Below are 259,786 nucleotides of genomic sequence, written 5' to 3' on the forward strand. Positions count from 1 at the left end.
GCTAAAGAGAAGCGGTTGGAAGACTAAGGTATTGTGTGGATGTTTTTCTTTTTGGTAACAAATCCTATATGCTGGAGTTTTTTAAAGCACTGCTTATTACAATTTTACAGGATTTAAGATGTTAAGTCATATACTATGGACCATAAAATCCATATTGATGTAATTCTGTGAATCTGTTTAGTGTAATTGATAAATCTTTACTTTTAAACCCCATATGCAATACTTCATGTGCCCCCTGGAGCAGATATTGTCTGGAAACATGAGCTAATGACTCACAGTTAGGCAGCCATTGGTCAGATTGTAATGTTAGGCGACACTTGTCAGATTGGCCATCCAGTCCACAGTGTGAGAGTCCTTCAAGAGAAAGTAAACAGTGCACAGGTGTATTTTCATGGATCAGTGCTTTATCTATCTAAATGTTTGATGTTCATTCATTGCTTATGTAACTTAGGTAACCATCTGAATATGTCCCCCCGAGTGTATAGACACAAATGGAGCACAAATATATCTCACCAGATAAATTGTGATAGCGCCAATGCCTCAGTTGACTCCTACATGTTATAATTCATATCAGATGGGGTTTTGAAGAGAGGGCATACCTCATTAATATGACGTTAACCATATTCTTTAAATGTGGTGTGTGGTGTTTGCCCAAGAGCATCTCCTCTTTTATATGCCCTTCATTAAAATCCAATAAAGAACCACCTGCTAAAGGGTTTTGTATAGGCTGTGACTAACATTAAGAGCTTTATCTGAAGGAGTTGGGTGCAAAGTTTGCAAACCCAACTTGGCCCTTGAACTTAGCGGTTTTAGGTCAGACCAGAGGAACAGTGGGTGGTAGGCCAAGCTCATCAAGGGCGGAATTCCAGGTCAGAACCTTGTCAGGAACCAGGCCACACTGGGTTCAAGTGGACTTTCTCAGGCCACCACTGTAGCATAATGGGATGTGGATGGTCATGTTATACGGCTGTCTCAAACTCCAACAACCATGTCTCTTAGGCCTACTCTCCCCCTCCACCCTATTCCTCTGAAAGCCCAAAACCAGGTGAAAGTGGACGTGTTTCCTGTCTCTTGCTATTCTGTAAACTAAACAAAGTGATCTTTCTACTTGTTTCAGCCCATAATCTAACTAATGTGAAAGCAAAGTCAGAGGATGAGAAAAAATGCCCTGCGAAAGGTAAATGCAACACTGGTTGTTTTGCAAATAAAGCAAATGTAAACGTAACACAAAACAATTCAGCTGATCACCATGCATTGTTTTGTATAGAGTGGAGTGATTTTGGATAAGTGGTGATCCCCCATTTTAATACTAGAAGACCATTGACTATGAATATCTGAAAGTAAAACTAAACACTGAGGACACCACAAGAAAGAAGGTAAGAATTATTTCTCTTGTCACCAGTCTTTACAACCTCTAAGTGCATCCATGTTGCATTTGGCTGGTGAGAAAACTATGTTTACAAAACATGTCTCAAAGCTTTCCACCTTCCACCTTGCCCAGGCTGAACTGCTGTTCTATCCACATTACACAGCCTGGGAGGCAGGTCTTCCTGGAAGTGTTTGCAGTCCATTAATATGAGGGGGGAATTGCATATGCCATGTCAATATAAGACAAGAGCCCTGTTTTCTGATAGATTTCAGTGCAGGTGACTGTTCTGTTAGTTTTGTCATCAAAATGAAGGATGCCAACAGATTGCTGCATTTCTCTTACTGTAAAGCAACTGGTAAGTGGAGGCAGACAATCTAAATTATTTTATGACGTACTATCAAGCTTTCATGGAGAAAACCAAGGTTAATATTTAACACGGTACAGGGTTTCCATTGGCAAAACATTTGGCAAATGGGCCTTGAGGGTTGTGCTTCAATGTGCTGGATTAGGATTATTTATCATGCTTTATTGCTACTGCAAAAATAGATGATCTCTTTAATAGCTGTATGAGGTGTTAAGAATGGAATTCTGACAGATCATTTTACTGACTTGTGCTAGAAATTCTACAAATTGTGCCTATCAACTCTTTTGGAAAGCTCACCCCTACAGTATATATTTCTTCATTATTGATAGGACCTACCAGGTGTCCTATTGATTTGACCAATGTTAAAAAATATATGTTTTGACAGAACAACTACCCCTTTGTTTTTGATTTTTTTTCATTTACAAAAGGTAGCAATCATCGCCCAAAGAAATGACATGGATTGTTGGTAAAGCAAATATACCAGTCATAATTGTTTTGACAGCCCCTCTTCTCTTTTCACTCTAAATACTAACCGGCAGCGGCAGAATCAAAAAGCTGACACTTCCTGTGTTACTCAAGCACTTTTGCCACTTCTAACACACTATATTGAATGTGCTGCCCTGACCCTGTATGGTTGCTAGGATACATAATGCTGACATCATTTTAACCTAATTTAACTTTTGGAGTAAGATTCACCTCATTGCATTCCAAATTTGTATCAATTGATCAATACATCATTAAATTGTATTAGGCATACATTGTTAGTTAATTTGTCACATAATACTTAACATTTACTGCAGGCCTACTCCTCCCTCCAATCATAGTTTTCTTTGGAAATGCAAAACAATTGTCCATCTAAAGGATCCGTTCATTATTAGTATCCAACAATAACCTAGGTCATTTTGGGCGATGTAGTTGCAACGGTCAAAATAAGAGTGAACATCGTAGAAAGCACTCAACACATCAGTTGAAAGGAATCTGAACATAGATACTGAGCTTCATCATAATCAAAACAACACTAATTGGCAGGTGAGAGGACGATCACCATTAGAAATTCAACAAAAACATATTGGTTGGAGATCAAAAGTGTGGCTCGTTGATAGACCCCACTCTCGTCACTTCAATATACACAAAACAGCCAGGGATGAGTAGAGGTTAATGGTGTGTGGAGCAGATGGTGTGACAGAATCACCCCCAGAATCACCCCCTCCTTAGAAGGTGTCTAAACAGCTTCTAAAGAGCAGCTTTAGTTAAAGACTACTAATAAACACGTCCTTAATATCATTTCAATCATCAGTCAAAAGGATTATCCGTATTTAGTGTAACAATTCAGATCCCTCTCTTCTCAAATGTCTTTGTTGCCTGGCCTTTTGTACCCGGCCTGTGACTGACAAACTCAATGTTAATTTCTACGATAATGTTTATTCATAAAAATGGAAAATGGGGCGAAAAAGTTTTTCATATTATTTTGGTGACTTTAATCAATGAAGCAGAAAATGTGATTCCATAGCTGTAGGGCACTGAGGGAGAGACTTCCAATGGGAGGCCAAAGAGTAGCCCCTGAAAGCCCAGCTAGGTGTAAGCTTAGCTACCCATCTCAAAGGATCCCTGAATGTCACAATCACATAGAACACCAACTGCACGTTGGCTTGCATCAAGGATGAATTATGCATCTGTACTTGTAAGAATATAAATGTATGTTCAGCTATAGGGTGACATTTTTACCATGGTGGGGAGATGTGGGCGTGTTACGCCACTGCTTATAACTATAAACAAACTATCTAAGATGTGCCAAATAAATGATCTTCAGCTCAGGGCTCCAGCTATGCATTTGCTAACTTGCTAACTAAGTGGCTAGATTGTAAGATCAAGCGTCTTGGTTACAGCAGAGACAATCAACCTCTCCTGAATCAAGATTCCTGCCACCTAAATTTATTTTGTGCATCCCCCTGCCCTCAAAAATACTAATTCAAGGGTTTTTTTTCTCTTTATTTTTCCTATTTTCTATATTGTAGAACAATAGTGAAGACAATAAAACTATGAGATAACACATATGGAATCATGTAGTAACCAACAAACAAGTGTTAAACAAATCAAAATATATTTGAGAATTGAGATTCTTCAAAGTAGCCTGCCTTTGCCTTGATGACTTGGGGGGGGGGGGGGGGTTTGCTTAGATAGTTTCCATGTTTTCAACAATCTTTAGTCTCCAAATGTTTATTGAAAAAATACATACATTTGCACAATGAGCACCTGTTGTCTCTCAAAGACATTGTTACAGTTGTTGGTTAGTTAGCTAGTGAATTTTAGTCAAGATAAAAGTAGTTGAAACAAGACACCTACGATTCCCCACATAGCAGCTTCTTGTCATTGTTGCTAGCTGTATAACATCCCGGAGTCGCCTCTTCACTGTTGACGTTGAGACTGGTGTTTTGCGGGTACTATTTAATGAAGCTGCCAGTTGAGGGCTTGTGAGGCATCTGTTTCTCAAACTTGACACTCTAATGTACTTGTCCTCTTGCTCAGTTGTGCACCGGGCCTTCCACTCCTCTTTCTATTCTGGTTAGGGCCAGTTTGCGCTGTTCTGTGAAAAGAGTAGTACACAGCATTGTATGAGATCTTCAGTTTCTTGGCAATTTCTGGCATGGAATAGCCTTCATTTCTCAGAACAAGAATAGACTGACGAGTTTCAGAAGAAAGGTCTTTGTTTCTGGACATTTTGAGCCTGTAATCGAACCCACAAATGCTGACGCTCCAGATACTCAACTAGTCTAAAGAATGGCAGTTTTATTGCTTCTTTAATCATGACAACAGTTTTCAGCTGTGTTAGCATAATTGCAAAAGAGTTATCTAATGATCAATTAGCCTTTTAAAACGATAAACTTGGATTAGCTAACACAACGTGCCATTGGAACACAGGAGTGATGATTGCTGATAATGGGCCTCTGTACGCCTACGTAGATATTCCATAAGAAATCATACGTTTCCAGCTACAATAGTCATTTACAACATTAACAATGTCTACACGGTATTTCTGATCAATTTTATGTTATTTTAATGGACAACAAAATGTGCTTTTCTTTCAAAAACAAGGACATTTATAAGCGACCCCAAACTTTTGAACGGTAGTGTATAGATATGGGATGCTGCACCAACTAGGCTGGGTGAGGTCAGTCATGAAAGCAGGGTGAAGTTAGGTGCATCATTCAGGCAGGTGCAGTCTGGCATCTTGCTAACCCTGTAGGTTCTGTCTTCCTCTACCCAAATTATTATTATGGTGGATCTTTGTGTCCACCCACAGTGTCTTTAGAGGGCTCTTCAGTAAATGCAACAGAAGAAACATACAGTTCCAGTCAAAGGTTTGGACACACCTACTCATTCCAGGGTTTTTCTTTATTTTTTTACTATTTTCTACATTGTAGAATAATAGTGAAGGCATCATAACTATGAAATAACACATATGGAATCGTGTAGTAAGGTGATGACAGCTTTCTCTGTAACAGCCTCGTTTATTCATTTCACAGATGAAGTCGCTGGAACAAGAGCTGGCAAAAGATATAGAAAGCATCGAAGACTTCCGCCAAAGTGAAGTAATTGATATGATGTGGTAGCATTTTGTTACACCCGCAATAACATCAGCTAAACATGTGTATGCGACCAATAAAATGGGATTTGATTTCAATTTGATTTTCAAACGTTTTGTGTGTTGTGGAGGCCACCATTATATTTCCAATACTCTACAGGTAGAAACGTGCCACGGTCAAGTGCTGCTATCTGTGTTTGGATTTGAGAGATCCAGAAGTCTGGATCTCTCCAGTGAAGACCAGTAAGTCCATCAGTGCAGACATTAGGCTCATAAAGGAAAGAGAGGGGATAATGTGCTGGGATAGTGTATTGACTCTGTCCTATTGATATTAACCATGGGAGTTGGGTTAGAATACAACCTGTTCTACATAAGTCAACAGTGAAGTGCTGAATATCGTAACTTTAAAGTCCTGCCGCCTCATAGCATATCACCATATTGCTTCTGTCCTCACATTACCCAGCTGGATTTATTGAAGCACAAAATATATACTTTGTTATAATTGCCCCAGCATCTTTTTTATTATATGCATTTTATAATTGTTTTAACACCTAGCCTTGATAACCCCCCACATATCACCTCACCTCCACCACTATATTGACTCTATACAGTTTACTCTATCAACAATAAAGCTGCAGCACTTCAGCTACATATCGCTCTCACTCTTGCTTATTCATCCCTTGGTCCGGGGGGAGGATGGGGGGTTGGGGGTGTTTCTGTCAACACACTGACCACATAGAGCCCGACAGCTCCTGTGCTGAGGGAGAGAGACAGACGGGGACGGGGGACGGGGGGACGGGGGTAGAAAGAGGGGAGAGACAGAGAGAGACAGAGAGAGAGCGGAATGCAGTGTGCAGCTGACACAACACGCTGATGGCTGGAGTGGATGGGCTAGCCTGATTAATGGGCCTCCACAATGAGGGGAGTTGAAAGTCCACTTCATAAAGAATGACTTAACAATACAGGGAGCATAGTGCCTGACCATTATGGATCTGTGGAGTTTTTGAATGGACAATGTGTACCGTCTCATCCTACTTAGGGCCATGGTCTTATTTAGCACGTGCCCCTTGTACAGAAAGTCTCTAACCCAACCAGTTGACACGTTTGCTTTGGATCCTGTTATTTGTCAGTGCAATGGGCTCAGTTGTCTATTGTTTCGGCATCTATGTGAGGCAACAAAGGTCTTCCTACATACGAGACGATTTTGCTGGAAGGTTTTCTCAGTACCTAAATTGTTATGAAAGAGAAAAAAAACGATGATCAAACTGGAAAATTGTATGGATTTATAGGGTAACATATTCTTGTTATGGCCTGGTGCTTTATCCAAGCTGATGAGACTGGCTGTAGGCTACATCCTATTGATGTGGATAAACACCTACGCATGTTCTCCCTTTCTAAAGACAATGAGCCGTCCTTTCTTTTATTCCCAAACTGAGAAGAAACAAAACCCCACCCTGACATCCTTGTCTTAACTAGACTAACAACACAGGTACTGTATAATATTCCCACCACTCACCATGGCAAGTCTTAGTCTGTCCCTATTCATTCATTTCCACATAGGAACCAACTAGCTCTCCGTCTCAAGCCTTTACAATGAAGACCTGCGTTACTCCCTCAGATTATGGGAACATACAATATGTAACCTTTCCTGCTGTTTAATGGGCATTTCAATTAATGATAGGGTATCCATTGATTTTTGAATAATATAACTAAGAATAAATCTAGGATTTCATGAGCATACATTTCCCCAGCCCCACCTCTCTTCTTACCAAACAAACAAAGTGTCAGGGTTAGGCTATTGATATTACAGATGCATTTAAGACATTTTCATACAACAGACACCCAGATCTGTCTTGAGAGTCAGAATTTGTCCTTTGAGATTTCTTACTTTATGGAGGTCCTCTAAAAGAAAAGAGGATGTCCAGCAGTGACCTGAGTTGACCTGACCTTCACACGCCCCGGACCATATGCACTAAATCAGCTAACACAGCCATTCACAATGCTGGCTTAGGTTCTGATTATAATGGTCACTAGTTTGTTTAAAAGCGACCATTGTTAGACCTGAGTTAGTGGGATGGCACAAAACATAAGACCCCCTATTTAAATTGAGTTTGAAAATTGATATAACACCACTGATGTTCACTGATGACCACTGGCTAACAATGTGAGTTCCCAGAACTGTTTCAGTAGCCATGTTTTTATTTCTGAAATGTGCTGTGGAGAAAGAAGTTGAGGAGAAATTGAGTGCAGAGAAGTAGAAACAAAACAGAGAAGTTATGCTTCCTCAGGAGGCCATTTTAAAAAGGTCAAGCAGCAGTAAAATAGCCTGTGGTAAGATTTGTTCTCCTCAATATACATGGACATGCATGACATGATTTAAACTAAGAAAACAGTAGAAGGAAACCGCTGAATAGATTCATCACTGGTTTCTTTCTATACGTCCAGGTTGTTGAAGGGGGGAAGAAGTTGATCCAACAACTCGGTGAGCTGAAAAAGATGACCATACAGAAAAACCATACAGAACCATACCTAGATGACCATACAGAAAAACCATACAGAACCATACCTAGATGACCATACAGAAAAACCATACAGAACCATACCTAGATGACCATACAGAAAAACCATACAGAACCATACCTAGATGACCATACAGAAAAACCATACAGAACCATACCTAGATGACCATACAGAAAAACCATACAGAACCATACCTAGATGACCATACAGAACCATACCTAGATGACCATACAGAACCATACCTAGATGACCATACAGAAAAAAGAAATAGAGAAGTATGTATCTACTGCATATAATCCCATTTATGTTGGGTTGTAAAGAAGAGAGACAAGAATACTGTACCAAGTTATCTAGCTGAATAAACAAAGTTTGAGCCTATTCCTGGAAACATTGAACCACTATAGTTTACATCAATTATAATTTCTAAGTGGAAGTTGGAAAAGTTATATTTGTGTGTTTCAATGAATGGTTAGTGAGGAAGGCCCTGCTCTCTCGCTTCCCCAGTTGTTTAGTTAATTTTCATTCCAATCTCCTTTGCATTAGCGTAGCCTCTCCTGTAGCCTGTCAACTATGTGTATGTTTATCCCTGTTCTCCCCTCTCTGCACAGGCCACACAAACGCTTCACACCGCATGGCCGCTGCCACTCTAACCTGGTGGTCCCAGCGCGCACGACCCACGTGGAGTTCCAGGTCTCCGGCAGCCTCTTGAACTGCCGGTCTGCGGCCAACAAGGCAGAGTTCATCTCAGCCCATGCTACCCTCCAGTCCCTCAACTTCTTGGCGCTGACGGAAACATGGATTACCACAGAAAACACTGCTACTCCTACTGCTCTCTCCTCGTCTGACCACGTGTTCTCGCATACCCCGAGAGCATCTGGTCAGCGGGGTGGTGGCACTGGAATCCTCATATCTCCCAAGTGGACATTCTCTCTTTCTCCCCTGACCCATCTGTCTATCTCCTCCTTTGAATTCCATGCTGTCACAGTCACTAGCCCATTCAAGCTTAACATCCTTATCATTTATCGCCCTCCAGGTTCCCTTGGAGAGTTCATCAATGAGCTTGACGCCTTGATAAGTTCCTTTCCTGAGGATGGCTCACCCCTCACAATTCTGGGTGACTTTAACCTCCCTACGTCTACCTTTGACTCATTTCTCTCTGCCTCCTTCTTTCCACTCCTCTCCTCTTTTGACCTCACCCTCTCACCGTCCCCCCCTACTCACAAGGCAGGCAATACGCTTGACCTCATCTTTACTAGATGCTGTTCTTCTACTAATCTCACTGCAACTCCCCTCCAAGTCTCCGACCACTACCTTGTATCCTTTTCCCTCTCGCTCTCCTCCAACACTACTCACTCTGCCCCTACTCAGATGGTATTGCACCGTCACAACCTTCGCTCTCTCTCTCCTGCTACTCTCTCCTCTTCCATCCTATCATCTCTTCCCTCTGCTCCATCCTTCTCCAACCAATCTCCTGATTCTGCCTCCTCAACCCTGCTCTCTTCCCTTTCTGCATCCTTTGACTCTCTATGTCCCCTATCCTCCCGGCCGGCTTGGTCCTCCCCTCCTGCTCCGTGGCTTGACAACTCATTGTGAGCTCACAGAACAGGGCTCCGGGCAGCCGAGCGGAAATGGAGGAAAACTAGCCTCCCTGCGGACCTGGCATCTTTTCACTCCCTCCTCTCCACATCCTCTTCCTCTGTTTCTGCTGCTAAAACCACTTTCTACCACTCTAAATTCCAAGCATCTGCCTCTAACCCTAGGAAGCTCTTTGCCACCTTCTCCAACCTCTTGAATCCTCCTCCCCCTCCCTCCCTCTCTGCGGATGACTTTGACAACCATTTTGAAAAGAAGGTTGACGACATCCGATCCTCGTTTGTTAATTAAGTCAAATGACACCGCTGGTCTACCTCACATTGCCCTACCCTATGCTTTGACCTCTTTCTCCCCTCTCTCTCCAGATGAAATCTTGCGACGCTGTGGGCGGGGCTCCCTGCCTGTGCCATTAAACTCCTACAACTCATCCAGAACGCCGCAGCCCGTCTGGTGTTCAACCTTCCCAAGTTCTCTCACGTCACCCCGCTCCTCCGCACACTCCACTGGCTTCCAGTTGAAGCTTGCATCTGCTACAAGACCATGGTGCTTGCCTACGGAGCTGTGAGGGGAACAGCACCTCCGTACCTTTAGGCTCTGATCAGTCCCTACACCCAAAGAAGGGCACTGCGTTCATCCACCTCTGGCCTGCTCGCCTCCCTACCCCCGTGGAAGCACAGTTCCCGCTCAGCCCAGTCAAAACTGTTCGCTGCTCTGGCACCCCAATGGTGGAACAAGCTCCCTCATGACGCCAGGACAGCAGAGTCAATCACCACCTTCCGGAGACACCTGAAACCCCACCTCTTTAAGGAAAACCTGGGATAGGATTAAGTAATCCTTCTAACCCCCCCCCATTCCCTCCCCCCCAAAAAAGATATAGATGTACTATTGTAAAGTGGTTGTTCCACTGGATATCATAAGGTGAATGCACCAATTTGTAAGTTGCTCTGGATAAGAGCGTCTGCTAAATGACGTAAATGTAAATGATACAACGTCGGATAAATTGCCACAGTAGATTTTCCGTTGTAAACAAGGAAATACTTTATTTCAGTTGTATGCAATGATTGCCAAATAATGGGGGAATCAGCTAACTTCACATTTTTCCATGGTGCAGAGAGAAAAATAGCAGTTTTATAATGCTATTCTACACATTTTGTCATGAGGTTTAGAGAACATTTTGCAGTTTTAAAGCTAATTTCATGCAATTCTATACTTTTTGCCATGGTGGAAAATAATAAATATGTTGTTTTATAGCTCATCTCATGCTATTCTAAACATTTTGCCATGAGGCTGAGAGAAAATGTTGCAGTTTTAAAGCTAATTTCCTGCAATTCTTCACATTTTGCTATCATATGCTATCTGAGCTGGGGACCCGGTGCATTCGGTAATCTGGCCCTGGCAAGCAGGACTAAGGTAACACCAGCATCAGATTTTAGAGAGCGGTAATGAGGTGACCAATAATGGTACTAACATCAACTGGTGATAATCTGGTGATCATCGATGGTCCCAATAGGCCCGCAACATCTGGCTCAACATGGGATTTAGTTCACTCACAGTTATTTCACGCCAATGGAATATGGGAGAAGAAATGTGAGATTCTGAAGGCGAGGTATATATGAATGCCAGTTGACATTTTGTTTAATTATATTGAAATGTTATTTTTGACCACATTTTTCTCTAAAAGATCCATTTAAAGTTTGTGGCGGTTAATTTCTGCATTACCAAATGAGGAGAAACAAACTTCACACACACCAGTCAGAGTTATACTTAAACTACATTTTTAATATTCCACTGTCGCAAAGCTAACTAAAAAGCAGCATTCGCAAATGGAGGATGGCTTTCACTTCAGCAGTAATAAATTTATGAACTTCTTTGAGGAAAAGATCATGATCATTAGAAAGCAAATTACGGACTCCTCTTTAAATCTGGGTATTCCTCCAGGGCTTCATTGTCCAGAGTCTGCACAACTCTGCCAGGACCTAGGATCAAGGGAGATACTAAAGTGTTTTAGTACTATATCTCTTGACATAATGATGAAAATAATCATGGCCTCCAAACCCTCAAGCTGCATACTGGACCCTATTCCAACTAAACTACTGAAAGAGCTGCTTCCTGTGCTTGGCCCTCCTATGTTGAACATAATAAACGGCTCTCTATCCACCGGATGTGTACCAAGCTCACTAAAAGTGGCAGTAATAAAGCCTCTCTTGAAAAAGCCGAATCTTGACCCAGAAATTATAAAAAACTATCGGCCTATATCGAATCTTCCATTCCTCTCAAAAATTTTAGAAAAAGTTGTTGCGCAGCAACTCACTGCCTTCCTGAAGACAAACAATGTATACGAAACGCTTCAGTCTGGTTTTAGACCCCATCATAGCACTGAGACTGCACTTGTGAAGGTGGTAAATGACCTTTTAATGACGTCAGACCGAGGCTCTGCATCTGTCCTCATGCTCCTAGATCTTAGTGCCGCTTTTGATACCATCGATCACCACATTCTTTTGGAGAGATTGGAAACCCAAATTGGTCTACATGGACAAGTTCTGGCCTGGTTTAGATCTTATCTGTCGGAAAGATATCAGTTTGTCTCTGTGAATGGTTCGTCCTCTGACAAATCAATTGTAAATTTCGGTGTTCCTCAAGGTTCCGTTCTAGGACCACTATTGTTTTCACTATATATTTTACCTCTTGGGGATGTCATTCGAAAACATAATGTTAAATTTCACTGCTATGCGGACGACACACAGCTGTACATTTCAATGAAACATGGTGAAGCCCCAAAATTGCCCTCGCTAGAAGCCTGTGTTTCAGACATAAGGAAGTGGATGGCTGCAAATTTTCTACTTTTAAACTCGGACAAAACAGAGATGCTTGTCCTAGGTCCCAAGAAACAAAGAGATCTTCTGTTGAATCTGACAATTAATCTGGATGGTTGTACAGTCGTCTCAAATAAAACTGTGAAGGACCTCGGCGTTACTCTGGACCCTGATCTCTCTTTTGAAGAACATATCAAGACTGCTTCAAGGACAGCTTTTTTCCATCTACGTAACATTGCAAAAATCAGAAACTTTCTGTCCAAAAATGACGCAGAAAAATTAATCCATGCTTTTGTTACTTCTAGGCTCGACTACTGCAATGCTCTACTTTCCGGCTACCCGGATAAAGCACTAAACAAACTTCAGTTAGTGCTAAATACGGCTGCTAGAATCCTGACTAGAACCAAAAAATTTGATCATATTACTCCAGTGCTAGCCTCCCTACACTGGCTTCCTGTTAAGGCAAGGGCTGATTTCAAGGTTTTACTGCTAACCTACAAAGCATTACATGGGCTTGCTCCTACCTATCTTTCCGATTTGGTCCTGCCGTACATACCTACACGTACGCTACGGTCACAAGACGCAGGCCTTCTAATTGTCCCTAGAATTTCTAAGCAAACGGCTGGAGGTAGGGCTTTCTCCTATAGAGCTCCATTTTTATGGAATGGTCTGCCTACCCATGTGAGAGACGCAGACTCAGTCTCAACCTTTAAGTCTTTACTGAAGACTTATCTCTTCAGTAGGTCCTATGATTAAGTATAGTATGGCCCAGGAGTGTGAAGGTGAACGGAAAGGCTGGAGCAACGAACCACCCTTGCTGTCTCTGCCTTGTCGGTTCCCCTCTTCCCACTGGGATTCTCTGCCTCTAACCCTTTTACAGGGGCTGAGTCACTGACTTACTGGTGTTCTTCCATGCCGTCCATGGGAGGGGTGCGTCACTTGAGTAGGTTGAGCCACTGACGTGGTCTTCCTGTCTGGGTTGGCGCCCCCCCCTTGGGTTGTGCCGTGGCGGACATCTTTGTGGGCTATACTCGGCCTTGTCTTCGGACGGTAAGTTGGTGGTTGTAGATATCCCTCTAGTGGTGTGGGGGCTGTGCTTTGGCAAAGTGGGTGGGGTTATATCCTGCCTGTTTGGCCCTGTCCGGGGGTATCATCGGATGGGGCCACAGTGTCTTCTGATCCCTCCTGTCTCAGCCTCCAGTATTTATGCTGCAGTAGTTTATGTGTCGGGGGGCTAGGGTCAGTCTGTTACATCTGAAGTATTCTCGTCTTATCCGGTGTCCTGTGTGAATGTAAATATGCTCTCTCTAATTCTCTCTTTCTCTCTTTCTTTCTTTCTCTCGGAGGACCTGAGCCCTAGGACCATGCCTCAGGACTACCTGGCATGATGACTCCTTGCTGTCCCCAGTCCACCTGGCCATGCTGCTGCTCCAGTTTCAACTGTTCTGCCTGCGGCTACGGAACCCTGACCTGTTCACCGGACGTGCTTGTTGCACCCTCGACAATTACTATGATTATTATTATTTGACCATGCTGGTCATTTACGAACATTTTAACATCTTGACCATGTTCTGTTATAATATCCACCCGGCACAGCCAGAAGAGGACTAGCCACCCCTCATAGCCTGGTTCCTCTCTAGGTTTCTTCCTAGGTTTTTGGCCTTTCTCAGGAGTTTTTCCTAGGGAGTTTTTCCCAGCCACCGTGCTTCTTTCACATGCATTGCTTGCTGTTTGGGGTTTTAGGCTGGGTTTCTGTACAGCACTTTGAGATTTCAGCTGATGTACGAAGGGCTATATAAATAAATTTGATTTGATTTGATTAATAATAAGAGCTTTGCAATAGCATTGACTTTCAATGATGCGCCATTTCTAATGAACCATTGAAAGTGACAAACAAAAGTACAAAGATCTTTTATAGCCAAGATACACCCCTCTCAACCTATATGACGAACAACAGATACTAGAATGGTCACAAGGTTAAGATTTGTATGAAAGGTATCTATAATACATAGCAGACAGCAACTGCTGTGTCAACAGTTTTCATTGTAAAGACCAGTGTCTGGTCCTCCTACTCCAAACTGGAACCGTCTCACCCTGGTATGGTATAGCACAAACATATTACCTCATGTTATCTGGAATGCTCTTTAGGTTTTATCACCCAAATACATCGTAAATCTCCTCTGTCAGTGTTCTCATAGAGGCCCATCCTCAGTAGAACACACACACACACACAATAGTTAACAGAACACTCTATTCTGTCGAATAAAACAACCATTATAATACAATACAAGCATTATAACATAATCTTGCAATTTCCACGACAAGTTTCCATGCCATCAACATGCCTCAGTCAGCTACACGGTGAGAAACAAAGCATTTATCATGAGATTTCGGGGCATTGTTAGCATGTAAAGATGTATATTAATACATTTGTATATAGGTAAGGACAGTACGGGGATCTGAAAGGAGCATGTAGTAGAGATACATTTCACTGTGTATAACATTCAAACCTTTGGTATGATTTTGTAACAATTCCTCGGCTCAGTCACATGAGGAAACCAACACACACACACACACACACACACACACACACACACACACACACACACACACACACACACGCACACACACACACGCACTCCTTATTAAATGAGGCTTTTCCTTGTTTTTCAAATGGATACATAAGAGCACACACATCAGAGTTTAACAGGTGTAGCCCCATTTAGCCCCTCATATACTCCTCAATTGGATGTTGTTTATGAAAATTCTAAGGTTTTTAGGTTGTTTCCCCCTCTTTTCCACATATGGCTGTTCTCTGTGAGCTCGGTATGCCACAAGTCAATCATTAGGAAGACAATTAAGATGAAAGCGGGCTGGTGTTAAGATGCTATGCATGTGAGTTTCACAATGATATACACTGATCAAGCATCAATGCAACCAATTGCAAACAGTTGGCTGCTCCAATTATAAAGACAGAGAGAGCTTGTCATATAAATGTATTTTTTCTTTCCTGTAGATGGACAGTCCCGGTTCTTACCAAAGTCCTGTGTACAATAGATTCAAAATGCTGAGCAGATAGGCCTTAGGGACACCTCTTGTTTGTACCAAAAGAAAAAGACAAACATTGAAACTCAATTATTCTATGTTGGATTCTTCAACTAAAGTCGTCTCTGTGTCAGCCCAATAGGTTGTTGTTTTCAGAAGATGTACAGGATAAGACTATGGACATCAGTGTGTTGAGTGGCAGAGAAACAAATTGTTCAGGTAAACAATTTAACCGACCATTAGGACCAAATCCTAACCAGAGACACACATGCATATCTCAAAGCTTATCCTCCATTGTCATTGATGCAGGATTTACATGAAAGTTGAAGTACGTGCTTTTAATCTTTGGATTCTGCCCCAACATGTCGAATAAGAAATTACCTATATATCTTTAGAAAAAAATCCAGGAGTTGATTATTTCAATATCCCTGAAGGTGTCTTTTCTTTTGGTGAGACACGGTTACTACCTATATGAAAAGACCTGTATCTACCGTCCTAACACATACAGTGTAACTTTCCTGATTTACATTTTTTTCCCATATAGTTCATATACTGTACATGCATGTCCATTTGCCTTTGAAATTAGATTACAGATGTCTAGGGTTAGCATCCCCTTGCTAACATGTGGTATCAGGAGTGAAGTAAACAGGAATCAACCTGACTAAGCTCTCTTTAATCTCTCTATTTGTGCGCTATTGACTTTCTGATAATTGGGATCCCTGCTAATGAGCTTAGCAGACCTGACTGGGCCAGATAAGTAGGCTTAATTAATTCTGTCAATATGAAAGCTCTCTCTCAGACAGAACAATCTGACGCACAGAAGCCAAAAAATGTATCCGCTAGATTATCTCGGTCATCCTGCTGAAATTTGTAAACAATCCAATAACCTAAGACAATTTAACAGTGTCATTAGGAATGGCTACTTCCCTTTTTCCCTTTAAAAATGTTTGATGTCACAGATATGATATTATTCAAATTTTTACAACAGCCCACTCACTGTATGTAAGTTTTGGTTAAAGGTATCAATTCAAATTTGATGGCAAATATGGATATACATTTTATAATTCATGTATGATTACATGTAGAACTGTTAGTTGTAGTAGAGTTAATTCATGTTTTGGTGATTTTTACATCATGTACTTTCTTTGTATGCTCTGTGAGGTTTTATAACTTGCTCAAGCCCTGTCCAAGTGTCCATTGATACAGATCTAGCTTTGTGTGAGAGATCCAAAGGGCCCTTGATGCAATAGCATAGAGTCAACAAGGCTGACAAGCAGCGTGGTGAAGGGTGACCAAGTTGAAAAGCCACTGGTTGTCACGTCCTGACCATAGAAAGCTCTTATTTTCTATGGTAGAGTAGGTCAGGGCGTGACTGCGGGGGTTATTCTAGTTTTATTTTTCTATGTTGTTTGGTTCTAGTTTCTGTTTTTCTATGTTGGGTTTTTTGGATGATCCCCAATTAGAGGCAGCTGGTCATCATTGTCTCTAATTGGGGATCATATTTAAGTAGTTGTTTTTCCCACCTTAGTTTGTGGGAGATTATTTTGAGTTAGTGCATGTTGCACCTCTGTCGTCACGGTTTGTTGTTTTTGTTTATTGTATGTCTTGCATAGTTTCACATTATAATAAAATATGTGGAACGATATTCACGCTGAGCCTTGGTCCGTTCCTACACACAATCGTGACAGAATCTCCCACCACAAGAGGACCAAGCAGCGTGGTAAAGAGGAATGGACCTGGGAGGAAATCTTGGACAGGAAAGGACCCTGGAGGCAGGAAGGGGAGTATCGCCATCCGAAGGAGGAGATAGAGGCAGCGAGAGCAGAACGGCAACGCTACAAGTAATTAGCACGGCAACAACGGAAGCCCGAGAGGCAGCTCCAAAAAAAAATTTTGGGGGGGGGCACACGGAGTGGTCGGCGGAGCCGAGGGGTGAACCAGAGCCAGTCAGGGAGTTGAGTGAGGAACTCGATGAAAGATTCCGGAGAGAGGTGTTGGAGTTGAGAGTGCTGCAGAGCGGGAGTGTTTACCCTGAGGAGCGTGTGACCAGTCAGGCACCGTGTGATGCGCACTGTATCTCCAGTGCGCATTCATAGCCCGGTGTGTACTGTGCCTGCGCCCCGCATTTGCTGGGCTAAAGTGAGCATTCAGCCAGGACGAGTTGTGCCGGCTCAGCGCTCCTGGTCTCCAGTACGCCTCCCCGGTCCAGGATATCCTGCGGCAGCTCTACGCACTGTGTCGCCAGTGCGCATTCACAGCCCAGTTCGTCCTGTGCCAGCGCCTCGCATTTGCCGGGCTAAAGTGAGCGTTCAGCCAGGATGGGTTGTGCCAGCTCTACGCTCCAGACCTCCAGTGCGCCTCCACGGTCCAGTATATCCTGCACTGGTTCTACGCACCAGGTCTCCAGTGCGCCTCCACAGCCCAGTATGTCCTATGCCTCTTCCTCGCACTCTCCCTGGAGTGCGTGTCCTCAGTCAGGTACGTCCTGTGCCTTCTCCTCGCACTCGCCCTAAAGTGCGTGTTACCAGTCTTGCGCCCCCCAGTGCGCCTTCCCGTTCCAGAGCTTCCGGCGACAGTTCCCAGTCCAGAGCTTCCTGAGACGGCCCGCAGTCCGGGACCTCCTGAGACGGCCCGCAGTCCGGGACCTCCTGAGACGGCCCGCAGTCCGGGACCTCCTGAGACGGCCCGCCGCCCGGAACCTCCTGAGACGGCCCGCAGCCCGGAACCTCCTGAGACGGCCCGCAGCCCGGAACCTCCTGAGACGGCCCGCAGCCCGGAACCTCCTGAGACAGTCCGCAGTCCGGAGTCTCCAGCGACGATCTGCAGTCAAGAGTCTCCAGCGACGGTCCGCAGTGTAGAGTCTCCAGCGACGGTCCGCAGTCCGGAGCTTCCAGCAAAAATTAGAGTACCAGTGAGGATGTCCTACAATGGACAATGTTTTACAGCTGTTGATAAGTCATTGATAATAATCTGCCAATTTTTTTCATGTTATTACATGAAGATATAATGGGGGATCATAGCTATATTCAATATAATTCACGAGTTGATTAAAAACCTGTTTAACCCTTTATCATGGTTGATGTCTTTGATGATTTGTCCAAAATCTGTCCTTGCATTTATGGCAGTGTAAGTTGTCGTTATATCATATATTAAGCATTAATCAGTTAAGTTAGACAACTTGAACCCTGTAAGAATCCTGAATCTAGCTGTCTGACAGTTTATTGTATAGAGATCTCAGAAATGCATAGAGATCTCAGAAATGTATAGAGATCTCAGAAACGTCCTGAGACGTTTCTAACATTTCTGTCTCCTTATGTTATGGGGTGAAAACAGTTTTCATGAGCACACAAATCGAATGCTTCTAACCCGAAAGTCACATTACCTTGATACTTAAAACCTAAATCGATACTGTCATTAATGTTTCTCTTCAATAATTATGCATAATACTTGTTGGATGAACATTTGGTGTCCAGCTGATTAGTTACACTGCGATATTTTCACACAGGAGTTTTCTGATGACAGTCAAGTGAAGAACTGATTCACAGCAGGGTCTCCTTAAATTTAACAGAGAAAGTATCAAGGTCATGTGTTCATGTTTTTGTGCCTCAGTGTGCAATTGTGAACAGGATAGACTATTGCGCAACACCCAATGCAAGGGGATTGAAGTAACCTACCTACTTGAACTTTAGTTTTGAGCTCAGAAATTCAAGGACTGGAATAGATCTACCTTGAAACTCAGACTTTTCCTCAATTTGGTGCTTGAAAAGTCCTTGTAATTATTGTAGCCAATTTCTAAGCTCTCCTGCTCCCGTAAAAGTAATTTTTGATCCCTTTTGTGAGAGATGTGGCCTCTTTTGTATGTTTCCCGCCACTTCAATTGAAGGGTGTTGTGCTACTCTGTTGCGGATAAAACCATGTGGTATTAACCAGGTATTATGAGGACCACAACATCTAATGTTGACTCTAACTTGGCTTTCCATACAATTCCTTCCATAAAAAAAGATCCCCCATGGTTTTTGGTCACTTTCTCAATATAAAAACAGTGATGGTGAGATTCAAATGGTCAGATTAATGCTACCACTATTCATGGCTTTATTATGTGTGCCTGTGTCGGCCACTTAGGCTACTGAAAAATCGTCATGCATGCATCCAATCTGTTTAGAGAGGCAATGTCCACATTATTCTCACATGTTTTGCAATGTAATGATACTATGAATATCAATGCATTGGCAAGGTGTCACGCCCTGACCATAGAGAGCCATTGTTTCTCTATGGTGAAGTAGGTCAGGGCGTGACTGGGGGGTATTCTAGTTTATTATTTCTATGTTGTGTTCTAGTTTCTTTTGTATATTGCTTAAGTTTCACATTATAATAAAGATGTGGAACGCTACTCACGCTGCGCCTTGGTCCAATCATTACGACGAACGTGACAGAAGATCCCACCACAACAGGACCAAGCAGCGTGCCCAGGAGGAGAGTGTATCCTGGACTTGGGAGGAGATCCTGGATGGGAAGGGATCCTGGACTTGGGAGGAAATCCTGGCAGGACAGGATTGCCTTCCTTGGCAGGAGCAGCAGACGCAAGGAGAGAAGGGAGGACAGCGACGACGCCGGGGTTCGCGGCCACAAAGACAGCCCAAAAGACAGCCTGAATTTGTTTTTTAGGGGGGGGGGGGGGGGGGGGCACACAGGGTGGTCGGCGGAGCCAGGGAGTGAGCCAGTGACAACCTGGGAGGAGATAGAGAGGTGGTCGGTCGACCCAAAGAGAGTACCAGAACCCGCCTGGGAGTCAATGGAACAGTGCGAGGAGGGACACCGGAGAATGGAGTTGGCTAAGATTATGCGGCAACGCAGGTGTTTGGAGGAGCGTACAATTGATGCCGGTTCTACGCACCAGGTCTCCAGTGCGCCTCCACATCCCAGTACGTCTTGTGCCAGCTCCACGCACCAGGCCTCCAGTGCACCTTCACAGTCCAGAGCTTCCGGCGACAGTTTCCAGTCCAGAGCTTCCGGCAACGGTCCACAGTCCAGAGGTTCCGGCGACGGTCCACAGTCCAGAGGTTCCGGCGACGGTCCACAGTCCGGAACCTCCTGAGACGGTCCACGGTCCGGAACCTCCTGAGACGGTCCACGGTCCGGAACCTTCAGCAGGGGTTAACGGTCCAGAGCTTCCAGGCAAGGCGTCTAGTCCTGTTCCAGGGCTGGAGCCTCCTTCTGTGCCGATGTCCAGGCACGGTGTCCAGTCCAGCTCCAAGGCCGGAGCCTTCCCCTGCGCCGTTCTTTTGTATATTGCTTAAGTTTCACATTATAATAAAGATGTGGAACGCTACTCACGCTGCGCCTTGGTCCAATCATTACGACGAACGTGACACAAGGCCTAAAAAAGGCAGTATTCTTAAAGTGGTATTGACCTACTCTGACACTTTTTGCATGCTTTTGACTTGCCTATGTCTGTATGAACCCTGCTTAAATGATGTATAGTCCTAGTCCTATGTTGTATACAGTTGGTGGAGTTATGGGTCAATTTCCATATATTGACTTTTATAAATACACATGTGAAACTGCATGAAAATGCTTTTTATTTTTGTTTCAAACCATTTAGAAATGTTGATCCCAATGTCACACATTGGCCCCATTATTTATAAAAAAGAGCCTTAATTGTTTATAATTAGTTACAGATACATTTTAGATAACTGTCGTTTTTCTTAATATATGCACATACTATTTATGCATATTGCTTTAAACCTGCTAAGCAGGTTAAGCAAAGAGACCCATTGTTTGCTTTTAATCTATATAACATTCCAAGAAAAGTTTAATCTAAACACATACAAGTTAATGCTATCTAAAGGGTATAAATGTTATATTTTTATGGCAAGCTGTTTAGAATGCAGTGATTTTATGCAAAAAAATATCCTCAAAATATGTTGTTAGAAGAACATACAAGGTAATACATTTTGTCTGTCTTTGTCAGTGAATACGTCTGGCCCCCATATGCTTCAGTACAAAGCTATGTGAATAAGGCATTTACAAACCCAGGCCTACCCCATTAAACACTATAACAATCTTTGTTCATGGTAAGTTATCAGCCTCAATTAATCAACTTCAACAATGGAAATTGTGATGTGTTCAAGCACCCTGAAAGCTCTAGGTCAGTAGAAGGGCACATCAGAGCCCCGTTCTCAATTCAGCATCCTTTTCATTTTAATGCATTTTTCAAGTCTTAAACATTGTTTACCTATATAAATGTTTCATATTTGAACAACGACTAGAAAAAGAAGGAATAAAATAAACAAAAAAGAGAAAAAGATCAGAGAGCCTAAAATGTTATTTATTCATGATTTCTAATTGATTAAAAGCCTCCTAGTCACTCCCAAAGGACCATGTCCTCTGTGCTACAATGTGAATGGTATTGTTATGGCCATTCCTCTGCTGTTCAAAGGAGGTAACCACTGGTTTGATTCAGTTACACGGTTTAGTAAAGTTCCCCTCCCACTGCTTTGGGGTCTATGGAGCGTCCATGACCTGTTTAGAATTGGCCAGGGAGATGTCGTGTCACCCCTCCCATGGGCATTACCCACATACATTTTTATTGGTATGGTGAAACCACTGCTTTCAAATCACAATTTATTGGACCAGACAAGAAAAATACACACTGTAAAGGTGGGAATCAATCCACAAGGATGGAGCAATAGTCCAGACTGCAGTGTGTTCTTAAAAGTGGCAATGGTCTTTGAATTAAGAAACTATACCAAACAAATGTATGTATAAGTTTGTAAAATGCATTTGCTGCACAGTTTTGTTGCAAGATATTATACGTGTCGTCATGTAGGTTTATAACAACTATATCATAATGACAGTTTTAAAGGTCTAGTGTAGACAAAAATGTGATTTCTCCTGATTTTATATATTCACACTATAAGGTTGGAATAATACTGTGAAATTGTGAAAATGATAATGCCATTTTACTGTAAGAGCTGTTTGAAAAGGCCGCCTGAAATTACAGCCTGTTTTGGTGGGATGGAGTTTTGACCTGCCTGGCGACATCATCAGGTGATATAAGTTAATAGACCAATAACATAGAGTTTCAAACCTTTCTGCCAATACCAGCTGGTTTTCAGGTTACATATCCCTCCCAGTAGACTCATCCAAGTATTCCTCTCACTAAGACCACTCCCAGACAATTCTAGCAAAATTCTTGCTTGAGAAATTTCCCTTTGCTAAGAAACAATGTTTCGTTTTGACCATTAAAAAATAATAGTAAGGTACTTCATTGTTACCCAGTTGCAATGGGCCTTCAACTGTTTAACTTACAGCCCCTGATGCCAATATATTAATGCCACATTGATTTCATTCCATAATCCCAGATGAAATCAGCTCCCTCTCCCTCTGTCCCGTCAGGCAAACATCATCCCTCACATCTGCAATCCGCCCTCCCTCAAAACGAGATACCTATACCAACGTTTATGCTTTCTAGACAATTAAACAAATTAGAAAGTTTCATACCAGATGCATTTCAGTAGCCTCTTTTACCTTATTATTGAAATACACATGCAATTGAGTTGCTATAAACGGGGTAGTTTTAGTTCCTCCTCTTTCCTGCACGTCTTTCAATTTAGAAAAACTAAGAATTAATAGACAATCATATTTGTCCCAACTAAAAAAATTACAAATCCAACAACAGCATTGATATTTGTTCTTAGGAATTTAAAGAAAGTATTGGCATTCATTAACTCTCATTAATGTATTCACTGAGTGCTTCTCTATTGGTGGAATGAATAGTGAAAACCGACCTAACTGTATGCAGTCGTTCGTGTCACGTCCTGGCCAGTATATAAGGTTAATTGTTTGTTGTTTGGTCAGGGCGTGACAGAGGGTATTTGTTTTATGTGGTTCAGGGTGGTGTGTTTGTTCAAAGGGGGGTTTGATTTAGTATTTCCAGGGTTTTGGTTTATAGTCTATGTTTATGTATTTCTATGTCTAATCTGGTGAGTGTGTTTCTATGTTGGTTAATTGGTGTTGGGACTCTCAGTTGAAGGCAGGTGTTGTCTATCTGCCTTTGATTGAGAGTCCCATATATAAGGGTGTGTTTGTGATTTGTGGGTGATTGTTCTGTGTTCAGCCCTAGGCTTTGCCAGACTGTTTGTTGTTCGTTCGTTTTCGTGTTTTGTTGTTTTGTAGTGTTCTTTTGATAATTAAATAAAAGTCAAAATGAGCATACACGTACCTGCCGCATTTTGGTCCTCATTCACCGACGACAACCGTGACAGTTCGCCACAGAGTCGAGTGTGTCTTGTGGATATTCTTTAGCTTTCCGCATGCCTCGTACAGCACAAAACCTGTGGAATGCAAGGCTTTGGAGAGGCTCTCAATAGCTCTGAGGCCATACTCACAATGAGTGTTTTGGGGCTCTGATTCACATAGGCCTTTACATATTCCCTCAGTGAAATAGAAGGGTCAAAAAACATGCCTCAGAAAAGGGCCATCTGCTCTCCAATTCTCTATATAATCTGTTATACTTTGTATAATATATTGAGCATACCAAGTCAATTTTGCTTTCCCTCCTGTGTAGACGTATATTTAAGGTGGGAAAATTCCTAGCATACTTCAGCTGTTTGTCTTCCCTAATGTTTGGGTATGTATGGGTGGATGGTATCTTAGCTGTATGCTGCAACATTATAAGAAAATCCAGCCAGCCACGTCTCAATTTCCTCTCCCTTTTCCATGGCTGCATGCAGAAAAGCCCACACAGTCCTCTGCTGCAGGCCCCTTTCATGTCCAACCTCATGACGTTGAACGACAAGCTTATAATCAATTAGCAATTTCTCCTTCAATTAAACGTCATTTATTACTGATGATGGTTGGAATATGATGGTCTCTTTCACTGTGCCACAGTCCTCTTTATAGAGATTTTGTGATTATGCATGAACTCTTTATTTTCAACAGTAGGTCATTTGGTGACTTTAATAAGACATTTTTACATTCTCGTCCGGCATTCAGTAAAACACTATGGGCTGTAAGCTAACCATGTTGTCATAGAAACTGCTGGCATATATATTATGTCTCTTAACAGTCTCAGGAGGGTTTCTTACTCGGGATGCTGCTTCCTCTTTCAGAGTTTCTGCATTGGTTGTGAAACAACAAAGTGGGGAAATTTTTGTTGGACTCAAAGTAATTGCTTTCATTAAATGCTGGATAAATAGCAATTGCTGGTATGGTGGAGTCCAGCAGAGTTTCAGCACACAGGGTTAATCAGAGTCAGTGCTGGCTGGAAACCTTCCCAGTACCATGGCTCTCAGCCAATCACCCAAGCTTATAGTCACTTAGTACAGAACTTCTCAGTTCAAGATGAATAGACCCACTGTCTGCAAGATACACAATCCCTACAAATTAGAATAATATATGCATTTGTCATTATTGATTTATTTGAATGTTCTTCTGCTGCACCAATCTATTAGCATAATTTAGTGAATATCTTTAGAAAGTAACTTCTGTAGATATATACAGATTGTCCATAAAACATTGTCAGAATGAAAACCCCAACATCTTGTCTTTTTTAATTTAACAATTTTGTTTTCATATAAGTCTGAATTTATCCTTCTAAACTGAAACATTTTGTGTCACTTGACTCTCAGCTGCATTTGTCTTGCAAACGCATCCCTGCTGCGCAATGCTTAGAATAGGAAAATAGATAATTTGGACAGACAGCAGTGAAGTTCAAGCTAGCGAATAAGTGAAGGGCCTGTTTCATAGATTTACTTTTGTGAATATTAAAATGGAACCTGGTGAAAAATGATGCATGCTTTTACACTTCTGAAACCTGGCAACTGAGAGGAGAAAAAAATCTTTGTAGAACTCCATCTTGAAGAACAAAAGAGCTGGACACATTTAGCTGGATTGCAACGAGTTTTGTGTCCCAGGCACATGAAGTCTATCACGGAAACATATTGTATCGAAATAGTTTTGAGGAGAATACTGGGGATGAAAGAGAAAGGGTCTCTTTGATCAGTGCCCTGGGGTCCCTGGCTCCCCGAGTGCAGTCAGACTGGCTGCAAGGCGTTATTCACATTCAGCTAGACACACTTACATCGCCTATGAATGAAATTAGCATATTTGTAATTTATCACATTTTTGTTTAACTTTTTTGTTTCGTTATGCAAGCTAAAAAGTTGACTAAATGAAAGTAGATCAATCATCAGCAGAGAGCCTTGCAATTAACAGTTTCCCAAAAGGCAGAGAACACGTTTATCAAAATCTCTGCGTTTGATGAGATGTGGAACAAATTTGTTCCTAGCATAACTTTTAAAACAAACTTTCAAACTATTTGTTGTGGAAATGTCCTAATAGGCCTTTTATTTTAGAATGAGAAACCTTAAGTTTGTAGACTAATCAGTGACTGTCAGGAATAAAGCAGGTCTACCAAAAATGTTTAATCGCTTAATTACATTTAAGGTAGATGTAATGGCATGACAATTATTGTAATGAATCTTTATAGGACATATGGCTATAGTAAGATGTATGTATATATATATATATATATATATATATATAATGTTTAAATTAAAATCAAACGCGTTGTCTTGTGATTTTATGAAATCAGAACTTCCAACCCAAACTTTTACTGCATCCTTGACATGAAAGAGCGTCAATGAAAGGACAGTAATATTTCATATGGGGCACGCAAAAGCTGTGTACAATGCCTCATATTAAGCACGATATCCACTCCTCTTTCAGTCAAACAAAGGTCATAGCAAGACGTCTTTATGGCTAATTCAGTCAAAAGCCCATGTCCCATTCCCCCGTGGAAAGGTCAGTGTTGTTGTGTTTGGTCCACCAAGGGGGCTTTTCAAGCCAGCTGTCTGTCATTGCCCAGCTATTGGGTGAGCGCACACTCTCATGCTTGTTATATTGCTATATAGTGTTACTGATTAAAACATTCTGCAATATAGAACTTAATTATTTACAATACTTGTGTAGCATATACAACAAAATCACCAACATAATTAAAATGGAGGTACAATTTGAGTTCTTATTTGTACTAAATAAAACAATTCAAACGATGTTATTGGCCTGTAATAGAGGATACCACTCAGATATTCTATACCATTATCAAAAACTAAATATACAAAAGTATGTGGACAACCCTTCAAATTAGTGGTTTCGGCTGTTTCAGCCACACCTGTTGCTGACAGGCAAGGTTGGAAAAAGTATCCAATGTTCATACTTGAGTAAAAGTAAAGATACCATAAAATAAAATGGTTAAAGTGAAGGTCAACCAGTAAAATACTACTTGAGTAAAAGTCTAAAAGTATTTGGTTTTAAATGTACTTAAGTATCAAAAGTAAAAGTATAAATAATTTAACATTTCTAATATTAAGCAAACCAGACAACACAATTTTCTTGTTTTTTAAATTTACGGATAGACAGTTCAACACTCAGACATAATTTACAAATGAAGCATTTGTGTTTAGTGAGTCTGCCAGGTCAGAGGCAGTAGGGATGACCAGTGATGTTCTCTTGATAACTGTGTGAATTAGACAATTTCTATCCTGCTAAGCTTTCAAAATGTAACAAGTACTTTTGGGTATCAGGGAAAATGTAAGGAGTAAAAAGTATATTATTTTCTTTAGGAATATAGTGGAGTACAAGTTGTCAAAAATATAAATAATTAAGTACAGATACCCCAAAAAACTACTTAAGGGTCTCCCGAGTGGCGCAGTGGACTAAGGCACTGCCTCGCAGTGCTAGCTGTGCCACTAGAAATCCTGGTTCAAGTCCAGGCTCTGTCGCAGCCGGCTGCGACCGGGAGACCCATTGGGCGCCACACAATTGGCCTAGTGTCGTCTGGGTTAGGGTTTGGCTGGCAGGGATGTCCTTGTCCCATCGTGCTCTAAATAAAAGTTAAATAAATAAAAAGATCACCAAGTGCAATGCCACTGGACTCTTGAGGAGTAGAAATGCAATCTCTGGAGTGATGAATCACTCTTGACCATATGGCAGTTCAAAAGGACAAATCTGGGTTTGGCGGATGCCAGGAGAATGCTACCTGCCCGAATGCATAGTGCCACCTGTAAAGTTTGGTGGAGGAGAAACAATGGTCTGGGGTTGTTTTTCATGGTTGGGCTTGGCCCCTTAGTTCCAGTGAAGGGAAATCTTAACTCTAAAGGATACAATGATATTCTAGATGATTCTGTGCTTCCAGCTTTGTAGCAACAGTTTGGGGAAGGCTTCATCATGACAATGCCCCCGTGCACAAAGTGAGGTCTATACAGAAATGGTTTGTCGAGATCGGTGTTGAAGAACATGACTGACCTGCACAGAGCCCTGACCTCAACCCCATTGAACAGCTTTGAGATTAATTGGAACGCCGACTGCGAGCCAGGCCTAATCGCCCATCAGTGCCCGACTTCACTAATGCTCTTGTTGTTGAATGGAAGCAAGTCCCTGCAGCAATGTTCTAACATCTAGTGGAACACCTTCCCAGAAGAGTAGAGGCTGTTATAGCAGCAAAGAGGGGGACCAATTTTGTTGCATTTAAATTGATTACATTTAGATTGTTTTGTCACTGGCCTACACACACACACACACACACACACACACACACAATACCCCATAATGTAAAAGTGGAATGATAATTTTTCTACATTTTTACAAATTAATTACAAATTTAAAGCTGAAATGTATTGAGTCACTAAGAATTCAACCCCTTTGTTATGGCAAAGCTACATAAGTTCAGGAGAAAAAAAATTGCTACATTTTGTTTTTCAACCATTCCACAAATTTCTTGTTAACAAACTATAGTTTTTGGCAAGTCGGTTAGGACATCTACTTTGTGCATGACACAAATAATTTTTCCAACAATTGTTTACAGACAGATTATTTCACTTAAAGTTCACTGTATCACAATTCCAGTGGATCAGAAGTTTACATACACTAAGTTGACTGTGCCTTTAAACAGCTTGGAAAATTCCAGAAAATGATGTCATGGCTTTAGAAGCTTCTGATAGGCTAATTGACATAATTTGAGTCAATTGGAGCTGTACCTGTGGATGTATTTCAAGGCCTAGCTTCAAACTCAGTGCCTCTTTGCTTGACATCATGGGAAAATCAAAAGAAATCAGCCAAGACCTCAGAAAAAAAATGGTAGACCTCCACAAGTCTGGTTCATCCTTGGGAGAAATTTCCAAACACCTGAAGGTACCATGTTCATCTATACAAACAACAGTACGCAAGTATAAACACAATGGGACCACGCAGCCAGCATACCGCTCAGGAAGGAAACGCGTTCTGTCTTCTAGAGATGAACATACTTTGGTGCAAAAAGTGCAAATCAATCCCAGAACATCAGCAAAGGACCTTGTGAAGATGCTGGAGGAAACAGGTACAAAAGTATCTACGAGTCCTATATTGACATAACCTAAAAGGCCGCTCAGCAAGGAAGAAGCCACTGCTCCAAAACTGCCATAAAAAAGCCAGACTACGGTTTGCAACTGCACATGGGGACAATGATCATACATTTTGGAGAAATGTCCTCTGGTCTGATGAAACAAAAATAGAACTGTTTGGCCATAATGACCATTGTTATGTTTGGAGGAAAAAGAGGAAGGCTTGCAAGCCGAAGAAGACCATCCCAACCGTGAAGCACAGGGGTGGCAGCATCATGTTGTGGGGGTGCTTTGCTGCAGGAGGGACTGGTGCACTTCACAAAATAGATGGCATCTTGAGGAATTTAAAATTATGTGGATATATTGAAGCAACATCTCAAGACATCAGTCAGGAAGTTAAAGCTTGGTCGCAAATGGGTCTTCCAAATGGACAATGAGCATACTTCCAAAGTTGTGGCAAAATGGCTGAAGGACAACAAAGTCAAGGTACTGGAGTGGCCATCACAAAGCACTGACCTCAATTTTCCTGACGAAAATGTGTGGGCAGAACTGAAACAGCGTGGGCGAGGAAGGAGGCCTACAAACCTGACACAGTTACACCAGCTCTGTCAGGAGGAACGGGCCAAAATTCACTCAACTTATTGTGGGAAGCTTGTGGAAGGCTACCTGAAACGTTTGACCCAAGTTAAACAATTTAAAAGGCAATGCTACCAAATACTAATTGAGTGTATGCAAACTTCTGACCCACTGGGAATGTGATGAAAGAAATAAAAGCTGAAATAAATCACTCTACTATTATTCTGACATTTCACATTCTTAAAATAAAGTGGTGATCCTAACTGATCTAAGACAGGGAATTTTTACTAGGATTAAATGTCAGGAATTGTGAAAAACTGAGTTTAATTGTAGTTGGCTATGGTGTATGTAAACTTCCGACTTTAACTGTATGTTGCACTCTGTGTGCAGTAATAGTGTTTAACATGTTTTTTGAATGCCTACCTCATCTCTGTACCCCACACATACAATTATCTTTAAGGTCCCTCAGTTGAGCAGTGCATTTTAAATACAGATTCAACCACAAAGACCAGGAAGGTTTTCCAATGCCTCGCAAAGAAGGGCTCCTTTTGGTAGATGGGTAAAAAAAAGATGAATATCCCTTTGAGCATGGTAAAGAAAATGAGAATTAAAAACAGGTTCAGCCCCTGGTCTGATAGTGATCTTGCAGTTACTCCACCTCAAGAATTCCATTTGGCGAAAGGCTCGGCACACGAATACTCAGGCTGACTGGCTCTAGTTCAGGCAAATTAGAAATAAGTGCACTCAGGCTATCCGGAAGGCCAAAGTTAGTTACTTTAATGTTGATGATGTGGTTGTTACTGACAAGGATCACATGGCTGAGCTCTTTAAACACCACTTCATTAAGTCAGGATTCCCATTTGACTCAGCCATGCCTCCTTGCCTGTCCAAAATTCTCTCATCTTCCACCCCTTCTAATGCGACTAGTCCCGATGCGGGGGAAAAGAGGGAGGACCTCTTTTCCCCCGCCCCCGTTACAAAGTGTCACCCTGCAGGTGGTCACTGTGTCCAAGGTGCTAAAGGAGCTCCTTAAACTTTAACCTCAAAAAACATCTGGGTCAGATGGTTAAGACCCGTTCTTCTTTAAGGTTGCTGCCCATGTCATCGCCAAGCCTGTGACCTTTCTCTCCTCTCTGGGAGGTTCCCATTATCATGTTTTAGCGAAGACCCAGATGCAGACAGTGTCGAACAAGGGCAGGCAAAACGACAGGTCAAGGGCAGGCAGAGGTCAGTAATTGAGGGCAGTGTGACAAGGTACAGAACGGCAGGCAGGCCCAGGGTCAAAGCAGGCAGAATGGTCAAAACCGGGAAAACTAGAAAACAGGAACTATAGAAAAAGACAGGAGCAAGGGGAAAAACTGATAGGCTTGATGGACAAAGTGAACTGGTAACAGATAAACAGAGAACACAGGTATAAATACACTGGGGATAATGTGGAAGATGGGTGACACCTGGAGGAGGTGGAGACAAGCACAAAGACAGGTGAAACAGATCAGGGTGTGACAGTACACCACGCAATGGGCGCCACCTGGCGTCCTACCTAGGTGCATACCTGGTTGACCGGGGTGCCAGCGTTAGAAATCAGCAATGAGGCCTGGGTCCAGGATGTCCCTAGCAGGGACCCAGCACCTCTCCTCCGGGCCATAACCCTCCCGGTCAACCAGGTACTGGAATCCTCTGCCCCGAGGTTGAACCTTCAGGAGACGCCTCACCGTGTACGCTGGTTGGCCGTTGATGAGACGGGGGAGAGGGGTGGGCCTGGAAACAGGAGACAAAGGGCTGTGAGCCATGGGTTTGATTTTAGACACATGAAAAGTGGGATGTATACGGAAGGTACGGGGCAACAGAAGATGAACAGCAGAGGGGCTAATGACTTTGGAGATGGGGAAAGGACAGATAAACCGGGGGGAAAGTTTGCGAGACGATACCGGGAAGCCGGGGTCTGGGGGTGGTTCGCTTGTCATCAACACCTGGAGGTGGTCTTGAGAAGGGCCGACCGGGCTCTCTTCCAGGTACGATGACAGCGGCGAACAAACATCTGGGCCGAAGGTATGCCGACCTCTTGCTCAGGAAAGAGTGGGGGCTGATGGGAACACTCAAAAGGCAAGAGACCAGCAAGGAAGGGTGTTGCGGCCATATTCGACCGACACTAGTTGCTGGCTTCAGGTGGTGGGGTTGGCGGAGACCAGGCAGCGAAGAGTCATTTCCTAGTCTTGGTTGGCTCACTCCGACTGAGTGTTGGACTGGGGTGGAACCCAGAGGCTGGCCGACAACCCAGTGAGGGTGCAGAACACCTTCCAGAACTGGGACGAGAACTGAGGACCCCGGTCGGAGACCATGTCTACTGGGAGTCCATGGACCCGGAAGACGTGCTGCATCATGAGCTGGGCCGTCTCTTTGGCAGAGGGTAACTTGGGGAGAGGAAGGAAGTAAGCAGCTTTGGAAAACCGATCCACTACTGTCAGGATGGGGTTGCTGCCATCAGATGGGGAGAGAGCCCTGGACTTTGTCACGGGTATGTGAGACCAGGGACAGTGAGGGACAGGCAGAGGTTGTCTGTTCTGCGCACAGACCGTGCATGTGACGACAAATGCAGAGACGTCAGGAATAAGGGTAGGCCACCAAAAGCGTTGTTGCTCAAAGGCCAGGGTCCGACGGGAGCCCAGGTGGCAGGCAAGCCTGGAGGAGTGGGCCCCCTCCAGGACCGAGGAGCGGACCGCGTCAGGAAGAAACAGCCAGTTATCTTGGCCACCCTCGGTGTTCGGCTGGGAACACTGCGACTCACAAAGCAGCTTCCCTATCCCCCAGCTGAGTGCTGTCGCCAGGCATGAGGTGGGAAGGATGGTCTCGGGTTCCGGTGTTGTAGCTATGGGGCTATAGCGGCGTGACAGTGCATCCGGCTTGACATTCTTGGATCCCGGTCGGTATGAGAGGGAGAAGTTGAACCGGGTGAAAAGCAGGGCCCACCTAGCTTGCCTGGAATTGAGATGCTTGGCGGTGCGGAAATATTCCAGGTTCATGTGGTCGGTCCACACAATGAACAGATGTTCCTTCCCCTCCAGCCAGTACCGCCACTCCTCCAACGCCATCTTCACCATGAGATACTCACAATTCCCCAGATCGTAGTTCCTCTCCGTGGCATTGAGGCGATGGGAGAAGAAGGCGCATGGATGTAACTTGAGGTCCAGGGCAGAACGCTGGGACAGGACAGCCCCCACTCCGACATCCGAAGCATCGGCCTCCACCACGAACTGGCGGGACGGAATGAACCAAGATGGGAGCTGTAGTGAAACGTTGTTTGAGATTCCGTAACGCCCAGTCAGCAGCAGGCGACCACGTGAACGGAACCTTGGGAGAGGTGAGTGAAGACGGGGGGAAGCCAGGGTGCTGTAACCCTGGATAAAGCAGCGATAAAAGTTGCCAAATACCAGGAAACGTTGCAGCTGCACCCTGGATGTAGGCTGGGGCCATTCCACCACCGCTTTCACCTTCCCGGGATCCATCTGTACACTTCCTGCAGCGATGATGTAACCCAGGAAGGGGATGGTGGAGCGATGGAATTCACACTTTTCCGCTTTCACAAAAATCTGCTTCTCCAGGAGGTGTTGGATAACCTGTCAGACGTGGAGCACATGTTCTTGGGTGGAGTGGGAGAATACGAGGATTTCGTCGAGGTAGACAAAGATGAACCGGTTCAACATGTCACAGAGAACAACATTAACCAGAGCCTGGAACACAGCAGGGGTGTTGGCAAGGCCAAATGGCATGACCAGATACTTGTAGTGACCACTGTCCGTGTTGAAGGCAGTCTTCCACTTGTCCCCTTCCGTATCCGCACCAGGTGGTAGGCATTCCATAGAGCCAGCATGGAGAACATGGTGGGCCCATGAAGCGGCTCGAAGGCCGAGGAGATGAGTGGTAGCGGTTCTTCACCGTGATGTCATTGAGACCCCGGTAGTCGATGCATGGGTGCAGGTTTTTGTCCTTCAAAGAACCCTGCACTGGCGGAGGAGGCAGAAGGACGGATGAACCCTGCAGCTAGGGATTCCTCAATGTTGGTCTCCATAGCCTTGGTCTCCGGACCCAAGAGAGTACAGTCGTCCCTGGGGCGGAGTAGTGTCTGGGAGAAGGTCAATCCCGCAGTCATAGGGTCAGTGTGGCAGAAGCAAAGTGGCCTGGGTCTAACTGAACACCTCTCGAAGGTCCTGGTACTCCGTGGGAATGCCTGAGGGGTCCGGGGCACCTTCCGAGCCCCCAGGAAGATGTCCCAGGGCAGGCTGCGCTGACTTCAGGCAGCGAGTATGGCGGAACAGGCTCCAACCCATGATGGCACCAGCAGACCAGTCAATAAGGGGATTGTGTCGCTGCAGCCAAGAGAGTCCCAATACCACGGGAACCTGAGGAAACTTAATGAGCAGGAATTGGATTGTCTCGCTGTGGTTCCCTGACACCCATAGGTTGATGGGGGTGGCATTGTGGGTGACCTGGCCCATAGAGCGCCTGTCCAGTGCTCTAACGTCCATGGGAATGGAGAGGGGCTGAGTGGGGATGCCTAGCTCAGATGCCATGGTAGCGTCCATTAAGCTCTCATTTGCCCCAGAGATGATGAGTACCCGAAGGGGTGCGAGTAAGGGGAGAGGAAAAGTTATTTGTATGACCCACCAAAGTGCTCGCACCTACCGGTGACTCTGGTCTTTTAGTGGACAGGTGGAGACAAAATGACCAGTAGTCCTGCAATACAGGCAACTCTTAGTGTGAATCCTGTATAGTCGTTTGGCTGGGGACAGCCTAGCTCTGCCTAGTTGCATTGGCTCGGGAAGAGGGGAATTGGTAGCCTTCGGAGACTCTCAGGGGGAACTCGGGTAGCCTCTGGTTCTCTCGGCAACTGAGCTGTCGGGGACTTCCGGGATGCCTCAGAGGCGAGGTGGAATCCTTGGGTGAGCGAAATCAAATCTCTTCTCCTTCCTGTAGTCGCCCATCGATCCAAATGCTGGTTCCCGGGCTGCAAGCTCGTCCTTTACTTCCTCCGATACTCTGCAGGAACATGTCGAACAGTGCTTCCGGGTTCTAGGCACTCTCAGCTGCCAACGTGCGGAAATCCACCCATAGTCTGTCACACAGCGGGAGTCTTGTCAAAGCTGGAGTAACTTCCGGGTAGCCTCTCTCCCGGACAATGGAGCATCAAACTTTCTTTACCTCCACCACAAACTCCTCCAGACTGAAGCATATGCCGACTGCTGTTCCCATACTGCCCTGCCGTAGCCCAGGCGAGAGCCCTCCAGGACATCAGCGTGATGAGGTACGCTATCTTAGAGCAGTCCGAGGGGAAGGAGGAGGGCTGCAGCTCGATAATGAGGGAAAACTAAGCGAGAAACGCCCAACTGGTGTCCGACTCACCATGAAAGCGTTTTGTCGGGAGGTAAACATGTTTCCCTGTGGAAACTGGGGTGGCGACGCTGCTAACAGTCGGGTTACCGAGGGGCTGGGTGGTTACCGTCGTGGTAGGCTGCCTAACAGGCAACCCACAACGTGTTCCACGCTCGGTCATGGCGTTCGAACCATTCCATAAGACCATGAAGAAACTCCTCGTGCCTTCCGATGATGGCTCCTTGGGAGGAGTTAGCGTAGGCGGAGCTGGTCCGAGTCTACTGGGTCAGTCATGGCCAGTTCGTGCTATCATGTTTTAGGGAAGACCCAGATGCAGACAGTGTCAAAGTAACAAAAGTTTATTACTAGAACAGGGTCAGGCAAAACAACAGGTCAAGGGCAGGCAGAGGTCAGCAATCCAGGGCGGTGTGACAAGGTACAGAACGGCAGGCAGGCTCAGGGTCAAGGCAAGCAGAATGATCAAAACCAGGAAAACTAGAAAACAGGAACTATAGAAAGACAGGAGCAAGGGTAAAACGCTGGTAGGCTTGATGGACAAAGCGAACTGGCAACAGACAAACAGAGAACACAGGTATAAATACACTGGGGATAATGGGGAAGATGGGCGACACCTGGAGGAGGGTGGAGACAAGCACAAAGACAGGTGAAACAGATCAGGGTGTGACACCCATTGCTTGGAAGGCAGCCAATGGTGCATATTTTACTTAAAGGGGGAGATCAAGCTGATCCGAATTGTTGTAGGCCTATTTCTATTTTGCCCTGTTTATCAAAAGTGTTGGAAAAACTTGTCAATAATCAACTGCCTGGCTTTCTTGATGTCTATAGTATCCTCTCTGGTATGCAATCTGGTTTCTGCTCAGGTTATGGATGTCTTACTGCAACCTTAAAGGTCCTCAATGATGTCACGACTGGCCTTGATTCTAAGCAATGTTGTGCTGCTATTTTTATTGGCTTGGACAAAGATTTTGATAAGGTAGACCATTCCATTCTTGTTGGCCGGCTAAGGGGTATAGGTGTCTCCAAGGGGTCTTTGGCCTGGTTTGCTAACTACCTCTCTCAAAGAGTGCAGTGTATAATGTCAGAACATCTGCCGTCTCAGCCATTGCCCATCACCAAGGGAGTACCCCAAGGCTCAAGCCTAACAAATGTTAGAATTTTTCTTCAACTTTGACATTAGAGTATTTTTGTGTAGATCGTTGACAAAAAATTACATACAGTGTATAGAGTGCATTCAGATAGTATTCATAGCCCTTGACTTTTTCACATTTTCTTACATTACAGCCTTATTTCAAAATTGATAAATTGTTTTTTCCCCCTCATTAATCTACATACAATACCCCATAAAAAAACGTTACTTTGCTCCGTTCATTTTTCCCTCGATCATAACTAGTCTCCTAGTCCCTGCCGCTGAAAAACATACCCACAGCATGATTCTGCCACCACCATGCTTCACCGTAGGGATGGTGCCATTTTTCCTCCAGACATGACGCTTGGCATTCAGGCCAAAGAGTTCAATCTTGGTTTCATCAGACCAGAGAATCTTGTTTCTCAGAGTCCTTTAGGTGCCTTTTGGCAAACTCCAAGCAGGCTGTCGTGTTTTTTTCTGAGGAGTGGCTTCCATCTGGCCACTCAACCATAAAGGCCTGATTGGTGGAGTGCTGCATAGATTGTCTTTCTGGAAGGTTCTCCCATCTCCACAGAGGAACGCTCAGAGTGACCATACGGTTCTTGGTCACCTCCCTGACCAAGGCCCTTGTCCCCAGATTACTCAGTTTGGCCAGGCTGCCAGCTCTAAGGAAGAGTCTTGGTGGTTCCAAACTTCTTCCATTTAACAATGATGGAGGCCGCTGTGTTCTTGGGGACCTTCAATGCTGCAAACATTTTTTTGGTACCCTTCCCCAGATCTGTGCCTCGACACAATCCTGTCTCGGAGCTCAATGGACAATTCCTTCGACCTAATGGCTTGGTTTATGCTCTGACATGCACTGTCAAATGTGGGACCTTATATAAACAGGTGTGTGCCTTTCCAAATCATGTCAAATTAATATAATTGACCACAGGTGGACTCCAATCAAGTCGTAGAAACATCTCACTGATGATCAATGGAAACAGGATGCACCTGAGCTCAATTTCAAGTCTCATAGCGAAGGGTCTGAATACGTATGTAAATAAGGTATTTCTGTTTTAAATATATATATACATTTGCAAAAATGTCTAAAAACGTGTTTTCGCTTTGTCATTATGGGGTATTGTGTGTAGATTGATGAGGAAAATAATAATTGTATCAATTTTAGAATAAGGCTGTTAATAAGTAACAACATGTGGAAAAAGTCGAGGGGTCTGAATTCTTTCCAAATATATTATATATAGTCTTTGCCGCACTTGCTTGCTTATCCATTCAAGTAAAGACGTCCTTTCACTTTCACTCTGATCTCACGCTGCATCAAACATCACCCTCACTCATTTCACCCACCCAATGAGTCACTCACTCCTTCAACATTCAGCGTCTTTTCTCAGTACAATCTCACATCCAATGTTTATTTCTTGAACGTGTCTTGGTTTAAATGTGGTATTAATTGGTTATACAATGCTAAAATACGGTCGGCCAACAGGCTGCGGGTGGTTTTAGATGGCTCTGATTGGTGCGCTCATCTGAACGTGCCAGAATATTTTACCTAAATATCTGCATATGATTTTCATAATTTAAGATATGTGCGCGTAAACTTCAGTGCATTTTAAGATTCAACTATGGAACTATCCGTTATGCGTAAATGTATTGGTATTGGATTTATATTTTTATTTAACCAACGTAAATCCATAATGGCACGAACTGAACGACCAACACGACATAATTTAAGGCCTTATTTGGTTATAGACAGGGATAATGTGGTAACATTGACACTACTACTGCTGCATAGGAAATGTATGTTAGATAAGCCTGTTTAAGTGAAATATTTAGGCGAACATGGACCAAGTACACGACCTGTGATGTGGGTACTTTAGTCTAGATTCAGAATTGGCGTAAAAGAACAGAGAAGCTCTCCATGCGCACCCTTACCTATCCATACACAGCCGAGGATATAGCTCAATGCGCAAAACGGACGCAGATGTTGGAGTATGTTTGTCCTTCTCCTTGGGTCCACAATTACAATATTTTTCATCAATAACTGGTGTTAATTTTTCAATAAGGGTTACAAATGTGTTGACATTGTGAAATTACTATTGTTTTATGCTCCAATTAAGAATATTGTCCTTTTTGAAAAACAACTTGCACCATATTGTACGCGCGCGCCTTGGGAACACTTGTTGCCATGATCGGTAAGGCTATTGAGGAGTTAATATCCCGTAAAACACAAGTTACCATATCGAGGGCTTCCCCAGTTCAAAAGACTGGTGCCTTAGCACCATATGCTTAATGGATTCAGCCGTGGAGGCTTTAATAAAGGTAAAATGCGGTCTTTTAAAAGTTGGAAAGGGTCTTTTATTTAATTTAGATGGAGTACTTGCGCACAAACCAAAGCGCGCCTGGGCATTGACTCGCCCTTTCTTTCAGGAAGCAAAGCGACCACCATGTAGCGTGTTTCATTACAGCATAAGCTTTTCTTCACCCTGCTTTGTCCTGAATGAAAGTAATGCTGTGAATTAAAGAAATGCCAATATTTTCTATCAGCTTGAACATCCAAGAGAAGGGCCCTCGAGCTTGGCAAAAATCAGGCACATCATTCATCATGTCATCCCGCACCTGTGGTCTTGCATTGAAAGTACACAAACCTATTCCTATTAACCTTAATTATTCAAAAACGCCACAATGGTTGAAATAGAGCAGGATGAAGTCTGTTTATTGGTCGTAAATGTTTTTCTGAAGATCTCCCCAACCTCTTTGTTAGTTCGGCGCAGAGTCCATCTCTTTCTTTCAGACAGAATAGCCCTGGAGTTTTCCATTTTCAATCGTAACATCTGCTTAATCTTACGGATCAAAATATGGAGACAAAACATATGTAATGGAGGATTTGTGAAATCCTTGTAATGAGTTATTAACAGGAGAAAACAATGGGGCAGGATGGAAAGAGCCTTATGGTAACAAGAGTCGCCAAATGAAACGCCTGACATTTTCCTTGTTGGTAAATGGAACCCGTTTGAACGCCAGGTGATGGTAAGAAAATCAATGTCCTTATGAGCCAGCCCAGCTCTAAGTTCTTTTTTCTAATTGGAAAATTAGCAGACATAAATTTAATTGGCTTATCAAGGCCCAGCAAAAGCCGCAGTAATTGCCTGCAGATAGACGGGGGGACACAACAAGATTGAGTGTTTGCTGGCTCGTATTAAGGCTTTCAATCCAAGTGTATCATTGAACATGTTTTATTATAACAAAACGTCATGCTTTACAGTTCCCATATTGTATAGACAATGGTTAATGGAACATTAAAGACGAGAACCATGCCAACACGTCTTGGAGACATTGTAAGGGCCTCTCTCTTTGCTTGTTTTAAGCAGCTGCTGTCCAGGACCCAGAAGCACAAAAAGAACAAGTTTGAAATACCAGGTGCATCCTAAAGAACCTCGACGGGGATGGATATGTTACAGCCTAGGACATATGAGTAGCAATAAAGATAGGCCTATCATTTGGATTGTAAGGCGCCTCCACGCCATGTAAAAGGAGAGGCGCCTGGGCAGTGCGTTCTCTGGCAACCTCGCCCTCCCCTCCATGGGTCTCTCTGTACCCGTATCCCCGGGCCAAGTCCTAACACCTGTTGGCTAGCCAAGTGCTAACGTCCATACTAACACAATAATCTATTTTGAATTATCACATATAATTATTGAATAATATGTGCACATGTTTTTCAATAATAATTTTGCGCCATTTGAGCATTTTGGTGCTTGGTGAGAAGGATTTAAAAGGCTATTCACTAGGTTCACACTGCCCATGGGCAGACTGAACTGGTGTTTGTTCAACCTCGCAGCTGGTACCCCGATGCCACCGTGGAGATACGTTAATGAAATCGCGGGAGTTCGGGGGATTTACAGACTCTGAGCCCATATTTTTATGCGCGATAATCCAAAGTATCAGCAGTTACTTACAGCTTATGAGAATCTTGTTAGGCGTCCTTCCCAGTGCTTACCATACGCTTATCTACGGATTATTATAGTATTAATGGATGATGCATTTAGCCATGTTACTTTCATCTGATTAATAGAGATATGACTGAAATGTGTTGGATATCATAAAGTAGAACTAGCATACCTTCATGAAATAGCCTAATGTTTTTAGAAGTTGGTTTTCCAATACAGACTAATTATTTGTTATTCTCACTGTTCTCATCATTAGCCTATCACAGCTTTTTGTTGTTGTATTTTTCTGCATATCTTTGATCTGTCTTCTACAATTTATGCGCGGCAGTTATCCATTCGTTGGCTCTGGGTTGCATGCAAACTGATGCGCAGAGGGCTGCGCTTGTCATGAACAGCCTGGCGCGTCTTTGCTTATGTGCAACAACTTTCAAATGGTAACAATAGGCTTGATATGTTAAAACCCACGAACACGTTAGGAAAGGTGTCACTGTAATTGACAGTGCACAACGACATAGCACATCCATAAACCTCGTGTTTTTGTTTTTTCCAAGTTGGCACAGGCATACCTTGGAGCCACTTGGGTCTATATACGACTACCGCGCTAACATACGGCTGTTTTCTATGCCTTGTGACACATTTACTGACTATAAACTTGCCTTGCATGCCAAAGCAGTCAGCAACATGTAGTCAAAGGCTACCCGAATGCTATAGAGCATTGCAAGCCATTTCAGTATCACTAACTTATTCTTAACGTAATTGGAGCTTGGCATGGTTTTCCAATGTTTAGCCGGGTAAGAAAAGGAATAAAACCTGTCAGCCTGTAAATGGTGCTCTTTTAAGCCTTGCCAAGACCAAGCACAACAGTGACAAGATAGAGATTCAAGTGTTTGACTGCTTAAGCCTTTCCCTTCCGTTTGATTGGTATTGCACTAAAGGATGTTTTGAGGGGTTTTGTACTGTGCTTGCACACAAAAACGCAATATCTCAATAGCATTAGGTGTGACCAAACAATTATGCTATACTGTTGTTTTGTTGTTCTCTGCCACTTCACATTAAATAGAAACGTTGCCCCCGACAAAATAGATGAAGCCCAGCTACATCCTAGGCATTTTATTTCGTTTAAGGCTGACTTCCTGGCATTTGACTTTCTAATGAATGTAATTAGATGACATGGTCTCTTGTGTCGTGTCTAGGACGCTGTTAATGTGGCGGTAATACAACAAGAGATGGGATTACAGGTCTACTGAGATTTCCAAAAAGCAGATGCACGGAAAACTTGTAAAAAATATTAACATCCAGTTTCAAATTAGAAAAAAAACACAATCTCATTAATATTTAGCTACAAATTCGAGTAGAGTAATAATAATAACAATAATAACCATAATAATACCATATATTATTATTATTATTAATAATAATAATATAGCAAGAAGTAAATAATCGAATTGCAAAGATTAATACAGAAAATGAATCTACATTTCCTTTACCCCCATCCGAAATGCATGTGTTATCCGAAATGCCCTTAGCCAGTTGGTTTTATGAATGTGTGTTTGCAAGTTTGGGCACAGGCATATATCCGGGCTACCACTACATAGATATGGGAGAGCTGACGTAAAAATGGCAAGGGAACAGGTTGAAAGGATGCCGCTACCACGCGAAGAGTTTTGCCTTGAAGCACCTGCAGAACATTGAAGCGAACAGCTTCTACTGCAAGCCATCGGTTTAGTCATGCCCCTTTAAACAATATAATACACCAACATGATAACAGCTATGGTTTATAGCTGCAGGCCCTTCATTTTAAACCATTGAATTGTATCTGCATGTTAGTTTAATGTACATCTGATTTGCATACCTAATGTAGTTTTATATGACGTTTGCGGGTGTATAAGCTACAGGTCTAAGATCCATACAGGCCGCAGCTTCATAAAACGTAGGCCTATGAAGGAGTTATCAGACTCCATCAGATACCCAGTAGAATGAACATAGTTGCTCATAGAGTATACGCTCATGCATGGGTCGAGGCTGAGGCCCAATGTGCATTGCAATTCAACTTATAACGCTCGATATCACTTCAGTTCATTGATTTATGCTCTGTTATGCATGCGTATAACTTTCCTTTTATGGATATTTATCTTCACAACTTGGATTTTAAATGATACTTCTTAAATGTATGTAAGCATATTAGCCTATGAAGAAAAGTGGTATAGACCAGACAACACAAAGTATTCATAATTTAAGAGCATTTATCAGATTGCATATAAATATAAATTATTTTACAATTCAGGCCTATAAAAATATTTTGGTTTTAGTATATTCATCAATGTTCAATTAAAACATATTATCATGGAAACAATTAAACACATGCTGCTTGCTATACATGATGATTGCCATGCTGCCTGAATTAAGAATAGAGATCATTGACATATAAATATAATATTTACACTTAAATAATCAACGTTACATAAGAATCAACGTTAAGAGAACATTATATATTAACATGGATTTACCATGTGTGTATAACAATACATACTTTTAGACAAACATAACATAATAGTTATTGGACTGAGATTAAGCTTGAAGGAGGCTCGTTTTCAATGTTGGACAGGGAGGATTTCATGTGCAGTTTCCGTGGGTCCTCAGGTGTCCAGACTTTAGCGGTTCTGATTATGTTCTGGTCTTTCAGCTCTTTCTCGTCTTTCCAGGACAGAGAGTGTCCGGCGAGGGGAGGCAGCCCATAGTCAGGGTCACTTGGAGATGGAGATCCTGAGAAGGGGACAAATGATTAGTTACGGACCAAGTCTTTAACAAATTAGTAACAATACAGTTCAAAGTTAACTCATTATCACAGGCATTATCTAACCATATGAAATGTAGGCTACTTACTTGTTCCTCTGTGGCAAATTATAACTTTTTGGGGTTGAGTCAGTGCGTCACTGTTGGAGTTTCGGATGCGCATGTCGGACTGCACGAGCTCAGCGAGGAAGTTGATGTAGCCAATGGCCAGGCGCAGGGTATCGACTTTGGAGAGCCTCTTTTCGTAGGGTAGAGTGGGGATGTGAGACCGGAGTCCCTCGAAAGCATCGTTAATTGACTGCATCCTCCGCCGTTCACGGATGTTGGCAGCCTGCCGTAATTGTTGCATCTCCATATCGGATCTCATCCGCCTCCGCCTTTTCTGCATCGGGCTATCTCCTCCCATCTGAGGCGACAGCTCTGAGGTGCTGTCAGTGCATTCATACGAGCAGGTAGACGATGAGGAAGAGAAGGACAAGTTACCAATGTCACAATAGTCCCCATCGTGCGCTATCCTGCTGTCCTTGTAGTAATCTTGGAAATGGCTGGTGAGAAAGTTGACATCGTCATCCAGAAACTCGTCGGTGTCCAAGTGGTCCCTGGAGGACTGGTCAGTAAAGAAATCATCGTCATCAAAATAAGGGGAGGAGAAGGAGTCCAGTCCAGTAAATGGATCCAAGACAGTGTCCATTTTTAGCTGTTGTTTTCGTGTTGCCCAGTAACAGCAAGTTTGCTCTTTGCGCTGTCTCTGGATGCTCAAGCGTTAGTTCAGCTGAAGGCTGGCACGCGAGGACTCTTATAACTACATCCATAGTCGTGTGCCATTAACCAAAAAAGCCAGCCAATCAGCGTTGAGTATACACTACGCTCCGCAGCGGAGGGTGCACCTAAAGATAATAATCTCCCCCCCCCCCCCCCCCACATGGAAAAGTGAACATAGGGGAAACAAAGCATTGGAGGACCAATGACCTACTAAGTCTAAAACCTGCAGCCACCCTAACATTGTACCTTTTATTCAATACAGTTATTTTTAAGAGCAACTCGCACACTGCTCTTGCACGGATCACTTTTTAATATTGTATTTACTTATTAAAGCTTAATTAACCTCATTCTTGGCCTTCCTCAGAACTTTTGGGAACATTTGTATTTCAGCAAGAGCAGTGTGCAGGTTTCTCTTTTCTTTGAAGTAATCGCATTATTCCCATTGCTTTATTGAATTCGGATTCAATACAACTATTACATTATTTGCTTGCAGCATAAGTGCCCACATCTAGTTGCACGTTTCCACAATAAATATCAGAGTCCTTTCCGAGGCTCCACTGAGGCTCCACGTCTTAATTCTCGTATTGATCTTTTGTCAATGCAATCTACATTTGGTTTCCTCTTATTCAAAATCTCGATTTCGAGAACAGAAAAAGTCTGCATTGAATAGGCTTATCTTGCATCTACTGCACCCTTGCATCCATTGGGACTAACCAATGTGTAAAGTGAACAAAAAAAGATGTAGTAATTAGGGTCGGCCATATAACAATGATAACATCGCTGACACCTCATGAAGGCAGGCATCTTAAAGCAGGTACCTGTCCCATTCAATAGCCGACCACTCGTGCCCGCAGCAAGCTGTTCGAGTCCTTTGGTCTGAGCACTTCATTATTGGAGGAGTCCAATTTCTATTAGAACCCATAGAACGCAGAGTAAACATTTGTATGAGAATAATGTCATTGAAATGAGACGTCATTTCAGTGATAGACAGGCGAACATAATGATGTGTTCATCAGTCATAGGTTTTACGATGTTGCTCTGCCTACACGTTGGCTCTGCACAGTGGACACTCGCCTGTTCACGCCGCAACAATCAAAAGAGAATAAGAGAGCACTTTACCGACAAAGCAGGGGCGTTTCTTGCCTCTCAATAGCGACATACCCTCTGTCACCGTAAACGAGTAATTTATGACAAGAAGTGCTCTTATCTTTAAAAAAATTGTGAAAAGGGCACAATGCAAAACAGCCACAAAACATTGAGAGCCCCTTGCAAGTGTGACTACAAAATCTGTAGCTCAAAAATAATATTAGGCTACAGATCATCTGTGGGATGATCATCTGTCTAGTGCAGAGTTGAAATGTATCCGATATTGCAGGCAATGCTCCAAATAAGTTATTCATTTTGTTTGATCTCAATCAAAGATAAGGATGCACTTATAGTGCAACACTTATAGTATAACAGGTAGGCTACCTGAAGGCTTAGTGAAATATTGGCGGGGTAGCCTATTAATATCAAAAGCAGACACAAAATATCAGGCTAGCAAAATGTTAAAAACTAAACTTGCATCATTTTAATAATCTCATTGACATTTTTGTTTCAGTTTTCACATTAAAGGTTGAATTCACCTGCCTTTATCTAAAAGTAGTCTTTCTGGTTGTCTTGAAACCATGTGTGCTGGAGTATTAAAAAAAAAAAAAAAAAAAAAAAAAAAAAAAAAAAAACTTGATTTAACTAGGCAAGTCAGTTAAGAACAAATTATTATTTACAATGATGGCCTGCCGGGGAACAGTGGGTTAACTGCCTTGTTCAGGGGCAGAACGACAGATTTTTACCATGTCAGCTCGGGGATTCAATCTTGCAACCACTATTATTATAGTCATAATTGTACCCCAATGACAATTATATAAATTGTCTGATTAGGAAATATCTGACGATTTGTATCATGTGTTGGGCTAATATGTTGGATAGATGTCTGAAGAGGTTACAGGAGACGTCAATGTAAAAAGTGTCCCACTTTTTCTGAATTCACTCCAATAACAGTACTATAAGAAAACACGTACAGGATATAGTATTGCAAGAACCAGAGCCTTGCCTACCCTCTATAATGTCACATCAATGTGATTTTGATCATGTAGTTTCTCTGCAAGGACTTAGTAACAATAGGTTTGATTTTCTCTTGTCAGACCAAGATATAAATGCCTCGGGATTAAGCTGTCCCAGTTTCTATGATGTCCCACTGTCGTTCATCACCCTAGTTTAGATTTTTAAGGGAGGTTTATTTGTGTGCCAAAATTATGTTTTTGATGTTTGCCTTTTCAATTTAGCCATTGTTCGTTTTTTTCTAGAGTGCAGAATTGTGTAAAATAAGGATAAAGCTAGAAGTTAAGACAATATTGCTGAGTTACATTGGCTTATATCAATTAACATTTCATATAGTCGTATTCAAAACGAGTTCTGAATGTGCGTAAAATGTGCCCAACATTCTATGAATGCAATACCAAATAGTCCATAAAATTGTAAGAAAACTCGACTTAAATCCTTCAGGTGTTCAGCACCATAATAAAAGTCCTTTAGCCTAAGTGGTTCCATGAACAGAAATAAATTCACCAGTAAAGAGACCGACACACTGACGACAGCAAGTGTGGTTTTATTATGGGGAAACTGGTGTCAGAGTAAAGGTAAGGTGCCCTCACAGTGCGCGTCAGAGGGCGTTTACGCCGGTACCTGAAATGTTGACTGGTCGGAGTCTACGAAACTCCCATTCACTCCCATTCAGATTGAAATGGAGGGGGTCACTTTGTTAGTGGAAGGAGAAAACACGTCTTTAAATGTAGGCTCGCCGCAAGCTACAACATGAGGCATTGGAGGCACAGGCCGTGGGAATAACGCCACTTGCGCTGTGAGCCAGTCAATGCAACACGTCCCACAATAATGAGTGCCGCTGCTGCTTTGCACCTTGCATGCGCATTTTGGTTTTCTTATAATAGGCCTACGTTTATGTTAGAAGAGCTAATATAATATAATATATTTCCAACTATCCTAGAACTTTTAAAGGTATTTTGAAATTGGAACGTATGCTATCAATCTGATAATAAACCCATTTGCTTGATTCATACTGGTTTAAATGATATGTTCATGTTTACATGCAATAGATCCACAGGTCTGCATGATTGTTTATTGCACCAGACTGGTGCCTGAGTGCTGACTGGTCGTTAATTTACAAATTGCTCTCAGACAGGACCGTGACTGTCAACGTCACACGATCAATTCACCAGTGTGACGTACTGTATCTCAGTGCCAGCGGACGCTGCAAAGCGAGCGCCGGCATGGGAACAGCAACACTTGGGTCGCTTCAACAGACGGTATAATGGTGAACATTATAAATTAGATGTATTACGAAGGTCATGGTGTATTACAATTCATGGTGATGCATGATTCCAGGACTCAATAGCCTACGCCTATAGTTTAATTGTAGATTTTTTTTCAAAGTAGCTTTACGCTCACTAAATCAAGTGATAAATTAACATAGAGCCTACTTGGTGTCTGTTGTGCTTAAAACACATGGATATGGAAAATCTCTTTCTTAGAAAGTGAAAAGCCCAGTGCAAAAAGTGGACGTAATCATCACAGAAATCCATCTTGAGTGTCCAAAATATTAGATAGATGCAAGACAAAAATGCAAACTAAATGGTTTAAACAGATACAAAACGATGTAATAAATGTTACACCTTGCTATGCAAGTTTACACGTGCTTTGGAGCGCACATGTAAACAGAGTATCAAGTGACAAGGTATTTTTTGGGTTAAGAAAATGTGCTATAAACATTTATGCCGAATATGAACAATCTCAGGTGAACACTAGCCTATGGGCCTAATCATTAATAATAGCACCTGTAACTAATGCATTCATAGATCGTGCAATTTACCATAACGCGTCCACACAGAACGAATGATGACAGAAATCAACATTTTAAGACTCACAGGTTACCCAAAGTAACCAGCATATCCTGTGGTGCTGGAGTCAGCCCCCGCACCATAGTCGCACGTCCAGCCTTGTGCCATTAAATTGCTTTTATTCTGCTCGCACGCTTTTCTTTTTATCTCACATTTTTTAGTGACCTGGTACCTGAAAAGCTTGCTGGTAAAGTGCCATTGACTACCACAACCATGCGTTTTCATGGCCTGATTGAGGAGGTCAGAGTGTCAGCGCGAGGTGGATGAGCAAGCTGCCGAAACACTGGTGATTCCCTGGGAATCCCACCACATGCGCCGTGGCAACTGAAATAGCGCGCGGGGCGCTCGCTCTCCAGATTGCAAGACAAATTAGAACGGTGCTCATGGGGTCTGGAGAGACTTGAGTCATTGATGGCAATGAATGCACACGAAGTTCTTAAACTAATGTATTGTTTGAGATATTGTCTTCTAATTTTCCACTGACACACTATTTAGGCGTTCGATGCTCACCAAGTGCAGCATCCATAACTTGTTAACTAAATGTTTGAAGGCTTATAGGCACACAACGCAGAGCAGAGTCTTGTGTTTATGATGTAGTGTACATTATGATTACTTTGTTCATTTCCAACAAGTCTGATGATTAGCCTATGATTCAAACAATTATTAAACATTTAATCAGCGCATTTCAACAGGTAGAAAAATGAATGACCCCACTAATCAAGCTCCCAATGTCTCCCTTCCCTCCAACCATATACCCCTCTTCAATCGACAACATATTAACATTACAATTGCTTAAGTAAATCATATAGTCAAGTGGCATTAAATGAAAAGTGAATAACTAGCCCGACAAATGGCTAACCATTCTGTACATGATACATCCATATTGGGTTTCCGGTTGGCAATCTGGTGACCCGTGTTAACCTGTAGGTGGCCATTTACCGTTTCTCTCCCAAAGCGTCAGAGCTCATAGCGTCAGACAGACATCCAGGCAAAATAAACACATAGGCCTACAATTTAAGTTGATTAGTTGGAATCAAGTGTGACATGGAAGGAAATATGCGCTGCTGCATGGGACAAAAATACCCTGCAGTTCTATGTCTCATCTTGTCTCACCTGCATATGTCAAAGAGACAGCTTTAATTGCATTCTTTATAATTTAAGACCTTCCTTTTCAAACTGACTATTGATATTGAATATGATTATGTTTTTCCATAGATAGGTGGCGAGTTAAGCACATTTTGTGTGGGAAATGCGCTCTACAAATAAATACATTTTGCATTGGCTATATTATTTGATAGAATCTTGAGCAAATTGTTTTAATAGTATTATCACCTATCATTTTTACTTATCTGCATGTAAATTGACACAATCTAGGCTAAAGCAATAACCCGAAGAAAAGTTGAAGGTAGAGTAAAGAGTTTACATTAGCCAATTGGCCTAATAACTGGGAATTTGACACAATATAAGAAGCCAGGTTGAGAATCTAGCCGGGACACTGGGATTAACTCAATTGGGATTAGTGTTGGGTTAGAGTTTTTAGCAGAGGATCTGTACAGAGTTCTCAATACTGCCTGGGGCGTTTGGGTGTAGAGCGATAAGTGCCCCCTACTGGCCATCCAATACCATGCACTTCCAGCAGCATCTGGTCTCCCATCTAGGGATGGACCAGGCCCAACACTCTTGAGTTTCAGATTGCCCTGGGGCAGGTTTAAATCCAGATCAAAATAATGTTAGATTATTTTCCGATATCCTCGGTTCATCCTCCTCCTTGTTCAAATGGAAAGGGGAAAGTTAATTAATATTTCAACCAAATGTCATGGGATTATTAGCATGATCTTGATTATAAACTACCATGTGGTATCATCAGATGTAATCAAAAAGCAAGGAGGGACCAACATAATTTAAGATGGCACAGGGTTATTTTAACCGCCCCAAAATAAAGGTGAAAAGTTGATCCCATCTGCTCTACCCTATCTTGACCGGTAAATTATATGTTCTTATGCATATCTGAATATGAATGATTGACAAACAATGGAATTTAACTTTTACACAAACATAGTTTTGATGCATAGTTCCTTTAAATGGAGTAATTCATATCGAAATATAATATGGCATCAATGGGGTGCTCCTAATAAAGTTGCAGATAGAAATCTAATGTGTAGAGCTGACCATTTTTATCCTACACTTAACGAAAAGTAGGTCCTACCTCGAACCATCAATTGTTCCCATTTGAGAAACTTCTGAACATTTTTTTTTGGGGGGGAAACCCTTTCACTAATAAAACGTTATATGTGGAACCCTTTCACCACTAAAATGTTGTATAAACTTTTTCCACCACCAAAGGGTTCTACCTGGAAACAAAAAGGGTTCTCCTATGGGGAAAACGAAGAACCCTTTTCTGTTAAATACACTCTTAGAAGTAAAGTAGGTCTTTGTCTGTTCTATGCAATACATTTTTTTATCTGAACATTCTGTAATGTTTTCTAGGAAAAGCCCCAGTTGTTTCTGGCCATTGAGGACGCCTGGTGGTCAACAAGGATATTATCATAATGTGCAGGTATTAAACACGGGTTAACCATGTCTGGAGCATGCATACTGTAGCTTCTCCTCCTTTGTACATCTACATGTTGGGCATCTTTTAATTATACAACATGTTTAATTTATTTCTGTCCCAATATTGCAGATATAATGTTGTTTTTTTTGGTCAAAGAGTGGATCATAAATGGTGAGGCATCACATTGAAGAACAAATGCTCAAAACACAGAAAACAACTTTGGAGTAGGCCTACTTTAAATGAAATTATGGGCACAAAGACACATTCAACTCCATCTTTCATAGAATCAGATGGAGCATTCATCATAAAACCATTATTAACCACTATTATTAACCACTATTTGAATGATTCAAATAAACTTAGGCAGGAAATGCCAACAATGAACAGTGAGCCATCATGCTCATGCAACAAAACAAAAAGAAAAGAAAAGCATTTGAATTTTGTAAAGTTAGTGTGGGGGAGATGGAAAAATGATTATTATCGATCAATAATGACAAACCTCCTGGCATTGACAACTTAGGTGGACAGCTATTGAGGATGGAAGCTGACTCTATGGCCACTCCTATCTGTCATATCTTTAATCTGAGCCTAGAGGAAAGTCTTGGTCCTCAGACCTGGAAGGAAGCCAAAGTCATTCTGCTACCCAAGAGTGGTAAAGCGTCCTTTACTGGTTCTAAGAGCAGATCTATCAGCTCTTAGCAAACTGTTGAAAAAAATGTTTGACCAAATAGAATGATATTTCTTTATAAAAAAAAATTAACAACTTACTTTCAGCATGCTTATAGATAAGGGAGTTGTTTTTGGACCAGTAAACAATTTCACCGATCTCTCTCTGTAACGGCCGTCGTCTGAAGAAGTGGACCAAGGTGCAGCGGAGTTAGTGTTCATTATTAGAATTTAATGTAAACAACATGAACACTATACAAAACAAGAAAAGAGTAAACCGACAGCAAACAGTCCTGTCTGGTACAAAAACACTGACAGAAACAATTACCCACAAACCCAAAGGAAAAACATGCTCCTTATGTGTGACTCCCAATCAGCAGCAACGAGCTTCAGCTGTGCCTGATTGGGAGCCACACACGGCCCAAAACAAAGAAATACAAAAACATAGAAAAAGGAACATAGAACGCCCACCCAATGTAACACCCTGGCCTAACCAAAATAAAGAACAAAAACCCCTCTATGGCCAGGGCGTTACACTCTCAAATCACTGATGATTGGTTAAAAGAAATTGATAAGAAGATTGTGGGAGCTGTACTTTTAGATTTCAGTGCCGCCTTTGATGTTATTGGCCACAACCTTTTGTTGAGAAACCCTGTGTTATGGCTTTTCAAACTCTTCCATATCGTGGATGCAGAGCTATCTAATTGAACTCAAAGGGTTTTCTTTAATGGAAGCTTCTCTAATGTCAGACATGTAAAGTGTGGTGTACTGCAGGGCAGTTCTCTAGGCCCTCTACTCTTTTCTATGTTTACCAATGACCTGCCACTGGCATGAAACAAATCATGTGTGTCCGTGTATGCTGATGATTCAACCATATATGCATCAACAACCACAGATAATGAAGTCACTGAAACCCTTAACAAAGAGTTGCAGTCTGTTTAGGAATGGGTGGCCAGTAATAAACTGGTCCTGAACATCTGTAAAACTAAGAGCATTGTATTTGGTTCAAATCATTCCCTAAATTCTAGACCTCCACTGAATCTGGTAATGAATGGTGTGGCTGTTGAACAAGTTGAGAAGACTAAATTACTTGATGGTAACTTTGATTGTAAACTGTCATGGTCAAAACATACACATTCAATGGTTATAAAGATGGGGAGAGGTCAAAAAAGCAGAGCATCTCTTTATTACAGGCAGACACCACACTCCACAAAGCAAGTGCTGCAAAGACCTTGCTGCAAAGACCTAGTTAAGCAGCAGCTGGTCCAGAACAGAGTGGCACGTCTTGCTCTTCACTGTAATCAGAGGGCTGATATAAATACTATGCAAGCCAGTCTCTCTTGGCTAAGAGTTGAGGAGAGACGGACTGTGTCACTTCTTGATTTTATAAGAAACATTAATGTGTTGGAAATTCCAAATTGTTTGCATAGTCAACTTACACACAGCACTGACAAACACATATACCCCACTCAACATGCCACCAGGGGTCTTTTCACAGTCCCAAGGTCCAGAACAAATTCAAGGAAACATACAGTATTATACAGAGCCATGAGTGCATGGAACTCCCTTACATCTCATATAGTGCAAGTGAACAGAAAACCTGTTTTCAAAAAACAAATAAATCAACACCTCATGGCACAATGCCTCTCCCTCATGTGACCTACTTGTTGTGTATATGTACTGACATGTACAGTGCATTCGGAAAGTATTCAGACCCCTTGAATTTTTCCACATTGTGTTACGTTACACAGCCTTATTCTAAAACAAATGAAATACATATTTTTCTCAATCTACACACAAAATCCCATAATGACAAAACAAAAACAGTTTTTAATTTATTTTTGTAAACATATTAAAAATAAAAAAAACATACAGTTGAAGTCGGAAGTTTATATACACTTAGGTCAGAGTCATTAAAACTCATTTTTCAACCACTCCACAAATTTCTTGTTAACAATCTATAGTTTTGGCAAGTCGGTTAGGACATCTACTTTGTGCATGACACAAGTCATTTTTCCAACAATTGTTTACAGACAGATTATTTCACTTATAATTCACTGTATCACAATTCTAGTCGGTCAGAAGTTTACATACACTAAGTTGACTGTGCGTTTAAACAGCTTGGAAAATTCCAGAAAATTATGTCATGGCTTTAGAAGCTTCTGATATGCTAATTGAAATAATTTGAGTCAATTGCAGGTGTACCTGTGGATGTATTTCAAGGCCTACCTTCAAACTCAGTGCCTCTTTGCTTGACATCATGGTAAAATCAAAAGAAATCAGCCAAGACCACAGAAGAAAGACCTCCACAAGTCTGGTTCATCCTTGGGAGCAATTTCCAAATGCCTAAAGTTTCCACGTTCATCTGTACAAACAGTAGTACGCAAGTATAAACACCATGGGACCATGCAGCCGTCATACCGCTCAGGAAGGAGACGCATTCTGTCTCCTAGAGATGGACGCACTTTGGTGCGAAAAGTGCAAATTAATCCCAGAACAACAGCAAAGGACCTTGTGAAGATGCTGGAGAAAACAGGTACAAAAGTATCTATATCCACAGTAAAACGAGTCCTGAAAGGCCGCTCAGCAAGGAAGAAGACACTGCTCAAAAACCACCATAAAAAAGCCAGACTACGGTTTGCAACTTCACATGGGGACAATATCATACTTTTTGTGGGTATATTGAAGCAACATCTCAAGACATCAGTCAGGAAGTTAAAGCTTCGGACACAAATGGGTCTTCCAAATGGACAATGACCCCAAGCATATTTCCAAAGTTGTGGCAAAATGGCTTAAGGGCAACAAAGTCAAGGTATTGGAGTGGCTATCACAAAGCCCTGACCCCAATCATATAGAAAATATGTGGGCAGAACTGAAAAGGCGTGTGGGAGCAAGGAGGCCTACAAACCTGACTCAGTTACACCAGCTCTGTCATGAGAAATTGGCCAAAATTCACCCAACTTATTGTGGGAAGCTTGTGGAAGGCTACCTGAAACGTTTGACCCAAGTTAAACAATTTAAAGGCAATGCTACCAAATACGAATTGAGTGTATGTAAACTTCTGACCCACTGGGAATGTGATGAAAGAAATAAAAGCTGAAATAAATCATTCTCTCTACTATTATTTTGACATTTCACATTCTTAAAATAAAGTGGTGATCCTAACTGACCTAAGACAGGGAATTTTTACTAGGATTAAATGTCAGGAACTGTGAAAAAGTGAGTTCACATCAAATCAAATGTATTTATATAGCCCTTCTTACATCAGCTGATATCTCAAAGTGTTGTACAGAAATCCAGCCTAAAACCCCAAACAGCAAGCAATGCAGGTGTAGAAGCACGGTGGCTAGGAAAAACTCCCTAGAAAGGCCAAAACCTAGGAAGAAACCTAGAGAGGAACCAGGCTATGAGTGGTGGCCAGTCCTCTTCTGGCTGTGCCGGGTGGAGATTATAACAGAACATGGCCAAGATGTTCAAATGTTCATAAATGACCAGCATGGTCAAACAATAATATTCACAGTTGTCGAGGGTGTAACAAGTCAGCACCTCAAGAGTAAATGTCAGTTTGCTTTTCATAGCCAATTATTGAGAGTATCTCTACCACTCCTGCTGTCTCTAGAGAGTTGAAAACAGCAGGTCTGGGACAGGTACCACGTCCGGTGAACAGGTCAGGGTTCCATAGCCGCAGGCAGAACAGTTGAAACTGGAGCAGCAGCATGGCCAGGTGGACTGGGGACAGTAAGGAGTCATCATGTCAGGTAGTCCTGAGGCATGGTCCTAGATCTCAGGTCCTCCAAGAGAGAGAAAGAGAGAATTAGAGAGAGCATACTTAAATTCACACAGGACACCGGATAAGACAGGAGAAATACTCCAGATATAACAGACTGACCCTAGCCCCCCGACACATAAACTACTGCAGCATAAATACTGGAGGCTGAGACAGGAGGGTCAGGAGACACTGTGGCCCCATCCGACGATACCCCCGGACAGGGCCAAACAGGAAGGATATAACCCCACCCACTTTGCCAAAGCACAGCCCCCACACCACTAGAGGGATACCTTCAACCACCAACTTACCATCCTGAGACAAGGCCGAGTATAGCCCACAAAGATCTCCGCCACGGCACAACCCAAGGGGGGGCGCCAACCCAGACAGGAAGACCACGTCAGTGACTCAACCCACTCAAGTGACGCACCCCTCCTAGGGACGGCATGGAAGAACACCAATAAGCCAGTGACTCAGCCCCTGTAATAGGGTTAGAGGCAGAGAATCCCAGTGGAGAGAGGGGAACCGGCCAGGCAGAGACAGCAAGGGCGGTTCGTTGCTCCAGAGCCTTCCCGTTCACCTTCACACTCCTGGGCCAGACTACACTCAATCATAGGACCCACTGAAGAGATGAGTCTTCAGTAAACACTTAAAGGTTGAGACTGAGTCTGCATCTCTAACATGGGTAGGCAGACTATTCCATAAAAATGGAGCTCTATAGGAGAAAGCCCTGCCTCCAGCTGTTTGCTTAGAAATTCTAAGGACAATTAGGAGGCCTGCGTCTTGTGACTGTAGCGTACGTGTAGGTATGTATGGCAGGACCAAATCGGAAAGATAGGTAGGAGCAAGCCCATGTAATGCTTTGTAGGTTAGCAGTAAAACCTTGAAATCAACCCTTGCCTTAACAGGAAGCCAGTGTAGGGTGGCTAACACTGGAGTAATATGATCAATTTTTTGGGTTCTAGTCAGGATTCTAGCAGCTGTATTTAGCACTAACTGAAGTTTATTCAGTGCTTTATCCAGGTAGCTGGAAAGTAGAGCATTGCAGTAGTCCAACCTAGAAGTAACAAAAGCATGGAGTAATTTTTCTGCATCATTTGTGGACAGAAAGTTTCAGATTTTTGCAATGTTACGTAGATGGAAAAAAGCTGCCCTTGAAACAGTCTTGATATGTTCTTCAAAAGAGAGATCAGGGTCCAGAGTAACGCCGAGGTCCTTCACAGTTTTACTTGAGACGACTGTACAACCAAGATGAATTGTCAGATTTAACAGAAGATCTCTTTGTTTCTTGGGACCTAGGACAAGCATCTCTGTTTTGTCCGAGTTTAAAAGTAGAACGTTTGCAGCCATCCACTTCCTTATGTCTGAAACACAGGCTTCTAGCGAGGGCAATTTTGGGGCTTCACCATGTTTCATTGAAATGTACAGCTGTGTGTCATCCACATAGCAGTGAAATTTAACATTATGTTTTCGAATGACATCCCCAAGAGGTTAAATATATAGTGAAAACAATAGTAGTCCTAAAACGGAACCTTGAGGAACACCGACATTTACAGTTGATTTGTCAGAGGACAAACCATTCACAGAGACAAACTGATATCTTTCCGACAGATAAGATCTATGTATTTGGCTGAGGTGTATGCAAACTTCCATCTTCAACTGTATGTATTCAGACCCTTTGCTATGAGACTAAATATTGAATTCAATTGATTGGACATGATTTGGAAAGGCACACACCTGTCTATATAAAGTCCCACAGTTGACAATGCATGTCAGAGCAAAAACCAAGCCATGGGGTCGAATAAATTGTCCATAGCGCTCCAAGACAGGTTTGTGTCAAGCCACAGATCTGGGGAAGGGTACCAAAACATTTCTGCAGCATTGAAGGTCCCCAAGAACACAGTGGCCTCCATCATTCTTAAACCTGTTGGGGCTAGGGGGCAGTATTTGCACGGCCGGATAAAAAACGTACCCGATATAAACTGGTTACTACTCTTGCCTAGAAACGAGAATATGCATATAATTAGTAGATCTGGATAGAAAACCCTCTAAAGTTTCTAAAACTGTTTGAATGGTGTCTGTGAGTATAACAGAAATCATATGGCAGGCCAAAACCTGAGAAGATTCCATACAGGAAGTGCCCTGTCTGACAATTTGTTGTCCTTCTGTTGCATCTCTATCAAAAATACAGCATCTGTGCTGTAACGTGACACTTTCTAAGGCTCCCATTGGCTCTCAGAAGCCGCCAGAAAGTGGAATGGGGTGTCTGCTGTCTCTGGGCAAAGTACAACAGCTCTGTTTGTGAGTGGTCAGCCTGGGGACAGTGAGACTGAGATGCGCGTTCACGAGAATTCTAAATTTTTTTCTTTCAGCCTTTGAATGAATACAACATTGCCCGGTTGGAATATTATCGCTATTTCATGAGAAAAATAGCATAAAAATTGATTTTAAACAGCTTTTGACATGCTTCTAAGTACGATAATGGAATACTTAGCATTTTTTTTGTCACGAAATGCGCTCGCGCGTCACCATTCGGATAGTGACCTGAATGCACGAACAAAACGGAGCTATTTGAATATAACTATGGATTATTTGGAAGCAAAACAACATTTGTTGTTGAAGTAGAAGTCCTGGGAGTGCATTCTGACGAAGAACAGCAAAGGTAATCCAATTTTTCTAATAGTAATTCTGAGTTTAGTGAGTCCCAAACTTGGTGGGTGTCAAAATAGCTAGCCGTGATGGCCGAGGTATGTACTCAGAATTTTGCAAAATGTGTTTTCGCCGAAAAGCTTTTTTAAAATCTGACACCGCGATTGCATAAAGGAGTTCTGTATCTATAATTCTTAAAATAATTGTTATGTATTTTGTGAACGTTTATCATGAGTAATTTAGTAAATTCACAGGAAGTTTTCGGTGGGTATGCTAGTTCTGAACATCACCAGCTAATGTAAAAAGCTGTTTTTTGATATAAATATGAACTTGATTGAACAAAACATGCATGTATTGTATAACATAATGTCCTAGGAGTGTCATCTGATGAAGATCATCAAAGGTTAGTGCTGTGGTTATGGTTTTTGTGACATATATGCTTGCTTTGAAAATGGCTGTGTGATTATTTTTGGCAGGGTACTCTCCTGACATAATCTAATGTTTTGCTTTCGCTGTAAAGCCTTTTTGAAATCGGACAATGTGGTTAGATTAACTTGAGTCTTGTCTTTAAAATGGTGTAAAATAGTCATATGTTTGAGAAATTGAAGTTATAGCATTTTTTAGGTATTTGTATTTCGCGCCACGCGATTCCACTGGCTGCCTAGCCCAGGGAAGTTAACACAGAAAAATAACATCAGGCTGACTGAAAAATGGAATCAGTCAGTGCAAATTAATACATGGTCAAGACCGGGAACAGAGTTCATAATTATTTTATTCTGTGTTCATATGTATGCACATATAATCTCTATACAATACACCATAAGATCAGAGTTGCATGACAGACCACTAAAACAGAATCCAAACAGTAAAAAAACTAAATCATCAATAAATAAATAGTTAAATAAATAAACTAATACAAGTATAAATTAGGTATAGATTTTGTATTTCTAATATTGTCTGCATGCTTACAGGAACATCCTCATGTATAATTTCTGTACAAACACACACATGGCTATTTTCAAGTACAAGTGTTGTTTTGAGTATGTACAGTATGTTCATGAGGCTACTTGACCGTATTGAAGAAAGGCCAACATATCAAACAAGGAAATTAGGAAGCACTTTAAGAGACCCACACTCAAACATACACACTCACCTCTAAACACCGATGGACGGACACACACACACACACACACACACACACACACACACACACACACACACACACACACACACACACACCATCACTAGGAGACCCTGATTTGATAGACTGAATTTCCATCTCTTCCTGAGAAATAACAGAGCTAAGCCTGTTCAACCACAGTCACATGGCCTTCCAGGAGTCCATTTGAGATTGAACTAACATACCGAGAAACAGTTTACTAACAAAATTAAGCCACTGAACTTGCTACTGGAAAGACATTGTTAAGAAATTAAACAACTTGCATTCCAGAGATGTTTTTTATTGTCCCTCTCTATGTTTTTAGGGTATTTCATATTGGGTTGCTTATCACCACAAAGATCCTCACTTGTCATACAAATCTACTTTAGACACCTGTCCGACTTTACAGAAGGGAAATCACCAGGATGAGTTAATTAAGAACATGTATCAAAGAAAATTGTCTCTAGTTGTCCATGTACCATTAATGATTAAAATGTTAAAAACAGATAGTGATTCTCTAGAATAAGCAACTATGTCTTTAGAATAGACAGCATCAGCATACAAAACCAACAGAATTGGCTACAGAAAAGAAGGCATCCTTTTTATCTAAAATCTATGATCTTTACAGATGGGACTTCAAAACCAAAGTGTTCAGTTGTTTTGCACATTTACTTGATCTGATTTCAAATGAATATTGCTTAAGCATAATATACCCTGTTCGTTTGCCAATTATGTTACAATCAAAGAAAAAAATATTGAGAAGGTTGAATCGGACATCAAGCAAGGGATTCTATTTGGCCCATGCTTAGGTAAAAGTAAAAATAGCTAAAGAAACCAAATACTCAAACATACTTATTTGCTTTCTTTTAGGATATCAACAGTTGTCTACATTAATTAAGAATGCTATACATTTCACAAGATCATGGTTTATGTTACACAGGTGTGGGTAAAAGTGATACACTTTTTAAAAAGAAGGATCACGAAGGAGTCATCTTCAAGCGAGGATCTATGTTACATAGATGGAAACAAGACCAGGATCAAATTTGTGAGAGAGACAAGAATATGTAAAAAAAACAACTATAACTGTTGGCATTTCTCTTCCCACTACAGAGAAAAGAGTTAGTGTGGTTATATTACAACATCTGTGTGGGTCTGTGTGCTCACAGGAACCATACCGTTAAAAGCTTATGTGTGCGTTTACCTGTGTGTGTGATCTAGCGGTGTGTGAGATGTAAGTGAATCTGTCTGTGTGGGTAGTGGTGAAGGTGTGCCTGCCGCGGAGCTCATAGCCTGGTCTGGGCCTCAGGGATATAGATCTCGATGCTGTCTGCACTCTCGGTGGCTGAGTTCTGCCGCACCGACGCGGCTCGCTTGGCGGCCATCAAGCGCTTGCGCGCATCCAGCCGCTGCTTCTCTGAGCTCTCCAGGGACCTATCACGGGCCAGGGGAGGGTGACCTTTTGGGGGTTTCTTTGGCACAGGAGGGGGGATCCGTCTCTCCTGAACAGGGATGACAAATAGTCAGTTAGCCCTTGGGGGGGGGGGGGGGGGGGGGACAGGAGCGTAGACAGCATTAGTACACCTATAGCAGCACATGGCTAGCGCTAGACAACCACACACGACGCAGTGGCGGGGGGGCGACTGACTGCATGAGGTACGGTGGCCCAGCAAGGTCAGGCCCCGTGGTGCGTGCCAGATGGAATGACTTCTCAAAACCAGCTCACTGTCGACAAGAACAACAGAACAAAAACATGGAGAAGCGGTCAGGAAATCAATAGTATAAAATGGAACAGCCTTGATACTGTACAGTAACAACATCTCTACAGTCGCTAATACAACAAATGACAGGAAAATGGCAACATTCAACTTTTGGGTGTGAGGTGTTTCACTGTGTTAAATGATGGTGTATAAAACTGAATGAATATGATGGTGTATAAAACTATTGATGGCGTATAAGTTGTAATGAGTGATTCACGCCATGTGAAGCACTTAAAGGTATGCGGTACAGCTCATAAACCCTCACCATCTAGACCAGTGGTCACCAACCGGTCGATCTCCAAGGTATTCCTAGTCGAGCACCAAACATTTCTGTAAAAACCCCAACGATAAAGCCTTGCTTTCCTATTTTTATTTCTTTTTTTCGTGCTGTTGGCGATAGGTGCACTTGATTCAGCAGCCCTAGTGTTTGAATCAAGGCAAAGTGTTCCCATTTTTGAACCTTTTCATGTGTCGGAAGGGAGAACTCCACCTACCCAGCAGGCCCAGAGAGCAAATCAAGTGCACCTATAGGCCTACCACTGGCCAATCAGATAGCTCAGATCACTGTGTCTTTAGTTATTTGATTTATTTTACCTTTATTTAACCAGGTAGGCAAGTTGAGAACAAGTTCTCATTTACAATTGTGTCTGCACAGTTTCATTGAGCCATAGACTGTAAAAAGAAGACTCGAACGCACAGCAAAATCGATACTGTAAGATTTCAAATGGTTTAAAAACATGACTAGAGAGAGACTCAACGAATACCGCAAAGAGCTGCTGTTTTTATGAGCAAGCTCATGTTTAAGTTATTATTCAGCAATGTCAACACTTAAAATGCACGTTCTCCCTTCTTCCACTTACGCTACAAACAGCACTGCCGCTGCATTAAAGGAGTAGCCTCTAGCAAAGTGTTCCCATAAGCTTGCATTGTTATTATTAGCGGCTTGTGTCTTTTTTAATATCCAGGAATATTTCACTTTCTCAGGTCAGAGGAGTAACATGAATTCGTCCATGAGGCAGAAATAATGCAGTGCCCCTTGAGTTTCGCCATCAACTGAAAGACTGCGTCCCCTTTTGTCAGTGGAGGGACAGCAGAGGGACAGTGATTCGGGTGAGAGGCAGCCTCACTGCTGCTCTCTTCCTCCTCTCAGACTGACCATCAGATGCAGGCCATCAGTCAGCTGTGCCTCACAAGTAATACAACAAAGTATCTATTACCAGTATGATCATATACCTCAATTTTCTAAATATCATTTAACAATAGTCTGAGAAGAACAACATTGGCAGGGCAATTCAAGCATTAAAATTATGCAATGATAATTTGTGTATAGCCTACTGCACAAATCTCATTGCTACATACTGTTTTTAAATGGTTAATGTTGCATAGGCTTACGTTTAAGTCGTGTTTAAAAAGAATCTGAGTGGTAGATCTCAACTTGTATTTTGACTCATGAAGTGATCTGGACTCAGAAAAGGTTGGTGAGCACTGATCTAGACAAAAGTCAGTTGTTGCCAAACCAAAGAAAATCATTGATACAGTATGTTAACAAATAATAATTGTGAAGTTACAACAGCGATACTAGATCATGCAATGAGTTAAAGCTACTGATTTGTTTCTGCGTGATCAGTATATCTTGGCTGGTCGGAATGATGAGCTGAGCCTCCATTGACTTAGACAGCATAGACAGATACTAGCTGGTCCTGGACGCCTGTTTTACCTTTCTCTCTGGGGGGTCCAGGGGCTTCCAGTTGTTGGCCCTCAGCTGGTGCAGCTCGTCAAACTTCAGGCTGATGTTCTCGATGGACAGCTGGAGCATGTCCCAGAAACCAGCCAGGTCCTGAGAGATGGGCCGCGGGCGGGCGTTGGGGTTCTGATCCCAGATCAGTAAAAAAGGGAAGAACGAAACAGAGTTTTATCTCAGATTTTATGTGAAGAACAGGGGGAGTCAAAGGAAACTGAAGAACTAGAAGAGTCGCACACCAGGTTCTCCTCACAAAGTTCACGGAACTGCTGGAACTTCTGTGACATCAGGAGCTGAGCACTTCCTACGGCAAGCCTCATTTTCCCCAAGACTGTGGAGAGGAAGATAATGTAAACACAGATCAGATCACACAGGGAGAAATCAGAGGACTGTCTCATTGTGATGGCGGGAATGAGGCCACCTAATTGTACCTATCACAAGTACAATTACGCACAACTACGCAGCACTAGCCTCCACTGCACTCACACAATTGTGATAGGTAGTGGTGTAAGTGCCTTTGAACAGGCCAGACTCACTGTCATCCGGCAGGTCGTTCTCCTGTTCGTCCTGCTTCATCTGTCTGCACCAGCCCTTCATGCGGTCCGTCTCAGCCTGCAGCAGCTTGAGGAACCAGCGTCCATCCCTCTGGCACACGGACTTCTGGACTACCTCCAGGGGATCTTCCGTCACGCTGTCAATCCAGGGGTCAGGCGGGGGCAGAATGGACGGGTCGAAGCACACGTCATCGTAGTCGTCTGAGGTACAGGCGTGGTAGTGGTTGCCCGAGCCCTGGATGCTGACGGTGGAGGCAGAGGCTGGCGAGGTGGCGGCTTCGCGGGAGTACTTGCGGGACACAGAGCCTGAGAAGGGCAGGTCTGTTTCTGGGGAGTCCAGTGGGCTGTCTAACATGTCAGGCATGTCCAGGTCTGCCTGTACTGCTGCCGTTACACTGTTGGAGCGGATGAACTGCCGGTATCTGCCAACAGGGGGAGATATACATCAGTGCTCAGTCTGAGGTGACCTGACTAGGAAAAACTTGAACCTAATTTAAGGCAGAGTTGCAGAGTTTTTTCTGGCCAGGTCACATTCTGGTCAGAAAAACGTCAGGCCCTGCATTTGATCTGAAACTACCAGTACTACAACATTCTATTCTCCATCCATTCTGATGGATGGAAGGTGCATTTTACCACATTTTGAGCCAATCCATGGTACCATGAATGAACATCCCACACAGAGTTAGTGAGGGAGGTGTACAGAGACACCGAGTGAGGGAAGGGAAGGGGCCCTAGGCTGCAGTCATCACGGAGCAAGCCTACTACTCTAAAACACCCACCAGCCATGACTATTCCTTTAGAGGGAGCGCCCTTCACTACAGACACACAGCAGAGCTGTACAAGAACTGTCTCACCATGTCGATGACTATTCATGCTATATTTATCCTATACAACACATAGGATGGAGCAGAACACACGTAGCACAAGGAAGAAATACACAATAAGGTTTATAACATGAATAATTTCACTCTGATTCATATTCAAACTCTCACAGTCTTTAGTATGACTAAGCTGCCGTAGTGGGCAGTCAGTGCTCCTCATTAACAGACAGAAGTTGGAGAAACCAGCTGCACTCAGCTACTTTAAAGCCTACCCAGACTATTTCTCCAACTACTATCTCCGATATCAAAAATTAGAGAATAATCTTGTGAGTGAGAGTAGGCGTTTGGTTTGCCTCATCAGACTGCAGTGGCAGGTGAGCTGGAGATGACTCAGCTGAAGTCACTGAAGAGGTGTCACTGAAGAGGTGTCACCGGCGACGCCAACAGACAAACACAACTCACTCACCATTTCCCTTTCAGAGAAACGAGGCAGGAAATGCCATAGTTCCAAATGTCTGTTTTGCAAGCACAGCTGTTCCACCGCATTAAAAACCCTAGGCACAAGCTGCTTCTCCCAGCAACCCCTGACTCACTTAGTAACGGCCTTCATTTGTAAATGGATGCCTTTCTCTGGACATTCACACAAAAAGGTCATGAAGGCAAGAAACAGTGAAGGACTGACATTCTGAACTGACTGATAGAGAGAAAGCAAGAGAGAGAGACTCACCCCCTCTCATCCTCCACCTGGACCCCAATTGATTGGAACTTGGACTGGTCCTCCATCTCCAGAGCTTCCTCTTCTGGCCCGTCCACCTGGACATAAAATTATCCAAAAAACGAATTCAACTATAAACTAGACATCTATTTCTCAGTCACTACAATATACAGAACACCAAGGTGAAGTAAATGTAAACATCTGCCACTAGAGGACAGTATAGAGCAAGAGTAGAACCTGTCAACTCAGAACGGGGAATGAGGATCCAGTCTCTCAAAACCTGGCTCGTGTGTCAACTAATTCATTTCTTATTATTCCCCATATCAGATCAAACAAAATGTCAAACGAGAAGTGGTTGTGAGGTAGTGTCTACCACAGACCTGGATGCCGATGGACAGCTGGCACTTGGCCCGTCTAGCCTGCTCCTTCCTGCTGTCCTCAGTGATATGGGCCAGGGCCGAGGTGGTGGTGGTGATGGTGATGCTGCTGTTCGCGACATGCTGGCTAGCAGGGCCGTGGACCTGGGCGTTGGCCGCCTCAATGGCTGCCGTTAGGGCCTTCATGCTGTCGATGCTCTCTGTGGAGTTAGACAGGCCTGACTGGATGGTCATGTCTCCCTGCGGGTGACTGTCCCTGCCCCCCTGGCCATGGCCATCTATGTAGGCATCCTGGGCCGACTCGGTGCTGCTCTGGGCTGTAATGGAGATGAAGGGTTTGGAGGTGCGGGGCGGCACCGGGGGAGGGGTCTTCTTATAGGTTGTGATGCATGATGACACTGTGGGGAACCATGGGAGAGGTAAAGTACTTGCGAGTGGGATATTTAACACACACATTATGTCATAGCTTTCTAACATATCAAAGTAGGAATGTATATTCCACTCTCCCACTGTGGACAGGTATGGATGTTCTCATACACACAGTCAAATCTATAGGTGATCAGGCGAGGGCCACAAGTCTCATTGATGAAAAGGGAACATGTTAAAATCTAGAGGTAATGGTGATAGTAGTGGTAGAGGTATGTGAGTCAATTAATAGAAAGACATGAATAAAACACAAGGGTTTTTTATTCCTACTCTTTCCACCACTTTCTCTACCACACTCACCCTCTTTTTAAAGTTTGTGATAGCTTGTTTTTGTGATGGCTTACACAATCTAGTCAAGAGTTAACTGCTCATTACAAAATGTGCAATTACAGCAAAATAATGAGGGTTAGTCATGCAAAGGTAGAAGGAAACACCAAAGCACAGCAAATGAACAGTCATGGAGTTTCTCATAGAGTGCGGAACTGTGAGATGGTAAATCATGCAACACAAATTAGCAGACAGACAATGCATCTGTTCAGACTATACAATGCATTCGGAAAGTATTCAGACACCTAGATTTTTCCCACATTTTGTTATGTTACAGCCTTATTCTAAAATGGATTGAATCTACACACAATACCCCATAATGACAAGTCAAAAAGAGGTTTGTAGAAATTTTAGCAAATATATATATATATATATATTTTTAAACTGAAATATCACATTTAGATAAATATTCAGACCCTTTACTCAGTACTTTGTTGAAGCACCTTTGGCAGCGATTACAGCCTCGAGTCTTCTTGGGTATGACACTACAAGCTTAGGACACCTGTATTTGGGGAGTTTCTTCCATTCTTCTCTGCAGATCCGCTTAAGCTCTGTCAGGTTGGATGGGGAGCGTCGCTGCGCAGCTATTTTCAGGTCTCTCCAGAGATGTTCGGTCGACTTCAAGTCCGGGCTCTGGCTGGGCCACTCAAGGACATTCAGAGACTTGTCCCAAAGCCACTCCTGCATTGTCTTGGCTGTGTGCTTAGGGTCGTTGTCCTGTTGGAAGCTGAACCTTCACCCCAGTCTGAGGTCCTGAGCGCCCTGGAGTAGGTTTTCATCAAGGATCTCTCTGTACTTTGCTTCGTTCATCTTTCCCTCGATCCTGACTAGTATCCCAGTCCCTGCCACTGAAAAACATACCCACAGCATGATGCTGCCACCACCATGCTTCAGTGTAGGGATGGTGCCAGGCTTCCTCCAGATGTGACACTTGGCATTCAGGCCAAAGCGTTCAATCTTGGTTTCATCAGACCAGAGCATCTTGCTTCTCATGGTCTGACAGTCCTTTGGGTGCTTTTTGACAAACTCCAAGCAGGCTGTCATGTGCCTTTTACTGAGGAATGGCTTCAGTCTGGCCACTCTACCATTAAGGCCTGATTGGTGGAGTGCTGCAGAGATGGTTGTCCTTCTAGAAAGTTCTCCCATCTCCACAGAGGAACTCTGTCATCGGGTTCTTGGTCACCACCCTCACCAAGGCCCTTCTCCCCCGATTGTTTAGACTGGCCAAGCGGCCAGCTCTAGGAAGAGTCTTGGTGGTTCCACATTTCTTCCATTTAAGAATGATGGAGGCCACTGTGTTCTTGGGGACCTTCAATGCTGCAGAAATGTTTTGGCACCCTTCCCCAGATCTGTGCCTCGACGCAATAATGTCTAGGATCTCTACGGACAATTCCTTAGAGCAAAAACCAAGCCATGAGGTCAGACATGCACTGTCAACTGTGGGACCATTATATATGTGTGTGTGTGCCTTTCCAAATCATGTCCAATCAATTGAATTTACCACAGGAAGTTGTAGAAACATCTCAAGGATGATCAATGGAAACAGGATGCACCTCAGCTCAATTTCGAGTCTCATAGCAAAGGGTCTGCATACTTATGTAAATGAGGTATTTCTGTTTTAATATTTATTGAATTTGCAAAAATGTCTAAAAACCTGTTTTCGCTTTGTCATTATGGGGTATTGTGTATATTGCTGAGGATTTTTATTTTTCTTTCATCCATTTTAGAATAAGGCTGTAACGTAACAAAATGTGGAAAAAGTCAAGGGGTCTGAATACTTTCCCGAAGGCACTGTACATCAGAGACAAACTTCATACTTCTATCCACAGTAACATCAATACAGGTCCAACTGTACATCAATACAGGTCCAATTGTACAAGAAAAATGCTTTTCAAATGAGTTCTTAAATGAATGTTTCACTTGTGAGTAATATTGGGATCGTCTCCAATACATATTAGATATATTATTCCATGGCAAGCTAACAAAATGAGGTGTCTGTGGAGGAATGATCCATGTAGGGTGGCAGGATACTTATGTTACGTCGATCGAGAGAGACTTTGCTCTGTCTTGGCCCAGCCCCAGGTTCTGTCTGCTTTGACAAGTACTTCAAAACGCAAACTCTGACAGGACTGAATAAATAGCACCATGCCCTCAGACCACACAGAAGCAAAGAACAGTCTCTCTCTCTCTCTCTCTCTTTATCTCTCATACACAGACACACACCAACTCATGATCTCTTTTGACATCGCCACTTCGAAAACTTTGACGATAGAAATCAACTGTCTGGCTTTGTTTTTGATGAGTGATGGCTGGCAGGGAGAGGGAGAAGGAGCACACAGACACCACCAGCTCTGACTGAAACTGTGGAGCTTATTAGTGTAGCAGTGACCCCGCTGCACTCCGCCCCCTCTGCCCCTGGACCCCCCTGGGCCTGCTGCCTGTACTGTATCTACGTCTGGGATGGGAACTAACACTGTTTCAGAGTCCCGGGTGAGGCCCTGGTTGTTATCTGAAAAGGAAAAGCGTGATTGGAGGTCTAGAGTCAGTTAATGGGACTTTGATGTGAAGGGTAGACAAGCACAGAGGCATTTTCTCCACTTGGCCGGGGGGAGATGTTATTGCAACAGCTTGACTGTTGGTGTGTGTGTGTGTGTGTGTGTGTGTGTGTGTGTGTGTGTGTGTGTGTGTGTGTGTGTGTGTGTGTGTGTACATATTGTGAACCATTAGATAACAATTATATGTATATTACACACACCTGAAAAATCTATAGCTAATTACAAAACCATAATTTGTCAAACAAAGCCTATTGTGCTGTAGAGACAATACTCATTGAGGCAGAATACACATATTATGCTGTTAATCAACAGCCTCCTAGTAGCAGGTCTTCATGGGTTGTGTATGACATATAATCCCCTCCATATGTACTTGGACAGTGAAGCTCATATATTCTTCATTTGGCTCTATACAACACCCTTTTGGATTTGAGCTCAAATGTTTCATATGAGGCGGCAGTACATAATGTAATCTTTTATTTGAGGGTATTTTCATACATATCTGTTTTACCATTTAGAAATGAACGCTCTTTATGTATCTAGCCCCCCATTTGAGGAAAACTTAAGTATTTAGACAAATTCACTTATAGCGTCAATGCTACATCAAGTTTGCGACTTGATGGATGCATTTGCAGTGTGTTTGGGTTGTGTTTCAGATTATATTTTTGCCTAACAGCAAGTGAATTGTTAATAAATGTATTGTGTCATTTTGGAGAAACTTTAATTGTGAGTAACAATAGAAGATGTTTTTGAACACACATTCATGTGTATACTACCATGATTATGGATTTGATTATGGATAATCATGGTAGTATCCACATTAATGTAGAAGTGTTCAGAAACATCTTAGGAGTGAGAAAGTTACAAGTTTGGACACACCTACTCATTCAAGGGTTTTTCTACATTTACATTTTAGTCATTTAGCAGATGCTCTTATCCAGAGCAACTTACAGTAGTGAATGCATACATTTCATACATTTTTTTTTCTGTGCTGGCCCCCCGTGGGAATCGAACCCACAACCCTGGCGTTGCAAACACCATGCTCTACCAACTGAGCTACAGGGAAGGCTATACAAAAGACACAAAGATCATTGACCCACCCACCCCACAAAAAACAAACCTCCAGTTAATGGTAATGGTGAGAGGCTTTGTTTTGTTGTAGCCTCTAACCTTCTCACTCAACATTATTAATTAATTTATTCCTGATTTGTCTTAATCGTGGCATTATCTGGATTCATTCAGAAGTGTTCAGAAACATCTTATCTACTCACTGAAAGAAAATTACACCAGCCATCACTCAGTTCCTATTGGGCAAAACATGACGCAAAAGTTTTTAGGACTATCCAATCTAATCATCACATTAGGAATGATTTGGGTTCTGTTTTGGTCTGGTCTGGTCAGCCCTGGTCTGTCTTACACGGAACCCAAATCGGCTGCGCGTGTACGCCATCATGCATAAATGTATTTTGTCTCCCCACACCAAACGCGACCACGACACGCAGGTTAAAATATCAAAACAAATTCTGAAACAATTATATTAATTTGGGGACAGGTCGAAAAGCATTAAACTTTGCACTTGCTAGCTAATTTGTCCTATTTAGCTAGCTTGCTGTTGCTAGCTAATTTGTCCTGGGATTTTAACATTGAGTTGTTATTTTACCTGAAATGCACAAAGGTCCTCTACTCCACCAATTAATCCACACATAAAACGGTCAACCGAATCGTTTCTAGTCATCTCTCCTCCTTCCAGGCTTTTTCTTCTCTTGACTTTATATTGCGATTGCCAACTTTCATAAATTACGTGCATTACCGCCACCGACCTATTTCATCTTTCACTCACCCACGTGGGTATAACCAATGAGGAGATGGCACGTGGGTACCTGCTTAGGAGAGGCAGGACTTGCAGCGTGATCTGCACCAGAAATAGAACTGACTTCTATTTTAGCCCTTGGCAACGCAGACGCTCGTTGGCGCGCACGAGCAGTGTGGGTGAAATAATTGAATAATATAGATTTCAACATTTATTTTGCAACGCTCATGCACGCGACGCAAGCGGTGTAGTCAGCCTGTTAGAGGACAGGCTGAATGACACTGACACTACCAAGAAGACCAATCAATCCCGGCCAGATAATTAGTCTCCATTTCACGGACAGGCAGCACAGATCTGTGTGTTCCCTCTCTAAAGGCTCACACATCACACCGAATGTGGATCTAGCGTTCGTCTGCCAATTTTCTTAGCGCATTGTGTGTTAGGGACCACCAAAAATTTTACATGTAAAATTGGTGCGCAGTCGGTTCACAAATTACATTCAGCGATGCTAAGTACTTTCAGCCAGCAAACACCATTGGTGTGTCTGAGCCTTAAGTGTGTGTGTTCCCTCCCTTATACACAAGAACAGACCGAAATACAGAGATGGATGTGTGATATAGCACACGAGCTAAGTGGAATTCTTATTTTTTTGTATTCAGCCATGCAGGTAGTGTAGGCGGAAGTATGTAAATACTTGTGAGTCATATTGTATGACTATGTTTATATGTTGCACATCTGGCTTCAGGGAAGAGAACACTCATTAGCTAAGTACAGTGTTATGTGCCATGATCTAATCAGGATCTTCCTACAGGGGAAACAACAACAACCACAGCAACAACAAACATGGCTGCTTACAAAAAAAGTGTTACTTGAGTTATTGATACCATCCTTACCTTCACTATTCTGTCACCAGCACAGTGTGGAAATGAAATGATGATATTATTAAATTAAGATATGGGTAAGAACCCAAGAGAACGGATGGAGAACTCAAGTGTGTATGACTCAGTGTCTTTTTACTGAGAGAGAGATAATCAATCATAATTGAGTCAGTAAGAGCTAAATATGAAGATGTAGGTGTAGGTCACATATGCTATAAACAACGCTGAAGATTACTGAGGACCAGGGCATCCATTGTAACACGAAGTACCATGACAACCATTTTACCATGACAACCATTTCCTTTTAATTGCCCACAATGTCGTCAGATTCTTCTCTGTGCGAGCCCTTGTGAAATGTGAAAAGGGATATGTGCTTTGTTGTGCTACAGTGCTGTGCCTCTATGTATTGTATCTTTTTAAAGATCTCCACGGTACTGTACATGTTCTGGTTCATGATGTGAAGCAGAAAAACATTAGAAGACTTCAAAACACAGCCCCAATCCTCAACCACCACTGCAAGAATCTATAAAAGGATCCTCTTAAGCTCCATAAAGCCACTGTGATAACTGATAAACATGTACTGCGGTGCATAGTAAAGATTATCCCATATAACATGCTTACAAACCCTGTCATTCAGGAATCTAATGCCATTCCATAACTATTTTCAAATAATAATAAAAAACACAAATAAAAAAAATTCTGCGTGTATATCAACTTCTTCCCATATGCATCTAATCTCGTCTGTTCCAGTCCGCAGTAGGAAGTAGCTGTCAACAGATTCACAGTTTCAGCAGAATATTCACGTATTCCTTGACAGGGTCAGAGTGGAGGCAGAACCCCTCTTGTGTGTTTTGGCACATGCAGCGTCAGCAGAAGGAAAGACGGGCTCATTCATGCCCTGCTAGGCCGGAGGTTAACAGTGGTTGACAGACAGGCAGGAGCCAGGGCAGGGCCAGAGGGTGATGAATGAGGCCTTCTAGCCGTAGAACACAGATGGGTTATCCACCAGCGGTGTTACTCAGACTGCCTTGGGAATGATCTCAGTCCATGGTGGATTTCTTTCTGGGAATGAGGCACGGAGACAGGCCCCACATGACTCAGATCTCCAGCTATAACCAGTGTTGTTTACACGGTACGACAGCGTCTGAGGAAATAATAGTCTAGGGTAAGATGACGGCTATTTGTATTCTACTGCCGCCTTGCTTGGCTTGCTGGAGATGAAGGTCACTATTTTTTTAATAGTTTGAAAGTGTAAATGCATTGCCTCTTGAAGAATGTATTATTAGCTGGCAGTGTAGAAACACTGTAAATGTCGCTGAAACACCTGACTACACTAGAACAACTAGTGTTTTGTGAGTGCTCTCTTTCCCAAAACACTGATCCCTACACTGAGTACCATCACTACCTACACTCTATTCTCTAAGTCCAGGGGACATCCTCTTGTAACAGCTCTGACTGCACAACTCCTGAGCTGTAATAGTATCCCCTCCTCATCTCGCTCTTTCTCTCCTCATCGCTCTCTCCTCTGCTGTATGTATGAGCCAGCAGGAGTCCTAGGGCTCAGCTTGCACCAGTATTACACAGATGTCATGTACAATCACCCATATCTACTCTCAGCAGCAGCACCCACACCCACTCACCACTACACACCAAGGGCCTCTTGGCATCCCATCATCTTAACTGTTTAGGGAAACACGTCAATCACACACATCTGTCTCACAGATTACTAAGGATGGGAGGATGGATGGAAAACACTTTCACAAGTATCATGGGATTAAGAAGCTCTATATCTGATCTGCCGCGTACCGTATGTAAAAATATAGCCTCGCTTTCCAGGCTTCCTCAAGTGATTAACGAGACTTGGAAGGATGGCATCACGAGTCTAGTAAAATATGACAAAAATAATCAAGAATCACATGGTAGTTCATCAGATAAAATTGATTCTGTTTATCTGACCTACAAGGCTTCCTTGTAAATTGCATTCACCTAAAATAACCTAGACACCTGAGTTACAACTTTGAACTATGCCCATCTCCTGCTTTCCATTCCCTTAGGCAGATGGTATGTCTCAGGGAGCCAGACTCAGAGCCATGTACGAGGGGTAGAGGTGCCCTCTGAATGTCAGCACCAACACTCCTCCCCATTAACTCTCCCATAAGTCTCTCTCTCCTCTCTCTCTCGTACAGCAGTGCATAAATCTCTCACAGCACCATGGCGATGAGCCATCACTGGGATCGCCCCCTCCCTCCACTGCACACCAAGCGTCAATGTCAGGGCCTCACTCTGATGAGCTTGGCTCTCTTATTTCTGCCAAAAAACCTTGTGGACTTTTTAATAAATATATTTTTTACCTTTATTTAACTAGGCAAGTCAGTTTAGAACAAATTCTTATTTTCAATGACGGCCTAGGAACACTGCCATGTTCAGGGGCAGAACGACAGATTTGTACCTTGTCAGCTCAGGGATTCTAACTTGCAACCTTTCGGTTACTAGTCCAATGCTCTAACCACTAGGCTCTAACCACTAGGCTCTAACCACTAGGCTCTAACCACTAGGCTCTAACCACTAGGCTCTAACCACTAGGCTCTAACCACTAGGCTCTAACCACTAGGCTCTAACCACTAGGCTACCTGCCACCCCGGTGTTACTTTCTTTTTCACAAAACCTTGAAGACCAAAAACCCCTTTCTCTCAAAACGTTGTGGACCAAAACCCTTTTCCTCTCAAAACCTTGTGGACCAAACCCCTTTTCCTCTCAAAACCTTGTGGACCAAACCCCGTTTCCTCTCAAAACCTTGTGGACCAAACCCCGTTTCCTCTCAAAACCGTGTTGACCAAAACCCTTTTCATGACAAAACCTTGTGGACAATTTCTGTTGAACTGTGTTATTAGGAGAAGAGTCCACAAGGTTTTGTGAACAAAAGGTTTAGGTTTTGTCAGGGCTGTACGCTCCGGTTCGATTCCCTATTCTGTCTCTACTCCTCACAAAACAGCTTATGACGTTGTTGCTGCCGTTTTCAATTCACACACAAGCTTATCAAAGGATGTCGCCGCCCTATGTTCATATTAATATAATTATATGTTTTAGGCAGAATTATCTACAAAACATTAAACGGCTTGTCTGCCTTTTTGAAATGGGTGGGGAAATTATAAATGGTGGGAAAGGAGGATATCAGAGATGCAGATAAGTCAAAGCACAGAAAGGGGAAGTGATTTGCATGGGCTTTAGATGTCTTAGCCTGGCTCTTAACTGAGGGTGACCTCTTTCAGGGCCATGCTCCCCTAATGCCTAATTAATCTGCTGCCTCATTAGAAATCTTCTTCAACTGCTTTTATTTGATGTGGACAAGGACATCATAGGTCAGATTATCAAGAATTGATGAAAATGTATGATACATAGACAATAACATACCTGTACAGTATGGAGTACAAAGAAAACATACTGCTTCTGTGCCCACATACAATGAAAAATAGTACCACTCTCAAGCCCATTATCTTACATGCAAACTAGATTTTGGCATCATGTTCAAACTTATGAGAGCATCCTCTGATCCCCCCCACAGCTCAAATGTCTAGAGATGTTGTGGAGTGCTGACGGCAGAGTCGGGACAGGACGCAAATGCCAGCTTGATGTTTTCACTCAGACCCAACGGCCATCGTGAAAGATGAAATAGTCCAGAAACTTCCCTCCACACATTTTCTCATCTAGGGTTGCAAAGCTACCGTTAATTTACCAATGTTAGTGGAATCTTCAGTAATTAACAGATAATCTATGGTAACTTTGGTAATTTATACTTGAATAACTTAAAATAAATGTATTCATATATAGTATTCATTTTTTACATCTGTGTCCATATTGTCCATCAGTTTCTAGTGGATAGACCATATGGTCCAAGAGAAATTTGTCCAATTAATGAAAAAAGAATCTAATCAACAATGGCATTCTTTTTTATTAACTCTGCAACTCTTTTTTCTCTCAACTGCCACCAGTTTGGCACGTAAACATTTACAACAAAGACATATTGACATCGTCAAATAAATAATGTGTATAAAATAAATAAACTATTTCACACGTTTTTCTTTTTCTCCACACGCTCAAGCAGCTCTCCTGCGGGTCCAGCCCATATGTCTGCCTTGACTACCCCCGGGTGCAGAACAGCAGGATGGAAAGTAGCGAGCGCACATCTTCATGCAGATATGCAGCACCAGCAAAGAGTTGGAGGTAGAGTTAAATAAAGCCCTTATTATTTATCTGATTCAGATGACTGTACCTAGCTTCTTTTTCATCAACTATGCATATCTGAAGTCTTTGTTGTTGCAGTACTGAAGCATTATACGTTTTAAGAGCTAAACGAGAAGATAAGCAAATGGCTCCTTTATTTTCACAAGACAACTCAACATCAGAGAGATCTGTCCTTAGCAGTTCTGTTATTATTTCATTCTACCTCTGCATGGTAACGGTACTTTTCAAGATTATCTATAAACTCAAAAATTATTTTCAAACTACATGTTGTTTTAATTTAAAATATGGCAAAAAGGTCCTGATGATCATTTCCTGGGACTATAGAGATGTCTCTTAACGTTTCATCCTGGGATGTCAAACAGAGCCTTGCTGTCAGTGGATTGCCACTAGGAGAACAAGAATTCCCAGAGGAACAGTCAAACTAGGTTGCAGGAAGTTCACCCCAAATCAGCACTGACATCTGGGACTCATCTGATGGGGCAGTCTAAGTTTGATAAAGTCCTTTGAAGCATTTCAGTGAAATTATGAAAACATAATTACATTTTAGAGGGTCCTTATCATATACACACACTTTATCTCCGAAAATATTGTATTAATTACAGAAAATTTGATGTTTTTGTCTTGTAAGTACTACACAATGCCTGGAAGAAAAACAATAAAAAAAAGGGGATTTTCTTCAGATCCATTAACCACATTTGAGAAATTAGTGCCATTTCCAAGCCTATTACACACATCAGCTCAGATTTAAAATGTTCTGTATATAACAATGATTTAATATACCAGGGAGAGACGATTATGTTCCTCATGCTGGACTGGACCAGGCAAGCAGCCATGTTTTGACCATAGCACCAATAAAAGTCAGATCTCCTCTCAAAGAGATACAGCGGTGATAAGCCTCAGGCTCAGCTCTACTTCTGCTGCTTAGAGCATCCTCAGGCTTAGTGCTGCTATGATTGTGTGTTGTATGTTTTGGGAGTCAGGTGAACATACTGTGATGCTGTGGAGAGAGTCTTTTTTGACATTGACCTTTGCTGGTATGTGCTGCCCTGACAGTGTTGGTACAGTAGATCAATGTGCGTTGTGAAAGTGATAAACACAGACCTGTGGTGCTCTTGAGCATCTCCATAGTGGTGGTGGTGTGAATTATAGGCAATCCAGCGGAGACATTGACCTTTATTGGTCTATGCCACGCTGACAGTAGCGTTTGTTTTTGCTCTTGAGGGTCTAATCGTGGTGGTGGTTAGAGAAGACACTTCCATTTGCTACAGTGGTATGATAGAGCAGTGCGTGTTTTGACTCGCCAGACAAACAGAGCAACAGATCAAATCAAATTGTATTGGTCACAAACACATATTTAGCAGATGTTATTGAGGGTCTAGCTCCAACAGTGCAGTAGTATCTAACAGTAGTATCTAACAAATCCCAACAATACACACAAATCTAAAGTAAAAGAATGTAATTATGAAATATATAAATATTAGGACGAGCAATGTCGGAGTGGCATTGACTAAAATACAGTATATACATACTGCTTTACTCATTTCATATGTAAACGTTATTAAAGTGACTAGTGTTCCATTATTTAAGTGGCCAGTGATTCCATGTCTATGTATATAGGGCAGCAGCCTCTAAGGTGCAGGGTTGAGTAACCGGGTGGTAGCCGGCTAGTGATGGCTATTTAACAGTCTGATGGCCTTGAGATAGAAACTGTTTTTCAGTCTCTCGGTCCAAGCTTTGATGCACCTGTACTGACCTCACCTTCTGGATGAGAGCGGGGTGAACAGGCCGTGGCTCGGGTGGTTGATGTCCTTGATGATCTTTTTGGCCTTCCTGTGACATCGGGTGCCCCCGGTGATGCATTGGGCAGACCGCACCACCCTCTGGAGAGCCCTGCAATTGCGTGCAGTGCAATTGCCATACCAGGCAGGTGATACAGCATCTGTAAAAGTTTGTGAGGGTCTTAGGGGCCAAGCCAAATTTCTTCAGCCTCCTGAGGTTGAAGAGATGCTGTTGCGCCTTCTTCACCACACTGTCTGTGTGGGTGGACCATTTCAGATCATCGGTGATGTGTACGCCGAGGAACTTGAAGCTTTTCACCTTCTCTACTGTGGTCACGTCAATGTGGATAGGAGAGTGCTCTCTCTGCTGTTTCCTGAAGTCCACGATCATTTTGTTGAAGTTGAGGGAGAGGTTATTTTCCTGGCACCACTCCGTCAGGGCCCTCACCTCCTCCCTGGAGGCTGTCTCGTCATTGTTGGTAATCAGGCCTCCAACTGTTGTGTCATCTGCAAACTTGATGATTATGTTGGAGGAATGTTTGGCCATACATTCATGGGTGAACAGGGATTACAGGAGGGGGCTGAGCACGCACCCTTGTGGGGCCGCTGTGTTGAGGATCAGCGAAGTGGAGGTGTTTCCTACCTTCACCACCTGGGGGCGGCCCGTCAGGAAGTCCAGGACCCAGTTGCACAGGGCAAGGTTCAGACCCAGGGCCCCGAGCTTAATGATGAGCTTGGAGGGTACTATACTGTTGAAGGCTGAGCTATAGTCAATGAACAGCATTCTTACATAGGTATTCCTCTTGTCCAGATGGGATAGGGCAGTGTGCAGTGCGATGGCATCGTAGGTGGATCTATTGGGGCGGTGTGCAAATTGAAGTGGGTCTAGGGTGTCAGGTAAGGTAGAGGTGATATGATCCTTATCTAGCCTCTCAAAGCACTTCATGATGACAGAAGTGAGTGCTATGGGGCAATACTCATTTAGTTCAGTTACCTTTGCTTTCTTGGGTACAGGAACAATGGTGGAAATATTGAAGTGGGGACAGCAGACTGGGATAGGGAGAGATTGAATATGTCCGTAAACACTCCAGCCAGCTGGTCTGTGCATGCTCTGAGGACGTGGCTAGAGATGCCGTCCTGGACGGCAGCCTTGCGAGGGTTAACATGTTTAAATGTCTTACTCACATTTGCCAAGGAGAACGAGAGCCCACAGTCATTGAGAGCGAGCCACATCAGTGGCACTGTGTTATCCTCAAAGCGGGAGAAGAACGTGTTTAGCTTGTGCGGGAGCAAGACGTCGGTGTCCGCGATGTGGCTGGTTATCCTTTGTAATCCGTGATTATCTATATACCCTGCCACATACGTCTCGTGTCTGAGCTGTTGAATTGCAACTCCACTTTATCTCTGTACTCACATTTTGTCTGTTTGATTGCCTTATAGAGGGAATAACTACACTGTTTGTATTCAACCATATTCCCAGTCACCTTGTCATGGTTAAATGCGGTGGTTTATGCTTTCAGTTTTGCACGAATGCTGCCATCTATCCACGGTTTCTGATTTGGGTAGGTTTTAATAGTCACAGTGGGAACAACATCCGCTATACACTTCCTGATGAACTCAGTCAACGTGTTCGTGTTTACGTCGATGTTGTTCAACCTGGAACATATCCCAGTCCGCGTGATCAAAACAATCTTGAAGCACGGATTCCGATTGGTCAGACTAGCATTGAATAGACCTTAGCAAGTTTACTTCCTGTTTGAGTTTCTGCCTATAGGAAAGGATGAACAAAATGGAGTCATAATTTGATTTGCCGAAGGGAGGGCAGGGGAGGGCCTTGTTGGCATCCCGGAAGTTGTAGTAGCAGTGGTCGAGTGTTTTAGCAGCGCGAGTACTAGTCAATGTCTTGATAGAACTTTGGTAGCGTTTTCCTCAAATTTGCTTTGTTAAAATCCCCAGTTACAATAAATGCGGCCTCAGGATATGTGGTTTCCAGTTTGCACAAAGTCCAGTGTAGTTCTTTGAGGGCCGCCGTGGTATAACCGAAGAGAATTATCTTGGGAGTTAATACGGTCGTTATTTGATTGTGAGGTACTCTAGGTCGGATGAACAAAAGGACTTGAGTTTCTGTACGTTATCACAATCACACCATGAGTAGTTAATCATGAAACATACAACACGCCTTTTTTCTTCCCGGGGAGTTCTTTATTCCTGTCTGTGCAATGTGCTGAGAACCCAGCTGGCTGTATGGACGGGATCAGTATATCCGGAGAGCCATGATTCCGTGAAACTGAGTACCGTAATTTCCGGACTATTGAGCGCACCTGAATATAAGCCGCACCCACTGAATTTAAAAAAAAAGATTATTTTGAACATAAATAAGCCGCACATGTCTATAAGCCGCAGGTGCCTACCGGTACATTGAAACAAATTAACTTTACACAGGCTTTAACGAAACACGGCTTGTAACAAAAATAAATAGGCTTTAACGAAACATGGCTTGTAACAAAAAATAAAAAATTAGCAGTAAGCTTTAGTTGTCTTTTTGCACTGAGTCAATTCCTTACTCTGCTGTTTCCAACGTCTTATCATCGACTCATTAAGACCAAGCTCCCATGCAGCAGCTCTATTTCCTTTTCCAACAGCCAGATCAATCGCCTTCAACTTGAAAGCTGCATCATATGCATTTCTCCGTGTCTTTGCCATGATGAGGGTGACAAAATGACTACCGTAATCAGAATGATGGGAAGTTTGAGAGCGCTCAATTTAATCTAAACAGTAAACAAAAAAGTTTTTGACCTTAAGTTTCATGCCGCCAAAAAACTGAGCACGTCACAGAATGGGTTTTAAAAAAAATAAAAAATTGAAAGCAGGAAAAATCCATATATTAGCCGCGTCATTGTTTAAGCCGCGAGGTCCAAAGCGTGGGAAAAAAGCGGCTTATAGTCCAGAATTTACGGTATGTTACAGTCCCTGATGTCGCTCTAGAAGGAGATCCTCACAGACTGAACATTAGCGAGTAATATACTTGGCAACGATGGATGGTGTGCACGCCTCCTGAGTCGGACTAGAAGTCCACTCCGAATACCTCTTCTCTGCCGGTGGCATTTTGGAGCAGCCTCTGGGATAAGTTCAACTGCCCTGGGGGGTACGAACAAAGGATCCAATTCGGGAAAGGCGCATTCCTGGTCGTAATCCTGGTTACCGCCGCTCTGATATCCAAAAGTTCTGTCATAACAAAAAACCTTCTGGGCTAATAATGTAAGAAATAACACACAAAAACACTAAATACTGCAAAGTTGCTTATGAGCTACAAGCAGAGCTTCCATGTCTGTCAGCGCCATCTTGCCAGACTGACCTGTGACTAATCCGTGTGTATTGTAAGAGTGATTAACCGACTGACCTGTGCTGCTCTGGATGGTCCTGACAGTGGTGGTGGTCCTGGGGGGTGAGGCAGGCAGCAGGGACGTCCCCTCATCCTCGGAGCAGCCCTGGTCCATGGCCCTCACATAGCTGTGGCTACGCATGCGGAAGCAGCTCGGCATGGGCATGTCCAACGCATCCATGGCCTGCGACTCCATCTCGCTGAACATCTGCTCACACACCTGCTCTATCTGCCCGTTCACCTCCACCTCACTCACCTGCAAGGGGACGGGGATTGGGGGATGATGGGGGAGAGAGGGGGTACAGCACAACCAGATATCAAAATATCAGTATACTAATCCTAAACTGGGAAACGCGCCATAGAATAGCCACTTACCTAAAGTTTAATAGCCGTTAACATTCAACGCTGAGGGGCAGAGTAAACATATCTGGAATCATTAGGAGAAGTAAAGGGAGAAAACCACAACAGAAGAAGAGGAACCACAAAATAGCAGTAACAAGAGGAGGAAGAGTCGGAGGGAATGGGAGAGTGAGGGTCAATGTTAATTGGAGAACAAGCAAGTGCAGTGCCAAGAGATTGTTTGGGATGAGGAGGTGGCTTCATTCAGGGTCTAAAACAGAGTTGGGCATTCCCTTCTCAATTTGTCTTTCCTCAAATCCTGGCATACTCTCTCCTCGACTGCATTTCAAAAAACATTGGAGGAAAAGGTCAGAGGGGAGTAACCTTGGATCTTCAAGAAAAGACAAATTGAGAAAAAGCCCTAGTCTATGAGGGTGAGGGGGTCTTGCAGTGGATCAGAGCAGAAACAGAGAGGATCATGGGAGATGCAGGGGATGGGCCTGACAGTACGTAAGACATGTACCAGTGCATCTAAGATGGTTCAATAACATACTGTAGGTTTAGGTGGGATAAGGAGGGTTTGGATACAGTCTAAAGCATACCACTCCTACACAAAAAGATGAGAGCTTGAGGCGCTTTTGGCAAGACTAATGCTGAGATGTTTTGTAATTCCATCTGATTTTCACTGATAACTGAGGGAGGGTATTAAAGAAGAAACAGTTGGTGAATACTGATCCTTTATCCAAATATTTATTGCATTTTAGTTTGGGAGATGATTGTTCAGTGAGTTATATTTGTAATTCCAGACATGAAAAGCAAAGAACATAAGGTGACTGATTTTGGGTGACTTGTTTACTCAGAAATGTAATGTCCTTGGAATAGTTGAACATCAATAAGAATATGGTACAATACTTTGATTATCATCTTTGAATCAATCTTAAAATGATTATTTAGCTGAGAGTTAACATGTAGTAATGTGCATGACATACAGTACATTATGGAAGTCATATGATAATGGTTCATTTTTTATTATAATTTATTCTGTTATGCTATCTTTGAAATACTATGAAACAATTCACAACCGGCTTTAGAAGGCAGTGGGCTAGGATTGTTATACTGGTTGTAAGGCAGACAACCGGTGCATTTATCCTATATCAAAACTAGTCAGAATTTTAAATGATAAATGGAACAGTAGTTTAATTTTTCTTCTCCTCTTTAGGTTGACTCTTGATGGTTGAGGGCTGAACATTGACATTGGTTTGAAATAAAATTCATCTCGTCGCTGGAGAGATGAATTTGAGTTAATGGCTGATTGGACTGGACTTTGACTGGACGTGACTTTCCTCCCTTGCACAGACGTAGCACCAGAGGTGGTGACGTAATGCCGGGAGCACCAACCTGGCTGATGGTGCTCATTGCCCTCATGTAACTCTCGTTTCGCGAGCGGTATTGGGGTGAGGAGAGCAGCGCTTTGGGGTCCAGGAGCCCTTTGGGGTCCAGGGTGTCCAGGCTCCTATTGATGGAAACTTCACTCACCGCCCGCAGATAGCTGTGGCTCCGGATCTGCAGCTTCGGAGAGTGTTCGTTGGAGATCCTGCCAATGAAGACAAGTCAACAGAGTTCAAACAGGTGTTAATAATATTGGCCTCCTGTCGTTAGCCTGATCCCAGATCTGTTTGTACCATCTTCCCAACTCTTTGTCACTCATTGTGAGTTTGTGTGACATTAAGATGGCAAGATTGCACAATCAGGCTACTCTGATGTCATGGGCTCTCATAAATGTGGACGTCATTGATGCATGTTAGTTATAGTCTGATTCACTGTGATCAGCAGTCAAAGGTATGGTGCAGTAGTTATGTCTGATGGACAGATCAAAGGGAGACGTTTCTGGAGCACTGGCAAGTTGTACCAGTGTCATAATTATAGTTTCATGAATCACAGCAACAGACTGGAACATTGTATGAAACAAACATTTTTTTAACACTAAGAATGTTTCTTTAACACGATGGGCTATATTTTAAAAAACCTAACACAATGGTAAAGCTAAGTGCAGGCAGTAGGCTATAGATTCAGCGGTGTGTCAGACATATTTTTGCTATTTTCACTATTACAATTAACGGCGCACTTGCTGGTATTGGTGCGAAAAGGCTGGGTTTTGATGAATAACCAAGTTGTGTGTGTGTGTTGAGGCTTGGCCCCTCACCGGCCAATCACAACATGCTCCATGGCGAAATACTGTATGTGGTAGCTTTAAGTTGTGTATTGACGTAATTTTATCTATTGCCCTGGAATCAACTCCAATTATAATGTTAGTCCATTAGTTTGTTAAATGGCTTACAGAATTAAAATAACAATATGTAGACCTATCTTTGCTAAATACGTTAACTTGAATCCATTTGCAGTCCACATTGTTCTAAGTAATTTCATGGCTTCAACAGCATTTACACTGATATATGGGCTAGGCATACTGTAAATTGGATTATGTCAGACCAAAAACATGCCAAACATTGTCAATAAGCAAGATTAAATTAATTATTGATAAGGCCCAAAAAGAGAACAAACAATTCTAAAAAGTCTAAAAACAAAACAACAACTTGTTGAAATTGGCTATGTCACACTTACAGGCACCATCATTTATCCCTGTGGGCATAAAATATTTAAACAGCACAGACTATGAAGGGTTTTACACACATCCAAACTTCTCAGTAGCTGGACCAGATCCAATATAAAGAGAAAGGGAGAACGTCCACTCACCTTTATACTGCTCCCAAATAGGCCTATTTTATGAACATAATCGGAAACATCTTACAGATCTGATCGCATTCACACATCTCCAGAAGTTCCATAAAACCAGGAAGGTGAATCATTCTAAGTTTGGTTGTAATACAATGTAACGAAAAACAAGCTGTTTAAAAATACAACAATAAATAAATGTAATGGTATCATAAAATGGCCAGGATAAAAAAAGACAGGCATTGCTGTTGAACCAGCCTTCATTATAGTAGGCCTAAGGGAGTGCTTGGGTTTTGAACAGATGGAACGTAAAACAAGCAATTTTTACAGGTTACAGATAACTTCTAAATACAAGGTTCATCAGTATTCACCGAGGTACTCATCTCTCGTTTCATGTTGGGCATGGACACGTAGCCTACATCATGGAGGGGGTTTTACGCACGTCCAAAACGGGACCTGCATGGATAAAATAATGTGGGCCTGCCTACAATGCATAGATAAAGAGTGAATGTCAGCTCACTGTTTTACTCCTCTCAAACTTCAGATTTTAATAAAGCTTTGGTGATTAAGATTTATTTCCAAGCGGTCTCAGGAGCCAAACCCTTTATCGACAGTCGACAACTTTGAGATTGCATTGGGCAGACAAAAAAAAGCCTTCATTGAGAGGATGGGAGGCTATGCACCAAAAGCACTTTAGGCTACTCTTGTGTCATGTGCATATGGGCAGTGTGCGTCACGGCTGAATAGGCTGCGTTTCCGCTGTCAAAATTCATGCCATAACCAGCTTTTGGTTGGTCTTAAATATCCCTATCAGCGCTGCCTGAAATTAACACTTAGAATCATGTTTTTAAGGACACGCCTAAAATATTTCCACCCTGCCCATCTGAGCGAAAGCGAGCTAATATAAGACAGCTTAATTGCCGAACCTGGCGTTAGGGCTGGAAAATGTCAGAGCGCCAGTTTTTACAGACGAAATTGCAAATTAACGTCCGTTTGACACTAGCGCCGCCTCAACACCAGTGTCTCATTTTCACCATCAAACAAAATCAAACCAGGTGAAATTAGATCGTAACAATGTGTCTGATCCCCTCGCATCAAGACGGGCATGCTCAGTGCACGTCACGTTCACATCAGATTTGCTTAAACCTCAATCTGAGAAGTTAAATACGTCCAACGAATCTCTTGATTGATTGACTTGATGTTTGTCCACTCTGCTCCTTGCATGCATTATAATATGCATGGTTTAAAAATAGACCCTGGTTACAGCTGCAAAGCACTACCTCCATTATACACTCTCCCATAAAGCAGGTCGAGCCAGCCAGCGACTACAGTGCTGAGGAGAAACAGCTAAATTCACTTAAGGCCACCCACGCAACACTCTAAGCAGCAGCAGTGAGGGAAGCCAAGCAGACAAGACAGCTAGGACAGTGCTGGGTTTGGTTGGCACTTGAGAAAGTCTGTCTAAACTCTGTCTGCTCTGCTGCTGCAGCATGGTTCGTTCGGTTCAGAAACTTCTACTGAAACTCCACTGTGGTCCAAAAGCCTTCTGGGAGCTGGACTCCGAATCCAGCAGAACAAAAGAAATTGAAAAAGTTAGGACCTAAAGTGCTTGAAGGGCCAAGCTGTGGCTTCCTCAGTGTTTGGTTCTTAAGGGGTTTGGTTATGCATGACGTCACTTCTGTAAAATAAGCCAAAATGTTTCTGCTTCAATCAGAGTTGGGCTTGTGTCGTCCTTTGACATATGTGCTGCGTGCTCTCCTTCCTTTACATTAGCCACCTCTATGACATTCACTGTACTATCAATGGCATGAAATAGCACTGTGTCATAAATGGTATTGAAATCAATGTTCACAGTAGTACAGTAATTGTACACCATGTAGTAGATCTCACAATATACTTGATGTATTATAGCAAATTAAATACATAAAACACTCTGGTCATTAGCCATAAGTCTCTTGATCATTCCAAAGCAAATGATATGAGACAGCAATGGGATTCATGACGAAGCATATTTGTGTCTCTGTGGTATTATATCCCTATGACTTCTTGATTACCATTTGGTAACATGAATCATATGACTGTGGTGCATTATCTAACAAGCACTTAAGGAAAACAGGTAAACGTCAAGAATACACACGCACAAACACATAGAAATGTGGGACACGTACAAAACATTGACTGTTATCAAACATTACCATAACATTATCAATAAATAAATCCAAACCGGCCAATACAATAACTGCATCAAAATGGAAATAACATAAATGAATGACACATACCCTCTGCCTGTAATCCAAGTCAGACAAAACAGCAATGAGGTTCCATTCTGTGAGTGCAGCACTTTTAAAGAGAAGTCCCCAGGCTAATTAATGTAATTACTCACCATACCTTCTCCAGCAGTGTGGGTACTTAATTAGAGATAGAGACATGCATGGTGTGTTTCTGAGGAGAATTTAATTCATATCACTGCTGTTAGTGAAAAGTCCAGGGAGCCTAGTTACTACTGTAGGCCTATGTCATAGAGGGACAAAGAAAACAATGCCAAACTATTAAACTATCTTTCTTTGTGTAATAAGTCAACCTTGTTCTTGTTGATTGGGAAGGTGATTTATCAGTGTAGATTATCACATCATTACTCCACACAGTGAGTGTGTCAGGGATTTCTCGGAGTGGTGGTTGGAGTCAGGCGCATAGAGCAGAGGGTAAGTATCACGTCTTTTATTTCTCCGGCACAAAACGGTCACGCCAAAACAGAATGGCGCGTAATAAAGTAGACCAACCCAAAACACAGGGCAAAACAGTCCGGAGAGAAAATAAGGCGCCAGCCAGCACATCCAAATAACAAACAGTGAAATAATCCCGCACAAACCTGGGCGGGCTTAACAGGCTTAAATAAACACAAATCAAGAAACAAAACAGGGAACAGGTGCAACCAATAAGACCGAACAAACAGAAAAGGAAAAAATGATCAGCAGTGGCTAGTAGACCGGCGATGACGACTGCCGAGCGCCGCCCGAACAGGCAGGGAGCCACCTTCGGTGGGATTCGTGACAGAGTGGAGCAATAGTATTCTGCACCATGCGTTTACACAGGCAACCCAATTATGATCTTTCTTCCACTAACTGGTATTTTGACCAGTCACATCAGATCTTTAAACATCAAATCTGTTTCAGAGCTGACCTGATTGGTCAAAAGACCAATTAGTGAAAAATATATCAGAATTGGGCTGCCTGTGTAAACACAGCCCGAGGGCCTGCCAAACTGTTTCTAGCACCTAGTGGAGTTCAGAACTGGAACAAAATAACTAGGAGAGGCATAGTACACTATCAAAGGCCAAGAAGCATGCAGACCTTCAGACAAAAAGCCAATACAAGCAGAGTTCAGAACATGGATCACAGTCAGCCATGTTTTTCACTTATGTTGTCCTTCAACCAATGCCTTTAGTGAAACGTTTGTCAAAGATCCCTTTCACATTTGCATTGAGATGTTTGTGTTGCTCAGAGATTGACAGATTTGTTCATTGTGCACATTGCAATGAACCTATAAGAATAGAATTAAGATCATTAACTGAAATGTTCATTTACACAGGTGTTTTTCACTTTAGCCACTTCATGTAAAACTAGGAGAACCTTACATTCATTTCCCCTGGTGTTTGAAACGTTAACACTCTTTACTCATTGAGTGGAAAGGGATGCAGAGGGGATGTATAAGCACCAGGCTGGATTGTCTTTTGACTTGGATGCCGCTTAAATAAATTCACAAATGCGAGCTGTAAGCCCCAGATATGTCAGAGTGATACTGAAGGCTATGAGCAGCCTCTCTATATAATGGTATCAAATTATCCACCACTTGAAGGGAGTCCAAAGTACCATTAAAGCTGGAGGTTGGAGGACCTCATCCTGACACTGTTTTCTGATTTCTTCATGCTATGCTTCTACACCACTGCAGTAAACATTTCATTAGGTACATCCCATGCCCCAAAGAATGTGACATAAGAACTATGATAGTTAGTTACATTCATTTAAAGTTAGTTATTTTAAAATTAGTTAAAGAGAGGAGTCTTACTTTAAGGTGGTCATTTCAGTCAGTGATGGCTGGGTGGCTTTGAGATAGCTGGCCCGTCGACCTTGGGCCTGGATCTTTGGACACAGCTTAGGACTTTCCTCTGAGTCTCCGCTGTCTTCATCCTCTGCCATAGCCTTCACGTAGCTGCCGCTGCGCATGCGCCGACATGGGATATCGTCTGCCTTCCCCTCCAGAGGTGAGAAGCCACTCCACTCATCCTGGGGCACCTGTGGGGATAGGGAAGGTGACAACAGGGCTTCAGGCACCTCCATGGATGACTGCATGGCGCCATGTACCATCCACCTGGTCCAGTCCGGCAAACGAGGCGCCACAACAATATCCAACACAGTCAGATGCACCTCTATTTATCTCTCTGCCTCGTACTGAGCGTTGAAGGTAATAGGTAATTAAGAGACTGGTGTGAGTTCGCATGATTACACTTAAAACCCCTTCCTGACAACCTGGGCATCTGTTAACTTGGAGTCTCCCTAGGGGCACAGCCTTATCAACAGGATGCTCTCAGAGAACTAGGGTGTCAGGGTGGTATGACATTTGAATTAATCTGACCCTGACTACTATTGTGGGTTAAGGAAAATAATTGATTGAAGGAGAAACAATGAGCTAGCCATATATATGGGCTAAACTAAATATTATAACTAGGGTACAAACACAACCTGAACTGAAACTATTATTAGTTGCTTAATAGATGAAGTACTAATATGAATACAACTAAATCGATTCCTCCATACTAAGAGAAACTATGGCGTCCTTGGCTCAAAAAGGTTAATTCAGACACTTTGAAAACATTTGTTACCAGAGAGTATCAATTTATCTTCCAATGATATACCTAATTTGGGTAGTTAGCATAGAGCATACAAAAATACTTTGGAGACTAAGTTGATGCTGGAGAAGAGAGAATCCCACTCCTCTGAAGTCTTATTAATGACATGAATCACTACAGAGGGAGAGGAGCCTTGGTAACTGAGGAGAAAGTCAGAGCAGAGCAGGCTAGGATGCTAGGGCTTTTGACGTCAGAGCAGAAATGAGCAGGTTGTATATAAAAGGAGGCTGTGAAGGCAGAGCGACTCTATAACCGCCAAGCGGCTGTATGCCAACACACTACAACACAGTACACACCGTGCTTGTGCTGCCTGTGTCCCCTGCTCGCCACAGAAATAGGCCTATCTTCACAAGTTCACACAGACCCACATGTACCTTAGCTACCATATCGGATGTTTTCAGTGCTTTGTTGTTGTGATAACTCCACTATAACAGCCCTGTTTACTTTTATCTACTGTACCGAACTGTTCACTGCACATGGTGTGGGGCTGAATAGTTGAAGATCTGAATGTTGTGTTGCTTGGCTACAGCGATAGCAAATCATTTCTGAGTTCTAAGAATATGTCAGTAATTGAGTACTGTATGTTTGTGTATTTGTCACTGGGTTAAACCTGTTGAACTGCTTCTGTGGGCATATATGTACAGAATACAGTATCCATAATACTTTAGTATACATAACTCAACAAATCTACTCATAACATCGATGACAAAATAACTACACTAATTTAGAAGTTTTGATTTCAGAAAAGCTGCATAACATTTTGGGCATCAATTCTCTCATGGCACTGAACTTACGGACATAACTGGTCTCCATTTGTACTAATAATGCAGCCACTGCTATCCTATCCCAGCCTTCGACTCAAACCTGCCAATAATGTTGGTAGGTGTTTCTATGGTAACAGGGTAACTATATTACAGCAGGAAAAGATAGCAGGATATGAGGGAGTAAATGGGAAACATCTATGCAGACCAATACTCCAAGTCGGTATTCACGTAATAAGAAGGAATTCCACTCGACCACGCCCACAAATTGGGAAAACAAACATTCTTTCCTATTGATCCCCATTGTAAAAGAGTCCAATTTGTCGCCGATCTTTTGCTATACAGAGATAACAAAACATGCCCGAAAGCTGCTGTGTTGTTCAACGTACATGCAAACAAGTAAAAAAATCCCAACCTACGGTTCGCAATGCTCCCATGTAGGGAAATAGAGCCTGCGAGAAGAGCCCTTAGGGTTCAGGCTATTGGGAGAGTGGGAAATGTGGGGACCATGTGTTCAAGTAGGCTACACGTACTGTAGCTATGTGTGTGGAAAACATTTCATCACAGGTAAGACATTTAACTTGTTTAGTATAGTCTGTTTGTAACGCCCTTCACTACTTGTAGCTGTATAGTCTGTGTTATTGGTCTTGGCTAGCTTAATGTTCGGGTTGGTAGCTAACTAGCACTCACTCACTCACGTGACTGCTAGCACCATCATGAAAAGGGGCATGAGGGAAGCCCTACAATATTCAGTTGTTAGAAAACTCGGGAGCAGGCAATGTTGAAAAGTCATCTTTAGTCATGTTCTACTTTTCTTAAATGTAGTTTGTAATTCACTAAAACAAGCAGACAAGAAAATTGTGTTCGAAAAAGGTGAGGTATTTGCTGTGAGCCAATGGGGTAACCTAGGTTACCACAGGTTATTTTCTGTAATTCTGACTACTGACTGTCCAAACAGCAAGTTACAAGTGACCAAATCGTATTTGTGTGTGTTCAGACAGCGGTCATCTGCTGACAAGGCTTTGCTAGTTGTCATAGTAACAACGGGTGTGTGTGCAGTGGTGTAGGTTGATTGATGGTGGTGCTCCTGCTTCCTATCCCTCAGAAGTGATGTAGCAAGCTAAGGTGACAACAGTGCCTGCCATGGACGTTTCCCAGTTGCTTTGAATGTTCAAAATCATAGTGTAATAAACACTTTTAAAGCCTCAAAGGATTAAATGATCCAACTTTCAAAATGAGTCCTAGCTAGGTAGCTTTCTAGCACATTCAATAATTTGTTTGTGAAACATTAACAAGCTAGTTAGCTACCACATGTTCAAAGCCAAATAACAGTCTAAAAACCACTTGAGGGCAAATAAATCAGATTTGACCGTTCAGACTTCAAGTCACATGGCCAGGAATCAGTTTTGTATCTGACTTCAAACCACCTAAAAAAGGTGGTTTGAAATGTGGCTTGAAATATCCGATTCCATGTGCTTTTTGGCTGTTCAGACTGCAGGAAAAAGAACATATTTGAATCGGATATTTTTATTACCCCCTTTAACTCCCCAATTTCATGATATCCAATTGCGATCTTGTTTCATCGATGCAACTCCCCAACGGGCTTGGGAGAGGCGAAGGTCGAGTCAAACCACGCTCCTTAACACCTGCCTGCTTAACCCGGAAGCCAGCCGCACCAATGTGTCGGAGGAAACACCGTTCAACTGACGACTTAAGACAGCCTGCAGGCACACGGCCTGCCATAAGGAGTCGCTAGAGCCATGATGAGCCAAGTAAAGTCCCCCCCGGCCAAACCCTCCCCTAACCCGGACGATGCTGGGCCAAATGTGCGCCGCCCTATGGGACTCCCGGTCACTGCCAGTTGTGATACAGCCTGTGATCAAACCCGGGTCTGTAGTGACACCTCAAGCACTGCACTGCCTTAGACCGCTGCGCCACTCGGGAGGCCCCAAATAAATAGGATTTGAGTCACTTCAAACTGCCAATGTGAACGCGGCTTTAGAGACTTACCCAGAAAGACTCTCATCTGTAATCGCTGCCAAAGGTGGTTCTACAAAGTATTGACTCAGGGGTGTGAATACTTCTCCAAATGAGATAAATCATTTTCAATAAATTGACAAAAATATCTAAAACATGTTTTCACTTTGTCATTATGGGGTATTGCGTGCAGATGGGTGAGAAAAAAATATATTTAATACATTTTGAATTCAGGCTGTAACACAACAAAATGTGGAATAAGTCAAGGGGTGTGAATACTTTCTGAAGGCACTACTACCAGTCACTTTTTATGTATAAACCCACCTCATCCAATATAGTACGCCTGCACCATGAATAAGGTACTGGCACTGACATCTATATACTATTTGGCATTTGTATGTTTCTTTAAATCTCATCGGAGAAGCTTGTGTTTTTAATTTTATTTACGTTTTTATCCTATTTTCTATATTATTAGTGATGCACCAATATGACATTTTTGGCCGATACCGATATCCGATATTTTCTTTGCCAAGAAACCTGGCCTTTTAAGCATTCTAGTACAGTTAAATAGTTAACACACACGGACGCAGCGGTCTAAGGCACTGCATCTCAGTGCAAGAGGTGTCACTGGTTTGAATCCAGGCTGTATCACATCCGGCCGTGATTGGGAGTCCCATAGAGCAGTGCACAATTGGCCCAGCATCGTTCTGGCCGTCATCGTAAATTAGAATTTGTTGAAGAACTGACTTGCCTAGTTAAATAAAGGTTACACACACACCACACTGACCAAAAAGTTATTTTGTTGGCATTTACGTATGTCCCCATTACCAGAAAAACATAATCAAAACCTATTTCTTTCACTTACTTGCTGTGCTGTTTCGTTGTTCAGTCGTTTCATTCTCAACCAGGATTTCTATGGAACGCCGTTTGGGTCTTTGCATGTCAAAAAAGATTTGACACGTCAAATAACGTTACTTGACACGTCAAATAGTGTTACTTGACACGTCAAATAGTGTTATAAGCTTGTTGACCAATCAGGACCTGAATATGACTGCACGTCACATAATAATTTAATGCATTCATTGATTGACGTAGTTATTACACATTGATTACACTATCACTCGTATTTCATATGTCACAACGATTTATCGATACGTATGCTATGATGCTGGTAGCAAGCATTTTGCTACACTCGCATTAACATCTGCTAACCATGTGTATGTGACCAATAAAATTTGATTTGATAAAGTTGTATCGCACACCTACAGTGTTGGTCATAAAAAAAGCTGGCTAGCTCATGGATGCAAACAATTTTCTACCTCAAACATAGCAAAATTACATAATCTAGGTGTCATCTAAAATAACCCTTATTTATAAGACAGTTCTTATTTGATTAATGGTGATCGGACCCATCTATGTGAAGCTAGACAAAATAAGGATTAGCCACAATAGTGGACTTTGAGGTTAGCCTTCAAAATAAAAGTATGGCCGGCCCGGTCGAGCCTCAGTAGCCAGATGAAGATAGCTGGCTGCTTATAATGCTAGCTTTGGGCAACAGGGTTAAGTAGCTGGCTAGCTATCTATTTTCATGAATGAAAGTTCAATTTTAATAGGCTAACAACAAGTGGCAACCTAGCTAATACTTACTCGCAAGGATTCCTAAATCATTGCTAAGAAAAATGAAAATGACTGCAGTTTCTACTGGTCATTGTTTTCTTGCTGGTTGTTTTTGGTGCTAGCTAGGTACCAAGCTAAAGCTAGCTACCCCAGAAGTTGCGGTTGAACATATGATCCTTTAAGCACATCATTCATGGCCGGTGTTTGCAGACTTTTTTGTACAGCTTTGACAGTGCTACTGTATATTTTTTGACACGCAAGAGCCAAACGGCATTCCATAGTATGTATGTCGTGAAGCTAATAGCAGTGACACTATTACTGTGTAACTCCGGTAGGGCAACATCTGAAAAAAAGCGCACTTGGTAGTGTGTACCGGTGCTCGACCACTCAGCGAAAGCCAACATCATCCACGACAGAGAACGGTTGATTGTCAAGGGCAATGAATTCAATTATCTTGGCTTTAATGGATTTTCTTACCCTTTCAAATGACTGCTTGACTTGTTGACTGCTCGATCCACACAGCAGACATTGTGGGCAAGGTTAGGACTGCTGTGTTGCACGTGTAGCGCAAAATTTTATGTGGCGTCATTACTTCATATAGGTATGCACGGTAGCTTTGACATCGGTTTTTAACATCGGCGTTAAACTATCGGGCCGATAACAATGTTGGCACTTTTAGCTAATATCGTACGATTCTGATATGTTCACCGATATATCGTGCATATTTAATTATTATTGTTAATATTATCATCATCATCACTGCATTGTTGGGAAAGAGCTCTCAAGATAAGAATTTCAATGTAATGTTTTACACCTGTTGTATCCTGTGCATGTGGCAAATAAACTTTGAAACTAGAAACTGTTGACCAATGGTCTGCTTTCAGACACTTTTGTACTTGGTATGGGGACAAGAAAACGATGCCTGATTATACCTTTAATTTTTGCAATAGCAATTTAGCCTCTAGCATTATTATTGTATGTGAGTGATCTAATACAGTCGAAGTCGGAAGTTTACATACAGTAAATTGGAGTCATTAAAACTAGTTTTTCAACCAATCCACAAATGTCTTGTTAACAAACTATAGTTTTGGCAAGTCGGTTAGGACATCTACTTTGTGCATGACACAAGTAATTTTTCCAACAATTGTTTACAGACAGATTATTTCACTTATAATTCACTGCATCACAATTCCAGTGGGTCAGAAGTTTATATACACTAAGTTGACTGTGACTTTAAAAACAGCTTGGAAGATTCCAGAAAATGTTGTATTTCAAGGCCTACCTTCAAACTCAGTGCCTCTTTGCTTGACATCATAGGGAAATCAAAAGAAATCAGCCAAGACCTAAAAAAAAAGTCCACATCCTTGGAAGTAATTTCCAAATGCCTGAAGGTATCACATTCATCTGTACAAACAATAGTACGCAAGTATAAACACCATGGGACCACGCAGCCACCATACCGCTCAGGAAGGAGACGCGTTCTGTCTCCTAGAGATGAACGTACTTTGGTGCGAAAAGTGCAAATCAATCCCAGAACAACAGCAAAGGAACTTGTGAAGATGCTGGAGGAAACACGTACAAAAGTATCTATATCCACAGTAAAACGAGTCTTATATCGACATAACATGAAAGGCTACTCAGCAAGGAAGAAGACACTGCTCCAAAACGCCAGAAAAAAGCCAGACTACAGTTTGCAACTGTACATGGGGACAAAGATCGTACTTTTTGGAGAAATGTCCTCTGGTCTGATGAAACAAAAATAGAACTGTTTGGCCATAATGACCATTGTTATGTTTGGAGGAAAAAGGGGGAGGCTTGCAAGCCGAAGAACACCATCCCAACCGTGAAGCACAGGGGTGGCAGCATCATGTTGTGGGGGTGCTTTGCGGTAGGAGGGACTGGTGCACTTCACAAAATAGATGGCATAATAAGGATGGAAAATTATGTGGATATATTGAATCAACATCTGAAGACATCAGTCAGGAAGTTAAAGCTTGGTTGCAAATGGGTCTTCCAAATGGACAATGACCCCAAGCATACTTCCAAAGTTGTGGCAAAATGGCTTAAGGACAACAAAGTCAAGGTATTGGAGTGGCCATCACAAAGCCCTGACCTCAATCCTACAGTTAATTTGTGGGCAGAACTGAAAAAGCGTGTGTGAGTAAGGAGGCCTACAAACCTGACTCAGTTACACCAGCTCTGTCAGGAGGAATGGGCCAAAATTCACCCAACTTATTGTGGGAAGCTTGTGGAAGGCTACCCGAAACGTTTGACCCAAGTTAAACAATTTAAAGGCAATGCTACCAAATACGAATTGAGTGCATGTAAACTTCTGACCCACTGGGAATGTGATGAAAGAAATAAAAGCTGAAATAAATCACTCTCTCTACTATTATTCAGACATTTCTAATTCTTAAAAGAAAGTGGTGATCCTAACTGACCTAAGAGAGGGAATGGTTACTAGGATTAAATGTCAGGAATTGTGTAAAACTGAGTTTAAATGTATTTGGCTAAGGTGTATGTAAACTTCCAACTTGAACTGTACATTCCATCCTTGCCGTGTTCAAATGTTTAAAGGATTATAGTGCAGTCTCAGGATACAAATTAAACTCTGACAAAAGTGAGGTAATGCCAAATAATATGGATCATGCTACTATTAGAAATCCCGTATGACTTCTGAAATAGTCACAGGATGGTTTTAAGTACCTCTTTATCATGTAAGGAAATAATGTTATACTTTTGTGAAAGATAATCATAGGACTCTACTACAGATAACTAAGATAGATATCAATAGATGAATGCACTGCTTCTTTCATAGATAGGCAGGGTCAATACAATACAAATGTATATCCTCCCCAAATTATTATACCTATTTCAGTCCATAGCACTGAAGCTACCTGCAAATTTCTTACAAAATGTAAATAAAGTAATATCTTATTTTCAATGGCAGAAAAAAACAGCCTGTGTAAGCATTCAAACTCTTCAAGCTCCTTATCCCAAAGGAAAGCTTACACTTCCTAATTTTGAACTCTATTATCTAGCCACTCATTTGCGTCCTATACGGCCCCCGGTGGCCATCAATAGAACAGCAATACATTACATCTGTAACTTTGAAAGGGATCCCCTTTGTGGCACACCAAAATAATAGCATTTACAAAGAATCCCATCATCAAAAATACTTTTAACTCATAGCAGAGAGCTCATAAACTGTTGGATTCAATAACATACTTTAAAGATCTACTCCGTTAATGAACAATCCACTTATTCCAAAGGCAATTGCTAATAGAACATTACATTTATGGAACTCTAAAGGAATTTCTATTGTTGGGGACTTACATAAGGAAAATACATTAATATAATTTAAACAACTCAAAGACGAGCATGAGCTTCCTCAAACTAGGTTTTTTAAATACCTTTAGATAAGGCACTGGGTAAAAGAAATGACAAAATACAATTTCCCTAATACTCCAGAGGAATCACTGCTCGAAAATCGTATCCATAGTACTAGGTCAACTCGAGGTCTGATCTCAAGGATGTATAACATACTCAATAATAATCTACCTACATATAATAACCTAACATACAAATGGGACAGAGACATAGGTTGTAATTATGACTCAGTTGACTGGGATGACTTGCTTGAAACCTCTCAGAGCTTCTTGATGGCAACCAAACATAGACAGATGCAATTCAATGTGTTGCACAGGACATATTTTACTGCATATAGACTGAATTTACTTGATAAGATAACTGACAAATATCCTAGATGTGAGATAAATACTGGAGATTACTGCATATGTTATGGAGATGTCCCTACCTATAGAATTTGTTGGAAAATATCAGTAAAATTACATCAGAGATATTAGAGACAGAAAAACGAATTACCCCAAGATGTGGGTGTTAGGGAACATAACCTTGGTAAATACAGTATCAGCTAACACAAACAAATATGTATTTCTTCTTGCTGCTACAGCAGGTAAAAAGTGCATCTTAACAAAATGGATATCAGAACATGCTCCATAAACAATGGTTGAAGGAGGTGATGTCATATTGTACCCCAGATGAAAATATCAGGCTCTATCAGGAAAAGCTACTCTCAATTCAGGGAAATCTGGGGTCCTTTAATAGATTTTCTTCCTAACATTCAAAACTTTTCTGATTGAGTGGAAGTTATCTGCTGATTGATGTCTCCACCTATTTTTCTTTTGATTACTACAAAATGCCTTGCCTACTTGTTTATGCTATACTTTATAATGTACATTTTCTTCTTTTGTTTTATTTGAGTTATTTTCATTTGTTTAATTTCAATTACTTAGCCCTGTGGTTTGTCGGTTTTGTTTGTAAAGTAAAAAAGAAAACGTCCAATGGGGATTGTTATGTAAAAATGGAAGAGCCATATTGATTTTGTTTTGACTGATTTAGAATATAGAACAAGTGAGAGGGAGAAAGAGATGAGAAACTAGCATACTGCACAGAACAACATTTACATCTAATTTAGCTACATGAACATCATAATAATTTATAATCCCTCTTTTGATATTTCTGTAAAAACTGAGTGGAAGTGGAGTGCTTAGATCTATTTAGAGATGTGCTATTTGTGCATCTGTTGGGCCAACTGTGTTTTGAATGTGGAATTTCAGATTTGATGGGTTTAGCAACAATCTTAGTGAACAGCATCAGGAGAATAGTACACAAACATTCTTGCATTCGCGCGCACGCACACACGCACGCACACGCAAGGAAAGAATTAAGGAACCCCAAAACTGGGAAATCTATGAAATTAAGAGGTTTATAAACAGGAAATAATGCCAGTCACTGATGGGTTTAAAAGAAAAAAGCCTACTGAAGAAAGTAAGGCCACTACTGGGCTTGCACTTACTTCTCTCTTCAAATCAAATGAAAGTGGAGGGGGGGTAGGTCCTCTCCAGTGGGGTAAATAGCTGGACGAGGGGGAAGTTTAGGGGTACATTTTAAGAATTGCATACCTGCAAGAACTGGCATGAGCGCTCCTGCTGACAAGCCTCAGATTTCACTAGTGCTTTATGATCTAAGTTAACTGAGGCCTTCTGGTAGACTTCGCGAGCCCTGCTCACCGTTAGACTGGACGACCACAAGCTCTTCTTCATGAGCTGGGCGTCCATGCTTATGGGGATATGGGAGGGGACACAGGTGTGTTTTACTACATCGTTATTACTGCGCGACGTTTTCAGGGCGTGTTCTCTGATGGTGTTGTAGGCCTCCATGAAGTACTGTGACTGGGACTTGTCCGGGTGGCGGCCCATGGTCATGACTCCAGTGGGGCTGTGGAACAGGCTGTGGCTGTGGCAGACGTCTCGGTCATCCAGGAGGTCGTCTGAGCTCCAGTAGCCCGAGGTGGAGCTCCTTTGCTTTGGCTCTGCCGACTTGCAGCGCTCCCTACTCTTGCTGCGTTTGCGGTGCTTCTGCGTGGGGGGCGTCTCACTCTCGGGGCTATTCCTGCTGCCATTGATGCTGCCCTGCTTGGAGTGTGTGTGTGGCCCCTCCAGGGAGTGGGACTTGGCAAAGAGTTTCTGGACGGAGTGGACCAGGTGGCGGATGCGTCCGGGGCTGTCGCTGCGTTGCTCCAGAGCCGTCCTCTTGTACTGCAGCGTGTGGTACCCATCCCGCGTGAACGATGGCTGCCTCTCAAACTGGTCCAGCAGGTTGACTGGCAGGCGGACGTTGACGCCCTTGTTGGGGACCATGTTACCCACACCAACACCCACACCATAGGGTACCACAGGACACTCATCCTTCCCCATCCGATCCTTCAGCTCGTGGTGTGAGCTGCTGTAGTGTCGTCTGGGGAAGGTCCCATAGGGCACCACACTACTGTCTGAGGGGAAGGCAGCGTGGTTCCTCTGCTGGATGTGGCTCTGCACCTGGCCGTAGTAGGGGTGGTCAGAGGGGTGGGACATGGGCATGTCCATTTGGTTGATCAAGTAGGGCTTGCGATCAGGGTGGTGGCCATGGCCTAGGGCATCGTAGGAACCAGGGTCACAGGTGACCACATGGTGGTGACTGCGGCTGCTTGATAGACCCTTCATGGTGTCTGTTCAGTCCACAGCCTGGGAACCCCTGCAGATGATGTTCCTGATAGGAGCTGTGAAGACAGGATGGGAGAAACAACAACAAACTGTTAGAACAACTGGAAATCCAGACGGTAGACATTGTATGTTCCTTTTGTTTTTATGCGCTTAGTGCTCTCAAAACAATGCACTCAGTAATAATTATTTCTCAAATCTACTCTAATAATTGTGAAGGTTAGGATTGCATAGGGAGAGCTGAGATCCTAAATCAGTTTTTTCAACACACAAATAATGTTTTGTCAGTGAAGCATTAGTTTCTGAGAGGTTATTTAAACACTCACAAAACCAGAGGAGTATTGGGTTCCTAGCATAGAGAATGACAGACAAAGAGGACATGTCAAGGAGTAAAAAGCTGTCACAGTTCAGCTTCGATTTCATAATTCTGCGACACTAGCTAGTTTTCCTGGGCCCATGGCTTAGACTGGCCAACTGGTACTTTGATGTGCTTGTCATTAGTGAATCTTCATGAATATCAAATGGTGGAACAGCGGGAGCGGCATCCTATCCCCTGGTGATGTCTCATGGTAGATCATTACTCTACTCGAACCATATGGAGAAAGACCATTTTTATTTTAGGGGTGGATCGAAATTTACAGAATTGGTACCTGGAGGAAAATGGGGAGGGCTTTCCAATTGCAGTCAAGGGGAGGCTTTAGTATTTTTTGATCTTGTCCAGGGGAGGGTCATGTAATTTGTAATTGATAAAATGTATATATTTCTGTGTTTTAGAATCAGTTGCTTATTAGGCTATATATCAATGTGTGCCTGATGCCGCCCTTGATCTCTGATTCTCCACTGGGCGCACAATATCAAGTGTGCCTATAGGCTATGTAATTTGGTTTCAATCCAATTATCCATAGCCTATAGGCTATAAGCTACGAAATGCATGCTCGGAGAAGCACAGAGCAAAGTTACATTTCTAAGATAGCTGCTGGGATGGTGTAAATAAAACTAGGCTGCATTACACACCGCAATGAATATTACAACCCTGAGCCCTGGCCTGCTCTGCCCTTGCGGATAAAACCCTTTTTTGTGTGCTGCCTAACCAGTGCTGTGCTGTGTAGGCCTACAATGACAGTTCAGTAGGAGAGTCAAAGGCTTCTTCCCACCAACATTTTTTTTATTAGGTCTATCTTGCGGGCAGACTAGCCTATAGCCTATGTTATTTTCAGTTTGAGAAAGAGAGTGTGAAGATGAGGAGGAGGACCTGTTACGGCTGTTTGAAGGAGAGGACCAAAATGCAGTGTGTTCGTAGATCCACATATTTATTAAAAGTGAAACTGAATGCAATACACTTAAATACTTGAATATACAAAAATAACAAACCGTGACGCAGAGAGGACAACACCCTACTCAAAGATAATAACCCACAAACAATAAGAAAAAACCATACTTAAATATGATCTCTAATCAGAGGCAATGAGGATCAGCTGCCTCCAATTAGAGATCAACCCCAAACAATCCCAACATAGAAATAGACAAACTAGAACTTAAACATAGAAATAGAAAACATAGAACAACCCAAAACACCCCCTGTCACGCCCTGCCCTACTCTACTATAGAAAATTACATCTTACTAGGGTCAGGACGTGACAGGACCGGAGATAAACGTTTATAATATAGCTTGCTACTACTAATTTATTTTTTAATAAAAACAACATGTTTCTTGCCCATGATGTATTTATTAGAGTTATTGACCTCACAATAAGCCAGATTTGAGTAACTGACAATTTGGTGCTGAACGTTGAAGCAGCAACCTTGGCAGAATCAATCAGAAATGGACTGCTCATGATGCTCAAAGTAGGCAAATTCCAGTAGACATAATTGATTTAAACAGTTTTAATTTAAATTAGACTTTACTAACAACAAGAGGGCTTTGTTTTGGAGCCTATTTCTTCTTATTTAAAAAATAAGAGGTAGGCCTACCTGTTTGACAGACGAAATTAGGCTATTGCCTGCAATATCCATAGATTTGTCTGCCAATTCCTCCACCCACAATGCACTCTTTAAATAACAACTCTTCACTGACACGGAAGTAGGCTAAGTTAAAACCAGGACTCGAATTGAGGGGGTATGAGGGGGTATTTTATTCAAAATGGCAAAAAGTGATCTATAAGAGCGCTTTGGTCCACGATGCTTTATGCTACAAACAAGTTGTAAATACCTGGGAAAGACGTGACTCCGATGCATATGGTGAAATCATTGTTTTGTTTCTTTGACATTCAGAGGCTGAGCTACAACCTTCTAAAGCCGAGGAGAAAAATGGACTTTGCTTGGGAAGGAGACTAATTCTTTCACTATCAATTGATTAAGCTATTCACTTTCTGTACAATGGAATATGTTTTAACCCAGATAGTTTAGGGAAACACTTGTGACCTTCTCTTGTCGGGTTACGCCACAGAAGAAGAATAGCCAGCAGTTAATAGCCAGAATAGCCAGCCTACTCTGTCTGTTTTTCACTTTTATTTAACGACCTGGCCAAGATAAAGCAAAGTAGTGTGACACAAACAACACAGAGTTACACATAAACAAACGTACAGTCAATAACACAATAGAAAAGAAATATAGAAAAATCAATGTACAGTGTGTGCAAATGTAGAAGAGTAGGGAGGTAGGCAATAAATAGGCCATAGAGGCGAAATAATTACAATTTAGCATTAATACTGGAGTGATAGATGTGCAAATTATGAAGTGCAAGTAGAGATGCTGGGGTGGAAAAGAACAAGAGGGTAAATAATAATATGGGGATGAGGTAGTTGGGTGGGCTATTTACAGACTGGCTGTGTACAGGTACAGTGATCGGTAAGCTGCTCTGACAGCTGATACTTAAAGTTAGAGAGGGAGATATAAGACTCCAGCTTCAGAGATTTTTGCAATTCATTCCAGTCATTGGCAACAGAGAACTGGAAGGAAAGGCGGCCAAAGTAAGTGTTGGCTTTGGGGATGACCAGTGCAATATACCTGCTGGAGCGCGTGCTACGGGGTAGGTGTTGCTATGGTGACCAGTGAGCTGAGATAAGGCGGAGCATTACCTAGCAAAGACTTATAGATGACCTGGAGCCAATGGGTTTGGCGACGGATATGTAGTGAGGGCCTGTCAACGAGAGCGCAGGTCGCAGTGGTGGGTAGTATATGGGGCTTTGGTGACAAAACAGATGGCACTTTGATAGATTACATCCAGTTTGCTGAGTAGAGTGTCTGGGGTGGAAAGGTTGGCAAAACTTTTAAAGTACCATGCTCAGATTCTTAATGACGTCTCAGATTGACTTATTTGCAAACAGAGACAGTTTTGTTGTAAACAAGACACACACTGATTTGGCATTAGAGAAATATGATAAGATGAACACATAGGCATATCTCTGTCCATTGTTATAATGTAATTTCAGTAATTTGTGTGGTATAAAAAATATTCTGCTTATATGTAAAATTACATAGAATTGTATGAAATGTTTATAAAAGGCTATTGTTTCTCGGACCTGCAAATACGATGACAGATTCATGCAATGCACTTACTATAAATGAGATCTTTCCACCCCCTACTCTTGTCCACGGTTGTCAGTGAACCCACAACCTTCTGGCCCACAGCCCTCTGCGCTATAGAAATCCTGTGTTGCCATGTGATGCTTACAGGACAATAACAGTTTTTAATATGGCATATCTAAGCCTCTGGTCTGTCCATGAAGTGAGGGTAAATGGTAGGCATGTTCACTGCTCTCCACTTTGTTTTAATTATTATTTTGGGCATAGGGGGAGTGTCACTTTTAGTTTTAAGCCTCCTAGAGTGTTTTGGTAAAATATATTTTGCTGAGGGGAGGGACATCCATTTTCATTTCAGAGAGGTCCGACTTTCCACAGGTAAACCTTTTTATAAATAATGTTCACTCCCTTAATACTTTTCATTCACAGACCCTTTGAGTGAATTTTTGAAAAAACATGTATCATTGCATTATGCAATCTCCTGACATAAGGTAGGATGGAAATTAAGATAGTTTTTTTTATTTTGAGTGTTTCTGATCGCAAGCTGGGAATAAATGTAATTGTAATATGAACCACAACCCAGTCTAATCACAGTCAAAAGAGAAAAGCCTCTTCCTCTCCACCAACCAACACTGACAACAACAACATCTTCACTGAGTCTTCTTCTGGTTGCGCTGTACAACAGAACAGATCATGCTAGGCGCATCATAGTAATTGCAGCAGGCGGAGAGCCTCTCATTCAGCTGTGTTGACTGTGTGAAGTTCGTCAGGACAGGAAGCAGAACCCGCCGGGTCGCGCAGCAGGAAAGAAGGGGGCTCAACGGGTGGCAGAGAGAAAGCAGCCAGCCCTGTTATTATTGGACTATTATTGGCCCCTGTGATCCTCTAATGGCACTGGGGGTTGAACCCCAGGATCCTGGCATCACTCACTGTGGAGGGAAGGATGTAGTCTAGAAGGCTGTCTCTGCTAGTTGACTGGCTTTAGCTGCCTGCTTTTCAACAAAGTGTAAATGCTAACACCTTTAGAGCATTTAGATTTTTATTTAACTAGGCAAGTCAGTTAAGAACAAAATTCTTATTTACAATGACAGCCTACACCGGCCAAACCCAGACGATGCTGGGCCAATTGTGCGCCTCCCTATGGGACTCCCAATCACGGCCGGATGTGATACAGCCTGGATTCAAACCAGGGACTGTAGTGATGCCTCTTGCACTGAGATGCAGTGCCTTAGACCGCTGCGCTACTCGGGAGCCTCGAGTGTGCAGCAATGGTAACTTTGGAAGCACACAATGACAGCCTACACAGTAATGATTTATACGTTTATGATATAGCCATCATGTCTAGCAATAACATAAATTACACTTGTGGAGAGGAACTGGCAAGATTGGGAGGCGATCTTCTTGAAAATCATGCTTGATTGTTATATTTGCCTACTGAACATGACAATCTGAAAAATTATTGAAAAAAAACAACCTTTTTTTATTTACAGTAAGTATATCTGCTCTGCTGTTGTCTAGGGATATTTTTTTTTTTTAATCTGAGGTGTTACAGTGGCTGTTTCCCAAACGGCACCCTATTCCCTATATAGTGCAATACTTTTGACCAGAGCCCTATGGGCCATTTGGGACGGAGACAGTGTGTGAGGGGAGTCTGGAAGTTGGTCTCCTCTACACCTTCAGAGAGAGGACATCTGAAGTACAGTATGCAGCCTCTCTCACCCCACAGAGGACCATCTTTCTGTGCTGCTGGCTTCCCTGACCTACTTGGCCTTCATTAGGCAGCAGGCTGCTTAACATAACATGACAGCTCCACTAGTACAGTACAGGCCAACTATAACAAGGTGCACTAGCTATCCTTCACTGCTGAATCCTAAAGCATGGGGAACTTTGAAGAATAACTTGCAGTTGGTTGCTCAGTTTGTTGCCAAACAAACAATGTAACCAACTATTTTCCAGATACATTAGCCAAGTGGTGCATTTGCTTGTATAAAGCATATCGCTACACTCACATTAACATCTGCTAACCATGTGTGCGTGACAAAATAAAATGTGATTTGATTTAATACTGCTTCATCACAGTTTTGATTGAGGCAATTTTACAGTAAAGGAGGTTTAATCAGATCTGTATTAAATCAAGTTTCCAAGTGAAAAAGAAATAACTCATTATTTTCAACTTAACCTTATACTGGATACTTCACATTGTATGTTCAGATGGTCTTAATACTAAGGGTCTGTTCAATGTCGTGGAACGAGCAGTTTGAATGTCCCAATCACCAATCACAGTCATTACCAGTAGGAGAAGGCTAACTACAGTTACAGTACATGTATATGTTTCATTACAACAGTGTTGCATGAAAACTATCCATCTGTCTGTTTCATAACTATTAATGAGAGTGGTTACGGTTAGTGAGTAATTGGTCTCTGAGGGAAAAGGGTCATTACACAGAGGCAAGGAGAGCAGATGGAACAAAAGGAAGAGAGATGGAGAGAGAGACAGCAAGCGAGAGAGAGACCGAGAGAGAGGGAGAGAGACAGCAAGCGAGAGAGAGAGAAAGAGAAGAGAGAGGGGGGGATTTAAAAGAAAAAGCGGAAGAGAGCATAGAAAGATAAGGTAGTTAGCTATCCCATTTCCAAACATACCATCAAGCATTTGAAACTCCACTGGGAAGCAATTTTCCTAACAAACAGAAGAGAATAGAGAATTGTAATTCAAGGCAGGGATCTGACAGACACATAGAGAGAAGTGCTTGCTTGACAGTATTAGAGTGCTGTCGACAGACAGACCAAGTTGTCAACATTTCAAATGGGACTCAGTTCTCGCCTTTGATCAGTTGTCCTCTACTGCTTTTCTCATGTTTCTTTGGAGCCAGCAACATACGCACATTTGACTACCTGAACAACTGAGAAAAATAACCATACAGTGACAGCATTATCAAAAGCATTCACGGAATCCTGACATTACACTACTGCTTCAGATACTGTCTTTGCATTCCATTGCCCGCGTTCATATTCTGAACATACCAAATATTTCAACACTAGGTGTGCGTCCCAAATGGAACCCTATACCCTAGTGCACTGCAGTGCACTGTATATGGAATAGGGTACCATGCCCTCATCTAAATTAGTGCACAATATAGGGAATAGGGTGCCATTTGGGACAGAGATTAGGTTTTGAAGTCTTTCTAATTACAGATAAATTATCAACTTCTGTTACAATCAAGAGTAACCAATCAATCAATGACCTAGTCTCTTACTATTTCCTGTGGATTGCCGCTCTGTAAAGGGAATCCAACAACAACAACCAACTCTTCCAGGGTTATGATATAAATGAATCATGATATTTCAGGTCTCCTCCACAATAGTAGTGACAGGCAACTGAAGGTTCAATATCTTGCTATTATCCCTTCTGAAGTGCAGAGATCCATCATGTGATGTCTCCTGACAATCCTCAGCCAACCCATTAGAGTTCCACCAAGCTCTACCTGTCTGTAATGAGAGGGCCACTTCCCCATCCATCTTCCTGTCACAACAGACACTGCCTGGGCCTGGGTGACACACAGAGGTGAAAACGTGACATCTATATGGCCTTCAAAAGTCTCCAATTCACAGTGCTGTCATGTAGTGAGTGAGTTTCCATCTGGACTTAGCTTTGACTATCATTCACAGTTTTGGTTAGGTACAGTAAGTGAATGTAAAGACCAGGCATTTGACCGGTCTTACTCATGCAGTTTGACATTTTAGAGAAATGTGGAAAAATAAGAACACCCCACTGTAATATCAACATCATTGAATAGAATTTTACACCACCGCAGCAGCATATTGTTGCTCTAAGGCTTTTCTGAAATGATGCATGATTTGGTTCATTTGATTTAAAAGGACCCAAGCTGCCTATATCAGGCAGACAGGAAGAATAGAGACACAAATAGAATACCCATGGCCATTAGATTTGTGCATTGTAGTGCTTTGGGGACGACAAAAACAACTCACTTGAAATGTTCAAACTAGCATGTACAGGATATTAATTCTCAGAAAGTCACTAAGGAAACGTATCTAAATGTTGGACAAACTGCATTCCCTAATGGAAACGTGGAGACAGAAAAGCACATCAGATTGACGGCTAAAACCTCTCGACGATCGTTTTCAAAGCGCATGTGCCAAGCGTTTTGATGTCTGTTTATTTTAGAAAGCCGGCAAACAAAAGCCTTTGAGTCACAGAAATGCATTCCAACACTACTGAGAGACAACATAGACTCTACATATCTCACTATATGGCCGTCTCTTTATGGTTTGCGTGTTGCTTGGTAGGACATAATTATTATAATAATGTGCAATCATTGGATGCTCTCCTGTATAGGAACACTCATTGGTTTAACCCTTAGATGCATAACCTAACACATTTCCATAACAGGTACCTCACATTAGATTATTTTATATAAAATATAAAAGGGACAAACTGACCAAGATGTTACAGTACAAATCTTCATCAATAAATGAGATCAATTTGACACATTTTAATGTAATTTGTCACTGTGCACCTCCGTGGCCCATGTTATGCATCTACAGAAGGTGTAAAGAATAAGCAATTCATGGCCAAGGCAACGATTACAATATGTCAATATCAAACAGGAGTCCAGCAAAGTTATTAAATGAAGCAGGAGACTTGCATCATTTAAAGTAACTGTCCAGTAAACATTATTTTATCTCATATCCAAATAATGTTGTTGACTCATCCTATACTCATGTGGCCAAAGCATGAATTACAGAAAAAAAACACTTAAAAAAGTCTCAAACAGACCATTTAAAAAAATGCTTTCCATTTCCTCAAAGAGGATGATGTCAATCAGCGATCTACTCGCATTAATGTTTTTAATGACTGGTATATTTCACTCATATTGTAATTAATTATAGGTCATATTTCATAGAAATCTGTAAACACTGGACAGTTACTTTAAACAATGGATATATTTTTTTCTCTCTCTGTAACACCAACAATGTAGGTGTTAGATGTTTAATGTGATTATTTGTATTTATTATGGATCTCCCAGCTACTCTTCCTGGGGTCCAGCAAAATGAAGGCAGTTATATACAATAATAATAAAAAAACATTACACAACAGATTTGTGTGCCTGTGTGTGTGTGTGTGTGTCTTCACAGTCCCTGCTTTTCCATAAGGTGTATTTTTATCTGTTTTTAAAAAATCTGATTTTACTGCTTGCATGAGTTACTTGATCTGGAATAGAGTTCCATGTAGTCATGGCTCTATGTAGTACTGTGTGCCTCCCATAGTCTGTTCTGGACTTGGGGACTGTGAAGAGACCTCTGGTGGCATGTCTTGTGGGGTATGCATGGGTGTCTAAACTGTGTGCTAGTCGTTTAAAAACAGACAGCTCGGTGCATTTAACATTTAAATGTTTTCCCTTAAACCACTCGAGTGTTGCTTTAGCAGTACGCTTAGGGTCATTGTCCTGCTGAAAGGTGAACCTCCGTCCCAGTCTAAAATCTCTGCAAGATTTCCCTCAAGAATGTCCCTGTATTTAGCGCCATCCATCATTCCTTCAATTCTGACCAGTTTCTCAGTCCCTGCCGATGAAAAACATCACCACAGCATGATGCTGCCACCATGCTTCACTGTGGGGATGGTGTTCTCGGGGTGATGGGAGATGTTGCGTTTGCGCCAGACAGCGTTTTCCTTGATGACCAAAAAGCTACAATTTTGTCTCATCTGACCAGAATATAGAATTTCATATGTTTGGGGAGTCTCCCACATACTTTGGGGAGTCTCCCATATGTTTGCTTATTTTTTTTCTTTAAGCAATGGCTATTTTTTGGCCACTCTTCCGTAAAGCCCAGCTCTGTGGAGTGTACGGTTTAGTGGTCCTATGGACAGATACTCCAATCTACGCTGTGGAGCTTTGCAGCTCCTGCAGGGTTATCTTTGGTCTCTTTGTTGCCTCTCTGATTATTGCCCTCCTTGCCTGGTCCGTGAGTTTTGGTGGGCGGCCCTCTCTTGGCAGGTTTGTTGTGTTGCCATTTTCTTTCCATGTTTTAATGATGGATTTAACGGTGCTCCGTGGAATGTTCAAAGTTTCAGATATTTTTTTATAACCCAACCCTGATCTGTACTTCTCCACAACTTTGTTCCTGACCTGTTTGGAGAGCTCCTTGGTCTTCATGGTGCCGCTTGCTTGGTGGTGCCCCTTGCTTAGTGGTGTTGCAGACTCTGGGGCCTTTCATAACAGGTATATATATATATATATATATATATATATACACACACACACACATACATACATACACACACACACACACACACACTGAGATCATGAGACAGATCATGTGACACTTAGATTGCCCACAAGTGGACTTTATTTAACTAATTAAGTGACTTTTGAAGGTAATTTGTTGCACCAGATTTTATTTAGGGTCTTCATAGCAAAGGTGGTGAATATATGTGCATGCACCAATTTTCCATTTAGAATTTTTTAGAATTTTTTGAAATAAGTTATTTTTGAATTTCACTTCACCAATTTGGATTATTTTGTGTATGTCCATTACATGAAATCCAAATAAAAATCAATTTAAATGACAGGTTATAATGCAACAAAATAGGAAAAACACCAAGGGGGATAAATAAAGCACTGTACATACACACATAGGCTTTACACAGAGCCAGTGCCAGGTCATGAGTAAAGATTGACAAAAGTAAGGGGCCTAGAAAGCTGCCCTGGGGAATGTCTGACTCTACCTGGATTATGTTGGAAAGGTTTCCACTAATTAAAAACCTTTGTGTTCTGTTAGACGGGTAGCTCTCGATCCACAATATAGCAGGGGATGTAAAGCCAAAACGCATACTTTTTCCAGCAGCAGATTATGATCAATGTGAAAAGCTGCACTGAAGTCTAACAAAACAGCTCCCAATCGTTTTATGATTAATTTCTCTCAGCCAATCATCAGTCAATCAATCAAATGTATTTATAAAGCCCTTCTTACATCAACTGATGTCACAAAGGGCTGTACAGAAACCCAGCCTAAAACCCCAAACAGCAAGCAATGCAGGTGTAGAAGCACGGTGGCTAGGAAAAACTCCCTTGTCATTTGTGTAAGTGCCGTACATGTTGAATGCCCGTCCCCATAAGCATGCTGAACATCTGTTGTTAATTTGTTTACTGTGAAATAGCATTGTATCTGGTCAAACACACAATTATAACACAGCTATTATGTGGTTTACTGGTCATTTACTGATAATCAATTTTCTAGCTGAAAGAATAAGAACCAGAATGTTACAAGGACCTGAATGTTGATGGTTGTCTCATCTGATTGGATACTTCTTCAGTAAGGGTAATATTCTGAAAAGATATTAACAGTTTCAAATTCCCAGTTCTGAATGAGTTAATATGTTGTGCACATAAAAACCAGAAGCCTCTTTAGCCCCTAACAACTGTAGCTAAATGCATCCTTGACAAATGGATTTCACCATGTGGTGCAAGCTCAGGATGGGAGGGGAATGACGTTAATGGATCTAAACAAGGCTGTGAAAGGCTCTATCAAACGTACTAAAATAATATAACACACTACTGTACAATTTACTGTTGATACAGGTCTATTTCAAGTGGATGTTGTTTACAGTAAAGGACACATTACTGCAACATGTTTTCAAATTTCCATGGCCTTTAGTTTGGGGTGTTAATATGGGTTGTCAAAGTGAGGCATGCGTGTGTGTATGTGTGTATATATATATATATATATATATATAGATAGTGTGAGGGAAAAAAGTATTTGATCCCCTGAAATGATCAGTCTATCATTTTAATGGTAGGTTTATTTGAACAGTGAGACAGAATAACAACAAAAAAATCCAGAAAAACGCATGTCAGAAATGTTATAAAATGATTTGCATTTTAATGAGGGAAATAAGTATTTGACCCCTCTGCAAAAAATGACTTAGTACTTGGTGGCAAAACCATTCTTGGCAATCACAGAGGTCAGACGTTTCTTGTAGTTGGCCACCAGGTTAGAACACATCTCAGGAGAGATTTTGTCCCACTCCTCTTTGCAGATCTTCTCCAAGTCATTAAGGTTTCGAGGCTGAAGTTTGGCAACTCGAGCCTTCAGCTCTCTCCACAGATTTTCTATGGGATTAAGGTCTGGAGACTGGCTAGGCCACTCCAGGACCTTAATGTGCTTCTTCTTGAGCCACTCCTTTGTTGCCTTGGCCGTGTGTTTTGGGTCATTGTCATGCTGGAATACGCATCCACGACCCATTTTCAATGCCCTGGCTGAGGGAAGGAGGTTCTCACCCAAGATTTGACGGTACATGGCCCCGTCCATCGTCCCTTTGATGCGGTGAAGTTGTCCTGTCCTCTTAGCAGAAAAACACCCCCAAAGAATAATGTTTCCACCTCCATGTTTGACGGTGGGGATGGTGTTCTTGGGGTCATAGGCAGCATTCCTCCTCCTCCAAACACGGTGAGTTGAGTTGATGCCAAAGAGCTCCATTTTGGTCTCATCTGACCACAACACTTTCACCCAGTTGTCCTCTGAATCATTCAGATGTTCATTGGCAAACTTCAGATGGGCATGTATATGTGCTTTCTTGAGCAGGGGGACCTTGCGGGCGCTGCAGGATTTCAGTCCTTCACGGCGTAGTGTGTTACCAATTGTTTTCTTGGTGACTATGGTCCCAGCTGCCTTGAGATCATTGACAAGAACCTCCCGTGTAGTTCTGGGCTGATTCCTCACCGTTCTCATGATCATTGCAACTCCACGAGGTGAGATCTTGCATGGAGCCCTCATTAAAATGCAAATCAATTTATAACATTTTTTACATATGTTTTTCTGGATTATTTTGTTGTTATTCTGTCTCTCACTGTTCAAATAAACCTACCATTAAAATTATAGACTGATAATTTCTTTGTCAGTGGGCAAACGTACAAAATCAGCAGGGGATCAAATACTATTTTCCCTCACTGTATATATATATATATCAATATCTATATTTCTGAAGCAGTATGCGTGTTTGCTTACACACACACACACACACACACACACACACACACACACACACACACACACACACACACACACACATATATATATATATATATATATATGTGTGTGTGTGTGTGTGTGTGTGTGTGTGCGCGCAAACACGCATACTGCTTCAGAAATATCGCTGAAGGAAAGGATGGACAGGACATGTCACCTTGGAAACAAAATTAAACCTTGTTGCAAAATTCCTGCAAACATATCTGATACATTCAATAACAGCTTACACAATGACAAAATCTAATATATAGCCACCAACAGTGGCATTGACTCTTTGGGTGATGTCAATAAAGACACTGGTTGATTTCAATAAAGGCATGGAGGAAGACAGTCCTGGCATACTCAGCCACTGAGAACAGATCGTGCTCTACTACAGGCTCAATATGCAAGATGGATACTACATACTTAGATAGTAGATACTTGAATGTAAAACCAACAGAGTTTAAAATCACAAACTTAGTGGGAATCTGAGGCTTCTGCGTATGGGAGCAGTGTGTTTTTTTCTTTATTGACTATTGTCTTTGAAGTTTACATGTTAATTACAACACGTTTTACTGAACTATGTTTCCTAGAGGAAAGCTGCTGGGTGAGTGGATGGAGAAGTAAAGCCATGGGGGGAAGAGGAGTTTTCTGGAATACCAAATAGGGCATTCTAAAATGCCCAAATCTCACAGCACTGTGAACACAGTTGTATAAATGAAATATTTATGAAATATGACGTGATGCTACTTCTTATTATTTGTCCATACTTTTTTTTAAATTACTGTGACTATCATTGGGATCATATCCACCACCAATACCATGAAGTTTGAATTTGGAGTAAAGAAACAGTGATAGAGCATTCAAGGCTAATTCATAAGAAGCTAACAGTTTTCACTGCGTTGTGTTCCCATGACTGGCTTGTCTGTGAGAATCACGATCAAGCAGGCGGGCTGGCTGTGCAAAAGCCACCCCTGAAGCAGCAAGACAGGCCAGCCACATCTCTAAACTAATCTTAGCATGTATAGTACAGTAGATCTACTATAGAAAACTATCCAATCCACAGGAGTAAGACAGAGGAACAAGAAAATGAGCTATGGGGCTCTCAGTGGCCTACATTCTCCATTCAGTGTTGGGCTGTTTCTTATAAGACATTGAATAACATTGTGCAACAATGTAACGGTGGTTTGAGGCTGACTCTCCAAGACATTAAATAACATGGTTCAAAGCTGCCCTGGCTGACTCTCCAAGACATGAAATAACATGGTTCAAAGTTGCCCTGGCTGACCCTCCAAGACATTAAATAACATGGTTCAAAGCTGCCCTGGCTGACTCTCCAAGACATTAAATAACATGGTTCAAAGTTGCCCTGGCTGACTCTCCAAGACATTAAATAACATGGTTCAAAGCTGCCCTGGCTGACCCTCCAAGGAGTGCAATCGAAGAAAACTCAAATCTGGGGAGGGATAGGATATTCCCCTCAACTCCGTGATTGAAAACCCTATATCATTTTGCTTCCTAAAGTAAGGGACTATTGTCTGACCAAGCCAAATCCTCAGATTTATCACAACATGTCAGTTAATAAACGGTTTACATACTAACTGATCAGTAGGCCTATGCCAAATACTCATGGATGGCCACATACAGTGAGGGAAAAAAGTATTTGATCCCCTGCTGATTTTGTACGTTTGCCCACTGACAAAGTAATGATCAGTCTATAATTTTAATAGTAGGTTTATTTGAACAGTGAGAGACAGAATAACAACAACAAAAATCCAGAAAAACGCATGTCAAAAATCGTATAAATTGATTAGCATTTTAATGAGGGAAATAAGTATTTGACCCCTTCTCAATCAGAAAGTTTTCTGGCTCCCAGGTGTCTTTTATACAGGTAACGAGCTGAGATTAGGAGCACACTCTTAAAGGGGTGCTCCTAATCTCAGCTTGTTACCTGTATAAAAAAAGACACCTGCCCACAGAAGCAATCAATCAGATTCCAAACTCTCCACCATGGCCAAGACCAAAGAGCTCTCCACAGATGTCAGGGACAAGATTGTAGACCTACACAAGGCTGGAATGGGCTACAAGACCATCGCCAAGCAGCTTGGTGAGAAGGTGACAACAGTTGGTGCAATTATTCGCAAATGGAAGAAACACAAAAGAACTGTCAATCTCCCTCGGCCTGGGGCTCCATGCAAGATCTCACCTCGTGGAGTTGCAATGATCATGAGAACGGTGAGGAATCAGCCCAGAACTACACGGGAGGATCTTGTCAATGATCTCAAGGCAGCTGGGACCATAGTCACCAAGAAAACAATTGGTAACACAATACGCCGTGAAGGACTGAAATCCTGCAGCACCCGCAAGGTCCCCCTGCTCAAGAAAGCACATATACATGCCCCTCTGAAGTTTTCCAATGAACATCTGAATGATTCAGAGGAAAACTGGGTTAAAGTGTTGTGGTCAGATGAGACCAAAATGGAGCTCTTTGGCATCAACTCAACTCGCCGTGTTTGGAGGAGGAGGAATGCTGCCTATGACCCCAAGAACATCATCCCCACCGTCAAACATGGAGGTGGAAACCTTATGCTTTGGGGGTGTTTTTCTGCTAAGAGGACAGGACAACTTCACCGCATCAAAGGGACGATGGACGGGGCCATGTACCGTCAAATCTTTGGTAAGAACCTCCTTCCCTCAGCCAGGGCATTGAAAATGGGTCGTGGATGGGTATTCCAGCATGACAATGACCCAAAACACACAGCCAAGGCAACAAAGGAGTGGCTCAAGAAGAAGCACATTAAGGTCCTGGAGTGGCCTAGCCAGTCTCTAGACCTTAATCCCATAGAAAATCTGTGGAGGGAGCAGAAGGTTCGAGTTGCCAAACGTCAGCCTCGAAACCTTAATGACTTGGAGAAGATCTGCAAAGAGGAGTGGGACAAAATCCCTCCTGAGATGTGTGCAAATCTGGTGGCCAACTACAAGAATGTCTGACCTCTGTGATTGCCAAGAATGGTTTTGCCACCAAGTACTAAGTCATGTTTTGCAGAGGGGTCAAATTCTTATTTCCCTCAATAAAATGCTAATCATTTGATAACATTTTTGACATGTGTTTTTCTGGATTTTTTTGTTGTTATTCTGTCTCTCGCTGTTCAAATAAACATACCATTAAAATTATAGATTGATCATTTCTTTGTCAGTGGGCAAACGTACAAAATCAGCAGGGGATCAAATACTTTTTCCCCCTCACTGTAGGTGCCAGAGCCAGACACACTATTTATATTCAAAACAGTATTTGATATTCTTTCTAATAGTATCTTTAACTATTAGACAGATTTTACATTACTTTGCCAAGGGAAACCCTCAAGCTAACACCTTTGCAACTCACAGTAAGGTGATCTATCTAGGAACTGTAGTGTAGTGCCATGGTTGTTATAGTTAGTTGTTATCCTGAACCTAGGTATAGTATAGTGCACTCACTGCTATCCAATCAGCAGATCCATGTTACTGTAAGGACATACCAGAGGAGACAATGCTATTTGTGACACGCCAGCCCAACGTGGGTGGATGACGCTAGTTCCTACTTCACAGTAGGGCCTTTAAAAAATATGTTTTTGTGTGCAGATATGCCTTCTTTAACATGTGAATTGTCATTTGCATTAAAGACAAAAATTGATGGGATCCTTTAAATATGAATACAATTTTAAATTAGGAGCCTAGTTTAGACAAGGAGAAAGCACTGTGCTATATAGGGAAAAAGACAGGATCCTTCCTGGCTAGCCATGATTGGATGAGATAATGGCAGGGTTGACCATGCTGATGGTTGGCCATGTGTTTACATGTGAAATCTTAAAGAGATGGGTGGGCCTATGGCTTAAGAGGGTGTGAACAATGTTGAATGGGCGTAAACAAAGAGCTCTCAAGCACTCATCAAAATATTTCTTGTCTCCTAAGTGGGATAACAAGTTTATACATTTTTAAAGCAGCATAACTGTCCCACGTGTCCTCCAATCACAGTGTATGACATTTCATTTTGGAGCTCTGAATCTGAACTTTTGTTATCTGTAAAAACAAGCATTTGGGATTTTTCTACACAAACACTAGTTGGGATGGGCCCTCACATTTGTGTTCAGGAGGCAGAGTACTGATGATCACCCAGCTGACAGTGGAAGGAGACACTCTGATGGCAGCTCCATAAATCAAAGCAGACAACAGCATGAGGACACTGCTCAAGTGCTCTCTGGATTTGTATCACGTGTCTTCTGCACACTGACCTCCTTCATTCATCTGCCTCTATGATGAAATCCAGGGCGTACAGGTCCCACGTGTACACACCCCACTGTCTTACACCCTCCTCTATCCCATTACAGTATATGACCTGTTCACTGCAAGTCTGAACAGGTCAGCTTGAGTTCATAGGCTGATGGCGAAAGACTGTATTGTTATCTGTTGCAGGCCATCAATCAATATTTACAGCTTTGTCCAGCCTAGCATCCATATTAGTGTGAAAGGAAATGGTTTGGTACTGTATGGAGGTTGCGTATTTCTATAAAAAGGGTGTTTGCAATGTATGCATATACATTTCCTGTCTGCTGTCATAGGTCAACGATGACGTCATCCTGTTAAGAGTACAGACACCCATAATACATACAGTCACATTAAAATTAGAAAGTCAGAGAAAAATAAATGTCAGAGAAAACCTGCTGGAGGCTGTGTTCTCCAGTGCGCCAGGGATATACGTCAGAGCAGAATCTCTGTCTTTCTGAGGAAAGAAATGCATTTCCCGCCCACTCACTCTTATGATTCAGCCCAGCCTGCACAGAGCGTGGGCTCAGACTCCTTTCTCTTTCACACAGAAAATAGCAAGCTCCAACACACTTTTCTCTGCCATTCTGTTCAAAATGCAAAGATGAGCATCTGGACCAAATATGTTTTATGTAAAGATTGAACACACAAATACATGTCTGCGTATATGGACATTGTATGGACCCACCAGTGAACTGGCTGTAAACCATATTTTAATGGTATTCTATAAGTAATCCTTCTGTCACATGTAGAATAGTTAATTGTCGGCGGAGCAACAATGTGAATGCAAACAGCAGTTTTAATTCCCATTTCTGGCAATGGAACAGAATGCTGGCTGGCTGAGCCTATAGCGAGAGTCACTGATGTCACCCCAATAGGATGCTCCTATAGGATTTTGATCTATAGATTAAAACATATTGTCGCTACCATTTGCAATTAAAATAAATCACCATGCATTACCACACTGCAGATGAAGGATATGGATTGGAAAGCAAATTAAAATACAGCATCAAGACATTCATAATATATAGGTGACAACTCCATCAACTGCATACATAATCCACTTATGATAATCAGTATTACTTTCAAGAGAGGAAAATCAAATTCCATCATATTTCAAACAACAAGCTTTGATTCCTAACAACCAACACACCCTTTGAAACATAGAGCTATTTAGGTTGTAAAATAGTTCTGGCTAAATTCCAAGAGAGAGAGAGAAAGATCCACCATTTGTGTTCCACATGAAAACACGTCCTAGAGGCATGCACTGTCATTAATGTGCTTCCGTACTTTCCCTCCTCACCAAACAAAGAGCAAGCAAATATCAAAGGCCTGTAGTGCTAACATATTCACTTGGAAAATATGCTAGCTATCTGCCTTGATTTACATTTCCTGAAAGAGCACAAACACTAGAAGCAGAGAAACAAAAAACAGCATTTAAATTCAATAACAAATTGAAGACATACAAGATTTCCTTGGTCCATAATTTGTTCTCAATAAAGACATTTCTTCAAGACTGTGAAATCATATTGAGAAGAATCTATTTTACTCTAAGAGCTGAGTCATAACTGCACTTGGTAAAAACTAACACAAAAACCATTAGTCGTGACAATCCACAGAACATTCTAAAAAAGTAACTTTATGACGAATGTACCACAGCTAATTGAACAGTGCACCCAACCATGTTTTAATTTTGAAATGGTCAACACATCATTAACATATCCTCTGGCTATATAGCCAAGATAGCAGACAACAACCAAAATAATATACACAGTCTATACATGTCACTGTCCTTTTTGGAAATGCCTATATTTTACAAGGGGGGGGGGGGGTTAGAAGCCTTTCTGGTTTTTAGTCTTCATAGTCTGAATTAATCTGGCCTGATTTAACTACTGCAAACTAAGGAACTCTCTCTCTCTCACACACACACACACACACACACACACACACACACACACACACACAAATACTCCTCTCCTCAACCCTAAAAGTCTGAGTCAGATCTTAATTACATACACTACCTACGGGAAACATTTATTCATCAAATGGCCCGTTTGTTCCCTGTAGATCTACAACAACCCACTCCTCCAGCCTTATCCTCCTGTTCAGTGCACTGCAGGGGGCTCTAAACATCCCTATCTCCCCACTGCAGAGAAACCTGGCTTCCATGAATCCATGTTAGGAATGAACCATGGTGTCTCTGTAACACAGCACTACCGACTATGTCACATGTTTCTTTTGCTCTGCATCTATCTACTCGCTCAGGCTTTGGATTAATCCATTTCCAAAATACTGTGCAGCTCTGTAGAATGGACTCTGTTTAGCAGCAGTCTGTTGACATGCAATGTAATCTCTCTGATATTGAACACATCCTTTTGCCCTTTAATTTTTCATATATTTGTATTATGGATTGCAAAATAAACCCAAAATAAACACACTCTACATTATCACAGCAGTTCACAACTGCTGTCCTCTCCATGAAGAAAACCAATGCAGCTTTTCAAGAGACTGATATTTGGAACAGATTCATGCATGGATAATACACTACATGACCAAAAGTACAGTGCCTTGCAAAAGTATTCATCCAACTTGCCATTTTTTCTATTTTGTTGCATTACAACCTGTAATTGAAATAGATTTTTGGGGGTGATTTCATGTAATGGACATACACAAAACAGTCCAAATTGGTGAAGTGAAATTAAAAAAAATTGCTCGTTTCAAAAAATTATACAAAATTAAAAACGGAAAAGTGGTGTGTGCATATGTATTCACCCCCTTTGCTATGAAGTCCCTAAATAAGATTACCTTCAGAAGTCACATAATTAGTTAGATTGGACACAACTGGACTTTATTTAAGTGTCACATGAACTCAGGACACACATACATACATATACATATACATATATATATATATATATATATATATATATATATATATATATATATATATTACACACACACACACACACACACACACACGTTGTGAAAGGCCCCAGAGTCTGCCACACCACTAAGCAAGGGGCACCACTAAGCAAGCGGCACCATGAAGACCAAGGAGCTCTCCAACCCGGTCAGGGACAAAGTTGTGGAGAAGTACAGATCAGGGTTGGGCTATAAAAAAGATCCGAAACTTTGAACATCCCACGGAGCACCATTAAATCCATTATTAAAAAATTGAAAGAATATGGTACCACAACAAACCTGCCAAGAGAGGGCCGCCCACCAAAACTCACGGACCAGGCAAGAAGAGCATTAATCAGAGAGGCAACAAAGAGACCAAAGATAACCCTAAAGGAGCTGCAAAGCTCCACACCGGAGATTGGAGTATCTTATCTGTCCATAGGACCACTAAGCCGTGCACTCCACAGAGCTGGGCTTTATGGAGGATTTGCCAGAAAAAAGCCATTGCTTAAAGAAAAAAATAAGCAAACAAGTTTGGTGTTCACCAAAAGGCATGTGGGAGACTCCCCAAACATATGGAAGAAGGTACTCTGGTCAGATGAGACAAAAAGTTAGTGTTTTCCTTGATGGCCAAAAAGCTATGTCTGGCGCAAACCCAACACCTCTCATCACCCCGAGAATATCATCCCCAAGGTGAAGCATGATGGTGGCAGCATCATGCTGTGGGGATGTTTTTCATCGGCAGGGACTGGGAATCTGGTCAGAATTGAAGGAATGATGGATGGCGCTAAATACAGGCAAATTCTTGAGGGAAACCTGTTTCAGTCTTCCAGAGATTTGAGACTGGGACCGAGGTTCACCTTCCAGCAGGACAATGACCCTAAGCATACTGCTAAAGCAACACTCGAGTGGTTTAAGGGGAAACATTGAAATGTCTTGGAATGGCCTAGTCAAAGCCCAGACCTCAATCCAATTGAGAATCTGTGCTATGACTTAAAGATTATTGTATACCAGCAGAACCCATCCAACTTGAAGGAGCTGGAGAAGTTTTGCCTTGAAGAATGGGCAAAAATCCCAGTGGCTAGATGTGCCAAGCTTACAGAGACATACCCCAAGAGACTTGCAGCTGTAATTGCGGCAAAATGTTTCTCTACAAAGTGTTGGCTTTGGTGGGGTGAATAGTTATGCATGTTCAAGTTTTCAGTTTTTTTGTCTTATTTCTTGTTTGTTTCACAATAAAAAATATTTTGCATCTTCAAAGTGGTAGGCATGTTATGTAAATCCAATGATACAACCCCCTCCCCCTATTCCCCCTTGGCATGGGTCCTCATATCCTCAAAAGGTTTTACAGCTGCACCATCGAGAGCATCCTGATGGGTTGCATCACTGCCTGGTATGGCAACTGCTCGTCTTCCAACCGCAAGGCACTACAGAGGGTAGTACATCACCAGGGCCAAGCTTCCTGCCATCCAGGACCTCTATACCAGGTGGAGTCAGAGGAAGGCCCTACAAATGGTCAAAGACTCCAGTCACCCTAGTCATACACTGTTATCTCTGCTACCGCACGGCAAGCAGGACCGGAGTGCCAAGTCTAGGTCCAAGAGGCTTCTAAACAGCTTCTACTCCCAAGCCATAAGACACCTGAACATCTAATCAAATGGCTACCCAGACTATTTGCATTGCCACCCCCCCCCAATTCTACACTGATGGTACTCTCTGTTATTATCTATGCATAGTCACTTTAATAACTCTACCTACATGTACATATCACCTCAATTACCTCGACACCGGTGCCCCCGAACATTGAATCTGTACCGGCACCCCCTGTATTGTTATTTACTGCTGCTCTTTAATTATTTGTTATTATTATCTCTTACTTTTTTAAAGGTATTTCCTTTAAACTGCATTGTTGGTTAAGGGCTTGTAAGTAAGCATTTCACTGTAAGGTCTACACCTGTTGTATTCGGTGCATGTGGCAAATATATTTGATTTGATTTGAACATTGCTGCAGGGACTTGCTTCCATTCAGCCACAAGAGCATTAGTGAAGTCGGGCACTGATGTTGGGAGATTAGGCCTGGCTTGCATTTGGCATTCCAATTCATCCCAAAGGTGTTCGATGGGGTTGAGGTCAGGGGTCTCTGCAAGCCAGTCAAGTTCTTCCACACCGATCTCAACAAATTATTTCTGTATGGACCTTGCTTTGTGCACTGGGGCATTGTCATGCTGAAACAGGAAAGTGCCTTTCCCCAAACTGTTGCCACAATGTCATTGAATACTGTAGCATTAAGATTTCCCTTCACTGGAACTAAGGCGCCTTGCCCGAACCATGAAAAACAGCCCCAGACCATTATTCTTCCTCCACCAAACTTTACATTTGGCACTATGCATTGGGGCAGGTAACATTCTCCTGGTATCCGCCAAACCCAGATTCGTCCATTGGCCAAATGAGGAAGTGTGATTCATCACTCCAGAGAACGCATTTCCACTGCTCCAGAGTCCAAAGGCGATAAGCTTTACACCACTCCAGCCGACACTTAGTGATCTTAGGCTTGTGTGTGGCTGCTCAGCCATGGAAACCCCTTTCATGAAGCTCCCGACAACAGTTCTTGTGTTGACGTTGCTTCCACAGGCAGTTTCGAACTACTGAGTGTTGCAACCGAGGACAGTCAATTTTTACGCGCTACAACACTCGGCGCTCCCGTTCTGAGCCGTTGTTGCTCATACTTCACAATAACAATAACACTTCACAATAACAGCACTTACAGTTGACCGGGGTAGCTCTAGCAGGGCAGATATTTGATGAACTGACTTGTTGTAAAGATGGCATCCAATGACGGTGCCATCTTGAAAATCACTGAGCTCTTCTGTAAGGCCATTCTACTGCCAATGTTTGTCTATGGAGATTGCATGGCGGTGTGCTCCATTCTATACACCTGTTAGCAATGGGTGTGGCTAAAATAGCCGAATCCACCAATTTGAATGTCCACATACTTTTGTATACATAGTGTATATCTCATTCATGAATATATCTGAAATGCACAAATACCTATATTTAGTTAATCCTTTCCATTGAAGAATCAGCTACCACCTACTGTGACAGCTGGATCCATTCCGACTGCATCATCATCCTCCCATACACGGAGGCTGCGCATCCCAAATGGCACCTTATCCCAAATTGCACCATAGGGCTCTGGTGAAAGGTAGTGCACTTTATAGGGAATATGGTGTCATTTGAGATGCAGAAAAGCCTTTCAGCTGGATGGATGATCCCACAGAGCTGATTGTTCCACACTTCACCACTTATTAACTGCAGTGCCAGACAGCTCTGAGCAACCTCATTGGCTTTCACACCAGAGCTTTGGCTTTCACACCACAGCTGTGAGATGAGGTACAGTACCCTCCCTGGGTAGCTGATTCCCATCTTTGGCTGTTTACCAAATGGCACACTATTCCTCACAAAAGTAGTGCACTACGTAAAGAATAGGTTGCCATTTGGTAAATACCCAAGGATGGGAATCCGCTTGGGTGCCACTTGGGACGCAAGCTTTGTCTTCCTGCTTATCTCCAGTGAGTGACAGTGGAATTAGAGCATGCGCATCCAGTCCCAGTCACAGGTGGATAGGCATTCATCTGTGTTGATCAAAGGAGAAGGTCCAAACATGTACAGAAGACACACATCACATTGCATGACTCTCTTAATAGTTGCTACCCACATGAAAAAAAATACTACACTATGGTATAAATAGTAAAAACAATACAGTGAATACTAGTATTCACTGTAGTGTTTTTGCAAACTTTACTGTCGTACTTACTGTAGTTTACTGTCATATTTACAGTTAACTATAGTACAATTACTCTAGTAAAATAAAACTGTAATATATACACTGTAGTAAATAATGTAATAAAAAAATCTTCACATTTTGCTGCCTTGAAAATTCAAATCTAAAAAGGGAATACATTAAAAATTTTCCCTGCAGATCTACACAACCTACTCTACATTTTCAAAGTGAAAGAAAAATGTCCAGATTATTGCATATGTCTTCACACCTCAGCATTAATGGAAACCCCTTTGGCAGCCATTAAAGCTGTGAATAATTTAGAATAAGACTAACTTTGCGAAACTCTTAGGTCAACATTTATCCATTGTTTTTGTCAAGCTCAGTACATTTATTCAAGATCAGTAAATTTGTTTGGTAATCATTGATGGACAGAAATAATCAAACCTTTTATAAGGAAATTTAAGTCAGGACTGAGACTGGACCACTAAACACCTCTTGGAAAGCCATTCTGATGTGCCTTTGGCATTACAAATTGTGTAACAGTCCCGCTGAAAAATAAAAAATTCTATCCCAGGGTTAGGGTTTCAAAAGACTGAGGCGGGTTTTCCTCTAAGTGTTTACCTGCGGTTTGCTGCTTTCAATTTTATTTTGATCATAACAAATTCCCCAGTCCCTACAGGTGACAAAAATACACATAACATGACGCAGCCACCACAACACTTGAAAATACAGAGGGTTTAACTCTGTATTGTGTTGTATTGGATTGGATTTGAGCCAAGCCTGTAGTTTTAAATTTAGGCCAAAAAGTTCATTTATTTGCGGTGTTGTCTTGCAGTATTACTTAACGGCCTTGTTGCAAAAGTAATGGATGATTTGGAGTGGATATTTATAACACAGGCTTCCTTCTTTTCACTTTGTCATATAGACCAGTAATGTAGAGTGAATGCAATGTTGTTGTCGTATGCATTTTCAAGTATTGTGTTAGTAAGCTAGTTGCAAGGCCTCCAAACTTGAGATGCGCCTACCCGAGTAAGAACAAAACAAACATGTTTTTCCACATCTCTAATTTCTCCAATGAAATGGATGGTTGTTTAAAAATATTTAACTGCAAAAGTGGTTCAATGAATAGATATTGTGACACACATAAGCTCCAAAAGTGCAGAATAATGCCTGGGGGGGGGGCAGAAATATACAACAGGCAGAAATATTAAATTTGAATATTTATGATGAATGTAAGCTTACTTTTTGGTAGCTGATTAATAGACAACTCTCATTCGGATTAGGGTTAGTGGTACTCAGTGATGTGTTGAATTTGCCCCAAACATAACGCTTTGTATTCAGGACATAAAGTTAATACCTTTGCCACATTTTTTTGCAGTTTTACATTAGTGCTTTGTTGCAAACATGATGCATATTATGGAATATTTGTATTCTGTAAAGACTTCCTTTTTTTCACTTTGGTTAGTATTGTTGAGTAACTACAATATTTTTTGTCTATCCTCAGTTCTCTCATTTTACAGCCATTAAACTCTGGAACTGTTTTAAAGTCACCATTGACCTCATGGTGAAATCCCTGAGCGGTTTCCTTCCTATCGGAGTTAGGAAGGTCGCCTGTATCTTTGTAGTGACTGTGTGTATTGATACACATTCCAAAGCGTAATTAATACTCAAAGGGATATTCAATGTATTATTTTCTTATTTTTACCCATCTACCAATAGGTGGCCTTCTTTGCGCGGCATTGGAAAACCTCCCTGGTCTTTGTGGTTGAATCTGTGTTTAAAATTCACTGCTCGACTGAGGGACCTTACAGATAACTGTATGTGTGGGATACAGAGATGAGGTAGTCATTCAAAAATCATGTTAAACACTATTACTGCACACAGAGTGAGTCCATGCAACTTATTATGCGACTTGTTAGGGATATTTTTACTCCTGAACTTCTTTAGGCTTGCCATAACAAAGGGGTTGAACAGTTATTGACGCAAGACATTTCAGCTTTTAATTTTTAAATTAATTTGTAAACATTTCTAAAAACATAATTCCACTGACATTATCGGGTATTTGTATTTATTATGTATCCATGCTGCGGTTTTGTCACACAACAATGCCATAGATGTCTCAAGTTGAGAGAGTGTGCAATTGGCAAGATGACTGCAGGAATGTCCCCCAGAGCTGTTGCCAGAGAATTTTATGTTAATTTCTCTACCATAAACCACCTCCAACATAATTTTAGAGAATTTGGCATTATGTCCAACCGGCGTCGTGTGGGCAAGCGGTTTGCTGATGTAAACGTTGTGAACAGAGTGCCTCATGGTGGCAGTGGGGTTATGGTATGGGCAAGCATAAGCTATGGACAATGAACACAATTGCATTTTATTGATAGCAATTTGAATGCACAAAGATACCGTGACGAGGTCCATTGTGAGGCCCATTATTTTTAAGGTATCTGTGACCAATAGATGCATATCTGGATTCCCAGTCATGTGAAATCCCTAGATAAGGGCCTAAAAAATGTATTTAAATTGATTGATTTCATTATATGAACTGTAACTCAGTAAAATCTTTGAAATTGTTGCATGTTGCATTCATATTTTGGTTTAGTATATGTTGCCCTAAGAGTTGTACAAAGTTAGTAGAATCTTATTAATTCAAAATGACTCACAGCTGTAATGGCTGCCAAATATGCTTCTACTAAGTATTAACTCTTGGGTGGGAAGACATATGCAATCAAGACATCTTCCCTTTTAACTTTTAATTCAATTGGACAATGTTCTATAATTTTTCTTTCACTTTGAAAATGTTGATTAGGTTGTATACATCAAATGTAATTCATTTTTTGTGAAAGACTGTGCAAGGGGTGTGTAGAGGGATGTAAATGCTAAACTGCTTACTGACTATGCACTAAAGTTACTACATGATTGTTGAGGGTTTACTAACACGTGAATTCTATTAGCTATGTTGACAATGACATTACTTTAGCTAATATGGTGACAAAGATGTAAGCTGTGTGTAGCGGTTATGATATGTTTTGGCTTGGAAAGGTTTTTTCGCATGGTCAGATACTGCTGATGTGTTGTGCATTGAAGTCTACAAACGAAGGGAAAATGTGAGGAGAAAAACGCATAGATGCAAGAAGGAATACAACATGGCTGCTATGAAAGTGAACTGGGGTGTATTAATTCCCCCTGATTTTGTTGAAAAACATTTCTTAAACAGAAGCAAATGTAACGAAACGGTGATAAACATTCCGGAGATTGTCCAATAGAAACTCTAGTTTGCAACTGTTGGACTAATGATTACACCCTAGATCAGCTAGATGCAGGCAAGAGTGTGCAAGGCGGTATTGAATGTGTCACTGTCTGTCCATGTGTCACCTCAATTTTTTCTCTTGACCTGTGCATCTACGTTGTAAACATAAATTCATAGGCTAGGTTGTAGCAACCTCATGATGGCTATAGGGAAAATGTGAGTATCATGTAGTAGCCTAAACCTATCGATATTACTGGGTGATTGGAATATGAATGACAGTCATCCAATATTGTGTAATAGAAATAAGGCCATGCGCATGAACAAATTAATTGTCCTCCCTCATTTTAAATAGAACCGACCACCACTGGTCTTCAACTATATAATATGTAAGGAATAATCAAAGAAGGGCTATGCGTTCTTTGGAAAATAATGAACGACGTGGAAGGTGTGCTCCACGATGCGCTAGTGGAGTGGAACTAACCTTACTTGGATTATTTTCCAGAGAACGCATAGAGCCTCGAGTTGATTATCCCTATGATACCATGGCTATAATTTCACAAATTTACCGCTAGAAGAAATGTGTTCACCATCCACTGAAGTAGCTAGCAAGCTTACTAGATAGAACAGTAGTTGCCTTGGTAACAAAAAAAACTCTTGCTAGTTTAGCTAACCAAACCATCAGTCCTAGCTTGCAACTATGAACATTTAATTTAACAATATTTACCATTTGACTTTTGCTTTCAAAAGCAGCTCAAACATTGAACATGTAAGAATTAACTATAGAATTTCCATGAGGGGCGAGGATATTGGAAATTTAATCAAGCCTTCTGGATGATAACTTGTTTATAACTAGGACAGATAACTGACTTTTTCCCGCAATAACATAGGTACAGAAGATCCCCTTATTGTATGGGACACTTAAATGTGCCTTTAGAGGCCATGCAATTCAGTACTCATCTAAGGAAATGGAAGGATTAACAGTCCACATAGATAGCAATAAAAACAGTACCATAGAGGCTCAGAATAAGTCAGAGGAAAAAATAAAAAATAAAATTGAGGAACTTTTTCAAGAAAGATCAAGTGCAATATATCATAAAAAATAAAGCGAACTATGCACCAAATTATTTTTTAATCTTCAACATAGAAATGCTACCAAAAATAATTTACTGAAACTTGTTACAAATGTCGGAGTCACCCATGATTCACCAAACAATATTTTGAAAGAGGAATTAAAAGTACTTTAAGCATATGTTTTTGTTTCAGTCTCCTCCATCTCCACTAACTGAAGCTAATTGTATAGATTTTTTTCTATTAATAATGTCAAATTAACAGCTGTACAGCAAGGCTCATGTGAAGGCCAAATTACAGAGGAGGAACTTCTTCACGCAATTAAAGACCGGGAAAACTCCAGGGCTGGATGGTATACAAGTGGAGGTATACCAAACCTTTTTTTGATATACTCAGAGGACCATTATAAGCATGTTTTAACCACTCATCTATAAATGGTAGAATGTCAGACACTCAACAAGAAGGTCTGATTTCATTACTACTGAAACAGGATTCAAATTGGAAATATAAAGATCCAGTCTATTTAAAAAATTGGAGGCCTCTCACAAAAATTCTAGCAAAATGCTTAGTGCATAGAATTAAAAAAGTATTGTTGGATATTATTAATCCTAATCAGACAGGTTTTTATACATCAACGATACATTGGAGATAATATAAGACAAGTACTGGAAACAATAGAATACTAAGAAATATCGGGGAAAGCATAGCTGATTTTGAAAAGGCTTTTGATAAAGTACGACTGGAGTTTATATATAAATGCCTAGAATATTTCAATTTTGGAGAATCTCTTATAAAATGGGTTGAATATATGTATGGTAACCCGAGATGTAAAATAGTAAATAATGGCTACATCTCAGAAAGTTTAAAACTGTCAAGAGGAGTAAAACAAGGTTGTCCACTATCGGCATTGCTACTTATTATTGCCATGAAATGTTAACTGTTAAAATTAGATTCAATAATAATATTAATGGATTAGAAAGCCATGGCTTAAAAACATTGGTGTCATTGTACGCTGATGATTTATTTGTTCTTTTATAACCACAATTAGAATCCCTCCACAGCCTCAAAGGATCTAGATACTTTTGCTAACCACTCTGGACGAAAACCAAGTGTACGTATTGGATCACACATCTTTTTTAACTATTACATTAGCGTATAGTTTACCAATATAATGGTCAGATGAGGATGTGGATATACTCGGTATACAAATCCCGAAAGAAAGAAATGATCTCACTCCAAATTTGTTTTATAGAGTTAGCAAAAATAGATAAGATCTTGCTACCATGGAAAGGAAGATACCGGTCTATTTGTGGAAAAATCACCCTGATGAACTCTTTAGTCATATCACAGTTTACTGATTTGCTTATGGTTTTGCCTACACCTAGTGACCTGCTTTTTAAATTATATGAACAAAAAATATTAAATTTTATTTGGATTGGCAAGCCAGACAAATTAAAAAGGGCCTATTTATATGACGAATATGAATTCGGAGGACAGAAATTATTAAATATTAAAAGCATTAGACCTCTCACTAAAGGCATCAGTCATACAAAAGTTATACACTGCTCAAAAAAATAAAGGGAACACTTAAACAACACAATGTAACTCCAAGTCAATCACACTTCTGTGAAATCAAACTGTCCACTTAGGAAGCAACACTGATTGACAATACATTTCACATGCTGTTGTGCAAATGGAATAGACAACAGGTGGAAATTATAGGCAATTAGCAAGACCCCCCCAATAAAGGAGTGGTTCTGCAGGTGGTGACCACAGACCACTTCTCAGTTCCTATGCTTCCTGGCTGATGTTTTGGTCACTTTTGAATGCTGGCGGTGCTTTCACTCTAGTGGTAGCATGAGACGGAGTCTACAACCCACACAAGTGGCTCAGGTAGTGCAGCTCATCCAGGATGGCACATCAATGCGAGCTGTGGCAAGAAGGTTTGCTGTGTATGTCAGCGTAGTGTCCAGAGCATGGAGACGCTACCAGGAGACAGGCCAGTACATCAGGAAACGTGGAGGAGGCCGTAGGAGGGCAACAACCCAGCAGCAGGACCGCTACCTCCGCCTTTGTGCAAGGAGGAGCAGGAAGAGCACTGCCAGAGCCCTGCAAAATGACCTCCAGCAGGCCACAAATGTGCATGTGTCTGCTCAAATGGTCAGAAACAGACTCCATGAGGGTGGTAATGAGGGCCCGACGTCCACAGGTGGGGGTTGTGCTTACAGCCCAATACCGTGCAGGACGTTTGGCATTTGCCAGAGAACACCAAGATTGGCAAATTCGGCACTGGCGCCCTGTGCTCTTCACAGATGAAAGCAGGTTCACACTGAGCACATGTGACAGAGTCTGGAGACGCAGTGGAGAACGTTCTGCTGCCTGCAACATCGTCCAGCATGACCAGTTTGGCGGTGGGTCAGTCATGGTGTGGGGTGGCATTTCTTTGGGGGGGCCACACAGCCCTCCATGTGCTCGCCAGAGGTAGCCTGACTGCCATTAGGTACCAAGATGAGATCCTTAGACCCCTTGTGAGACCATATACTGGTGCGGTTGGGCCTGGGTTCCTCCTAATGCAAGACAATGCTAGACCTCATGTGGCTGGAGTGTGTCAGCAGTTCCTGCAAGAGGAAGGCATTGATGCAATGGACTGGCCCACCCGTTCCCCAGACCTGAATCCAATTGAGCACATCTGGGACATCATGTCTCGCTCCATCCACCAACGCCACGTTGCACCACAGACTGTCCAGGAGTTGGCGGATGCTTTAGTCCAGGTCTGGGAGGAGATCCCTCAGGATACCATCCACCACCTCATCAGGAGCATGCCCAGGCATTGTAGGGAGGTCATACAGGCACGTGGAGGCCACACACACTACTGAGCCTCATTTTGACTTGTTTTAAGGACATTACATCAAAGTTGGATCAGTCTGTAGTGTGGTTTTACACTTTAATTTTGAGTGTGACTCCAAATCCAGACCTCCATGGGTTGATAAATTGGATTTCCATTGATTATTTGTGTGATTTTGTTGTCAGCACATTCAACTATGTAAAGAAAAAAGTATTTAATAAGATTATTTCATTCATTCAGATCTAGGATGTGTTATTTTAGTTTTCCCTTTATTTTTTTGAGCAGTGTACTTAAATCCGAAATGGTTCTCTAGTAAATTAGTAAGAATGTCTCACCCCATGTTCAAGAATGGCCTTTTTCCCTTAATTCAGATTACAACTGCTCACTTTCGGTTATATGAAAATGAAATCTCCAAAATATCGTTAGTTTTTAAACAAGCCTTAGAAAGTTGGCTGCAATTTCAGTTTAATCCACCTGAAAAAGACAGAACAAATAATACAACAAATAGTGGTTAAACTCAAATATACTAACTGATAAAAAAATGTATTTTTTGATAAATAAAAAAAAGAAGTAATTTTTGTAAATTATATCATAAATAGGACTGGTGGAGTTATGTCACACATACAGCTAACGCAGACATATGGAAATGTCTGCTCTACTCAAAATTACATCCAACTAATTGCAGCATTACCACAAAAATGGACGAGGCAAGTAGAAGTGGGAAAAGGTAAGGAACTTGTATGTCGGCCCTGTATTAAAGAACATAAATGGTTAAAGAAAAGTGTGATAAATAAAACATATACCAACTCCATTTAAGGACCAAAAAACTGACAGCTGTGACATATAAATTGCAAAATAGTTGGGAAGAGATTTTCGATGTACTGATTCCATGGCACATGGTTTATGAACTGATACGCAAAACGACACCGGATTCAAAACTTAGAATTGAAATGATTATACAAAATTCTTGCAACCGATAGAATGTTATATATATGGGAGATACAATCTTCCCAGCTCTGCAGATTTTGCTGCGAAGAGGCAGAGTCATTTGATCATTTATTTTTGTACTGTCCATATGTAGCTCGTTTTTGGTCACAGGTCCAGGAATGGCTGAATAATTGCAACATTTACCTAGAACTAATCCTGAAGACAGCAATACTGGGTGATTTGAAAAGTCACCATCAATGAATCAATAATATAATTATTTTTGCAAAAATGTTTATCTTTAATTTACAATCTGTAGAAGCTATGAGAATAGAAAGGTTCAAAATGGATGGTGTTAAGAGATAGATGGGAGGGGTTGAAGGGAGCTGAATGGTGGGACTAATAACAACATAACCAATGTAAAACATACAGGGTCTGTAAAATGTATATAGGTTCAGAAATATTATGAAATAGCACAGTTACAAATAGAAATCAAACTGGATGGAAGGAAATAGAGGAAGGACTAAAAACAAACAAAATATAACTCTTGTAAAATGTGTATAATATGTATAAACTGAAGGTAGAAGCCTAAGTGTTATTGTTTATTAGTTTACTAAACATAACAAGATTATGTTGGGGGGGGGGGGGGGTCAAAATCAAAAGTATGGGAAACAGTGGGGTCAAAAGTAGGGTCAAAATCAGTTGGGGTCAACAGTGGGGTCAAAATCAAAAGTATGGGAAAGAGTGTTTAAACACCTTTACAATGAAGATCTGAGAAGTTATTTGGATTTTTACGAATTATCTTTGAAAGACAGGGTCCATATGGATGGATGGATGGATGGATGTATCTATGTACAGTTGAAGTCGGAAGTTAACATACACTTAGGTTGAAGTCATTAAAATTCATTTTTTCAACCACAACACATTTCTTTAAAAAATCAAAGTTTATGAAAATCAGTTAGGACATCTACTTTGTGCATGACAAGTCATTTTTCCAACAATTGTTTACAGACAGATTATTTCACTTATAATTCCCTGTATCACAATTCCAGTGGGTCAGAAGTTTACATACACTAAGCTGACTGTGCCTTTAAACAGCTTGGAAAATTCCAGAAAATGACGTCATGGCTTTAGAAGCTTCTGATAGGTTAATTGACATCATTTGAGTCAATTGTTGATGGACCTGTGGATGTATTTCAAGGCCTACCTTCAAACTCAGTGCCTCTTTGCTTGACATCATGGGAAAATCAAAAGAAATCAGCCAAGACCTCAGAAAACAAAATTGTAGACCTCCAAGTCTGGTTCATCCTTGAGAGCAATTCCCAAATGCCTGAAGGTACCACGTTCATCTGTACAAACAATAGTACGCAAGTATAAACACCATGGGACCACGCAGCCGTCATACCACTCAGGAAGGAGACGCGTTCTGTCTCCTAGAGATGAACGTACTTTGGTGCGAAAGCGCAAATCAATCCCAGAACAGCAAAGGAAATTGTGAAGATGCTGGAGGAAACAGGTACAAAATATCTACAGCCACAGTAAAACGAGTCCTATATCGACATAACATGAAAGGCCGCTCAGCAAGGAAGAAGCCACTGCTCCAAAACCGCCATAAAAAAGCTCAACTACGGTTTGCAACTGCACATGGGGACAAAGATCGTACTTTTTAGAGAAATGTCCTCTGGTCTGATGAAACAAAAATAGAACTGTTTGGCCATAATGACCATCGTTATGTTTGGAGGAAAAAGAGGGAGGCTTGCAACCTGAAGAACACCATTCCAACCGTGAAGCACAGGGGTGGCAGCATCATGTTGTGGGGGTGCTTTGCTGCAGGAGGGACCGGTGCACTTCACAAAATAGATGGCATCATGAGGCAGGATGATTATGTGGATATATTGAAGCAACATCAAGACATCAGTCAGGAAGTTAAAGCTTGGTCGCAAATGGGTCTTCCAAATGGACAATGACCCCAAGCATACTTCCAAAGTTGTGGCAAAATGGCTTCAGGACAACAAAGTCAAGGTATTGGAGTGGCCATCACAAAGCCCTGACCTCAATCCTATAGAAAATTTGTGGGCAGATCTGAAAAAGCATGTGCGAGCAAGGAGGCCTACAAACCTGGCTCAGTTACACCAGCTCTGTCAGGAGGAATGGGCCAAATTTCACCCAACTTATTGTGGGAAGCTTGTGGAAGGCAACCCAAAACGTTTGACCTGAGTTAAACAATTTAAAGGCAATGCTACCAAATACTAATTGAGTGTTTGTAAACTTCTAACCCACTGGGAATGTGATGAAAGAAATAAAAGCTGAAAGAAATTATTCTCTCTATTATTATTCTGACATTTCACATTCTTACAATAAAGTGTTGATCCTAACTGACCTAAGACAGGGAATTTTTACTAGGATGAAATGTCAGGAATTGTGAAAAACTGCGTTTAAATGTATTTGGCTAAGGTGTATGTAAACTTCCGACTTCAACTGTATATATGTGTGTGTGTGTGTGTGTGTGTGCGTGCGTGCGCGCGCGCGCACACACACACACACACACACACACACACACACACACACACACACACACACACACACATTTACCCAAAAAGTGGTAAATATATGCGGGATTGGAACTGATGCAGACAATTACATCAATTGAAGCAACAATCTATCTGCAATATTAAAACTGATCCACCCCTTAAAAAAATAAAAATGAACTATAGTGCGTTATAGGGAGGTAATACACACTCTAGAATGCCCTTCAATCCAATCCGAAACGAATATTCAACAATGCCATGGTAAAATTACCATTACAAACTGGGTGGTTCGAGCCCTGAATGCTGATTGGCCGACAGCCGTGGTATACCATGCGTATGACAAAACACTTATTTTTACTGCTCAAATTCTGTTGGTAACCAGGTTATAATAGCAGTAAGGCACCTTGGGGGTTTGTGATATATGGCCAGTACACCACAGCTAAGGGCTGTGTCCAGGCACTCCGCGTTGTGTCGTGCTAAGAACAGCCCTTAGCCGTGGTGTATTGGCCATATACCACACCCCCCTGGGCCTTATTGCTTAAGTATGAAAGAGTGAGCTGATGTCAAGTGAGCAGCAGCAGTTGTAAAGCAGGCAGACACCTACAGTAATGTACTGTCACCAACATGTCAAACATATGTCTTGGGACTGCTTTCCTAGCTTCCATACAGTGAAGCTACAGTACTTGAGTACAGTTTTGGAATATTTTATAGGCAGGGTTTCATTTTATGCTTCCACTCATCATGCTTCTACACCAAATTCTACTATAAATACATTACTACCAGCTCAAAACCCTTACATTTCTAACGTGTATAATCCAATAATTGTTGTTCATGCTTCCTTCTCATCTACTATCTACTATACCATCAGATCTCTACCCCTCCCAGAAATAACACCACTAAAAGACAAAAAATAAATAAATACACAATTTCTCTTAAGATTTAATGAGCAGTGTTTTCGCCAGGGGCGAATGGAGTACAGATTCCAAGTGAGTGCCTTTTGCACTACGTCTCACCTTCTGGTGCACTTAGGAAAAAAAAAACATCACAGCTGAAAATGCTGGAAGCAAGATTTTTGTTTTTTACTTTCATTTTTTTAACCACAGACCCAAAAGCGGTTGATGGAATCGCTTAGGCAGAATTCTGGCACAAATGTGTACTGTTAACTTGGCACAGCCAATCAAATTACAAGGGTCAGCTGTGAAAACACATGGGGTATAGTCAATGCAGGGCAACATAAAAATTAAGGTTGTGTGCGCAGCTGTTAAAAGAGGCAGTGAATATTATGAGACAGTGTGAAAGCCCTCTGATGTTCACTTATGGGTCCGCTCCACTGTAGTCTTCAAACTGAATTGAGAATGCTGCCCTGCTGTGGTTCTGATCAGACGGCTTACTCCCTTTCTCTCTTCCTGGCTCCTCTCTACCCCACTCCTCTCCTCACCAGCTCAGTGTGTCATAGCTAAAAGCTTGTTTCTTTACTCCACATTACTCCATCCCGGGACATCATGAACATCTCCATTTCATGAACAGCTACTATTTGTTGTTTAGCTGCAGGCTTTCCCTTCAAAACATAACATCATACTTGGTATTCTCATGGCACTGGTTGTGGTGATATAAAGAACTAAGAAGACTATCATCCATACACGTTCAGTGTGAGGTTAACTGGCCTCTCTCCCTGCTACCAGACCCTGTCTGTGTCCCAAATGGCACCCAATTCTCTATTTACTGCACTGCTTTTGACCAGGCTGTCCCAGGCTGCTGCAGAGCCTCTGTGTGTCACTTTGCTCCTGTTGTCTGCCTGTTGTCTCTCACTCCCCCGTGTTACACTGGGCCAAACTGACAGCTCTGACTGCCAGGTCAGTCATCTGCCTGTCCCTTTGGCCTCATCTTTCTGTGACCAGCATTTTGAGGTGCTACTTTATACCTCCAGCTACCACTGGAAAGTGTGTTCTGATTTCTGCCTCAGGCCTTTATAGGTCCCTGTCATGATCCTTTATCACCCCTTTTCCCCTCTAAATATAAGAATTGCGGTACGTATCTGTGATTGAGTTGGTGTGTGGCTGAGGGGTTGTTTGGCTGAATGGATTCATGTGAAGATAAAATGTGTTTAGTCTGGTCTGACCTCGCCAGTGGCCACAGTCAATATAATGTACACATGTATACATTTCAATTAACCCAAAACAAACTCTTGAGTAACAGTTAATAATCCTACTCACCCTCTTCAATTCCCCATCGTAGATTGTTGTCTGGAAGGCATCGGAATCCCTGTGTGTTAGCCTTCACACCGATATAGTCCACTGGAAAAGACAAAAGCAAACAAACAGAAAGGGTCATTTCATTAGGATGCATTAGAGATGTCTCATGAAACAATACACTGTCTATTTTTACATTTAAAAAAGTTAATTCAATTGAATTTTCAGTTCAGATGACACAGGGTTCACACCGAGACAGTTGTGCAATCAGAAATCCTGAAGTGATAGTTAGACGCACTGACACTTGAATTCCTTCACGCTAATTCGGCCAGCTACAGTACAGTGGTGCAGACAGAGATACCACAGCTAAATTATGAAATAGCTTCTTCAGCCGTACTCCACAGCCCTTTGTTCTGAAGAAGGAGCCATGAGTACAATTTGAGATAAGCCCCAGCTTTGCCCAAGGTCTAAAAAGAACATTTCCCTGATTACATATCGCCAGTCCCCCTAGCCCTAGGATGTAACACAGCATAAGCTGTTCCGGCAACATTGTTATTCACACAGACAAGCATCATTGGCTTTGATCATTAGATGTTATCTTTGATGAGACTCCATAACATAAACTTGTAAACTGCCAACAAAAAGAGGATATAATGACTTTGAACGCAGTGTTGATTTCCCAGATGAGCTGAATTTATGGTGTGTGCTGTGATTCTTTCTATTCCCAATCTCCCACAATGCCCCCAAACGTTCGTAACAATCAAAATCACTACACACACACACACACAGACGCATACACGCAAACACACACCCCTCTCTCTCGCTCTCTCTCTCATCATTATAATAGGTTAGTAATAAGTTCAGGTAGTCGATTGCAGCACATGGAGGTTGCCTGGTTATGCGGTGCAAAACAGTGCACACAAAAACTGTTTAAGCTGTTTATTTCAGTACACTGCAACCATACCCTAACACTTCCAACCCACCCTCTCCTGTTCTCCTGAGCATATCTATTTCCCAACACTTCATTCATTCAATTCATACCTAATGTAAAATGATGTTTGACAAGTTGGGAAGTAGACTCCCTATCTCCCTCTTTTCACTAACATGTAGAGAGTTATCTGGCTGTTAGAATTCATATTGAGCTTAGGCCAATTCAATTGTCAGCCATTTGCAGCCCTTATTGTAGCAAGGTACGGTAATCATTAACATAAAGGATGGAACACGACTGGAACCACAAAAAAAATCCTCTGTCTAGGCCTACCTGGACTCACCTGCACTGTCTAGACTGCCTCATTAATTACTGTTGTTATCACGTTATGTTACAAACAAGTGTGTCAATAGCAAGGTACCCTCAGATTAAGAATCAACATGCTTGGCTCTAGATTACACCTATATATACACATACTTTACATTGTTTGTGAGATCAGACATAATATCATTATAATCCCAGTGTTCATTTTTAGTTGTTGCTTTCATTTCAGCGCATCTAATTTGTTAACGTTTCAACTGTAGCAAATTACTTATTTCAATTCCACAAAAAATGAACACCCATCAAAAGAAATGTAGCTTTCTTCTCTTTCTTGTGATGTAAGTGTTGAGATGTGTTAAATCACTGACGAAGCATTAGCATTCTTATAGACTCAACGGAAAGACAATGTATTCCATTGAGCTCATTTCAACCATTACCGGGGTGTGTTCGACAGGTAATTACAAACATTTCGTAACATTAACTGGGGAAAAAACGACAGGCACAAGCCAGCATATGAAAGAGTCACAGGAGTAAAATGAAAATCAATCAATCCTGCGAGATTTAAGTGACAAGTGGATGTTGCCCCACTCAAACAGGAAATAGACGGCTGAAAAAGACAGATGCTCAGGTGGACGTGGCATGCGCATTGCTCCTTATTATTATGCCTCTTCCCCAGCCTCAGCGCTCTATGACTGATGGGGATCATTTATGAGCCTCTATCTATTACTTCATGTGATGAGGCAGCTTCCTCTCTCTCTCTCTCTCTCTCTCTCCCTCCCTCCCCCAGCTGCAGCGTCAAACCCAGTCGCCGGGACGCTGGAATAAGCTAGGGAATATTAAACCAGTGGCACAATGAGAAGATACAGCAGAGGAGCAGCGAGGAGCAGAGTAGAGCAGAACAGCCAGGGCCCTTGATGTATGGCACTGCCTAAGGGGCTAGGGGAACAAATGACTGCGGGTGGATAATGCAATATGTTCAGATTTGAAGGGACACGGATTGAATTTCTGTGGGAGATGGAAGGTCTGCTACTCTGGCATAGGAATTAATGGAGGACGTTGATATAAGGTGAAGAGATTGGAGTTTTGTTTTAAAGCAAACTTCCGCTATACTTTGCAGGTGATATAGTAATAGAAGCTCTTGTTGTGTGCCCATGTCAGAACAGGGAAAGGGAAGTGACGCGGAAGGAGATTCCTCCACTTGTTCTCTGCCCTCCTGGTTTAAGTTGTTGCAATATAACCATCTCGTAACATTTATCCTCTTCCATATGCTTTTGCTGTGTGTTATGTGACAATCTGAGTGAATGTGACATCACATAAAGGCCTCGGTTGGTCGGTTGGTGGGAAGTGTATGAAATTAAACCTCCCTTGGCCACGGCGGTTTATAGAACGGCTTAGCAACGGCCTCAGGAAAGCATAAGGTGGGTACTATTCAAAGTTAATTAAAATGTAATTTTAGATTATTAGCTGGCAAGGAGAAAGGAGGCAGAGAGAGAGAGCAATGCGGCAGGCAAAGCAGTTTAAAAGCAGAAAGGGGCTGTATATGGAAGCATATAGCAGCTGCCAGGGATCATTGTGCTGAAAGGAGGTTTGTTCCACCTTAAAAAGCACAAGAGGATTTCAACACCCACCATCTCAGATTGTTCTGAAATAATTTCTGTAGTTATTAACAGATACGATTAGTATTCCTGAAACATTATTTAGTTGTAATATAATTTGATCTCTGAAAATTTCAGCTAATTGTTTGCACCCAAACTGACCATTTTAATTTCTAGGATTCAGATGTTTCAGGAATGCCAATAGTATCTATTTCGAACGACAGAAACAATTTCAGAACAACCTGAGATAGTGGGTGTCATGGCTTGCTGAAATGAAATGGAACTATTCAGGATTCAGATGTTGATAATGGGCCCTCTATCTCCCTCCCTCTTCTCAGGGTTGATTTTAAAGGCAGTACTTCATCATCTGCACAAGTGATTTGTGGCACTGTTGTTTCACAAACTAATTTGTTTGTCAAAATTAATTTGTCACTCTTGACTGGCAATCATCTTTTGGAACGGAACGCTAAAAATCAAAGTTGTTGACCTGAAATTGGCTTATTAAATTCAACCACTGACAAACACACACTAGGAATGAGTTTGCACGTCAAAAGCACATCTGTCGGCCTACAATTTACTAGGACCGGTTCAATACCAGTATCGCAATATTTTTTCCATGGCAAAAATTTTAACACGCAGCAGACCAAACTCTGGTCCTTTAAAAACCTGCTGTATGTAAAATATAGTGTGCTATTACTCTTATATCTCTTGAACCAGTAGCCTATAGCCAATTGGCTGTCCCAGAAGTAGCAATATACACAGAGTGTAAAAAACATGAGGAACACCTTCCTAATATTGAGTTGCACCCCATGTTGCCATAAGAACAGCCTCAATTCGTCGGAGCAGGGAGTACTAGGTGTTGAAAGCATTCCACAGGGATGCTGGCCCATGTTGATGCCAATGCTTCCCACAGTTGTGTCAAGTTGGCTGGATGTCCTTTGGGTGGTGGAGCATTCTTGATACACACGGGAAACTGATGAGTGTGAAAAACCCAGCAGCGTTGCAGTTCTTGACACACTCAAACCGGTGCCCCTGGCACCTACTACCATACCCCATTCAAAGGCACTTAAATATTTTGTCTTGTCCAGTCACCCTCTGAATGGCACACATACACATTGCATGTCTCAATTGTCCCAAGGCATAAAAATCCTTGTCTCCTCCCCTGTATCTACACTGATTCAAGTGCATTTAACAGGTGACATCAATAAGGGGTCAGTTTGTCATGGAAAGAGCAGCTGTTCCTAATGTTTTGTACACCCAGTGTGTGTGTGTGTGTGTGTGTGTGTGTGTGTGTGTGTATATACACACACACACACACACACACACACACACAGGAAAGAAGCACTTTGCTCTTGATTGCTGGATATAAAATAGGAAATTTGAATTGCGAGAGCTTTGGTGTAATGTGATCACATTCGCTGGTGGTAAAAACTAAATTAACAGGAATCCTCTGTTCTCCCCGCACCCATTGTTTATCTTTACAACGAAATGTATTTTGTCAGAATGCTCAAATGTTTGAATTTTCCAATCAAATGTATGAATTGTGTTAGGAAAATGTTCTATCAGTCTAATTTGCATAAACATTGTGATTGGACGACAGCTGTGAGGGTTATCAATCAGGATCAAATCCTCTGATCTCCTCGAGCTAATTAATGATAGAATGTTCATATTTGAAGATGGCCAAAAGGCCAGTTTCTTTGGCAAATGACAGGAGTGGCAAGTAGTGGAATGTATTAGCTGAACAGAGACAGCAACCAGGCTAGATGTGAAGTGCTAGGGCAAAAACCAAAATGTGCACCCCTTTGTGTCCCCAGAACCAGGATGGAGAAACACTGCTCTAGGCTAAATGATGAAGACCCATTCAGTTCAATAACGACAGAGAGGATATGATGTAGCTGTAGGCTAATTCTCTGACTTTATGTAAACACACTATATATGAGAGAGAGGAAGAGAGAACATGAATGGTGACCGGGGCGTGAAATTAGCTATTCTCCTAAATAATATTAAACTTCTATATTGCTTTTTAAAATAGAAATCTCAAAGTGCTTCATAAGAAAAAAAAGAAAAATACTAACATGCAATATATCATTGCCATTCGTACAAAATGTTACGAATTGCAATTCGTACAAAATGTTACAAATTGACAAAAACATATATGTTACAAATTGGTGAGGGTAGGTAGTAACACATCTGCCATGCTGATCCTCAACACTGGAGCTCCCCAGGAGTGTGTGCCCAGTCCCCTCCTGTACTCCCTGTTCACCCACAACTGCATGGCCAGGCTCGACTCCAACACCATCATTAAGTTTGCAGACAACACGACAGTGGTAGGCCTGATCACCGGCAACGACAAGACAGCTTATAGGGAGAAGGTCAGAGACCTGGCCGAGTGGTGCCAGAATAACAACCTATCCCTCAACGTACCAAGACTAAGGAGATGATTGTGGACTACAGGAAAAGGAGGACCGAGCACGCCCCCATTCTCATCGACGGGGCTATAGTGGAGCAGGTTGAGAGCTTCAAGTTCCTTGGTGTCCACATCAACAACAAACTAGAATGGTCCAAACACACCAAGACAGTCTTGAAGAGGGCACGACAAAGCCTATTCCCCCTCAGGAAACTAAAATGATTTGGCATGGGTCCTCAGATCCTCAAAAGGTTCTACAGCTGCAACATCGAGAGCATCCTGACTGGTTGCATCACTGCCTGGTACGGCAATTGCTCGGCCTCTGATCACAAGGCACTACAGAGGTTAATGCGTACGGCCCAGTACATCACTGGGGCTAAGCTGCCTGCCATCCAGGACCTCCACACCAGGCAGTGTCAGAGGAAGGCCATAAAAATTGTCAAAGACCCTAGCCACCCCAGTCATAGACTGTTCTCTCTACTACCGCATAGCAAGCGGTACCAGAGTGCCAAGTCTAGGACAAAAAGGCTTCTCAACAGTTTTTACCCCCAAGCCATAAGACTCCTGAACAGGTAATCAAATGGCTACCCGGACTATTTGCATTGTGTGCCCCCCTTTTACGCTGCTGCTACTCTCTGTTTATCATATATGCATAGTCACTTTAACTATACATTCATGTACATACTACCTCAATTGGGCGGACCAACCAGTGCTCCCGCACATTGGCTAACAGGGCTATTTGCATTGTGTCCCACCCACCACCCACCAATCCATCTTTTACGTTACTGCTACTCTCTATTCATCATATATGCATAGTCACTTTAACCATATCTACATGTACATACTACCTCAAATCAGCCCGACTAACTGGTTCCTGTATATAGCCTCGCTAATTTTATAGCCTCGCTACTGTATATAGCCTGTCTTTTTAATGTTGTTTTATTTCTTTACCTACCTATTGTTCACCTAATACGTTTTTTGCACTATTGGTTAGAGCCTGTAAGTAAGCATTTCACTGTAAGGTCTACACTTGTTGTATTCGGCTCACATGACAAATAAACTTTGATTTGATAGCTAGGTGGCTAATGCTAACGTTAGCTAGGTGGCTAATGTTAGCTAAGCTAGGGGTTAGGGTTAAGGTTAGGATTTAGGATAAAGGGTTAAGGTTGGGGGAAGGGTTAGTTTACATGCTAAGTAGTTGCAAAGTAGCTAAAAACTAGTACGTCGTTTCAAAGTTGCAAATAACCTAAAATGCTAAAGTTGTCCATGATGAGATTCGAACACCTAATCTACCCATCTGTTATACGCCCACCGATCCACCCGGACCAACTACCCTACTTTTGTTTTTACCTAAGTAACCTTCTGTCTTATGTTATAATTGGTATGGTTACTAATTTCAGTGTTTCGGATTTACATTTACAATGTTACGTCTAGTCTATGAGACTAGGCTGCTTAATTATCATTCTTCTTCTCCCCCCATTAGTTCCTAATAGTTGAAACACATTAATCTCCTTAATTAGGACTAGCAGGGTCACAAGAGATTTGAATCTCATAGTTGTGCCATTATTCCCCAATAGCATTATAAGAGAAGGTAGCCTAAATTAAAACCTGAATGACTTCTCACCACTATCCCCTAGCTCTCCAGACATACTGGACATAGAGTCACCCCCTTGTTATATACACTGATTAATCACAGGATCCATTAGCCTGCTGCCACATGTAGGTCACTCCATTACCTCACAGACCCTTCTGTCTGTGGATGAGCCAACAGATTCTCTCCTCGAGACACAAAAAGACTGAATGATGAGTCACAGGCTCACAGGGGCAGAATAGCTCTGTGTGGGCCACAGGGATGATCTTTGGCCTTTGTAGAATAATTATCTTTCATAGTGATACAAGGAATAATAAGAAACGTAGAATATCGACTCTCATAGAAGGACCATGAAGGTCTGTGGGTGGGCCACGATTTGGACTGAACTGATCTTCAACTGTACAGCTAGTCTTCAACTATGTGAAATTTGACATTACTCCCACACTGGCAATACTGTATTATTAAAGTTAAATGCCACATGTATCATCAGTTATCATTTAGGCAGGGACTCACTTTGCAGCCCAAAATGAACTCAGCATTGGAGTAGCTGACGTCACAGAATGATTAAATACACAACATTTATATTTTTCATCAGGGGATTTTAAAAAGCTTTGCAGATATTAATCTTTTTTATTCCTTTGTAACACCACGTTAAACCCAGAATAGCGCAGTATATAGTGTGCATAAATAAATGAGAAATGATTCACAAGGTCATCTTTTTGGCTAAGTCAAATTGTCTTGACCTGTAGACATAATGTCAGTGTGTAAAACGCAGCAGTGACCTGACAATACTGCACAGCCAGACGGTAGAGTGGCCCTCCCTCTAGACTAGTCTAGGGTTAGGCCTACTGCATAACCAATCAGGTGTTAGGTCAAACCACAGTTGATGGCATAACTCAAGACCATGTTACCCAGATGAGATAATGTAGTGGGAGCTAACACAAGTCTTCCTACAGTACACTCTGTCTGCTTTGAATGACCAGGGTCACGGCACCAATCTAACCGATTATTATACATCAATCCTGAGTAATTGACATAATTCAAGGTCTTTCGAAATGTAAATATTGGCGTTTTTAAGAGCAAAATACCAATAAACATTTTCTACAAGTATAGGTCTATAGCTAGGTTTCCATCCAATTGGCCACAGATTTTCATGCAAATATTCTACAATGTTTATATTTTCCCACCAGAGATGTGTTTCCATCAAACTAACTTATTGCAGATAAAAAGGCTGTGCGTGATGACGTACAGTAGTGCACATCAAAATAACTTTTGTGGTTAAATTCCGATGTACTGTTTCCATCGCATTTTCAACTCTACTGATGGTATTGTCATAAAATCTGTTGCGTTATACAGCATATGTGTCTACTCTAGTCTTGGCAAGTGCGATCTAGCCAATAGCTCACATATAGAGTAGGCTACCTACATGAGATGATTATGGATAAAATAGATTTTTATTTGTCACCGCAGCCAAGCATCGATCATCATGTCACTAGAATAAGACGCTAGATATTTATTGGAAAGGAGCATCAAGCTCATCAGCGTACACTTTCGCCACGCTTTGAAGTTCATCATAATTTAATGGCGCAGGCGGGGCTCCCTGCCTGCGCCATTAAACCCCTACAACTCATCCAGAATGCCGCAGCCCGTCTGGTGTTCAACCTTCCCAAGTTCTCTCACGTCACCCCGCTCCTCCGCACACTCCACTGGCTTCCAGTTGAAGCTCGCATCTGCTACAAGACCATTGTGCTTGCCTACGGAGCTGTGAGGGGAACGGCACCTCCGTACCTTCAGGCTCTGATCAGTCCCTACACCCGAAGGGCACTGCGTTCATCCACCTCTGGCCTGCTGGCCCCCCTACCTCTGCGGAAGCACAGTTCCCGCTCAGCCCAGTCAAAACTGTTCGCTGCTCTGGCACCCCAATGGTGGAACAAGCTCCCTCACGACGCCAGGACAGCGGAGTCAATCACCACCTTCCGGAGACACCTGAAACCCCACCTCTTTAAGGAATACCTGGGATAGGATTAAGTAATCCTTCTAACCCTCCCCCCAAAAAATATATAGATGTACTATTGTAAAGTGGTTGTTCCTCTGGATATCATAGGTGAATGCACCAATTTGTAAGTCGCTCTGGATAAGAGCGTCTGCTAAATGACGTAAATGTAAATGTAAATAATGTATTTATTCTGTAGCCTAATAAAATGCATGCATTTCCACCGCCATTTCTACCATAATTAATTTTACACACACAAAAAGATCCCAACATGTCGAACGATCAAATTCTCTGTTGCGATATATAAATTGTACCGGCATTTCCTGCTTCCATAAGCCAGGTCATCATGACTTTCAGCCGCATGAAATGGTTGGATGGAAACCTGGTTGATGTGATGAATAAAAGCGCAAGACACAGTTGCGCTTTTAACCCCAGATGGGTACTCTAACCTGTAGGAGTAAGATGGCGACAAAAGAAATGGCAGCCGTTTTACGTGCGCCTAACCCCGTACATAATGTTTCTGCCACTGTATTTTATGGCAAAAAATAGCTTCTGGATATCAGGACAGCGATCCTTCACCTCGGATTAGACAAATATTTTTTCTTCAACAAGCAGGACGCACAGGATGTACTTCAGACACCCGATGAGGCCGAAATCCTCGTCATTGGCAAGAGAAAGAGACACAGGTATAGAGGACACAGGGTGGGGTGCCACGTAAAGATCCGCTGACGGTGAGTGAAAAATCTGCCCTTACCATCAATATTACTTGTCAACGTACAATCATTGGACAATAAATTAGATGAGGTACGATCACGAATATCCTACCAACGGAACATCAAAAACTAATATCTTACATTTTCACCGAATTGTGGCTGAATGACGACATGGAAAACATTCAGCTAGCGGGATATATGCTGCACCGGCTAGACAGAACAGCACACTCCTGAAAGACGAAGGGGGGGGGGGGGGGGTCTGTGTACATTTGTAAACAACAGCTGGTGCACGAAATCTAAGGAAGTCTCTAGATTTTGCTCGCCAGAAGTAGAGTATCTCATGATAAGCTGTAGATCACACTATTTGCAAAGAGAGTTATCAATTTTATTCGTTGCTGTTTATTTACCACCACATACGGACGCTGTATAAGGAAATAAGCAAAAAATAAGCAAACAGGAAACCGCTCACCTAGAGGCGGCGCTCCTAGTGGCCGGGGACTTTAATGCAGGGAAACAAATCAGTTTTACCTAATTTCTATCAGCATGTTAAATGTGCAACCAGAGAGAAAAAAATTCTAGATCACCTTTACTCCACAAACAGAGACGCATACAAAGCTCTTCCTCGCCCTCCATTTGGAAAATCTGACCAAAATTCTATCGTCCTGATTCCTGCTTACAAGCAAAAATTAAAGCAGGAAGCACCAGCAACTCGGTCTATAAAAAAGTGGTCAGATGAAGCAGATGCTAAACTACAGGACTGTTTTGCTAGCACAGACTGAAATATGTCCCTGGATTCTTCCGATGGCATTGAGGAGTACACCACATCAGTCATTGGCTTTATCAATAAGTGCATTGAGAACAGCGTCCCCACAGTGACTGTACGTACATACCCCAACCAGAAGCCATGGATTTTAGGCAACATTCGCACTGAGCTAAAGGGTAGAGCTGCCGCTTTCACGGTGTGGGACTCTCCTGCTATGCCCTCAGACAAACCATCAAACAGGCAAAGGGCCAATACAGGACTAAGATTGAATCTTACTACAGCAGCTCCAACGCTTGTCGGATGTGGCAGGGCCTACAAACTATTACAGACTACAAAAGGAAGCACTCCTTATATTCTATGCTTCTGATCTATCATTTATTTAGTATCTCAATGTTAAACGTTTAGCCGATTCCAACAGTAGGTAGCAACACATCTGCCACGCTGATCCTCAACACTGGAGCCCCTCAGGGTTGCTGCTAAGTCCCCTCCTGTACTCCCTGTTCACCCACGACTGCATGGCCAGGCACGACTCCAACACCATCATTAGGCCTGATCACCGACAATGATGAGACAGCCTATAGGGAGGAGGTCAGAGACCTGGCTGGGTGGTGCCAGAATAACAACCTATCCCTCAATGTAATCAAACAAGGGAGATGATTGGGGACTACAGGAACGGACAGAGCACGCCCCCATTCTCATCGACGGGGCTGTAGTGGAGTAGGTTGCGAGCTTCAAGTTCCTTGGTGTCCACATCACCAACAAACTAGAATGGTTCAAACACACCAAAACAGTCGTGAAGAGAGCACAACAAAACCTATTACCCCTCAGGAGACTGAAAGGATTTAGCATGGGTCCTCAGATTTAGCATGGGTCCTCAAAAGTTTCTACAGCTGCAACGTCGAGAGCATCCTGACTGGCTGCATCACTGCCTGGTATGGCAACTGCTCAGCCACCTGAATATAGCCTCACTACTGTTATTTTCACTGTCTTTTTACTTCTTATTTCTTTAGTGATCTATTGTTTACCTAATACCTATTTTTACTTAAAAATTGCACTGTTGGTTAGGGCTTGTAAGTAAGCATTTCACCTGTTGTATTCGGCACACGTGACAAATAAACTTTGATTTGATTAGGTAATAATACCGTATGACTTCTGTTGCTAAAACACTGTTTTTCGGTCTCTGACTATGACTTTGAGCATAAAATCAGTAATTGCCACAGACTCTTTGATATTATACAGTTGAAGTCGGAAGTTTACATACACCTTAGCCAAATACATTTAAACTCAGTTTTCACAATTCCTGTCATTTAATCCTAGTAGAAATTCCCTGTCTTAGGTCAGTTAGGATCACCACTTTATTTTAAGAATGTTTAATGTCAGAATAATAGTAGAGAGAGTGATTTCAGTGTTTATTTCTTTCATCACATTCCCAGTGGGTCAGAAGTCGAAATGCACTCAATTAGTATTTGGTAGCATTTAAATTGTTTAACTTGAGTCAAACGTTTTGGGTAGCCTTCCATAAACTTCCCACAATAAGTTGGGTGAATTTTGGCCAATTCCTCCTGACATAGCTGGTGTAACTGAGTCAGGTTTGAAGGCCTCCTTGCTCGCACACACTTTCAGTTCTGCCCACAAATTTTCCATAGGTGTGAGGTCAGGGCTTTGTGATGGCCTTCAATACCTTGACTTTGTTGTCCTTAAGCCATTTTGCCACAACTTTGGAAGTATGCTTGGGGGCATTGTCCATTTGGAAGATCCATTTGCGACCAAGCTTTAACCTCCTGACTGATGTCTTAAGATGTTGCTTCAATATATCCACATCATTTTCCACCCTCATGATGCCATCTAGTTTGTGAAGTACACCAGTCCCTCCTGCAGCAAAGCACCCCCACAACATGATGCTGCGACCCCCGTGCTTCACGGTTGGGATGGTGTTCTTCGGCATGCAAGCCTCCCCCTTTTTCCTCCAAACATAACGATGGTCATTATGGCCAAACAGTTCTATTTTTGTTTCATCAGACCAGAGGACATTTCTCCAAAAAGTATGATCTTTGTCCCCATGTGCAGTTCCAAACTGTGGTCTGGTTTTTTAATGGCGGCTTTGGAGCAGTGGCTTCTTCCTTGCTGAGCGGCCTTTCAGCTTATGTCGATATATTACTCGTTTTAATGTGGATATAGATACTTTTGTACCGGTTTCCTCCAGCATCTTCACAAGGTCCTTTGCTGTTGTTCTGGGATTGATTTGCACTTTCGTACTAAAGTACGTTCATCTCTAGCAGACAGAACACATCTCCTTCCTGAGGCATATGACGGCTGCGTGGTCCCATGGTGTTTATACTTGCATACTATTGTTTGTACAGATGGACGTGGTACCTTCAAGCGTTTGGAAATTGCTCCCAAGGATGAACCAGACTTGTGGAGGTCTACAATTTTTTTTCTGAGGTCTTGGCTGATTTATTTTGATTAGCCCATGATGTCAAGCAAAGAGGCACTGAGTTTGAAGGTAGGCCTTGAAATACATCCACAGGTACACATCCAATTGACTCAAATGATGTCAATTAGCCTATCAGAAGCTTCTAAAACCATGACATCATTTTCTGGAATTTTCCAAGCTGTTTAAAGGCACAGTCAACTTAGTGCATGTAAACTTCTGACCCACTGGAATTGTGATACAGTGAATTATAAGTTAAATAATATGTCTGTAAACAATTGTTGGAACAATTTGTTGCGTCGTGCACAAAGTAGATGTCCTAACCGACTTGCCAAAACTATAGTTTGCTAACAAGAAATTTGTGGAGTGGTTGAAAAACAAGTTTTAATGACTCCAACCTAAATTTATGTAAACTTCCGACTTCAACTGTATGTGTCTGTCTCTAGGTGAGGTAATATCATATGGTTTGGAAAGCTGAAAACTCTCCACTGTATGAAAACTGAAAGCTCCCCAAAATAATTTGCAACAAATGCCGTCTGGAGCAAAGAGTTAATGAAATAAATATGTAAAAGCCTAACTGATTGTTTCAAACTCCTTGATCTGCTCCTAGAATCCCATCTTTAATCCTAGATTAAGATGAATAGTGATTTAAACATGCACAATGTATTGGAATCTGTCCCATGTCCTTGTCCTGAAAAAACTGCTCATTTTACACTGTTTTTCTCAATCAGTTTATTATATCAAATGACATGTATTATCGATTGATGCAGATTTGTCTCTTATCACTTGGCCTAAGGAATTTACTTGGCCCTTGTAGCAATCTGTTTATGTACTGCTCTCATTAATTTAAATGTGTGTTAATTCACACATTTAACTGTATCACATGTCAGTCCTTCAAATGTAATTACATTAAAGAAGCAATGTTTGATCACTTGTTGAGGCAAAGTAAATTTAGTCAATTACTGAGTAGAGTCAGATTTCACCCAATAGAAATGAATTGTTACCAGAAATGTGAAACCCCGATCACATGGATCTAATACTTACTGTTATACATGTCTCTTCCCAAGATCAACCTGTTAATATTCCAATTTCCTACAAACTCTCCAAAGTTCTGTACTGTAAGCTATACTGTACTGCAAGCTGTATGTTGACAATTCAACTTTGCTCCCTCTCTGCGCTAAACTGAGAAGATTATGAGCTCTAGGGATCTATCTCGCTCTCCCGTTTCACCAGTAGCTGGGCTGAGAGAACAGTTACTGTCTGCAGTACAGTCTGAGGCCCTCTCACCGTCTCATCTCAGGTTGTACACTGCAGGTTGAGTTCCTCTTCATATTCACTAGGAGGGTGACTGATCTGAGTAATGGTTGTCTTAGGTTGCGTCCCCAATGGCACCCTATTCCTATTGGCCCTGGTAAAATGTGCACTATATATAGGGTGCCATTTGGGATGCATAACATATGAGACATATTCACAGCCTGCCTGTGCTGTAATAAAGAAACACTTTGTTGCCTTGTTGGGGACTAATCCCCTTTTCTAGGATGCAAAGGATTCTCAGTGTCAGCTGGAATGATTCAAGTCAATGCTGCTGTTGGCATTGCTGCTCTCTCAGTCAGTCAGAAGCCCAACTAATATGCTGCTGGCAATCCAACCCCCCCTCCCTTCTCCTCTTTCCTCCCCACTCCCCTCCTCTCAGTTCTTTCTTCCCACTCAGACATCCATTGTGACAGGGCCTAGCTCCGCATATAGCTGAGGATCCTCTGTTCCTCCACCTCTAGTTGCAGTGGCCCAGATACTGTTAGTGGATTAATCCTCTGACATCACTGCATTGTGCGTTCCCATGCATTTTTCACTGCCTTTTGTGCGGGCTGTAACCACTCTTGATCTGTGTGTTTAAGCCTGTGGCCTTGCCCAAAGTGGTCTGACTGCAGTCACTGCACTTTTTCCTTCAGGAGGCTTGAGTGGCTCCATCCTCCCAGCAGGGGGACACACTGCACACGCACACAGAGCGAAGCACATGCATGCATGCAAATACACACACACACACACACACACACACACACACACTTTTCTAACGATACACACAGGACTTTACTCTCCACCAATACACAATTTTGTCTCAATAGAACCCACTACCAATTAGAAGATAAGAAGCTGCGTTGGCAAGTTGATTAATTAAGCAGGCTTTTGCGATCATCCCTGCAAGATACTGTATACATCCCTGTTTCATTGTTCATCATTTTGACGTCTGCACTTTACATGGCATACTTCCCTACATTCCTCTTCCAGAAGGTTGAAGTAAACACAAGGGCGAGTGTATGGGGAAATTTTCATCCAACCTAAAAGTGGATCCTTCACAGTCTAGTTATATTATCGGTCACTGTAGGGCTACCACAACCACACCACCACCCTCATCCTCATCCTCATCCTACAGAAACCAGGCCAGTATCACAAATCTCAACACTTAGCTCGTGAGCTGGGACACTAACCTACTGAACCGTACATCCATCCATAATTCACACAGCATGGTACTACATGAACATTCTCTGAATAGCTTCTACAGTCGAGGGGAGCGCTGAGCAAAGACAGAATAACAGCTAACAGCTACAGAAAGTATGAGAACCAATTTCATGACTGAGAGCTGAATAAAGTCAATTTCTGATCATCAACAGCCCTTCACCACGATAAATAATGTAACAGTGAGTTACTTTGAAACGCTGCACTTGGGCAAGTTTGGTGGTGAGGTCTGCTTGGTGCAATCCATGGTTCTGAACTAGCACCACTGACCTGATACTGTGTGAGTAATACAGCCTTATCTCGGAGTCTGACAGCATTCAGTCTACAACCCTAGCAGCAGTAGGGATATGAGAGGAAGGAATATGGGTGATATCTGTCTTGTGTGTTTACCGCTGTTAAATCTTACTTAGAATCTACTATGGCAGTCACAATGGCTCATCATAATGGCTAAATGTGACTCACCACCTGGATTTTCGGTCTTATGTAGCAAAATTTGAAATTGTGATTTTTACATTATATAAAAGTAGAGACTTAGAGCTACAAAATGGTATATCATACACTGCATTTGAGGAACAATGGAAAAGTAATTCTGCTTTGAAAGTTGATCAACTTGTAAACTCCCTTTTGAGAAAATCGCCTTTGAATGTTTTGCTATCTAGTGAAGAGCTCTTCTTTGTCTACACCCATTCAGCATCGTTCACACCCTCACCCTAAGCTTTAGCCCCACCCATCTCGTTTCACTCTCAAAGTGCACACGACACTCTGGCAGATGATTTGTTTACCTCTGGATAACATGAAAACAGCCTAAATTGCTGGCAACAATTTCATTACGCTTTTTTGCAGACGTTTACTAACACCGGCCATATTCAACGGGTGTTGTACACACGTCACATTAGCTAACGAGCCAGCGTCTCCCTGTCAGGAATGCCATGCCACGGTTGCCCTTATTTTGAAGATGTAATCAGGAGACAGATATTTCCTCCATCTCTTTAGCGATCATACTCCAATTCCACTGATTTTAAAACTTGATCCTCCAGAAAGTGGAGAGCCACACTTATGCAGCTCCACTACACAACATAAAAAAAGAGCTGTGTTCGACAGTATTACCAACACAGACTGCCGAGCTTCTATGGCAAACCAATCCGAACTCCTCTCTCGGCATGTCCAGCCCACTCCTTATCTCAGCCAATCATGGCTAGTGGGAAGGTTGCTAACTTTTTTGTGGCTTAACCAACTAGACTAGTAATTTAACAATTTTATTCGTATTTACAGATGGCATATGATTTTGTTATTAAGGCACATGAACATTCACATGTTCAAGAAGGCATTTCTGGCAAAAAACGCATTTTGATGAAAACATTTTTTTTACGTTCAAATGGCTCTCCTGTGAAGTCGTGACTTGCGACATACGCCTAGTTTCCTGAATCGGGTCACAAATGTAATTGTTTCTTTAGAAAGGTGAAAGCCATGTTTTGATATCTTCACAGTACTGTGAGTTAAATAGAAAAATGCATTAATTATCACGATAGCCCACTAATGAGTCATTTCATGATTCATCTTGGTTTCATGAATACACATAAATCATAGTTATATGGCATGTAGTAGTATTCCATTGTGGCATTCCAAGATTGGATGATATCCGTCATTCTGAAACCATGAAATACACAAACCTATGTCTGTTCTTACTAAAACACTATTCCCACCAGCATTTTCAATATCTTCAATTCCACTTTTTTGTCGACCATTGACATTTAAGGATAACATATGACTAGTAAATTATGGGAACCAACATATCTACTTGAGATTTAAGTGAAACATTGCAGTCAGAATTTGAAGTAAGACAACTCCCCTCCATTTACTGGTTTCTATAAAATAACATTTTCATCTTTGTCATTAACTGACATTACAGTAAGCTCTCTTTTGTACTGCACTTTTATAGCTTCAGACAGGGATTGATAAAACGTTTGGCCCGGGTAAAAATCTATACAGCTTTTGATATTCATAACATTATCAAATCAATTATAATATCAAGAACTGCAGAACCAAGTCAATTACTGTATTTGTATTTCATTTGGAAAAAATATTTAATCTCTATTCACTCTCCCAGAGGACTTGTTGAGATGAGGATTCAAGTAATTAGAAAAATGAACCCGTTAATCCATTATGAAACAGCTCTCATAGTACGCAGATTAAAGAATGTCAAAGAAGTAGATTAATAAAATGATAATTTAATAGAGACACATCAAATGTTATTCATCACATGCTTCGTAAACAACAGGTGTAGACTAACAGTGAAATGCCAACAATGCAGAGAGAAAGAAAATAGAAAAGTAATAACATGTAATAATAAAAGTAATAATAAATACACAGAGTAACGATAACTTGGCTATATACACGGGGTACCGTTACAGAGTCGATTTACAGGGGTACGGGGTAACTGTGTACATAGTTTATATAATATATATTGAGAGATTAGTCAAGAATAGCCATTGATCATTTTAAAGTGTACTATAATAATGTACTGTAATCTTTTTATAATCTCAAACAGCTATCATAGTGCACTCATAGTAAACATAAAATAATTGGATGAATCTATTCAACTGCAGTTCATTTTGTTTTATAGAAACAATTTGTTTAAAAAATAATGTGAGAAATGCATTTTTGCCTAAGATTTATATTGTGACAATTTCCAAGTCTACATTACAGTACATTTGAATCAATATTGTATCATGGTGTGGGAGAAAATGGCTGACGTTTTACAGGCGTTGCTTGCTTATTTTTTAAAAGTTATTCTGTACATAATGTTGCTGCTACAGTCTCGTATGACCGAAAATAACTTCTGGACATCAGAACAGCGATTACTCACCATGAACTGGAATAAGCTTTTTTTCGTGAAGGACATACTGCTTTCCCGGGAACAGGCCCAAATCCCTGTCATTTACGTGAAGAGAAGACGGAGGTCAGGCTGCCTTCTGAGAATTCGTAAACGATCGAATAAACCACCACTGCCATCCGTTCTACTAGCTAACATGCAAACATTGGAAAATAAAATCGACGACCTACGAGGAAGACTAAACTACCAACGGGACATTAAAAACTGTCATATCTTATGCTTCACTGAGTTGTGGCTGAACGACGACATTATCAACATACAGCTGTCTGGTTATACGCTGTATCAGCAGGATAGAACAGCGGCGTCTGATAAGACAAGGGGGAGTCGAACTATGTATATTTGTAAACAACAGCTGGTGCCCGATATCTAAGGAAGACTCGAGGTTTTGCTCACCTCAGGTAGAGTATTTCATGATAAACTGTAGACCACACGATGTACCTAATCTGTAATTTTGTAGCTGTCTACATACCACCACATATCGATGCTGTCACTATGACCGCACTCAATGAGCTGTATTCTGCCCTAAGCGAACAGGAAAACGCTCATCAAGAAGCAAAGTTGGACGATTGAATTGTCAACATACAGCTTGCAGTACAGTATAGCTTACTGTACAGAACTTTGGAGAGTTTGTAGGAAATTGGAATATTAACAGGTTGATCTTGGGAAGAGACATATAACAGTAAGTATTAGATCCATGTGATCGGGGTTTCACATTTCTGATAAATTAATTTCTATTGGGTGAAATCTGACTCTACTCAGTAATTGACTAAATTTACTTTGCCTCAACAAGTGATCAAACATTGCTTCTTTAATGTAATTACATTTGAAGGACTGACATGTGATACAGTTTAATGTGTGAATTAACACACATTTAAATTAATGAGAGCAGTACATAAACAGATTGCTACAAGGGCCGGGGACTTTAATGCAGGGAAATTTAAATCCGTTTTACCAAATTTCGATCAACATGTTAAAATGTGCAAACAGAGGGGGAAAAAAACACTAGACCATCTTTACTCCACACACAGAGAAGTGTACAAAGCTCTCCCTCGCCTTCCATTTAGAAAATCTGACCATAATTCTATCCTCCTGATTTCTGCTTACAAGCAAAAAGTAAAGCAGGAAGCACCAGCAACTCGGTCAATAAAAAAGTGGTCAGATGAAGCAGATGCTAAGCTACAGGACTGGTTTGCTAGCACAGACTGGAATATGTTCTGGGATTCTTCCGATGGCATTGCGGAGTACACCACATCAGTCATTGGCTTCATCAATAAGTGCATTGATGATGTCGTCCCCACAGTGACTCTACGTACATACTCCAACCAGAAGCCATGGATTACAAGAAACATCCGCACTGAGCTAAAGGCTAGAGCTGCCTCATTCAAGGAGTGGGACTCTAACCCGGTAGCTTATGAGAAATCCCGCTATGCACTCTGATGAACCATCAAACAGGCAAAGGATCAATACAGGACTAAGATCGAATCGTACTACACTGGCTCAGACGCTCGACGGATGTGGAAGGGCTTGCAAGTCATTACAGACTACAAAAGTGAAGCACAGCCGAGAGCTGCCCAGTGACATGAGCCTACCAGACGAGCTAAACTACTTTAATACTCGCTTTGACGCAAATAACACTGAAACATGCATGAGAGCACCAGCTTTTCCAGACAACTGTGTGATCACGTTCTCCGCAGCCAATGTGAGTAAGACCTTTAAAACAGGTCAACATTCACAAGGCCGCAGGGCCAGACGGATTATCAGGAGGTGTTCTGCGAGCATGCTTTGACCAACTGGCAATTGTTTTAACTGACATTTTCAACCTCTCCCTGTCCGAGTCTGTAATACCAACATGTTTTAAGCAGACCACCATAGTCCCTGTGCCCAAGGACACTACGGTAACCTGCCTATGACTACAGACCCGTAGCACTCAAGTCTGTAGCCATGAAGTGCTTAGAAAGGCCGGTCATGGCTCACATCAACACCATTATCCCAGAAACCCTAGACCCATTCCAATTTGCATACCGCCCTAACAGATCCACAGATGAAGCAATCTCTATTGCACTCCATACTATCCTTTCACACCTGGACAAAAGGAACACCTGTGAGAATGCTATTCATTGACTACAGCTCAGTATTCAACACCATAGTGCCCTCAAAGCTTATCAATAAGATAAGGACCCTGGGACTAAACTCATCCCTCCGCAACTGGATCCTGGCCTTCCTGACGGGCCGACCCCAGGTGGTAAGGGTAGGTAACAACACATCCGCCACGTTGATCCTCAACACGGGGGCCCCTCAGGGGTTCATGCTCAGTCCCCTCCTGTACACTCATGACTACACGGTCAGGCACGACTCCAACACCATCACTAAGTTTGCCGATGACACAACAGTGTTTGGCCTGATCACCGACAACGACGAGACAGCCTATAGGGAAGAGGTCAGAGACCTAGCCATGTGGTGGTGTGGACAACAGGAAAAGGAGGACCGAGCATGCCCCCATTCTCATCGACGAGGCTATAGTGGAGCAGGTTGAGAGCTTCAAGTTCCTTGGTGTCCACATCACCAACAAACTAACATGGTCCAAGCACATCAAGACAGTCGTGAAGAGGGCATAACAAAACCTATTCCCCCTCAGGAGACTGAAAAGATTTGGCATGGGTCCTCAGGTCCTCAAAGTTCTACAGCTGCACCAGAGAGCATTCTGACTGGTTGCATCACTGCCTTCTATTGCAACTGCTCATCCTCTGACGAGCAAGGTACTACAGAGGGTAGTGCGTATGGCCCAGTACATCACCGGGGCCAAGCTTCCTGCCATCCAGGACCTCTATACAAGGCGGTGTCAGAGGAAGGCCCTAAAAATTGTCAAAGACTCCAGCCACCCTAGTCAGACTGTTTTCTCAGCTACCGCACGGCAAGCGGTACCGAAGCGCCAAGTCTAGGTCCAAGAGGCTTCTAAACAGCTTCTACCCCCCAAGCCATAAGACTCCTGAACATCTAATCAAATGGCTACCCAGACTATTTGCATTGCCCCCCCACCCCCTCTTTTACGCCGCTGCTACTCTCTGTTATTATCTATGCATAGTCACTTTAATAACTCTACCTACATGTACATATTACCTCAATTACCTCGACTAACCGGTTCCCCCGCACATTGACTCTGTACCGGTACCCCCTGTATATAATCTCGCTATTGTTATTTTACTGCTGCTCTTTAATTACTTGTTCCTTTTACTTCTTATTCTTATTCATATTTTTTAAACTGCATTGTTGGTTAGGGGCTTGTAAGTAAGCCTTTCACTGTATGGTCTACACCTCTTGTATTCAGCGCATGTGACTAATAACATTTCATTTGATTTGAATAATGCATATGCTGAAACATCAACGTTTCAGAACTAGTGGCTGTTCCTGAAACCAGAAAAATCTTTCATATTCCTCTCCACAGATTTTTTGGGATGTTTACACATAAAAAAAAATGATACACTGAAATTGTGAAATATACTGCTACAGTGAATGATGGGGAAATTATATAAAGTTAAGTTTCAACCAGTCAATCTGCCACCATCTGTTATCAAACAACTTGACTATCTTCCAATCCACTCAGTGACTCACAGTGTACACTCACATAGGTTACTGTTGTGTCATCGCAGAGATCTTTAACCAGCCATTCCCAGGGTACAGTAGTTAGTCACTTGGGTTCCTCAGCATGTCCTGTTGAGTCTGTGTCAGAGCACACAGTTCCCCAAATCCTGATTAACATGTTACAGTCACAACTGCCGAGGCTGAGAGAATGACAAGATGATAATCTCTCCACCTCTTTCCTACAGCGCTCTTGTTTTGTATGGTTGGGGACCTGGGGTTTACAGATACAAACCTATGTTGTCGGTGTAACTCATGATCACGATAGCCCACTGAGCTACAGTAGAGCTTAGGCATGCGCTCTGGGAGCTAGCATGGGTCTTCAGGTCTCAGGTAGAGTTACTCATTCTGTACACCTAACCACCTCAGCCACACTTGCATGCTTTCTCTTTTGAAGAAAATTTGTGCTTGGTCAAAACATGTTTGGGTAGAGAAAAATACTGTGTGTAAAATGATGCATGAATATTTCACAAAAGGAAGTATATATCATTTAACTAAAGGATTTAAAAATAGCTGTTTAGCTATGGTCCATTAGAGTAATCTTCTTCACATGCTCCAAAACAGCAAGATATTGAAATGTAATTAACCTTCACAGAGACACCAAGGAGTCAGAAGAGTCAACATCTCGTGAGGTGACACAAATCTAGAACCAAAAACTCAAACCGGGTAAGGATTCCTCCTCTAAGAATAGCTATGTTCTAAAAAAATAACAAGACACCTGATTGAGAAAGGCGACTTGGTAGGGTGCCAAGGAACATTGTGAAGTCAAGGAACTGGACTGGCGAGGGTCCAGCTAGAAATGAAAAGTGAAGCACGCTCCAGTGGTCAGTCGGTTCTTGCCTGTCAGATCAACTACAGATGTAGGACCTTCACTTGATCACCCTGTTGCAGCAGAACTTAAAACTTTAAAACTTGTAGGGTATGAGGTTTAAAAAGGCTTCTGAAGTTGTAATTTCCACATTGACATTTTTGACATGATTTTGCATTACGAAACATGCATCAACCCTTACAAAAATGTCCATTAATTATACTCCACATATTAATTAACATTTCCTGTCGCTGCAGGATTATTTTACTTCTGTAGCAAACGGGCTCAAATTAAGATGCGACATCTGTAGTGTGGAGTGTAGGGACCAGGGGAGAGATTGAGGCCATGCCTTTGGCGCATTCAATTACAAAGTAAAGATGAACACAAAAGGCATGCAGTGCAATGGGGAAAGTAGTTTTACTAAGGCACATTAATAAAGTATGATTCAGACTTTTGGGAGTGAATAAATTATGACTACAATTTTTTTTTTAATGAAAGCAGTTTGGGGTCATTTCAACTCAAATTAAGTAAAAAATCTATAATTTGCTAAATATTGAAATTACTGGAAATTATCATCAGGATTGAAGCTGTGGTGTGTAACAACATATTTAGCATACCTTCACATAATAATATATGATACTCAGGGGAGTGCCTTGAATATTTTTTTTACCCAGTGAAATATGAATCATCCATTTATTTGAGAGCCAGGCAGAAGTGAGACTTAATACATAGAAATAGTCAACAACATTCTCCATGCACAAGCAGACATGTTTCACGATAGTACATCCATTTTGTGCAATGTGAAACATGACAAGATGTTCAATTTCCATTGTGTGGTTACTTAAGTCTGATTTGGATATATTTGGCTATTTTCGCATTATATGTAGAAGTTGTCCCTTTTCAGGTTTAGAAAAAGTGACTGCTAAATGCTAACTCCCGTTCGTATAAGATGGTTAGCATATCTAGCAAACATAAGATACAGTGCCTTTGTCACAACATCCACAGAAGGTGGCGCCTCTCCTCGGTCGAGCGGCGGTCGTCGTCGCCGGCCTACTAGCTGCCACCGATCTGTGTTTCAGTGTCTGTTAGTTATGTCTGTTTTGTGATTGCACCTGTTTTGTGTTTGTCATTAGTGGGGGGTATTTAGTCTGTCTGTGTTTAGCTAGGATTCGTGCGGGATTGTTCTTTGTTACGTGTGGTGTTACGTTTATTGTATAGGCATTAGGGTTGCCGGGCTGCGCCCCGTCTGCCTTTTGAGCGGAGCTTCGTTTAGTAATTTTTTGACTGTTATGCTCTCAGCCATATATGGATTTTGCCATTGGATTATTAAATTACGTTTGTTCCAACGGACCTCAGTCTCCTGCGCTTGACTCACTCCTTAAACGGTTCATCCCGCTCGTGACAGCCTTGCAAAAGTATTCAACCCCTTGGCGTTTTTTCCTATTTTGTTGCATTACAACTTGTAATTTAAATTGATTTTTTTTATTTGGATTTCATGTAATGGACATACACAAAATAGTCCAAATTGGTGAAGTGAAATGAAAAAACAACTTGCTTCAGAAAATTCAAAAAAGAAGAAGAAAAAAAAGTGGTGCGTGCATATGTATTCACCCCTTTGCTATGAAGCCCCTAAATAAGATCTGGTGCAACCAATTATCTTCAGAAGTTACATAATTAGTTAAATAAAGTCCACCTGTGTGCAATCTAAGTGTCACATGATCTGTCACATGATTTCAGTAAATATACACCTGTTCTGAAAGGCCCCAGAGTCCGCAACTCCACTAAGCAAGGGGCACCACCAAGCAAGCAACACCATGAAGACCAAGGAGCTCTCCAAACAGGTAAGGGATAAAAAACGAATCTGCCCGAGGGGGTTATTCAACTGGCCCCTTCGTCGCGACGTCCCCTGAATGCCCATCTGCTAGCCTGCTAGCCGCGGCCCGCTAGTTGTCTAGAGCATATCGGCTGTTCGCTGAATAGGTCCATCGGACAACTTCTTGGGCCACTATACCTTTCTGCCAATTGGACTGGTCCCCTTTACCACATGGAACTGGTCCCCTTTACCAATCCATCACGACTGGTCTACCGACATAAACGCACGAGGAGGCTCCGCACGAGGAGGCTATAAACAGAATTCCTGTTGCGACGTCCCTCTGAGGCCCTTCTATTAGCTTGCTATCCCCGGCCCGCTAGCAGTCTGAATCGCCGTGTCTCCAACCAGCCTCACTACTCACTGGACCCTATGATCACTTGGTTACGTATGCCTCTCCTTAATGTCAATATGCCTTGTCCATTGCTGTTCTGGTTAGTGATTGTCTTATTTCACTGTAGAGCCTCTAGCCCTGCTCAATATACCTTAGCCAACCCTTTAGTTCCACCTCCCACACATGCAATGACATCACCTGGTTTAAATGATGTTTCTAGAGACTATATCTCTCTCATCATCCCTCAATGCCTACCTCCACTGTATTCACACCCTACCATACCTTTGTCTGTACATTATGCCATGAATCTATTCTATCGTGCCCAGAAACCGGCTCCCTTTACTCTCTGTTCCGGACGTACTAGACGACCAGTTCTTATAGCCTTTAGCCGTATCCTTATCCTACTCCTCCTCTGTGCCTCTGGTGATGTAGAGGTTAATCCAGGCCCTGCAGGGCCTAGCTCCACTCCTATTCCCCAGGTGCTCTCATTTGTTGACTTCTGTAATAGACCCTCATAGATATCATCCTAATCAACTTGCCCCCCTCTGCTGTTTTCAACCAAGATCTCAGCGATCATTGCCTGCATCCGTAATGGGACTGCGGTCAAACGACCACCCCTCACTGTCAAATGCTCCTTAAAACACTTCAGCGAGCAGGCCTTTCTAATCGACCTGGCCCGAGTATCCTGGAAGGATATTGACCTCATCCTGTCAGTAGAGGATGCCTGGTTATTCTTCAAAAGTGCCTTCCTCACCATCTTAAATAAGCATGCCCCATTCAAAAAACATTGAACCAGGAACAGATATAGCCCTTGGTTCTCTCCAGACCTGACTGCCCTTGACCAGCACAAAAACATCCTGTGGCGTTCTGCATTAGCATCGAATAGCCCCCATGATATGCAACTTTTCAGGGAAGTTAGGAACCAATACACACAGGCAGTTAGGAAAGCTAAGGTTAGCTTTTTCAAACAGAAATTTGCATCGTGTAGCACAAACTCAAAACAGTTCTGGGAAACTGTAAAGTCCATGGAGAATAAGAGCACCTCCTCCCAGCTGCCCACTGCACTGAGGCTAGGAAACACTCACCACCGATAAATCCACTAGAATTTAGAATTTCAATAAGCATTTTTCTACGGCTGGCCATGCTTTCCACCTGGCTACCCCTACCCCGATCAACAGCCCTGCACCCCCCACAGCAACTCACCCAAGCCTGCCCCATTTCTCCTTTCACCCAAATATAGACAGCTGATGTTCTGAATGAGCTGCAAAATTTGGACCCCTACAAATCAGCTGGGCTAGACAATCTGGACCCTCTCTTTCAAAAATTTTTGCAACCCCTATTACTAGCCTGTTCAACCTCTCTTTCGTATCATCTGAGATTCCCAAAGATTGGAAAGCAGCCACGGTCATCCCTCTCTTCAAAGGGGGAGACATTCTAGACCCAAACTGCTACAGACCTATATCTATCCTGCCCTGCCTTTCTTAGGTCTTCGAAAGCCAAGTTAACAAACAGATTACCGACCATTTCGAATCCCACCATACCTTCTCTGATATGCAATCTGGTTTCAGAGCTGGTCATGGGTGCACCTCAGCCACGCTCAAGGTCCTAAATGATATCATAACCGCCATCGATAAGAGACAATACTGTGCAGCCGTATTCATCGACCTGGCCAAGGCTTTCGACTCTGTCAATCACCACATTCTTATCGGCAGACTCAACAGCCTTGGTTTCTCAAATGATTGCCTCGCCTGATTCACCAACTACTTCTCTGATTGAGTTCAGTGTGTCAAATCGGAGGGCCTGTTGTCCGGACCTCTGGCAGACTCTATGGGGGTGCCACAGGGTTCAATTCTCGGGCCGACACTCTTCTCTGTAGACATCCATGATGTCGCTCTTGCTGCTGGAGATTCTCTGATCCAGCTCTACGCAGACAACACCATTCTGTATACTTCTGGCCCTTCTTTGGACACTGTGTTAACTAACCTCCAGACAAGCTTCAATGCCAAACAACTCTCCTTCCGTGGCCTCCAACTGCTCTTAAATGCAAGTAAAACTAATTGCATGCTCTTCAACTGATCGCTGCCCGCACGTCCAGCATTACTGCTCTGGACGGTTCTGACTTAGAATATGTGGACAACTACAAATACCTAGGGTGTCTGGTTAGACTGTAAACTCTCCTTAGACTCACATTAAGCATCTCCAATCCAAAATGAAATCTAGACTCGGCTTCCTATTTCGCAACAAAGCATCCTTCACTCATGCTGCCAAACATACTCTTGTAAAACTGACCATCCTACCGATCCTCGACTTCGGCGATGTCATTTACAAAATAGCCTCCAACACTCTACTCAACAAATTGGATGCAATCTATTACAGTGCCATCCGTTTTGTCACCAAAGCCCCATATACTACCCACCACTGCGACCTGTACGCTCTCGTTGGCTGGCCTTCGCTTCATACTCGTCGCCAAACCCACTGACTCCAGGTCATCTACAAGTCTTTGCTAGGTAAAGCCCCGCCTTATCTCAGCTCACTGGTCACCATAGAAGCACGCACCCGTAGCACGCGCTCCAGCAGGTATATCTCACTGGTCACCCCCAAAGCCAATTCCTCATTTGGCCGCCTTTCCTTCCAGTTTGCTGCTGCCAATGACTGGAACGAACTGCAAAATTCACTGAAACTGGAGACACATATCTCCCTCACTAGCTTTAAGCACCAGCTGTCAGAGCAGCTCCCAGATCACTGCACCTGTACATAGCCCATCTGTAAATAGCCCATCCAACTACCTCATCCCCATAATGTACTTATTTATCTATCTTGCTCATTTGCACCCCAATATCTCTACTTGCACATTCATCTTCTGCACATCTACCATTCCAGTGTTTAATTGCTATATTGTAATTACTTTGCCACCATGGCCTATTTATTGCCTTACCTCCCTTATTTGCACACACTATATATAGACTTTTTATCCTGTATTATTGACTGTTTGTTTGTTCCATGTGTAACTCTGTGTTGTTGTATGTGTCGAACTGCTTTGCATTATCTTGGCCAGGTCGCAGTTGTAAATGAGAACTTGTTCTCAACTAGCCTACCTGGTGAAATAAAAAAAGTAAAACATTTTTTTAAGTTGTGGAGAAGTACAGATCAGGGTTGGGCTATAAAAAAAATATCCAAACTTTGAACATCTGTCACATCCTGACCATTGAGTGCTCTTATTTTCTATGGTAGAGTAGGTCAGGGCATGACTGGGGGGTTTATTCTAGTTTAATTTTTCTATGTTGGGTTTTTTGGATGATCCCCAATTAGAGGCAGCTGGTCATCGTTGTCTCTAATTGGGGATCATATTTAAGTAGTTGTTTTTCCCACCTTTGTTTTGTGGGAGATTATTTTGAGTTAGTGCATGTAGCACCTCTTCGTCACGGTTTGTTGTTTTGTTCATGGTTTATTGTATGTCTTGCATAGTTTCACATTAAAATAAATTATGTGGAACGATACCCACGCTGCGCTTTGGTCTGTTCCTACACACAGACGTGACAACATCCCACGGAGCACCATTAAATCCATTATTAAAAAAATGAAAGAATATGGCACCACAACAAACCTACCAAGAGAGAGACGCCCACCAAAGCTCTCAGACCAGGCAAGGAGGGCGTTAATCAGAGAGGCAACAAAAAGAGCAAAGATAACCCTAAAGGAGCTGCAAAGCTCCCCAGCGGAGACTGGAGTATTTGTCCATAGGACCACTTTAAGCTGTACACTCCACAGAGCTAGGCTTTACGAAAGAGTGGCCATTGCTTAAAGAACAAAATAAGCAAACACATTTGGTGTTCACCAAAAGGCATGTGGGAAACTGTATTCTGGTCAGATGAGAGTAAAATTGAGCTTTTTGGCTATCAAGGAAAACGCTAAGTCTGGCGCCCCGAGAACACCATCCCCACAGTGAAGCATGGTGGTGGCAGCATCATGCTGTGGGGATGTTTTTTATCGGCAGGGACTGGGAAACTGGTCAGAATTGAAGGAATGATGGATGTCGCTAAATACAGGCAAATTCTGACCCTAAGCACACTGATAAATCAACACTAGAGTGGTTTAAGGGGGAACATTTAAATGTCCTGGAATGGCCTAGTCAAAGCCCAGACCTCAATCCAATTGAGAATCTGTGGTATGACTTCAAGATTTCTGTACACCAGCGGAACCAATCCAACTTGAAGGAGCTGGAGCAGTTTTGCCTTGAAGAATGGGCAACAATCCCAGTGGCTAGATGTGCGTACAGAGACACCCCAAGAGACTTGCAGCTGTAATTGCTGCAAAGCAAAGGGTGGCTCTACAAAGTATTGAATTTGGGGGGGGGGGTGAATAGTTATGCATGCACAAGTTTTGTCTTATTTCTTGTATGTTTCACAAAAAATATGTTGCATCTTCAAAGTGGTAGGCATGTTGTCTAATTGAAATGATACAAACCCCCCAAAAATCCATTTTAATTCCAGGTTGTAAGGCAACAAAATAGGAAAAATGCCAAGGGGAGTGAATATTTTTGCCAGCCACTGTATTGATATTGTATATGAAAATAACAATCATTTCATACCTTGATTACATTGAGACACGATTAGGGTTGCAAAACCAGGTAATTTGTTGAAAATTACTAGAGTTTTGCATCCCTAGACACGACCCCAAAAATGTTTTTGTGGGAATACTTTGGAACTGAAACAAACTTGTTGCCGACCCCTGAAATAGTGTGTGATTATATACACTATCAGTGGGAAGTTTACATACACCTTAGCCAAAAACTGAATTTAAACGTTTTTCACAATTCCTAACATTTAATCCTGTCTTAGGTCAGTTAGGATCACCACTTTATTTTAAGAATGTAAAAATAATAGTGGAGAGAATGGTTTATTTCAGCTTTTATTTCTTTCATCACATTCCCAGTGGGTCAGAAGTTTAAATACACTCAATTAGTATTTGGTAGCATTGCCTTTAAATGGTTTAACTTGGGTCAAACGTTTTGGGTTGCCTTCCACAAGCTTCCCACAATAAGTTGGGTGAAATTTGGCCCATTCCTCCTGACAGAGCTGGTGTAACTGAGCCGGGTTTGTAGGCCTCCTTGCTCGCACACGCTTTTTCAGTTCTGCCAACAAATTTTCTATAGGATTGAGGTCAGGGCTTTGTGATGGCCACTCCAATACCTTGACTTTGTTGTCCTTAAGCCATTTTGCCACAACTTTGGAAGTATGCTTGGGGTCATTGTCCATTTGGAAGACCCATTTGCAACCAAGCTTTAACTTCCTGACTGATGTCTTGAGATGTTGCTTCAATATATACACATAATTTTCCTCCCTCATGATGCCAACTATTTTGTGAAGTGCACCAGTCCCTCCTGCAGCAAAGCACCCAAACAACATGATGCTGCCACCCCCGTGCTTCACGGTTGGGATGGTGTTCTTTAGCTTGCAAGCCTCCCCCTTTTTCCTCCAAACATAAAGATGGTCATTATAGCCAAACAGTTCTATTTTTGTTTCATCAGACCAGAGGACATTTCTCCAAAAAGTACGATCTTTGTCCCCATGTGCAGTTGCAAACCGTAGTCTGGCTTTTTTATGGCGGTTTTGGAGCAGTGGCTTCTTCCTTGCTGAGCGGCCTTTCAGGTTATATCGATATAGGACTCGTTTAACTGTGGATATAGATACTTTTGTACCCGTTTCCTCCAGCATCTTCACAACGTCCTTTCTGTTGTTCTGGGATTGATTTGTACTTTTCGCACCAAAGTATGTTCATCTCTAGGAGACAGAACACGTCTCTTTCCTGAGTGGTATGATGGTGTTTATACTTGCATACTATTGTTTGTACAGATGAACGTGGTACCTTCAGGCGTTTGCAGATTGCTCCCAAGGATGAACCAGACTTGTGGAGGTCTAAAAAAAAAAATCTGAGGTCTTGGCTGATTTCTTTTGATTTTCCCATGATGTCAAGTAAAGATGCACTGAGTTTGAAGGTAGGCCTTGAAATACATCCACAGGTACACCTCCAATTGACTCAAATTATGTCAATTAGCGTATCAGACATTTCTAAAGCCATAACATCATTTTCTGGAATTTTCCAAGCTGTTTAAAGGCACAGTCAACTTAAGTGTTTTTTAAACTTCTGACGCACTGGAATTGTGATACAGTGAAATAATCTGTCTGTAAACAATTGGTGGAAAAATTACTTGTGTCTAGCACAAAGTAGATGTCCTAACCGACTTGACAAAACTATAGTTTGTTAACCTCTTGGCGTTACCCTAGGATAGGGGGCGCCACAGCGCATTTTGAAAAATATTCGTGCCCATTTTAAACGGCCTACTACTCAAACTCAGAAGCTAGGATATGCATATAATTAATACTTGTGGATAGAAAACACCCTAAAGTTTCTAAAACTGTTTGAATGGTGTCTGTGAGTATAACAGAACTCATATGGCAGTCAAAATCCCGAGACCAATCGAAACAGGAAGTGGAATTCTGAATTGTGGACTCAACTTCACATCTATGCCTATTAATCACACCGTGAGCTATGGTTCATTGAGCACTTCCTATTGCTTCCACTAGATGTCCCCAGTCTTTACAAAGTGGTTTGAGCCTTCTACTGTGGAAACTGACAGAATGACACGCTGTTGAAATTGGTCACAGGAGGAGGGCCATCACCATTATGACGCCGGCGGCCCTGTCTACCCCCTCCTTTCGAAACACAATACAATCGTCCCCCTCAAATCTTATTGGCTCTCTTGTTGAAACAGGCCCTGAAGATTTATGTTATACAACGTTTGACATGTTTGAATGAACCTAAAATGGGGGAAAAAAATGTTTTTCTTCGAAATGGCTGTCCCGCGGCCGACGAAGGTTTTGGATCAGCCTTCAGACGCGCTAACAACGGCAAGCTAATGGAACATAAAGGATGGACGTTTTCGAACGAAAATACATTTGTTGTGGACCTGGGAATCCTGGAAGTGCTTTCTAATGAAGACAACCAAAGGTAAGGGATTATTGACAATAGTATACAAGATTAGATGTGATATGCGATTGTTCCAAGATGGCGCAGAGCTGTATTTACTAGGTAATTTTCTGAGTATCGCATCCCCTTTTATCGCAAAGTGTGATTACCCAGTAAAGTTATTTTCAAATCTGGTATTACAGGTGCTTTCAAGAGATATTAATCTATAAATCTTAGAATGACAATATTACATTTTAAAAATGTTTTCGAATAGTAATTGAGTAAATTGTAGCACTGTTTCCAGGGATGCATTTGAGGGAAAATAGTTAGTCAACGCCGATGTAAAATGCTGTTTTTATATATAAATATGAACTTTATCGAACAAAAGAATGCATGCATTGTGTAACATGATGTCCTAGGTGTGTCATCTGATGAAGTTTGTAAAAGGTTAGTGCTGCATTTAGCTGTTTTTTGGTTATTTGTGATGCATGTGGTTGGTCGGAAAATGGCTGTGGCTACTTTTACGATGTACTCCTCTAATATAATCTAATGTTTTGCTTTTGCTGTAAAGCCTTTTTGAAATCGGACAACGTGGTTCGATTCAGGAGGTATCTATAAAACAATATAATTTGAAAAAAAAAGGGAAAAAAAAGTATTACATTTTGTTATGCTAATGGCGATATGATTTTTCGCTGGATGTCCGTCCCGCACAGGGGTTAACAAGAAAGGTGGAGTGGTTGAAAAACGAGTTAATGACTCCAACCTAAGTGTATGTAAACTTCCGATTTCAACCGTATGCATTCTCCTAACTTACGACCACTTTGGGTCCTGACCCATAGTTTAAGAAAGACCTGCTATATGGGGTGGAAATCCCCACACAAAGCTTGCTATACCACATACCATTATATTTTCCCTGAATCCCTGGACCTTCTGCAATCAACGCAATGGTCAAAACCTGCAACACAAATGGTTTCAACAGGCAGCAACTGTGCAATGTGTAGAAACTAATTTGCATTTCCAGATAGACCCTTGAATGCATAAACCAACCAATCTCACACTCAACATTCAAAATGGCTGAAGAATATGCAGGTCTGTTGAAAGACATTCTGAATACATTTACACATTTTCTTAATCCTGAAGCAAATACTGTACATCTCAACAGTTTGATGAAAATTACTTTTAGGTTTTTTGGACACTGCCATTCCGTACATTTGAAAACATCATGTCTTTTTTTGTTATACCAACCAGACCATCATGCCCAGCATTGATTAAAACGTAATCCTAAAAGAAAGTGTCATAGGTTCAGCAGCATAGAGTGAATGCCTCAGCAGGTGAATAAGCCAGCATATCAATTATTTTAGTAGCCCAACACAGGCAGGAAGAAATCATGTAAAATGAATTATATTGAAAAACACTTTGCACATACACATTTCATACTAAACTCAGCAAAAAAAGAAACGTCCTCTCACTGTCAACTGCGTTTATTTTCAGCAAACTTAGCATGTGTAAATATTTGTGAGCACATAAGATTCAACATCTGACACAAACTGAACAAGTTCCACAGACATGTGACTAACAGAAATTGAATAATGTGTCCCTGAAAAAAGGGGGGCAAAATCAAAAGTTAGTCAGTATCTGGTGAGGCCACCAGATTGAACAAGCATGGGAAACAGTGTTTACCCTTCACAATGAAGATGAAGTTATTTGGATTTTTACGAATTATCTTTGAAAGACAGGGTCCTGAATAAGGCCCGTTTCTTTTTTTTGCTGAGTTTATGACTTACATTATGTGTGCCATTTTGTTAAATATTATGGCAAAGATTTCCCATTTATAGAGATGCCCTGCACCTAAAGGCCAAATCTGGGATGGGTAAACACACAATTTTGTGGGCAGTCAATAATATACAATTTTCACACCCTTTTAGTGCAGACCTGAAACATACTGTGCTTGCTTGCAGACCTGAAACAAACTGTGCTTGCTTGCCTATCTTTTCACATTTTCCTTTCCAGCAGGGTTCCAGCAACTATGGTGGATGGATAACGAGGACAGCACAGTACAGCTTGCTCTGGCTTGGCTTGTATTAGTAGTGTGAAAAGGTTCAAACTGTCCTGAGAGATTGTGGCCTACACCTGACCTAATGTAGTGTTATGTTCCCTAGTGGTTCAACAGTTCAGAGGATAAGCCATTGGAAGGACTCTCTGGGGACTAGTGGAGCAGGAGGAGGTTTGAGAGGAATAGGTAATTGCTGGGTTGACAGATAATCCAAAGCTAACTATTATGAGGATATAAACCACTATTGACTCTACAAGTCAGTGATTGTAACAATAATACAAAACTGAGCGTGTACAGCAGTATGTGTTTCTCCTTTAGATCCATACAGAAAGTGGTCTGCAAGACCACAGATAGTGTCAGTCAGTTACAAAGGTCTACCAGTCTTCTACAGGGTACCCAGCTTCCTATCAGCTTCACATCTATTTCAAATTGAACCTCAGCCTTACTAACAGTTTTAATCAGAGGAATGTCTTGATAAATTACAACATGAAAAACACTACACTGATCTAACTCCTGCTTTCGACTAGACAGTCTGAAAAACAGTTTCTGCTCCAGCCCTATATAATAGAATCCCATCTATTCTATCGTGGTAGAGACAGAGCTAGCTGCAGTTCTAAGAGCAAATCCTTGGCTGGCGTCTATTTCTGGCTGTATGGAGCCGATGCTGTTCAGAGATGAACTGACATTGTGCCAGTTCACTTGACACAGTGGACTAGCTGGGCCCTAATAAATCTGATTATGCACCCTCCTCCACAGCTGGACCTGCCTCTCTCCTCCTCAGGACCCACTTGCCCTCTATCCCACTGCAGATAGCTATGGGAAGTAGGGGTGCAGTGTTTAAAGTACTTCAGTAAAAATACTTTAAAGTACTACTTTAAAGATACCTTAAAGTAGTACTTTAACCTGTTGGGGATAGGGGGCAGTATTTGCACAGCCGTACCCGATTTAATCTGGTTACTACTCCTGCCCAGTAACTAGAATATGCATATAATTGTTTGATTTGGATAGAAAACACCCTAAAGTTTCTAAAACTGTTTGAATGGTGTCTGAGTATAACAGAACTCATATGGCAGTCAAAACCCTGAGACAAATCCTGACAGGAAACTGAAATCTGATGTGTGGATATCACTTCAAACATTTGCCATTGAAACACACAGGGGCTTATGAATCATTTAGCACTTCCTAAGGCTTCCACTAGATGTCCCCAGTCTTTACAAAGTGGTTTGAGTCTCCTACTATCAAAACTGACTGAAAGAGAGGCTGTGGAAAGTGGTCACAGGTGGAGGGCCATTTACCATTATGATGCGGCCGCCCATGGCTACCTTCCCCTTTCGAAACGTTTTGAATTGGGACATTTGGGACATAAATGATTAACTTTTTCGAACAAAACTACATTTGTTATGGACCTGGGATACCTGGAAGTGCTTTCTGATAAAGATAATCAAAGGTAAGGTTTTATTTACAATAGTATTTTTGATGGTTGATCGTTCCAAGATGGCTCCAACATGTATAGCCTAGCCTATTTTGCTGGGTATACCACGTCGTTTATTGCAAAGTGTGATTTCCCAGTAAAGTTATTTTTAAATCTGGCAAAGCAGTGGCATTCAAGACATGTTCATCTATAAGTCTTTGAATGACAATATTAATCTGGTTACTACTCCTGCCCAATAACTAGAATATGCATATAATTGTTTTATTTGAATATAAAACACCCTAAAGTTTCTAAAACTGTTTGAATGGTGTCTGAGTATAACAGAACTCATTTGGCAGGCCAAAACCTGAGAAGATTCCAAACAGGAAGCGCTCTCTGACTATTTATTGGCCTTCTTGATCATCTCTATCCAAAACAGGGGATCTCTGGCATAACGTGACATTTTCTAATGCTCCCGTAGGCTCTCAGAAGGCGCCAGAACGTTGAATGATTACTTTGCAGGCCATGGCTGAAAAAGAGTAGCGCATTTGGATAGTGGTCGATCTGAGAAAAATGAGACTGGGGCGCTCGTGCACGAGCCTCCACCATGTTTACATTTTCAGTCTTTTGAACAAAAACAGGGTTTCCCGGTCGGAATATTATCGCTTTTTTACGAGAAAAATAGCAAAAAAATTGAAGTACGGTAATGGAATATTTTGAATTTTTTTGTCACGAAATGCGCCGGGGGCGCGTCACCCTTCTTTACCCTTCGGATAGTGTCTTGAACGCACGAACAAAACGCCGCTATTTGGATATAACTATGGATTATTTGGAACCAAACCAACATTTGTTATTGAAGTAGAAGTCCTGGGAGTGCATTCTGACAAAGAACAGCAAAGGTAATCACATTTTTCTTATAGTAAATCTGAGTTTGGTGAGGGCCAAACTTGGTGGGTGTCAAAATAGCTAGCCTGTGATGGTCGGGCTATCTACTCAGAATATTGCAAAATGTGCTTTCACCGAAAAGCTATTTTAAAATCGGACATAGCGATTGCATAAAGGAGTTCTGTATCTATAATTCTTAAAATAATTATGTTTTTTGTGAACGTTTATCGTGAGTAATTTAGTAAATTCACCGGAAGTGTTCGGTGGGAATGCTAGTCACATGCTAATGTAAAAAGCTGGTTCTTGATATAAATATGAACTTGATTGAACAAAACATGGATGTATTGTATAACATAATGTCCTAGGAGTGTCATCTGATGAAGATCATCAAAGGTTAGTGCTGCATTTAGCTGTGGTTTTGGTTTTTGTGACATATGCTAGCTTGAAAAATGGGTGTCTGATTATTTCTGGCTGGGTACTCTGCTGACAATCTAATGTTTTGCTTTCGTTGTAAAGCCTTTTTGAAATCGGACAGTGTGGTTAGATTAACGAGAGTCTTGTCTTTAAAATGGTGTAAAATAGTCATATGTTTGAGAAATTGAAGTAATAGCATTTCTAAGGTATTTGAATATCGCGCCACTGGATTCCACTGGCTGTTGAGTAGGTGGGATGCAAGAGGTTAACAAGTCACACCTGTTAATTGAAATGCATTGCTGGTGACTACCTCTCCCCCTTCAAAGAATAACGCAAACTGGCTCTAGGCAAAATAGAAAGAGTGGGAGGCCCCGGTGCACAACTGAGCAAGAGGACATGTACATTAGTGTCTAGTTTGAGAAACAGACGCCTCACAAGTCCTCAACTGGCAGCTTCATTAAATAGTACCCACAAAACATCAGTCTCAACGTCAACAGTGAAGAGGCGACATCGGGATGCTTGCCTTTTAGGCAGAGTTACAAAGAAAAAGCCATATCTCAGACTGGCCAATAAAAAGAAAAGATTAAGATGGGCAAAAATAACAGACACTGGACAGAGGAACATACTTTCTATTAAACTATGTAATGACGCTGCCAGTTGAGGACTTGAGGCATCTGTTTCTCAAACTAGACACTCTAATGTACTTGTCCTCTTGCTCAGTTGTGCACCGGGGCCTCCCACTCCTCTTTCTATTCTGGTTAGAGCCAGTTTGCGCTATTCTGTGAAGGGAGTAGTACACAGCGTTGAACGAGATGTTCAGTTTCTTGGCAATTTCTCTTAATTTCTCAGAACAACAATAGACTGACGAGTTTCAGAAGAAAGGTATTTGTTTCTGGCCATTTTGAGCCTGTAATCGAACCCACAAATGCTGATGTTCCAGATACTCCACTAGTCTAAAGAAGGCCAGTTGTATTGCTTCTTTAATCAGACAACAGTTTTCAGCTGTGCTAACATAATTGCAAAAGGGTTTTCTAATGATCAATTGGCCTTTTAAAATGATCAACTTGGATTAGCTAACACAACGTGCCATTGGAACACAGGAGTGATGGTTGCTGATAATGGGCCTCTGTACGCCTATGTCGATATTCCATAATAAAACAAAATCTGCCGTTTCCAGTTACAATAGTCATTTACAACATTATCAACGTCTACACTGTATTTCGGATACATTTTATGTTATATTAGTGGACAAAAGAAATGTGCTTTTCTTTCAAAAACAAGGACATTTCTAAGTGAACCCAAACTTTTGAATGGTAGTGTATGTAATCCTGATATAGTTCTGACACACAGTAAAAGGGGGACTGTGATGCGGAGGGTGCTTGACAATCAGTTTCACTTTGTGATACTGCAGCCTTTGATGTGAAGACACTCTGGCACGGCTACTTTATCTACAAACAGTATATTATTTGGCCTAACTCAATTGAAATGCAATATCTATCCTCCTTCGTAGTGTGTGGCACAATGAAGTTGACAACCAAATGTCTCTAAGTTGATTCTCCCTGTGTTTAGGACTCTTGCTGACAAATAAGTAATTAAATAAGTAATTTCCGATTGTGACAAAACAAGTGGAGAATCATTGTACCATCTAAACCGTTGTGAAATATATTTTCAATAACCAGCTGTTTGAAGCTGGTGTCAAAATGAAAGTAAAAGATGCAAAAACAAAACATAAGATCGGAAAGCATAGAAATAGCACACTAGAACATATCTACTGCTTTTTAGACTTGCTTTCAATGAGAAAGACTAACTCACATTTCTATGGGGAATTTGGTCAGTTGCCCAAAAAAGTTATATTGCAGCTTTAAAAAGGAATACTAATCCAGTGGCCGAGGATGATAGTAGCCTAGCACAATACGTTCTTAGAAAATGGCAGAGCTTGACAGATGCCAGTTAAGTCAAAATGTTCTGTATATTACATTAAGATTATTTTTTTTAATCAACTCAATTACTCCCTGCTGTCTCTAGATCAATTTTGACCTTTAATCAAATGTAATGCCTTTTGTTATTGTCTTTCCACAGAACAATACTTTACAATCCCACTGGGTCTCTCAAACATTCTACATATCATACGATGCATATCCAACATAAACTCAGCAAAAATAGAAACGTCCCTTTTTCAGGACCCGGTCTTTCAAATATAATTCAAGAAAATCCAAATAACTTCACAGATCTTCATTGTAAAGGGTTTAAACACTGTTTCCTAGGCTTGTTCAATGAACATGCACATGTGGAACGGTTAAGACACTAACAGTGACAGCTTACAGACGGTAGGCAAATAAGGTCACAGTTATAAAAACTTAGGACTCTAAAGAGGCCTTTCTACTGACTCTGAAAAACACCAAAAGAAAGATGCCCAAGGTCCCTGCTCATCTTCGTGAACGTACCTTAGGCATACTACAAGGAGGCATGAGGACTGCAGATGTGGCCAGGGCAATACATTTCAATGTCCGTACTGTGAGACGCCTAAGACAGAGCTACAGGGAGACAGGACGGACAGCTGATTGTCCTCGCAGTGGCAGCCCACGTGTAACAACATCTGCACAGGATCGGTACATCCGAACATCACACCCACGGGACAGGTACAGGATGGCAACAACAACTGCCCGAGATACACCAGAAACGCACAATCCCGCCATCAGTGCTCAGACTGTCCACAATAGGCCGAGAGGCTGGACTGAGGGCTTGTAGGCCTGTTGTAAGGCAGGTCCTCACCAGACATCACTGGCAACAACGTCGCCTATGGACGAAAACCCACCATCGCTGGACCAGACAGGACTGGCAAAAAGTGCTCTTCACTGACGAGTTGCGGTTTTGTCTCACCAGGGGTGATGGTTGGATTTGCGTTTATCATCAAAGGAAGGAGCGTTACACCGAGGCCTGTACTCTGTAGCGGGATCGATTTGGAGAAGGAGGGTCTGTCATGGTCTGGGGCGGTGTGTCACACAGCATCATCGAACTGAGCTTGTTGTCATTGCAGGCAATCTCAATTCTGTGCGTTACAGGGAAGACATCCTCCTCCCTCATGTGGTACTCTTCCTGCAGGCTCATCCTGACATGACCCTCCAGCATGACAATGCCACCTGCCATACTGCTCAATCTGTGCGTGATTTCCTGCAGGACAGGAATGTCAGTGTTCTGCCATGGCCAGTGAAGAGCCCGGATCTCAATCCCATTGAGCACGTCTTGGACCTGTTGGATCAGAGGGTGAGGGCTAGGGCCACCCCCCCCCCAAAAAAAAATCCGGGAACTTGCAGGTGCCTTGATGGAAGAGTGGGGTAACATCTCAAAGCAAGAACTGGCAAATCTGGTGCAGTCCATGAGGAGGAGATGCACTGCAGTACTTAATGCAGCTGGTGGCCACACCAGATACTGACAGTTGCTTTTGACCCCCCCTTTTGTTCAGGGACACATTATTCCATTTGTTAGTCACATGTCTGTGGAACTTGTTCAGTTGTTGAACCTTGTTAATGTTCATGCAAATATTTACACGTTAAGTTTGAAAATAAACGCAGTTGACAGTGAGGACGTTTCTTTTTTTGTTGAGTTTATATTGTTGAAATCGGAAATTTACATACAGCTTAGTCAAATACATTTAAACTCAGTTTTTCACAATTCCTGACATTTAATCCTAGTAAAAATTCCCTGTCTTAGGTCAGTTAGGATCACCACTTTATTTTAAGAATGTGAAATGTCAGAATAATAGTTCAGAGAAGATTAACTTCAGCTTTTATTTCTTTCATCACATTCCCAGTGGGTCAGAAGTTTACATACACTAAGTATTTGGTAGCATTGCTTTTAAATTGTTAAACTTGGGTCAAACGTTTTGGGTTGCCTTCCACAAGCTTCCCACAATAAGTTGGGTGAATCTTGTCCCATTCCTCCTGACAGAGCTGGTGTAACTGAGTCAGGTTTGTAGTCCTCCTTGCTCGCACATGCTTTTTCTCTTCTGACCACACTTTTTCTATAGGATTGAGGTCAGGGCTTTGATGGCCACTCCAATACCTTGACTTTGTTGTCCTTAAGCCATTTTGCCACAACTTTGGAAGTGCGACCAAGCTTTAACTTCCTGACTGATGTCTTGATGTTGCTTCAATATAGCCACATAATTTTCCTGCCTCATGATGCCATTTATTTTGTGAAGCGCACCAGTCCCTCCTGCAGCAAAAGCACCCCACAACAGGATGCTGCCACCCCCGTGCATCACGGTTGGGATGGTGTTCTTCGGCTTGCAAGCCTCCCCCATTTTCCTCCATACATAAGGATGGTCATCATGGTCAAACAGTTCTATTTTTGTTTCGTTTCATCAGACCAGAGGACATTTCTCCAAAGTACGATCTGGCTTTTTTTTATGGCGGTTTTAGAGATGTGGCTTCTTCCTTGCTGAGCAGCCTTTCAGCTTATGTCGATATAGGACTCGTTTTATTGTGAATATAGATACTTTTTTTATCTGTTTCCTCCAGCATCTTCACAAGGTCTTTTGCTGTTGTTCTGGGATTGATTTGTACTTTCGCACCAAAGTATGTTCATCTCTAGGAGAGAGAACGCGTCTCCTTCCTGAGCGGTATGACGGCTGCGTGGTCCCATGGTGTTTATACTTGCGTACTATTGTTTGTACAGATGAATGTGGTACCTTCAGGCATTTGGAAATTGCTCCCAAGGATGAACCAGACTTGTGGAGGTCTACAATTTATTTTTCTGAAGTCTTGGCTGATTTCTTTTGATTTTTCCCATGATGTCAAGCAAAGAGGCACTGAGTTTGAAGGTAGGCCTTGAAATACATCCAAAGGTATACCTCCAATTGACTCAAATGTCAATTAGCCTATCTGAAGCTTCTTACGACATCATTTTCTGGAATTTTCCAAGCTGTTTAAAGACACAGTTAATTTAGTGTATGTAAACTTCTGACCCACTGGAATTGCGATACAGTGAAATAATCTGTCCGTAAACAATTTTTGGAAAAATTACTTGCATCATGCATAAAGTAGATGTCCTAACCGACTTGCCAAAACTCTAGATTGTTAACAAGAAATTTGTGGAGTGGTTGAAAAACGAGTTTTAATGACTCCAACCTAAGTGTATGTAAACCTCCGACTTAAACTGTATCATATCGTACATATCCCAACCAAAAACCGTGGGTAAATGGCAACAAAATCAATCAGATGCAAAAACACAGTACAGGGAAAAAATGGAAATCGCAATTGAATGATGCAAGACATGTTGCAAGGACTACTGTATAAAGAGAAAACCGGCTACGTGGCGAACACCGATGCCTCAGTCCCAGACGAGCTAAATCCTTTTTACGCTTGCTCCAAGGAAAACATTGATCCTCCTATGAGAATCCCCGCTGCAGTGTGCTCTCTTTCTCTGTGGACGACATGAGTAAGACTTAAGTCTGAGAATACTTTCAAAGCAGTCGGCCCAGATGGTATGGCTGTAGTATTTATGAACATATCCAACCTCTCCCTATCTCAGTCTGTAATCTCCATATTTCAAGTTGTCCATCATTGTCCCTGTACCCAACCAAACAAAGGAAACTTGCCTAAACAGCTATCGCCCTGTAGCACTCACTTCTGTCATCATGAAGTGCCTTGAGAGGCTGGTCAAGGACCAAAATCAGCTCCACCTTACCTGACACCCTGGTTACCTGACACCCTGGACCCACTTCAATTTGCATTGCACCACAGATCCACAGACAATTGCCACAGCACTGCATACTGCCCAATCACATTTTGACAAAATGAGTACCTATATGAGAATGCTATTAAATGACTACAGCTCAGCTTTCAACACCATGGTCCCTTCCAAGCTGGTCATTAAGCTCAGGGCCCTGGGACTGAACACTTCCTGGTATGATCAATACCTGTTTAAAAGGTCTTGATCACACTCTCTGTAGCCAAAGTTTTTTTTTATTAATTTTTTTAATTTCACCTTTATTTAACAGGTAGGCCAGTTGAGAACAAGTTCTCATTAACAACTGCGACCTGGCCAAGATAAAGCAAAGCAGTTACAAACACAGAGTTACACATGGTGTAAACAAACAGTCAATAACACAATAGAAAAATCTATACAGTTTGTGCAAATGTAGTAAGATTAGGGAGATAAGGCAATAAATAGGCCATAATGGCGAAATAATTACAATTTAGCAATTAAACACTGGCGTGATAGATGTGCAAGTAGCGATACTGGGGTGTAAAGGAGCAAAAAAAAAATAACAATATGGGGATGAGGTAGTTGGGTGGGCTATTTACGGATGGGCTGTGTATGGGTGCAATGATGTAAGCTGCTCTGACAGCTGATGCTTACAGCTAGTGAGGGAGATATGAGTCTCCTGCTTTGGGGATGACCAGTGAAATATATGTGCTGGAGCGAGTGCTACGGGTGGGTGCTGCTATGGTGACCAGTGAGCTGAGATAAGGTGGGGCTTTACCTAGCAAAGATGTAAGTAAGACCTTTAAACAGGTTAACATTCACAAGGCCACAGGGCCAGACGGATTACCAGGACCCATACTCCGAGCATGCGCTGACCAGCTGGAAAGTGTCTTCACTGACATTTTCAACCTCTCCCTAACCCAGTCTGTGATACCTACATGTTTCAAGAACACAACCATAGTCCATGTGCCCAAGACTGCTAAGGCAACATGTCTAAATGACTATGGCCCATTAGCACTCACATCTGTAGCCATGAAATGCTTTGAAAGGCTGGTCATGGCTCACATCAACACCATCATCCTAGACACCCTGGACCCACCCCAACTGGCATACCGCACCAACAGATCCACAGATGATGCAATCTCTATTGCACCCCACACTGCCATTTCCCACCTGGACAAAAGGAACACCTACGTCAGAATGCTGTTCATTGACTACAGCTCAGCGTTCAACACCATAGTGCCCTGCAAACTCACCACTAAACTAAGGATCCTGGGAATAAACACATGAAATTGTATTTGTTGCATGCGCTGAATACAACCGGCCTTAGTGTGAAATACTTACTTACAAGCCCTTAACCAACAATGCAGTTAAGGAAATAAGATAATATTTACTAAGTAAAGTAAAAAAACAAAATAAGAATAATGTGGCTATACACAGGGGGTATCAGTACCGAGTCAAGGTGCGAGGGTGCAGGCTAGTCGAGGTAATTTGTACATGTAGGTAGGGGTAATGTGACTATGCATAGACAATAAACAGCGAGTAGCAGCAGTGTAAAAACAAAGGGGGTGTAGGTCAATGCAAATAATCCAGGTGGCCATTTGATCAATTGTTCAGCAGTCTTATGACACCCAAATCTAAATACCTGTAGCTCAGGACCTGAAGCAAGGATATGCATATTCTTGGTACCATTTGAAAGGAAACAGTTTGAAGTTTGTGGATATGTGAAAGGAATGTAGGAGAATATAACACAATAGATCTGGTAAAAGATAATACAAAGAAAAACCGTATTTTGTATTTTTTGTAACATCATCTTTGAAATGCAAGAGAAAGGCAAAAATGTATTATTCTAGCCCAGTCGCAATTTAGATTTTGGCTACTAGATGGCAGCAGTGTATGTGCAACGTTTTAGACTGATCCAATGGACCATTGTATTTCTGTTCAAAATGTTGTATCAATACTGCCCAAATGTGCCTAATTTGTTTATTAATACATTTTCATTTTCAAAATTGTGCACTCTCCTCAAACAATAGCATGGTATTTTTTCACTGTAATAGCTACTGTAAATTGGACAGTGGAGTTAGATTAACAAGAATTTAAGCTTTGTGCCAATATTAGATCTGTCTATATCCTGGGAAATGTTTTTGTTACTTACAACCTCATGCTAATCGCATTAGCCTACGTTAGCTCAACTGTCCCGTGGACGGGACACCGATCCTGCATGAGGTAAGTAACAAGAACATTTCCCAGGACATATCTAATATTGGCAGAAAACTTAGATTAACAAGAATTTAACTCCACCGTCCAATTTACAGCAGCTATTACAGTGAAAGAATACCATGCTATTGTTTGAGAGTGCACAATTTTGAACATGAAGATGCATTAATAAACAAATTAGGCACAGTTGGGCAGTATTGATACAACATTTTGAACAGAAATACAAGCCTTTTGAACCTAGACTTGGCGCTTCGGTACCGCTTGCAGTGCGGTAGCAGAGAGAAAAGTCTATGACTTGGGTGACTGGAGACTATGAACATTTTTGGGGCCTTCCTCTGACAATGCCTTGTATGAAGTTCCTGGATGGCAGGAAGCTTGGCCCCAGTGATGTACTGGGCTGTACGCACTACACTCTGTAGCACCTTACGGTCAGATGTCGAGCAGTTGCCATACCAGGCGGTGATGCAACCAGTCAGGATGCTCTCGATGGAGCAGCTGTAGAACTTTGGGGATCTGGGGACCAATGCCAAATCTTTCCAGTCTCTTGAGGGGGAAAAGGCGTTGTCGTGCCCTCTTCACAAATTTCTTGGTGTGTTTTGACCATGATAGTTTGTTGGTGATGTGGACACCAAGGAATTTGAAACTCTCGACCCACTCCACTATAGCCCCGTCAATATGAATGGGGACGTGTTTGGCCCTCCTTTTTCTGTCGTCCACAATAATCTCCTTTGTCTTGCTCACGCTGAGGGAGAGGTTGTTGTCCTGGCAACACAATGCCATGTCTCCGACTTGCTCTCTATAGGCTGTCTCATCGTTGTCTGTGATCAGGCCTACCACTGTTGTGTCATCAGAAAACTTAAAGATGGTGTGTGTCATGCTTGGCCACGCAGTCGTGGGTGAACAGAGAGAACAGGAGGGGACTAAGCACGCACCCTGAGGAGTCCCCGTGTTGAGGATCAGCATGGCAGATATGTTGTTGCCTACACTTACCACCTGGGGTTGGCCCGTCAGGAAGTCCAGGATCCAGTTGCAGAGGGAGGTGTTTAGTCCAAGGGTCCTCAGCTTAGTGATGCGCTTTGTGGGCACTATGGTGTTGAATGCTGAGCTGTAGTCAATGAACAGCATTCTCACATAGGTGCTCCTTTCGTCCAGGTGGGAAAGGGCAGTGTGGCGTCTGATTGAGATTGTGTCATCTGTGGATCTTTTGGGGCGGTATGCGAATTGGAGTGGGACTAGGGTTTCCAGGATGATGGTGTTGATGTGAGCCATGCCCAGCCTTTCAAAGCACTTCATGGCTACTGACGAGAGTGCAACGGGGCGGTAGTCATTTAGGCAGGTTACCTTCACTTTGTTGGGCACAGGGACTATGGTGGTCTGCTTGAAACATTGTAGGTATTACAGACTCGGTCAGGTACGTACGGTCACTGTGGGGAGGACATCATCGGTGCACTTATTGATGAAGCCAGTGACTGAGGTGGTATACTCCTCAATGCCATTTTTGCTAGTTAGCAGGAATCAGCAGAATTTAATTATGGTCCGATTTTCCAAATAGAGGGTGAGGGAGACTTTTGTACGTGTCTCTGTGTGTGGAGTAAAGGTGGTGTGGAGTAAAGGTGGTCTAGAGTTTTATTTTTTTTCCCCTTGTTGTTGCACATGTGACATGCTGTTAGAAATGATGCATTAAAGTCCCTGGCCACTAGGAGCACTGCTTCTGGATGAGCATTTTCTTGTTTGCTTATGGCCTTATACAGCTCGTTGAATGCGGTCTTAGTGCCAGCATCGGTGTGTGGTGGTAAATAGACGGCTACAAAAAATATAGATAAACTCTTGGTAGATGGTGTGATCTACAGCTTATCATGAGGTACTCTACCTCAGGTGAGCAATACCACGAGACTCCCCTACTGTGCTCCTTGTTCACCCAAGACTGCATGGCCAAACAACTCCAACACCATCATTAAGTTTGCTGATGACACAACGGTGGTAGGCCTTATCACCGACAACGATGAGACTGCCTATAGCGAGGAGGTCAGAGACCTGGCAGTGTGGTGCCAGGACAACAACCTCTCCCTCAATGTCAGCAAGACAAAGGAGATGATCGTGGACTACAAGAAACAGAGGGCTGAGCACACCCCCATCCACAGGGCTGTAGTGGAGCAGATCCAGAGCTTCAAGTTCCTCGTTGTCCACATCACTAAGGAATTATCATGGTCCACACACACAAACACAGTCATGAAGAGAGCACGACAACGCCTCTTCCCCCTTCAGGAGGCTGAAAATATTCGGCATGGGCCCACAGATCCTCAAAAAGTTATACAGCTCTACCCTTGAGAGCATCTTGACTGGCTGCATCACCACTTGGTATGGCAACTAAATCAAATCAAATCAAATTTATTTATATAGCCCTTCGTACATCAGCTGAAATCTCAAAGTGCTGTACAGAAACCCAGCCTAAAACCCCAAACAGCAAGCAATGCATGTGAAAGAAGCACGGTGGCTGGGAAAAACTCCCTAGGAAAAACTCCTGAGAAAGGCCAAAAACCTAGGAAGAAACCTAGAGAGGAACCAGGCTATGAGGGGTGGCCAGTCCTCTTCTGGCTGTGCATCCGACAGCAAGACGCTACAGAGGGCAGTGTGTACAGCCCAGTACATCACTGGGGCCGAGCTTCCTGCCAGAGGACCTCTGTCAGAGGAAGACCCTAAAAAAGTGCTATCTGTTGTAGGTATGAATAATATTTAGGAGGGGAAACCCTGGCAATACCTGCTTAGTTACATAGATACATCTGCAACACTGAGGTCTTCTCTCTCGTCTTCTCTCTGTGAGAATGATAACGCCCATCTCTGTCCATGACTTGAAACAATAATTAAGAGCAACTGTATACATCTATGAAATACTACAATTTGTCCCCTGATTAGTAGGCTGTGATATCCTAAAAGGAATAGTGTCGTTTGATCAAAACACTCATGTTCAACTATGCAAATAGCAAAAACTTGTTTCCAAACACTTATTGAACAGTTAAATGATTCACGAGCTATAGACACAGCATGCACTGCATTCCAAGACAAGAAAATAATAGAATACTGTCAGAATATTTGCATGCATTCATAGCTTTAACTCAAACAGCGCACAGACTATTCACGACATGTGTAGGAGCAGCAGGCTTGGCTTTTGCTGTCTTCATCTAGCTTCATATGTTGCGCTGCTGTGTGCAACTGATGTGGGCTGCTACATCGGCGCTAGAATTATAGAATTTCATTGTGTGATAAGTGTGTGTGTGATACAACCATCATGTTGGTGATTACAATGTAGCCTATTTGAAAATAATGCCTTTCGGCCAACAAACAGTTGTCAAAGAAGGTAGATAGTAGGCTAATGTGGTACATTCCTCACCATCAGTATCTTTATCAAATCAACCACTTGCTATTTGTATGAAGGAAAACATGCAACATATCGGAAAAATATTGAGAGCTTACCTTCAGTGTATTCTCAAGTCAAAATTCATGAGTGGAACGATATTCGATAAATCCTAAATGAAACAACCGTTTATGAGAAATAATAGAAGCGACTGGTGGTGGGGTATCAAACCGCACGAGCCTCTGCTCCATGCACCTGACAGCTCGCTCTGTTGATGCAACGCACAGAGGAGGAAAACCCACACAGTAGAATCAAGATGCCACTAAGACCCGGCATGGTGGCGGGACTAGGGACAATTAATTGTTTTTGGCTGCTAAACTGTTGCGATGGAGACAATTGCGTAGGGAATATAGAGTATAATTATTTATAAAAATGTTTTCCTTCAGCACATAGGAGAGACAATTGCCACCAAACATAGAACTGACTTCGCAACAATTAATTGCTCTATCATATTTTCAACAAAACATACACCGAGTGTACAACATTGAGTTGCAACCCCTTTTGCCCTCAAAACAGCCTCAAACCGTCGGGGCATGGACTATAAGGTGTCGAAAGCTACCCACAGGGATGCTGGCCCATGTTGACTTAATTGCTTCCCACATTTGTGTTAAGTTGGCTGGATGTCCTTTGGGTGGTGGACCATTCTTGATACACACGGGAAACGGTTGAGCGTGAAAAACCCAGCAGCGTTGCAGTTCTTGACACAATCCGGCGTGCCTGGCACCTATTACCATATCCTGTGCAAAGGCACTTAAATCCTTTGTCTTACCCATTCACCCTCTGTCTGAACGGCACACATAGGCAATCCATCAAGCCTTGAAAATCCTTCTCTAACCTGTCTCCACCCCTTCAGATGTTCCTAATGTTTTGTACACTGTGTATTATATATTGTGATTTTAAAAATGGTTTTAAAAATATATACATTTGTCAGAGATGTGAATACTTGTGCCGAACAGATTTATGTAAACATACATCTAGACCTTGTAACATCCAGATATTTAGATTGCTTATGTTGATAAGAACTGAGGTCGGTGTTCATTTACATTAGTTTAACTTCACTCAGAAGTATGCTGGCATTACATAGTTCACATGGCATATCCCTCCCGCAGTCTGGCTACTGTAAAACATGGAACTGGAATCCCACACTACGAATAGACGGACTGGATTATGGCATAACGTTCACTACATTAGACCTAACAAAGGAAATTGACTGTGGGCTATTAATAGCCTAATTATACAGCATTTCCTAGAGTTGTGTCCAATATAATCCCTATAAAGCAAGAGCAGATTGTTCCCATTCATTGCCAGTAATACTGATCCAATTAAGTTTGTTTTTATCCCAGCATTGTGTAAAGAGAGGGGCAGTGTATTGTGTGTCAGGGGCCCTTAGAAAAGGGCCCCTTTTAGTGTGGCCAATTTTCAAATTATTATCTCACACACAGTGTAGCTGTGTTAGTAACTAAAGTGGCAATGATTGCATGATTGAAAGCAATGCTTTACATGTTAAAGTGAAATGCTGAGGGATTACTTTCAGGACTACACAACTCAGTGTCCTCCAGTCCCCTGCCTAAAATTCTACAGTTTTGATAGTAGTGAACTACTTACCATAATAGTATCATACAAACAATCTTTACTGTTTACGTCCAATGTGTGCTATAGCTTTACCGGTTTTATACACTGAGTGTACAAAACATTAAGAACACCTTAATATTGAGCCGCACCCCCTTTTTGCCTTCAGTACAGCCTCAATTCTTCGGGGAATGGACTCTACAAGGTGTTGAAAGCATTCCACAGGGATGCTGGCCGTTGTTGACTCAAATGCTTCCCATAGTTGTGTCAAGTTGGCTGGATGTCCTTTGGTTGGTGGACCCTTCTTGATACACACAGCAAACTGTTGAATGGAAAAAAAACAGCAGGTTTGCAATTCTTGACACACTCAAACCGGTGCGGCTGGCACCTACTACCATAACCCGTTCAAAAGCACTATTTCTTCTTGCCCATTCACCATCTGAATGGCACACATAACACTCCATGTCTCAATTGTCTTAAAGCTTAAAAATCCTTCTTTAACCCGTCTCCTCTCCTTCATCTACAATGATTGAAGTGGATTTAACAGGTGACATCCATAAGGGATCCTAGCTTTCGACTGGATTCACCTGGTCAGTCTATGTCATCGAAAGAGACGTTTTGTACACAGTGTCTCTCACACATTGACATTTTTATAAAGAAACATCACATACTGTAACTATACACTCACGCAGCTCAACATGCTGACCTATCAAAGCACTAGACAATAAGATATTCTCCCATCCTGTGAGGTAATAGGGACTGTGCATGCAGAGAGGAGGAGATGGCAGGTTATTCAGTGGAGATCAAATGAGGACTGGCATCTGCTTTGAAAACAGAGTGGGCTTGTCCACAACTGTGGCTCATTAGCTATCATGCTGTCACTATAAACAGAGGGGGACATTAAGAAAACCCATGACAGCTGCAATTTAGTCTGCCACAGAATTCTGCTGATAAATCAAAACTGTGAGAAACGACAACAAATTAGTTAGTAAATATATAATAAAGTTTAAGTTTGGGACTGAAGAGAGTGAAATTAAATCTTTTTGGAGAGATTGGCATTCATTTTGTATGAACTGACCATTTAGGCTATAGTATACTCTAGATCTAAATATTTCCTGATCAAAAACAATGACCCGGAAGTATTTATTTCATAAGTGTATAGAAACATAAAAAAATGTGAGGAAAAGCATTCCACTTGGTTGTCTGAAGGTCAAACTGTTCTGTCTTGTCAGACTGCTGATGCCATTTCCTGTCGGTCAGAGAAATCAGCGTAGGAATCAAATATCGTAGAGAAATTAATGAATAGGCCAAATGAGATCACGTCAGAAGATCCTTGTGTTAGTGTCATTTGTTCCCCTACTCAGGCTTATTATTCCATCTGAACTGGGAACAAAAACACACATCTGTGCCATGAAAAGAGGCTAAATCACACCCTTTCAGAGCTGAGATTCCTCCGTATTGATTTTGTTTGTAGGATGAGATGTTTTTTGGTAAGAAGAAGAAAGTAATGCAGGAGCTGAATGGATAAAATCAGGATAAACATGTTTGATTTGCTTCAATTGTAAAAAGGCTCATTTAGTGTAAGTAAGAGCTCAGATGGCTGCATTACATTTCTTACAAGAAATACGATAAACACTCACTATTAAATAATGTCTTGCAGATGTTTTAGGTTTGCTCTCTGTACCAGATGCCAATTTATTTCTATTCTACCCTAAGACTGTTGTATACTATGTTGTCTACACCATCAATGGGCTCATGAGTAGTGAGATCTTTGTTGAAAGGTCCTCAATCATCTGTAAATCTAACTTATCTAATTTTAGTACTCTGATTTATACATGCCACTACCCCATCCTCTCTCCCACTATAGACCCAATTAGTCATTGTCATTTGGTCCCTTGCTAATAGGTAGAAATGACAAATCAAGCCCTTCTTTCTGTGGGCTTAATGAGTCCTTTTCACTGAGACTTTGCGAGAGCTTGGGACTATAAGGTTCTATGTGCAAAAAGACGATTGAGATAATTGGCTTTAAAGTTCCGAACTCTCATTGGTTTGAATCGTCAGCAATTTTTTATTGTCAGTTGTCTTCAGTGAAATAGGACCAAGGCGCAGCGGAAGTATGGATACTCATATTTTTTAATGTTCAAACAAAAGGAGTAGAGCATCCACTTGAAACAAACAAAACAACAAACAATACTCACAACAGCGTGGCAGGCTCAAACAAAACGCAGCAGTGCACACAACAATTCCCCACAACCCCAAAAGGCACACTTATGTGTGACTCCCAATCAGCCACAACCCTCTACAGCTGTGCCTGATTGGAAGTCACACGGCCAAAATTAATGAAACAACACAAACTCTTCTGCCACGTCCTGACCCAACTACACCCTCTACTGGTCAGGACGTGACAGTACCCCCCCCTTAAAGGTGCTAACCCCGGAAGCACCTTTAAAACAAAACCCAAAAAGAAAAACAACAAAACAAAAATTCCCCTCTACTAAAGGGAGGGAAAGGAGGGTGGCTGCCGTCAACAACGGCACTGTGCTACACCCCCCCTCCCCAACCCACCTATATCAGGAGGTGGCTCCGGTTCTGGCCTTTCCCGGCAGTCGGGCCACTCTGGCAGTTCGGGGCAGTCCGGCGACTCGGGGCAGTCTGGCCACTCCGGCGACTGTTGACTGGCGGGCAGCTCCGACGACTGTTGACTGGCGGGCAGCTCCGACGACTGTTGACTGGCGGGCAGCTCCGACGACTGTTGACTGGCGGGCAGCTCCGACGACTGTTGACTGGCGGGCAGCTCCGACGACTGTTGACTGGCGGGCAGCTCTGGTAATGGTTGACTGGCGGGCAGCTCTGGTAATGGTTGACTGGCGGGCAGCTCTGGTAATGGTTGACTGGCGGGCAGCTCTGACGACTGTTGACTGGCGGGCAGCTCTGACGACTGTTGACTGGCGGGCAGCTCTGACGACTGTTGACTGGCGGGCCGCACTGACGACTGTTGACTGGCGGGCCGCACTGACGACTGTTGACTGGCGGGCCGCACTGACGACTGTTGACTGGCGGGCCGCACTGACGACTGTTGACTGGCGAGGCTGGGTTCACGCACTTGAAGCCTGGTGCGTGGTGCTGGTACTGGGCGTACCCGATTGTGACCACGCACCTCCATGCTAGTGCGGGGAGCTGGCCTGGGGCTCCATTCTTGCCCCGCAACACTCCCCTTGTGCTCCCCCCTAAAAAATTATTGGGGGTGCCTCTCGGTCTCCCTTACCTTGCCAGCCTTCTTCCGCTGCTTGGTCGTGTGTTGGTGGGGAATTCTGTCACAGTTGTCTTCAGTGAAATAGGACCAAGGCGCAGCGGAAGTATGGATAGTCATATTTTTTAATGTTCAAACAAACAAACAAAACAAAACAAAACAAAACAAAACAACAAACAAAACAACAAACAAAACAAAACAAAACAAAACAAAACAAAACAAAACAAAACAAAACAAAACAAAACAAAACAAAACAAAACAAAACAAAACAAAACAACAGCGTGGCAGGCTCAAACAAAACGCAGCAGTGCACACAACAATTCCCCACAACCCCAAAAGGCAAAGTAGGCCACTTATGTGTGACTCCCAATCAGCCACAACCCTCTACAGCTGTGCCTGATTGGAAGTCACACGGCCAAAATTAATGAAACAACACAAACACACAGACTCTTCTGCCACGTCCTGACCCAACTACACCCTCTACTGGTCAGGACGTGACAATTGTATTATTTTGACCTTAACATGAACTGCGGTATTTAGAGTAGGTAGAGAACATTGAACAGAAGGCTATGTCAATAACTAGTCTGTTTGGACAGAAATGCAGATAGAACCTTATAGTCCTAAGCTCTCATAATAGTACTGAGCATCTTTAGGCCACTTACTCAACTGGAGGGCTGACGTGTGTGTGTGTGTGTGTGTGTGGTCATATCAATACAAGTACAACTAACTCCAGAGGAGAGCTTCTCTTTTATGTAAATGTTTCTACACAACTTTTGACTATTTCTGGCATTCTTTGGATGGAAGGTTGGGCATCATGCACACCTTTTTGTTTCTTTGTGTACCTAACAAGATGTGTCTAAATAAGATGAGTCACAGTATGATTTGCCCTAATATGACTTGACAATATATATATATATCATACTGATATTGTACAATTAAAAATATCTAATTGCTGACAAACTATGCCGCACCCTAACAAAAGTGTCTATGTGCACTTTACAGTGAAAAAAATGGTGGCAAAAAAAATGTTGAAAGGATGCTGAAGCATAATTTAAATGATATCATCTTAAAGCAGACATTTTACTTCCTACTTCCAAGATATTCTGTACTGTGTTAATCATGGATCATCTCATCCAGCCTTTGCAAGTCAAAATGCACAAAGGGATGTGTTGGCATTGAGTATGTGTGTCAGTAACAAAAACAAAAGACTAGCTATAAAAGACTAGCTACAGTACATGTTGAGAAGCAACTGTCAAATATGGGGATCCAATCAGGGCTTACATAAAACACATGTGTTTCTAAATAAAGAACTGGCACAACATGTGTGTGATTGTGTCATAATATGATAATTTACATTCACCACAAGAGAATGGGATATTATCAAAATGACAGTGAAATGTTGATTTATTTCTAATCAACGTTTCCGCATTGTCTGTTTTGAATTTTTCCTGTTATAGAAAAGTCATGAAAATAAATGTACATCTCCAACCTATATGCTTACTGCACAACTGGTTAGATCCCAAACTGTATCGCATATAGCCTATTCATTATTATTTAACTCACCTGCGTCACCTTGTTAAAGTTTGGTAGGAATTATGTCAAGAAGCAATACCCAGCAATTGTCACATGTTGTAGTCATTGCTAAGAGAGTAGATGATACATCATTGTACCAGTAGATGGAAGCAAATGCACATGACATTTTCTTGGACTTGGCATAAAGTAAAATATCCTGATTAAAATACACAAATCCTGAAAAGGCATTTTAAGGAATATTTTGAATTACCAAAAACTATGCGTTACATTATTAACAAAATGGAATGTATAATTCATTAGCACTTGTTTCATATTAGTCAACTCATTCTAAATGACATGTTATTAACCTATGTTATAAAGTGACTAAACTGATAGGCGCACAGGGGCGGAAATCCCGGGGGGGACACGACCCCCCCATCCTGGGAAAAATTTGATTTGTCCCCCCCCCCAATATATCACTGAAACATAACTATGTAATTTAAATCATATTAATAATACGCAATGAAAGCAATTGTGCTGATTATAGACACTTAATAGCGCGTTTTTAAGTTTCAAAAGATTGCGACCTCCCCACCCTTTGCCTCACAATGGTTTGATCCACTGCCAGTTCCTTAGTTGGCAAGGTAACAGAGGGGTCATATCCACTGTCTGAAAGGCACTCAATGAACGTAACTGACGTGAGGTTAATCCAGTCAATCGTGCACACACACTAGCTGAATATGCAGAGCTAGCGTGCAAATATTAACTATTAAGCTAGCTAGTACCTATTCCATTTATGTGGCCTCGTCAAAGATGGAATCTTTGCTATCGTCAATTTATTCCAAGATCAGCATGCAGATGATGCAAGTTAGTGCTTCAAAGTGCCTGTGATAAGGTTGGAGTCCAAACTGAACAAAACTACACTCTCTTCTACCATTGTCTTAAATATATTTAATGGTCTCGTTGCAAAAGCTAAATTGTCGCAAGGGAACTTTTATTTATTTATTTTATTTCACCTTTATTTAACCCGGGTAGCAAAGATTATAGCAAACACCACTGAAACGGAATTGGTGCTTGCTAGCTTTGCAAATTCAGCTATTGTTGGAAGCCAGCCAATATGAAACAAACTATTAAAATTACAAAAGGATGCAGCATATGTTGTGTAAATGGTGAACTCATACAGCTGTCAACTCTTGTCATTTTAATCCGTTTCACATTTGCTAGCTACTTTTTAGATCGAAGCCCAAATAGAATGATAAAAGATAAGATGATAGAAGCCCATCTCCTACTGTAAATAACCTACACACTGTGTGTGTGTGTAGCCAGCCAGCCAGGTAGAAAAATGGCAGAAAAATAAAAGACGGACATCAGAGTATTTTTCAATACACCAAAACGCAAAGTAAGAACCCTAGTAGCCTAATATCTCAAAGATTAGTTGATAAAATGTTCATAAGAAAGAAATGAAATTCTAATGGAAATGTTTCACAATGATGTAATTAGGCAGAGCAGGCAACAGATGGCACACAGACAGCAGAGTTGGGGACAGATATGCAGGGACAGACTGGCAGAGACAGGGAGTCTCAGGTAAGTTTGTTGAGTCTTTGTTTGGCAACATTATGAAAGGTTCTCAATTTTTTTTACTTGTAAAATAGGAACATAATTGGAAAATGCCATGGATACCCCCACTCTCAACTTAAACTGGTGACTGAACTAAGATTTGTTAAAGGCAATGGTATTGCTGTTGTGATTAGTTGTGTAGTTTTGGGTACCGGTAGTTAGGAGTACGGCAAACACCTTATTTCTTTGGTTCCTCAATTGACATTTACCATATTACAATGTAGGCTATGTGTTACAGCACTACTTTTGGTGTCCCCCTCAGGAATCGCTCTTGAGAAAATGTCATGTAATTGTCCCCTCCAAAGTTGATATCAGATTTTCGCCCCTGTAGGCGCATAAAAAAAAGCTTTGCCAAATGATTTATGCACATCTGGGCAAATATTGTGCCAAATCTAATTACCTGTAGGCCTACTACTGGTGACTGACGTCCTATTGTCTTTGTCCCTTTAAGCGCTGGAGAGGAAGAGTCTATTACGCGTATAATATTATGTTTTCACGCTGACAGGACGCCGACTTCAAAGGGACATCGTAGTTCATAGAAAATATAAAATGCATTGCAGTTTGATTTTCAGACTTGTTTTCCATCTGGTCGATTCTGCTCTTTTCACATCTCACATACGACAGGCTAAGTCTTCTACTACTGGCTGAGACTACGTAGAATAGCTCAAGGTCAGTGAAACTGGCATGCCTCGCTAACAGAAGAAAGAAACCTCTATTTCGGGATATCACTATAAAACCCTCTCAGAGGAGACCATGCTGAAGGAACGACACAAATGTGTGTAATTTACTAACAGCAAAGCTTTTGGCAGACTATATTGTCTGGAATGCACTCACTCAACAGGTTCTCCTTCTTTCTCACCATCTGAGACAAGGTCGACTGATAGAGCGACGCGCTCCACAGTGAATGGGACCAACGGAACGTGGTGTGATACGGTTCATGTATTGATTCTGCTTCAACACCTGCTTTGATGACGCCAAAAGATAACGCTGCTAAACCCGCCCACTTGAGGTACAGGACAACTGATACGAGGGGAAGTCTATATAGCCTAAACCCTGACACCTGTTGTTCAAGGGTATCACAAGTTGGATCCTTGCGTCGAGGTCTAACCATTTGAAAGGGATTATGTTTGCGTCGGAGCAGAAGTCAATAAACATGTCTCATGGATGGGGTTACGGAAGATCTGACGGTGAGGCATGCACTATCATCTGACGCTGACTGCACTTTTTGCAAACTACTAGTTGAAACTAAATTTCAACAGTTGCATGAAAGAGTAGCTCTATGCATTTCTTATCTGAAAAAAATAACTGCTGTAAATAAGTGTTAATATATTCTGGTGGGTTACTGTAAATAAATAATTAGCCCTACATTGTTAGGTTATTGTCATACGTTTATGAATGTATCTGTGAGAACACAATTGGACTGTTTAGAATAGAGTGAATGATACATTTGTATGTTTCCTCTGTTTGTCTTTGTCCTGTTTTTTTCTACCATAGGACCTGACAAGTGGTCTAAGCACTTCCCCATTGCTAATGGACCCAGGCAGTCTCCTATTAATATTATTTGTGGCCAAGCATCCTACGATTCTACCCTGAAGCCCCTCAAACTGAAGTATGACCCATCCAACTGCACAGACATTCTGAACAATGGCTATTCCTTCCAAGTTGGCTTTGTGGATGATACTGACAGTTCAAGTAAGCCTTAGAATCCAGTTGTAGTTATATACATTACATGATTATCTCCGTTTCTCACTTCACAAAATATGACCTTCATTTTCTGTACAAGTTACATTCTGATGGGTTCTGAGGTGGGGATTCAGTAAGGGAAGAGGTAACAAGAGAATGAGGGTTGCTGCAAACTGGTTACATATTAACTTAGTGGCTGTGTGTCAAACAAATATCAAACACACCGTCTTTGTCCATATAGGCTGCTGTACTGTAGATCATATTGATAGGTGACTTGAGAGCAGGCAGGTGTTTGAAAAGACGCTAGTTGTCGGGTTGTTGTCTATTGACGTGGTGCCGGGAAGCAAGCACACCTGTCTGCAGACTAGATTGTTCAAAATGAACGTTTCCTACCCTACCTTATCATTATTTTATAGTAGTGTATTTTACGATCAGGATAATCATCTATGGAGTAAGCATATTGCGGTATTGCTTCCCAACGTGTTTCTTTTGAGTTGTTAGGGAGATAGTACTTTTGCACATATAACACACTGTGGCTGAGGAAAGTCACTACTCCCAATATAAGTGAACCCCAAATCAATGTAGTTCTCATCATATGTGTGTCTCTTCGATGGTCCAACGTCCCTGTCTGTTCGGTGCTTTCCTGGGTAAGGGGACAGTAGCTCTTCGACTGCATCAGATTCACAACTGTCAGTGTCCATGCTAGCTGGGCTAACAACAAATGTGGAATTACTGATGCTAGCATTGGATGTGCTCGTGGAAGCAGAACAACTTGGGTCGTCGGCAGGTGTAGTAGAGCTGGTAGTAGCAGTACTACCAGTAGAGCTGATGGTAGCAGTACTACCAGTAGAGCTGATGGTAGCAGTACTACCAGTAGAGCTGATGGTAGCAGTACTACCAGTAGAGCTGATGGTAGCAGTACTACCAGTAGAGCTGATGGTAGCAGTACTACCAGTAGAGCTGATGGTAGCAGTACTACCAGTAGAGCTGGTAGTAGCAGTACTACCAGTAGAGCTGGTAGTAGCAGTACTACCAGTAGAGCTGGTATGTGTCTCTATGGACGCGGGCCTTACTTTTTTAAAAACCATTTATCCATTTTCAAGCAAACGGAATGAGCAGCAGCTACATTTGGCTACATACGGACTGTTAGTGGAATTCCTGCGACAGAGTAACAGTTAATTTGATTGGATGTTAATTATTTGACTAGGCTACCTGTATTTGACATTGTGTTGTTATTTCGCTGAACACTAGATGGTTTCATTTTATTTTTGGCAGTGAAACGAGGCTACTCAGGCGAGGAAAAAAAGCCTCACCCAAATGTATAGCCCCGTTGGAAAATATAAATGGACTGTTTTTTAAAATGTGAAAAAAATATATAATAATGTGAATCACATTTTTATTTGGCATACCCCTGATGAATACCTGGCTTAAATCAATTCAAATGCAACAGCCTGTAACTGTAGTAGATTACTAGTAATCATCTGTAATTTGCCTGCATTTGGACACTTTGGATATTTTGAAGAGCAACATTAAAAGTGTGTGCGTGTATGTTTGTGTGTGTCCGTGCGTTCCTGCTCGCAGCACTGACCGGAGGCCCCATCACCGGCACATACAGACTGAAGCAGTTCCACTTCCACTGGGGAGCCAGTGATTACAGGGGCTCTGAGCACACCGTCAATGGAATCAAGTTCCCATGTGAGGTAGGCAGTTCAAGACCTAGATTTTACAACAGGACAAGCTGTATGGCTTCAGATCAGTATTTTGATTGGCTACCTGAGCTAAACCTGACATCTTCTTTCTGTTTTTAAAGCTCCATCTGGTGCACTGGAACACCAAGTACCTCAGCTTTGGGGAAGCTGCTAGCCATCCCGATGGTCTTGCTGTAGTTGGAGTGTTTCTGAAGGTACAGATCTAATACAATTTAAAGGTTTAAAATTAGTTCATATGCCATTTATGCTTCCTTGTGATTTAATTCTAAAAGTAGCCTGATTCCCTTGTTTGACTGTGAATTCTTGTTTCCTATAGATTGGTGCTGAAAACCCCAGACTACAAAAAGTTCTGGATGCTCTGGAGGCCATCAAATCAAAGGTGAAATCAAAACTGACTACTACTCAAATTTAGCTGTAGTGGGAATTGGATGGGAATGTTGAAGTAAGTCTTTGTTGAAACATGTATGAATCACAATTTGTGTCTTCTGTAGGGGAAGCAAACTACATTTTCCAACTTTGACGCCGAAACTCTGCTGCCTAACTCACTGGACTACTGGACATACAATGGCTCCCTGACCACTCCCCCTCTGCTGGAGAGTGTCACCTGGATTGTCCTGAAGGAATCAATCAGTGTCAGCCCTACCCAGGTACAATCATTTTTCACAGCACCTTCATGGTCACTAATCAACTTCATCAGTTCAGCCCCAATTCATTGACCAAGGTCAGCACTGGTGTAGCACACCCTGCCACACAGCCCCCGCAAGGTTAGAAGTACTCTAGTTTTTATAGTCAGAAGTTTAGCCATTCACTTAATGGACTTGGCCGCATTCACTTTAGATTACATTATATGGGTGGCCCATTGTGCTTATTTAGTAACTCCTGCCAGTATCATTTGAGTAGCCCACCACTTCTATGAAAGTAGCCTACACCCATATTAATATAACATGCATGCGTAGTAAAGGTATGTTCTTTCCCTATATCATGGGCTAAAAAAGTATTTGTTGCTCCATGCAGTCTTAGAACTTCCGAAGTCTGTCTGGAAATAATTTATAAAGACAATCAAATCAAATTTCAAATCAAATTTATTTATATAGCCCTTCTTACATCAGCTGATATCTCAAAGTGCTGTACAGAAACCCAGCCTAAAACCCCAAACAGCAAGCAATGCAGGTGTAGAAGCAGCTGCATTGCAGGTGCTTCTACAATCTGTCTTCCTATGATGAAATAAGAAACATATCTGCAACAGTACATAGCTAATGTACATAGCAGACACCTCTTATACTGTTTTTCACAATGTGTATTCATACAGTGCCTTCGGAAAGTATTCAGACCCCTTGACTTTTTCCACATTTTGTTACGCTACATCCTTTTTCTAAAATGGATTAAATAGTTTTCCCACCTTAATCTACACACAATACCCCATAATGGCAAAGCAAAAACAGGTCTAGAAATGTTGTTAATTTATTTCAAATAAAACTGTGAAAAATTACATTTACATAAGTATTCAGACCCTTTACGCAGTACTTTGTTGCCGCACCTTTGGCAGCGATTACAGCAGTGAGTCTTTTTAGGTATGACGCAACAAGCTTGGCACACCTGTATTTGGGGAGTTTCTCCCCTTCTTCTCTGCAGATCCTCTCAAGCTCTGTCAGGTTGGATGGGGAGCGTCGCTGCACAGCTATTTTCAAGTCTCTCCAGAGATGTTTGATCGGGTTCAAGTCCAGGCTTTGACTGGGCCACTCAAGGACATTCAAAGACTTGTCCTGAAGCCACTACTGCATTGTCTTGGCTGTGTGCTTAGGGTTGTTGTCTTGTTGGAAGGTGAACCTCAGCTGAGGTCCTGAGCGCTCTGGAGCAGGTTTTCATCAAGGATCTCTCTGTACTTTGCTCCGTACATCTTTGCCTCGATCCTGACGAGTCTCCCAGTCCCTGCCACTGAAAAACATCCTCACAGCATGATGCTGCCACCACGCTTCACAATAGGGATGGTGCCAGGTTTCCTCCAGACGTGATGCTTGGCATTCAGGCCAAAGAGTTCAATCTTTGTTTCATCAGACCAGAGAATCTTGTTTCTCATGGTCTGAGAGTCCTTTAGGTTCCTTTTGGAAAAGTCCAAGTGGGCCGTCATGTGCCTTTTTACTGAGCAGTGGCTTACATCTGGCCACTCTACCATAAAGGCCTGATTGGTGGAGTGCTGCAGAGATGGTTGTCCTTCTGGAAGGTCCTCCCATCTTCAGAGGAGCTCTAGAGCTCTGTCAGTCACCTCCCTGACCAAGGCCCTTCTCCTCCGATTGGACGGGGGGCCAGCTCTAGGAAAAGTCTTGGTGGTTCTGAACTTCTTCCATTTATGAATGGAGGCCACTGTGTTCTTGGGGACCTTTAATGCGGCAGATTTTTTTTGGTACCCTTTCCCAGATCTGTGGCTTGACACAATCCTGTCTTGGAGCTCTACGGACGATTCCTTCGACCTCATGGCTTGGTTTTTGCTCTGACATGCACTGTCAACTGTGGGACCTTTATATAGACAGGTGTGAGCCTTTCCAAATTATGTTAAATTAATTTAATTTAACACAGGTGGACACCAATCCACCTGTAGAAACATCTCAAGGAGGATCAATGGAAACAGGATGCACCTGAGCTCAATGTTTTCGTGTAGATTGCTGTGTCTTTTTATTTATTTCATCAATTTTACTGTAACGTAAGAAAATGTGGAAATAATCAAGGGGCCTGAATACTTAACAAAGGCACTGTATACTGTATTCTTGATACAGTGAGGGGAAAAAAGTATTTGATCCCCTTCTGATTTTGTACGTTTGCCCACGGACAAAGAAATGATAAGTCTATAATTGTAATGGTAGGTTTATTTGAACAGTGAGAGACAGAATAACAACAAAAAAATCCAGAAAAACGCATGTCAAAAATTTTGTAAAATGATTTGCATTTTAATGAGGGAAATAAGTATTTGACCCCCTCAATCAGAAAGATTTCTGGCTCCCAGGTGTCTTTTATACAGGTAACGAGCTGAGATTAGGAGCAAACTCTTAAAGGGAGTGCTCCTGACCGCAGCTTGTTACCTGTATAAAAGACACCTGTCCACAGAAGCAATCAATCAGATTCCAAACTCTCCACCATGGCCAAGACCAAAGAGCTCTCCAAGGATGTCAGGGACAAGATTGTAGACCTACACAAGGCTGGAATGGGCTACAAGACCATCGCCAAGCAGCTTGGTGAGAAGGTGACAACAGTTGGTGTGATTATTCACAAATGGAAGAAACACAAAATAACTGTCAATCTCCCTCGGCGTGGGGCTCCATGCAAGATCTCACCTTGTGGAGTTGTAATGATCATGAGAACGGTGAGGAATCAGCCCAGAACTACACGGGAGGATCTTGTCAATGATCTCAAGGCAGCTGGGACCATAGTCACCAAGAAAACAATTGGTAACACACTCCGCCGTGAAGGACTGAAATCCTGCAGCGCCTGCAAGGTCCCCCTGCTCAAGAAAGCACATATACATGCCCGTCTGAAGTTTGCCAATGAACATCTGAATGATTCAGAGGACAACTGGGTGAAAGTGTTGTGGTCAGATGAGACCAAAATGGAGCTCTTTGGCATCAACTCAACTCGCCGTGTTTGGAGGAGGAGGAATGCTGCCTATGACCCAAGAACACCATCCCCACCGTCAAACATGGAGGTGGAAACATTATGCTTTGGGGGTGTTTTTCTGCTAAGGGGACAGGACAACTTCACCGCATCAAAGGGACGATGGATGGGGCCATGTACCGTCAAATCTTGGGTGAGAACTTCCTTCCCTCAGCCAGGGTATTGAAAATGGGTCGTGGTTGGGTATTCCAGCATGACAATGACCCAAAACACACGGCCAAGGCAACAAAGGAGTGGCTCAAGAAGAAGCACATTAAGGTCCTGGAGTGGCCTAGCCAGTCTCCAGACCTTAATCCCATAGAAAATCTGTGGAGGGAGCTGAAGGTGTGAGTTGCCAAACGTCAGCCTCGAAACCTTAATGACTTGGAGAAGATCTGCAAAGAGGAGTGGGACAAAATCCCTCCTGAGATGTGTGCAAACCTGGTGGCCAACTACAAGAAACGTCTGTCCTCTGTGATTGCCAACAAGGGTTTTGCCACCAAGTACTAAGTCATGTTTTGCAGAGGGGTCAAATACTTATTTCCCTCATTAAAATGCAAATCAATTTACAACATTTTGACATGTTTTTCTGGATTTTTTTGTTATTTTGTCTCTCACTGTTCAAATAAACCTACCATTAAAATTATAGACTGATCATTTCTTTGTCAGTGGGCAAACATACAAAATCAGCAGGGGATCAAATACTTTTTTTCCCTCACTGTAGTTAATGCTAATATATTTATTATAGGATTACTGATAGTGTTATTTGGATTGATAACAGAATTTTTTTCTGATTTCTTTGGGATTTCTTATTTCTAGTTTTTGATTATTTGTGTACATGTTTGACATTTTTGCTGCACTGTTAGGAGCTAGTAACACAAGCATTTCGTTGCATACGCTATAATATCTGCTAAACTGTATACGCCACCAATAAACTTTGATTTGATTTTTTTTATTGAAGCTCCATGCTGAGCCTTGGGGATATCAAATCCTGAAGTCCAATTTCACCAGCTGGCATTTAAATGGGTCCCCAAGGAGACTTGTTTACTGAAAGCTCAAAAAGCTGCAGTCAAAAGCACTGTCTCACATATGTCATCATGAAGATAGTGTTGATTTAGGGAGGGCTACATTCAGCCATGTGCATTGGTGAGGTAAAGTTAAGATGTCGCGCAAGGCAAGCAATAACTTGGGTGGAGAGAGTTTTACAGTTCTGACAGAGTACTGATGCAATGTGGTGTTGGAAAAAGCCTTTCACCTACATACAGTAGGACGGTCTAGGACCCATGCCTAAAGAGTGTGAGACTATAGAATAAAGAAAATTAATGCACATTCAGAAGTTGTTGGTGATTTCACTTTTCACTGTAAATGAGAAGTTCAACAGTGTGTCAATTGATACTGTCTGCACCTACATTTTGAACTTTTACTAGGAAATGAGACTGTACAGACTCTGCAGCCAGTCATTGTCATTGTATGCATAGTAATATCAATTTAGTGAAGACATTTTCATTCTTATAGTAACCTGAATATACACTCTATGCTTATGGCTGTACGTCGATGATTACTTTGATTCCAATTGTGGAGTTTGCGCTAATGCCAAATGTATATGGCTTTGCAGGCCAACATGAGACCCACATGGTTTGCCACGTGAGGTTTAGGTGAACTCTCCACCAGAGGGGTTTCCCTGTTGCATGCTGGTGTCATTGCGCATACTGTTCTATTCTGCTCTCTGTGATTGTGTCCTTACTCTTTATTCTCAAAACTTCACTCTACATTGTGATCAGTTAGACCTCTATAGGAACATTGGTACTAATTTGGTATTGTTTTAGGGATTATATGATCTAAATATAGGAAATTGTTTTTGGAGAGCAGTAAGCCACAGCAACCACTTTAGCATGAGTCAAAGGCCGCAGTGTTGACATTCTGATTCTAACCATTGTATATCCCTTTCCCTCTCTCGCGCTCTCTCGCTTGACAGATGGGTCAATTCCGCAGCTTGAAGTTCAGTGGGGACGGAGAGGCACATTGCTGCATGCAGGACAACTACAGACCCACTCAGCCTCTCAAGGGACGCACGGTCCGCCGGTCCTTCAAGTAAACAGCCACGTGTCACGCCATCCTCCATCCATTTTCCCCAGGTTATATATATATATATATATATATATATATATATATATATATATATATATATATATATATACATCATGTGCCATTTTAGCACATGCATTTGTGTCAGAATCTGCTAATTGTTAACCCCATTGACAAAACGATCAGTAAATACTACAAAACAGAAATGTAAACCAATGCAATTTAATAACAAGAGCCAGTGCAGATGAGATTCATGCGCTGGTATGGATGGACAGCAGCTCCTGTACTTTATACATTTACATTTACGTCATTTAGCAGACGCTCTTATCCAGAGTGACTTACAGTAGTGAATGCATACATTTCATACAATTTCATACATTTTTTTTTTCTGTGCTGGCCCCCCGTGGGAATCGAACCCACAACCCTGGTGTTGCAAACACCATGCTCTACCAACTGAGCTACAGGGAAGGCCCATGGCCTGCCAGCCCCTCCTGTAATCCCTGACGATCAGCCTCAGGATCACCCCAGATTAATGTCATTTTGCTGCCTGCCTGCCCCTGCAATAACAGATGAGTCAGTCAGTCAGAGATGGAGGCCTTTAATGGTATAATGCTACAGGGCTTTTTTTTTCTCTACTCTCAATAAGCACAAACAGTTGCTGTGCAAGAGATGGAATCTTGAATGAACCCTTAAACACTTTCCATTTTTGTATTGTATCCTCACATCGTCATCTATGTATTGTTTGATTTTGTCGCTTTAGATTACAGGTCCATGCCAAAAATAAGAGATGCAATTGAAGTTTTATATTTATATATATTTATATTTTTTTGTACTCATAACTTACCTCTCTACCTACCGTCACCCCAGTGCATTATCGTTGTCTTAAAATCATGAGTGAAAGAAAATGTCGTGTGAGGTGTCATTATGTCATCCAAGTCCCATCCACTTTAATGAAATCCTGTGTTGTTAATATCGGTAACCGTTTATAAACTTCATGTTTATGGAATGACACATCTGTCGGAAAGCTTTGCACATTTTTTGGGGTATATTGAATTACCACACTACAGAAATGTCAGTTGCCCTTTGGCTGTGTGGGATCAGCCTTACCCAGCTAGGGAAACTGAGACCCCACTGTTGATAATCAGACATCTTCCTTTTAAGGATGGACAGAGGGCCTATTTTGCAGTCATGTGCCCTTAACAAGGAACTATTGACCTATGAGTTCTCCACCTCTGTGGTTCAAGACAAGTTAATCAATCACGTTGTGTGGTACAAACAACAGTCACTCCAACTTAAATATGTCTTTGTGATTAACCCATTCACATCCTTGTACAATATCAAAATGCACCTCAGAACAAATTACTTTTGGTGTAAATGCATGGAATTTGGTGTCAACATAGTTAGTAAAAGTGTCTAGACAGGCCACATTGAAATGTTAAGATTATCGTACTTCCAGTGTCAATCAAAGTTGGGATTTTGAGAAAATGTTTTTAAAAAATCATTAAAATGACTTCCGCATATACTATTGTTCTTTGACCTGTTCTAAACCCAAATATGCCTAATATATGATTCAACTCAGTTGTTTGTGACCTACAGCCATTTCTGTATAGTACTATATTTAGTCTTTGGACACATGGGGTTACTGTTTTTTACACATTTCAAGAATCAAGTTATGTGAATACAATCAAATGATCAGAATAATTTTTGGTATATATATTGTCTGGACCAATATACATATACAAAACCTGCTCTTTCCATGACACAGCTTTCACCTGGTCAGTCTATGATCCCTTATTGATGTCACCTGTTAAATCCACTTCAATCAGTGTAGATGAAAGGGAGGAGACAGGTTAAATAATGATTTTTTTTAAGCCTTGAGACAATTGAGACATGGATTGTGCATTTGTGCCATTCAGAGGGTGAATGAGCAAGACAAAATATTTAAGTGCCTTTGAACGGGGTATTGTAGTAGGTGCCAGGTGCACTGATTTTGAGTGTGTTAACTGCAACACTGCTGAGTTTTTCACACTCCTGGCTTTTTCACACATATGAAGCCAACTTGACACAACTGACACAAATGAAGCCAACTTGACACAACTGTGGGAAGCATTGGAATCCACATGGACCAGCATCCCTGTAGAATGCTTGACACCTTATAGAGTCCACCTCAATGCCCCAACGAATTGAGACTGTTCTGAGGGCAAAAGGGGGAAGGTGTTCATAATGTTTTGTGCACTCATTGTAGTTGTCTATTTGTATTTATTAAGGATCCCCACACTCCTGGGGTCTTGCAACATTAAGCCAGATCTATAGAATTTTAAATATTACATTTCATAACACTTTACCCAATGCATTTAGCGTGTTCCTTCAGGCCACTACTCCACTATCACATATTTACAATACAACATCCGTGTGTGTGGCCTTATGAGTATCTGTGCCTGTGTGTGTGTCTCTTCAGTCCCCGCAGTTCCATCAGATGTATGTGTATCTTTTTTTAAATGTTTTATCTGATTCTACTGCTTGCATCAGTTACCTGATGTGGAATAGAGTTCCATGTAGCAATGGCTCTATGTTGTACTCTGCACCTCCCATAGTCTGTTCTGGACTTGGAGATTGTGAAGAGACCTCTGGTGACATGTCTTGTGGCGTATGCATGGGTGTCCGAGCTATGTGCTAGTCGTTTAAACAGACACCTCGGTGCATTCAGCATGTTAACACTTCTTACAAAAACAAGCAGTGATGAAGTCAATCTCTCTTCCACTTTGAGTCATGAGAGTTTACATGCATATTATTAGTGTTAGCTATCCGTGTACATATAAGGGCAAGGCGTGCTGCCCTTTTCTGATCCAATTGTAATTTTCTGGAGATCTCTCTTTGTGGCACCTGACTACACGACTGAAAAGTGCGACAAAATTAGGGACTGTAGAACCTGCCTTGTTGTTAGTGTCGTTAAGGCCGAGTAGCGCTTTATGGACAGACTTCTCCCATCTTAGCTACTGTTGTATCAACATGTTTTGACCAGGACAGTTTACAATCCAGGGTTACTTACTCAATTACTACATTATTTATTACAATATTTAGTTGAGGTTTATGGTTTAGCAAATTATTTGTCCCAAATACAATGCTATAGATTTTGAAATATTTATGACTAACTTATTCCCTGCCACCCATTCTGAATCTAACTGTAGCTCTTTTTTAAGTTGCAGTGATTTCACTCGCTGTAGTAGCTGATTTGTATAGTGAGTCATCCACATACATAGACTGGCTTTACTCAAAGCCAGTCACGTCATTAGTAAAGATTGAAAAAAGTAAGGGGTCGACCGCTGCCCTGAGGAATTTCTGATTCTACCTGGATTATGTTGGAGAGGCTTCCATTAACCCTTTGCCACGTACGATCACATATTTATGATCATTGTTGACTGGTCCCTGCAGCATACCATCACAAATATGTGATTGGAACACTAGTAACAGAACATATGATGAAACAAACTTGTCTAAACAGTATTGTTTTCTGAAAAGCATCTGAACAATGTTTTGTACTGCTGGGAAACAAAGGTCTTCACAACTTTATTTGTCAATTTCACCTTTTATTGAAAAAGATAAATGCGAACATCATCCAAATAGCACACAGAACATATCCACAGCCAAACTCATTCCATACACCAGTCTAAATAACAGGTTGCGCTAACAAAAAACAAAACAGTTAGCGACCTAACAGCTAGACTTGTTTACAATGTACCACGTCTCTGGTGAGCACAAGAGAGAAATGTAATATGGTTTAGAAAAGAGATGGGTGTCAGCTAAGCTAACAGCAGCTAAATTCTTTATGATGGCAGCCATGTTTGTTTATGTTTGACAAGCAAACTCCCAAATCCCAGAATGCCATTCACTATAAGACGCAAATAAACAAAGTCAAAGATGGCTGCGCCCATTGCCTGAAAATATGAACTTAATTTGTCCACTTTTCAGCATATTACAAATCTTCAATGTACTTGTCACAGTGTATACAAGAACCGGAGCACATAACTTGACAAGTCATTTACCATTTTTGACAAATCACAAAGCAATTCTAATGTTATTCCCTCACAGATCATCACACCAAATACAAGCCTACTGCTTAGCCTAACCGTAGTGTGAAAGTTAAACCGGGATGAAACCATTTTAGGGGGGTTTGTGGGGGTAGAAATGGAGGGAGGTATCGTGGAGGGATGTGATGCAGGAAATATTACTATTATGGGGGATATCAATAAAATGGGGGGCAAACACAGAAGTTTATACTCTAAATAAAAATAAAACCCTTGGAAAGGGGGGGTCTGAGCTGGCAACCCTGAGGTACCATAGCTACAATATGATGCCGTGTTCAAGACAACTGCAACTCGGGAAAAAATTTGCTCTGAATGGGCAAAATCGTTTTGAACAGTTATCCAACTCGGAATTCCAGCTTGAGAACTCGGTCCTCTTTATATAGCTCCGACCTTCTGACCTGAAGTTCACTGACGTCATGATTTGGCCTCGTATTTTTCAGAGTTCACAGTCTTGAAAGCACCATTAGTCAGTCGAGTGAACTATCCCTTGTTATAACATCTTTGGTCTGACAGACACTTATGTGACAACCAGAATGCATTGTATGATGTCGTCAAACATGGCACCACACATAGCTGGAAAATAGCTCAGCATTAGCTCATCATAATTAGTACAACCTTCAAAAAAGATTACAATATATGCAAGAATTGGAATGCATGATTTGGCACCAGAACTTGAAAATGTGAATAAAGCAGTAAATGATCGTGGATGTCAGGAAACAGCAGAGGGTGCACCGACCTATCCACATCGACGGGAAAGCAGTGGAGAAGGTGGAAAGTTTTAAGTTCCTCTGCGTACACACCACGGACAAACTGAAATGGTCCACCAACACAGACAGTGTGGTGAAGAAGGCGCAACAGCACCTCTTCAACCTCAGGAGGCTGAAGAAATTTGTTTTGTCACCTAAAACCCTCAAACTTTTACAGATGCACAATTGAGAGCATCCTGTCGGGCTGTATCACCGCCTGGTAAGGCAACTGCACCGCCCACAACCGCAAGGCTCTCCAGAGGGTGGTGCGGTCTGCACAACACATCACCGGGGGAAAACTACTGTAATTTCCGGACTATTAAGCGCACCTGAATATAAGCCGCACCCACTGAATTAAAAAAAATATATTATTTTGAACATAAATAAGCCGCACATATCTATAAGCTTCAGGTGCCTACCGGTACATTGAAACAAATGAACTTTACACAGGCTTTAACGAAACACGGCTTGTAACAAAAATAAATAGGCTTTAACGAAACACGGCTTGTAACAAAAAATTTAAAATTAGCAGTAAGCTTTAGTTGTCTTTTTGCACTGAGTCAATTCCTCATGCTGCTGTTTCCAACGTCTTATCATCGACTCATTAAGACCAAGCTCCATTTCCTTTCCCAACAGCCAGATCAATCGCCTTCAACTTGAAAGCTGCATCATATGCATTTCTCTGTGTCTTTGCCATCATGAGGGTGACAAAATGACTACCGTAATCAGAATGATGGGAAGTTTGAGAGCGCTCGATTTAATCTAAAAAGTAAACCAAAAAGTTGTTTGACCTTAACCTGTTCGGCAATTTCATTGGTCTAATGAAAGCTTCATGCCGCCAAAAAACTGAGCACGTCACAGAATGTGTTTTTTTGGAGAAAAAAAAATTGAAAGCGGGAAAAATCCATATATTAGCCGCGTCATTGTTTAAGCCGCGAGGTTCAAAGCGTGGGAAAAAAGTTGCGGCTTATAGTCCGGAATTTATGGTACATGCCTTCCAGGACACCTACAGCACCCGATGTCACAGGAAGACCAAAAAGATCATCAAGGACAACAACCACCCGAGCAACTGCCTGTTCACCCCACTACCATCCAGAAGGTGAGGTCAGTACAGGTGTACCAAAGCTGGGACCGAGAGACTGAAAAACAGCTTCTATCTCAAGGCCATCAGACTTAAACAGTCATCACTAACACAGATCGGCTGCTGCCTACATACAGACTTGAAATCATTGGCCACTTTAATAAATGGATCACTAGTCACTTTAATAATGCCACTTTAATTGTGTTTATGTATCTTGCATTACTCATCTCATACTGTATTTTATAACATCTATTGCATCTTGCCTATGCCGCTCTGTCATTGCTCATCCATATATTTATATGTATATATTCTTACTGCATCTCTTTACTTAGATTTGTGTGTATTAGGTAGTTGTTGTGGAATTGTTAGATTACTTGTTAGAAATTACTGCTGGAACTAGAAGCACAAGCATTTCACTACACTTGCAATAACATCTGCTAACCATATGTATGTGGCCAATAAAATTTGATTTGATTTGAAATACATTATGCTCCATTCATACGTACAGCATGCTACAGTAGAAACAACATGATATACCGAAAATAAAAAAAAGTTTGCGCAAGTTCTGACTAGAGATGCGCGATGTCTTCATACTTGATCTGGGGAAACACTGGGGAAGTGCTTGTTCTCTCGTTGAAGAGAGAAGTTTGTCCGGCTCAGTAAAGCCTCAAACATAAATTGTCCGCAACAGTGAAATGAGGAGCGGATCACACCTCAATTCAAACTGTCGTTAGAAAATACAAGTTGTTCAAAAAAACGTTGAAATGGACAAGTTGAAACATAGCCTATAGATAAGTAGCAGGTAGAGTTCCTTGGTTTGAGGGCAGCGCTGGTTAACATTTACATTTACATTTAAGTCATTTAGCAGACGCTCTTATCCACAGCGACTTACAAATTGGTGCATTCACCTTAAGATATCCAGTGGAACAACCACTTTACAATAGTGCATCTAAATCTTTCGGGGGGGGGGGGGGGGTGGGGGGGGGGTAGAAGGATTACTTTATCCTATCCCAGGTATTCCTTAAAGAGGTGGTGTTTCAGGTGTCTCCGGAAGGTGGTGATTGACTCCGCTGTCCTGGCGTCGTGAGGGAGCTTGTTCCACCATTGGGGTGCCAGAGCAGCGAACAGTTTTGACTGGGCTGAGCGGGAGCTGTGCTTCTTCAGAGGTAGGGAGGCGAGCAGGCCAGAGGTGGATGAACGCAGTGCCCTTGTTTGGGTGTAGGGCCTGATCAGAGCCTGAAGGTACGGAGGTGCCGTTCCCCTCACGCTTCCTGTGTGAGGCAGGGTCGTACTCTGCGAATGTTGTAGAGCATGAACCTACAGGATCGGGTCACCGCCTTGATGTTAGTGGAGAACGACAGGGTGTTGTCCAGGGTCACGCCAAGGTTCTTAGCACTCTGGGAGGAGGACACAAGGGAGTTGTCAACCGTGATGGCAAGATCATGGAACGGGCAGTCCTTCCCTGGGAGGAGGAGCAGCTCCGTCTTGCCGAGGTTCAGCTTGAGGTGGTGAGCCGTCATCCACACTGATATGTCTGCCAGACATGCAGAGATGCGATTCGCCACCTGGTTATCAGAAGGGGGAAAGGAGAAGATTAATTGTGTGTCGTCTGCGTAGCAATGATAGGAGAGACCATGTGAGGATATGACCGAGCCAAGTGACTTGGTGTATAGTGAGAATAGGCAAGGGCCTAGAACAGAGCCCTGGGGGACACCAGTGGTGAGAGCACGTGGTGCGGAGACAGATTCTCGCCACGCCACCTGGTAGGAGCGACCTGTCAGGTAGGACGCAATCCAAGCGTGGGCCGCGCCGGAGATGCCCAGCTCGGAGAGGGTGGAGAGGAGGATCTGATGGTTCACGGTATCAAAGGCAGCAGATAGGTCTAGAAGGATGAGAGCAGAGGAGAGAGAGTTAGCTTTAGCAGTGCGGAGAACCTCCGTGACACAGAGAAGAGCAGTCTCAGTTGAATGCCCAGTCTTGAAACCTGACTGATTAGGATCAAGAAGGTCATTCTGAGAGAGATAGCAGGAGAGCTGGCCAAGGACGGCACGTTCAAGAGTTTTGGAGAGAAAAGAAAGAAGGGATACTGGTCTGTAGTTGTTGATATCGGAGGGATCGAGTGTAGGTTTTTTCAGAAGGGGTGCGACTCTCGCTCTCTTGAAGACGGAAGGGACGTAGCCAGCGGTCTAGGATGAGTTGATGAGCGAGGTGAGGTAGGGGAGAAGGTCTCCGGAAATGGTCTGGAGAAGAGAGGAGGGGATAGGGTCAAGTGGGCAGGTTGTTGGGCGGCCGGCCGTCACGAGATGCGAGATTTCATCTGGAGAGAGAGGGGAGAAAGAGGTCAAAGCACAGGGTAGGGCAGTGTGAGCAGGACCAGCGGTGTCGTTTGGCTTAGCAAACGAGGATCGGATGTCATCAGCCTTCTTTTCAAAATGGTTGACGAAGTCATCCGCAGAGAGAGAGGAGGGGGGGTGAGGGGGAGGAGGATTCAGGAGGGAGGAGAAGGTAGCAAAGAGCTTCCTAGGGTTAGAGGCAGATGCTTGGAATTTAGAGTGGTAGAAAGTGGCTTTAGCAGCAGAGACAGAAGAGGAAAATGTAGAGAGGAGGGCGTGAAAGGATGCCAGGTCCGCAGGGAGGCGAGTTTTCCTCCATTTCCGCTCGGCTGCCCGGAGCCCTGTTCTGTGAGCTCGCAGTGAGTCGTCGAGCCACGGCGCAGGAGTGGAGGACCGAGCCGGCCGGGAGGATAGGGGACAGAGAAAATCGAAGGATGCAGAGAGGGAGGAGAGGAGGGTTGAGGAGGCAGAATCAGGAGATAGGTTGGAGAAGGTTTGAGCAGAGGGAAGAGATGATAGGATGGATGAGGAGAGAGTAGCGGGAGAGAGAGAGCGAAGGTTGGGACGGCGCAATACCATCCGAGTAGGGGCAGAGTGAGAAGTGTTGGATGAGAGCGAGAGGGAAAAGGATACAAGGTAGTGGTCGGAGACTTGGAGGGGAGTTGCAATGAGATTAGTGGAAGAACAGCATCTAGCAAAGATGAGGTCAAGCGTATTGCCTGCCTTGTGAGTAGGGGGGGAAGGTGAGAGGGTGAGGTCAAAGGAGGAGAGGAGTGGAAAGAAGGAGGCAGAGAGGAATGAGTCAAAGGTAGACGTGGGGAGGTTAAAGTCACCCAGAACTGTGAGAGGTGAGCCATCCTCAGGGAAGGAACTTATCAAGGCATCAAGCTCATTGATGAACTCTCCAAGGGAACCTGGAGGGCGATAAATGATAAGGATGTTAAGCTTGAAAGGGCTGGTAACTGTGACAGCATGGAATTCAAATGAGGAGATAGACAGATGGGTCAGGGGAGAAAGAGAGAATGTCCACTTGGGAGAGATGAGGATTCCAGTGCCACCACCCCGCTGGCTCGATGCTTTAGGGGTATGCGAGAACACGTAGGCAGACGAGGAGAGAGCAGTAGGAGTAGCAGTGTTATCTGTGGTAATCCATGTTTCCGTCAGCGCCAGGAAGTCTAGGGACTGGAGGGTAGCATAGGCTGAGATGAACTCAGCCTTGTTGGCCGCAGACCGGCAGTTCCAGAGGCTGCCGGAGACCTGGAACTCCACGTGGGTCGTGCGCGCTGGGACCACCAGGTTAGAGTGGCAGCGGCCACGCGGTGTGAAGCGTTTGTATGGCCTGTGCAGAGGGGAGAGAACAGGGATAGCCAGACACATAGTTGACAAGCTACAGAAGAGGCTACGCTAATGCAAAGGAGATTGGAATGACAAGTGGACTACGCGTCTCGAATGTTCAGAAAGTTAAGCTTAAGTTGCGAAAATCTTATTGACTAAAGTGACGAAAATGCTAGCTAACTAACACAACACTACACTAATCAAGTCGTTCCGTTGTAATGTAATAGTTTCTACAGTGCTGCTAGTCGGTAGAGGTTGGCTATTATACAAAAGCAACTTTGTAGCTAGCTAACGTAACATAACACTAATCAAGACGTTCCTTTGTAATGTATTTAGTTTCTACAATGCTGCTCGTCGGTAATAGTTGGCTGGGTATGGAACAATGGCGTCGCGGGGGACGGAAATAGCTGGCTAGCTAACCTAGCTAACCTAGCTAGCCTCGATAATTACTAAACTACACAATTATCAATCTTTGACAAAGACAGCTATGTAGCTAGCTAGCTAACACTGCACTAGTCAAATCGTTCCGTTGTAATGTAATAGTTTCTACAGTGCTGCTAGTCGGTAGAGGTTGGCTATTATACAAGAGCAACTTTGTAGCTAGCTAACATAACAACACTAATCAAGACGTTCCTTTGTAACGTATTTAGTTTCTACAATGCTGCTCGTCGGTAATAGTTGGCTGGGTATGGAACAATGGCGTCGCGGGGGACGGAAATAGCTGGCTAGCTAACCTAGCTATTACTAAACTACACAATTATCAAGCTATGACAAAGACAGCTATGTAGCTAGCTAGCTAACACTGCACTAGTCAAATCGTTCCGTTGTAATGTATTAGTAATTACAGCGCTGCTAGTCGGTAGCGGTTGGCTAGCTAGCGGTGTTGACTAGCTAGCAGGCAGCAGTGTTGACTACGTTAGGAGGACGAAAAAATTGCTGGCCTCGATAATTACTCTAATTACTCTAAACTACACAATTATCTTTGATAGCTAAGAAAAAATTGTTCAGATCAAACAAACCAAACCGTTGTAATGTAAAGAAGTGTAATATTACCTGTGGAGCGAAGTGAAATGCGACTGCTCGCTCCGGACCGGAGCGAGCAGTCGTGTTGCGTAACAATCACATTTTGGAACAGTGAGTGTATTCTGACATCATACACATAAAAAATGTGGAACTCACACGTGAAAAGGTTAAGGAACACCCTCTGTGTTCTGTTAGACAGGTAACTCTTTATCCACAATATAGCAGGGGGTATAAAGCCATAACACATACGTTTTTCCATCAGCAGACTGTGATCGATAATCTCAAAAGCTGCGCTGAAGTCTAACAAAACAGCTCCCACAATTTCTCTCAGCCAATCATCAGTAATTTGTGTAAGTGCCGTGCTTGTTGAATGTCCTTCCCTATAAGTGTGCTGAAAGTCTGATGTCAATTTGTTTTCAGTAAAATAGTATTGCGTCTGGTCAAACACACCTTTCCCAAAAGGTTTACTAAGGGTTGGTAACAGGCTGATTGGTCAGCTGTTTAAGCCAGTAAAGGGGGCTTTACTATTTTTAGGTAGCGGAATTACTTTTGTTTCCCTCCAGTCCTGAGGGCACACACTTTCTAGTAGGCTTAGATGAAAGACATGGCAAATAGGAGTGGCAACATTGTCCGCTATTATCCTCAGACCCCGGTGGCTTGTCATTGTTGATAGACACATTTTTTTTCACTTCTTCCACATTTTATGGAATTCAAAATTACAATGCTTGTCTTTCATCATTTAATCAGTTATACTTGGATGTGTAGTATCAGCGTTTATTGCTGGCATGTCATGCCTAAATTTGCTAATCTTGCCAATGAAAAAATCTTTAAAGTAATTGGCAATATCAGTGTTTTTTTTTGGCGAATGAGCCATAGAGATGGCGCTGCCGTTTTACAGGCTCCTAACCAATTGTGTTATTGTGTGTGTGTTTTTTTGCGTTATTTGTAACTTATTTTGTACATAATGTTTATGCTACCGTCTCTTATGACCGAAAAGAGCTTCTTGATATTAGGACAGCGATTACTCACCTCATACTGGACAAAGATTTTTTCTTTAACGAGTCGAACGCAGAGGATTTACTTCAGACACACGTAAAGGCCCAAATCCCCGTCATTTGCATGAAGATGAGACAGAGATATCTGGGACGTAGGTCGGGGTGCCTTGTAAGGATCTGACGGCGAATGCGTAATCCCCTTCTAACATCAGTCCTATTAGCCAACGTGCAATCACTGGATAATAAAACGGATGAGCTCCGATCAAGACTATCCTACCAACGGGACATTAAAAACTGTGATATCTTACATTTCACCAAGTCGTGGCTTAACGATAACATACAGCTCGCTGGGTTTTCGGTGCATCGGCAAGATAGAACAGCTGCCTCCGGTAAGACGGGGTGGTGGTCTGTGTCTATTTGTAAATAACAGCTGGTGAACGAAATCTAATATTAAGGAAGTCTCAAGGTTGTTCTCGCTTAAGGTAGAGAATCTCATGATAAGCTGTAGACCACACTATTTACCAAGAGAGTTTTCATTTATATTTTTCATAGCTATTTATTTACCACCACAAACCGATGCTGGCACTTAGACCGCATTCAATGAGCTGTATAAGGCAATAAGCAAACAAGAAAATTCTCATTCAGCGAGTGGCTGTGGACTTAATGCAGGGAAACGTAAATCTGTTTTACGTCATTTCTACCAGCATTTTACATGTGCAACCAAAGGAAAAAAAAACTCTAGACCACCTTTGCTCCACACACAGAGACGCATACAAAAGCTCTTCCTCGCCCTCCATTTGGAAAATCTGACCATAATTCTGTCCTCCTGATTCCTGCTTACAAGCAAAAACTAAAACAGGAAGTACCAGTGACTCGCTCAATAAGGAAGTGTTAAGATTACGCAGATGCTAAGCTACATGACTGTTTTGCTAGCACAGACTGGAATATGTTCCGGAATTCTTCTGATGGCATTGAGGAGTACACCACATCAGTCACTGGCTTCAACAATAAGTGCATCGTCATCCCCACAGTGACCGTACATACATACCCCAACCAGAAGCCATGGATTACAGGAAAAATTCGCACTGAGCTAATGTGTAGAGCTGCCGCTTTCAAGGAGCAGGACTATAACCCGGACGCTTATAAGAAATCCTGCTATGCCCTTCGACGAACCATCAAACAGGCAAAGCATCAATACAGGACTAAGATTAAATCGCACTACAACGGCTCTGACGCTCGTCGGATGTGGCAAACTATTACAGACTACATTGACACAAGCCTACCAGACGAGCTAAATGACTTCTATGCTCGCTTCGAGGCAAGCAACACTAAAGCATGCATGAGAGCATCAGCTGTTCCGGATGACTGTGTGATCATGCTCTCCGTAGCCGATGTCAATAAGACCTTTAAATAGGTCAACATTCACAAGGCCGCAGGGTCAGACGGATTACCAGGATGTGTACTCTGAGCATGCGCTGACCAACTGGTAAGTAAGTGTCTCCACTGACATTTTCAACCTCTCCCTGTCCTGAGTCTGTAATACCAACATGTTTCAAGCAGACCACCATAGTCCCTGTGCCCAAGAACACTAAGGTAACCTGCCCAAGTAACTACCAACCCGTAGCACTCACGTCTGTAGCCATGAAGTGCTAATAAAGGCTGGTCATGGCTCACATCAACACCATTATCCCAGAAACCCTAGACCCACTCCGATTTGCACTCCGCACTGCAGCCCTTTCCCACCTGGACAAAGGAACACCTACGTGAGAATGCTATTCATTGACTATCTCTCAGCGTTCCACACCATAGTGCCCTCAAAGCTCAACACTAAGCTAAGGACCCTGGGACTAAACACCTCTCTCTGAAACTGGATCCTGGACTTCCTGACGGGCCTCACCCATGACTGCATGCCCAAACACGACTCCAACACCATCATTAAGTTTCCCGACAACACAGCAGTGGTAGGCCTGATCACCGACAACGATGAGACAGCCTATAGGGAGGAGGTCAGAGACCTGGCATTGTGGTGCCAGGATAACAACCTCTCCCTCAACGTGATCAAGACAAAGGAGACGATTGTGGACTACAGGAAAGGAGGACAGAGCATGCCCCCATTCTCATCGACAGGGGCTGTAGTAGAGCAGGTTGAGAGCTTCAAGTCCACATCACCAATAAACTATCATGGTCCAAACACACCAAGACAGTCGTGACGAGGGCACAGCAACACCTATTCCTCCTCGGGAGACTGAAAAGAATTGTCATCGGTCCTCAGATCCTCAAAACGTTCTACAGCTGCACCATCGAGAGCTTCCTGACTGGTTGCATAACCATTTGGTATGGTAACTGCTTGGGCTCCGACCGCAAGTCACTACAGAGGGTAGTGCGTATGGCCCAGTACATCACTGGGGCCAAGCTTCCTGCCACCCAGGACCTCTATACCAGGCAGTGTCAGAGGAAGGCCCTAAAATTGTTCTCTCTGCTAGGGCATGGTATGCGGTACCGGAGCTCCAAGTCTAGGTCCAAAAGGCTTCTTAACAGCTTCTACCCCCAAGCCATAAGACTCATGAACAGCTAATCAAATGGCTACCCGGACTATTTGTATAGTCACTTTACCTCTACCTACATGTACATATTACCTCAATTACCTCGGCTAACCTGTGACCTCGCATATTGACTCTGTACCGGTCCCTCCTGTATATAGCCTTGCTACTGTTATTTTATTGTTGCCCTTTAATTATTTGTTATTTTTCTATTTTCTTTTTTATTTACATTTTGTATTTATTTTTTACTTCAGTTTATTTTAGTAAATACTGTAACACTTATTTTTCTTAACTGCATTGTTGGGTAAGGGCTTGAAAGTAAGCATTTCACTGTAAGGTCTACTACACCTGTTGTATTCGGTGCATGTGACAATAACATTTTATTTTATTTGATATGATTCAACGAATGTTGCAGTTCAGTTTGCCTTTTTGCCAATAATTTCACTTAAGGTGCTGCAAAGCATTTTATTATAATTGTTTATGTCATTTATCTTTGTTTCATAGTATACAGTGCCTTCGGAAAGTATTCAGACCCCTCGACTTTTTCCACAGTTTGTTACATTACGGCCTCATTCTAAAAAGGATTTAAAAATGTCTCAGCAATCTACACACAATACCCCATAATGACAAAGCAAAAACGGGTTTTTAGACATTTTTGCACATTTATATTTAAAAAAAATAAAAAAATACCTTATTTACATAGGTATTCAGACCCTTTGTTATGAGACTTGAAATTGAACTCAGGCGCATCCTGTTTCCATTGATCATCCTTGAGATGTTTGATGGAGTCCGTCTGTGGTAAATTCAATTGATTGGCCATGATTTGGAAAGGAACACACCTGTCTATATAAGGTCCCACAGTTGAAAGTGCATGTCAGAGCAAAAACCAAGGAATGAAGTAGAAGGAATTGTCCGTAGAGCTCCGAGACAGAATTGTGTCAAGGCACAGATCTGGTCAGGGAGGTCTGGTCACTTTGACAGAGCTCTAGAGTTCCTCTGTGGAGATGGGAGAACCTTCCAGAAGGACAACCATCTCTGCAGCACTCCACCAATCAGTCCTTTATGGTAGAGTGGCCAGACGGAAGCCACTACTCAGTAAAAAGCACATGACAGCCTGTTTGGAGTTTACCAAAAGGCACCAAAAGACTCTGACCATGAGAAACAAGATTCTCTGGTCTGATGAAACCAAGATTTAACTTTTTGTCCTGAATGCCAAGCGTTATGTCTGGAGGAAACCTCACACCATCCCTACGGTCAAGCATGGTGTTGGCGGCATCATGATGTGGGGATGTTTTTCAGAGGCAGGGACTGGGAGACTTGTCAAGATCGAGGCAAAGATGTACGGAGCAAAGAAGGGAGATCCTTGATAAAAACCTGCTCTAGAGCGCTCAGGACTGCAGACTGGGACAAAGGTTCACCTTCCAACAAGACAACAACCCTAAACACACAGCCAGGACAACACAGGTGTAGCTTCGGGACAAGTCTCTGAATGTCCTTGAGTGGCCAAGCCAGAGCCCGGACTTGAACCCAATCGAACATCTCTGGAGAGACCTGAAAATAGCTGTGCAGCGACGCTCCCCATCCAACCTGACAGAGCTTGTGAGGATCTGCAGAGAAGAATGGGAGAAACTCCCCAAATACAGGTGTGCCAAACTTGTAGCGTCATACACAAGAAGACTCAAGGTTGTAATCACTGCAAAGGGTGCTTCAACAAAGTACTGAGTAAATGGTCTGAATACTGTAAATGTAAATGTCATATTTCAGGTTTTCATTTTTTTTTTATAAATTAGCAACAAAAAAATGCTTTTGCTTTGTCATTGTGGGGTATTGTGTGTAGATTGATGAGGGGGGAAAACAATTTAATCCATTTTAGAATAAGGCTGTAACGTAACAAAATGTGGAAAAAGGCAAGGGGTCTGAATGCAGTTCCTGTAGTTTCTTATTTAAAAAAATTTAGTTTAGTCACATGATTTCTCAACTTGCAGTACGTTTGCCAATCGGTTTTGACATTCCTTTTGCCTCATCCCTCTCAACCATACCATTTTTGAATTCCTCATTAATCCACAGGATTTAACAGTTTGTCATTTTGTTAATAAACATATGAAGTGCGGCGTCTGCTTGCTCTTCATTACACACCACACACCAACAAATATTATTTACATCAGCAACATAGGAATCACTACAAAACTTATGGTATGTACATGTTTGTACATGTTTAAAGTTTGAATGATGTTTCTAGGAGTAGCATGCTAAAGAATAATAACTACAGTATGACAAGATTTTCCATGAAACAGCAACAAGCCCAGACGAGCTAGCTAAACATTGTGTCAGCATCCGGCAGTGATCAGCTTGGTGGTTGCATAGTAACGGCGTCACTAACCCGAATTCTAATCAAGCTGGCACCAGTTGTGAAACTGGGCTGTGCTGGCTTGGGTTTCACTTGACCAGCTCGAATTTTCAGTGCAAGTGAAAACGGGGCTTAAGTTTTTGTCTAACTTGTTGGGAAAGTGATCAAAACGGCAGCTGTTTCATGAAGTTAGGAAGAAAAGCCGTTATCTGGTTACTAAAACAGCTGCACCGTTTGATTGGTAGAATATATTCCTGTTCTGATTTGAAAAGCAACGAAGTAGAGGAAGATTTCAAATGCTCTAAATTGGTGCAGGTAGATTGAATAGACACAAATAAATGTTGATATTTGCATTTTGCAATGCGTTAAATGTCTTTGAATTAATACATTACTAAATCTTTTTTTTGTCTACTGTCATTTTCCTTGGCTGAAATATGAAAATATGAAATATTTTCCCACAGACAATTCTCAGTGCATGATAGGTACAGTTCTGGCAGGCCATGACAATTCCAAAGAACACCACCTAGACCAGGTATGGAAGTCGCATGGCCAGTTTCCTAGCTTAAGGCAAGAACACACCCTATGACAGGTGTGGAGATTGCATGACCAGTTTCACAGCTCCAGGCAAGAACACACCACTTGGCCAGGTATGGAGATTGCATGAACAGTTTTACGCAGTCAACTTCAGATGCATTTTACTGGATTTTATCCAGTAAAACTTAGTGTCTCATTTGTTCGTATTACTGTGCAGCTAGTAGTAGGAACCAGTATAAACAGGGTACAGTGAGGGACGAAATTGTTGGATCCCTTGATAAAGATGAACGAAAAAGACTGTAAAATAAATAATACAATACGGAGGTATATTGTACAGCTGAAGTCAGAAGTTTACATACACTTAGGTTGGAGTCATTAAAACACATTTTTCAACCACTCCACAAAATTCTTGTTAACAAACTATAGTTTTGGCAAGTTGGTTAGGACATCTACTTTGTGCATGACACAAGTAATTTTTCCAACAATTGTTTACAGACATATTATTTCACTTATAATTCACTGTATCACAATTCCAGTGGGTCAGAAGTTTACATACACTAAGTTGACGGTGCCTTTAAACAGCTTGGAAAATTCCAGAAAATGATGTCATGGCTTTAGAAGATTCTGATAGGCTAATTGATATCATTTGAGTCAATTGGAGGTGTACTTGTGGATGTATTTCAAGGCCTACCTTCAAACTCAGTGCCTCTTTGCTTGACAACATGGGAAAATCAAAAGAAATCAACCAAGACCTCAGAAAGATAAATGGTAGACCTCCACAAGTCTGGTTCATCCTTGGGAGCAATTCCCAAACTCTTGAAGGTACCACGTTCATCTGTACAAACAATAGTACACAAGTATAAACACCATGGGACCATGCAGCCGTCATAGCGCTCAGGAAGGAGACGTATTCTGTCTCCTAGAGATAAACGTACTTTGGTTAGAAAAGTGCAAATCAATCCCAGAACAACAGCAAAGGACCTTGTGAAGATGCTGGAGGAAACAGGTACAAAAGTATCTATATCCACAGTAAAAGAAGTCCTATATCGACATAACCTGAAAGGCTGCTCAGCAAGGAAGAAGACACTGCTCCAAAACCGCCATAAAAAAGCCAGACTACGGTTTGCAATTGCATATGGGGAAAAAGATTGTACTTTTTGGAGGAATGTCCTCTGGTCTGATGAAACAAAAATCGAACTGTTTGGCCATAATGACCATCGTTATGTTTGGAGGTAAAAGGGGGAAGCGTGCAAGCCGAAGAACACTATCCCAACCGTGAAGTACAGGGGTGGCAGCATCATGTTGTGGGGGTGCTTTGCTGCAGGAGGGATTGGTACACTTCACAAAATAAATGGCATCAGGAGGGAGGAAAATTATGTGGATATATTGAAGCAACATCTCAAGATATCAGTCAGGAAGTTAAAGCTTGGTCGCAAATGGGTCTTCCAAATGGACAATGACCACAAGCATACTTCCAAAGTTATGGTAAAATGGCTTAAGGACAACAAAGTCAAGGTATTGGAGTGGCCATCCCAAAGCCCTGACCTCAATCCTATAGAAAATATGTGGGCAGAACTGAAAAAGTGTGTGCGAGCAAGGAGGCCTACAAACCTGACTCAGTTACACCAGCTCTGTCAGGAGGAATGGGCCAAAATTCACCCAACTTATTGTGGGAAGCTTGTGGAAGGCTACCCGAAACGCTTGACCCAAGTTAAACAATTTAAAGGCAATGCTACCAAATACGAATTGAGTGTATTTAAACTTCTGACCCACTGGGAATGTGATGAAAGAAATAAAAGCTGAAATAAATTATTCTCTCTACTATTATTCTGACATTTCACATTCTTAAAAGAAAGTGTTGATCCTAACTGACCTAAGACAGGGAATTTTTACTTGGATTAAATGTCAGGAATTGTGAAAAACTGAGTTTAAATGTGTATGGCTAAGGTGTATGTAAACTTCTGACTTCAACTGTATGTTCAAAACATTTTTTAAATGATATTATTTTATACTAATATGTGACCAAATGTTTAATTGACCACAAAATCTCAAATTTGCAATGGCCATCTCAGTCTCCGGAATTGAAGAGAATAGCCCATAATCACATATGAAGGATATAAAGGATCTGGAAAGATTATGTATGGAGGAATGGTCTAAGATCCCTCCCAGTGTGTTCTCCAATCTCATAAAACATTTTAAAAAACGGCTTAGTGTCGTCATACTCACAAGGGGAGGGTGATGGTGTATTGAAAACAGGGGATCCAATAATTTCGACCCTTATCTTGTTGCAATTTTTTGTATTACTTCTTGAACAAAATCAATTTCTCTGAGCAATTGTATTGGTATAAAATAACATAAATGCTACATTTTTGGAGCATCAGCATTTAAATTATTTATATTATACAGTCTTTTTTGCTTATCTTTATCAAGGGATCCAATAATTTCAGACACAACTTTAGATCTTAATATCATTTTATCCTTTGTCTTTGGAAACACGATATGTAAAAATGTTAACATCCAGTCTATAACAACAATCATAAGCACACTGTTTTTTCTTTGATGAAAACATCTATGTCTCTGTTTCAGTAAAACATATTTTGGTTATGAAACCTCATGTATACACAGCAATATATTTTGTGTAAGCAGACATTGAAAAATACATTTCTACAGAGTACTACAACATCATAAGCCATAGAATGTGTTTTCAAGATCTCAAAATGTTTAAGTTTTGTAGTAATGATTTCCATTTATATTCTGCCAAAATCAAATAGGGACGGGAGGGTAAAAAAGTTTTGTGCAAAAATTGAGACCAATGTAGCAGTGACCAGGGTTTGGAACTGGTTCAGGGAAGAGAACCGGAAAATATTTTAGAATAAGGCTGTAACATAATAAGTGTGGATATAAGGTGGGATGAATAGACATTATGTGGACAGAATATGTAGTATATCTGAAGAATATGTGGATAGAATAGTATATGTACAGCAATAGCTGAATATAATTGCCTTGACTAGAACACAGTATATACATATGAAATGGGTAAAACAGTATTTAAACATTATACAGTGACCAGTGTCCCATTATTCAAGTTACCAGTGTTCCATGTCTATGAACATAAGGCATCAGCCTCTAAGATGCAGGGATGAGTCACTGGGTGGTAGCCGGCTTGTAACAGTGACTAAGTTCAGGGCAGGGTACTGGGTGGAGGCCGGCTAGTAATGGCTATTTAACAGTCTGATGGCTTGAGATAGAAGCTGTTTTTCAGCCTCTCGGTCCCAGCTTTGATGCACCTGTACTGACTTCTCCTTCTGGATGGTAGTGGGGTGAACAGGCTGTGGCTCGAGTGGCTGAGGTCCTTGATGATCTTCTTGGCCTTCCTGTGACACTGGGTGCTCTTGATGTCCTGAAGGGCAGGCAGTGTGTTCCCATGTGATCCGTTGGGCTGACCTCAACACCCTCTGGAGAGCCCTGCGGTTGTCGTACCATGCGGTGGTACAGCCCGACAGGATGCTCTCGATGGTGCATCAGTAAAAGTTTGTGAGGGTCTTAGGGGCCAAGCCAAATTTCTTCAGTCGTCATAGAACTACACTGTCTGTGTGGGTGGACCATTTCAGATTGTCAGTGATGTGTACACCAAGGAACTTGAAGCTTTCCACCTTCTCCACTTCGGACCGTCGATGTGGATGGGGGCGTGCCCCCTCTGATGTCCACGATCAGCTCCTTCATTTTGTTGACATTGAGGGAGAGGTGATTTTCCTGGCACCACTCCACCAGGGCGCTCACCTCCTCCCTGTAGGGTGTCTCATCGTTGTATGGTAATCAGGCCTACCACTATTGTGTCGTCTGCAAACTTGATGATTGAGTTGGAGGCATGCATGGCCACGCAGTCATGGGTAAACACGGAGTACAGGAAGCGGCTGAGAGTGCACCCTTAGTGGGGCCCCTGTGTTGAGGATCAGCGTAGTGGAGATGCTGTTGTCTACCTTTACCCTCTCGGGGGTGGCCCGTCAGGAAGTCCAGGACCCAGTTGCACAGGGCGGGGTTCAGTTCCCAGGCTTAATGATGAGCTTGGAGGGTACTATGGTATTGAAGGCTGAGCTGTGGTCAATGAACAGCATTCTTACATACAGTTGAAGTAGGAAGTTTACATACACCTTAGCCAAATACATTTAAACTCAGTTTTTCACAATTCCTGACATTTGATCCTAGTAAAATTCCATGAATTAGGTAAGTTAGGATCACCACTTTCTTTTAAGAATGTGAAATGTCAGAATAATAGTAGAGAGAATGATTTATTTCAGCTTTTATTTCTTTCATCACATTCCCAGTGGGTCAGAAGTTTACATACACTCAATTAGTATTTGGTAGCATTGCCTTTAAATTGTTTAACTTGGGTCAAACGTTTTTCGTAGCCTTCCAAAGCTTCCCACAATAAGTTGGGTAAATTTTGGCCCATTCCTTCTGACAGAGCAGGTGTAACTGAGTCAGGTTTGTAGGCCTCCTTGCTCACACACACTTTTTCAGGTCTGCCCACACATTTTCTATAGGATTGATGTCAGGGCTTTGAGATGGCCACTCCAATACCTTGACTTTGTTGTCCTTAAGCCATTTTACCACAACTTTGGAAGTATGCTTGTGGTCATTGTCCGTTTGGAAGACCCATTTGCGACCAAGCTTTAACTTCCTGACTGATGACTTGAGATGTTGCTTCAATACATCCACATCATTTTCCGTCCTCATGATGCAAACTATTTTGTGAAGTGCACCAATCCCTCCTGCAGCAAAGCACCCCCACAACATAATGCAGCAACCCCCGTGCTTCACGGTTGGGATGGTATTCTTCAGCTTGCAAGCGTCCCCCTTTTTCCTCCAAACATAACGATGGTCATTATGGCCAAACAGTTATATATTTGTTTCATTAGACCAGAATACATTTCTCCAAAAAGTACGATCTTTGTCCCCAGAAGAGGACTGGCCACCGCTCATAGCCTGGTTCCTCTCTAGGTTTCTTCCTAGGTTCTGGCCTTTCTAGGGAGTTTTTCCTAGCCACAGCGCTTCTACACCTGCATTGCCTGCTGTTTGGGGTTTTAGGCTGGGGTTCTGTACATCACTTTGAGATATCAGCTGATGTAAGAAGGGCTTTATAAATACATTTGATTTGATTTGAAATTTGATTTGATGTGCAGTTGCAAACCGTAGTCTGGCTTTTTCATGGCGGTTTTGGAGCAGTGGCTTCTACCTTGCTGAGCGGCCTTTCAGGTTATGTAGATATAGGACTCGTTTTACTGTGGATATAGATACTTTTGTATGGGGTTCCTCCAGCATCTTCACAAGGTCCTTTGCTGTTGTTCTGGGATTGATTTGCACTTTTCGCACCAAAGTATTTTCATCTCTATGAGACAGAACACGTCTCCTTCCTGAGCGGTTTGACGGCTGCGTGGTCTCATGTTGTTTATACTTGCGTACTATTGTTTGTACAGATTAACGTGGTACCTTCAGGAGTTTGGAAATTGCTCCTAAGGATGAACCAGACTTGTGGAGGTCTACAAAAGGTCTTGGCTGATTTCTTTTGATTTTCCCATGATATCAGGCAAAGAGGCACTGAGTTTGAAGGTAGGCCTTGAAATTCATCTACAGGTACACCTCCAATTGACTCAAATGATGTAAATTAGCCTATCAGAAGCATCTAAAGCCATGACATCATTTTCTGGAATTTTCCAAGCTGTTTAAAGGCACAGAAAACTTGTGTTGTAAACTTCTGAACCACTGGAATTATGATACAGTGAATTATAAGTGAAATAATATGTCTAAACAATTGTTGGAAAAAATTACTTGTGTCATGCACAAAGTAGATGTCCTAACTGACTTGCCAAAACTATAGTTTGTTAAATCCTCTTTGGGATAGGGGGCGGTATTTTGACATCCGGATGAAAAGCGTGCCCAAAGTAAATTGCCTGCTACTCAGGTCCAGAAGCTAGGATATGCATATAATTGGTAGATTTGGATAGAAAACACTCTAAAGTTTCTAAAACCATTACAATAATGTCTGTGAGTATAACAGAACTGAAATGGCAGGCAAAAACCCGAGGAGAATCCATCCAGATTTTGTTTTTTGTTGAGGTGACCACCCATTGAAACCCCGAGGACAGACCATCAAAAAAAATTGAACATTCAGCATACCACTGATTTCAATGCTTGGCACTTTTATAATAGGGCGAAATCGTCCCCAATTGCAGTTCCTAGGGCTTCCACTAGATGTCAACAGTCTTTAGAAAGAGTTTCAGGCTGGTTTTTGGAAAAATGAGTGAGAATTTGTAGTTTATCTAAGTGGCTCCCATTTTGGCTGTAGTGTTTCCAAGCGAATGGCCGAGACAGAGCGATCTTTTTGTTTATCTCCGATAAAGACAATAATGATTCTCCGTCTTAAATTGTATTGTTTATTTGCGGATTAGGGTACCTTAGGATTTATTATAAACGTTGATTGACTTGTTTGGATAAGTTTATTGGTATTGTTTGGGATTCATTTTGTATGCATTTTGAAGAAGGGAAACCGAGTGGAATATTGACTGAAGCACGCCAGCTAAACTGAGTTTTTATGGATATAAAAAAGGACTTTATCGAACAAAAGGACCATTTGTAATGTAACTGGGACATTTGAGTGCCAACAGAAGAAGATCTTCAAAGGCAAGGCATATACACTGCTCAAAAAAATAAAGGGAACACTTAAACAACACATCCTAGATCTGAATGAAAGAAATAATCTTATTAAATACTTTTTTCTTTACATAGTTGAATGTGCTGACAACAAAATCACACAAAAATAATCAATGGAAATCCAATTTATCAACCCATGGAGGTCTGGATTTGGAGTCACACTCAAAATTAAAGTGGAAAACCACACTACAGGCTGATCCAACTTTGATGTAATGTCCTTAAAACAAGTCAAAATGAAGCTCAGTAGTGTGTGTGGCCTCCACGTGCCTGTATGACCTCCCTACAACGCCTGGGCATGCTCCTGATGAGGTGGGGGATGGTCTCCTGAGGGATCTCCTCCCAGACCTGGACTAAAGCATCCGCCAACTCCTGGACAGTCTGTGGTGCAACGTGGCGTTGGTGGATGGAGCGAGACATGATGTCCCAGATGTGCTCAATTGGATTCAGGTCTGGGGAACGGGCAGGCCAGTCCATAGCATCAATGCCTTCCTCTTGCAGGAACTGCTGACACAATCCAGCCACATGAGGTCTAGCATTGTCTTGCATTAGGAGGAACCCAGGGCCAACAGCACCAGCATATGGTCTCACAAGGGGTCTGAGGATCTCATCTCGGTACCTAATGGCAGTCAGGCTACCTCTGGCGAGCACATGGAGGGCTGTGCGGCCCCCCAAAGAAATGCCACCCCACACCATGACTGGCCCACCGCCAAACCGGTCATGCTGGAGGATGTTGCAGGCAGCAGAACGTTCTCCACGGCGTCTCTAGACTCTGTCACGTCTGTCACGTGCTCAGTGTCAACCTGCTTCCATCTGTGAAGAGCACAGGGCGCCAGTGGCGAATTTGCCAATCTTGGTGTTCTCTGGCAAATGCCAAACGTCCTGCACGGTGTTGGGCTGTAAGCACAACCCCCACCTGTGGACGTCGGGCCCTCATACCACCCTCATGGAGTCTGTTTCTGACCGTTTGAGCAGACACATGCACATTTGTGGCCTGCTGGAGGTCATTTTGCAGGGCTCTGGCAGTGCTCCTCCTGCTCCTCCTTGCACAAAGGCGGAGGTAGCGGTCCTGCTGTGTTGTTGCCCTCCTACGGCCTCCGCCACGTCTCCTGATGTACTGGCCTGTCTCCTGGTAGCGCCTCCATGCTCTGGACACTACGCTGACAGACACAGCAAACCTTCTTGCCACAGCTCGCATTGATGTGCCATCCTGGATGAGCTGCACTACCTGAGCCACTTGTGTGGGTTGTAGACTCCGTCTCATGCCTCATGCTACCACTAGAGTGAAAGCACCGCCAGCATTCAAAAGTGACCAAAACATCAGCCAGGAAGCATAGGAACTGAGAAGTGGTCTGTGGTCTCCACCTGCAGAACCACTCCTTTATTGGGGGTGTGTTGCTTATTGCCTATAATTTACACCTGTTGTCTATTCCATTTGCACAACAGCATGTGAAATTTACTGTCAATCAGTGTTGCTTCCTAAGTGGACAGTTTGATTTCACAGAAGTGTGATTGACTTGGAGTTACATTGTGTTGTTTAAGTGTTCCCTTTATTTTTTTGAGCAGTATATTATATCGCTATTTCTGACCTTCGAGTCGCAACTCACTGGTTGAAAATAATTTGTTATGCATTTGTGTGCTGGACGCTGTCCTCAGATAATCGCATGGTTTGCTTTCGCCGTGAAGCCTTTTTGAAATCTGACACCTTGGCTGGATTATCTAAAAGCTGTATACAAGCAATCTACAGTGAGGGAAAAAAGTATTTGATCCCCTGCTGATTTTGTACGTTTGCCCACCGACAAAGAAATGATCAGTCTATAATTTTAATGGTAGGTTTATTTGAACAGTGAGAGACAGAATAACAACAACAAAAATGATTTGGTCTATTTTCATCTCTTAATTTCACCTACTGTTCTGACTTGGTGGTGCACATGTAGCCTATAACCTGTTTTTGAGAAATGTAATCATTGAATATTGTAAGAGCTTTCATTGACTGCTGAAAAGCACCCTTTATTTATCCTACGGTTCTGACTTGGTGTACAGGGAGAACACTAAGAATGGCCCATGTTCTGAATTCTGTTGCTGTACATTTCAAAAGTGCTGAACAAATAGTTATATTGACTACGTCCGTCCTAGCTTGCTCATTAATGTCTTAATCGAAATTACGGATTGTCTCTTATCTGCTTGTCGTCCCCTTATGCCATAGTTTGTACATGTCAATTGTCAGTAGAAACCACGTGTTTAAGCAAGTCAGCCATATCAGCTAGGTTTTTTTTTAAAAGGCCGTAAATGAGGATGAATTAACTGTTTCGCTGCCAGTCAAGGCTCTGCTGATAACCATGTGTAGCAGTGGTAAGGTATTGGGACTGCTGTTGGGACTCTATTGTTGGGACAGCTTTATGTAGGCCCTAACAGTTTGTGGGCACCATTTGTAACCGTTATAGTAAAATGTATGTATTGTTTAGTGTTGTGTTGTATAGTGGCTATGCTGGCATGCATACCAATGTATTTGTATTTTTTTTACTTCTTAGATTTTTATGAATGTATATGTTAATTTCTATACATTTTATCATATCTATCCTGGGATATGTGTCAGGAGTCCTCCAGAGGCATGCTTGTGACCTGGATTACAGATGAGCCTATGCACCATTGACCAGTTTAAGGGTATGACTTAAATTGCTATACCAGTACAGCAGTTAACTGGGACTATAGTACTAGACAATATAGTACTAACATTTCCACAGCATGTATTAGATCTCCATGCAGTGCACCAGGCAAGTATTCAATGTGAATATCACTCACAGACACATTGGACCTGGTTGCCAACTAAAGATACTGGGTGAAGAAGACCAGGGTAGCAAGACTTGAAGAGTACAGTTAGTCACAAACAGCCTATGGATTTTGCAAAATTTTTAGACATGCTTTTTCAAGTTTCAAGTTTTTAATGTCATGTGCACAAGTGCAGTGAAATGCCTTTCTTGCAAGCTCCAAACCCAATGGAGCAATCAATATCAATGTAGTACTAAATGTAACATAAGGTAGAACAAAAACACACAATAAAATATTTACAATGTGCAGGGATACTGAAGTGATAGAAGTAGATTCTGTATGTATAGGGGTAAGGTTACTAGGCATCAGGATATGATAAACCGAGTAGCAGCAGTGTAAATTATGATTGTATGTGTGTGTGCATTTGTGTAGCGTCAGTGTAAATAACTATGCATGTTGTGTGTGTGTTGGGGTCCAGTACCATCGTTGTGCCGCTGGTGTGAAAGATTCAGCAGACTACTGGCATTACACATCTGGCTAAAAGACTACTGTAGCTCTGCTGGAGTCACTTTTATTGATAACTTTGACACCTTCTGGAAACAGAAGATACTCTACAGGAATGACAGAGTCCATCCAAATCATCTTGGCTCCTCTTTTACGGCTTGCATCAATTACTTGATGTGGAAGAGAGTTCCACGTAGTCATGACTCTATGTAGTACTGTGCGCCTCCCATAGTCTGTTCTGGACTTGGGGACTGTGAAGAGAACTCTTGTGGCTTGTCTTGTGGGGTATGCATGGGTGTCCGAGCTGTGTGCCAGCAGTTCAAACAGACAGCTCGGTGCATTCAACATGTCAATACCTCTCATAAATACAAGTAGTGATGAAGTCATACTCTCCTCCACTTTGAGTCAGAAGAGATTGACATGCATATTATTAACATTAGCTCTCTGTGTACATCCAAGGGCCAGCCGTCCTGCCCTGTTCTGAGCCAATTGCAATTTTCCTGAGTCCCTTTTTGTAGCACCTGACCACACGACTGAACAGTAGTTCAGGTGCGACAAAACTAGGGCCTGTAGGACCTGCCTTGTTGATAGTGCTGTTAAATCAAATACATTTTTATTTGTCAAATGCGCCGAATATAATTGGTGTAGACCTTATAGTGAAATGCTTACTTACAAGCCCTTAACCAACAATGCAGTTTTAAGAAAATACCTAAAAAAGTATGAAGTAAAAGTAACAAATAATTAAGGAGCAGCAGTAAAATAACAATAGCGAGGCTATATACAGGGGGTATCGGTACAGAGTCAATGTGCAGGGGCACCGGTTAGTCGAGGTAATTGAGGTAATATGTACATGTAGGTAGAGCTATTAAAGTGACTATGCATAGATAATAACAGAGCGTAGCAGCAGTGTTGAAGGGGGGGGGGGGCAATGCAAATAGTTTGGGTAGCCATTTGGTTAGATGTTCAGGAGTCTTATGGCTTGGGGGTAGAAGCTGTTTAGAAGCCTCTTGGACCTAGACTTGGCGCTCCGGTACCGCTTGCCGTGCAGTAGCAGAGAGAACAGTCTATGACTAGGGTGGCTGGAGTCTTGGACAATTTGACACCGCCTGGTATAGAGGTCCTGGATGGCAGGAAGCTTAGCCCTGGTGATGTACTGGGCCGTACGCACTGCCATCTGTAGTGCCTTGCGGTTGGAGGCAGAGCGGTTGCCACACCAGGCAGTGATGCAACCCGCCAGGATGCTCTCGTCCACAATCATCTCCTTTGTCTTGATCACGTTAAGGGAGAGGTTGTTGTCCTTGCACCACACAGTCAGGTCTCTGACCTCCTCCGTATAGGCTGTCTCGTCATTGTTGGAGATCAGGTCTACCACTGTTGTGTCATCGGCAAACTTAATGATGGTGTTGGAGTCGTGCCTGAGTGAACAGGGAGTGCAAGAAGGGACTGAGCACGCACCCCTGAGGGGCCCCCGTGTTGAGGATCAGCGTGGCGGATGTGTTGTTACCTACCCTTACCACCTGGGGGAGGCCCATCACGAAGTCCAGGATCCAGTTGCAGAGGGAGGTGTTTAGTCCCAGGGTCATTAGCTTAGTGATGATCTTTGAGGGTATTACACTGAGCTGTAGTCAATTAGTAGCATTCTCACATAGGTGTTCCTTTTGTCCAGGTGTGAAAGTGTGGAGTGCAATAGAGATTGCATAATCTGGGGATCTGTTGGGGCGGTGTGCAAATTGGAGTGGGTCTAGGGTTTCTGGGATAATGATGTTGATGTGAGCCATGACCAGCCTTTCAAAGCACTTCATGGCTACAGTGTTCTCTGGCACAGGGACTGTGGTGGTCTGCTTGAAACATGTTGGTATTACAGACTCGGACAGGGAGATTTTTAAAATGTCAGTGAAACACATGCCAGTTGATCAGCGCATGCTCGGAGTACACGTCCTGGTAATCTGTCTGGCCCTGCGGCCTTGTGAATGTTGACCTGTTTAAAGGTCTTACTCACATCGGCTGCAGAGAGTGTGATCACACAGTCGTCCGGAACAGTTGATGCTCTCATGCATGTTTCAGTGTTACTTGCCTCGAAGCGAGCATAGAAATTATTTAGCTCGTCTGGTGTGCTCGTTTCACTTGGCAGCTCTCGGCTCTGCTTCCCTTTGTAGTCTGTAATAGTTTATAAGCCCTGTCGGAGCCGGTGTAGTACGATTCGATCTTAGTCCTGTATTGACGCCTTTCTTTTTTGATGGTTCGTTGGAGGGCATAGGGGGATTTCTTATTAGCTTCCAGGTTAGAGTCCTGCTCCTTGAAGCGGCAGCTCTACACTTTAGCTCAGTGCGGATGTTGCCTGTAATCCATGGCTTCTGGTTGGGGTATGTTCACGCTGCTAACTGATGTGGTGTACAGTCACTGTGGGGACGATGTCATCGATGACCTTATTGATGAAGCCAGTGACTGATGTGGTGTACTCCTCAATGCCATCGGAAGAATCCCGGAACATATTCCAGTTTATGCTAGCAAAACAGTCCTGTAGTTTAGCATCTGCTTCATCTGACCACTTTTTTATTGAGCGAGTCACTGGAGCTTCTTGCTTAAATTTTAGCTTGTAAGCAGGAATCAGTATAGAATTATGGTCAGATTTGCCAAATGGAGGGTGAGGGAGACCTTTGTACATGTCTCTGTGTGTGGAGTAAAGGTGGTCTAGAGTTTTTTTCCTCTGGTTGCACATTTAACATGCTGATAGAAATGAGTTAAAACTGATTTAAGTTTCCCTGCATTAAAGTCCCTGGCCACTAGGAGCGCCACCTCTGAATGAGCGTTTTCCTGTTTGCTTAGGGCGGTATACAGCTTATTGAGTGCGGTCTTAGTGCCAGCATCGGTCTGTGGTGGAATGTAAGACAGCTAATAAAAATACAGATAAAAAGTCTCTAGGTAGATAGTGTGGTCTACAGCTTATCATGAGATACTTTATTTCAGGCGAGCAAAACCTTGAGACTTCCTTCGATATCGTGCACCAGCTGTTTACAAATATATATAGACCACCACCCCTTGTTCTATCCTGCCGATACAGTGTATAACCCACCAGCTGTATGTTATTAATGTCGTCGTTCAGCCACGGCTCAGTGAAACATAAGATATTACAGTTTTTAATGTCCTGTTGGTAGGATACACGTGCTTTTAGTTCGTCCCATTTATTTTCCAGAGATTGTATGTTGGCTAACAGTACGGATGTCAAAGGCAGATTAGCCACTTGTCGCCTGATCCTCACAATGCACACCGATCTCCCGCAAAATCTCAGTCTCTTTCTCCTGCGAATGACGGGGATGAGGGCCTGTACGGGTGTTTGGAGTAAATCCCTCTCGTCCGACGCATTAAAGAAATGTTATTTGTCCAATTCAAGGTGAGTAATCGATTATCTGATTTCCAGAAGCTCTTTTCAGTCATATGAGACGGTAGCAGAAACATTATGTACAAAATAAGTTACAAACAATGTGAAAAAACAAACAAAATAGCACGGTTGGTTTAAGAGCCAATAAAACGACAGCCATCCTCTCCGGTGCCATAAACAAGGTAGAGCAGCGTGAATATGCCTGCCAGATGATCGGCACATTCTCTGAGAACGCGCCCTAGAATACCATCCGGCCCTGCGGCCTTGCGAACGTTGACCTGGTTAATTAAAGACCTTACTCACGTAGGGCTCGGAGAGCAAGATTAACCAGCCCTCTGGGTCGGTGGGGGGCCCTTACACACGGTACGATGTTGTTATTTGTCGAAGCCTGCCAAAAATGCATTGAATTCGTCTGGAAACATCGTGCGGCAGATCACAGCCGGTATTCTTCCTTTGTAATCCATAATGGTCTGTAGCCACATGCGGTGGGTGGCGAAACCTGTGTAATATTCCTCATTCCTTATTCCTATATTGTCCTTTTGCTCATTTGATGACTGCAGAGGTCGTAGCAGGACTTCATGTTCTTGTTCCTGTCCTCAGCCGTAACCTCAGGGTTGTTTGTGATAGCCCTGTGTGCGGTAGTCCTGTCATTTATTTTAGCTCCAACCTCGGTGTTAATTCAGGGCTTTTGATTGGGGAAGCAGTGAACCTTCACAGTGGGGACAACATCGCCGATGCATTTCCTTATGAAGCCGGTGACTGAGGTGGTTAGCTTGATGTTATCGGTGGAGACTCTGAACATATTCCAGTCACCTCTAGAAAAGCAGTCCTGTAGCATAAACTCAGATTTTTTTCTCAAATGGCACATTTTAGAGTGGCCTTTTATTGTCCCCAGCACAAGGTGCACCTGTGTAATGATCATGCTGTTTAATCAGCTCCTTGATATGCTACACCTGTCTGGTGGCTGTATTATCTTGGCGAAGGAGAAATGCTCACTATCAGAGATGTAAACAAATTTGGCCAAAACATTGAGAAATAAGCTTTTGTGTGTACGGAACATTTCTGGGATCTTTTATTTCAGCTCATGAAACATGGGACCAACACTTTACATGTTGCGTTTATATATTTGTTCAGTATATATTGTCCTTTAAACCTTTATCCTCTTATGATTGCACAGGAAACTGGACTGTTGGTGGAGGCTGCAGTGTGCACCTGGTGAGGGGGTGGGCTAGTGGTTAGGTAGTGGGAAGGGTACACATGTGTTCCTGGTTAGGCCGCTCACTAGATCACCAGACACGAACAGTTCTCTGAGCCTCTGTAGCTGGACACTTCTTGTGATTTACTGCCTCTGGCCAATGGTCACCCATAATGCTCCTCTCTATAGAACTCAATGGGCTTCAACATTCTATTGTACTCTATATTATTTTCTATACTATAATCTTTACATTATATAATTCCTACTATCAACAACCTTTACCGAATTTAACACATTGCCTCTTCCCAGTACAAATGTTTACGGGGCTAGTTCCAACATGCACCATAAACCATACTAACATATCAATCCTGGTTGTTCAGTCAGAGATTCATTGTGAGACTAATTAGGCTAGTCGAGGCAGTCCCTACAACCTTGGGGAGATCATCAACTGCTCTGAGTGTTTGTGAAAGTGATGACATTAGCGGGTTATGACAATAAATCAACCAATGTTAATACAAGAGGTCAATCCACTCAAACCACTGGTTGGGAAGATGATATGCTACTGTACTGTATGTACACAGACAAAAAATGGAAAAGAGTGGTACAGTGAATTATCTTTCACATCAAGTGATCCATCCATGCAGAAAAAGATGAAGAAGCAGCATATCTGGTAATAGTTCTGTTTCATCAACATAAGTTCTAAACTGGAGGCTATTACGTAACATGGGACTCACTCTTAGAAGCCCAGTCATTTCTGTGTGATCATACTGTAATTGCCCGGTGTGGGAAACACATTCCCTTGACTGTCCAGAGATGAAGTACTCCAGCTAAAACAATGTGCAGACAACCTCTCAATAACCTTACTGTTGTTCCAGATCAGCAGTTGACGGTTTACCATTGATCTCAACTATGCCCTAGACCCAGTAGTGTGATCTGTAACTTTTACGACGTCGGAAATATATACTGTTATGAAAGCCTTGCACTGTAAGCACCTTATTACCATGGGAGCCAAAATACTGTATTGAAAACAGGAAGAACCTCAATCATTGTGAGAGGTCAGAGCCCATATAGGAGTAGGAGTAATTTAGAATAGAATGTACTGTATCTAAAGCAGATGTCTTTCAGGGTTTCTCACGGTAAAAAAATCTCGAGTCCAAAAGGTAAAAGAGATTCATCTACATCTCACATAATCAGCCTCTTAACATGAAGCTGAAGCTGTTAGAGCTGCAGGTAGGTCTCAGCAGTAGGAAAGCTATTATTTGTACTACTAGAGATGTAAATGAATGAAAATAGAGACAGAGAAAATGTCTAATGTAAAAAATAAATAAATCGTCAGACATGTTAGCTGTTTTACGTTTGAGTGTAGAAGGCACCTAATACTGTCACTTTGCAAAGAACAAAGAGTCTGTTTGACTTGTAGGCTAGTCTAAGAAAATGCACTCATATCCTGTTCATTCCATGATATCTCCTCTAAGGGAACACAAAGTAAAAGACACACACACCACCTGCCACATAGCACACATGCTTTCACAATTAATTTAAGGTGAGTAAACATAAAAATGTCAAAAACCTGATGTAAATTCACATTTTATATACACTACCAGACAATTTTCATGAATTTTAACCACATTCAAATGGACATAAATCCATAATTTCAAAGGGTCACACTTTATTTGGATAGTCCGGATCATCCATCTGTAGATTCTCTATCAACTTACTATCTGTTGATAAGCAACTGCTTGCTAATGTTACAGTTAGGGTCAGGTTTAGAATAAGGATTAGGGTTAGGGTAAGGGTTAAGGTTAGGGCTAGGGTAAGGGTTAGGGCTAGGGTAATGGTTAAGGTTAGAGTTAGGGCTAGGGTAAGGGTTAAGGTTAGAGTTAGGGCTAGGGTTAAGGTTAGAGTTAGGCTTAGGGTAAGGGTAAGGTTAGGGCTAGGGTAAGGGTTAGAGTTAGGGTAAGGGTTAAGGTTAGAGTTAGGGTAAGGGTTAAGGTTAGGGCTAGGGTAAGGGTTAGGGCTAGGGTAAGGGTTAGGGCTAGGGTAAGGGTTAAGGTTAGAGTTAAGGTCAGGGCTAGGGTAAGGGTTAAGGTTAAGGTTAAGGTAAGGGTTAAGGTTAGAGCTAGGGTAATGGTTAAGGTTAGAGTTAGGGCTAGGGTTAAGGTAAGGGTTAGAGTTAGGGCTAGGGTCAGTAGATAGTTGAAATGTTAATGATAGTCTGTAGAGCATCTTTATTTAGTTATTTTTATTTAACTAGGCAAGTCAATTAAGAACAAATTCTTATTTATAATGAGAGGACGGAGGCTGGGATGACATAAAAATGTAGGACAAAACACACATCATGACAAGACACACCACAACACTACATAAAGAGAGACCTAAGACAACAACACAACATGGCAGTAACACATGACAACACAGCATGGTAGCAACACAACATGACAACAAAACAGTAGCAACACAACATGGCAGCAGCACAACATGGTAGTAGCATAAACATGTTACAAATATTGTTAGGCACAGACAACAGCAACAGCAAAAAGGTAGAGACAAAAATACATCAAGCGAAGCAGCTACATGAGTCAATAAGAGTGCCCATGATGGAGGCTTTGAAAGTAAAGATGGAGATAAAACTGTTCCGTTTGAAATCCAGTCATATGAAATCCATAGATTAGGGCCGGCCTGATGAATTTATTTAAATTTACTGATTTCCTTATATGAACTGTAACTCAGTAAAAGCTTAGAATATGTTGCGTTTATATTTTTGTTCAGTGTACAAACAGATTAATATATCACAAGATACCAGACTTCAAGGTGAAAGCAGTGTTAAAATAAACCAATGCATAACACTCAATCTACATGCATTTTGTACTGAAACACCAAAACATTGCCCATCCACAGTCTATCTTGTCATTGATGATATTGGTCTATCAATAAGGTTTTGATCAATTGTGAGTAGGCCTACAATCCAGTCCAAGACTATGAGATGTAGATGTTTTGTCCATACATAGGCCTATTGCATGACTTACCATCTGAGTTGAGGGCATGGATGATTTAGATACCGTTTGTATCTTTTATTTATAGTTTTACACTACATTAGCCTAACATTATCAAACGTCACCCATTTCCTGTTTACTTTTTATTATATCTAATGTCCCCATCTTGTGGCCACTTTGTGCACTGGCTTTAGGAGCTTGTATAAATCATTATGAAGCCCTCTAGTGTCCTCGTGGTTAAATTCTGACAGAGTTTGGCTTTCTGCAATTTCAAGGAGTTTTTTTCTGATCAGCTTTCATGATCAGAAAAACTATTGGTCCTATGTATAAGAGTTCTGTGGAATAGGCCGCAGGATACCAGAACTCTGTTCCAAAACAGGAGCGTTGTTTCCAACCCACAGCCTGAAGTAAATGATTTGCACATTGCCATAATGATACAATTACACTTAATGTCTTTTAATTGATTCGGACAGGCCTTGTTCATACCTGTTTGTTGAAGTTCGTGTATAGGCCAAATAATAAGCAGAAAATACAGCAAAATATATAGTATATACACTACCAGTCAAAAGTTTGGACACACCTACTCATTCAAGGGATTTTCTTTATTTGTACTATTTTCTACATTGTAGAATACGTGTGTAGCAGGATCAAGGGTGTGGGGTTTCCACATCACCAAGTTCAATAACAAAACTGGCACTAGTAGCACAAATAGAATGCTAAGGGGAAGTTTATTAGGGATTTTTGTACACGGAGAAAGGGGGAATTCACCAATAACCTCACAGTCCACAAGCCGTTCTCTTTGTACGTTCCTTTTCCCAGGAGTAATCCTCACACTCGGGCTCTCACCCTATCCGGTCCAGTACTCAGTGGGTTAGTCTGACAGTCCAGTTCACAACGTGTAATCTCACAGATGTTCTTCTCTCTTCGGTCTTCTCCCTTCTCTCTCTTCTCTCTCTTCATATCACACTTGGTTCTCTCCTACTCTGCCCTGTTGTGCAGGCTGCTTACCCCTTTTATCCCCAAACCCTCCCTGGCTTGTTAACGGTTACAGTCTTGCCTTGTTGGGGCAGGAAGTCCATATAAGGCCTGGGGGTGGAGCCAACAGACTGCCAGATTTCTCCCCTCAATCACCACTCCCCTCACCTCTCTCTGCCGGCTGCCACAAGTGAAGACATCAAAACTATAAAATAACACATATGGAATCATGTAGTAACCAAAGAAGTGTTAAACAAATCAAAATAGATGTTATACTTGAGATTCTTCAAAGTAGCCACCCTTTACCATAATGATAGCTTTGCACACTCTTGGCATTCTCTCAGCATTTTAAGTGATGGTAGGTAGCCTAGTGGTTAGAGTGTTGGGCCAGTTACTGAAAGGTTGCTGGATCAAATCCCCGAACTGACAAGGTAAAAATATGTCCCTGAACAAGGCAGTTAATCCACTGTTCCCCGGTAGGCTATTGTTGTTGTAAATAAAAATGTGTTCTTAAACTGACTTGCCTAGTTAAAAAAAACTGCTTCACTGGGAATGCTTTTCCAACAGTCTTGAAGGAGTTCCCACGTATGCTGGGCACTTGTTCGCTGATCCCAAACCATCTCAATTGTGTTGAGGTTGGGGTGATCATCTACTCTGTGTCTCACAAAGACACGGCGGTTGTAACCAAAAATCAACAATTTTGATTCATCAGACCAAAGGACATATTTCCACCGGTCCACCGGTCCATTGCTTGTGTTTCTTGGCCCAAGCAAGTCTCTTCTTCTTATTGGTGTCCTTTAGTAATGCTTTCTTTGCAGCAACTCAACCGTGGAAACCTGATTCACGCAGTCTCCTCTGAACAGTTGATGTTGAGATGTCTGTTACTTGAACTCTGTGAAGCATTAATTTGGGCTACAATTTCTGAGGCTGGTAACTTTAATGAACTTATCCTCTGCGGCAGAGGTAACTCTGGGTCTTCATTTCCTGTGCCGGTCCTCATGAGAGCCAGCTTCATCACAGTGCTTGATGGTTTTTGCGACTGCACTTGAAGAAACGTTCAAAGTTCTTGAAATGTTCCGTATTGACTGACCTTCATGTCTTAAAGTAATGATGGACTGTCATTTCTCTTAGAATATTTGAGCTGTTCTTGCAATAATATAGACTTGTTCTTTTACCAAATAGGACATCTTCTGTATACCAACCCTACCTTGTCACAACACATGATTGGCTCAAACACATTAAGAAGGAAAGAAATTCCACAAATTAACTTTTAACAAGGCACCTCTGTTAATTGAAATGCATTTCAGGTGACCTTATGAAGCTGGTTGAGAAAATGCCAAGCGTGTGCAAAGCTGTCATTAAGGTAAAGGGTGGCTACTTTGAAGAATCTCAAATATAAAATATATTTACATTTACATTTAAGTCATTTAGCAGACGCTCTTATCCAGAGCGACTTACAAATTGGTGCATTCACCTTATGATATCCAGTGGAACAACCACTTTACAATAGTGCATCTAAATCTTTTAAGGGGGTGGGGTTAGAAGGATTACTTTATCCTATCCCAGGTATTCCTTAAAGAGGTGGGGTTTCAGGTGTCTCTGGAAGGTGGTGATTGACTCCGCTGTCCTGGCGTCGTGAGGAAGCTTGTTCCACCATTGGGGTGCCAGAGCAGCGAACAGTTTTGACTGGGCTGAGCGGGAACTGTGCTTCCTCAGAGGTAGGGAGGCGAGCAGGCCAGAGGTGGATGAACGCAGTGCCCTTGTTTGGGTGTAGGGACTGATCAGAGCCTGAAGGTACGGAGGTGCCGTTCCCCTCACAGCTCCGTAGGCAAGCACCATGGTCTTGTAGCGGATGCGAGCTTCAACTGGAAGCCAGTGGAGAGAGCGGAGGAGCGGGGTGACGTAAGAGAACTTGGGAAGGTTGAACACGAGACGGGCTGCGGCGTTCTGGATGAGTTGTAGGGGTTTAATGGCACAGGCAGGGAGCCCAGCCAACAGCGAGTTGCAGTAGTCCAGACGGGAGATGACAAGTGCCTGGATTAGGACCTGCGCCGCTTCCTGTGTGAGGCAGGGTCGTACTCTGCGAATGTTGTAGAGCATGAACCTACAGGATCGGGTCACCGCCTTGATGTTAGTGGAGAATGACAGGGTGTTGTCCAGGATCACGCCAAGGTTCTTAGCACTCTGGGAGGAGGACACAAGGGAGTTGTCAACCGTGATGGCGAGATCATGGAACGGGCAGTCCTTCCCCGGGAGGAAGAGCAGCTCCATCTTGTCGAGGTTCAGCTTGAGGTGGTGATCCGTCATCCACACTGATATGTCTGCCAGACATGCAGAGATGCGATTCGCCGCCTGGTTATCAGAAGGGGGAAAGGAGAAGATTAATTGTGTGTCGTCTGCATAGCAATGATAGGAGAGACCATGTGAGGATATGACAGAGCCAAGTGACTTGGTGTATAGCGAGAATAGGAGAGGGCCTAGAACAGAGCCCTGGGGGACACCAGTGGTGAGAGCGCGTGGTGCGGAGACAGATTCTCGCCACGCCACCTGGTAGGAGCGACCTGTCAGGTAGGACGCAATCCAAGCGTGGGCCGCGCCGGAGATGCCCAACTCGGAGAGGGTGGAGAGGAGGATCTGATGGTTCACAGTATCAAAGGCAGCAGATAGGTCTAGAAGGATGAGAGCAGAGGAGAGAGAGTTAGCGTTAGCAGTGCGGAGAGCCTCCGTGACACAGAGAAGAGCAGTCTCAGTTGAATGCCCAGTCTTGAAACCTGACTGATTAGGATCAAGAAGGTCATTCTGAGAGAGATAGCAGGAGAGCTGGCCAAGGATGGCACGTTCAAGAGTTTTGGAGAGAAAAGAAAGAAGGGATACTGGTCTGTAGTTGTTGACATCGGAGGGATCGAGTGTAGGTTTTTTCAGAAGGGATGCAACTCTTGCTCTCTTGAAGACGGAATGGACGTAGCCAGCGGTCAAGGATGAGTTGATGAGCAAGGTGAGAAGGTCTCCGGAAATGGTCTGGAGAAGAGAGGAGGGGATAGGGTCAAGTGGGCAGGTTGTTGGGCGGCCGGCCGTCACAAGACGTGAGATTTCATCTGGAGAGAGAGGGGAGAAAGAGGTCAAAGCACAGGGTAGGGCAGTGTGAGCAGGACCAGCGGTGTCGTTTGACTTAGCAAACGAGGATCGGATATCGTCAACCTTCTTTTCAAAATGGGTGACGAAGTCATCCGCAGAGAGGGAGGAGGGGGGGGAGGGGGAGGAGGATTCAGGAGGGAGGAGAAGGTAGCAAAGAGCTTCCTAGGGTTAGAGGCAGATGCTTGGAATTTAGAGTGGTAGAAAGTGGCTTTAGCAGCAGAGACAGAAGAGGAGAATGTAGAGAGGAGGGAGTGAAAGGATGCTAGGTCCGCAGGGAGGCGAGTTTTCCTCAATTTCCGCTCGGCTGCCCGGAGCCCTGTTCTGTGAGCTCGCAGTGAGTCGTCGAGCCATGGAGCAGGAGGGGAGGACCGAGCCGGCCTGGAGGATAGGGGACAGAGAAAATCAAAGGATGCAGAAAGGGAGGAGAGGAGGGTTGAGGAGGCAGAATCAGGAGATAGGTTGGAGAAGGTTTGAGCAGAGGGAAGAGATGATAGGATGGAAGAGGAGAGAGTAGCGGGAGAGAGAGAGCGAAGGTTGGGACGGCGCAATACCATCCGAGTAGGGGCAGAGTGAGAAGTGTTGGATGAGAGCGAGAGGGAAAAGGATACAAGGTAGTGGTCGGAGACTTGGAGGGGAGTTGCAATGAGATTAGTGTAAGGACAGCATCTAGTAAAGATGAGGTCAAGCGTATTGCCTGCCTTGTGAGTAGGGGGGGAAGGTGAGAGGGTGAGGTCAGAAGAGGAGAGGAGTGGAAAGAAGGAGGCAGAGAGGAATGAGTCAAAGGTAGACGTGGGGAGGTTAAAGTCACCCAGAACTGTGAGAGGTGAGCCATCCTCAGGAAAGGAACTTATCAAGGCGTCAAGCTCATTGATGAACTCTCCAAGGGAACCTGGAGGGCGATAAATGATAAGGATGTTAAGCTTGAAAGGGCTGGTAGCTGTGACAGCATGGAATTCAAATGAGGAGATAGACAGATGGGTCAGGGGAGAAAGAGAGAATGTCCACTTGGGAGAGATGAGGATTCCAGTGCCACCACCCCGCTGGCTCGATGCTCTAGGGGTATGCGAGAACACGTGGGCAGATGAGGAGAGAGCAGTAGGAGTAGCAGTGTTATCTGTGGTAATCCATGTTTCCGTCAGCGCCAGGAAGTCTAGGGACTGGAGGGTAGCATAGGCTGAGATGAACTCAGCCTTGTTGGCCGCAGACCGGCAGTTCCAGAGGCTGCCGGAGACCTGGAACTCCACGTGGGTCGTGCGCACTGGGACCACCAGGTTAGAGTGGCAGCGGCCACGCGGTGTGAAGCGTTTGTATGGCCTGTGCAGAGGGGAGAGAACAGGGATAGCCAGACACATAGTTGACAAGCTACAGAAGAGGCTACGCTAATGCAAAGGAGATTGGAATGACAGTGGACTACACGTCTCGAATGTTCAGAAAGTTAAGCTTACGTTGCAAAAATCTTATTGACTAAAATGACGAAAATGATACAGTACTGCTGGCTGGTGGAGTAGGCTAGCTAGCAGTGGCTGCGTTGTTGACTTTGAACGTGTAGCTGGCTAGGTAACCTCGATAGTTTCGGTACTACACCATGTCATGATACAAAAGCAACTTTGTAGCTAACAATTTTACGTTAGATTTGTTTAACAATTTTACAATAACTACATGATTTCATATGTGTTATTTCATAGTTTATGTCTTCACTATTATTCTACAATGTAGAAAATAGTAAAAATAAAGAAATATTCTGCAATTAGTAGGTGTGTCCAAACTTTTGACTGGTACTGTATGTTAATGTGTTGTTTCATGTAGTAATCTTATACTAAATGTATGCCTAATTCACTAATCCATCCATTTTAATGTATTCACTATTCACACACTCATATCTTTGATTTGGGTTGATTTAGACTGATTAGACTATCACACAGCGCCATTGCTCTATTCTACAAGAGTGGAATGAATGTAGAACTGGCATGCCGCCATATGCCTCACAGGGGAGAACAGATTCCCACACTTGTCAATTTCATGGTTGATGGACTTTAATTACTAGGCAGGAGACTAAAAGTTAAACATGATCTGAGCTGAGAGGGACACCTCTGGTCTCTAGGCCTGCCACTGACTAATTTATCACCTCTCACTGTATTTTCTCCCCATAAATTATGTGATGGTGCGATCTAGGTGAAATCTTTACACTTCAGGCACAAGTATTCGGATAGTTGTGCTTGCACAGTGTGAGAGGTTTAACAACGTCAGTAGATATGCTTGGATTCTCTGGATTGCTGTAAAATGTGAAGGGTAGAACACAATTTCCAACAGATCACTGCCAATAGCTGTCAGGAGAGTCCACACCCAACCATTGTAAGTCACACAGTATATGTGCCATGCACAATGATACAGAAGCATACGACTCATAAGCAAAAAATATATATAATAATAAAAAATGCAGTTTCTCCTGTCATGCCACTAGATGGTGTAATCGTTCTGCCTAAGTATGTATGTACACAGGGTAGGAACTGATCTGAGTGGTGGTTGAGAAGAAATACTAATACAGGGGTTCCCTGTATTAGTATCGTTTTTTTTGCGTTGTTTGTAACTTATTTTTTTTACTTATTTTGCACATAATGTTGCTGCTACCGTCTCTTATGACTGAAAATAACTTCTGGACATCAGAACAGCGATTACTCACCTCGAACTGGACAAATAATTTTTGTTTAATGAGTCCAACGCGAAGGATATACAGCTTTCTCGGGAATGGGCCCAAATCCCCAACATTTGCGTGAAGAAAAGAAGAAGAAAAAGGGGACGGAGGTCGGGCTACCCTCTGAGAATTCGTAGGGAGTGAGTAAACCTCCACTACCATCCGTTCTGTTGCCAACGTGCAATCATTGGAAAACAAAATGGATTATATACGATCAAGACTATCCAACCAACGTGACATTAAAAACTGAAATATCTTATGTTTCACTGAGTTGTGGCTGAATGATGACACAGGAAATATAGAGCTGGTGGGATTTTCCACGCATCGGCAGGACAGATAAGCTACGTCTGGTAAAACGAGAGGTGGGGGTGTGTGTCTATTTGTCAATAACAGTTGCTGCGCGGTGTCTCGAGGTATTGCTCGCATGAGGTAGAGTACCTTATGATAAGCTGTAGACCACACTATCTATTTTATTCATAGCCGTCTATTTACCACCACAAACCAATGCTGGCGCTAAAGGAGGACATCAAGGCATTCAAAATGGCTACAGGGATGGATGTTAAAGAGTCAGGGCTTTGGGTCATGAGGTCTGGAATCCTAGGTGCCTCACCAGGTGGTCTGACCTCCAGTAGTGGAGGTCAAGTGTTTTTTTCTCATCAATCTACACACAAAACCCCATGATGACAAAGCAAAAACAGTTTTTTAGACATTCTTTAAAATATATATAAAATACAAAAAAATGAAATATAACATTTACATTAGTATTCAGACCCTTTACTCAGTACTTTGTTGAAGCATCTTTGGCAGTGATTACAGAGTGACCATTGGGTCCTTGCTCACCTCACTGACTAAGGCCTTTCTCCCCCGATTTCTCAGTTTGGCCAGGTGGCCAGCTCTAGGAAGTGTCTTGCTGGTTCCAAACGTCTTCCATTTAAGAAAGATGGAGGCCACTGTGTTCTTGGGGACCTTCAATGCTGCAGACATTTTTTGGTACCCTTCCTGTCTCAGAGCTCTACAGACAATTCCTTTGACCTCATGGCTTGGTTTTTGTTTTGACATGCACTGCCATCTGTGGGACCTTATATAGACAGGTGTGCTCCTTTCCAAATCATGTCCAATCAATTGAATTTACCACAGGTGGACTCCAATCAAGTTGTTGAAACATCTCAGCAATGATCAATGGAAACTGGATGCACCTGAACTCAATTTCGAGTCTGATAGTTAAGGATCTGAATACTTATGTAAATAAGGTATTTCTGTTTTTTATCTGTAGTACATTTGCAAAGATTTCTAAAAACCTGTTTTCACTCTGTCATTATGGGGCATTGTGTGTAGATTGCTAAAAAAAAGTTAATTCATTTTTATAGTAAGGCTGTAACGTAACAAATGTGGAAAAGGTCAAGGGGTCTGAATACTTTCCGAATGCACTGTAGTCTTGTTGTTAACACCTGGTTAGCATAACAGCTAACAGCTAAACTAAACTCTAAATCGATCAGACAGTGATTAAATGATTGGAGCAGACCCTGTACTGACAGCTGTCTGGGTTCAGGACTTGACTGGCAAGAAGATTTCTTTTCGGACACTTCTTGATTCATATCTCCTTGGTGTTTTATGATCACGGTAATCTGAAAAAAAAAGTTTTTTGTTGTCTTTCCTGCCTTGTTAGAGCAGCCAAATACTGCACAGAGATTGACCATGGTGATGAATCCAGTCATTTTAGGCACTGTTTGGGGTAGCCAGTCATTTGTTGTTGTTGTCGGAAGAATTGATGCGGTGGTCTTCCAACATGGCCGCCAGGAGGCGTCATATGTCACCTGGCAACCCTCTATATAATTAATACAGTACATCTCTCACTTGTGTTGGTGACAGTATGTGTCATGAGATGGTAATGTGACAGACTGATTTGGCAGTGACACAACTCAGTAGGTGATCATGTTTTCACATATATTAATAGCACATAGTTTTACATAGCGGAGAATTGGTGACATCATTAGTGATATAATTTTGTATTACACGTGTTAATGGAGTAAATAATATATTTAACTAACCCTTAGCATTTCATTTCTAATTTTCAGAAAACCATTTCAGTTTCTCATAATGAATCAATTACATATACAACCATTTTGCTGATTCAATACAATACATTACGCAAACACAATATATTCCAATCTGTTGTCTACGTTCCATTCATAGTAAACCTGTTTCCTCTCCCTCTGAACCACCCTGAGAACATAGTGTGGTGGCTTGCTGCTGGACGTAGATAAGGTTTAGTATTCGGTGAACTAGGTTGAACTAAGCTCGGCTGATCCATCTTGGTGATTGAATCAGGTGTTAGGACACTTAGTTTTTTACAATCGCTTATACACTAAAAGTGGTACTTGAGGCACACTCAGTGAAACCATTAACTCATGTAACTAATCTTCAGGCCAAGTCTGCAAAACTGCAAGCACATTGTCTGCTTTACACTCAGTTTGGAAGTGTAAAACACACGTTTTGCAAAATACTAAACACAGTACTCTACATTAGACACGTCATTCAAAACTAACAAGTCTTGTGTTTCGTTTGGAAAACACTGCCATTCCAAATGCCACAGTCATTTAGCGATTACCTTCACCCAGTGCTCACGTGTGAAAACGTGTATAGCTAATTTCTTCACTTAGAAATCAGAGCTTGAGCACTAAAAATAGGCTTCAGGTTGGCTTTCTTGGTTTGGACAACAATGGAGGCCAATTTTGGAGAGAGAGTTAGAGGAAGAGGAGTGAGAGTAAGAGGGGGACGAGGAGGAGGACAAGGACGAGGAGGGGGAAGAGGACGAGGAGCGGGAAGAGGACGAGGACGAGGAGGGGGAAGAGGACGAGGACGAGGAGGGGGAAGAGGACGAGGACGAGGAGTGGGACAAGGAAGAGGAGGAAGGAAAACAATCACAGATGAGATCCGGGCCACTTTGGTTGACCATAGTTTGAGTTTCAGGGAGGCTGGGCAGAGGGTCCAGCCTAACTTGAGCTGCTACACTGAAGCAAGTGTCATCCGGACATTTCGAAATGAGAACAGGTAAGTAAACCTACCCTCTACACCATGCTACTGTACTTACAGCACTACAGTAACATTACATTTCATACTGAAAGAAATCTTTCACCCTAACCATTCACATCATGTTTTAGCAGAATTGCTGGACGACCCTTCAATGGAGGAAGAAACCAGCTGTTCACAGCAGAGCAGGAACAACACATAGTGAATAAGGTAATTTCAAACAACAGCATACGTTTACGGCAACTGCAACACCATATCGTCACTGACAACACAACATTCAGTAATATACAGTTTTACCCAATTGTTTACACACTATAATATGAACTTGAAACACAATCACCGAAATCTGAAACTCATGTACCAAATCCCCAAACAAAGTCCGCAAAATTGCAAGCACAATTCCTGCTTTACACTCAGTTTTCAATTCTATATCACACTTTTTGCAAAACACTACACACAGTTCTCTACATTAGGCACATCAAAATTAAAATCTCTTTAGTCCCTTTGGAAAGCAACGCCAATCACAATGCCAAGCTCTATACACCAATTGGCAACACCCACTCCTCACAGGTGTGAACACTAGTTGCTGAATTGTTCACTTAGAAATCAGAGCTTTAGCACTATAAAAGGCCCCAGATGAGCTCTCCTGTTTTGGAGGAAAATGGAAGTCGATGGTGAAGCAAGAGCTAGAGGTGAAGGAGTGAGAGGAAGAGGAGGAGGACGAGAAGGACAGTTGTCTCAGATGAGATCAGGGCCACATTGGTTAACCATGTGCTCAACCATGGATTGAGTATGAGGGAGGCTGGGCAGAGAGTTCAGCCCAACCTGAGCCACTACAAGGGTACATCTATCATCAGTACATTCAGAAATGACAACCGGTAAGTTGCCTACCATCTACACAATGCTCTTTATGTATGTATTCTGTAGTATACTGCAGTCTGACATATCAGTAGGCCTATGTTACTCAGTGATTGTTGGCCAATGTTACAGTAATGTCATTTCATATTGAAAGAAAATATATTATTTTAGCTTACTGTAACCAATCATATCATATTTGTGGATCTTCTTCAGAACTGAGAGAGACGGCCAGGCCATGGTGGAAGACACCGGCTGTTCACACCAGAATAGGAGACCGCTATTGTGAACATGGTGGTGGCAAACAATACCATTAGACTACGGAGAAATCCAGAACCACATAATTGCAGACAACACGATATTCAATAAGATTCACCAGGTGGGTTTGTCTACATTGAATTGTGTATTACAGGGCAACCGAATCCGGATGAAACAGGTCTACAGGGTGCCATTTGAGCAAAACTCGGAGAGGGTTAAAGAAGAGCGCTATGAATATGTGCAAGTAAGTACTACACTGTGAATTTACTATCATATCAGCATTGTATAGACACATTACAGTACTGTAATCCAGTATATTGTGCCTCACCATATTGACTGCTCTAGGTCTATGTCTGTTTCAGAGAGTCTTGGAGCTGGATGTCGCTGCAATTCAGCACGTTTATATTTACATTGATGAGGCTGGCTTCAACCTAGCCAAAAAAAGGGGACGGGGACAGAACATTATGCCATTGACCACCGTGCCATTGTGAATGTCCCTGGACAGCGTGGAGGGAATATCACCAGCCAGCAAGGCGTCCTCCATCACCAGGCCAGCATCCCGGAGTCACCTCTTCACTGTTGATGTTGAGACTGGTCTTTTGCGGGTACTATTTAATGAAGCTGCCAGTTGAGGACTTGTGAGGCGTCTGTTTCTCAAACTAGACACTCTAATGTACTTGTCCTCTTGCTCAGTTGTGCACCAGGGCCTCTCACTCCTCTTTATTTTCTGGTTAGGGCCAGTTTGCGCTGTTCTGTGAAGGGAGTAGTACACAGCATTGTACGAGATCTTCAGTTTCTTGGCAATTTCTTGCATGGAAGAGCCTTCATTTCTCAGAACAAGAATAGACTGATGAGTTTCAGAAGAAAGTCATTTTTTCCTTCCCATTTTGAGCCTGTAATCGAACCCAAAAATACTGATCCTCCAGATACTCAACTAGTCTAAAGAAGGCCCGTTTTATTGCTTGTTTAATCAGACCAACAGTTTTCAGCAGTGCTAACATAATTGCAAAAGTGTTTTCTAATGATCAATTAGCCTTTTAAAATGATCAACTTTAATTAGCTAACACAACGTGCCATTGGAACACAGGAGTGATGAGTGCTGATAATGGGCCTCTGTACGCCTATGTAGATATTCCATAAACAATCAGCAATTTCCAGCTACAATAGTCATTTACAACATTACCAATGTCTACACTGTATTTCAGATCAATTTGATGTTATTTTAATGGACCAAAAAATTTGCTTTTCTTTCAAAAACAAGGACATTTCTAAGTGACTCCAAACATTTGAACAGTAGTGTACAGTATATGTACGTGTGAGTGCTATGACAAACTGCCGTGGACTCCACTGCACACTGAACATGCAAAAGACACAAGATAGTGGTGTTTTACATTTGTCACATCCATGTGTAGTTGGCGTGTATAAGAGCTAATCATTTGATGGTTTGTGTGTAGTTTTGATGAAAAAACACAATTTTGAGAAGATTTAAAATAGTTTTGAATGAAGTGTTTGGTTTTGCAAGAGATGTGTGTGTGTTGTGTGTGTGCTTTGTGAGTTGAGTCTAGAGAAAAGGAGCCATAGTTTCTGAAATCATGTGTAAGCAATTGTCAAAAACTGTAACACTTAAACATCAGTACAATCCCCCAAAGACGTCTTATAGCCTCTTCACACTTGCTATACTTTTCGTAAAAATATCGTCAGCTACACACATTACTCAAATGTAAACTTGAATACTTGCTACTTCTCAACCGCTACCTCCAGAGGTAGCGCACAACACCCGCCTGACAGGTGTCCCGCTCAAAGCAGGTATTGGTAGCTGCAGCTCAATACGGTGATGCGTGGGTGTGTAGAAAGGAGTGGGTATATGGAAAGCAAATCAGCTAATTGGGCAGATTTGTTGCCACTCAAGACAGTTTTGCGTGGTTTATTGTGCTGCATTACTGAGTCGATAGTAAGCTGGCGACCAGTACTCCGGTGTTGTGCTTGCTTCCTACTGGGTATCATGGTCATGTCGCCGGCAGTAGCTACGTGGCAATTTTTTTCTCTCACATGATTTTATTTCAATTAGGATAACAGCCTACACAAGAAATCACTAATATTGATAACCATCTATATGTCACCTTGATACATACATACAGTCTACTACTCAATGTGGAGGGCATGAATGGCAACATAACAACAAAACCGGGACACAGTACCCTTCGCTCCCACTTGACAAACACTAGTGTCCTGTAATGGCGTGGGAAGTAGTTACCTAGTAGCCAATGTCAGGGTGACAATCACAGTAAGCACACGCATTCAACACATGAAGCAACAGTACACCCATAATCAAAAGTTTTAATAAAAAATAAACAATCGTCAGTTTTATAACTGAAAATGTACAATTATTTGTGTAAAACTAACAGTGAAATACGACTCAGTCTCATCCTTTGCTTAAAAACAGAAGTCCAAACTCGTGCAATACAGTGGCTCAATGTACGGTAGTTGCATGTTAAGAAACGGAAGAAAAAAAACACAGCTCAATCAAACTGTCTAACGGTTAGACATATAGCAGAGTGCTTTCGACACACCCACTCCTTTCCAAACATCCACTACTTTCCTTTCGACACCCACTCCTTTCCACACACCCACTACTTTCCTTTCGACACCCACTCCTTTCCAAACACCCACTACTTTCCTTTCGACACCCACTCCTTTCCAAACACCCACTACTTTCCTTTCGACACCCACTCCTTTCCAAACACCCACTACTTTCCTTTCGACACCCACTCCTTTCCACATGACCACTACTTTATTTTCGGCCTCTCATTTTAGAATGGGTCCGCCGTGGTTCTGTGTATCCTAGTTAAGCTAATATATTTGAGACCAGTGTATTGCAGTTCATTTCGTCTTTGACTTCAATAAGTAAAATATCATTGAGTAGTAAACAGGCAAACAGCAATAAGTCCCAGACAGTTCGCAATAGAACATACAGTACCAGAGCCTGGCATCGTTTACTAGGCTACCTAAAATATTGGAATGCTCTGGTTACCACCAGTGTTTGGAATACATTAAGTTTGTTGACAAAACAGTCCATGGGATTCCTTGTCACACTGAGATTTATTTGTCAAAGGTCCGCGGTGGGTATGTGTAAACTATGTGATTATATTACAGACAGGTTTATATTAGTGAATGGCATCGCTTGTATGGCCTTTTTGCAACAGATCGAGTTATCTTCCCACACCGGCTGCACTGAGCCCCATTTATTTTATTTAATGTAGATCATACAAATAGGATATATTTTTAAATTTGTAACATTGTGTGGTGATTTCAGAGGTGGTACCACAGGTCCCAGTGTGGGGGGACCGGGGTGGGATTATTTTCCTGTGGACCAGAGATTTGCCTGCGGACCATAGTTGTAGCTTATGATATAGTAATAAATCAGCTGTAAAAAAACGGTTTTACATGAGCTATGATGGGACCAGATCCTTTTTCTATTCGGGTCATATGTTGTTTTTTTTATCCCGGAAAACCTCCTGGCCCTAAGGAGGATGAAAACATTAAAACCTTTACACAGACAAAGAGACAACAACTGTGATTGGACAATAAAACTAACAGAGCTGAGCTCACTTCATGCAAGGTTGCATTGTGTAGGCCTCTGCATCAGTAATTAAAAAGATTTTCATACAGTATGTCATTACTATTGTGTTGATTGATTAATTCCAGTCAATACTTTTGGATTAAAAAGGCCTATGTAGCGTAGATAACCTATTCCCCAAAGTTTTATTATAAACCGAGTTCATGAGGCATTTTAAAAATCATTTGTTGACGGATATGGGTTTCTATATAATACAGCTAATAGGAACTCTGCAGTGATATATACTTACAGTATACCCATGTTTTCAGTCCAATTTGCTTTTACCAAATGTAGCATAATGATGTGCATGGTATTGATAAAAATGAAGCATGGTTTGTTGTAATGTTGTTAGCAGTAACGTGTATTCATGGCTGTCAAGGGAAGCCAGGCTTCCCCAAGACATTTACCCATAATTGTTTTTACAAACATACAAACATATATCTTTCGTCTCCCTGTGTTTCATAAATGTCTTTCAGTTCGCAAGAGGCTGAATATATATCACCAGAGAACGCATCTGAGTGAACAAAATAGCGCCCCTCTACCTCAGTATGTGTAGCATATCTATCTGATGCTGTCTGGTCTGAAAGAGTATACAGTGAGGGAAAAAAGTATTTGATCCCCTGCTGATTCTGTACGTTTGCCCACTGACAAAGAAATGATCAGTCTATAATTTTAATGGTAGGTTTATTTGAACAGTGAGAGACAGAATAACAACAAAAAAATCCAGAAAAACACATGTCAAAAATGTTATAAAATGATTTGCATTTTAATGAGGGAAATAAGTAATCACACGTAGCATTGAATGCAAGGGAAGCCAGTGAGTGTTTGGCCTCCCTTGATAAAAAAATAAATAAAATAAAATAGCCAGCATTGAGCAACACTGAGTGAGCTCAGCTATGAATGGTCGTGGCGCACTAAAAAAGCCAGTTTGGATTTGGCTTCAGACCAATCACATCACAAGCCAAATGTCATTATTGACAGAAAAAAACTTGAATTGTTGCATCTCTATGTATTGTTGTCCCCTGGTGGCTAGCTAGCTAGCTAAAAGCGTCCCTTTCCTAAATTAGCCATGGATGGACATAGGGATTTGGACTTACAGCCAAAATGGGAGCCATTTTCTGGTTCATTTTTCCCAAATCCAGCATGAAACTCTTTCTAAAGACTGTTGACATCTAGTGGGAGCCCTAGGAACTGCAATTGGGGACGATTTCGCCTTATAATAAAAGTGACAGCCATTGAAAACAGTGGTAGGCTGAATTATTTTTGGGGGGGATGGTTTGTCCTCGGGTTTTCGCCTGCCATATCAGTTCTGTTATACTCACAGACATAATTTAAGTTTTAGAAACTTTAGATTGTTTTCTAGCCAAATCCAATTATATGCATATACTAGCTTCTAGGCCTGAGTAACAGGCAGTTTACTTTGGGCACGCTTTTCATCTGGACGTGAAAATACTGTCCCCTACCCAAGAGAGGTTAAACAGGTCAACATTCACAAGGCCGCAGGGCCAGACGAATTACCAGGACGTGTACTCCGAGCATGCGCTGACCAACTGGCAAGTGTCTTCACTGACATTTTCAACCTCTCCCTGTCTGAGTCTGTAATACCAACATGTTTCAAGCAGACCACCTGTGCCCAAGAACACTAAGGTAACCTGCCTAAATAACTACCGACCCGAAGCACTCAAGTCTGTTGCCTTGAAATGCTTTTAAAGGCTGGTCATGGCTCACATCAACACCATTATCCCAGAAACCCTAGACCCACTCCAATTTGCACACCGCCTCAACAGATCCACAGATGATGCAATCTCTATTGCACTCCACACTGCCCTTTCACACCTGGATAAAAGGAAGACCTATGTGAGAATGCTATTCCTTGACTACAGCTCAGTATTCAACACCATAGTGCTCTCAAATCTCATCACTAAGCTAAGGACCCTGGGACTAAACACCTCCCTCTGCAGCTGGATCCTGGACTTCCTGATGGGCCACCCACAAGTGGTAAGGGTAGGTAACAACACATCCACCACGCTGATCCTCAACACAGGGGCCCCTCAGGGGAGCGTACTCAGTCCCCTCATGTACTCCCTGTTCACTCATGACTGCACGGCCAGGCACAACTCCAACACCATCATTACGTTTGCCGATGACACAACAGTGGTAGGCCTGATCACCGACAACGATGAGACAGCCTATACGGAGGAGGTCAGAGACCTGACTGTGTGATGCAAGGACAACAACCTCAACGTGATCAAGACAAAGGAGATGATTGTGGACTACAGGAAAAGGAGGACCGAGCACGCCCCATTCTCCTCATTGTTGCTATAGTGGAGCAGGTTGAGAGCTTCAAGTTCCTTGGCATCCACATCACCAACAAACTAACATGGTCCAAGCACACCAAGACAGTCGTGAAGAGGGCATAAAAAAACCTATTCCCCCTCAGGAGACTGAAAAGATTTGGCATGGGTCCTCAGATCCTCGAAAGGTTCTACAGCTGCACCATCGAGAGCATCCTGACGGGTTGCATCACCGCCTGGTATGGCAACTGCTCGGCCTCCGACCGCATGGCACTACAGAGGGTAGTGCGTATGGCCCAGTACATCACTGGGGCCAAGCTTCCTGCCATCCAGGACCTCTATACCAGGCGGTGTCAGAGGAAGGCCCTAAAAATTGTCAGACTCCAGCCACCCTAGTCATAGACTGTTCTCTCTGCTACCGCACGGCAAGTGGTAGTGGAGCGCCAAGTCTAGGTCCAAGAGGCTTCTAAACAGCTTCTACCCCCCAAGACATAAGACTCCTGAACAGGTAATCAAATGGCTACCCAGACTATTTGCACTGCCCCTCCCTTTATGCTGCTGCTACTCTCTGTTATTATCTATGCATAGTCACTTTAATAACTCTATCTACATGTACATATTACCTCAATTACCTCGACTAACTGGTGCCCCCGCACATTGACTCTGTACCGGTACCACCTGTATATAGCAACGTGAGACCACATTGTTAAAAAATTGCCATACAGTATCTTCTCTCATACCGTTTGTTGATCAAGCATTCTCTACGGAAGCTCTCAGATGGGCAGCAATATGAGACAACACAGAGAAGCGGAGGAAAGTTTATAGCGGTAATTTGACATGCATAGGTGAGACGTGCCTTGATAATGCAACCTATGGATTACAGAATAAAGATAGGAATTTTCATGCAAGACAGCAGTCAGGATTTTAAGTTTAATTAGTGTTAGGATGATAGAAAATTTGCCTAGGCTCTATATGGAGGCATGCTAATGTTTCTGATCAGTGACAGATGAGCAAACAAATAAATTAGTTACCACTTCCACTTGTCCGGCCAGAGATCAATTAAACAAATATATCGACAGAGATTCATTGAAACACATTGATTATCAGGCAAGTCACAGGATTTTGTTCGGGAGTAGGACAGGCTACTACGCAAGGGAAGAGCAAGCAGACTTGCATAACATTTTAGCCAGAATGTTATGATCTGCTAATAAACTGTATGAGCAAATTTGAATAAAGATCATTAGCACTCACCTCAATTTATCTAACATTTCACCAGCCTAATTGTTACCAAATATCCATACAAAGATTCAGTGAAAACAAAAATCTGACATTGATTGATTTATCTAGTCCACCACGCTTGTCTCAAAGCAGGGGCTTCAGCTCACCGGGCTTGGGTCGGACCGGGATCTAATTTTCAGTTCAGATGAGAACACTGCATTCGGGTCTCATGTGCAGTCCAGTAGTGTCAATTATGCGTGTGCTTTGAATTTATGGTGACTTTGAGTGAAGTAAATATGCTAGTCTGAAGGCTCCCATGTGACAACTTGTTTGGATAATGTGCTATTTACATTCTACATCTATACAGTGTTACTGTAACTAGATGACAGTTATTCACTGCTGTAGCTAGCTGAGACAAACTTCAAGATAGTGGATGGGTCGGGGGCAGTCAGCATATTACAATATTTTCCTCCTGCTAGGCTAATTCACATTAGAACAGCAAAAGTTAAAAGAGCACTTTGTGTTTTATGTTTGATGACGGAATCTGTATGGTGGCTTTTAGCCTCTGATTATCTGTATAGTATAATCCAATTCTATTCCCAGATATTCAGTCAGGGTGAAAAACTGCCTTGCTTCAAAATCTGGGGGTACTTACTGTTACTACACACTACACAGAACCCCACTAGTCATATGACTTTGCCACCAGGAAATAACCCTGATGTGAAACTTTCTTTAGTTGTCCATTAGGGCTATTGGTGGCCCAATAATTAGTCATTGCCATTGAGACAGATAGCTGATTGTGATGATAGTCTCATTTCCCAATCACAGAATCTGCTATGGAATTTAATTATGCCTACATGAGGCCTAATGGAGCTTCTGTCTGAGAACATGCTGAAAATAATTAAAATGTAACTTAGACATTCTTAAAAGTTAATCACTGATATCAAGACTTCATCCTAAATGTTTCATGGATAAAAAAGAATGTCTTGAAGGTGGGATGTGGGATGTCAGAAAGAGATGCTTACATTTGAGGAAGAAATTGTGCAGTCAATCGGGAATTTAGGCTATGCAAAATCTGCACTCAGTGGTGCAAAATACTTACAGTTGAAGTTGGAAGTTTACATACACTTAGGTTGGAGTCATTAAAGCTCGTTTTTCAACCACTCCACAAATTTCTTGTTAACAAACTAGAGTTTTGGCAAGTCGGTTAGGACATCTACTTTATACATGACACAAGTCATTTTTCCAACAATTGTTTACAGACAGATATTTCACTTATAATTCACTGTATCACAATTCCAGTGGGTCAGAAGTTTACATATACTAAGTTGACTGTGCCTTTAAACAGCTTGGAAAATTCCAGAAAATGATGTCATAGTCTAATTAACATAATTTGAGTCAACTGGAGGTGTACCTGTGGATGTATTTCAAGGCCTACCTTCAAACTCAGTGCCTCTTTGCTTGACATCATGGGAAAATCAAAAGAAATCAGCCAAGACCTTTTGTAGACCTCCACAAGTCTGGTTCATCCTTTGGAGGAATTTCCAAATGCCTGAAGGTACCACGTTAATCTGTACAAACAATAGTGCGCAAGTATAAACACCATGGGACCACGCAGCTGTCAGACCGGTCAGGAAGGAGACGCGTTCTGTCTCCTAGAGATGAACGTACTTTGGTGCGAAAAGTGCAAATCAATCCCAGAACAACAGCAAAGGACCTTGTGAAGATGCTGGAGGAAACCGGTACAAAAGTATCTATATCGACAGTAAAACGAGTCCTATATCGACATAACCTGAAAGACCGCTCAGCAAGGAAGAAGCCACTGCTCCAAAACCGCCATAACAAAGCCAGACTACTGCACATCGGAACAAAGATCGTACTTTTTGGAGAAACGTCCTCTGTTCTGATGAAACAAAAACAGAACTGTTTGGCCATATTGACCATTGTTATGTTTGGAGGAAAAAGGGGGAGGCTTGCAAGCCGAAGAACACCATCCCAACCGTCAATCATGTTGTGGGGGTGCCTGGTGCACTTCACAAAATAGATTGAATCATGAGGGAGGAAAATTATGTGGATGTATTGAAGCAACATCTGAAGTCATCAGTCAGGAAGTTAAAGCTTGGTCGCAAATGGGTCTTCCAAATGGACAATTTACCCCAAGCATACTTCCAAAGTTGTGGCAAAATGGCTTAAGGACAACAAAGTCCAGGTATTGGAGTGGCCATCACAAAGCTCTGACCTCAATCGTATAGAAAGTTTGTGGGCAGAACTGAAAAAGCGTGTGCGAGCAAGTAGGCCTACAAACCTGACTCAGTTACACCAGCTCAATTAGGAGGAATGGGCCAAAATTCACCCAACGTATTCTGGGAAGCTTGTGGAAGGCTACCTGAAACGTTTGACCCAAGTACCAAATACGAATTGAGTGTATGTAAACTTCTGACCCACTGGGAATGTGATGAAAGAAATAAAAGCTGAAATAAATCATTCTCTCTACTATTATTCTGACATTTCACATTCTTAAAATAAAGTGGTGATCCTAACTGACCTAAGACAGAGTATTTTTACTTGGATTAAATGTCAGGAATTGTGAAAAACTGAGTTTAAATGTATTTGGCTAAGGGTTATGTAAACTTCCGACTTCAACTGTAAGTAAAAATACTTTCGTCGTTTTTTTTGGGTATCTCTACTTTCCTTTACTATACTGAACAAAAATATAAACGCAAAGTTCATCAATTTCAAATATTTTACTAAATTACAGTTCATATTAGGAAATAATCTATGAATTTCACATGACTGAGAATACAGATATGCATTGGTTGGTCACAGATGCCTTAAAATAAGTTAGGGGCGTGGATCAGAAAACAAGTCAGCATTTGTCTCATGCAACATCTCCTTTGTGTAGAGTTGATCAGGCTGTTGATTGTGGCATGTGAAATGTTTTTCCACTCACTCTTCAATGGCTGTGCGAAGTTGTGGATATTGGCGGGATCTGGAACACGCTGAAATACACGTCGATCCAGAGCATCCCAATCATGCTCAATGGGTGACATGTCTGGTGAGTATGTAGGCCATGCAAGAACTGGGAAATGTTCAGCTTCTAGGAATTGTGAACTGATCCCTGTGACATGGGGTTGTGCATTATCATGCTGAAACATGAGGGGATGGCGTTTGATGAATGGCACAACAATGGGTTTCAGGATTTTGTCACAGTATCTTTGTGCATTTCAAATTTCCATTGATAAAATGCAATTGTGTTCATTGTCCATAGCTTATGCCTGCCCATACCATAACCCAACCACCACTAGGGAACTCTGTTCACAACATTGACATCAGAAAATCGTTTCCCACTTGACGCCATGAACGTGGTCTGCAGTTGTGAGGCCGGTTGGATGTATTACCAAATTCTTTTTAATAATGTTGGAGGCGGCTTATGGTAGAGAAATGAACATTGAATTTTCTGGCAACATCTCTGGTGGACATTACAGCAGTCAGCATGCCAATTGCACACTCCCTCAAAACTTGAGATATCTCTGGCATTGTTTTGTGACAAAACTGCATATTTTAGAGTGGCCTTTTATTGTCTCCAGCACAAGGTGCACTTCTGTAATGATCATGTTGTTTATTCAGCTCCTTTATATACCACACCTGTCAGGTGGATATTTTATCTTGGCAAAGGAGAAATGCTCACTAACAGTGATGTAAATTAATTTGTGCACAACATTTTGCATGTATGGAATATTTCTGGGATCTTTTATTTCAGCACATGAAACATCATGGGACCAACACTTTACATGTTGAATTTATTTTTTGGTTCAGTGTATTTATATTTTTGACAACTTTTACCCCAGTACATTCCTAAAGAAAATATGTACTTTTTACTACCATACACTTTCTCTGACACCCAAAAGTACTCATTACATTTTGAATGCTCAGGCAGGACAGCAATATGGTCCAATTCACATACCTACAGTATCAATATAACGCATTGTCATCCCTACTGCCTATGATCTGGAGTGCTCACTAAACACAAATACTGTGCTTGTAAATTATGTCTGAGTGTTGGAGTGTGCCTCTGTCTGTAAAAAAACAACAAGAATATCGTGCTGTGTGGTTTGCTTAATATAAGGAATTTGATGTATAGCATTTATCTTTACTTTGTACTTCTGCTCAAATATGACAGTTGAGTACTTTTTCCACCACTGTACTTACATTTGAAACCAGATACTTTTAGATTTTTACTCTAGTAGTATTTTACTAGTTGAATTTCACTTTTACTTGAGTAATTTTCTATTTAGGGATCTTTACTTTTACTGAAGTATGACAATTGATTACTTTTTCCACCACTGTCTGCACTACACCCATCCATCAAATCCTAAGGCCATATTCTCTCTCCAATGGCTATATTGTGGAATTATTCAAATGTTACTTGTGGAAGTTGCTTACATTGAAAGTGTAAGATCACAACTGCATAATTAGGTTTCATGAATTTACATTCTATCCACTTCTAAACCTTGTGAAATAAAGTCTGAATGATTACATGATACTACCACTACACAGTCTGCTACAGCTCAGCAGCATGTGTGGGCCAGTGCAATGCAGACACCTCCAGTTCTGCTTAGCACTCAGAAACGTCTCTTTCTGCAGTATTTAATGCATTCTCATCTCAGCAGTATCAAACAGTACCTCCACCCTGCAGTTTCTGAGCTTAACCTATATGTAGGATACTATAAGTAGCAGAGGAGGAGCGGGAAATGCAAGAGTTCATAATAGCCTATACAGTTTGGAAGAGTTACTGCTGGATCCAGTCATTCATGAAATCTGCTCAGCAAAACTGCTCACTGTACATTTAAAAACGTAATTTATGTGTCGTTCCATGAAATGAGTGCCTTTTGCGCCCCTTTGATATTTTATGTAGAAATTGTACAGTACACCAATATTGAATTTAAAAAGTCTGTTATATTCCCTGAAGTGCCGTTTAATATAGACCACATGTAAAACTCTATAAATCCAAATTTTTATTTGAATAAAGGCTTGCTAAAGTGCCAAAATTCAGCGTTTTGACCCACCTTCAGGCACCCTGTGACTTCTAGGAAGATTTTTACCCAATTAACCCCAACATTTCTCCAAGTTTTCACCATAATTGTAAAGCTCTAGTTATTTTGGTGCTTTGACAAAGTCATTTCTGAAGATTATAATTTATTTCATGTGATTCATTTACGTCTATCCCTCATTTTAAGGTCAACCCTGTTACCCTGTTAAGTGAACTGAACTCTCGTTTTAATATGGTGAAACTAACTGCCACTCCCTGTTGCATATATCAAGCTTCCGTTCTTCTTGTCAGAAGGAGATTCATGGCTGATTTAAGATGAAATTGTCAACCCTGTTACAGTCAACCCTATTACTTTATTTGCCACTTAATGTGCACTTTTATTTAAAAGGATAATTTGGGATTTTGGCAATGAGGCCCTTTATCTACTTCCCCAGAGTCAGATGAACTCATGAATACATTTTTGCCAACTAGCGCTAGCGCAATTGCTAACTAGCGGTAACGAAATGACTGGAAGTCTATGGGTATCTGCTAGTTGCACTGGCTTGTGAAACTACCTCTAACTTCCTTCATACTGGACACAGAGACATACAAATGGTATCAACCAGTTCATCTGACTCTGGGGAAGTAGATAAAGGGCATCATTGCCAAAATCCCGAAGTTTCCCTTTAACTTGAAATGGGGAAACAGGTCTTTTATGAAGTTAAACATGTGCTCTTTATAACAGAAGGTTAAAATTAGGTCAAATCAAAATTGCCATTATACAATCTTTGGACTGCTTCAGAGCCTGTAAGTGCACACACTTAGACATTTTCTCGTAAGTGGAACATGAAAGTACATAGGCTACAACAGTTAAGCATTTGAGACTTTAATGTGAAAATTGCTCTATATAGTGTTTTTTCAGTGTCTCCAGATTTCATGCAGAGACATTGAAGGTGGTCATGGGAGGCTCGAATGGAACAACTGGCGCTTGAAAGCCACCCTGACGTGCATAAGTTGGTCAAGGAGGAAATTGTTCATACTAATGGAAAAGCTTTTTTCTTTTCTTTTTTTCCTAGAGGAAATGTTAATCATGTACAAAAGTGGTCCACTCTTTGAAATGTCACGGCAATACTTTCCATTGCCGTCCATAATTAAGAACTTGTCAAAATTGTTCTTAATGCAGTTAGTTTAGTTCATCATTTGGTTGATTCAGATCCTTCTTGCTCCCTCAGGAGACCAATCGGTCCTCATCAGACATAAGACAGAGAAAAATATAAAATGTTTAAAGATAGCAAAGTTTCTAACATATAGCATAAAAAAAGAAGACAAAATATCTTATTTCATACCACCTGTCAAAATTGGTTTGGTAAAGTCTAGGTTGCTTTCATCAACTTTCAGGAAGTTACAGTGGTGGAGAGAGAGAGAGCGACTGAAAGTTGTGCTTCAAAAAAGTGTAAACTACACGCTTCCATGATAATGAAATCAATTACGTTGCATCATTGCGTCTCATCCTTCCGTTCCCAATCGATTCCTTTGACATTTTCTTTGAAGTTGTTGCCACTCAGTTTCCAGTGGCATTCTGTTATTTGTCCTTGACTTCACTGTACAATATATATTTTTAAAAACAGGTCATGAAATTGAATCCTTGAATCACGTTTTGACGTTTCAAAAAACTAAGATGATCATTTTTGCACAAATCTTATCTTTTTCTCCCATTTTATTTTTTTGTCAGATATACAATAGACTTAGAGCTGTCATAATCCTGAACTAAAATAATGAATGTGTTATTTTTTGTTCATACATTGTTTAGACTAGAGCTGTGTACACTATGTAAAGGTAGAACTCGCAGAATAGTCCTGATATCCATGAGGATGACGTATTCTATATAATATCATCATTTATAATAATATATCCCATTTAGCAGATGCTTTTATCCAAAGCAACTTAAAGTCATGCATGCATACATTTTCCATATGGTTGGCCCCAGCAGGAATCGAACCCACAATCCTACCTTAACCTTTGACCATCAGACCACCCTGTACCTGGATGCTATTGCTACTGTGAGGTATTCCCATGCATTGGAGCTGGTCAGGTGCTGTCTTCCTGTCCTAGCGTCAGTCTTCATCAGAGACTCCATCTCCATCCTGTCTGAACCACCTGTCTTGCTTCTGTGCCTGCCATTCTTCCCTCCCTCCCCCCTGTCCCCTGCTGTGGAGACATGCCAGAGAGTAATCCTTCTAATTCCTCACCCAGGCAGCCACGATGCACCTGTGTCTGTCTGTCTTCAAGGCCAAGCAGCAGGATACCCTGCACACCCTTCCATATCAAAGAGCCAAAGCCCTCTCAGAGATGACTACTCCTACCTACGCCCTCTGTCTTGGTCTGGTCCCTGAGCCCCATGCACATCAACAATGTGCAGATCAGTGGCTGTCGCTGCCGTTTAAGACAAGGGAGGACGATTATGGCCTTTTTCTATTAAAGCATATTGGATGACTGTCATTCATATTCCATTCAATGTAACATTGATAGATTTAGGCTACTACAGTACATGATACAACATTTTTCCCAATACCCATCATGAGGTTGCTACAACCTAGCCTATGAATAAATGTTTACAACGTAGGTGCACAGGTCGAGAGAAATTTGAGTAATCAAGGTGACAGACATTAAATACCGCCTTGCACACGCTTGCCTGCATCTAGCTGATCTAGGGTGTAATCATTAGTCCAAAAGTTGCAAACTAGAGTTTCTATTTGACAAATTCAGTTATGTTTATCCCTGTTTTGTTCTGTTTGCTTCCGTTTAAGAAACGTTTTTCTACAGAATCGGTGGAATGAATACGTTACTGATCAAATGCAAACACAGTTCACTTTCATAGCAGCCACATAAAAACAGCATGATCCCTTTGATCATTGTATAAATCACATCTAAGCACTCTCCTCCCCTCACCTTTTCAATTCGCTTGTGGACATCAGCTGCCTGTGACCAGGCAAAAAAAAATCCAAGCCAAACCTTCATATCATAACTGCTAACCGCTACACACAGACTTGATCTTTGTCACCATACTAGCTAACGTCATAGTCAGCATAACT

General features: G+C 42.2%; 3 protein-coding genes across 7 annotated transcripts; 1 reads left to right on the top strand and 2 right to left on the bottom strand.

Annotated features, from left to right (window-relative positions):
* Positions 1 to 41,875: 41,875 nt before the first annotated feature.
* LOC115169249 (pancreas transcription factor 1 subunit alpha-like) lies at positions 41,876 to 43,315 on the bottom strand. The gene is made up of 2 exons (XM_029724718.1): positions 42,587 to 43,315; positions 41,876 to 42,466 (listed from the first exon to the last, which is right to left on the bottom strand). Exons 1-2 carry the CDS (start codon positions 43,185 to 43,187, stop codon positions 42,258 to 42,260), a joined length of 810 nt encoding a protein of 269 aa, XP_029580578.1. The 5' UTR covers positions 43,188 to 43,315; the 3' UTR covers positions 41,876 to 42,257.
* A 14,758-nt stretch (positions 43,316 to 58,073) lies between these two features.
* LOC115169733 (disks large-associated protein 1-like) lies at positions 58,074 to 182,082 on the bottom strand. Of its 5 annotated transcripts, none has more exons than XM_029725644.1 (12): positions 182,018 to 182,082; positions 134,119 to 134,199; positions 96,792 to 97,819; positions 86,503 to 86,729; positions 81,103 to 81,298; positions 79,384 to 79,621; positions 63,974 to 64,368; positions 63,606 to 63,691; positions 62,040 to 62,479; positions 61,743 to 61,834; positions 61,480 to 61,632; positions 58,074 to 59,504 (listed from the first exon to the last, which is right to left on the bottom strand). In XM_029725644.1, exons 3-12 carry the CDS (start codon positions 97,761 to 97,763, stop codon positions 59,289 to 59,291), a joined length of 3,015 nt encoding a protein of 1,004 aa, XP_029581504.1. In that variant the 5' UTR covers positions 97,764 to 97,819; positions 134,119 to 134,199; positions 182,018 to 182,082; the 3' UTR covers positions 58,074 to 59,288. The 5 variants fall into 5 exon arrangements, with proteins under 5 accessions (XP_029581504.1, XP_029581505.1, XP_029581503.1 ...); XM_029725645.1 differs by having other exon boundaries at positions 81,241 to 81,298; positions 96,684 to 97,819; XM_029725643.1 differs by having other exon boundaries at positions 63,974 to 64,287; positions 96,684 to 97,819.
* An 8,680-nt stretch (positions 182,083 to 190,762) lies between these two features.
* Positions 190,763 to 199,089, top strand: LOC115169734 (carbonic anhydrase-like). The gene is made up of 7 exons (XM_029725646.1): positions 190,763 to 191,093; positions 191,401 to 191,598; positions 193,171 to 193,289; positions 193,400 to 193,492; positions 193,615 to 193,677; positions 193,790 to 193,945; positions 198,916 to 199,089. The coding sequence occupies exons 1-7, from the start codon at positions 191,030 to 191,032 to the stop codon at positions 199,033 to 199,035; spliced, it is 813 nt and encodes a 270-aa protein (XP_029581506.1). The 5' UTR covers positions 190,763 to 191,029; the 3' UTR covers positions 199,036 to 199,089.
* The last annotated feature ends 60,697 nt before the right edge of the window (positions 199,090 to 259,786 follow it).

The sequence above is a fragment of the Salmo trutta genome, chromosome 31 (assembly GCF_901001165.1).
Source record: "Salmo trutta chromosome 31, fSalTru1.1, whole genome shotgun sequence".
NCBI classification, from domain to species: domain Eukaryota; kingdom Metazoa; phylum Chordata; class Actinopteri; order Salmoniformes; family Salmonidae; genus Salmo; species Salmo trutta.

Excerpts from the sequence above, each read along its gene's own strand:
- LOC115169249 (XM_029724718.1), bottom strand. The coding sequence starts at position 43,187 with ATGGACACTGTCTTGGATCCATTTACTGGACTGGACTCCTTCTCCTCC. Across the intron at positions 42,467-42,586 it reads AATTTGCCACAGAGGAACAA|GATCTCCATCTCCAAGTGAC; the intron begins GTAAGTAGCCTA and ends TCCCCTTCTCAG.
- LOC115169733 (XM_029725640.1), bottom strand. The coding sequence starts at position 97,763 with ATGAAGGGTCTATCAAGCAGCCGCAGTCACCACCATGTGGTCACCTGT. Across the intron at positions 86,730-96,683 it reads GCTCATGCCAGTTCTTGCAG|GTGCCCCAGGATGAGTGGAG; the intron begins GTATGCAATTCT and ends CTATCCCCACAG. Across the intron at positions 64,369-79,383 it reads GACCATCCAGAGCAGCACAG|TGTCATCATGCATCACAACC; the intron begins GTCAGTCGGTTA and ends GGTTCCCCACAG.
- LOC115169734 (XM_029725646.1), top strand. The coding sequence starts at position 191,030 with ATGTTTGCGTCGGAGCAGAAGTCAATAAACATGTCTCATGGATGGGGT. Across the intron at positions 193,493-193,614 it reads TAGTTGGAGTGTTTCTGAAG|ATTGGTGCTGAAAACCCCAG; the intron begins GTACAGATCTAA and ends TGTTTCCTATAG. Across the intron at positions 193,678-193,789 it reads TGGAGGCCATCAAATCAAAG|GGGAAGCAAACTACATTTTC; the intron begins GTGAAATCAAAA and ends TGTCTTCTGTAG.